The following is a 288,358-nucleotide window of genomic DNA, read 5'->3' on the forward strand; positions in this document are numbered from 1 at the left end:
TCTGAGAGAACCTGAGCTCATTTAAATTGAAAACACCACTTTCTTCTCCACTATTATTCAAATAAACACCGAATCATTTGCTAACCTACGGCCTAATTCTATGTCACTGAACACAGTGAAAGTTATCTCATTGCAAGAAAAGGTCAGGCCCAGTAGCCATCCCTTGTAACGTTTATTTATATAAGTATGTACTACCTAAAGTATATTTCTGTTATGTTTGCTTCCAAGTTCTTGTACAGCCATTGTTTTTATAGAAGAATTTTACTTTTTTATCTGTTGGTCTTTCTGTTACATTTGGGGAACTATTACATCCATTCTCTCCTTGTTGTCTATTTAATTTTTGTTTGAGATTCATAGAAGTTCTCAGACTGAGATTTTTCCTTTAAATATTGTGTTTCGAGTCACTTCAGTATCTTTCTCAGCCACAAAAATGAACATACACGGAAAGCTGAAATATTTGCCAGTGTGTGACTGAATCTTTTCAGGAATATGGTATTTGCTTAGTGTAATTAGGCAGGTCAAGCCAAATTAGAGCTAAATTTCTTCTGCCTCCTTTGCTTCATGAATTAATTTTTCCCTCACATTCATGTATTCAAAGAAATCCTTAGATTCCAGGAATGCGTATGTTTTGTGCTGAGCTATCTAGGTATTTATCTGCAAAGAGAACCTTTGGGATAGTCTTGAAGAGTGTGCTTGGCCTCCCTGTTTGGTAGAGAAATTGATCTGTGCTCCTTGATGTCTGTTGACTCTTCCCTTCCTAATCTAGTGCATTCTTCCAATTCCTGCTACATTTTGAAAGTATGAAAGAATGATCTGTTGATCATTTTCAAAAATAACTTCAAAGCTGGGAACGTTTAAGGGTCAGTATCTATCCCAGGAATCTTCAGTGTTGACATTGCATTTGACTTTATTATACCCTTGTATATTGCTTTTATGTCTCTTCTGTGACACAACAACTAGCACCTATGTTCAGAATGTGTAGAAGCTCAGAAGGTGTAGCTTTCAAAGCCTAACCTGACTGAGAGAATGAAGGGCAATATTAGACAAGGTGTTATGGTGAATCATATCTTCTTTCCTTCATTTAGAGATTTTTCTCTTGGGATTTGCATTTGTGTCCGTCCTGGGTATGACAGCAAGGGAGAATGCTCTTCAACTATGGAATGGTTGCTTTCTATGACCAAAAAGTAGATTGTAACAGTAACCCTCAGGAAAACGCTCTGATGCCAAACCCATGGGATTAGAGAATTGTAGAGGATTTGAAAAAAGGCTACACTTCCTTCTCAATAGTGAAGCAAATACTTAAGCAAAGTACACTTACACATGTAGAAGTTACTGAATATCCAACAAAGGTGCTGGACAGCAGAGAGTTACTAGAAAAAGCACAAGGAGAAGCTTTTTAGCAAATAAATTAAAAATGGAAACTTGAAAATCTGGCTTAGCTGAAATTGGTTGTAAACTGAATTCAGCAAACATTTTTGGCAGGAGAAAAAAAAGAAGAAAAAAAAAGTGACTGTTGAAACATTTAATTTTGATACTTTAACAAGTGTTTTGAAATTAATATATCAATATTTAATTATAATAGGAGGATAAAGGACATAAAAATCAATTGGTTCATTTGGAATCTGATTTAAAATTTTGTCTACCACAAAGGAACAAAGAAGAAGGAAAAAAGGCTTTATTTCCGCAGTAAAATCTAAAGAATTAAAAGAGCAGGTTAACCGCAAAGAATTTTAATTTTTTCAGTCAATCTTGGTGTTGAAAAATCAATTATTCAGATCAGTTTGCTTGCCAATGTTTTGAGAACTTTCTAGCTGCCTGTTGCTTTTCACATAAAAACTGCAGTGTTGATTTTAATTTCAAAATCACTCAATGAGATTTTCCCCTCTTCTCATGCTGTCAGCTTGAGCCACATTCCTGTCATTATAATGAAAGCTTGATCCTTTGCTCTCTTTGCAGAATATATGTGATGTAATATAGAAACCCCTTTTTTTTTCTTTCCTTTAGGATCCTTTGTTCATTGGTATCCTAAACCATTTGTTTCTTGACCTTCAAGGCATGTTTCAAAGCTTGCTTGTTTGCATGAATTTGGCACGGACATAAGACATATCAGGATTAGATTTGTATGATCAGGAAATATAAAAAGAAGCTTTAAGATTTATTTGGTTATATCTATTTTTTTTAAATGGTATGTGCAAAGAAACATGCAATGTTATAATTTTGTGTTTTATACTACTGCTTTACATTTTCTTTTTCATTTTAACCAAAGTTTACCTAAACTTGGAATCACTCTTTTGACCAAGGAATCTAGGCAAAAATACGAGTTGGTAAAAAGCAAATTTTAAAAGTATCTAAGAGCACTGTTCAAGAACTGCTCCTTATATCTGGAGCAGCTCCAGATTTTGCTTGGGATGCATGAGGTCTTAGAGCTCGTCTCCATGAAAGAATGGTGGACTTTCAAGAAGTACATCAAAGTAAGATGACTGAATTTTGAAATGTGTTACATGACTCAGTTCCAGAGGGATAATCAAGAAAAATTCCAGAACTGCAGTGCAAATAGGACAGCCATTGGTGAAGATACTGAGGACCAAACTCTCTCTGTCTGAGGACACTTGCCAGGTAAAGAAAGATTGTCTGTAAAGATGCTGATTGACTATAGAACAGACCAAGAAATAGATGAAACAGAGTAGTTAAGTGGAACAACACATATTTTTTCCTTTTTTCCATCCTTCATCTGTCTTAGGGTCCAATGAAAGAATAAACATTGCTCTTCAGTCTACAGTGTTTAATTAGCTGTATCTTTCTATTGCCTGATTCCAGTCAACATTTTTGTCTGTAGATTTAGATGCACTAAGAAATAAGCCTAATTTCCAACAGTGCTGAGTAACCATAGTTCCTGTTGAGAGCCTGAGGTGACATATTTTGTGGCTGTAAAACAGGCCAGAAAAGGACAAAGCAAAAATGGAATGTATTGCTCACTTTTCACTGCCTGGTGGCTACCTCAGAGTGTGAGGTTATTGATGGTCGTCTCATCAGAAACTTAAGGAGATCATATAATTTATTTATGCTCCAGTAAACAATTCTTAAACTCGTCTCAAAAATAACTGCAAAACTGTGGGTTTCTCCTCCTTTCATTTTTGAGGAAGATGAGTCATAGTTTTGAGAGTTTGATTAAGGCTACCTAGGTAATTTAAAAATTACTAGATTTTATTTTTTTTTCCTTCCATCCTTATGTCAGTGTTTTGCTAAATGTATTGTAGACTAGGAAGTTAAAGACAGGTGTTTGATATCCCTCCTCTGATCATATATAGGAATGAAGTACATTTTTGGACAAATATGTGCTCTCAATTAAACTACGGTGAATTGAACTGATTTGAGTAGAATTGCAAGATTGTACTGATGTAAACGAAAGGAGAATTTGTCAGTTTTGCACAAAATGGAATTCTTAATTGTATGTTATCAGCGGCTAAGGACCTGGCATGGTGTATTTCTCAGTCTTACATCTGTAATCTTACAGATGATGTTCAGAAACAGTCATTATTAAACAAATGAAATTTTATTAACCCAGTTATGAAAACTAGGCATATGATTATCTTTAATGAGGTGAGGCAGGAGGAAAAATGTGGCATTGCTGCATTTTTAGTAATTCTATTTTTCCTATTGAGAGGACATAGATTATGAGAAGAAGAACATTCAGATCACATCACATAACAGGTATGCATAATCATAGAACCGTAGGATCTGAGAATGGTTCGGGAAGGGACCTTAAATATAATCTAATTCCAAAGCCCCTGTCACAGGCAGGGATAATTTCCACTAGATAAGTTTGCTCAATGTCCAATTCAGCCTCACCTTGAACACTTCCAGGGATGGAGCATCCATATCTAAGAGAATAAAAGGAATAGAATATACAACAGAATATTGTTGCGGTGGCTAAGTCCACCCCCCAAGTTGCCCTAAAAGTGGTCTCTCCCTACAACACTGTGCTTGAAAGTTCTCCCTTTGTCTAGATTCTGCTGGCCACTGGCCCTCTCCCCCCTCCCATCCCATTTCCCACTGGCCCCTGTTATGTCACTCAACCTTGCCTCTGCCCCCTAGCCCTCAGACCATTGGTTTTGGATGCTCTGCCCGCGTTTGGGAGTTTTCAGGATAAAACCAGCGCAGGTATTCAGTTTTTCTTTCTTCCTGCCTGTGTTCCCTTCGGGTGCATTGCCATTAAACACCTCGCAATTGCATGCAGAGAACCCCTCTCGCCTCTGTCTCCAGTTTGTGCACAGACTGTGTGTGAGGGTCTGTTCGCGACTGCCTGCGAAGGTGAGATCGTGTGCACGTGTAGGTGCTGGCAGAGTGCCGCCTAAGCGTGTCCACGAGGGACTCAGTAGGGACAAACGCAGCATTGATCCACCAAAGCTCTCATACAATAGAATACAAGAAGTTTTTATACAGCTCTGTGGAGAGATAATCTGTGTAATTACATTCAGGATATTTCATTTATATATTTTTCCTTTTCCAAATAGATTTAACTTTCCTCTGTAGACACTATTACTGCTACTGATAAACATGGGAGTACATCCTGTAACTATTTTGGTCATCATATTGATTGTGGCTATAATTGTAATTGGGAGGGACAGAAAGAGCACAATAAACTTATGGTAAGACTCTCTTAAGATAAAGGAATATTTTTGTAGTGTTATTATGTAATTGATATTCTGATTACGTTAAAAGTAAAAATAATTGAAACTAAAATAACCATTTGGGATATTTTTAAAGCTTTTACTTTTGGGTACTCAATTACAGTAATTGTTAATTTAAATTTTGTGATTTTGGTTTTTTTTTTTCATTTTCTCCTTTGTTTGGTCTAGGGGAATGTGTATGTATATTTGTCATAGGTTAGCAAGCTAAGTCTCGGAAGTGATGTTCTTCTTACAGCTTCCTCTGTGACCTGACAGAACCTATCAGATGGCCAGTTTGAATATGGACAATTCTTTAAGCCACTTAAAGTTGTGACCGCCTCTGTGATTCACACTTAAGAATAGAAAACTCCCCCCACAACGCTCTCTCATTTCTGGTGCTGGGACAGGTGGCTGCGGGCCCCGTGGGGGGGCCAGTGGGCCCGGCCCAGGCCCTGCTTGGGCCAGGCTGGGCCAGGCCACGGCCATCCTGGAGCCGATGGGCCTGTTCCACCCGCAGAACCCCCCCAGAGCAGGGCTGTGGGCAGCCGGAGCGGCTCGGCTTCCCACCCCCTCTCCACTGCGATAAAAATTCCAGCTGCAAGGCCGAGGTGAGATTAACCCTTCTATTGCTGTGAAGAGCTGAAAACCTGAGGGAAGGGAAAGAGGAGATGCTTAAAGCTGAAATTCTGTTGTGAAGCTATGATATATCAGAGTATCCTGTTGTAATTTCATGAAGATATGGGGGGTAGAGTGTTCAACTCGTAAGCAAAAGCACCTGCGCTGAGATAGGCAGATGCTGACGCAGCTGTAATTTCATGAGAAGTTTGGACAGGGAGAGATGAACCAGATGAGGACTTTTGTTCCAAACGGGAAAGGAGAAAACCTCAGTTCCTAGAGATGCTCCCAGAGATAGTCCTAAAGATGAAGATGAGGAAGACCCTTTGCTCCCAGGGAAGGAGAAGGGCCTCTGTTCTTAGAGATGAAATGCTCCCAGAGATGGGTGAAGAGAACTTTTGTTTCTGAACGGCTCAACCTTAAAATTGTACCCCAAAAAACTTCAAGAGTGGACTCTCAAAAGCAGTTGCGGGAAAAGCTGCAAGTTGGGGGAAGGGACTCACATGCAGGCAGAGAGACCTCTTCCAAAATGGACTGAACAAAGTTATTTGGAAGTGGGAGGCTGTCTCGTTGTGATAATGTTTTCATAGCATGGGCAAGAGAGACTCCTCTTCCTAAATGGACTGAACAAGGTTATTATGGAAGTGGTAAACAGACTGAACATCTTAAGGGTTGTCTTTTTACATTGTCAGTGGGTGAAAGGAGGAAGGTGGGGGGAGGAGAAGAATTCTGAAGGTGTGGTATTTTTTTTCTTCTTTTAGGTCTGTTAATAAACTTCTTTATATTCTTTCAAATTTGGTGCCTGCTTTGCGTTTCTCCTAATTCTTATCTCATAGAAGATAAACAGTAATGAGTATTTTGGGCCAAACCACTACACTAAATTGGTGTTTCTGCCCGGTTACAAACCGAACCCGCTACAATATTCTTCAACATATCTAGCCTTTGGATAAACAATCATTTTTAAAATATAATTCAATTGCATTCACTTAGGAAACTTAATTAATTATGGAATCTCCAAAGTAAAAATTAAGTGGAAAGTAAGGGAAAAAATAGAAAAAATTACAGATTATATGGTGTTCTGTTTCCATAAACCACAGTTGTTTGTGAGTGTGTGTGTGTGTGTGTGTGTGTGTGTGTAGAGGAATTCACTGAATGTGATGTGACATCCAACCAATGGATCCTTAGCTTACCAATCTCAACTGAGAACTGTCTGAAATTTGGGAAATGTTCAAGACCATGAATTGTTCAAAGCCATGACGAAAAATGTCAATGCTGAATCCTTTCTGTAGAACTCTTCTTGAAGTAGGAAAATGTTATTTGAAGGTTGTACCCAGGTTTAGACATTGACCAAAGGAAGGATCAGACGCAACTTTGTGGACTCTGCCTTCCTTGTGCTGTTACTTCACCTTTCTTTCAGGGTACTATCTCTATTCAGACAGGGAGTCTGATGTAGAGAATCACACAGAATGGCTCAGGTTGGAAGGTATATCTGGAGATCACCTGATCCAGCTTTCCTGCTCAAGCAGGGCCACCTAGAGCTGGTTGCCCAGGACCATGTCCAACTGAGTGTCGAATATCTCCAAAGATGGAGACTCCATGAAATCTCTAGGCAACTTCTGCTGGTAATCGGTCAACTTCAAAGTAAAAAAGTGTTTCCAGATGTTGAGACAGGACCTTCTGTATTTTGGTTTGTGCCCATTCCCTCTTGTCATACCACTGGACACCAATGAATACAGTCTGGCTTTGTCTGCCTTACATCCTTCCCTTCAGAAGGGAATTGATGAAATTCCCCATGAGTCTTCTCTTCTGTAGGCTAAACAGTTGTAGTTTCCTCAGCCTTTCCTTCTGAGAAATGCTCCACAAGGGTGCCAGGAAAAATATAAGTTTTATCCTATTCGCTCTCTGATCCATCTTGTACCTAGCTGCTTGCATACAGATTTTTCAGGCATGTTCCTCCTTCTACATCAATTTTTTTAAAATATAAAACAGATTTTCTCTCAACTGAAATTGTTGTAGAAGTGCTACTGACATCTATTCAAAGTACTTATTTCTGTAACCTCTACCCTTCATATAAAATCCCATTAAATTGTTTTTTCCTTTAAATATTGTTCTGTTTCTGATGGATGACTTACAGGCCTATGGATCTCTGCAAGGTGTTACTAGTCTCTAGGAAATGTGCTGGGATGATTCAACACTTACAGGGAGAAATTCTTTTCTTCTCCATGCCTCTTAACTCTGCCTTCCCAATACTTTCTAAGTCCCTAACCTCTGAAAGATGCTGTCCATGTCATTCCCACCTAATCCTTAATCACTTGAATTCTGCTGTGACCTTTTACTCAAGCAAACTGTGTTAGGTATGTTTCAGTCCTTTGGTCACAGTTCTGACCTAAGTGTCTTCTCCAGAGTCTGCTTCTACAAAATATAATTAACAGGTACCATGGTGTGGGCAGAATCAGTGAAGCCAAATGTTATATCAAGACAAGAAAACATGAATAGCATACGGAATGAATCTTAGAAGCTGAGAGACATTGAAGATTATGTTCAGGGGGCTGGGAGACAAGCACAGCTCAATTGGTCAGTTTCTAAGTTTCCTGGGAGCCTATGCACAACCATCTGCAATTCTCGGGTGGATGAACTATCATTTTTCCTTTGAAAATTTGAGCCTGTCATCTCTGCAATGTTTGGAAACTGCTAAAAGTGCTAAGCAATTTTTTTTTTTTCAGCTGCAGTTCTTTCTGAAGACTCACCACTCAGAGAGCTCTAGGTGCTCTGCTTAATTGGTCTGTTCTTAAGATCTGATGTGTTGTTCAACTTAGTTTGCTGGAAATGCCATGCTGCAATATGCTATGTTAATATTTTAAGGGTTTTGAGACTCTCTGATGGCTGTGTACCAAATATGAAAACATCTATTCATGTCTTATGGCCTGTATGTTTTGAATTGCTTTGGTTTCTCTGTCTGTATATTACTATGGTCCCTAAAAAGTAAACACGCATAAACAAGGGATCAGTTCTAATCAGCTTCAACCTCACTGAACTCAGCCTTAACATCAGGCTTCCAAAGTCTATTTATAATTTGTTTTAGTATAATACCATTGTTGTGGGCATAATTTTTCTTGGAATCTCTGTCCTTTAAAACATCAGCATCAGTTACAACTGTGATGGCTGCCAATCCTTCTAGTGTTTGATCCTGTGCACTTTGGAGGATGTGCATAATACTAATTATGTCTGTAAGCATATCCAACTACTGGCCTATATGGCAGTGTGGCAACACTTTCAGAGATGATAGTTCATTTAATTCAATGTGCCAGAAACTTTTTTAATATAATAAAAAAGAGAATATTTGCACTAAGATAAATTAGTTTCACATTCCTCAGGCCTATAGACTACCTAGTGGAAGGAAGATGAGACTATTCTTTAATTTTTGCATTCCTGGTTCTCTTCAGATTGCTGGAATGACTATCTCTGTCTGCATTTAAGGATGGTCTCACTTTATATTCTGACCAGTTCAGTAGATTGTATTGCTCTTCCTGCCTATAGCAAGTGATGCTTCTGTCTGTCAGATGAAAGTTCCAAGCTACAAACAGCACTGTCTCCTGTTTTATGACAGCTTGCATTTCTGGACTGGCCTCAGATAGTTTTAGTGTCATCGTTATAACACTCATATTTCTCTGCTTATCAGTATTGCTAGGATTATATTGTGTCTGGCTCCACAGTCCATCTGGAATCAAATTGGTCATTGATCTAATATTGCAGTTTATCAGTGTTGCTTGGATTACATTGCAGACAACTCTGTGTACCAGCTGGAATTGAATTGGTCATTAATCTAATAACATCATTGCAAATATGGCAGTTGAATGGTTGTGTCCTTATGCAGTTTCTGTGTACTGGATGTCTTTACATTTGCTAGCCAAACTGCAGTTACCTTTTTCAATGAAGATCTCTGCGCAATCACTGTTTGTATTTTCCTTTTTTCTTTCATTTCAGAAATCACTTTAGGACAAAAAGTGGTTTTGATTCAAAACCTTAAGGTCATAACTGAAAGACAAGACATTGTTCTACTCCTTTCCATGTTATTTTCCAGTGTAATGATCAGACTGAGAAAACTCCTTTGTTTCATCTAATATTAATCAAAAGTTACCCACTAAAGTAAAATTTTAAAACTTGCTGTCAGGGGCATGCATTTTTAGACAGCTGTTAATCCCACTTGCCTTTGACTGAGATTGAAATTATTCACCCAGCAGAGAAACTTGTTTTCTCCTCTAATTACAGATGGACAGTTAGAGTATGTCTAATTTTTACGTAGCTAAAATTTGATGTGATGAATTCTATGTTCTCTTTCCATGGTTCCTTTCATTTAGCCTATGTGTTTATTGTAAGTCCCCAGCTTCTTAGGTTTGTTTCTCTTGCTGGACAGTACAGTCTGCTCTGCTCTGGTGAAGCATTTGCTATTGCTCAAGAATACCTTCCATCACCTGGAGTTTCTTGTTCCACAAGGGAAAAATGTTTCTTAAAACCCAGATATTTTGGAGAGTTATATATGGATGTCATAGTGCTAAGATTTAGATTTGTAATATAGCTATCTTGTGCATTTAAATTTCAAGTAAAATCTTCCAGCTCTGCAGTCTTTTTCTGTCTGTGATCAGTTGTTATTCAATACCATCATCAACTGTTTCAGTATTCCCTTCAGTATTTCAGTGAACAGTTTCTCATGTTTTTTTACCTCAACCCCAGTCCTCCCATAAAGGAGATTTGCCTTAATTTCTCTCATATTTATTCACTGCATTGAATTATTTACTCATTTGGGCGTGACATTCTCCATACAAATGTGGCTTCTCTTAAAGCTCAGGTTATGACAGTCTCTTTCCTTTCTCTGCCTTGTCTGTGTGTTTGTCTTAACAACCTGTTGAGACTATCAGTACAAGCTCTGCCATGCTCCTAAATCTGAACTAGTGCCTTTTCAAAACAAAACATTGGAGAACAATCTAAAATGCAGCTGCCTTTGCAGCCACATCCACATATTTTATGCTTCCTCTGTCCTCCAAGAGCACTCCAGTAGATCTTTTTTTGCCGTTATGGGTAAGAAAAGACTCTAGCTCTGCTCTGCACCGAGAGAGAATGGAAACACAGGTCTAGTAATCTCTTGAACCATTTGTCAAGTATACATTTATCCTGCATAGTTTCTTTTTAGAAACATAGCCTTATCAAAATGACATTATATAGCCAATTAGTCCAATGGACTAGAATTTGGTTTTTCAAATGAAATGGCAGTTCTGTCTCCTTAAATTTTTAAATGCTTAATTTCTCGCAAGAAAGAAAAATCATAAAGAAGAAAGGAAGTGAAAGGAAAGTTTTCTCCTCCATCTTGGTAAAGGAAAATAAATAATTCATTTTTTTGCTTATCAGGACAATTTTTTCCATCACCTCAGTATCTCAGGCCATCTCGGTCTCCAGCTGACAAAACAGTGTCTTTTGGGAATGAGACTGAATCTGTAAAAAAATCTGTTGTTGTAATAAATAAAAGTGGCGTGTATTAATTATAATTCTTTACATTTTAATTTTTTTTCTGAGTTTTTTTTAATTTTGTTGCTGTTCTCAGGGAAAATGTTCTAATTAACAATAGATCACACTGGTTTCCCCCTCTTTACAAGTGGTTTTCTAACCTCTCTGTAAGTGTATTATTGGCTAGTATAAAGTTTTAGTATTAGCCAAATAGGGAGAAATATTTCTCTTGGTTTCTTATGCCTCGCCTGTTTTTATTTTTCTGTTTATTTTTCACTGTTCATTAAAAAGTACTATTTATCTCTACTATGGGGAGCTTTCCCAGAACACCAATGGATATGGTAATAACTATTGGGAATCCACAAGAAAAAAATTAGAACTAAAACTGTTAACATTTTCCATTTGACTTTTTTTGGTTGTTGTTTTTAAACACTGCCTTTAATTTGTCTTCAATGACAATAACATTATATACTGGAAGATTCAGATATGTGCCTTCAAATACAAACGCTTCAGAAGGGTAAAGAGGATAACTCCACTTATGTGTCTCAAGGGCTGTCTCCTTATTACCAAAGTGGGTAAATAGAACTTCAATCAATAAGAAAAAAAAAAAAAGAGTCTGGCTAGAGTTGTTTCCCTCAACTAGGAGTCGAGTTAACAGGTGAGCTTGTGAAAAGATGAGTACCACTGTGGAACAGTAAGAATGAAATACTGCTCCAATAATGGTAAAGTTAGAACTCTCAAAACCCACAGTGGTTTAAAGTTATAAATTTTTAACCAAGTTGATAACTGTTCCAAAAATGAATATGGTCTAGTCTACACTGAGAGTTGGGAAAATGTATAATTTCTGATATATTTGGTCTTCTGTCATCAAAGATCATGCTGACAGCTGAAACTCTCTTGCAGTATCCGCAAATGACTCAGCACAGAGGTGGGAACTATCACCTCTACTAAGTCAACAGAAAATGATAGAATAAATCAGCTTTGGTGTTTTGAGACACATCAGTAGTTCATGAAGATTGCTTCAAAGTACAGGTGCAAGCTCAGTCAAGACCCTCCTGAAAAATTAGGTGCATCTGCGTCTGACTACAGTTTTCTCATTCTGTGTTGCTGCAAATCACCCTCTGCTCCTTAAAAGAGGACTGGAGGAGGACAGAGAAAAAAGCAGAGGAGTCAGGTTTGTCCATTTTCTATTGGAAACCTGAAGGGTAATCAGGGCACCTGGAGAACTGCAATCGCTCCTCACCTGCCACCAGCAGCAGAGTGCTCGGACACCTGTCCTAATGAGAATCTTGCTGCTTTCAGACGACCCTTCCACTTCGTTTGCTGGCTTCTTTATAGCATGTACCTGAAGACAAGAACATAAGTCAGTGGGAAAACGACACAATCCAGGGTAGTTCCAAAACAAGCTATTGTCTTTAGAAAGATCTATTTGAAAATTATACAAGCAATGCATTGCACACAGTAGTGAAAGAGCTCCATTGAAATGGTGATGGAAGGGCCTTGCGAAGCTGCAACCTCACTGCATGGCAAGGAGGACAACTTCCATGCCTCTCTTCCCCTATTAAGCCTTCCCTTGGCATATTTTCCTGCCACATTGTGCCATGCAGATGCTAATCTAAAGTAGGCAAATCTAGGCATGCTTGGAGATGTCTTTGAAAAAGCAACTGTAAATGGGAATCTGCTTGCTTATTCATGAGCTTAATATTGCATGAAGTTGTCACTTAGACCATGGCCTAATACCTTGGACTTCATGCCTAGGACACTTCTTTATCAGCACAATTTATAGAAAGAAAATGAAAGAAACAATTTATTCCCATTGAAATTCTTGGTCTGGTGAACTTCCCTGAAGTTCTTCTGTTTTGCTGTGAGAGGGTTCCACACTGTTACTTTAAAATGAAAACCATTCAAAACTGAAATAAATTAACATTGGCATAAGAACAGCTTGGAGAACAACAACAAGCGAATGAAAAAGAGTAAGGCAGCCTGCTATGTGAACAGAAAATAAAAAATCAAGAAATCCATTTGCAGAAGTAAAAGCATTAAAGGCAACAAAATAATCAGACTAATGGAAAAAAAATATCAGATGAATGTAGTATTAGTGGAAGATGAGGATGTAATTCACAAGTAAGATGAAATGTTAAGAGTGTGGATCAATATACATAAACTCTAACATCACAAAGTAGGCTAACCTCAAAAATTGAATATACCAAGAGAAACAGGAAACGGTACTGAAAAAAAAAAATAAAAGATGGAATTAGAAGAGCCAAAAGAGGGTATGGTTAACAAGAAGACACAGAGAAAAAAAAATCACTGCTATTGTGAAAAAGACTAAGTTTCAACAGATTTTTTTTCTTTTTTCTTAGTTCATAATGCACAAATTTCAGAATTTTGTTCTTTGATGAAAGCCCTTCAGGATCATCCTTCTGGTGTGACTATTCCATTCAAACTGGTAAACTGACAGCAACCGGTCAGTTACTCTTAATGCTCTCTAACTCTCTGGGTAAAACACCCACAAGATGAGGCAGGATGACTGGGATATGCTCTATACCCATGGCAGGGTCCTGTATCCTTGCCTTTGCCGTAGGGGCGTGAGATTTCACAGGCAGGAAACAGTCTGTGACAGTGAGGGAAAAAGACTCCACACCATGCCATTTAGACAGGTCAGGAAGGAAAATAACAGTAGAAAATGATAACTGTGTGAAAGAAACCTGTAATGAACTAGCTTGCTTGTCACTTCAATTTCTAAGACACCATTTGTATCCTCTGATTGTTTCAATGGGTGATTAATCATGATGCTCATGCCAGTTGTTCACTTCAGGCCTGGGACAAGTGGGCACAGATCACAGGTTTAGTGTATACTGGATTCATTTTCTTAACTATGTACAGAACAAATATGTGATTATAGGATATTCCATTTTATTGCAATATTTACTTCTATACATTTCACACAAAATGAAGCAACAGAGAAATCAAAGTTTCCAAAATCCAGAAGTAAATTAGTAGCCTTGGAGAAGCCCGGTGACTGATGCCTTAAACCACATCAGTGAAATAAATCTAAATTCCTGTTCTGATGAACTGCAACGCTCCTACGTTCAGAGTAGCACTGGCACTGAGCGCTCACAGTTGGTTCGGCTGATGTCACCAAACGCTGTGAGCGCTCTGTGTACTGTCTGGCACCACTGTGATCACAGTCCTAGCAACAAATTGATGCTGTGAGGAGTTAATGATTTCTTTTCATGACCAGCGAACTGCACCCCACTGTCACTATAGCAATAATTCACACTCCCCTCAATGTCCAAAACTAGCCCAGCTAGGAGTCCCACCTCTCTATGTATCTATATGGTACAATGATTCTGTACATATACTTATTGCAATATTATTTACATTTAAAGACTGACCCATAGAATATCCTGAGTTGGAAGGGAGCGACAAGGACCATCAAGACCAACTCCTATTGATTTTATTGATGGAATTTATTAAACTGAGGAAAAAAAATAAGACAGAGAGGAAATCTACTGAAGAATTAATGATCCTTCCATAACATTACACTGAATATAGTCCCGTTGGTGACTCACTTCCATTATTTATGTCTCCCTACCTGATAATAAAGGACTGTATACCGCTTTAGCCTGTCTTTTGGTTACACAAGACATTTCTGATTGCTGTGTGCATTGAAAAATATTTGCTTTACTGAATTTCTATACAATATGTGCATCTCTTCCTAAGGTCTTAATTTTGCTCTTAATTTTATATTGTAGCGCTCTATAGCTGTGTATGATATAACAAAGAAACAGATCATCTGAGGAGTTATAAGTCATCGCTTCAATGCTTTCTCAGGTGGGAAACTCCAAAAAGTATATTCTTTGATGGTAACCATGTATAGAAAAGAGAAGGTTTTAAAATGTGTTCTCCAGGATTTGAGTGGAAAATAAACTGAAAACCAAGGTGTTTTACCATATCAAACTTGTTAAGAATTAACATATAAACAAACTTAAATATAGCGTGATGCCAAATTCATGTTTCCTAAAGCAGTTAATAGTTTAGGTTCTGTGGGACTTTTTTCTTCCTCTGTAGAGAGAAAAGACTTTGGATGAATCATTTAAAAAAGAAACCAGGTTTCTTAGAATTTGCACTATAATAATAGATGTTCACAGGAAGTTAATGATAATTTAACTTTTTCTTGGAGGAGGACAGGGAAAAACACAAAGAAATAAATGTTCTCAGAGGTATTGTTGGTTTTACATGGAAAAAATGGAAGCAGAGTTAATTTCAACTACAAGCAGATGCACAAACTTCCTTTACAAGTAAAGATCTCTGGGACATCCGTAGAAGTAGCTGACAGCCTGTCATACTATTCTCCTGCTTTGCCTTTCTCTGTGTTGGAGGGTGTCTCCATGTCTTCTTTAATTAGGTTGGTCTCCCTCCTAGATCAATGACTCTCAGATACAGTAATTGCTGTATTTCAAAATTATTTTTCATTTCTGGTCCTCTGTTGCCTGGCTATACTGTAATTACCAAATCAAATTAATCCAGTAATCAATGGTTCTAAAATAAATTACTGAAATCAACTTGACATGTCTAAGGTTTCAGACAAAGCCAAGAAGCAATGGCTCAGAAAATATTTTCTTTGCTGTTTGCATATTACGTATGACTGGCAGTAACAGCTTGCATGCTCTTTCCCAGATTTGAATGAATCATATAGGCAGGGTTTCTTTTGTTTACCCAGTGACTTCATGTTCTCACCTTTTTTTCTACATGGACACTCAAATAAAAAATATTTTCAGGGATAAATCACTATATGCTTTTTTGTTATGTAACATCAACTGACATCAACAACAGTTCAGATGGCATTATATACTGAGGAGGAGACATTCAAAGCATGAGGACTTCAAATGAAAGCTGGGAGCTTAAATAAAATTTGTACTTATGAAAATCACCCTCCAAATCTGTTCATACAGAAAAATATATTTGCCGTAGCACACTGACTTAAAAATCACTGTAAGAATGTGAAGGAATTATTGTAATGCCTAATGACAAATAAATTGCAGAAACCAAAGTCAATTCATTTAGTCATCCGTGGATATTTCTTTTTTAACATCCTCATATCTGAAAGAAACTGCTACAATTATTGGGCTGTTTAATTACTTCATAACAATATGGTGTCCTCCAATTTCTTACAATTATGTGGGATAGTTGTGAGATGCAGAAAAAAAGGTTAACTGATGTAATATATTTTGATTTATTTTCAGCTACCGATTTAATCCATTTTAGATAACGGTAGAAAAGTTAAATATGTGCAATAAAGATTCTGCTAAGCTAAAAGAGATAAGAATAAAAATTATCAGTAAATATTATCAGAATTTTTTTTTTCCCTGTTTCCACTATTGTAGAGATGGAGATGCTATGAAGAAAATGCAAAACTTAGCAACATATTTAAATGATGAATACAGAAGCCTACTGATACACCTAGTTGTCTGTATTTGGCTTACAAGAGCTTAAAGGCAGGTCTGGCTTTGTCCAGTCTATGGGTGGATGGCCTCCTGGAAATCCTAATTACTGTAGGCAAGAACAAAGAACTGGATCAACTCTACAAAGTGCTTCTGTACTTGCTGAGTTAATGGATGAAAAGAAAGGGCAGAACGTGCAGAAAAGTGGGGAGTGAAAAATGACTGTGATTCAGGCACCATGGAAAGCACTAGCTAACCATGTGGAATCAGGTTGAAAAGTCGGAAGGTTAGCAGAGAAATCCTTCATTTTTTACGACTTTGGTCTCATCCTTAGAACATAAAGAGTCAGAAACTTGAGCCTATTATACAAACCTATCAAACTCATGCAAATTCTTTAAAGTCATAAAGGAAATTAGAAATAAATAGTTTAGACGATGAAAATAAAATGTTTTGACTACAATCTGCGCTCTATTTCTTGTAGCTATTCTAGCATCTTTGTATCAAGGTGATTTTGCTATGTATATTTGTCCAATGTCTCTATTTTTTATTTTCATTGTTTTATTTTTTTTATTCTCATTTTCAGAGAGGAAGCCTAAACATGCAGTAATGACTTTGTTCTGTATTACAGGACATTTTTACCAATAGGCAGAGCATCAACACTATGGAAGAATCTTCTCTCCATAAGCTCAAACAGCTGTAATTCTACTGATTGTTGAAATTAAAAATACCCCAAAATTTTGCAAAGGACTTTAGAGGAATATTGAAGTGGGAGAGGGGGGAATGGGATGACTTGAAAGGCAGCATCCTGAGGATTAATTGATCTGAATTTGTCTGAAGACTCAAAAGGAGCTGTGTGAGCATTCTGTTTTCCATATTCTGGGAAGGCTTTTCTCCCCTGTGTGAGATGCAATCAGGATTTCTAGTTTTATATATTTTTCTTTTTTAATTTATAATAGCCAACCAGTACTGATTCTAATTTAATGACTTGATGAAAATCCAATGTCTGTGTTCAAAATGGTAAATTTTAGGTTTTTGTTGTTAGAGGATATTCATGCTCTTGAATCTTTCTTGTCAATAAGAATGCAGGACTGACTTGCAAGAATCCACTCCTAAGTGGGTCAGCAGTGAATGATGTAATGTCCAGGTTGTCTGGAACATACTTGACTAGCTGGTACTTCATAATAGCTGTGGAAGAGGTTGGTGGAAGAGTGTCATGGATAGCTAAATGAATCTGGAGTAAAAGATATGAGAAACGTGCTAATGGTGATGAATTTGTCATCTGGATTTACAAATAGTGGCAATGCAGAATTTCATAATTGCTGCAGTTACATAAAAAACACTGGTACAAGTGTCCCTCCTCCTGAAAATCAAGGGAAATGCTTTAAGCTAAGTGTAGGAAGAAGCAAATCTCATTAAGAAGTCTGGAAAGTTTAAGAGCATAACCCATGTTACACAGAGAATTTGTCTAATAATATTTACAACTAAAATTGTCCACTTTTCAATCATTTTAAAAGAAGTTTGTCATTCTGGGGCTCTTTTTACTAAACAGTTCTCTTCAAAAAAGCAACTCTTTGTGGGAAACCATGTGTTAGTCTGCACTGATTCAACAGTCTGTTTGTGCACACCTGCTGTTCCAATTCAAGGGCACCTGCACCCACCACCACCCACCTTAAATTTCTCATCATACACATCTAGATGTTGATTTCACACTAAGGATTGGAGAATATATCGATTGATTTCCTGTATCAAAAATAGCATGGCCAGGAGGACCAGGGCAGTGATTGGCACTGGGGAAGCCACAACTCATATCCTGTGACCAGGTCTGGGCCCCTCACTACAAGAAAGACATTGAGGGGCTGGAGGGTGTCCAGAGAAGGGCAATGGAGGTGGGGAGGGGTCTGGAGCACAAGGGTCTGTGAGGAGCAGCCGAGGGAGCTTGGGGTGTTTAGCCTCGAGAAAAGGAGATCAGGGGAGACCTTATCGCTCTCTACAGCTGCCTGAAAGGAGGCCGTAGCCAGGCTGGGGTCAGCCTCTTCTCTCAGGCAACCAGTTCCAGAACTACAGGAAATGACTTCAAGCTGTGCCAAGGGAGGTTCAGGCTGGGCATCAGGAAGAATTTCTTCACTTAAAGGGCAGTCAGGCATTGGAACAAGCTGCCCAGCAGGGTTGGTGGGAACACCATCTCTCGAAATGTTCAAGAAGTGACAGGATGTGGCTCTTAGTGCTATAGTTTAATTGACAATGTGGTGTTCAGTCAAATGTTGGATTCTATAATTTTTGAGGTCTTTTCCAACCTAAATGATTTCATGATTATATTGTTCTCAAAAATGTTTTTGTTTACTACTCGTTCAAATCAAATTAAAAAAGAAGGAAAGCCGTGTTACATGCAGAGGATGGAGTTGCTGAAAAATATTTGCATATTCCCCCATGACATATTCTAACACAGTAGTTTTTCATGGCTGGTGTCAGAATGATACACGCACAATGACTGGGAAAACACTGTCAATTCCCTTGCTTCAGAAGATTCAACTGACACATCTGAAGCATGAGGAAACTTAAACACAGCTGAAAGATGGAAAAATCAAAGGGAAATCAATGCAACACCTTGTTTTGTACTTTCAGCTCTGGAGAAAGTGTGTGTTATTCAGGAAAAAAAAAAAAAAATGAAGCAATTCCCCTGAGCTGCAAAGCAAAAGAGAGCATCTCAAGCAAAGTAAGTAGAAACATGGATGCAAATTACTGTTTTTCTGATGCTGAGACAATTATAAAGGCAATGTTATTTAAGAAACATAATAGAGATGAACCATTTCTGCTCAGCTTTGGAGACAAATCTGATATAAGTAGATCTAAAAATATTTCAACAAAACTGTTTGGAGATAGGTTTTTGTCTTGAAGTGCAAAGTGCTGGTCTGAGAGAAAATTTAGATGCCAAAGATTTGACATTTCACACAAACTGCTAATGAAAATACATCTCCACGCAACAAAGGGTGTGGAAAGCACAAGTCATTCACTACAGAAAATATAAACAGCAACATTTTCAATACTTACTAGCCTTGTATTTTATGCCTGATCTATGCCTCCTACACCATTAAGCATTGCATACTCATTTCATTTTCTTTAGAAAAAATCTAGGCAAAAGATAATTTTTAGCTAGAACCTGAACACCTGTATTTGATTTACTTCAGTTAAAACTGTGGTGAGAACTACAAAAGTAATTGTTCTGGTCATTGCAGAAAGAAGTGTCTGATGAAACTGATTTCAGTAAAGAATTGTTAAATTCCAGTGTTTATTTTCATAAATAATTTGTGCTTCTACAAGTCTTACAACTTTATTTTGAGGCTGAATTGCGTAAATATGTATTAAAACTGTTATTTAACCTCAATTTTTTTTCTTCACAAGATTTTCAGCTAGACATACAGATAGAGAACACCAAATGATGCAAGGAAGTATAAAAACCAAGGCAAAATTATGAGGAGCAATAAATGTCAGCAGGAATAGCCCAAATAAGAGTCAATTTTAGATGTCATTTTTCATTAAAATTAAAGCTGAATGCTAGATGTGATTGACAACTTCTATTATCAGTTCTAAAATTTCAAATAACTTCATTTGATAGTCACCAGTGTGAAAATTAATGCATATTATATTATTTCTTGCATCTGGAATGCCATTCGGGGAGGTTCCAGAAATAAAATGTAGGCAACACTTTAACTCCCTGTGGGGATCTACATATTGGAGTCACACTCTCCCTTTGCTATAAATGTATTACAAACCTGAATGAAGATAGAATAATTTCACACTTTTGAATATGTCTTCCAATTCATACTTGGAGAAGTAGCAAAAGAAAAGGCTGAGCGATGAGCTGCTCATAGTCATATATGAAGGCACAGAAAAATTCTCTGGAAAAAAAAAAAGCCCAGAACTGATGCAATGCAGTAATGTAATTGCTCGGGATTTCTTATGACAGTTTTGTACTCTACTGTCAATGGTATCAGCAAAATATACTGGAGAACTATTTGAAACTGCAATGTGTAATTCAAAACAACAAAGGAATGTTCCTCTAGCATTCCCCGGCTGTTTCCAACCTACAATTATCAACCCTTTCTGACCCTGTTATCCCTCAGATTTTGTTTCATAATGATTGAACAAATCTTTGTAACAACATGGGAGGGTTTAATACAGTTTTAATAGGTTCCAGAGGCCCTCATCAGACAGCTGTATGACTGCTGATGTGACTGATGTGTAACCTCACCAAAGAATACTCTATCAGCACTTACTGAAAGGGCTAAAAAGTATCTTTCCAGTTATGGTTAATATCACTCCAGAGCTGAACAGTGAAAAAGCTCCATGGAAAACGGGGAAGCACGTTAGTCCCCAATGCCAACTTAGTTTCTAATATTAATGAAGAACGCTAAGGGAATAGCATCCCTTTCCTTCTGCATTTCATTAGAGGAACTCTCAAAAGGCTGGAAGCAGAAACAAGAGCTTAAAGAACTTGTGCCTTAGTTACATTTAAAGAAAATGCAAAATTATGCCTGATTCTCTGTTCTGCTTACAGTTTATTCATAATTAAATCTGACCTTACAGCACAGTTGGAAGAAAATAAGTGTAAAAATTATTGAGCAAATATTTCTAAGAAATTTCTGTTAGGAATTCTTCCTGTTTTAAATTAATTTTTGATGTGTTTAGGTTCCTTGTGTTTGGATTTAAAAGAGAATTCTAGTTTACTAGAAAGCAAGTTCAGAGAACCCTTTAATTTCAAAGAACTCTACTAAAATAGTGATAAAAAGGGCATTTTCAAGTAGCCAGTGTTGCATAAAAACCCCTTTGTACAAACTTCAGGACATAATACTGGATACTGTTCTTTCCACAAGACAAGAATTATCTTTTACTTTGTGTTTAATTCTCAATAATAAAAATTACGGAGAAAACTGAAAGTTTTTCAAATATTTTTTAGAAGAGGCATAAGACAGGTCATCATATCCCAAAAGGTATTTTAAAATATGGAGTAACTCCAGGAGAGATGTAAGGAAGAACGTGAATTTTTAAATACATTTTGCAGGTCAGTGACCTCTTTCCACTCGACACCTAAGACACTGTAGATGTCTGACTTTAGCAGGGTCTGTGAGAGAAGCCAAATTAGAGACCTACTTTTCCTGTGCAATCAATGAAGAGATGAAGGTCTTTGGCAAAGACCTACTGGCAGATGCTATACACAGGGATTTGAAATATTTGTCCTCAAGAGTTAAGACCTTAGTTGAAGCTTTTCAAAGAAGAGCTCATTTATATTGAAAGAGCACCAGACGTTTGTAATGCACACCTCTTTGTAATATCCCACTGGTTCACCTGCCGTCTGGCATCAGCGAGTAGTATTCTCTAAGAAAGCTCTTCATTTCTGTATAGAAGAAACAGGAAGATTGTTAGAAATAAGCTCTTGAAATTACTTCTCAGAAGATGCTGATTCAACAAATGGAGGTATTTTAAGAGAAACTATATCACAAAAAATCTTGACTGAAAATTATTGAACTGTTTTCTTCTTAAAAAGATTGAAATAGTTTGTACATATTTTTATGACTAATATAGCAATAAATAAAAAAGGCACCTATTTTCTATCAAATACAACAATAAGCCTCTGTTTTCCACTTACCTTATGCATCATTGATGTAAAGTGTTAGCAATACACAGAAAGCAAATATATTTTAAGTCAAAGTTTAAATAAAATTTTCACCTCTGGGCCACTGTATCAACTTTGGAGTTAATTTAACAATTTCATACTCATTTGAAAACAGTGTCTGTTTTTTCTATATTTGAAAGAAAACTACCTACACTGCCTAGCTTCTATCTACAGTGTAGGTATTAGGTGTTTATCACTTTTCAAATCCAACTGAATTTAATAGCTAATTTAGCATTTGAAGTATGGGGATTTCCAGCAAAATCACTAATACTCTACTTAGAGAAACTCTAACACTCAGCCAAGATGTTCTGAAGCTAGTGATTCATTCTAAGTTGTGAATGCACACTGGGGAAGTTTCTCTTCACTAAAAATCCCAGTTATTTCTCCTCTTGATGCAATTTTGACACTTCTAGCAATGATGAGATTTCTGGTGTTGGCTGACCACTGTTGCTCTATCTTCCAGGATAGCTAAATCCATATAGGAGAGGTCTTAAATGACAAATATATTAAAATCTCAAAGTTGTGAAACCTTTTTAGATCTGGACTCCTATCACTACATCTTTTCTACAGATAGCATGAGGAGAGATAGACACAAGACCAGAGTGATCTCTCAGAAAAACTGGGCATTGTGTCTCACTTTTAATGCTTCAAAGTTTCAACAATTTACTCTGAGTGAACTTTACAGTTCATTTAACTATATAATTAAAATTACATCCTAGTGTGTCTACCCATTCTTAACATTTTTCCTCTGTTCTCTAACTGCTGTATACTTTGTACTTTTCCCACAATACATTAAACTTTTATAATTTTTCTTCTCAGCTTATGCTGGTTTTGCCTCTCTGTACAGTCACTCCAGATTTTCTTCCAGTCAGGAAATAATGTATCCTCAAATTTTCTTATGACTATTTATGCTCCATTTCAGTGATAATACCCTAATAATCACTTTCTTTCAAGTGCAACACCCATGGAGTCCACTTCATATACAAATCTCGACTCCATTGCTTTCCTTAACTTCAGAATTTCTGTTCTACTGATTTTGTAATCTTTCATGATCTTTTGATTTTCTTCCTTCTACTTACTTGCTTTCCCTGAAAGATTATTATGTCTACCAACTCTTTGCAATGAAGTACTTGATTTGTTTCACCTCACACATTTGGTCCTGGTAGAGCCACTGGTGTGGTCCATTACACACAGGTGCTCCTAAATTAATTTTTTTAATGTACAACTTCCACAATTTTTTCTGCAATTTCAATTCTTTCTCACTACCTGAATCTATCCTTTCTGGTTTCAGATATCTTGTGGACACATCCTTCTCTGTTTGCTGTCTGTTGCCTCCCCTTCCTTAGCACTGAAACTGAGCTGGATGTAGATGAGTTCTTTGTTGCAGTGGTCCCTCTCCTCTGGATGGTGGATTTTTCTGGTTTTGCAGTCTTTTTCTCCCTCACTCATCACATACACAGTGAAAATTACTTTGCCATCCTCCTGCTCTACTGTCTGGGAGGCCTTTAATATCCTTCTCTCTTTCTTTTGCTCTCAGTTGTGTTGTCTTCGCTGTCTTGTCTTCCTTCCTTCAACAAGTCTCTTATGCCCTGACAAACAGCATGTAAAGGTGATATAAAGTCATCAGTAGCTCCCTCAAGGAATCCTTTGAATGCTTTTTCTCTCAGCTGTTCAAGCCAGCCTGATGGGGTAATGGGAATCAGATGGTGACGATGTGAAGTAGGGTTTTTTCAGCTGGTAGTTTCAGCTTGGAGCATTGAGAAGGATAGAAAACAAGACAATGGATAGTTTGCCATGCTTAAGTGACTTTACTTATGAGGTAGTCCCTCACTGAGTAATTAGCATCAAAGAGACATAAGTGAATTGATAAGCACAGTTTTGTAATAGAGGCCTAAAATATTTACTATGATAAAGGATTCAGGATTCACTCTTTAATGTCTAAATCTTTCTTCAACTCCTGCTTCAGGTTGCCATTTCTAATTCAGATAGTTTACAGTAATAGAGAGTTAACCCAGTTCAAATGAAAAATACTACTTTAGTAGGAAGATGAATGCATCACTTAGAATTATTGCAGAGGTGCACTAGGCAACTTCAGCTTCAGTAGAGATCCTGCTACTTGGCGGTATGTGTTGTCTCTTGTCAGAATTGATCTGATAGTAAGAGCCAAGCTCAGAGGAAGGATTAAAGGTCCCAGCCCTCTGATGTACCCTGTAAATGTCTCAAGGAACCTTGGGTTATGTAGCACCGACTGCTGATCTCTAACAAACAAGACTGAAGTCTTGTCTGGGTGCCATGAGTTTGTATTTAGTCAATAAACCACCTAATGATGATTTCTCCAAACAGCCCAACAATATATCTGGATGAACCACTTCCTAGATAACTGAGTTTCCACAATCAGTTGATATTTACTCTTAGCAAACGCTGTTAAATAATGCCAAAAAGGAAGAGCTAACTGCAACAGCATACTGCCAGTATTTTATCAAGGTGTCATCACAAAATTTTTCCCTCTTACCTGAGCTGGTAGATATTTGCCTACTCATGTAAATATAAGAGTTTGTTCCTTCTGAGGATCTCATTAGCCTAGGCTAGCAAGACAACTCACGTTGATTGGATTCTGCTGAGATGTATATTTTCTTCTGATAAATTCAGTGATACTACATTGTTCATTAAGCAGAATTTGTAGAAAGCAGGAGAAGCAAATAGGCATGGAGGAAAATCCAGTGATTTAATACTCTTAGAAAGGATCTTAAAATATTAGACAACATCTCTTTTTCTCAGAGTCCTGTATCCACAGTACACTAAAATGCATCTTAGTGATTTGTGGCTTTGCACTACTGTTTTAAAAAGTTTTTTATCAAAAGGAAAGGGAGCCAACTCTGCTATTTTTCACTAACTAGGAGGTAGAAACAGGAAAATACAATAGAAAAAATGTGGTTCCTGTGCAAAGTCCATTCATAAACTACCCTGGGACAATAGAAAAGCATTGTTTCCACAATACACTTAGAGTAAAGGCTTGACATCTCTTGCAACCCTACTTATCAAAGTACTCCAATAGACAAAGGGTATTTCCTTATGAGTTTCATAACAGGATAAGCATCTGTTTTCTCATTTTGCTTCCACCCACAAACTACTAAAATAAGAAAGAATATGCAAATTATAATTATTTCGAAATAGGTTAATCAAACAGATGCCTTCTTTTAAAGAATCAAAGAAAAGGCAAAGAACACCTGCATAGCTTAAAAAATAAAATGGGGGGGGGGGGAAAAAAAAAAGTCCATTCCCTCCCTGTTCCTCTCATATGATAGACAGGTGCTTACTATTTTGCTTAGAGTGCTGTTGTGAGTTTGATGGCTTCTTCAGTTTTAAAGTGCTCCTCCCATGAGTGAAGCACTGCATTGAAGGAATGAGACAGGAACCCTTTTTCATCTGCAGAAGTCAAATATTTTCCATCCATCACACACTTCCAGTCTCTGATTTTACTCTGCATTGTTTGAAATCAAAGTTGGGATTTAAAGAGAAAACTATTTGGTTGAGACAGGTACCAGTATTTCAGCTTTAGTTATAATCACAGACTGACTGCCACAAAATAGAGCCAGATTTTCTGAGCAAGTACAATATGTATGGAGAAAAAACAGTAATTGAAAGAAACCAGAAAATAGAAAAATACTTTAAAATATCTTGGCCCTCAAGACTGTTAAAATATTGGGTCAGTTTGACTGCTGCTGATGTCTCTGCACTTTAGGAGTTTCCCACATATTTGAGAACATCTGGTATGCTTCTAAGCATTGCATTTTACAATGCAAGTTATATTTCTAGTTATCTTAGTGGTGCCTGTAATACATTTTCAGTAAATTAAGTAAGAACATTTTCTCCTTTCCAGAAAAGGTGAAAAACATTACTTTTCCCAAACTGATGAGAACGGGCAATTCAAATTAAGGAAATGAATGCAAAATTATTGAAGACATAAAATGATACAGAAAAACAATAGATAAGAGATGGTTACAGCAGATTACCTTCCAATTGTAACTAAAAAAAAGATAAAGGAGTCTCTTGTCTCTTACCTCTTTTACCTGAGAGATACATACATACGATTGGTTTCTGATTTATGTCAGAAGAGATTTTTAAATAATTAATACTTAAGCATTTTGTAATATAAAGGGTGAAGACCAATGTTTTCAGAACACCAACAAAATGGTAGTTGGTTTATGGAGACATGACTCTTTAGGACCCTTTTTTAAATTTAGTTCTTAACACAAGTAATGCCTGCACTAATATTGCAAAATTTTCCTAGTATTTAAGAACATACCAGCTTCTGGGATCTTCTTCCATAAGCCACCCCTGCAGCCCTCCCCCCACTACCAAAACCTTGCCACGTAAACCCAATACAACAACCTACAATATTCAGCTCTCTGTTGTCCATTATTAAGCAGAATGCTGAATGCTGCAGAACAATATCAAACAAAGCAATGATTCAGCAGAGAAAGTAAGCACATTTGTGAGTTGCTGGGACTATTCAAGGACGTAAAAGACACACGTATGTTTAAATGCCATAAAGAGACTGGGTCAGAGATTTCTAAATACATGATTCACCTTGGTTAACTGTAACATAATTTACATAATGACTCCTTTGTGGATAAATTAGGAAAAATAAGATTATTAGTAAATTTTAATACCTTAGTCCCTTTTTGCGGCTTATTAAGTTCCCAAAATACTAAAGTCTGATTTGCAAATAGAAAAATAAAACAAGAATATAAAACACACACAGTACTTCATTTAACTATTGATAGTATGCAATTTCTTAGAAAGGATTCTATCCTTAATTTCAATCACAATTACCTTTGCCAGTACTGCGCTGTCAACCTGAAAAAACTCTGCAGATTAATTTTGGCAGCCATCCAACTATTGGATCTCATGACTGAAGTTAGCTGTGGAGTTCATTTATGTTCTGAGGGACTTATTCACAAATCTTTAATGAAACTTGTATGCCAAAACTGTACAGAATGTATTTATTTTGCTTGCCATTTGTCAGGGTCAAAGTACATATTTCTACAAAAGTTGCGGCTTTCTAGAACATTCAGGATGCCAAGTTCTTTGGCTCCAGAGTTGCACGATTGAAGCCAGAAAATAGATGGATCTGGCACTTACAAAATTGCTTAAAAATAGAAAAATTAAAGAAGTTGCACACATGTGCAATAATAATACTTATTCTGACAGCAGGAACAGAGTGTACATTGTACTTTTTTTCTTCCTTTTTACCTATTTTAAAGACATAAGCTTAGTCAACCCTCCTAACTGTAGGTACCTAACTCAGCCAGTTTTTCCTGGCCTTCAGAACAGCAAACTGAATCAGCTTCTATACAGTGAAATATCTGCTGAAAATCTCTTACTGAAACAGCAGTGAACATTAACCTCTTGCTGCCTTTGATGCCCACACATCTATTGCTGCAACAAGAATTTTCCTCACTTCAAAGTTCCAGTTTCCTTTGTTTTGTCACTGGAGTTGTTCATTGTACATAACAAAAGCCAGATATTTATCTATGTAATCTGAACTTGCAGTAACAGCCTAGAAGCAGCAGACATGCTTGGAATGGTAAAACCTTTTATCTCATGAAGGTGGAAAAAAGTCCTTGTTCTCCATAGGAATTTGTGATCAGTCACCATTTAATGCCTGGAGTTCATGGGAATGAGTTCTGGGCCTTTGACAATATTTGCGTGGCAACTTGACCAACTGGGGTTTTAAGTTAACTAGGAAGATGAATTCAAAGGTGTGTTCTGAGCCCCTCTATGAGCTCCACTGAGAAGACACATGACATTTGCACTTCATTACATACCTTTATTGCTGTCTGAGGAGAAAGTGCACAGCTCTACACCATGTTTTTTGCTGAAGAAGAGTGTCCTGGGTTGCAGTGTATTCTATTACCATCCTCATGAGCTGTTGGAACCAGGTGGGGCAGTGTTTCCTTGCCTCCTCCCCCCAGACTATCTTTCTGTTAATGGCCCATCATTGTCCTGTCACATAACTCAGAGATAACTCCCTCCGGATTATCTTCTGTTAATGAGCCTAATCAACACTTGGCCTCATGACTCATTACCCCATTGTGAGATGCTCCACCCAGAGGGAGGAACCAAGCATCCCATCGTGGATATAAACTGAGGCTGAACACCAGAGGCAAGGCCTTTCCACTGGATTTCCAGAGGACAGGAGGTACACAGCCACCACTGGACCCTCTGAGGAAGAGCAGACCCTTTTTTCTACAGGATCACCACTTCAGAGGACTGTGGCCACCATTCTACCAGACTGCTACCACCACCCTGCCTAACAGGGACTCAGTCAGTTTGAACCAGTGTTTTCTTTTAGTTTTTTTCTTTCCTTTTCTTTAACTTCCCCATTAAATTATTATTCTGACTTGGTGCCTCCCACTGGTTTGTTTTCAAACTAGTACAAAGTGAAAGGACTAGAAGACTTCTGGAACAAAATTTATTAGAATATGAAAGGCACGGTGAGTACAGACACATCATTTTCCTCTTACCATGCTGAAACATCTTTCTTTGAATATTTGACTTCTGCGGTTTGGGAAAAATACAGCATGAGGAGGAGAATACTGAAGAGAGAAAAAATATTCCTGAAATTCTTTGGGCAAATCCAAATATTCCATCTCTCTTCCTAATAAAAAATGAAGCCTTAAATATAGGTCATCTCATCACCGCCATACATTAATCATTAGAAACCAGTTGTGTAATATTCATGCAATACTACCATGAAGTGATGCTGGGTACTATTTCATGAACATCTAGTTCTGATTTCATCTGTGCTTTTTTCACCTGTTCCTTCATAAATCTGTTAAACTAGACACTGCTTGCCCTACTTTTTTGCTATTTATAATTTTCATTACTGAAGTGTCTGAATGTTTCAAACATGGGGCTCCCTGTTGTACTAGGTGCAGTATACACAACCAGTAAATAACAGCATACTCACAAAGAGGTTATTACAAAGTTGAATACTATCATCCAGGAAGAGCTCTTCTGAAGCTAGGGAAACAACAGAAGAAATTATAGGTGTTGGGAAAAAGAACAAAGGCAATAATGAGTAATTAATACTGGATTTGCTCACAGGGTATTTCTGTGGGACAAAAAAAAAGCAAACTTGGACATGACTATATGGAAATACTGGGATTACTGTTATGACATGACCAAGCAGCTGCAATCAGGGTGTCTAGTACTGGAATGAGAACAGTCCACTGGCTGAAGCTGAAGAGAAGGAAGGATGACTGAAAACATGGCAGAAGACATTTTGAAGAGTTGTAGGAAAAGCAGTACTTTGTTTATTTAAACAGTAAGGGCACAAATTGCTGTGCAACTGCAGGTGGGAGAGAGGAGTGAGAATTACATGTGAGAAATAACTCTGCAGACACCAAGGTCCAAGGTGAAGAAGAGGGTGGAGGTGATCTGGACAGTGGAGTAGAGATTTCTCAGCAGCCCATGATGAAGACTGTCCCATGGAGATCCACAGTGAAGCAGATAACCACCCTGAAACTGCAGCCCTTGGAAAGCTATTGCTGGAGTAGGGTCCTGGCAGGAAACTGCAGCCTGCAAAAAGGTGTTTGCTCAGGAGCAGGTTTTGCTGACAGGACTTGTGACCCCACGGGGGATTCTGTTCCTGAGGGAGGGACCCATGCTGGAACCCTTCTTGAGGAAAATACTCATGGAAAAGCTCATGAAGAACCATATCCCATGGGTGTGACCCCCATGCTGGAGTAGGCGAACAACATGAGGACAAAGAAGCAGCAAGGAGTTATGAACTGACAGCAATCCCCAGCCCCCTGCACTGCTGGCAGGAAGGATATAGAGAACTTGGGAGTGAAGTTGAGCCCAGGAAGAAGGGAAGGGTGGGAGAAAGGTGTTTCTATATTTGTTCTTTATTCCCATTTTTCTACTCAGTTATTAACTGTTAATAAATTAAACTGATTCCCTTAAGCTGGGTCTGTTATGCCTGCTATGGTATTTGAAGGGTGATCTCTCTGTCCTTTATTTCAACCCACAAGATTTTCATTGTATTTTTCTCCCATCCTATTTAGAAGGGGAGTGGTAAAGCAGCTTGGTGGGCAACTGATGGCCAGCTACGGTCAACCACAACATCTACAGTTAATCCTAAACTAGGTAACTAGCAACCTTCATAGATCCTAGAATCAGCAATGCAGTTATGCTAATCTTTTGTTGCAGTACTGCCTTTGATTATTGTAGACCATCTGATCAGAAAATAACCTGACTTCACTGGCTCACGCATGTCACTTTTCATCTGGAGTATTTTAACTCCCTATATGTGCACACAATTTCTTTAACACTTAGGGAATTCCAACCAGTGTAAAATACTCCAGCGCCTTTTCTCCACAGCACAAGCAATCACAAACATCATCAAGTTTATCCTTTCTGTGTTATTTTCTCCTCACTGATTATCAAATCAATTCAAGGTCTTTGTTCTTATCATAAGAGCTCTCCATGACCTGTCCAAGGCTATCTAACACTGCATGAAAAATCTCTGAGATAAACACCATTTCTCTGGTACAGTGGAAATTCGTATAGTGAAGAGGATGATTTGTGTGGAAAACAGAATTTTACACAGGCTGATAAGACTGTGCAGTAAACTCTCTAGAAACTTCAGATTTCACCAGTCCCAGTGCCTTCTAGACAAGTTATCATATGACTTGTATGCCTAAACAGTTTTTGTATATCCAAACATCTGCCTCTACATGAAAGCTGCTAGAGGATTGTCTTTGTGACTGAAGAATTTAAGGGGAAAGAGAAGGATGTGACAAACATTCTTACAGGCAGGTAATGTGCCAATGAGGTTTTAAAATCTGAGTTCCTGCATCTAATATTCCTGCAATAGCTACAAGATTTTGACACTGAATGGTAATACATATATATCTATAACTGACCTGATATTATGCACTGTTAATGCTACTAATGTTTTCCAAAAGAATTTCTACTTAGCTTTTAAAAATGTAAGATGAAAGTCATATCACAAAACCATCATAGGATTGTTTCAGCTGGATATCAGACTGTAAACTTAGATTGATTCTAATGCTCTTGTTTTTTGAAGTTCAGAGGTCTGTGACAATCCTAATTAAACCCCAAATATACACACCTACATTTTCTCTGCAAACAGTGAAGTAGAGAATTTCATCACAATAGTGATCATTTTAAAAGGTTTTTAAAAAATAAAAATCCCAAAGTATCAAATATTTTGTATTTTTTTAAAAATAACTTATGTTCCACAACATATGTTGTAGAAAACCCCGTTTCAGTGGTAGGATAATCAAAATATAGGCAGAGTATATGACTCGATGAAGTTATGAGAGGTGAAGGAGATATTATTGAATTCTAAAGACAGCTGGTAAAAAGTAGCTAACCAGACTGAGAGGCAATAATTCAACACAGGAGTTAAGCAGATGTTTGATGGTCATTTTAATGGATTTGCACATGGACTTTGTTTGCATTCTGATCCCGAGACAGCAAAAATGCTGATGCATATGTTTAGAGAATGTATTTGCTTAAGATATAAATGTGTGCAGCTAAATACCTTGATGTTACATGCTCAGAATTCAGCATGTGCTCAAATCTTTTTTGTTGCAGATGAATGACCTAATCTTTTTTAGAAGAGAATATAGGAGTTTTGCACACAAATTAAAACAAACAAAATTGTAATACTCTGATACCAGCAGTACAATTATTGCACAAATTTTAAATTCTAAACATTATGAGTTTGGCTGACAGTAGTTTTAAGCATAGATTAAGATGTCAAATTTTTTTGCACACATGGGTTTTATGTAAACATTGATTATTTTATTAATAAAAATATAACATCTATGAAGATTCAGTGAATGTAACAGAGTACAAAGCAGTTTTGTGACAAACTATTGCTAACTGAAACCATCTACTAGCAGTATTGTATACTATGAACCATTTTTAGTGAATCCCAGATGGTTTATTTAATCTCTCAAAGAGAGTGAAGATTATTCATGGCTTCTGGGAGGCTTGTTATCAGATAACATATTTGAGGGATTTTATGGCCTCTTTCAATAATTCTACTGACAAGCCCAGCTTGGGAGAATTAGTGAACAAATTCACTTGAAGAGCTATTGTTCTTGAGTGTTCTGTTTCTGTAGAAACCACTTACTCAAATTTACTGCAGTAAATTTCTTATTTATAATCTGATTTATTTTCAAGCAATCTTGATAACATTTTTCCTTAAACATTTGTCCACAGTTGGCCCTCAACCATAACTACTTTCAGCGCAATCATAAGACAGTGTGCTACAGCAATTAGCATCTCACCTACTGTATGACAATTTAGCAGACTTTATAGTCCCTTAAAGAGTAATAGTATAAAAATATATAAAAACAACTTAAAAAAAATAGGATGCTTCACGATGTAAATAGAAATAAAAATTACAATCTGCCATAGGTAATAGAGGCCAGTGTGGAATACGTACAGCTTTTTACCAGCTAGGCTCATAGTTCAATGCCTTAGAAAGCCTCGGGCAGCCTAGAGAGGTAGCACGGGCAATCCAGCATTTCAGTAGCTCTGAAAGTGGCAAATGGTAGCTGCAAAGCTGATACCACCAGCAGAAGCAAAGAGGGAGAAATATAGTCCTCAGCTTGCCTAATTTCTGCAATTAGAAGCTTTCAAATAGAGACAGAAACACACAGATGTTCACAGAAGGATTGCAAAGCCAAAGAGGGCAGGCCCCCTCTTGGGTCCTTCTTTTATTCGGAGAAGGAGAAAGGGGAGGACTGGGGGCGGACCCGGGGTGACCGGCCAATCAGACACTGCTAAAGAGTTTGAGTTACATTTGGTTTTGCCCGCGCTTGGAACAAAGGGGTTCAGGGCACATGGCAGAGGCAAGTCCTGGCTTGTCTTGGGGAGGGGGAAGGGAAGCTCGGAACAGGCAGCAACAGGCCAGAAAATGAACTGTTGGACAAGTATCTTCTTTTTCTTGACAGAATTAGTTTTCACTTTTCACTTTGATCAGAACCAATTTAGGGATAAAGTGGTGCAAAAAGTCCTGAGTCTCAGTTTGACTCATGACTCCTTAGAGCTTTTTTATCGGTCCTGGGGCAGTATGAGTTATGTCTAGGCAGGCTATAGACACAGAGAAGTCTTTAGTGACGACAGGCACTCTCTATCAGAAAAACCTAATTTGGAGTATGAGGTTGTAGCAGGTTCGGTTTGTAACCAGGCAGAAACACCAATTTAGTATAGTGGTTTGGCCCAAAATACTCATTACTGTTTATCTGCTGTGAGATAAGAATTAGGAGAAATGCAAAGCAGGCACCAAACTTGAAAGAATATAAAGAAGTTTATTAACAGACCTAAAAGAAGAAAAAAAATTATACCACCTTCAGAACTCTCCTCCTCCCCCCACCTTCCTCCCTTTTCCCACTGACCATATAAAAAGACAACCCTTCAGATGTTCAGTCTGTTTACCACTTCCATAATAACTTTGCTCAGTCCATTTAGAAAGAGAAGTCTCTTCTTGCTCGTGCTAGGAAAACATTATCACAACGAGACAGCCGCCCACTTCCAAATATTGTTCAGTCCATTTAGGAAGAGGAGTCTCTGCCTGCATGTGAGTCCCTTCCCCCGACTTGCAGCTTTTCCCGCAACTGCTTTTGAGAGTCCACTCTTGAAGTTTTTTGGGGTACAATTTTAAGGTTGAGCCGTTCAGAAACAAAAAACAGAGGCCCTTCTCCTTCCCTGGGAGCAAAGGGTCTTCCTCATCTTCATCTTTAGGACTATCTCTGGGAGCATCTCTAGGAACTGAGGTTTCTCCTTTCCCATTTGGAGCAAAAGTCCTCATCTGGTCCATCTCTAGGAACTGAGGTTTCTCCTTTCCCATTTGGAGCAAAAGTCCTGATCTGGTCCATCTCTAGGAACTGAGGTTTTCTCCTTTCCCATTTGGAGCAAAAGCCCTCATCTGGTCCATCTCTCCCTGTTCAAACTTCTCATGAAATTACAGCTGCGTCAGCATCTGCCTATCTCAGCGCAGGTGCTTTTGCTCACGAGTTGAACACTCCACCCCCCATATCTTCATGAAATTACAACGGGATACTCTGATATATCATAGCTTCACAACAGAATTTCAGCTTTAAGCATCTCCTCTCTCTTACCTCAGGTTTTCAGCTCTTCACAGCAATAGAAGGGTTAATCTCACCTCGGCCTTGCAGCTGGAATTTTTCTTATCGCAGTGGAGAGAGGGAAGAGCCGAGCCGCTCTGGCTGCCCACGGCAAGGTGGGGGGGGGGGGGGGGGGCTGGTCCACGGATGGAACAGGTCCATCGGCTTCAGGATGGTCGTGGCCCGCTGGCCCACACACGGGGCCCGCAGCCACCTGTCCCAGCGCCAGAAACGAGAGAGAGAGATTGGGGGGGAGTTTGTCTATTCTTAAGTGTGGATCATAGGGGCAGTCACAACTTTAAGTGGCTTAAAGAATTGTCCATATTCAAACTGGCCAGCTGATAGGCTCTATCAGGCCCCAGAGGAAGCTGTACGCACCCCTTAGCAAGGACACCCCTTCCGGGACTATGCTTGCTAACCTATGACAAGCTATAATATCGCATGGTGTACAGGTGGTCTCTGCCATCTTCTGTTTGTTCTTATCCTCTTCTATTCAGCAGCAGATACCTAAAGCAAACTGGGAAAAAGTTTCCAAAAGTGCCATGCTGCGCTTTCACTAAGAGAAGAAATAAAGCCTCAGAAATGTGCTGTTCACAAAATATTTTACATTTTATTACATTAAATTCTGGGCCCAACTCAGTTCACATATCTTTTGAGTTGCTTGACCAAGCACTTAGTTTAAAATTTAAATTAATAAGATTAATTCAAATTTAGTATGTCCCTGTTCTTGACACAAAGACTATGCAGCTTGTTATTTGTATGAAGTTTCAGAAGTATTATTATTTCAGCTACCTTTTAATTTCTGTAATACGAGCCTATTTCCACTTTAAGTTATTTTTCTTTTATGGTAAATAGACCATAAAGGCAGCATGAGGAAAAATCAACATATACACCATGAAAAGAAAGAAACAACCTCTCAGTGAAAAAAGTTGAAGCAGTTACACCACCACTTTTGAAAGATCAGTGACGAGAAACCTAGTAGAAAGAGTAATTAAGCAATGCTCCATGGATACAATGATGGTAGCAATACTCTACACAGTAAGGAAATCAATATAACTGACTAGGGATCTGAAAGGGAGACTGTAGAGAGTCATCAAGGTAGCTTACATACAACCTGCACAGAGTAAGTGAATGACTGACAAAGTACATATTTGAAAAGAGTGAAGGAGTCAAAAGTCTGGTGGATGATGCTCACTTGCGCATTGTCTTACAGACAGTGAGAAAAAACCCCAAACACATTCTCTCTTTGACCTTAAGAGAATTTTTTTTCTAAATATAAAAGAATAAATGGGTAGGTCGCAATAATCAAATAAATTTGTCTAAACATAGACCATTCTCTTGGATTGCAGTAAGATACTGATGCTGCTGCATAGCTGACCTGGGAGAGGGTATTTGAATTTTTGTAGCTGTTGTGGTCCCAATTCTTACTGTTTTCGCAGTATGGTGATTTTCATAGTTTGCTGGGATAGTAGAGTATACACTAACCTTAATTCACAGCAAATATTAAATAAAAAATGCAAAGCTTCCTTATGGAACAGAAAGCTGAAATAAGAGAGGTTCCTGAGCTGTGAAAGACCTTCCTTGTCTTTCATACACTTAGGTTATGAAGAGAAGTTCTATCAGGTCTAGATGGGGAATGAGCTGAATGTAAATGACAATGTCTGCTTTTTTAAGAAAGCTGCATGCATGTGAAAACCAGACATCAGGAGAAAGATGCTCAGAAACATCTAGGAAGATACTTTGTGGTACAACCTCGTAAGAAGCTAGGAAATATAAAATACTAGACAGTTTTCTGGATAGAAAAAAGCCTTGAAATTAGGAATAAGGATCCTCTCTCTCTTTAGCTCATGCTAGCTTCAAGCTTTTATGACCTTTTGCAGTAGGATGTAAAACGCATATCTGGCAACGTATTCATCACTTGCTCCCAAATCAGCAGACAAACGGATAAGAAACTGATCAGTGAAAATCAGGCAAACAATCAATCATTTTTTCTCCCTAGATGTAGGGGTGCAAAGGAAAACTATGTAATGAAACTTAAGCAGGAAAAGGGCTACTTGCAGTCTCTCCCTGACTAGGTACCCTTTTCCTGCCTTGGCAAGCATGGATTACAGAGGAAGAAGGCCCAGAGAAATGTTTCCTCTAGTACTACTCCACATCAAGAATATCTTAATATGTACCCAGATGTTGTGGGGTTTTTTTAACTTTTACTTGACAAAAGTACTGGGAATGGGGAGGTGGGGTAAGAGAATGAGAAATCACTAACCCAGAAAGGATTAGGGGGTTAAGATCTGTCAGAGATGCCCAAAATTAAATCATCTGCTCCTATTCTGACCAAGAATTTAAATCTCCCCTCAAATGAATGTCATGAGCATAGACTGTCAGTTCTTGGGTTGAGAAGGAAGGTATAGTCAGCATAATTGACAATTTACAGGTCCATAGAGGTAAGAAAGTTTTAAATTATCCAAAAAAAAAAAAATTAATGTATTTAATTACAAAACACTTTTATAAAATCTGAAACATCTTGGTCTTCTAATAACCACTTTTTTCCTACTAAAATCAGTAATTTCGTAAAAAAAAAAACCCTTACCACAAACTGTTTCCAATTACATGAGTCTTACTGTCTCTGTGGTCTTTCAGATTCTTTATTTATCTTTAAATCACTACTCTTCTTTATTTCTATTCTCCTCTGCTTCCATGTCACTATATGTACTTTGTGCAAAATACTGTTATAGTGTATTATGTTTGTTATTCCTTAGTCTTGTGCACTATCCTGAGGTGCTGTGTGCATTTCTATATGTGTCTTTGTAAAAGCAAATGTCATCATTCTTATCTGTCAAGGGAATCATACAGCTAAGGATAGTAAATATGTAAATACTGTATGATAAGAAAACATAGTGTAGAGACAGCAATGATACTGCGCTCTTCTAGATATATCAGGATTTTTTTTTACAATATTATAGATACACTTACAACTTCGTCATTTACTTTGCCCTAAAAGTACTTCCTAGAGGTTACTATTTCTAATTAGACATTGGAATAAATCACACAACGGTTCACAGAAAAAAATCCAAATCCTATTTTTAGCTCCTCCATTTCCATAGAAGAAAAGAAATAAGCAGTCTGTAAACAGACAGCACAGTTACATAAGTATAAATGTTGATTTTGCTAAAGTCAATCCCACTTGGTTTTCCAATAGAAGTTTGTCTGGAATCATGTCAAGGGACAGAACAATGGCTGTATTTTTCCAGGCAAGACATTGCACTCATCTTAGGCCTAAAATTGTATTTACTTGTCATGTATGAGAAGATAATCCTGAAAGACTGGGCATAGGCAACATGGGATGGAACATAGGACAATAGACAGGGCTTTTATACAGATGCTGGTAGTGCTTCCAAATACTTGCAGTGAAAGTTGGGAACTATTTTGTTCTGCAAATTATTCCTGACAGCAATATATGGAGTCTTTAGGAGGAAAGACCTGACTGTCATCAAACATACTGAACGTTGGCAGTAGAAAAGCAGATATATATTTACCAGAAGGACTGATAGTTTCCATGATCAGTCAAGCATGGACCTCAAATACTTCACTGAGGCAATAGGTGTTGTGCCAACTCAGGCTCTCTGGGAATTTCTAATGGCTGGAAACATATTAATGTCCTAGCTAAACAGAGGAAGGAAGGTCTACCAGTCATATCCCAACTGACAGGAATGCCAGTGATAAATAGTCACACAATGCAAAACAGAGATGGTTCAGAAAGGTTGTCCTTAAGTGTCTTGCCTCATACTGCTTTTCATTGAGACTGCTGGCGTAAGAGTGGCTACACAGCACCAGGCATTATTAAGGCAGACTAAAAACCTGATTACCATGTCACAGATAGAAAGGTGATAGCAGGTGATAGAAAATTACATTATACTGAAAGGCAAAAAATAATTGAAACAGCAGAGTATATGGTGATGTTTGTTCATCAGGTCATTTGACACCGTTGGGGCTGCCTGAGGCCGCACGGCGTCCAGCTGCAGATGACCTTGGCTTCTGCTGCAGCAAGCAGGGAGGGCTGGCTCCTTCACAACATGTGAGCCCCAAACAAGGATATTGAAGAGGTGTCGGCGGAGGCAAAGGGAGAGGGGTCTCTTGTATGGGTTCCAGCTGGTTTATTGCATGTGGAAGGTCCAGGGACAAAAGCCCAGGGAGTAAGAGGGTCCAAGGTTGTTATACTCAAGAAATAAAAGGGGGTGGAACAAAGGGAAACAACCAATGGGGATTGACTAAGGGGGAGGAGCCAACAAGGGCATATCCAATGGAGATAACTTAGGGGAGGAGATTACATGAATCAACCAATGGGGTGTCGAAGAAGGGAGAACTTTCCAGAACTAATACATAGGCAACTAAGGGAAATACATAAACATGAACTCATACATAAAACTGAGCGGAGAACTCCTAAGCCAATAAACTTGAAACACATAAACTAAGAACCACTAGGAGCATGGGAACTCACTGTAACCACGGGGTCAGAATCAGACCTCTGTGTTCAGGTGGCCTGTCCACCATTCCTCTGAATGTTCTGTTGCAGTGGCCACCGCCACATGCACCGCAACAGTCATTTAGTTAACTTAAGGATGAATTTAATGATTCAATTTAATGATTCAATCCAACACAATGTCTTTGATAGGACCTACCTGTGCTATGTCTTATGCTAGAAAGAGGATTCAATGCAAGTGGACGACCAAGGACAAGTTGCCAGAAGAAAAGGAGGGTGTAGACAGAAAGATCCTGATCCATAATAAATCTTAGTAGCTCTGGATTGGCAGAGCATGAAACTTAACAGCCTCAGGATATCTGTAAGGATATCTGGGTTAGAAGGACATGTAGTTTGTAACAATATCTGTTCAAGTGCTATTCAGTGTAAAAGGCAAACAAGAAACAGGAAAATACTCAAACACACATATACACAAGCTGTAATAGGTAGCAGGTAATGGAGACAGTGGCAAAGATCTGAGCTTCCTGGTCACTGGCTGATGAGCCGCTGAAGAAACTGACAACAAAAGTGAGCGTCACTCAGAACTTTATACCTCATGAGAAGGAAAGAGGCTCTGATTGGATAGGACAAACCTCCTTCAGGATACTCAAGAAGGACTTTGTTATGTGTAAAACTTGTCCTGGGATGTTATAAAAGAATTGTGAGAATGTGCAAAGCTTGTTACACACTGTAATGGTAGAGCCAAAGGCAGGGAAAGTGGAGCCTTACAGCAACAGGGAGCAACAAATGCAGGAATGTAGAGGGAAAAGACAGAATAAGAGTCCATTTGTGTGCATATAAGCTGATCATTGCTCTTGTTTGCCTAAGTCTTGCACCTGATCACCACAGACTGTCTTATCTTCAAACTTACTAGCCAGTGAGGAGGAAAGCAGTGTCTGTGAAGACCTAAGGTAGAACTGGGACAGGAGACATGGGATCTGTGCCTGGATTCTGGACAGACTCAAGGCCTGGGATAGGATTTGAAGGATTTGCAGATGCACATGCTTGCAGATAAGAAAGTGCAGTACATACATACATGCATACATACATACATATCTATCTATATCTATATCTATACCTATCTATATCTATATCTATATCTGTATCTATATCTATATCTATTTATCTGTCTATATACGTATATATATATATATCTTTCACTGAATTATGAAGTTCTTCGCTAGTGGCCTCTATTTAACAGAACAGGAAGGAAAAATCCCGTGTCTTAACAAAAAGTCTCTTATGTATTCATGATGATGTAAAAAAATGGATCAAAGGATTTCAGAATTTCATAAATGAGGTTATATGGTAATGCAATAGATAAAGCAAAGGTGTAATTTGTGTTAATACATATTTTCAATATAAATTACAGTTGCAGCCTGTCATGCCAACTGACTTCAATGGCTCTGTTTTGCTCTGAGCCTGAGGCAATAAGTTTTGCTTCAGAGGAGTAGTCCCTCTGTGTGTCCAGCCTCTGGGTTTCATGGGACCTTACTGTTCATTTGTTCTTTCCCTTTTACTCCACTGTGGCTCCTTGGAGGCTCACATGGCACAGCTGCTTTCTGAGCCTGCTTGTATTCCTCGCATCAGAGCCTAGGAACTGAGAAAGTTTGAAAAACCCAAATCTCATCAATGGGAGAGAAGGTAAGCAGTGACAATCACTCATGGGTTTTCTGTTGGCTTGTTTATTTGCAAATATCTGTGATTGGAGATTGGCAGTGTCTGTCTACCAAAAATCATTGCACCACAATGTCTCCAACTTTGCCTTGTTCCAGTGTTTCAAGTAACACATCAGATTTGGTGTCTTTGTGATGAAAATAGGCTTGCTATTTACTTTAATGATAAAATGTGATAAATACGTTTTGGCATATATTTCCCTAAAGAACAGGAAGTATGTATTATCAGATCATCAAAGATGGGCTCACCAGGCATGTGATTTGATATGCCTTAAGGCATCCATTTAGATAGTGTAAATTGTATAAATTAAGACAATTATCACTGTAGCTAGCTAATGATAACTAAGTAAAAGGTTATGCTGTTGTATGGCAGGGGTTTTTTTACTATTAATAAAAGTAATTATTATTTATAACTATCTTTATTGTTTTTATTATTTTAATTATTGCTTATTATATATTTTAGTTATATTATTTATGTATTATTATATTTCATTATTATTTTAAAATTTACAATTATTATTCTACCTAATAGAATTGAAGGGATTTGCTGAAGTGATTTAATATTAGGCTTATAATTTACATTTGCTTTGCAAAACTGCCATGAAAATTTACTAATAGAAGAAAAAAGTCCATTAACACTCCTCTTCACAATAGTTACCAGTAAAAATTATAATGCATACATATTTTAATCACCTGTCAAAGACAGTCCATTTAGCCTGAATAACTGGAATTTGAAAAGAATGCTTTGTTTAAAGTCAATGCAGTCTCCATCAGGAAAATTTCAGACTGCAAAATCATAGACAGTTTTTGTTATGAATTTCAATTTGTGTCTTTCTTAAACTACTCAAGACTGAAAGCAAACACTGGAAAATTAAGAAATAAATTAAAATAAGCTATAATACGCATTGAATCTCAAGGATCCCAAATGAAATTAAACAGTAGTTTGGCATCTAGGATTCTAGGGGACTCCTGCCACTACTGATTTAACTGTTGATGGTACTGTCTCTGCCAAATATTAGTTAGTTCAAGTGGGGGATCCCATAGCTGCAATTGTGTACTTTGCAGTCCAGCCTAGCTTTATTCAGCTTTTTATTTATTCAGCCAGCTTGTACTATTTATTCAGTCAGTTGTACTAACAAGGTTCTCTGACAAAAAGTCTCTCGGGGGTTACAGTCACATGTCCTGGAAGAAGCACGTGACAGACATCATTCTGATAATTCCAAAATTTATTTCTAAATACTCAGTGGCTGGAGATGCAAAAGACCTTTTGGTTTATCTTGCCAAGCATAGCTGTTACCTTGAGGAGATATCTATTTCCTGATCATGCAAAATGAGAACTCACACATATAATATATGGTGTTAGGATGCGTATATACTTGCCACATAGGTTAACCCCAGCAGACACACAGCATTTGCACAGACACAGGCAGCACCATCAGCCTCATCCTGTTTCCCCTCTCTGTCTGAGCAGGATGGAGGTTCATAGGTGGGAATACACATATTCACAGGTGAGTACACACCTACACACCAGGCAGTGTGGCTCCCACCCACAGCTGAGCTCAGGCACCCCGTCTGCCTGGTAAATGCTCCTGGATCCCAGCCTCTCCAGTTGCTGGTTCCTGGTCATGTGAATCTGTGGGACCACAGCTCCACTCTGCCTGCTGGTGCTCAGACCTACACACACACACATATATAAGCACGTACAGAGCTGACTGACACTCCTCTGTCCCCAGGAGACCCCAGAAGCTCCCACCCACTCACTTGCACACTTGCACACTTGCACTGGCTCTCAGTGCTGCACTGCAGGCAGACAGGCTCTGGCCCTGGTCCCACCTGGGGCTGGCACAGTGTCTCGCTCATTGGGGGCTCTCTGGTCACTGGCCCCAGACCCACAGTCCAGCCCAGCTGCTGGCACAATGATCCACCCTTAGCCAAGGCCAACACCACCCCACGGGCCTTTACAACCCTTGTGGGGGCATAGCCAGACAAGCTGCTGTTTACACACTTCCAGCTCTGTTTGACCCCTCAGACCTTTATTTTCTCACAGTTGTTCCTCCCCACATCATCTGAATCCATCCCCTTCTCCACCTCTGGTTTCTTCCCTAAACATCCCATGGTAATGCTTATGCAGTCTTCCCCAGCATCCCATAACACGTTCAACACCTCTAGGCAGCAAGTCCACAGTCTGGAAGAGGATATGGAGCTGCTCCTCTTGGCCTATCATGATGAGTGCCATATCTGGACACTGGGGCTGAGCCTTTCCTGGGACACCCCTTAGTTTGGGTTTCCACTTGTCCTGTGCTCCTCTGGGCTTGCAGAGACAGGGCTGTGACAGACTGATGATGCCCAGGAGTGAGGAGCTCGGGTGTGGTGCTCTTTGAGCTGCTCCATCTGCTGTTGTCTCTGTACTCCTTTGTGAATGTCTAGATAAGTTTTTATACCATATGACATGATATAACACCATATTTGATATTTAAAACATCTATTTAAAATAAATATTACATTTGGAAACTAAATGTTTTGCAGAAATGCAACTTAGAACAAGCCTCTTTCATTTAATGTCTTTTTTATTAATGTTAAAGAAAACACAACTTCAAAGGAAAGTTAGCCTGAAGAAGAAACAATTCAAGATATTTCTTTTTGATTTGATATGAAAATTGCAAAATTAATCACACAAATATTCTATAATTATCTTCAGTCATAAAATGTACTGTGTTGTGCCTACTGAGATCCAAACCAGAGAATCTTGTTTTAATCGGTTCTCTACACTCTCAAATGTTTTCTGTGTGGCTTTATTACTAATGCCACTTCTTTCAGAAACTGTGTCCCCCTGAGGCTCTGACAACTTTTAAAAGATGTTTTGAAAGCATGGTTCAAAGATGAGAATTAGAGAAAATTCCTATTAATTTCAAGGATGTCAGCTAAAATGTCTGAAATTAATCCAGCTTCTGGCTGCAGACAGTGGGCTATAACATGATAAGAGCCCTTTAAAACACCTGAACTGTAGGAAAACTTGTTTGTGCCTGATGCCCTGCTGTGACCACACATCACCCCCAAAGCTTTTGTGAAAGGTAAAATCCATACAGAGGGCAGTTGTAGAGACAAGAAATGATTTTCAAAGGCATCCATAACTTTTTTAGATGGGATTTTTCACTCACAATGAAAACTCTTGAGGGCAAACACCATGTGTCCAGCTAGCTGCAAACATTCTCACACAATAAAAGCAGAATATCTTTGACAATAATTTTTCCCTATCAACCACCAAGAAGCCATGTTACAGAACCCAGTAAATCTACTGAGATTCTCTAGAGAGCTCTTCAGGGAAGCCGGAATAATATAATCTTCAACAGCCTTCTCTGTCTAAGCTTCCTTCTATCCTTGATGTAGTTTTCCTTTGTGGCCAACATCCGGTAGTACATTCCTATTCCCTGATGCTGAACTCTTTGGATCTTGTTTATTTTCATTGCCAACTTATAAACTTCTATCAATCTTATGATGACATTTTGAAACGCACTACAATAATCTTCTGAACTGTTGTAAGGCTTCACACAAAATGGTGGGGGGGGAGAGGGGGGAGCACTGTTATTTTTATGTCTTGTTTTTGTTGTTTGGCCATTGCCCTTTTTTGTAGATCTCATTTTTTCTCGTCAGATTTTTTTCTTTTGCCTTCACAGAAATTCATACTGAGGACAGCTAAATTTAGGTGTATTTCTTTATCTGAAACTGATATTAGAAATGCTCTCAGAACCAACAACTATAACTGCTAACAGAAATGCAAAATAACCTACTGGAGATGTTTCATGTCTTCATGAAACAGCATGGACACTTCTAGAAGGAGAATCTCTGTTTTCAGGTGCATCAACACAGAAATCTGGCAAGTATTCTGTGTTCTCTGCCAGCTCTTTTCTAACAAAAGAGTTGTAGACACAGTGTCATCCAAGCACACATGAAGAAAAGGACTTACAAGTTCATTAATTAATAAGGGCAAAATGTAGAAGCATTTGTGAGAAAGGCAAAAATACAAGATAGAGGAGAGGATAACAGATGAGTTTCACTCTCAGGGGATAAGTTTGATTATGTCATAGTTACATGTACATATCCCAGACTTTTAAGTGATATTTTTTTGAAATATGAACATCTTAGATTTTAAAAGGTATTGAATGTCTTAAATATTTGTTTCCAATTTTTTCTTTCCTATAAATTATTTTAAGGGACTGTAATCTTGTTCCCTGGTTATGATGGCCCATGACTTCACTTTCATTGCCCATTGAGAACTGGACCATTGCTCTCGTCAGCAATATTGTCACAATTCACTTAAAAACCCATAGAGCTCCTTCAATATAATAACACAGAAATGGTTGCTGGGATCAGTAGAAAGGATTTTAATATATCACCTTAACTTGGATAGGTGTGATGTTTATCTGTAAAGGTTACAAAGGACTTAAATACAGCAGCATAAAGCAGTATTTTATGCTATCAGGACATATTCGTGTATTGTGAACACCGATCACAATATTCAACCTTATGAATAAGTCACTAAAAATGTATTTCTTTTATGCACATTCAAAATGCAAACTGTGTAATCAGAATCAATTGGCTAATGTATCAGTCTGTAGTAGTACAGACTGATACATTTGGCAAGAAGGAAGCTTCAGGCAATATCCCACAGTTTCACAAGTGAAATGGATGAAAGTGAAAATTGAAAGTACGTTCTGTTAACCAAGTATATGGTTATCCTTTAGGATGCAATTTGGCAAATCTTCTACTCTAGTCCTTCCTCTTTTTTCATTTAAATTTGCATTTACTCAATATCAGTCCCAATAAAGTACAATTAAATCTATTCAGATCATGCAGAAGAGTGCACTGTGTGAGATTTGAAGAAGTAAAAAAGATTGCTTAAAATAAAGTAAAGCTCAGCTGTGCTGCAAGTAGGAGCCAAAGAAATAAATAATCAGCAAAAATGAGTCCTGTTTGTAATTCAGCAAGAAGGCTATATTAAAATAGTTAATATCTTAGAGGGAAAAAAATGAAGTCAAGAAATCTAGAAATAATTTGCATGAATTTTCCATAGAGACATATCTGCACACTCGTCTTTCAAACTACTTCTAATACTCCCAATGCTTTTCTGAACTTGCTTGTTCAAAACCTCTGCATGTTCAATGTTGTCTCATATAAAAGATTGTTCTGGAAAGAAGTTGGCAGGTTCCACACTGGTTCATTTTAGAAGCATGAATACCATTCATCAGAATAGTGTTTGAAATTAATTGCTTGCAGCATTTGGGTGAATGGTGCATTTGTAGCTGATGTAAATCATTCATTCTTCACTTGCTTGGTTTCACATCTTTTTGGAGATGGCTGCAGTCCATGGCTTGAACCCCAAAACACAGTAGTGGTGGTACAGTTAATAAAAGTAATATCATGTGTTGGAATATCACTAATAGAAAACCCAGCAGCTAGTGCCTCATCAATAATCAAGACAGAAAATGTCTCCACATTAGAAGAGAATTATCTGAGAAATTTCATTGCACAAACAATTCCGAACCATATTTTTGGCAGTCTATGATTAGTCAACAGCTCATGATTATTATGCATGCCCCAGAAGATAATATCCAGGAATTTTTTAAGAAAAGACTTTGCATTCCCTAAAGAAGTTTAAACCCTATATTGTCAGCCTTCCTATCCCCTTACCATAAAAAGCTGGTTGGTCCTGCACATTATGCTCTTTTATACTGAAAATTAGTGTCAATCCAGATAGTTTCCTGTTTTTTATTCCTAAAATATAGTACAGCTCCAAATGTTTGTGCATAGAATTGTAATTCAACTGGGGCTGCAAATATGCATGGGAACTTTTTATGGGGCAAATCGAATCTGCAAATGTAGCAAAAGCGTGTTATAATTTAAATAAATCCAGTCTTTTCATTCTTACAACCAGTGGAAATGTCAGAGTTTCTGGGTTTGTTCCCTACTAAATGATTCGTATGTAGGCTGAATTAACTGAAAAAGAAGATCAGTCTTGCAGCAAAGGTGAAGTTAAGGCTATGTCTGCGTTAGGAGGAAGTGCAGTCCAGTCACTGCAAATTTGTAGAGAGGAAAAGCAATTAGGGCTTTTCATTTATGCTATATGACTTTCAGGGGTTGCTACTTCAGACTAGTGTGGTTCTGACCCTCTGAACTGACTTCCTGTTTGCAGCTGGATCACAGGCTTTGTATTTTGCTGTGAGCCAATGTACAGGAGCTAGAGGTGAGTGGGAGAGTCACTTAAAAAATGCACTTCTGATCTAAATACAAAATCCTAATGCAAATAATCTCTTCATGCTGAAGAAAATAAGCCCACCAAAATCAGGCTTTTTTATTTGGTTAGCACTTTTGACCCATCTGAATTGGTAGACCCCTTCAGAAAGATAGTCCAGATCACTGGTTCAAAGAGAAGGGGTTTTAATTCTTGTTTACCAGGGCAATTTTACTTTGCATACCTGCTTAAACATGCACTGAACTAGGGGTGAGATTTAAGATCACACACTTCTTAGGTGAGGGTGGTAAATTAAATATTAATTATGCAAGGACATTCGTTGTTCATAGCAGAAAGTAGGTCTCTTTTTTTTTTTTTTTTTTTTTTTTTAGTGCCCTAACCAGGCCAGAGAATTACTCGCAATAAATATTTCAGTGTACTACACAAGGTGAATTTTCTTCAACAGGATAGACTGAGAGCAACTAAATGCAGAACACCAGAAAAATAGTATTTTGACTCCTCAGACTTAATGTACAGCACCAGCAATAGCAGAGGACTGTATTCCCAGATTCAGGTACATGTCGCGGGGGGGGAGGGTCCTGGGAGCAGGGAAATCCAGCCAGAGTCACGATATGAACACCAATACGATTTGAGCATCGTGCTCCCATTTTATTATTCGGTTACACCAAGTTATACTTTTTCCAAAGTTCACGCCCCTTTCCCATGAGAAAGCCTCTAAGCAGTGGGGGAGCTGACCAGTGTATACCTTTTCCCAAGGCTGTTCAAGGCTGCTGGCTGGCAGGTGCCTTGCAAGCCTATCTTCAGCCTGAGGCCCCTTCAGGGGTACTTCTGCAACAGCCCTGGGATGCCCAAGCCCTCCTGGGGTATCCTATATTCCACAGGGAGTCCCTCTACAGGTACAGACTATAATTTAATGACTTGACCACTTTACTGCTAGAATAGAGGTGGACTCAAAGTCCCTTAAACAGAAAGGCATTTACATCCAAGTCCCCTCTAGATACTTTCAAAAAAGGAAGGTGCTTCCTGCTCCTCAGAATCTGCATACACCTAGTGCTCCATCTCTTTTGCCTTTGCACATGCTTGTCTATGTAATAGAAGTAACTGGAATTTTATGGTAAAAAAGAAAAACCTGAAGTGAGAGTGATGTTTGTACCTCTACTGAGTCCTTATGAAACTGAGTTTGTTCAGAAACCTTTTTTCATTATAATTACCATCAATTTCAAGGCAAAGAAGGCATGAAGAGGAACTGAATATTATAGCATATCATTTTACCGACCTCACTGGCAGGAGGGATACAGGTGAGGTACACAGCAGCCAAATTAAGTCATTGTGTCCATATACATTATGAATGGCTTAATTGGTATTTTATGAAATTAATTCAATTATTATTGGAGTTGCACTGCGGTTTTAATAAATAACCATTAAAATGTGTTGCAGCTATGTATCACCTTTATCTTAATGTTTTTAATTTCACTATCTTTGTAGAAGCCTCAGAGCATTCTTAACTAAGAATTTAAGTCTAATTTTGCATTTCTGCATAATAGGATGAATATTAACATCAAATACTAATACTCTGGGATTGTACAGCCTTCATACTCTCCCCACCTTGTGCCTTTCTCTCTTCATAAATATACAAAAAGCCATCTCACTGCTCTGTTTGAAATCTCTTCTTAACACTTTGTTCTTCTGAAATGCCTTAAAGTGTTCTGTGACCTCTCTTTTTCATGGGACTCTCATAATTATCCTTACAGTGGATATTTCATACCATATCAAATCTTCTCACTTAACACAGCATTTAAGGAAACAGATTTTGCCTGGAGGGTTTGCAGAGCATGAAATCTCTTTCTCTTTCACTACTACACAGCCATGGCTATCCAGCCCCACTGTGACCAGCAGGCAAGTAGTGCAGCTGTGGCCACACTCATTTCCTGGCAGGAAGCCAGAGATCCTCCCTGTCTATCCTCACCTGGTCAAGTCCTCTGCTGCTCCCAAGCGCAACAGAAGCTGAAGGTCAACAGGAAGAAGTTTTGGTGCTTCTTTGACTATTCTTATGCAAGGCAGCATAAGATGGGGTTTAACATGGAGGTAAAAGCATCCTGGGTTCTACTACATGGCTACAACGTGCACTGGCTGCCTCCCACGTCTTCCCCTGTGACAGTGATAAGCCCCTCTCCCTCTCTCAAGTGCAGATAATGCTTTCCTATCGCTATCGCTCCCTTGCTGCCTAACACACAGTGAAAGGTGATTTCTAACACCTTGTTTCTAGCATCTCATCTTCTAAAAGCAGTATCCGTGTTGTGAATGGTGACACTGCTTCCCCAGCAGATCAGAGTTCCCACTCAAGTTAGATGGGTCAGATTTTCAGTGTATTCCATTAAAAAATCCTGCAAACAGTACGCACAGTTATATATACATACATACATAGTTGCATCTATTGAAGGCAGGAACACTAGCAGTACTATATATGTGTATTCACTAATTTATCGTTGAAAATTCAAAGGAATTATTTTAATTTACTGTGCTTTTGAACTAAAGTAATACTTTTATGTTTAAATATTTGTCATCATTTAGTTGTGATCATGACATAGATTGTCTCAGAGAATGGAGAGTTTAAAATATATGATGACCTACAGAACACAAATTACAGACCAGGCAAATGTGTTGACATAATGTTCAAATCAAGGTTAATCATAATTTTTGCCATGAAATGGAAAGCAATATCTATTCTTTTCCAGACTTTTTTCTTGTGTTTTGTGAAGAATTTTTCTTGGTTATTTTTTTTCCTTCCAGAAGTGCAAACTTCTTCCTGTCAGCGATTATGCTTGCTTTGCACAGTAGAGGACAGCATGCATTTTTTTCTTTTACTGCTGACTCTATCCACATTTTGCCTGCTATGCTTTTCCATCCTCACCTTCACCTTTTGCACCCTGAGAACATAAAAGATAAAAAAAGATTAAATGCAAGGCAGCTAAAGAAGTTGGGATGATCGCACAGGTTTACTTTCCTGTGCTCAAGGTAATATTGTCACTTTCTCCAGTAGAAAGAATCTCTCATATACATGTGGGGTTCACCTGAAAATGTATGACTATGTTACAAAATGCAAATCCAAATTTTTCTTGGTCTCTTATTATTGACAGTTACTAATTGCAAGTAAATGTAACATTTGACATGCATAAAGGGAGAAGAATCTGACCTCCAAAACCCCTGGAACATTCAAGTTTTGTATTGACCATTATTGTTATTTGAATAAGATACCTTAAGACTCTTCTAAAACAATTGTATTCTGCAATATTAATTTCTCGTGCATGTTGCAAAGAAGATGTTTGTTTGGCATAACAGAATATATTCCTCTTCTGATTTTTGTCAGTTAGATACCCTAAAGGATTTTTTTGTCCTCGTATTTTAAAGTGTAAAAAGAATTACTTCCCCACCAAATATACTTTCTTTTTCATCATAAAAGAAATAGATGTACATATCAACATATGTTTTGGCATTGATTTCTACCAGGAGTGTTGATTAATGTTCTGCTGTAGCACAGAAATTCTCACTGTGTCCATATATGTGTGTTTGCATCTCTGAGATAGAGACCTTTTCTCTCTCTCTCTTTTCTCTCTTTTTCTGGCAAACTGAGCAGAAGGATCTATTTTTTGACAGGCTGCCACTCTCAAGAGGGCATAAAATCTGCATTTCCTTTCATCTCTCTGGATTAGTGGATTATCCTGCAGTCTGCTTGGTGACTGAGATACTTTATACCCTTCATCTTTAAGTCCTTAAAACTAATATAACAACAACAGGTGTGTTTCTAAGAATTGACACGTGTTGGAGAGCGGGAGGTTTTATCGCATGGCTGATTGGTATCTTAAAATCGCAATTTTTTTTTTCACAGAGACCTCATTTTAGCAACTAACAGTATCATAATAAGAACGTCACACTTTTTGGTTTTGCTTCATTTTGTGATAAAAGCACATCAAACAACAAAGTTGGAAGCCTGCCTCTATTATTTGATCTAGTTTCAGAAGGGAGGAGATATAGGAGACTACAGAAGAAAAGAAGAGAATTAATTAGAGCAGCAAAAACTGTGTAAAGAGGAGGGTTTGTATGATGGTCTCAAGTGTAATGCTGAAATAGGAAACAAAATTTAATTTAAGAAAAAAACACAATAAAACCTTTAGAAGAAAGTTCTGTTCTAGTTCACTCTCTCCCAACTTCAATCTACTAATCAAACTCTAACAGGCCTAAAGGAAAGAACTTGCTATCACCCCCACAGCACAAACAAATACCAAAGCAACTGGGAAAAGCAGATGGGGTATCGTACCATTCCCTACTGCCAGCCACAGTCCTCTCTCACTCTGGCTCTCACTCTCACCTAGAGAACCTCAGTGAGCCTAGACCAGGTTTCCTGGGCCAAGTGTGTGGTAGCACTGTGGTTTTTCCTGCAGATGTTTCAGGGAGGTAAAACCAGCAAGTGACCAGAGATGAGGAGCAAAACAACAACAATAAGAAAAAATCAGAATACCAAATGAACAGAAAAATGAAAAGTAAAAATGCCTACAGAATAGGATTTTAATATTGGATCTCAGAAAGTCTGAAATTTAACAGTTCTCTGTAGTTTTAAGTACAATCTTTGTCTAGGTCTTTCATTTTTAAATCAAACCCTTTTCCTATTTCTATACTCAGTTGCTAATCTATTTTATCAATAATTAAATTCTGTCATCTATCACAGAATGTATGAGTTAATTTCTTATCTATGTTTCTTAAATACCTTATTACGCTTTTTTTTGGTCCTGGTTTCTGCTGGGTTAGAGTTAATTCTTTTTCCTAGTAGCTGGTGCAGTGCTGTGGTTTGGATTTAGGATGAGAACACTGTTGGTAACACAGTGATGTTTCAGTTGTTGATGAGCAGGGGTTACACAAAGACAAGGCCTTTTCTGCTTCTCACCCCACCACACCAGTAAGCAGGTTGGGTGTGCACAAGAAGCTGCAGGGGTAGAGAGGTGAGACCACTGACCCCAACTGACCAAAGGGATATCCCAAACTACATGGCACCGTGCTGAACAATAAAACTGAGGGGAGCTGCCTGGGAGGGTGGCAGCCTGCTGGTCAGGGACATGCTGGGCATCACTCCTTGGGTGGTGAGCAATTGCACTGGGCATCATTTGTTTTGTTTGCTCTCTTATTATCAGTATTATTATTATTTTCTCTTCCCTTTTCTGTCCTTTCAAACTGACTTTATCTCAAACAATACGTTTTACCATTTTTTTTCTGATTCTCTCCCTCATCCCACTGAGGGGGGAGAGAGCAAACAGCTGTGTGTTTTGCTGCCTGCCAGGTTAAACCATGACATTTTGTTTCCATATAACCTTTAATGATTCTTAATCTTTTCAAACTGCTCTGCCACATATTTAATCTTTTATGTATGTGCTTCTCAACAAAGATCTAAATTCTGGTCATGCCTTGCATTTGGAGTTCAGCTGAGATTTACATAGCATCTAATGTATGTCCTGTCCTGGTCTGTAACCGTGATCATCATTCATTATGGGGCAGGCTGAAAGTCTCTGAGACCTTTTGCAAATCTTATTATTTATTTCTGGTAATATTCTGGCAGTAATGTACGGAGCATTTTCAGATACCCTAGACCAAACAGCCATTTCCCAAAGAAGATCATGCAGTCTCTAGAGATAACAAGCCCAGAAAACAGAAATAACAAAGGGATGTTTGTACAAATCTCCTAGCTAACTCTCCTAAGTGCATAGCAAGATGTAGTCACCTGTGTACTCTAGCTATGGACACAACAATTAAGAGAATAATATGCTGTCTTGTTATTATGCTCATTGCATTATCAAGTTTTGGGGCTTTTTGTTACACTTTATAGTTTTATGCCTTAAAAAAATTAGATATTAATTTTTTGTTTTCCACTTTGTCAAAAGAAAAATTATTATAAATACTTTGGAAATTATTTTAGATGTTGATGCTAAATGGCACTTAATCACATGCTTAATTTTCAGAATGCCCTAGTATAATTGAAACATGAAAAAAGGCTTTAGTAGCACTCAAGAATAAAGACAATGTCTAAAGATGGTTGCTGCGCAAGCCAAACTAAATAAAAGTGGTTGATGGGAAGTAAAACCCATTCACTTTTTAGGCCTGGCAAGACAAGAAACAAAGACCACAAGTTTTAAAGCTGAAAATAGATTGCTATAGCATGGGCCTAACATATGGCTTAGAGAACAGCTCAGACAAGGAAACATGATATAAGACTCAGGCAGGTGAAATGAGAGAGAGCCAGCTTTAAGTGCACTAGTCTTTACATTGATATCTCAGTTTGATATCTGTAGTAAGACACTGGAAGCAATGAGAACAGGGAAAAAAAGCAAAAAAGTGAAAGAACTGAAATATTCTTTAAGAATGAGAATGAGGAAAGGAGAGAAAGTTGCCACCAGTACAGCATGAGACAGCAATTAAAATGGGGAAAGAACTAGAAAATATGTTACCTTCCTTGAGACAGTCCAGAAGCATGCACCATTGGAAAGGGAGTGAAAAATATACTGAGGTCAAGCAGGCTAAGAAAAAGGCACAGTCAACTACTGCAGCTGTGGCATTTAACACTTGTCAAAGTCCATTGTCACTCACAAGAAAATAGCTTCAGTAGCCTGCAGGTTCACACCTAGTTTATTTGCAAAGTGATTATTTCAAATTTCAACTAAGACAATACAGCTGAAACATTTAAAAATGCATTCTTTTGCTTCTATGTATTTCCTTGACATTGTTGCAATGTAATCAGCATTCTATGCCAAGATCAGTGGTGGAACTTTGTGAACACTTCGAGGCTGTGACACACTTAACAATAAAAAGGTCCATTTAAAAAATACAGAATACTCACTATTTTCCCTTTTTAACTATCAGCTTTATTTGGCCATTATTATCATAAATTTGCATTATATTATACAGGTTCATAAATAATTCCAAATGTAAAATAACCAGAAGTTATTAAATTGGGAGGTAGGTGCTCCCATGAGAGAACTGCATGAAAGATGCAAGAAGACTCATATTGTGAAAAAAGGCAGCTGTTATTAGGTTAACAGATGCCTAGTCCCAGATATGGCCAACTGCTTTCATCCAGCAGCAAGACCTATAAGCTCTGCTGCATGGCCTGACCATAGCTACTGACTCTCTCTTTTAATCTTCCTGGTGGCTTAGCACACAGAGTAAGCTATGTCAGCAAGGTGTGTGAGTACTATGTTTATGTGGCCAGGTTTTGATAATGCACAATTACAGGGGTGTCGTCAATGAGAAGCTGCTGGAAGCTTCCCACTTAGTCCAAAAGAGCCAATGCCAGCCAGCTCCAAGATGGACCTGCTGCTGGCCAAGGCTGAGCCCATCAACAAGAGTGGTAGTGCTTGCGTGAGAACAGTTAGGAAGGGAAAAACAACCCTGTGCAACTTCAGTCAGAAAGAGGAGTGAGACTGTGTGAGAGGAAAAGCTCTGCAGGCACCAACAGTGGAGAACTAAGGGGGGGAAAGTGGTCCAGGCACAGGAGCAGAGATTCCCCTCCAGCCCATGGTGAAGACCATCGTGAGGCAGCTGGGCCCCTGCAGCCCATGGAGTACCCCATGCTGGATCAGGTGAATGCTTGTCTGTGATGAAATCCATGCTGGAGCAGGCTCCTGTAAGGACCTGAGATCCTGAGGAGAGTGGAGTCCATGCTGGAGCAACTGTGCTGCTAGGACTTGTGACCCCATGAGGGACACACACTGGAGCAGCCTGTTCCTGAAGGACTGCACCCCATGGAAGGAATCCACGCTAGTGCAGTTCATTAATAACTGCACCCTGTTGTGGGGAAGATGCACATTGGAGAAGGGTAGACGACTGTCTGCCATGGGAGGGACCACATGCTGGAGCAGGGGAAGAGTGTGAGGAGGAAGGAGCAACAAATACATGTGATGAACTGACTACAAGCCCATTCCCTGTCTCCCTGCATTGCTGCAGAGGAGGAAGCAGGTAATTTTGGACTGAAGTTGAACCTGTGAAAAAGGGAGGGGTGGAGGGGGTAAGAGAGGAGGAAGGTGTTTTTGGGGGAAGGGTTTTAAATGAAACCTGGGGTTTATTTCTCATTTTCCTACTCTCATTTAACTGTAAACAAATTAACTAATTTTCCCAGTCGAGTCTGTTTTGCCCATGACGGTAGCTGGTGAGCGATCTCTACCTGTCCTTAAAATGACCCATGAGCCTTTCATTATACTTTTTCTCCCCTGTACAGATAAGGAGAGGAGTGATAAAGCAACTTTGATGGTGCAACTGGCATTCATCCAGCATCAAACCAGCACAGTAAGAAAGGTATCCTATATTCTTTAATCTTCTGGAGGTATCTCCTGGAAAGTAAAGGGCTTCTCAAAGAAACATTAGTTATTTACAAAGTCAGCTGATGTATCTCAGTAAGGGCCTAACACTCAAGGCATTATGTTCTCATACATAATGACTCGAATTATAGAGAAACTTCATGATGATACCAGAATATCATGGAACAAGGTTTCAAGCACAAGTATGACCATAGTGTTAATATGTCCAAGTCAGAGAAACTTTCGAGAGCAGCTAAAAGAACAGTATAATGTCTAAACTTTAGCTTCAGGAGTTTCAGACTTGCAGAATTTAAAACATTTTGATTTTGTAGTTTAAAAATAATGTTTAATTCCAAACTTTCCTCTGAAATGTTTAATGCTTTTTATTTCCTCCAAAACAAACATTCTAATCAATTAAAAATCCCTTATATTTCTAAATTCGGATTGAATTAAAAATTAAATAATTTAAAATGAAATAATTTTATTTTAATATATAAGTTTGGTATGTTATAACAAGCTCAAAATCCATTCTCATTCAGTTTTATTCTAAGGCCTTGTCCAAGTCAATGTTTTCAACTATTCCCTACTCCATAAATATTATATAGATTCCCTTTTTCTTTCTATATGACCTTGTATATGTTCAGGTTAGCCTTACCATATCTTTACCAAATGATGCATAGCGAACTTTATTACTAAACTGCCTCTGTTATTATTTATTGCTCTACCCATGTTTGTGTCACCCATATATCTATCTGTATTGATTTTATATTTTCTTCTAGAGCATTGATAACACTGGTCCCGGATGGATAGCAGGAGAGTTTGTAAACTGTAAGCATTCTGTAAATACAGTAAACTATAAGCACTTGACTAATGAGTATTTAATATAATGAATATGGGGTTTGTGAATGTTGCTTGTTATGGCATCTTAAGACAAATATCTGTGTTCTGTCTCTAGCTATATTTTAATATCTTAGTTACTATCCTAAGCCAAACGTAATATCATCCGAAAGACACCATTTGTTTGATAAGAGCTGTTTATTATAAAACTATACTAATTGTCATTAATTATGCCACTATCTTTACTGATTTTATCCCATATGATTCTCAACTGCTGCCTAAGATGAAAGCCAAGCTAGTTTATCAGTGCTTTCAGAGCTCACGCCCAACCTTTCTTAAATTTTGGTGCAACAAAAAAAATAACAATTGTTCTAATGAACGAGTAAATAGCAGAGAACTGGAAGGAATGCCCCTTGGCCCATTCCAGCTGTCACAGTCAATCAAACCATACAGTGCTTCTGGATGCATATTGATCACCAAATTAAAAGCAATTTGGGGTTTTTGCTCTCAGTTATTATTAGAAGTTTGTGCCAACTTTTCCCCAGATCCACCTTATACGTATTTACTTTTAGGTCAATTTATCATTTGTTATCAATTGTCAAACTCCTTCCCAAAGAATTTACCTTGCTCTTCTCCTAAGTATTTGTACAGTTCTAAATGCCACAGTTTTATGCCCTTCATCTTCTCTGTTGCTAGGCTCAGCAAGGTAATATATGATAGTCTAATCATTCTACTGATCATAGTATTAGCTTTTCTCTTCACCTGTCCTACTTTGAAATATATTTTCTTGTATGTGACCAAGCTATATTCAGTATTTAGCAATAGGTGTATTATTTTGTATTTTTTCTATATTATTTTGAAACATATGACATGAGCTGAAGCTTATACTTCTTTTTTTTTCCCTATGACATGCTGGATCACTGTCTCATAGACATTTTGTGATTGAGTAATACACCAATCTCTCTCTTTTTCTGTGTCATTTCAAATGAATGAGGCCAGTTAGTAGCTCTGACTCCAGATCAGTAGTTCACAGCCAAATCTATTCCAATGATCCAGTCTTATGATTTAAAAATGTTTTACTTATTTAATGGTTGCTGTTAATCATCCCTTTGAGCTACTAAGAGAAGAGAACATATTTCATTTTCTCTGGAAGATATGAATAAATTAGCCCACTTCTTTCCAAAGACAGAGAGGTGTTCAACCAAATGTTTCAGACTCCTCTGTATCACGAGTATGATCATACTTTTCAAGATTTTATGCAGACTCCTGTCCAAATTTATGGGGAATCTAATCCTCCTGATGATAATCCTCCATATATAGTATCAAGGAATTTTGTTTTGTTTTTGTTTGGGTGATTAGAAACAGAGTAAAAAAAAGAGTGGAAATTGAGGATCCACAGAACTTCAGAGTTAAAGTCATAATTACCTAAAAATTTTGCTTTAGGCTCTTCTTCTCTGTATCAGAAAGATGAGGAATATTAATTTTTACAGTGGTAATGCTAGGTGGACTGTTGAACTGGATGATCTTGAAGGTCTCTTCCACTCTTGATGACTCTAGGCTTCTAACTTTCAAGCCTTTTTTTGAAAAAAAATCCCCATTTTAGGTATTTTGGCATGTTTTGGGGTTTTGTTGGTTCTCTTATGTTTGTTTGAGGTTTTTTTCTGAAATAAATGGAACATATCTGCCCCTATTAACCTTGCAACCAATCTAAAAAGCTTCTTTAAGGGACATCTGGGACTTCCACTACAGATTTTGTAAAATGTATCTGGTGGAAGTAACAGGGCTGTGGAAAAATGGAGAGTAGCTGGAAGTGAAACATCATTTCAGTCCCAAAAAAGACAGGTTCAAATTTAATAATAAAAAAATAACAAAGAGATAAGACTAATGTATTGTAGAAATACACAGAATAATTAATCTGTATTGGTTGCATGGCAGAGCATAAAACTATGATACCACTGGCATGGCAGCTGGTCTCCCTTTTTAATTTGCCACTTAGGCACTTTTAGTCAGTGCAGTTTTTCCCCTATCACAAAAATTTATCAGCTGTGTGACTACTGGCTATTAGAGCTTGTTACTATATTTTAAATTCTGACAAAAATGAGAGGCAGAACCAGACTAACTGAACTGTACCAGCCCACTGACATTACTAAAAATGTTTAGGCATTCCTGGTGAAATAAAACACTTCAGGTTAGAATAATTACAGATAAGAATAAAATTGCTTACTGAAAACTGCTAAAAGCCTTAATTGTAATTGCCTTCACCTTAAGAACTAGTAGGCAGCTTCCTTGAATGTGATCTGAGAGGTGACAGGCCAGTACTGCCATGTTTTACAAGTGAACCTCTCCAAACCTTTTATATCATGGAGGGACTCTTCCACATGCAAAAGAGGAGCACTGCAACAACTCTGGTGACAAAGGGTCTCCAGACTAGGCAATAAAACACTGTTTTGTATTTAGTACTGGGATTAGTCAGTGAAATAGCACTTAAAACATGTCTGTTTACTATGGAGAAGATGCTTTATAGATTTTCATGCCTGTGAATAAGGACTGTTACCTGATATGTTGAGGTAAACTTATTTCTGGTTCACAGCTGAATCCCTTGTTTCTTTAAATACAAATCATCCCTACAGAATAAGCTGTACCTGCTTTCATTTAAGGATTTTGGTGCTTTCTCTTCCATGTGTGATACTCGGTAAAAAGCTCAGATAGCTGAGCAAACAAGGGTGAGCCTTGGGAGAAACTCAGACCAATAAAGGAGTGATCTCAGCTAGAACTGATTAAAACAGTTGTTTGTTTTACCTTCTTCCTCTGATTTTTTCCCCCCTCTTCCTCCTTTGAAGTGTTTTGGAGATAGTCACTTCTTTCTTCACATCATCCATTTACCTTCCTTCATTATGATTTTGGCTGTGGGTGAGGCATGAGATGCCCAAAATTGATATCTGAGGCTTAAGTGCTGCCATGACTGTGTATAGCTTAATAAAGATTATAAGCTTTTCGTGTGATCACAGATGACATCTTTTTCCTGTCCAAGAGGGGAACACTACAACATCTATTTCCTCTTCTAAGTTCATTTTCCAAACTCATTATCAGATAAAACAGTGATTCTTACCCATCCTAGGCTGCTAATGTGGAAGGCACCCTTATTTTCTCTGGTATAACTGTCTTCTACACACATTTCATGATCTCTCAAACTTCTATGTGAAATGTATGTCCTCTTTCCAATCAGCCATGGATTGGCAACCTTGCTTCTTAATATAGAATCCGTGTTCCTTAAAATGGATATATTATCTATACAGGTAGTCACTGGTATCTGTGGAAAATAGCTAAAGAAATTTTGCAGAGTAGTTTGGGAGCCACATTACAAACAAGTTGCAGGCTCTTCATTTGAATCTTAATTCATACATGTCTTATTGGTATTTTAGGCAACTTGCACATTATTTGGGGGTGCAACTGGAGTTTTCTTTAAGTTCATCACTATTTGGAACAGTAAACAATAATAATCTGTTGTGAACTGTATCCTAACTGTATTACATCACTTGGACATTGAAAAACTTCCCAGGATACATTTGTGAAGAGATGTGGACTTATAAAGCTTTTCTTTTGGCTAAAAAAATGACTCTGAGATGTCAATCAGTGTTCCCAAATGAGGCATAGCTGAGATTCACAACCTTAGCAAACCTGGCAGAGCTTTCTGTGATCTAAATAGTTCCAAATATCACAAGGAGAGAAGTGAAGGACATTGATGTGCTCTAGACAGCAAAATCCTACCTACATGGCACTCATAGCCAGGGTCCTCCTAGTGCTGGATGTCTGATGAGGTCAGTCTTTTCCATACATCTGCAGACAGGGGAAAGATAGAAGTTACTCATCTCCCTTAACCCCACTGAGTTATCACTTACCCCAAGACCAGATCATGCATCAAGAATATGAAAGTCCTGGATTCTTCCTTTGTCGAGTTTCATATGAAAGTGGATGTTTTCATATCTCATAGAAGAGTGACATAGTTGCTGTAGTTTTGGTGAGGGGCGACTCTTAGGATCCTGAGTGGAAGATGCTCCACTTCCTATGGAGAAGTAGTAATATTTGAATGAAGAATAAGCAATGAAAAGTCTGAGTGGTTATCACCATCAACTCCCATGGGATGAAGCACCACTGAATTTGACTGTCTTCTGCAGCCTCTAGTCATTTACTCATGAAAAAAGGAATCCCTACAACCTAAGGGTGAGTACAGCTGGTCCAAGTGTATTGAGTATTCTGACAGTGAGCAAACCATAGAATCATTAAGGTTGGAAAAGACCTCCAGACCATCAAGTCCAATTAGACCGAACGCCACCGTGCCCACTAAACCATATAATGAAATGCCACTCCTACTAGTTTTTTGAATATTTCTGGGGATGGTGACTTCACCACTTCCCGGGGCAGCATGTTCTAATGCTTAACCTCCCTTTCAGGAAAGAAAGTTTTCCTCATATCCAGCCTGAACCTCCCCTGGTGCAACTCGACATTATTTCCTCTTATCTTGTCACTAGCTGTCTGAGAGAAACAAAGACCTAAGTTCAAGAAATTAACCGAGAAAGGAAGGTTTAATACCGGTTCTTACCCTTTATTTTTGACCAGAGTGTGCAACTCTGGATGGAAACTAGGCAAAAAACCAAGAAGAAAATAAGAAAATGCCAAGAAAATGCCTAGAAGAAAATAAGAAAATGCCAAGAAAATGCCTAGAAGAAAATAAGAAAATTCCAAGAATTTTATCAAAAGAACGGTAAAACTATTCTCCATTGTGTGAAAGGCTGTGTGAGACAGATATTGGTTGAAGGCTGCCTGGACTTCAGTGGCACTGCTCAGCAATGGCATTTTATTAGTAGAAATCTAGGTGATAAAAGTGATTGCTCAGCTGGGTGGCACCTGATTTAGAGTTCTGATTTTAAATCACTAGGAAGACCTTTTCCTATCCTTTCCTCCACGATTCCTTTATTAGCCTAGTTGTTTGCATTCGTATGAATAATAAATACCTGAACATTTAAGGGAGATATTATCTCTTTTTTTTTGTCATTTTATGTTTGTCCCATTACAGATGGATAAAATGTAACTAGAAGTTACATTTTCTACTTGAAGATGCTCTTTTAGAAAAGTTTGAATCAGCACTATGGGGTTTTGAATGTCAGGTGCAAGGTGAAAACCTTTCTTGCTCAAATATGGTTATTTCTAGAAAAAGAAGAAAATTCAGCACAATGTTAAAGTTTTTCATTGTATCTTGTGCCTTGCTGTCTAGGAATCCAAGGCATGAGCAACATCAATGAAAACTGATGGTACTGTTTCCCAGGGTTAAGAACATAATTAATTGCATAACTTAACATACAGCTCTATATCACACAACCCTGTATCACACAATTCTTACTAAAATCATATATATTTCTAACATGAAGAAGTATGACAATTACAACTGATATCAACTGGTATAGTTTCAGGGATAATGGATCTTCTTGGCAGATCTCATAACACTTCACAGAAGCATTTGACAGAGCTGTCTGCATCACGGTAACAAAATTAGCTCTGAAGTACTTGGCACAACAACAGAATATTATGGTTTATGCATGTTTAGGACATCAGATATTTTATTTTTTCTGTTCCATTTGTTTTCAGTTTTGTTGTTGGGGTGGTTTTTTTTCCTGGCCAGGTTTTTCTGACTACTTTAATTAGTCTGTAATCCAGCTTGTTCTCCTCCCTGGTACTTCCAGAATATTTTTCAAAAATTTGCATGCTTTCTGAAGAATTCTCTCTACTAAAAAGAGTATGGAAACTGAGAATTCATGTGGTCCTCACTCTCATGAAAAATTCATAGTGGTTTAGACATAGTGATAATTGGACCACAGAGATATAACAAGTTTTTCTTACTAAAGTTCTCTCTAGGGCTAGAAATGATTGCTGCTACTTTTATACATCTTTGTTTAATTAAATTTCACAGAAGTCATTGTGAAAGGCTGGACTATTAACAATTAATGACTCAAAATACCCATTTTCAGAGATGCCAGAGTGATTTGATGAGGCTAGGTTTGCATCCCTCAAGGACATTTTGGGTGTGCAATGGCAAATCCGTGGTCTGTATAAGACAGAGGGGAAGATACAAGATGGGCTTTGAGGCTGGTAAGAGGCAAAACCTGTGGAGATGGGATGATGCTTTGTATCACAGAATATTCTGAGCTGGAAGGGACCCACAGGGATCATCAAGTCCAACTCTAAGTGAACGTTCTATACAGGGATTGAACCCACAACCTCGGTGTTTTTAGCACCATGTTCTGACCATCTGAATTAATCTCAGGGTTAATTCACTCAGCTGAAAACTCCCCTTCCCCCAGGGAAGGTCTTGATAGTAATTCTTCCTTTCTGATGGGGCATAACTCGGCTCACCTGTGCTGGCTTGAGGAGCAGCTGTCATGTTTTAGAAGGTGTCATAAACAAAGACCCCCAAAGTGCCCCCAGTCTCATTTCTAAGACCTTCCAGCTGCATGTGATCAAACAAGAGTGTAAAACTCCCCCTGTCCCAGGGGAGGTACCTGGCCATTCTCACCTGAACCTAAGCATATATAACCCACTGAACGTTGCAGCTGGTGGGCTTTTTCTTCCACCTCAGATGGATCAAGAGAGGATTGTGGTTTCCACCAATAGACATCTAAGCTGCAACAATCAAGACTTGTTGTAGGCCTGTGGGTTGCGATTATATATCTTTTCTACTCTTACCCTTCCTCTTTCTTCCTTTTTTTCCTTTATACATTTTATTGAATCATATTTTTATGCTTTTATATTGTTATTTTACTATAGATAATAATAACTGAAGGCTACATACCTGCTTTACATTGCACTCATCTTCTTCTAAAATAACTTGACATGTATATTTATAAACACTGATCATTCAGTGTTGTTTCACTTTAATCTGCCCCAAGGGATCTATTAAACAAGAACCTTGGTTACCCTTGCCTTCTGGGGTATGTCATAACAGTCATATGAAGTAAAAACGGAAATAAAATGCACTGTTTTTACAGTAAGGATAATTAATCCCAAAAAAATTTGTCTGAAGATGATATAAGTAGAATGACTATGTAGAAAACATGCTCTATTTTAACCACAAATTAGAGCAGCTGCTAAAAAAGATAGTAGGCACTAGCTTATGGCCAATCTTGGGTTGACAGACAAGTTGGTGGGTGACACATCATCTATTTTGGAAAAAGAATCAAGCTCCCAGAAAATACACCTTTTACAAATATTACAGTGGTTGTGGGAATTTGCGTACTTTCTATTAAAATCATAAAAATGCAAATACCATTAAAGAAAAATCCCTAGCAATACATGCACCCATATGCATGTTCTAAAACATTTAGTTCTCCTTCTGCTTTTAAGAGATTTGGGGAAATGGGCTGACATTACAGTGTATCAGAAGTCATATGTGCCATCTGTCCTTTAGGAAGTGTCAGAGCTCGACAAGTTTTTCATACTGATAATGGCCTGCTATAACTCAATAACTTCTAAAGCTATTAGTAACTAACTTCACTGATTAGCTCTGGCTAAAGAAAAAAACTTTAAAAGAGCTTGGGGGAGGAGGTGGGCAGTTGTTTGCTTGTTTTCTCTAAAGGAGTTTTTGAAACCCTGAAGCAATGTTTTCATTTATGACAATTTTTCCTAGGAATTATATTGTTCCTGTGATCACCACTGTGAGAAAAGGAAAACTCTGATTTTTAGGTCTTGTACACATTATTCAGAAACATGTGAATCTAAGCCTTCCTCTTCTGTCTGTATTTTTAAAACTTCCTACTCTAGAATTAAAGCTCACTTGTTCACCCAGAATAGGAGCCTCTACTCCTCGGCACCAGTACAGCCAGTTTAACAGTAGTTACCACCATGTTTCTGGAGGAGTTTCCTGGGCATACAAGAAGTGCCCTGGGTATATATAACTTTCCTTGCAGCAAGTGCTTAATCTATGACCTACCTAATGTTCCAGAAACAACAGAAATTTCCAGAAGAGACTGTCACTATGGATTCCTTTTGGCTGTCAGCAGTCCTTTCACATTTACCACGGCACAGGCTTCTTCCCAGATCACTGGGGTGTGTGTTTGCTCTTGTCAGCTGAAGAATTTACAAAACCAGGTTAATTCTACATGTTCACCCAGTGTCTCCAGATGGAATAGCCTATTTATCAGCCTGTGTCTGTCGTGCATGGAGTGTGGTGTATAGATCCCTGAGCTAGCAGAGATGCAACTCAGTAAATCTACATGGTGCAGATCAGCTCTATGGGTGACCTAACAAGCCCTGCTTTGCAGCTATCTTTATTAGCTTGAATGCACTGCTGCACAAATGTGGCTTAGCCTGCAGTCAGACCCAAGCTGACTTAAATCCAGACAGCTCATGGAGCTTGGCACCATGCAGTCGCTGCTTCTGGTTCTGGTTATTATCAGCCCTGGGTCAGATGCCTTTGTGGCTGTGCTGTACACAGATTTACATGCCTATTTCGAAGCTCACTTGGAGAATACACCATTGAAAACTTTGTTTTCTAGTTCAGATATGGACTAATATTTCAGTTAGGTAAAGATTAGTTTTGTTGAAAATGTTGATATTTGAAGAAGGTACCACTACTTTTTTTTAAATGAAATTAAAGTGATCATTTAATGGCAGGGATTATTATGTAGTATTGATTTTTTTGTATCTTCAGTACAATATCTTTACCATTAACCCACTGAAAGCCATTCTCTCAAAAGAGAGAATTTCTTTGACACAGAACAGAGAAAATTAAAATAGCAGCTGTTTCTTAGCACGATTTTAAAGCTGATTTTTAATGTGAATTTATATTTAGAATTTCTAGGAATCCTGGACAACACAAGGTTAAAACTAGAAAGACCTAGTTGTTCTGCATAATTAAAGCCACCTGCCCCTTTCCAGTCTACCTAATATCCATAACTACATGCAAATTATGTGATTTTCAGCTGTTTGTGGAATCTGTTACTATAATTAAAAACATCACAACAGTGTTTTTAAGAGCTCAAAGACATCACTATGAATCATACATATCATGCCAGGTGCCCACCAAAGCTGGTCTTTCCCTCCCCCTCCTTGACTGAACAGGAGAGAGAGAGAAAAATTAATGCATTACCAATTTTTATCAGAATAGGATAATGAGAAATAAACCCCAATCTTCAAACACCTTCCCCCCATCCCTCTCTTCTTCCCATGCTTAAAGCTACTCCTGAATTTTCTGCCTTTTTTCCCCCCAGTGACACAGAGGGGCAGGAACGGGGGCTGTGGTCAGGAAGAAATATGTTCTTTCTACCTCTGCTTCTTCCTCAGGTGAAGGAATCTTTACACTCTTTTCCTGCTCCAGTGTGGAGTCCCTCCCATGGGAGACAGTCCTTCATGAAGTTCTCCAGCATGCACCCTTCCCATGGGCTACAGTTCTTCATAAACTTCTCCAGTACAGGTCACTTCCACAAGGTGCAGTCCTTCAGGAACAGCCTGCTCCATTGTGGGTTCCCCAGAGGTTCGTAAGTGCTGGCAAATCTGATCCAACACGGGCTCCTCCTCTCTATGGGGCCACAGGTCCTGCCAGCAGCCTGCTCCATCATGGGGTCCTTCACTGGCTGCAGGTGGATCTTTGCTCCCCCGTGGACCTCCATAGGCTACAGAGGGACAGCATGCCCTCACCACGGTTTTCACTATGTGGAATCCCTGCTCTGATGCCTGGAGCATCTCCTTCCCCTCCTTCTTCACCTGTGCTTGCAGAATTATTCCTCTCACATAGTCTCACTCCTCTCTCTGGCTGCAGTTGCACAGGGTTTTTTCCCCCCTTCTTAACTATGTTCTCCCGGAGGCTCTACCACTGTCACTGATTGGCCCAGCTTTGGCCACTGGAGGATCCATCTTGGAGCTGCCCGGCTCTGTTGGATAGAGTGGGAAGCTTCCAGCAGCATCTCACAGAGGCCACCCTTGTGGCATCCCTGCTACCAAAACCTGGCCATGCAAATTCAATCCACCTGCAAGGCCGCTTGATCACAATCAGAACTCAGAGGACAACAATTTTGCAGTAAACATTTTCATTTGATTCAATGGCTCAGGCATGAATAATTTAAGGAACCATGGCAAGACCTCGTTGATTGCTTCTCATAACATTTTAAAGAATAATGGTTACACAGGCCTTTGTTAAAAGCCTGTATCCCTAGAGAGATGGCATTTAATATGATTGGGAAGGAATGAGCTGGCACTGGTCCATCTTGAAAGTGTTCCTGCTTTAAACCCTCATAATTAAAGTGGTTAGTGAGAATCATGTTAAACACAAATGCCATAAAGTTGAGAAAGCATCATCATGCTCCAACTTAATAGAGGGTAAAAGGAACAAATTAATTCAATTACCCCCTTTTTTGTTATTCTAAGGAAAAGCAAATTTATTCACAGCTTTTGATAGATTTCCCTAATTAATGCAATTTGATAAAATGAACAAATTCATGATGTCATTAGCTGAGTTGTGCTTAATGAAGTTGGGCTGTATGAAACATTAACTGCAATATTGAATCCATTTCCTTAGACTGGGAAATAAACATTTATCATTTCAGAACATTTACTCTGGAAGTTCCAATTGTCAGGTCTTTATCAGCATAATCATCATGTCCTGATAAATCTACATATATTTACATTTTGATCAATGTCATTGTTAAGCTTAGACTAAAATAAGATTCTATCACTTGGCAGCACGGAAGAAGTTAAATAGACTCCTTGACAACCCAGTCAATGATCTGATGGACAACTGTCAAACTATAAATGGAAATCACAGTGCTTCTGTTATCAGTTTGTTCACTACTCTTTCTTCCACAGAGGTCTGTACATGAAAGTGTTTTTTGTAATATTTCTTTTTTCTCAACAAAAGGCATATAAACTTTCATTGGTTATGAAGAGTATTTCTAGAAGGTACCTTTAAGAGAATGAAGCTTTGATAAGAACATTCATGTGAGAAGAAGTGAGAAAAATTTACCACTGCTTTCTCTTTTGTTTATGTGTACAGTTTTGGTTCCTTTTATAGGGACTATGCTATTCAAACTATGGAAAAGATTCAAGCCTGCTGCTTAATACAGAAGCATTTGCTCTTATGAGGTATCCTTAATTATTAAACTCTGATACCATATAAGTAAATATTATTTATATAGGAGCTATTGGACCCTGAGGCAAGTTTCTGATGTTTTGAAATTGAAAACTAAATCTGCTGAATTAAAGCAGAAATATGTTCTAATGAACATGGTGTCATTCTCCACTCAAAAACTCAAGTGCTATAATCTTTACCAAAAGGGAAACATCAGAATACTGGAAATACTATTTCTAATATTAGGCTATGCTGTACACCTAACATAGCAGAAGACATGGGGCAAAGCATATTTGGAGTTTTGCAGAAGAGAGGGGAAGAAACATTTCTGAGAAATGGCCCACAAATCATGTTTAAAATTAAATGGCTAAAGATAAAAGGTACATGATCATGAAATTGTTATTACACTCATAAATATTTGAATACTCCTGTATCTCAGCTTCCTAAAATTTCACTGGTGTACAGCTGTCAATTTTGAGACTAATGGTATAATAAGGAATCAATATTAAATTGTTTTCATACCTTGAAATTGGTCTGATGAAAGAAATTAACACTCAATTATACATAAAGAAGGAATGAACTGCTAGTGTTCAAGTTATAAACAAGCTCTATAAGGCTTTATAATGGCAGACTGCAGGTTTTATTAATTGGCCTCATTTAAAATATTGTCTTAGTTTAATTTTCATTACAGCTTAATAATTATATTACAAAGAAGAGATCATTAAAACTAAAATTTGAAACTGGATGTTTGGCTTGAACAATTCATTGACAACAGAAATAGCAAAGCCTGATTAATCAAATATTTGCATATTATTTATGCTAAAAGAATTGGGGCCATAAGCATCAATTCAATCTTTTTGCATTAATTCAATTAACTGAATTCCAGTGTGAGATACAAAGTCCCTCGCAGTGAGAATGTTGTGGATCAGAACTTACAGACTGTCTAAGTCAGTCTGTCAGTGACACTTCTTTCATATTTGTGCATTGACCTGTAATGAAAAAAAGTTATTTGTAGGCAATTTAAATCTAAAGATTAAAGTTCAGTTTGCTGTGTAAACTTCTTGAATGCTAGGTAAGCCATATAAGAGGGAAAAATATTTTTCTATCAACTGGTAAGATTTAATTAATTAAAAATATTTCAGTAAGATTTGTTTGGGTTTTTTAATGTTAAAAGAGCAAACCAGAGGAAATTTTCAAATACGAAATGACCTAATTTTGAAAGGGATTATAACATCACTTTTCAATATTTCAATTTCAAATAAAATTTAAAGAAAAATCTCATGCTTTAAATTGATAACATCTTCCACATTTTTTGACCTGAAAACAAGCTTGTATTATCTGATGAATTTTTATTCTCTGGAAAAAGAGAAAATTGAGCAACTACTACCACAAAGTCAGATTAAGATCAGAGACTTCCTGGAAGTCTGTTTTCCCTGACAGTGACTTCTTACAACTCCAGTTGAGTTTTGTAACACTTCTCTTGACAGCCTGTTAGTAACTACAGAAAAACCAGCAGTAACAGTCACAACACAGTTGTTATGTCATCTAAGTTTACTCTTTGAAAAACAAATGTTTTTATAGTTCTACTAGTAGTTTGTTCCATCTAGTTGTAGCTAGGCAACTAGCATTTTGACAAGATTCTACTGTCACTGTTAATGTCCCCAAACATATGGTTTTCCAAAGCAATAATCACAATTTAACAGTGGTAAAGCAACGTGGCAACTATCACAGGACAGAGCCTTGCAGATCTTCATGGTACAAATTAAGCCAGTGGTAATTACTCTACCATTGCCAGGAGCAGCCAATCTCTTTTCTTACATAAAATAAAGTGTTGAACTATGTTGTTTTAAGATAAGAAATTTAACAGTTATTTGCATAATGTGTAATGAATTATATAAAGTTTTTGTAGAACCGTCATTCAGTAATCCTTGATATCTGTCAGTTTTGTGTTTTAAAGTCAGCAGCAAAACATGACTTGCTCCTACTCTTTGTACAAAGCTGGAATCTGTACTGCACATTCTTCATGACACCTACTATGCTGCAATAACCTATCACAAGTGGCCCCATTAATCTTTCTTCCCAAAAGGCCCATACTAACACATAATATAGTCATATTTTAAAGCATTTGATTGGTGTTCATTCCTTCTACATGAAAAGTAAGGTCTTTTGTCTAGAACCATAAGTCTATTATCACTCTGGTGCAGATTGCTATACAAAATATGCAAGGCAAGGAACTACTCCAGAAAATAGAAATTGAACTTCATTCAGATTTCTGTTCAATGAAACCTGAGAGAAGCTGAACATTCTGCATATGTGGCTCATCTATATTTTCATTAATAAGATTATTGAGTTAAAAAGGCCATTATCACATAGCTGCAGGTTATCATGAGCTTAACTTGAAGCATATGATTAAATTCTAGTGACTTCAAAGAACACAACAACACAAAAAGAATCATTATCATGTATAACTTCTGTTACAGTTTCTAAGGAAAAAAATAGTCCTGCAAGTTTCCATATTGATGATAAAATATTTAATCTCTTGACAAAGACAAAAAACCCAAAACAACCGAGTACATCTGTTTTATCAGGCATAAGATATCTATTTTGAATAGTTTAGCTTTAAAGTTTCACAAAAAGTATTCTGAAATTCTGTCTCTGAATATGATTTAAAAAGACCCGAAAAGTTGTGTCAGAGCTTTACGTAGTAGTATTTCCAGAATTTCAAATAAAATACTAACTGAAATAATTGTTGGATTCTAACAACTTTATGCCTGGATTCCAAACCTTATGTTGGCCTCTAGATTCCTAGTGAATATTTTGCCTTTACTAATTGAAGTTATGTCACATGGATTAATATTAAATTGCAATTTGTCTAAGTTCCTTTGAAAATATTCTTTGCTAATACACACTTATTCAATTGAAAATTTCTAGTTTATATCATTTTGATTTGTGCCCTTGTTCTGCCTTCAGTGTGAAAAATCAATTTTATGTTCTCTTCTGCTTTTCCATGCTTTGCCACTGTTTCTTAATGTTTATCATTCGGATTATAGTAGCATAATATGGGAAATAAGGAAAACTCATCTTTCAGTGATTTAATTTTAATTAGAAGTTTAAGGGTAGTACCTCCTCTGTCTTCCTTTTTTAACCTTTCTTGTTCATTGGTAAAGGGGAAGAATAAAAAGGGGGGAAACCGTAACCTTTATATTAAAATTTTTAGGCTTACAAGCCAGCTTAAAATGAGGTTAAAGTTGACATTTGAAATTTAAAAGGTATTTTTTGGGGTTTTTTTTCAAAATGCAAGTTTCTGTATGGAAGCTATATAAAGGAAATTATAGTAAGTAATCTGGATAAGAATAACATTAAAAACATGCATGAAAGAAAAGTGTCCCTATGGCACAGAGTGATATAGTGCATGTTACAAGCATGAATATACTGACCATTCCTCTCTTACTGTGCCAATAAAGACTTACATCAGACTGGAGTATGAATTGAATTAGACCTGTATTATCACCACTAATGATAGTTGTATCATGATGAACTCAGATTGGCCGCAGTTACAGCCAAATGCATCAAGTGCACGCTCCAGCTACCTTAAAATTCAGGGAGATGAAGAACAAAGGAAAAGCAGAAGAGGAGAGAACTGCCCTAGTGAGAAGCAATCACCATTGTAACATTTCTTTGCAGTCCTGTTCTTCTGTGCAACTTGCATGATACTCTTACAACTTTCAATAGTAAAATACTTACAAAGAGACAGGAAAGATTCAGGATAAAGAACCTCTGCTGCTGAGAGAAGCAGGATAACTGAGACATCTGTATCACAACACATTCATAGCTATGGGAGTTCTTTGCAAATAATACTCCTGCAAGCCTATAAAATGTGTATTTGCTGTTCAGAGACATACTCATAAAACCTTGCTCAGCTCTTAGGTTTTTGATCTGAAATAAACAGAAGGATTCCTTCTGTTAAAGAAGAGGAATAAATCTATGTCTGTAGACAATGCAAACCATACAAGATGTGTACCTGTAGGTACCATCTACATTATCTAGAGAAAAAATTAGTATCTAACTTGTAACAGATGCTTAACTTTTCAAAGGTGAAGACAAGTGAGATGTATCCTACTCATACCGTGACTATTACATCACCATTTCATCAAGAGTTGAAATCCTTGAAAAATGTAATAGTTGTAAGTTCTATGTATCTAAGATCCAGTTCAATGAAAGACTGACTTTCCCATGTGTTAACATTTCTAAAGTTAAGCAGCTAAGTGTATAATGAAATAATTTGTTGCATCAGAACCTTGATATTTTTTGCTTTGTTTTAGGAATCAGATAAAGAAAAATAAGAATAATGGAATCATATAATGGTTCTGGTTGAAAGGCACCTTAAAGATCACCTAGTTCCAATCACCTGCCCTGGGCAGGAACACCTTACACAGACCAGGTTGCATAGAGCTTCAGACAACCTGGTCTTGAATATTTTCGGGGATGGGGCATCCACAACTCCTCTGGACAACCTGGGCCAGTGCCTCACTACCCTCATAGTAAAGAATTTAGTAAAGAATGTCTTCCTAACATGTAACCCTCTCTTTCAGTTTGAAGTCATTCCCTCTTGTCCTGTCACTACATCTTTCTTGCAGGCTCCCTTGAGGTACTGGAAGGCTGCAATTAGGCCACCCCTAAGCCTTCTCTCTTCCAGGCTGAGCAATCCCAACTCCCTCAGCTTTTACTCTTAGGAGAGGTGCTCCATCCCTCTGAGCAACTTGATGACCTTCCTCTGGACTTGCTCCAACAGGTCCATGTCCCTTCTGTGCTGAGGACCCCAGAGCTGGATGTAGCACTGCAGATGGGGTCTCACCAGAGCAGGGTAGAGACACAAAAAACCTTCCCTTGCCCTGCTGGCCACACTGCTTTGGATGCAACCCAGGGTACATTTGTCTTTCTGGGCTGAGAGTATACACCGCTAGGTCATGCCCAGCTTCTCATCCACCAGCACCCCCAAGTCCTTCTTGTCAGGGATGCTCTCCATCTGTTCATCCCCCAGCCTGGACTGATACTGGGGGTTGCTCTGAAAAAGGCAGGGTTCTTAGGGAAACTAGGCGAAATACAGGAAGAAATCTGGCTTCAGAAATACTTAGGTTATAATATAAGTTCATTTTACAATTACAGGCTGTGAGCTACACTGGAGGCATATTTTTGACCACTACGTTCTAAATCTATACCCAAAGTGTGGAGGTCTGTACACATACACAAAGGTTGCCTGTGTTTCTACATCCTGAATTAAGAATATGTTCTTCTGCCCCTGGAACCTATCTCACCATTGCTCAGTGTGTAGATACCATGCTGTGACCTGAGTGTTTATTTAAGGAGCCACAACAGAGGCTTAATTCACCACAGACATAGCTGTTAAAAACAAACACTTAGATGTGAAAATGACTTGGTGGCCTGCACAGTGCAAGTGAGATGAGCAGGAGGGGAACAGCTGCAGAATGTGCTGTGCCTCTTAGAAGTACTGCCATTTGTAAGCTTTGTTGTGAAAACATAGGTTAACTTGTAAAAAGAAAATAAAGTCGTGCTCCTGCTCTGACCTAGCAGTATCCATTGAAGTTTTATTTCCCCTTACACATTATAGAAAAAATGCTAAGAAATAATAACTCTTTACTTGGAGTTCAGCCAAAGTACTAGCTGCTCAAAAGACACTGGTTAAAAATAGGTAACAGACACCACTTACACCATTTACACAGTTTCTTCTATCACTTCATTGCCATTCTTAACGTGTGCTTATTTTAACTGGCTTCATCTGGAGTAAACTAAACACGTAGTTTAGACTAAATAACTGGAAAATCTAAAAATGAAAATATTTTTGTGATTTAAATATGCAGCTTGTTTAGAAGTGTTTATATTTTTGTATTATTCAGCTATATAATGTCCAAAGAACAATTTCTTAGAGCAATTAAGCCTGAGATCAGTTTTATTTATGCCTTTGTATGAAACAAAGTAAACTTTATTAAAATCTCAGAATGAAACATTAAATTTCTCCAGGTAATCTGACAATTTTTTCTATTCATGTCCTAACCTCCCCTTTTATTATTTTTCCTCAGGAGAGTGGTTAAAACCAATCAAGCTTTCCTAGACAGGACTCATTTGCTTCTTTGTGTCTTCCCACAGGGCTGCTCTGGAATATTTTCTGGAGGGTATTTCTGCACTCTGTCACCACAGTAGGTGTGATGATCACATCTACTTCCTATTGTCACAAATCTGGTGAAGGCTTGTGCCACAACTTCTCATTTGTTTAATTACACAGTAATTAGAAGGCTCATCCAAGAAAAAGGAATGCCAGATTAATTTTTTTCTCCTGGTACAGAGGGACTGAAATACAGCTCATACTCTGCTTTTACCTTAAGAATAAAACTACCTGAAAACCTCTACTTCTTATTTTGGCTCTGCTAGTGTGTTCCAGAAAGATGAAATCAGACTGAAGATTTATTGGGCAAGCAGGCAAGAAGTAAGTAGACAAACCACAAGTTATTTATCAGAATTTGTGCATGAAGATGCTGACATAGGGTTATGAATTCCTGAAAGAAAATGTGAACATCTTCCACCACACAGACTCCCACCAATGCCTCTTCCTCACCTACATCTCACGGCAGAGGCTGCTGGGGAGAGCACTGCAGCAACATCCCATGCCTGGTGTCATTAGACTGAAGTTACCACTGCTCAGCATGCGAATGGGTGGCCTAAGGCACATAATGCTATACCTCTCCATTATATTTATTCTTTGGGCTTGCTTTCACTTTCAGTGGAAGTTTTGGATTCTGAGTGGAGGAAGATATTTCTCCATACCTTTGCATAATGCCTGAGGTAATGAAATCACAGAATATTTGAGGTTGGAAGGGACCTCTGCAGATCTTATGGTCCAACTGCCCTGCTCAAGCAGAGTTGCCTAGAGCCCAGGAACGTGACCAAATGGGTTTTGAAAATCTTTAAGGAGAGAGAGGCTCCTCTACAGCAATCTGTGCCAGTGCTCAGTCATCCTCAGAGTAAAACAGTGTTTCCTGATCTTCAGACAGCACCACCTGTCTGTGCCCCTTGCTTCTTATCATATTACCAGGCACCAGTGAAAAGAGCCTGCTTCCATTTTCTTTGCACCCTTCCTTCACATATTTATATATGTTGATAAGATCTCCTTGGAGTCTTCTCTCCTCGAGGCTGAAGAGCCTCAAATGACAAAAGATGCACTTGATGGTATAGTGTTTTCCTCAACGATCTCTAGGGTCTTTAGATCATGACCAGTGAGCTGCTTTTTCTGGATATTTTTCTTACAGGAAAACTATAACAAGATTATAAGAAAGGACTGTACGGAGAATAGATATCTAGTTTTGATAAGATAAACCACATCACACTTTATTAAGATTCAAAGCCTTTTTTAAGATCTATTTTAAGATATTCAAAGGGGTAGTCAAAACAACTAAGTGCTAAGTAGCAGCAAGGCGATTATGTAAAGATAGCTCAGATGAGTGGATCGAGTGCACCTTCAGTCACTTTGTAGATGACAGCAAGTTGGGTGGGAGTGTTGACCTGCTGGTGGGTAGGAAGGACCTGCAGAAGGATCTGGCAGAACAGGCTGAATCGATGGGTCAATGCCAGCTGTAGGAGGTTCCAGAAGGGCAAGTTCTGGGTCCTGTACTTGGGTCACAATAACCCCATGCAGAGCTACAGGCTGGGGTTAGAGTGGCTGGAAAGCTGCCTGGTGGAAAAGGACCTGGGGGTGTTGAACATGAGCCATCATGTGGCCAGGTGGCCAGGAAGTCAAGTGGCATTCTAGCCTGTATCTGCAGTAGTGTGGCCAGCAGGTCCAGGGCAGTGATTGTCCCTCTGTACTCAGCACTGGTGAGGCCGCACCTCAAGTGCTATGCCCAGGTCTGGGCCCCTCATGACAAGAAGGATATTTTGGTGCTGGAGCATGTCCAGAGAAGGGCAAAGGAGCTGGTGAAGGGCCTGGAGAGTAAATCAGATGATGAATGGTTGAGGAAGATGGGGGTGTTTAGCCTGGAGAAAAGGACACTCAGGGGAGACCTTATCGCTCTCTGCAACTGCCTGAAACAAGGCCGTAGCCAGGTGGGGATTGGCCTCTTCTCCCAGGCAACCAGCAACAGGTCAAGAGGAAATGGCTTCAAGCTGCACCACAAAAAGTTCAGGTTAGACGTAGAAAGAATTTCTTTATTGAGAGTGGTTAAGCACTGGAACTGTCTGCTCAGAGAAGGGGTTGAACTGTTGAAGAAATGACTGGATGTGGCACTCAGTGTCATAGTTTACTTTGGCAGTGCTGTTCAGTCAAACACTGGATTTGGTGGTCTTGGATGTCTTCTTCCATTTCCAAACATAATGATTCTATGATTCTGTAAGTTAAATGTAAAGGTACAATACAACAGGTCACAAAGGATTTTGGTTAAAAACTTGTGGAAGGCATAAAAACTAACATTAAATGCTTTTAAACAGGTCAGAAAACAGAAGCTTGCCAGACAATGTAGAGAGCCAATACATGATCAAAGTGCAAATGAATGTTACAGAAAATAAGGCAGTAGTGGAAAAACTACAGCACTTTTTTGCTTTCTTCTATACTCACAATGAAAGACCTAAAAGAGGTACCCAGACCAGAAGCCCTGTTTGTGAACAAGGTACTGCAGGATATACCTCAACCTGAAGAGTCATTAGAAAATACTCTAGAATAAACTGGTAAAACGAAGAATGAACTTGACAGACCAAGATGGTATTCTTCAAAGTATGAAATACTGACCTATTTAACTGTGGTGTGTGTGCTGTCTGTGAAAATTGCTCCAGCAGATTTAGGACAGAGGGTGACAAACATAAAGGCATTTTTTTTAAAAAAAAAAGTCTAAATCCCCCAAACATGCAAATAAGAAATCTGATTTCTGTGCTGGAAAGAATTGGTGGAAACTTTAATAGGAGGCAGACTGTGCATACACATACACGCAATCACAATAGCATGTGATATTCTGAGGAAGAACCAAACACTGGCTTTCGGAGAAAGGAGTCATATCTTGCCAATCTACTAGAATTCTTTAAAGAACTCATACCCAAGAACAAGAGTCATCAAGTTGCTACAGGCTATTGCAAACTCCATAAAGCTTTTGAAAAAGCTTTTACTAAAAACTCTCAAGAAACTCCCAGTTGGCATGGGATAAATGAGAAGTTCATCAAAACCACTTAAAAGATTAGAATTTAAAAGTAGGAATAAGTTGTAGGTAAGTGTAAATGGCTGAGGCCATTATTAGAATCCTATAGGAATTAATGTTAAGATATGTTATTCAATTTATGTATCCATGATTGTTAAAAGAATTTGAATGAGATGACCAAGGTTTCCAACAATATTGAGTTATTTGGGGTCATAATGAGGAATATTCACCAAAAAGATTCAGAAGTTTATCATCGGATGCAGAGTGTCTGAGAAATAAAATGGCAAACATAATTCCATGTTTATTGAAAGTCAATGTTTTTTATGAGGATAACCTATCCTAATTTCAAATATACAAGGATACAATCTGAACTATGAAAAAGGTTTTGGATGTGACATCAATAATTTTTATGAAGACATCAGTTCATTACTCAGTAATTATCAATGAAGCAGGTAAAATGTAATAAATTATTAGGAAATAAACGCCTGACAGAACAAAGAACATCATTATACTTTTAAACAATCCACAGCATGCCCATTTCTTGATTAGTCTTCTGGTTAGACAATTTCAAAAATGATATGTCTCACCCACAGAAGATGCAGAGAAGAGTGAATGAATTTTTACAAGAGGGACAAATCGATAGACAAAGATTCTTCATCCTGGAAAAGCCATTAAAGAGGTCTTTAAGAGCATGGAATAACCTGGAGAAAGCAAGTAGAAAACAGTTGGTTCTTGAATCTTATATTATGAGAATTAGTGGAAATTAAGAGACATTATGAGGTGGCAGGTTTAAAACAATCAGAAGGAAGTGCATTTCCATGATATGCATTGATGAACTTTGGAAGTGTCGTGGTTTAGCATAGTTTGGGTTTTTAGTTAGTTTAGTTAGTAAGTAACGGATATTTTGAACCAAACCACTACACTTAATAATTCCTGTCAGTTGTTGTAAATGCCAAAATTTTTCAGCATTCAAAAAGTAATTGTACAAATTCACAAAAGTTAAACTTATAAAGGATATTCAACTCAAAGTTATAACTACCAGTTCAGAAGTTTGATTCCAAAAATATCCCACTATATGCATGCTGTATTCTTTCTTGTACCTTTCTTTACACACCTGTACAGGCCCCAGTTCCGCCTGGTTACTGATTTTATGTGGCACAGCTGTTTCTACTTTGTAGTTTTCTTATGTTTTTTGATAATCAGACACTCTTTCTTTCTTACATATTACATAAATATAATGAGAAGATGAAAGTATTAAAAAAACCCCAAAAAATAAATAAGTTGAGTAGAGCAAAAAAAATTTAAGGACAGTACATCAACTTTACTTATAAATACTTTTTTAAATTACCACTTTGACAATTGATTCCAAGTTGCCATAGCTCCTGAAGAGCTGAAAACAAACAATGCAATCCCTTCAATATTTCAAAGGAGTCTCTCTAGAGCAGGCTACTTTTAAAAATGTATTTTATCCCAGATATATTTTTCCCCTCTGTAGATTTCTTTTCATGCTCAGGAGTTTTATGGGCAATGTTCAAATAGTATTGAAGTTCTTTGGATTTTGCTAATGCTTTTTTTTTCCTCCTCTTTTTCAATATTACCCTTAAAATTGTAAAATAAATTTTCAATCAACCTTTAAGTGCAGATTCCACACGTTCCACACAGCTCTTAGGAAACAACAAATTAAGAATACTCTTTCTGAGCAGGGAAACAAAATGCAGCATACTCTAGATATACTGAATTTATAAGATCCTTGGCATTAAGTTTTAGACATTTTTTTTCTTTCTGGCAACACATTTTTTTGTCTCTAAAAACCAATCAAAGCTTGGTAGGAGTCTGAACTAAGTCTTCTGAAGCGGAGGTGAAGTCATATCAATGTCTCTATCTGCATCTGATTGAAGAAAATGCAGCTTCAGTTCATAGCTCATTGCTTTTACACCTGTCTGCATCAGATTTCCCTTGTAGCTGGATATGACATTGGCTGAACTAACATCCTCTCTTCAGCTTACTTCTTGTTACTTAATGTCAAATGCTATTATTACAGAAGTACCAGCTGGAGGCTGGGGAGGAAAGGTTAAAGTGATTTCCAAAGGAAGATTTCAGGTCACAGAAGAGACATAAAATTTTTGCATATTTAGTGTGTTTTGATGCAAAAGAATGGTGTTACGGGCAGTTAAGTCCATTTACTCAGGGCAAGAGTTAATTAATTTAATTCTCTGTTTCATAAAGTTCATGAGATGGAAATTTTCTAAGCACTTTGAGATGTGTTAGTAAGAGAAGTAAAATACTGTCTAACATGACAAATTCCACCATTACTTTGGCAATTTTGAAGTCTTGTCTGGAATTTATTGTACCAGAAAGAGTGACTTCTATTTTTAAGATGCATTGTGCTGACACAATCATTAATAATGGCACTATATTCTCATGTGTCCAGACACGAGTGGGAAGAAATTCTCCCTTTTTTTTCTATCTGGTGTGCACAACCACATGCTTTTTAACTACTTTTCACTGAAAGATCATCAGCTGTCTGTCACTTGGGATTTCTGCATACTGTGGAAGGTGCCTGACTTAGTCCATATTTGTAGAGTGGTGAAAATGAAGAATGCTACTTTGATCAGTAATATCTGTATTTGACCAGGATCTTCAATTCTAATCTACAGTCCTACAGAGTCCTACAGTATAGGAGTTCACATAAACCAGACACTGAGACAATCTGCATAGGCAAAAATGGCATCTTTGCTAGATGTGTATTCTAGCTGGATTTTTAGTACTTTTTCATTATTATGATTTAGGATGGAGTTCAGTCCACCTAATTTAGGCATTTCTTTGCCAAGGGGAGTAACCGATAGTTCATCCCTCCTAATCTTAGGACCTAAAGTCTCTACCTGGGGACAAGAAAAGATCTTTAAAGGTTCATTTTTCTCCTGAACATAGGTCTTTAACTGGAAAATTAGAGATTTTGAGGATGGGTGGATTCCAGTGCAGCAGAGCTGGTCTGAAGACATCCATACACTGGTGCTGTATTGGTCCTTTGAGCCTTTTATTCACATTAAATGCAGTTTCTTTAATTAGACCAATTAGACTTTTATTGGCTCATAAACAGAGACTGTCACTAATTCCTAAGTACGTTTAGGAGTTAGTCTAGTTTACAGTCAGACTAAATGATTACTCCTAACAGTAATCAAGCTTCTCCAGAGACCTTCATAAAAACTAAGGATTAAGGACACCTAACTCTGGATTAATAAGAAGCTCAAAGCAGGAGATGTCTTCCAGAATAAGTACTTCTGAACAAGCATGTGTAATTAAGTTTAGTCTTATACACTGTTGTTAACTAAGTAAGGAGACATCTAATTAATTTTGTATAAGATGTTAGGAAAACAAGTAGATTGGATTGTCATGTAGCTAGTTGACATCTAAGCCCCAGTTTAGAGAAGGTTTTTTTAGATTGTAGTCTTCTTTTAGGCGTGTATACTGTCCTTTGCTTAAGCAATTGGGCAGTTTTATGTATTAAGTGAATTTATGTGTCTAAATTTCATTTTAGACTAATTTTAGGTATGATTATTAACATACTGAGATAGAAAGAGCAAGTAGCTTTCCAAGATATTTGGATTCATACATGAAATAGGTTTAAATGCTAAGCTGGGAGCTCAAGGAGGGAAGAAGTCTAGGGCACCTGAAAGGAATTCCAAAAAAGTATTTTTGTACTCAGACTGGTGCAGGCTGAGGAGCACTGGGAGTCAGTCTTATAGGAACCTGGGAACAAGGGCAAGAACTGTCAGTGACACACAGGAAGGTGGGCAAGTGGCTGTTTGGTGAACTAAAGATTACTGCATGTCATGAAGATGAACGTTAATGTTTAAACTTTTGCCTTGTTGTGAAATATTTTTCACTGTTGTAAAAAAGACACAGACCATGTGGGATAATATAAAAAGAACTACAGCTTGTCAGACCAGTGAAATCTGCTCTACCCAGAAATGGAAATGCTCCAGCTGGAGTGTATTTCAAAGGAGCTGGACCTTCTGAAATGTCTTGAATAGAGCACTGAGTATGACCAGAGGTCTAGAAAATAAAACCTGTAAGGGACAAATGTGAGTTATTGAGACCAAACTAAAAAAAGTGGCCATATAATTTTAATTTTTTTATATTTACATAAAGCTATAGACACACAGCTTTTCACATACTTGAGGATGGATGTATTGAGGAAGGAAGTGTCATCTATAGCACATTGGTGGTGCAATGAGCTTAATTTTCAGTAAAAGAGGCTGGGATTAAATTTGAGAATAAACTTTTAACAATATCAGTATTTAAACACTGGAATAGGGAGGAAGGTTAAGTGTTTCTGCTACTGGAGGTCTTTCAGAACAGATTAGAGAAAGATCTGGTGAGAATGTAGCTGATGTAAATGTAGCTAATCCTGCCTAGATGTCAGGTTCAATACAACCACCTCTGGGTCCATTGCTTCCATTATCCAGAAATAAATTAAATTTGACCATCTAATTTTTTTTTTAAATTTTTTTTCTTTATTTACATAAAGCTATAGATACCCAGTTGCTTTTAACTGCAAGTAATGATTGTCTGGTTTTGGCAATTTCACAGATTTTTTAAAAGACTTGAGAAGCCCAATGAAAAAGAAATGATAATTAACTCTGTGTGCTTAAGTCTCTTAGAAGAGAATGATATGAGGAGATATAGGGTGGGATGTAAATAAGAATGATTTATATGCCACCAGGGTGAAAGGTATGGCTCATACACCTGGATGACAGGGCCACATCCAGAGGGATGTGGACAGGCTCAAGAGCTGGGCCCATGGGAATCTCATGAGGTTTAATAAGACCAAGTCTAAGGTCCTGCAACAGAGTCATGGCAACCTCCAGTACCAATCCAGCCTGGGGGATGAACAGATCGAGAGCAGCCCTGACAAGAACGGCTTAGGGGTGCTGGTAGATGGGAGGCTGGACATGCCCCAGCAATGTGTTCTCGCAGCCCAGAAAGCCAAATGTATCCTGGGCTGCATCCAAAGCAGTGTGGCCAGCAGGGTGGGGGACAAGATTCTGACCCTCTGCTCCACTCTGGTGAGAGCCCACCTACAGCATCCAGCTCTGGGGTCCCCAGCACAGGAAGGACAAGGACCTGTTGGAGCAGGTCCAAAGAAGGGCAACCAAATAGATTAGAGGGATGGAACATCATTCCTATGAGGAAAGGCTAAGAGAATTCAGACTGTGCAGCCTGGAAAGAGAAGGCTTAAGGATGACTTAATTGTGTCCTTCCAGTACCTGAAGGGAGCCTGCAAGAAAGATGGAGGGGGAATTGTTACAAGAGCATGTAGTGACAGGACAAGAGGGAATGGCTTCAAACCAAAAGAGAGTAGGTTTAGGTTACATATTAGGAAGAAATTTTTTACTCTGAGCGTGGTGAGACACTGGAATGGGTTGTTCAGAAAGTTGTGGATGCCCCATTCCCAGCAGTGTTCAAGGCCAGAAGGGTGAAGGAGGTGATTCTGGAAGCTGGAGGGAGCTCTGCACAACCTGGTCTGTGAAAGGCGTCCCTACCCGTGGCAGGGGGTTGGAACTAGATGATCATTAAGGTCCCTTTAAACCCAAACCATTCTATGATTCCATAGAGTCAATAAAGAAGTACATTGATGTCTAATCAACACAAGCAGCCAGAACTCTTGGGTTTGTCACCAGTGTGTCACAGGCCATTGCAATTTTCATATTTCTTTCAATACCTCATCCAGCAGGTTTCCCCTTATCTGTCTGACTTAGTGTTTTATTATTTCAATGCATTTGATTACATTTTCATACATCAAACCAATGCAGAAGATATCTGTGGAGGATTGTTACCTTAGCTGAACTTCTTTCAGCCACATTCAGGAATGTGATAGGGAATAAAATGTTGCTCTTAGTTCAAACCTTCAAACAGAATTTTCTTCAAGAAGCCCTAGTTTGAAGTTGAACTTGGGTAGCGGCAGAGTAGTGAAAGGAATCTTCAGCAGGATATTTTTTGCCTGTTCTGCTAATATCCAGCAAAGACTGATCCAGCTCTAGTTCCCTGAAGAAAAAATTTGCACACATGCTCATTGAAGATTTGCTAAAAATTGGTAGCTATATTCTCCATATTGTCCAGTGCCTCCTTGTTCTTCCTACCCCTCTAAGAGATTACTTTTTCTGTAATTGTCACTCCGGGCTGCTACAAACCATGTATAGTGAGGCATCTAAAATGAGTGAGTCCTGAGTGTTCTCAGTGATTCCTCCAGGACTTGTGAAAGCAGAATCTGTCTGACAAAAATTCAGATGGACTAATATAAATTCAGGCTGTCTCATCAAAGGGTATGTGTTGAAGGAAGTGGTCTTGTTCCGGGAAACTTGGAATAGGAATATAGGGACTGAAGGAGAATTTTGCTGAAAGGCATGTATTGAATTCTTGTTTGTTAACAGTCTTAGAATAGGAGTATGAATCAAGATATGAGCAGAGAAATTGGAAACCTGAGTCTAGGAAATTTCTTGCCTTCTCTTGCTCCATTTTGGTCATTTCCTGCTGCTTTTAAAATGGGCATATGTAGATAACCTACTGAGGATATTTTACTATCTGAAAGAAATGTCCTTGAGGAATCACGCAATGAACAACTTTTCAAACATCTCTTCTTGCCTCAGAAATCCATTCCTCTGTAATGGGAGCAAAGAGCAAAGAGCTCTACGGACAGTTAATCACTTAACCCTTGCCAGAAAAGCAGAGAACACTGGTGGCTGTCCAAATGGAATAGAAAAGGAGAAAAGAAGAGAAAAAAAATCATCTTACATTTGTGGTACGGACTTTAGAATGTTAAAATACCTTTTCTTTCTACCATTTCAGAGAATACGCTACCCTCAAAGCTCAACATACAAAAGTTTAAAATAAATCAAAGGAGTTGGAAGAGCAAATCTAATTTAGGCACAATAGTTTGGATCTTTGCTTGTTTTTTCTCTAAGACTTCTGGACTTCGCTGAATTTTCCATTTTTTATTTGGTTTAACAATAAACCTGACAGCAGTGAAACATGAAGTACAGTATAAATATTCTCTCTGTTTAGTAGTCAGAGATTTTCCATAGAATCTATCTTTTACAGCTATAGCACCATCTCTGCAGTGTAAGTACCAGCCCATGTTCCAACAATATCTAAAGGAGGTTTTTTGTATATTTGATGTACAATACAACCAAGTTTTTTACAAAGAAATTCTAGTTGTATTACTTTTTCTTTTTGAAGTGAGCTTTAGTAAAAGAAAAATAGAATTTATAGCTCTATTAGAGAAGACTCTCTTTGACGGAGAAATGTGAGAGAAACAGGAAATTGCATTTAAATGACTCACAGCAGCTGCATGGTTTTTTGTGCATGACAGGACTATCACTCCTTAGTCTCATGAAGTTTGATGGTTCTACTGGGTCTCCAGGTCCAGAAGGCATGGGAATATTAGAAATAAACATATTTTGAACTGAAAGTACAAGTTCCTAGTATTTTAAAGAAAATCCTGCAACTATTATGACAAAAGCCCCTAGCATGTAAACATATTCTCTGGTATTTATTTGCTAAACTTTCATTCTGGTTAACTCTTTTCATACTTAACTAATAGGAAAGTAATTTTAACTTTCTTAATCTGTAGTTTATATACTAACAGTTCTCCTATTTGCCCTCCAGAAAGTAACACAGATTAGCAGAACAAAGTTGAAGCTGTAGGAAAAAATATGGACAAATTAACATTTTAAAGAGTTTTAAAAGAAATTATAAGGCATAATTCAACTTCATACTTCTAATTTTCATAGCACTCTACAGACTACCATCTATAAAAGAAATTAATATAATAATATTTCCTTTGGAGCAAATTCATAATGTTATAATTCTTCATTTGAGGTAATGTAATTTCTAATGCAACTGCTTTTAAAAAGATGTTGAAATATCTTTTTAGAGAGGCCTTAACCACCAAGCAGCTTAAAAAATCATCAGTTCATTATTTGGATTACACTAATGTTGTAAACTGTCCTTTTAATTAAAATTAAAGTAAAAATCATATAAAGTAAAAGAAAAGTGTTTAGGAGTAAATGTTCAAACTTTACTAAATTCATTTCTCTTTTCATCACTCAGAAAGGGATATCAAGGCCCATTCTTATTTCCTTTATGCCCAAACTGAAATATTAATCTTCTTTGTCAAGACACCAAAGATAATTGGCAGGTGCTGCATGGAAGGTGACTGATTATTTGACCACAGCTGAGAGATGCCAGTTTAGATCCAAGTAGATTTACAGTCTCACAGTTAGATGTTACATGCAATGGTTGTCCTGGCCAAACACAGGTAGCATTAGAAAAAAACATGCAGGTATGAATGTAGGCACATGCATGTTTTTCCACATGAAATCCTAAGCCAAATTTGAGTTCTTGCAAAAGGTTTATAATCAGACACAACAAGCACTGTTGATTTATGTGTGTTTTTGTAAAAAGATATTAACCTTCTTTGCACATGCATGCAAAGTCCGACTACTATAGTTCTGATTGCATTAACTATAAAATCAGCAAAGGTAGAAAATTGGGCTGTTTCCCTCTGAATGAAGACTTTGCAGTATTGTGCAAATATGATACTGTAGTTCCACTGCAAGTGCTTTAACACCCATTAGAATTGTGCCTCAAGTATCGCTTTCAATCTTTAAATTTGGTATCTGGTGTTACTAACATAATAAAAAAAAGCCAAAATGCCCCAAACTATTTAAGCATAGTATACTCACAAAGTGGTTTGGGCTCAAATGACTTCCAGAATGATGAGTAATTGGGTCAATAATACAATGTTCTAAAGGATCAGGACTATGTCTCATCTAGTCTGTTCCTCTATCCCTAAGAAGGTTCAGATTTCACAGAAGTTAAATGTGATATTAAATGCTGCTCATTAAAGATCTCTTGAAGATCTCATTCAGATTCCTAATAGCTAGACATCTGCTTATATCACAAACACAAGGATTATTGTGTAGCTTTAGTATAAGCAAACTCCATCATGGGCTTTGAATCACCTTTTCAGCTCTTCCCTATCGCCCTGCTGACACAGATTGCTGCCTCTGCAGCAGGGCTGGCAGAAGGGTTGTGTGTCTGTACTCGTCTAAGATTACTAAGATTGTCCTAATGCATATTCATCTTCATTGGTGATGCCAGCTTGTGTGCTTCTCTGTGAACCTGATACCCAGACCATGCCTCATTCTGCTGACTCTGCTGTACAGTTATCTCCAGCAGCTGCTTGAACTCTGACTTTGACGAGTCAATAACACCATACAGCAAAAAGTTCTTCATTCAAATTACACATCAAGGGAAAGACCACCACTGTTCATCAGTATTCTAAGAAGGACACAGAGTTTTGAAAAATATGCATGTCATCCCCTCAGCCCAAGATGGATCAGCATTTCTGACAGAAATAGTTGCATAAATAGCTTCAGTTAATATGAGCTTCAGTTTATCCTACAAGTTTCACTGTGCTGGCAGGATTATCTTCTGAGGACAGCAAGGTTTTGAAAATTTTTTAACATGAAGCTGTGGCAGAAAGACAAGATTCAGTCTTTTTAAGTATTTAAAAGACATCTGCTTTTCTAGCTATAGAGTGAATGTGTAAGCTGCAGTGATTCTCGGAATTAAACTTTAAACCTAAATATTAACATACTTTAGATTGTACTGGCCTGTGTTCCGTAATCAAGCAGTTAATCATATGCTTGCAGCCGTGTTCAGGGATCACATTAGAAAATACCTGCTGGCCATTGCCTATGTCCTACTTTGAGCAAGTGCTGGAAGAAAAGCAGCTTTCTGTTCCTGGTCAGAACAAATCCTCATCTCTCTCTTCCTTACACTCCGTCGCTGTTCATTAACCTCTTCTTCCACTTCAGAGGATTTACTGGAGTCATCATCTCTGATCATAACTGAATTCTGCTCCATGGTTCACACTATCCTTCCCTCCACGAGATGCTATATCCCAGTCACCTGCACGGTTTGCTGCTTGGACACAACAGTCTCCTCAGCTGCATCAATCAGAGCACGCATAGCACATTTGACCTGCTGCTGGTCCTTTCCTGCTCTAATCATCCAGTGGGAGAGATCAGAAACATTTTGCATTGATGTGTTGGAGTTCTCTATAAATAGGACTTGACTTTTCCTTTGTCATTGATTTTCTTTCAGATGGCCTAAAAGGCTAGAAATATAACAAAATTTTAATGTTCACAGCAGGAAGCAATGTAAGGAATATATATTGTAAATATCTCAAGCTGTCTGTTTTTGTTGGGATGGAGTATAATGTGCTTTTTTCATGGACCAGTAATGTTAAAACACAGCAAGAACTTCCTTTCCTTTTGGAAAAAATACAGGCACCAAGGCAAATAATTCAAGTAAAGATGAAGTTGTATAACTCATTAGATGCCTCCAATGTAGGATGTAGAAAAGCACTTGTAAAACGAAACCAAATTTACAATGGATAAAAATGGTCGGTAGGGGAGAGTGATGAACTGATACAGACTTTTTCCATTGTTTTGGCTTCTGTGAGATCAAAGCTAATATGTCATTGCTTTATTGTATTCTCTGTGAAATAGAAAATAAATGAAATTGCAAGATATTGGGCTTTGTCCCTCTGAAAAGACACACTGAGTTCAGATAATAACTGTAACATTACCTATTGAAGACAGATTTTACAGGTAGCTCATTATTGCCACACCATGATTAATGACTGGTTTTTTGTGTAAATCAAGACTCACTAGAATACAATTTGAACTAATCTAATTTATGTGAATCATGCGCATTTTTCAATTTGCGGACTACTATAAAAAAATGTCCAGAATATGAAAAGACATGTCACATTGCAATAGAGTCACTAAAGGTGTAGTGTCATGATAAACCTGTCTCAGGCAAGGTTCCCACTCTGTCACGCTTTGCTCTGCCTTCTGTGCCAGCCATGCTCCAAAAGATACATTACAGACAGTGCTAAGCCAAATGCAAAGCCCAAGCTAATATATTTAGTCTGGGGAAGGCTTAGCCTACCCTCACAGCAGGCAGAGCTAACTCCCTTAGTAGCCTTCAGACAAGTTTCCTTATAGCTGGGCAGCTTGGGTGTGGGTGGAGTGAAAAACTATCCATACCCATAATTGTGCATGAGCCCAATGTCAGTAAACATTTCACCATTTTCTGTGAATGACTAAAATTTTCTGGCAGATTTTTGTCTTCGTCTTAAATAAATCTTGTATGTGCCTAAATTAGAAACTATATAATTGATTTTTAACAAACTGCTTTTAAAATTTCAATGTCAGAGAAAAAATATGTATTTTTGAAGACACAAGGGATTCATTTTGTTATCCTCTTCATCAACCTTCAGTTGTCTAAAAGATCATGCAGTTCCATGCCAATGATTTTCACACAGTTTGGAATTTTCAGTAGAGCTAGATCAAAGAAAGTACTCTGGTGTTTCTAAGTAAGAAACTGAGAGCACTGGGATGTGTGAAATCCCACTCCTCTCCTGCCGTAAAGTCCAGAAATTTGGTGGGTCCATCTGGCAAATTCCAGAGTTTTCATTCTTCACATCTTATTCTCAAATGAAGGGAATGACTGACTCTTAGTTTTTAGGAACATAGTTGAGAGAAAAAGCTGCTGCTTGTTTTGAGCAGCAATCATGGAAAACAGTTACTTTTATTTAATGTGTTCTTGAACTTAAATATAACTTACCCTAAACCTAAATGGAAAACTTCTCTGATCAGGAAAGTACCCTAATTGCTAGGGTTTAGAGCAAGTTGAAAGGATGATCCCTTCTTCCTTCCTTCTGTTGAAATTGTACAGCTGTACAAGATTCATACAGAGAAGAGACTGTGAGATAGAAAAATCTGGGAATAAATGAAAGGCTGACATCACACCATACAGAGAGGAAGAAGTCTTCAGTTTTTCTTCCTAGTTCCAGGATTATACATTACTTTTTCATTTACTTCGTATAAGTGGGGGGAAAAAAGATAGGAAGTAGGACACTCTCTCTCCTTACTCTAGACCTACTAACTCTAACCTGTACTCATGCCTCCAGGAAGCTCTTGGGGGAAACATACCTTAATCCTTCAAGCTTCCAGTTGAAACTTCCCGTTTCTTGGGCGTATGCTCCAGTCATCAGGATATTTTTCTAGCAGATCTGTATCAAAAGGAAAAGTCACAAGGATAGTTACCTGCTTTAAGTGGTCCCTGTTTTTATTTGCTAATTCTGCCCCGAGTGCATGCATTTCAGGATTTTCGTGGAATCAAGGCAGAACATGGAATAAAGTAACCTTAGCTTTTTCTAACTTTTCTCTACTTTTCTCTTTCTTTCTCTTTGCCTCTTTTATTATTAAAAAAAAAATCAATTTTTTGGTATCAACATTTAATCTCATTTGGTTTTTAATCTTGTTTTTCGGGAATATTTCAAACCTTCAGGGTTCTTTCCATTTTATTCACAGAGAGTTAGTTCTCTTTACTCCTCTGTGATTAAATGGGATCATAAGAAAAGCAGAGCTGGAATGGATCTGAAATGGAACCTAGATGCTTTAACTGAGACAACTCTTGGAGTGCAAAGAAAGAGTGCTGCCTGCAAAACCTTCAGGCCTGCCTGGATCCAAAAGGTTGTGCCAAGGAAGATTTACGTTGGACATTAGGAAGAATTTCTTCACAAAAAGGATGATTGGACATTGGAATGGGCTGCCCAGGGAGGTGGTGGAGTCACTGTGCCTGGAGGCATTTAAGGAAAGTGGATGTGGCACTCAGTGCCATGGTCTAGTTGACAAGGCAGTGATAGGTCATAGGCTGGACTCAATGATCTCAGAGGTCTTTTCCAGACTAATTGATTCTGTGATTCTTTGTTTCTGTGTTTAGGAATTGAGCCCTTCAGTGCTGACCTGTGGCTAAATCTGGCTTTAATCTGTGTGCCTGAGTCATACCCTACTTCCTTTTCACACTTTTGCTGTTGAATGTAATAGTAAGAGATAAATCCTGCTGTACTGAGCATTCTAACTTTAAAACACAAAGTATTTGCTATGAAACAAGGAATTTAAATTGCTTTCCATTTTGTCAAGCTAACCTTAGGTGGTTGGCCTGTTGAAAGCTTACCATGAAATAAGAACTTCTACAACAATGTTTTTTGGCTTTCTAGCCACAGCTATGGTAACTTTACAAAAGTGCTTTTTTTTTTCCCTGTTTAGGAAATGCTAAAAGTGAACCACTATGCCCCTGTGCAGAGCATGATAGAAATCCAGAGAAAAAAGAATGTGTTCTCTGTCCCAGAGAGTTTGGAATCCAAGGGTAAGGGAAGAGAGGATGTACTCTGGCAGGTGGAATTGACAAGATACAAGCACCTTCTTACACCAGCAGTTAAACCAGTGAGTGTTATATCTGGGGAAGTAGTTCTGCTATTGAACATGATTAGAAATATGGACATATTTACATGAAATCTTAGCTAAAAATCTTATTATTCAATTATCTTCTGGGCAAATAGCCATCTGGACTGGTTTCAACAGAGCTGGGGGCCTGAGCAGACAATCCTAAGAGCTTTATAGACTTTACAATGTCACATGAAACTGAGAGGAATTAATGGGAGAAATAAATAGAAAAGACTCTAAAATCTCTGGAGTTTTTAGCAAACATTTCCTTTTTCGTCATGATCAATTAGCATACAACAAATCCAAGAGAGGACAGAATCAATAAGTAATTGGTAAAGTAATAATTGAAAGCAAATCTTTACAACCTTCTTCATTTTAAATAGTTCACCCTTGTCAGTTGCTGAATCCACTGGGCTTAAGGATGTGCTTCTCGCACTCCACATACTTTAGCAATAATGCACTTGACTCAGACAGGCCGAGCAGGGAGATGAATATATTGTTCCATGATACTATGGTGCAGATGCAAACAGTAAAAATTACAAGAACTCTTAATGTTGGCTTTTAAAAAGTCTGGTTTGATTTATCATCAAGTAAACAATGGACAAAAATCAGGAATTAACACACCTTTCCACCTTACATCCCTCCCTCTTCCAAATCTGAAAAGACTTGCAGAAGCAGGATTTATTAGGAGATAAGACAACAGAAAATGTCTCACTTCAAAGATGAAGGAAGAGAAACTTACAAAGATTTGGTTCAAGAAAACAGGTGAGAATAAATCATCTGTTTATGTCTAAGGCTTCATAAGTAATCATTAAGGCTTCCAAGTGTACACTAACTTATGCAGAATATCATCCATATATGTATAAAGCACAAAAAAGGTGCCATATCAAATTTTGACGTGTATTCAGTTATTATATATCAAGAATGTTGAATAGGAATGACAGTTCCCAGGAAACGTTCCTTCCTTTGCTTCTAAAACACTATGTGAACTCAGGCAAGTCGTTCACCTTAAATGATACTATTTTGCTATTTCTAACATAACATTATTCACAGATTATTCTGTATGAGAATTTGGTTCATGTTTGTACAGCTTCCTGGTATCTAATGAAAAATTGGGTATTAAAAAGCCTTATATCAGTAATCCCAGTAAAAGAAATTACCTCTGGCATGAAAAAAATTACTAGAAGTACATTTTATTTTCAACATTCATTCGAGTGTTTCTCTGAGTAGGTACTGTAGCATTGCATTTTTTTATTAGTGTGCATTTTAAGATACTGCTATTTGAAATTTGTGGAAGATATGGAATATGTAGGCAAACACATTAGCATATTTACTCAATTTCTTTTCCAGAAGACCACTGAAAAGGCCTTTTGGCAAGTAGGTAGTCTATGATTTATTGTAAATAGAAGAAATAAACTTTAACAAAGACTTTTTCTGGTTAAGGTTTTCCTTTTTTTATTCATTATTCATAAAAATAATTCATTATTTCAGTCCATATGTTTATTGTGAAGACTTAAAAAAATCCCCAATAATCCAAATCACCCCATAGTCTCCCTGTGCAAAATATGAGACACATTGCCATGCATTTAATGATCACTGTACTAGAGTATCACAACCTGTCGGGGTAAATCCATGGTATATCCAGAATAAAAAGTTAATAAGAACAGAAGAATTTCTTTTTTTGTTGTTTTATGAAAGTTCTCCCAACTGCTGCAGCACAGAGACATGGATTCGATTTTGTTATATCAAAAGCTGTACAGTTCTTTGAAAAATCACAGTATATTTGAGACTAAGAAAAATGAGCTCTTTAAAAGTAGTTAAATAACAGAAAAATGATACATCACATAGTGAATAATCTCTGCTTGTCACCAAGATCCTCAAGGTGAACTAATTACTTGCCTAAGTTAGCATGAAATGTGATTTATAGTAATCAGCCAGAGGCAAAGGGAACATGAAATAAAAAATTGTAGTAATTTCTTGCTGTGTGGTATATATTTGCCCAAATGTAACAAAACCAACTCAGATCTGCTTAGAGCTAGTAAAAGTAGTAAAATTGTTATAATTCCCACTCATTTGAAACAGCTTAATTTTCTGCAGAATATGTTAAAATCTATTGTAGGGACAGTGTGAACCACCAAATCAGATCCCTCATTCCTAAGCAGTCATTTGATGCTTCTCAGCATTGTGACAAGGAACTCATCAGTTTGGCCGTTTTTCCAAAGACACAGAATTTTCAGATCTATTTGAACCATCTGCTTACAGGTTCAGTCAAGGGCAAGAGGAGAGACATCTAAGACATCTGAGCCATCAGTAATGAGTGGATATTTAAGGACAAAATATTGTAAAAAGTAGAAACAATCCATTCAACATAAGGAATTTAATACAGCCAGTCCCATTCACAGACCTGCAGCATTCACAGTTTGTCTCCCAAATCCTTGCCAGGGTATTTTCAAATGAGTTGACACATGAGCAAAACACTGTAAAGTTTTCAAGGTAACCACGGCATCTTCAGAGTTTTAAAAGAAAGAAAATGAACAATTTTCTGGTAGAATACACAGATATTTCTATTCAAAATATATATTTTAAGACTTTCTACGTTGTTTTTTAGTCACAACTTTGTATGTGTAGAGTAGTGCCTCTATGCTGAAAAGGAAACATGTCACAACATATTGGTATTTCTTTAGTAGTAATACATCTCAGATGAACTTTGAATTTGGCAAGATTTCAAAAATAATAAAAATAAATATATATACTGATGTATAGAATATTAGATTAAAACAAATAATGGCTTGTAGGTAGTCAAATGGTAAGATTTGTCCGAAGCAAAATTTATTTCAGTTTTCATTGTATTAGATATTAAACAATTCAGTTAGTTAGGGGGTTGAGAGAGCATATTAATGCCATTTATATTATTTGCCTTGGTATTCGCATCAAGTTGAGTAAATTATCATATGTAATATACAAAGATCTTTTCCACAATTATTCTGCTAACAGTGTCATAAATTTTATGTCTTCAATGTCTTTCACACACATATTTTAATCAACTTAGCTGCTGTGTCTGACTGTTCTTTACAAAGTGTTTGAAACACCAGAGAAAGGGAATATGACAAAAGTTTTGAAGTTAATACCCAAAGTTCTCATGCTATAATCTGGGACATCAATTTATTTCAGGTATATCTGATTTTTGAAACAATGGCTTATGACACTGTCATTTTCCATTTTATAACCAGCTTCTGTTGCAGGCAACTGAAATAGATATTGTTTTTTCCTTACTTCCTGATAAATTCAGTTAGCTTACAAGCTTGAATTGCCTTTAAGTTTCTCTTCTCTTTTTCTTGTTCTCATATTAAAACGGTATTTTTTCCCTTGAGTGTTTCCTCTGCCTGCTATAAGACAATGTTTTTGCTCTGTAAAACCTAACACTAATATTATTTTGTACCTGTTCATTTTCTTTACCATTAACCTTTTCTCAGCTTTTCAATATACTTTTATGCATGAGAATTCATATATTTTTAAAAGTTACTATTTTCTTTCTATAATACTCCCAGTAATTAAATGTTAAATTAAATTTTTAGGCTACTATTAAGCTAGCAGAAACAGAGAATTGTGCACTGCATTTAACAATAACATCTGCATCTTGGCTGTGCTCTTGTCTTTATACCAAAATATGCATTCTGCAGTGTGTAACATATGAAAAACCATAAGATAAATTAAGCAGACAAAAGTAATGCAGTACACAGTGGTTTCCTATTGAAAAAATTCTTGTTGGCCTTTTTTGCACCTGGCAAGTTAGCCAGATTCAGGTTTCCCATGAAGAAGAGAAACTGGTGATGGAAGTATGTGTTTCCTCCTTTGTGCTTATTTCCTATGAAAGTATAACCCCACTTTCCTGGAACACTGCAGAGATCGAATAAAGGAGCTGTGTCTTTGCATCATGCCCCTCCTGCATCTTTCAGCACCCACTTCTCTCAGGAGCAGTTCTTTTGAAGGAAAGCCTCTTCCTGTGCTTCACCCCCTCTGCCCTGATTGTACTGACAGAGAGCACATTTAAACTCAAAATTCAATTTTCACAATCAGAAGAAAGATGCCTCTGTCTGGAGAGTCAGAGTTCTGGTATGAACCTGTTGCCCTTCCCAAAAAACCCCTCCATGCACTCTGTGACAGCAGAGACTCAGGGTCTGCAGACCAAGAGAGTTTGAACTCTACTAGTGACCTGTGCTGTGAGATAACATAACACTATGCACAAAGCCTTGTCTCTCTGTATCAGATTTGGCTCTACACAAAACAGGAGAAACTGGTGACACCACATCGTGGGTCCTTCTGGTCATGCCAGCTCTGTGACTTGTGGTAGCCCCTTTAACCCAAAGAGAACTGATATAAACTACAGCAAAAAATTCTCAGATAAGAAGATGATTGTTTTTAACCTGCTGACCTCTGAAATCTTGCTTAGAACAGCCTACTTTAATGCTCTGACTGAGATCATTCACATGGTTTTGTGTGCTCTAACTCACACACAATAACTTCCCACCTGTAGAAATTTGCCTTAGTTTTCTGGAGTACTCTAATATAGATAAGTTTTTATTATGCCAGAATAAGCTGAAAATCAAGTAATCATTAATAAACATGATTCTAGGGTCTCATATCGTGATTTTGAAAAAATTAAGGGAAATGTTTCTTCCAAAGAAAGTGTATGAGTAAATGAGAGTGACAGAAAAAATATTAGTTGGAAAGAAACTTTCTTAATTAACTTCAAATCAGTAACTATATTTGGATATTAAATAATTTGGACATTAACTGCTTAAGAATGGTAACAGGAACTACAGTGAAAAATTTTATGTGAAAGGGTATTTCTGCACAACTAGATCAAAAACTCTAAGAAAATGCTGACATGGTGCAGGAAACCTCCAGGGAGAAATTGTTCATCTCTAGACCACCTTTATATTGGCAAATCAAATGAGCCTACAATCACTTTCTGACATAAATGCCAAAACACATTTAATGGATCTTGTCTTCGCTATTAAACTTTCTTACGTGCAAAATGAGGGCAGCCACCTCCAGACTCCCTGACTGGAACAAATGTTGGCTTTTACAAACCTGTGATCAGTGCTTAAGAACTGTTTGGTATAGTGTTAAAGTAGCTTAGTCCCAAAATCTAAAAGCTTCCCTATTAATACAAATTACTTACACTGAATAAGAATGTTCCTTTTATATAAACACGAGAATATAATTAGAATATACACCTTATGTTTGATGTGAGGCAGTCAGAGAGAGAAATCACAGCAGCTCATAATACTGCTCTAAACACTAGGAAGTATCTAAACTTTGCTCAATCAGTGGCAGTAAAAAAAAACAAAAAACAAAAAACCAGAAAATACTCTATACATTCTTTAAGCGTTTATAAAGTAATATGTCTTCCACACAGAATCACAGACTGGCTGTGGTTGGAAGGGACCTCTAAAGGTCATCTAGTCCAACCTACCTGCTCAAGCAGGTTCACCTAGAGCAGGTTGCACAGGTTTGCATCCAAGCAGGTGTTCAGTATCTCCAGTGAAGGAGACTCTAAAACCTCTCTATTCCAGTGCTCTGTCACTCTCACAGTAAACAAGTTTTTCCTCGTTTTCAGATAGAACTTCCTGTGTTCCAGTTTGTGTCTGTTGTCCCTTGTCCTGTCACTGGGCACCGTTGAAGAGACTCTGGCCCATCCTCCTGGAAGCCACCGATAAGGTACTGTATACATTGGTAAGATTCAGTTGTCTCTTCTCCAGGCTAAACAGGCTCAGCTTCTTCAGCGTTTCCTCAAGGGAGAGATGGTCCAGTCCCTTAGTCATCCTCATAACCCTCCCCTGGACCCTCTCCGGTAGTTCCTTGTCTGTCTTGAACAAGATTTATCTCTGTGTAGAAAAGAGTTGATCCCATTTTCTCTATAATACTTCTTACCAATTCTTTATAGAGTTGCAATTATAAATAGACTTTTTAAATGTATCTGTGCTTCAACAAGAACTAATCTTTTTTCTTTTTTTTTAATTATTATACTAAAATAGTTCAATCAAGTAACAAAGTCTTATCCACATAATATTTCTCATTCCAGAAAAGTCTCTACTTGTAGAGACAGTAGAAAACTAGAGCAGATATTTGGCCAACATCAGTAGCGATGCATTGTGTCATTAATTAGATTAATTTACTAAATCCAAGAGCTTTTTTTTAATTCCTAGCTTTATAGCAAAAGGCTTAATAACCCTGTGACTTTTGGTCCTTTCAATTTTCATCAGTAATGTAAAAATAAATTGTTGGTGAGCTGTTCACTGTAGAACTTATGATAAGGTATTAATCTTGGATATAAAGGACAGGCTGTGTCATTTTTGATCATGTGGTTTATTTCTAACTAAAAATATAGTTTGTGTCATGGATCAGAAGCATACCTGAACTAAGGATACCTGTGTGGGATATAAGTGATTTCTGTCTTCCTTTCTAAAGATCATTAACATAAGAAAGAAACCTTTGAAGGTTGCATAGCTTCAGAACTCCTCTGTGCAAATACTTCATGATTTAATGTCTTTATTAGGAACAAGTTTTCCCCTATTGGTTAAGGTTTGAGGAAATTGATTTTATGAAAGAAATGTCCCTGCAAATGTGAGAATGTATCAGCAATATAAAAACTAAATAGTAGTACAGGGAGCATCACTAACTTACCCAGCTCTTCTCAGATATCCACCACTTGCCATTGTCAGACAGAGAAGAACATAAATACTTAATCTGTGTTTATACTGCCATTCCCATTCTTGTCTTAGCTAACAGTAATTAATAAGATGATTCTTTATTGACCATTACCTAGAGCAATTGAGATATACATTGGTAGAGTAGTGATTTAGAGATGAAGCAAAATATTTTTGCTGAACGACTGATATGAATTATTAGTTACAAGCTGCAATATTTTTTATTTAAAAAAGAAATTATTGCTTGTGATAGATGTCACTCATTAATCAATATTGATTAACAGCTGGACAGCTAGTGACACGTGGTTGAATTTTCTTTTTTGGTAAACTTTTTTTAAACTTATATCAAAACCATCAATGGACAACCTAAATATTCTTACCTAAATAGCTCTAATAAACACAGAAGTACAGGGTTTGGACCTTACATGGTCACTCACTCCATTCCACTGCTTCTGTGTGATGCAAAGTTTTAATATGAAGGAAATTAAAAAGAAAAAAATTTACACAGCATTAGTTTTTGCAAAATTTTCCTCACAGGATGACAGTGGTGATGTGTTAGTATATACCATTTTCAATAAATCTGGGGCTGAGGACTTGAATGTTATATCTTGAATATAGCTCAGTAAAGACTGGAAATATGTGAAAAAATCTCTGTTTCTTGGGATTACCAAAGACTAATTTCACCCAATTAGTGGTCCTTGATGTAAGTTCATTTTACTTCTCTAATAAGTACTTGCTTCTCTGAAAAGGCGCATTATCTTCGTCATGCACCCAGCGTCCTTTAGCTGAGACCTCCATACCTGCATCCACCTTCTATCTTCTTATCCCAAGGATGCACACAAATGTAAGGGTGGGTTGTCAAGAAGATGGACCAGACTCTCTTCAGCAGTGTCCGGCAACCGATCAAGAGGCAATGAGAATAAACTGGAATACAGGAAGTTCCATCTGAATATGAGGAAAAACTTGTTTACTTTGAGAGTGACAGAACACTGAAAGACTGCCCAGAGAGGCTGTGGAGTCTCTTTCTCTGGAGATACTGAAAACCTGCCTGGATATATCCCAAGCAGTTTGCTCAAGGCAAACCTGCTTGAGCAGGGGAGTTGGACTAGAGGATTTCCAGAGGTCCCTTGCAACCCCAACCATTCACTGACTTTGTGATTCCATAACTCTGTACTTAGGATATTCTACATTAATATGGTGTAGGAATTCATCAGCACCTGACCAGTCTGTTTTTGTTACACTTACCAAAGCGATGGTTGGCATTTTTCTATAGAGTTTCAACATATTTGTACAGTTTTCATAATGAACATTAAGGCCCTATAATATATTAAATGTTTTCAGCAAACCTGAAGCTACAACAAGACCAAATTCTCTTTTTCACAATTTTATTTTATACAGACTATACCAAAACCGTAAAGTTATTTTTGTGTTTCAGAAATGCCCCAAGTCATGACATGTTAAATTTGTGGGGCAGAAAGACACAACTTAGAAGGTAATTAATACTTCAGTTTCAGTCTTTCTACCTAAACAGAACAGAAAGTAAATTTGTATGTGCTTCAAGGTAGTTGGGCATGAATTGCACAATAGCAAAAATTTTCAGTATGATTGCTTATGACTGGAATGTAATATGGGAAATGAATCTTTGCATAAATAATCATGTTCTATAATTGCAAGCTTGATGACACCCCAGAAAGATTTATGGAGTAGGCAAGGCATTAGGTGCATCCTAATCCTCTAGGCCCAATGGTATTATCTTCTCTATTCTAGTTTCTTCTAAGAGCGCTAATTGTATCCCAATGCCTCATGGATTTAAAGCTTCTATTCTACTGAGGAGTGGTCTATGAAAGATTATTGAAGTGCAAAACCTAATGAACCATAATGAAATCTAGTTAAACCCACATCTGCTACTTCATTTTTATTTTAAACCTGATTTCAGACTCCAGCACAGTACCTATGGTGTTCAGTTTCTGTTACCAGAAATCTCTGAGCCTCGCTATCAGCACCTGGCAGATAGCTGGAAATATGTAAAGGCAGACATTTCAAAGTATACAGCAATTTCTCCTGGAAGAGTTAAAATTACATATAGTACAAGGTGGACTCTTTACCCTGTACTTTTTTCTATGTTAGAACCAGCCCTCTGTTTCCTCTAAGACAACAGCTTTAACAGAGAACAGAATATTGTTCCCTCTCTGGATAGCTCTGTATTACTGAGAAATTAAGGTGCACTTTTGTGATATGAAAGAACTAAATTCCAGGCTAATGTCTGAATTAGCATAATGTTCCTCCCAAAGCTGTAACTTCTAACCTCTTTTTGACCTGCTTTTACTGAAGTCATACCTTTTTTCTACAAGAAAAAGGTAGCTAAATATATTCTGCTCTTTACAGCAGCACGTAGATTGCAGGTAGATAATTCCCAGCATACGGAAGGGCATGATTTTTCAAAGCACAGAGCAGAATCAGGCTTACTAGATACTTTCTTATAATCAATTTCAGCAGTTGCACAAAGTTTTGTAAGTCCACACCCCCAAATTATGTAGACCTTTAAATAAACCATTATTTTAAAGGCATAATTTAGTTGTTATGAGACTACTTGTCCAGAAAAAAACCTAAAGGCTTTTCAGTACACCAGGACTAATGAGGCCTCTTTTGAACCCCTTCAGAGCATGGGACCTAATGAAAAGATAGGACTCATGACCATTTTTGAGGCACTGTGCAGAGTGCAAGAAAATATCAGTTCAAACAGAGTCAATAAATCAGTACTTTGATGGAGAAGAAGTATTTTGAAGACAATATGTCATAGTAAATGGGATTTAGTTTTCAGACAGCTGTCTGTAAAAAAACACTGCAATTGGAAAGTAAATTTAAAAAATATTCAGGAAAAAGAACAGCGTTCAACACAGTATATTCTCATTACAACTTTTACTGCCCTTGGAAAGGATTTATATCAAGGCGATTAGGGTCTTTACTGGCTACACTGGCACAAGTTAGTCAGCAAATAGCCCGGTACTGTCATATTCTCTCTTTTTTTCTCACTTCTGCAGTTTATATCTTTTTGCAACCTAAATTCCAACTTCCCTATAGACACCAATTAAGAGTAGTTCTTTTAAGAAAGGCCATGGAGAAAATCAAATGAATCGAATATATACTTCACTCTCTTTTTTAAATAGCGATTTAGCCATGCCAATGTGGACTTACATCAATGCAGCAGCGAGATCTGAACTTTGAGTTAAAATTTGAGATTAAGTTTCTCAGTCTAACTCACTAAGAGGGAAAAATAGCACAAATTTAACTCAAGAAGTCTCTTGGGGACAGTGGAATTTTAAATACATATTTCAATGTATTTAATAATTACAATCAATCCTTTTGCTGAGGGAAAAATTTAAAATGACTTTTCAACTACTTTATTTTCCTTCCTATTTTTCAGAGTTCCTTTTGCTCATTTACTCCCATCCCATAAACCCCAAGCTTTAGGCACCAATACACATCCCAATATATTCTTAGATTCATGGCTCTTTGTTATAATTAATCTCACAGAGTTAATCCCCTTAATCAGTTCACTATTCGGTTCTCTCCACACAAGAATTAGCCCACAACATTTCCTCAAATCATCAGCTAATTTCTCACTCCAGTACAGCTAAGTGTCACCAGCTGCACTCTTGTGTGGACTGTTGGACAGTTAAAACTTAAGTCAGAAAAATGAGACTTTGTGAAACTATGACTGAGAAATGGGGAAAAGTCTGCTTCTGCTCTTTCTTTCCTTTCCCGTCATCTGCCTACTGGGTTTATGTGTTTTGGAGAAGATGAGCTTCCATCTCTCCATGGAAGAATTTCCCAAACAAAGCTTTCTAGCTATATCAAGAAGTTGAGGAAGAATATGAGGAACATTCACTGTCTCCTATGGAAATATCTCATTCTTATGATCTACTGAACCTGTTCTTCCCTCACACAAACCATTCCAAATAAATTTACTCCTCAGCACAACTAACTTTCCTACTGAATCAGGAAAAATTCCTTAAGAATTTGCAAATGTGAATATGTGCATGCATGAAGGTACATTAAAGCCTTACAGCAACATGGGATTGGAAAACTGGTGTAAAGAGAGTGAGAAGTAGAAGAGAAGAGTCAGGGATCCTTGCATCTGGGCCTCCAAGGTGGGAAAAGAGGTTTCAGTGCATTCCAGGAGTTGCCCGTGCGGTGGGTGAGCATTTGTACAATGCTCTTCAGCACATGGTGTGATTCTCAGGGCTGTCCTTTGCACGGCCAGGAGTTGGACTCGATGATCCTTGTGAATCCCTTCCAACTTGGAATGTTCTATGATTCTGAGTCTGAAGGGCAGACAACAGGACTGGCTGTGCTGAAGGGCACGTTACTTAACACAGGACACAGTTGTCTAGGAAATACCATCCAGTGACAAATAAACCATCTGACCTTGTAGTAGTACAAAAGCTTTACGAGATTTAAGACCTTACAAAAAATCCTGCAGTATAATATCTCATCCTAAAAAGATAAAATTTTAAGAAAGATTTCATAGATACTCATGCCTTCTATTGCAATGGTGTTATAGTCTTGTTCAGTTTAATTACCAAGTGTCACTCTAGCAATTAAATATTTCCTTAATTGTATAATTATTTAATAAGAAAATAAATAAATCTTTTTGATTTAAGATTTCAAGGGAAAAAAATCAATTATTCTTCATTCAATCGTTATTTACTTTGCAATCATTTATCAGGTTTGGAAATGTTTTAGGCTTCAGAGTCAGCTTTGTTTGGGTTAATTGAATACTTTTAATTAAGATAACCAAACACAGTCCTTACCACTTTAAACACAGCCCCAAAGGCAGCACTTGGTTAAAAAAAGTTGAAAGAAAATTAATATTTGAAGTACAGCATATACTCTATTGGTTTGCCAGATGAATTAGTACAGAGGTTAATAATCATACTTTAGAAAACATTGACATAAGTTTAATTCCCTTTTTTGGATGAGGTTACTAGTCAAACTAATTGGTGCCAGTCCCTAAGAAGAGCAAAAATAGTAACTTAATTATTTATAATAGCATTTCACAGAGATAACTCTAAATACATGCAATGACTATACTCTCAGAAAGTGTATGTTTTGCTACTGTAGCATGACAAAATTATGTTACGCTTCTTCAGAAGACATGCCAGTATTATCTGTTTACAAACAAAAAATGCTGTTTCCTACATAAAAAAATTCAAGATGTGCCAAACAAGTAAAACTTCAAACATCTCCCAAAGACATTGAATAACATCATCTTTTCACTCTTATTTCTTATCCACAAACACAAGTCAAAAATGAAATTTTGTTTGCAAATGTGTTCAGGGAAACAAACTGTGGCAGGACGTGTCTACCCCCTCTCTTCCAGAGATGGTTGGTGCATATGCAAGAGATGACCCAGGCGGGTCACAGGCCCAGCATGGAGTCATCTCTGGCACCAAAAGGGCTCAGGCCCCCAGCTAAGAATCAATATCTTAGTCTGCAAAGCAAATGTGGGAAGAGATCAAAGAAAAATAAATATTCTTGACCAAAAGACATGGTTCTTTTGTCTATAAAAGCCCACACAATTATCAGAGAGGCAGAATCCTTCTACCCACATGCTCTGAAAGCATGCAAGACTTCTTCCCAGGGTCTGGATGCAGTTCCGCAGTTATTTTCCTGGGAATTGAGGGAAAGGATTTCTATGTGTGCTCCATCAGGATTTGGATGGTAAGAAACATTGGATCCTAAATTATAATATTTCTTTGCTAGCCGTAAAATTAATGGTACCTTTAACCCCACGTGTATAATACTAGTAGTCCTCTTTTTGTCTTATCCCTGTGTAGTAATAGTCTGTTTTAAGTCTTATGTCTGTTAGTTTTGTGTCCATTAAATAAATAATTCATTCTATAATAGACTGAATCAGCCATTATTAAAGAACTTGCGAATGAGAGTAGGTCTTAGGGTGCTGGCCACCTCAATAAAGCGACTGCCTGCTGCCAGAGGCCTGGGCAAAAGTCAGGAATTTACATAAACCCACATCATCCATTCATAACACAAACTTCATGTTGACTCACGAGAAAAGTTCTCAGAAGCCACATTAAAACATAGTGGGATTTTGAGTCTGAAAGGAAAAGAGACAATATTTGAAATTCTAGCCCTATGAAGGGGATAAAGGGTGAGGCCCTGAAAACGCTGCTGTCTGGTAATGTTTATTCCTTATGACAATCCCTTATATGTTTATATTGGGCTCATTGTTAGGATCCCTCTTCTGACAGCAAACTAATATTATGATACACTGAAATAATGCTAGTGTCTGATTAGTAAGAGATGCCTCTGCCTGAATTAAGGTGCAAACAAGACCATATGCCAAGTCAACAGTGCAGATTCTATTTAACAGTAAATGAGAGAGAGAGAGAGAGAAATACGGAGAGGGAGGAAGAGAAAGAGAGTGAGAGAGAGATTAAGCAAAAGATATCACCACTACATGGATTCCTTCTTCTGGTCTTCTCAGTGGTGGAGGTCCTTCACATATTCTTCTGGAGGTACCACTTTTATACAGTCCAATTCCCAGGTATCCACAAGAGGTTTGTGCCATTCCCACAACTTGGGATGGCATGTGTGTAAACAGCTGCTTCTTCTTCTCACAGTTTGTTACAGCAGAAATTTTTTATCAGGATAAGCTACCTAGATCTGCCTCACCAGGCCTCCTCACATCTTCCTCTTGTGTCTGTTCTTTTTCCACAGTCTGCACAGTGGAATCTTGTCTGGTGTGCTAATTCTAAACCTCTCACCACCATTTAGGCCTGAAATTAATGCCTTCCTCTTTGCCATCTGTGCCTGTTGTGGTACCTTATCTTATGGGAACTTCCCTGTTTGAGAGTGTTTTGAGACAGGTTAACTGTGTTCTTTGAGTCCTCACACCCATCAGTACAGAATTTTATAGCGTGGTTCAAATTCATAGGTTTTCACTGAGGGACAGTAAAACAGGCCCTACCCATAAACCACTTCTGGTTTATAAGCAAAGTTTTTCTTTCTTCTGTACAGAGAGAGACTTCTGATTTTCTTCTCTGGTGTCACAATAATATGAGTGTATACCCCTTGAAATTCTGAGGATTGTTTTATACTTGAATAGCCCTCTGAACATTGATTATTGGGTTCCAAACTATCCTATTCCTTAGGTTCTGCTTCACACACTGTTTAATAAGAAATCTTTAGTTCTGTGAACTCTGAAGACAGAAAAGTGTTGGGGAAGATGAAACAGGAAAGCCTTATAAATATGATTGCCTGACAAAAGATTTTGAGAATATGAAAACTACAGGCGACATCGAAATGAAAGCCACTTTTGAAATACCAAATCTTAGTTACTGAACAACTGGAAAACAATGGTATGGCCAACTGAAGGTAATCCCCTCTTGATTGAACAATACCCTCTGCTTGCAGGCAGGTCCAAGGGTCAGAGCAGACCCTACTAGCTCAGCAGAAGGGGTCCAAAGGGTAGTTTTTAGAAGTTAAGATGTAACACTCTATGGTAATATAAGAACTCTTATAGGCTGTATGTAAATGCTATAGGATTTGTATCTTGTATTAGATTGGTTAGTGACAATTAGAATATTCAGTACAGAAGATGATTTATTGTATTGTAACCAGGACTTCAGACACTCTTCGCACACTCTTACACTCTCTTACTACACTCTCATCACTTCTTCTTCACTCTCATTCCTCTCGCTCTCTCTCTCTCTTACCCGCTTACTCTCTTGCTCTCTTGGGCCTGCTCAGAGCTGCCAGCTGCAGCTCTAAGCAGTGCCCCTATACCCACGCCCTTTGCAATAAACTGCATGTTCCAAGATCTGACTTCAGAGATCTCTCGTCTCCGTGCGTCTACGCCCGGTCCAGACTGAACCCTCCAAAGCTCCTACAGAAAAGAGCCTTATGTCACCCGACATATCCTGCAGATTGAGGATAACAGAATTTTATGAGTTATTTCCCTCTGAAACTAATAACTGATATTTGATTGTGGCATGGGTATACTGTGAATCAAAGAAAATCCATTCCTTCTGTGAAAACATGAAGACACTTAGGATCGGATATTTCCCGTAGTGTTCTTTGTAACTACTGATCACCCTTACATTTTAAAAGGTAAATTTCATTTTAATTCTCTACCACAAGTCTTCCTTTTGTCTTTGCATGTCAAATTAAAGATACACTTCATATACAGGATTTTCTGCATAGGAAGATACTTAAAAAATAACCAGATAACTTCTCAGTTTTTTATTCACAACAAATAAAGAATGAATTTATATAATGCCTGAATTATATAAGAATTTAGTTTGAAAGGAAACACTGCAGCTCATTTAGTCCAAACACCTGCTCTATAAAGGGCTATCTTCATGAATGCTGGACAGATTGGTCCAACCAAGTTCTGAAAACCTTGAAAGACAAAGATTTCACATCCTCTCCTGGCAGCCTATTTCAATGATTGCTCACACTTTGCAGTGAAAATATTTGTCATAAGTATTGTGGAATTTCTTCTGCTGCAAGCATGAAAGTTCTTCAACTTCCTCCTCTTAAGACATTGTCTCTGACTCTGAAGTAATGTTTCAGATTACTTTTTACACTTATTCTGATTTCTCAAGAACTTCTTAAAAAATTCTGGTCATTGAACACTATTACTTGCATCAGCAGTGCAGTAGATGTTGCTAAATCACTGAACTTCCTGCATCCTTCTTTTGCTTTTATGTCACCTTAGCTGCATTTGTTGTGTTTTGTGGTCATTAGGACTGTCATATACTAGTTGAGTCATTGTTGTCCAAAGTATATAACCCATAACCCACAGCAGTGTGCAGTCACTGGTCTTAGACATATAGTTTGACTGTTTAAAAGATTTAGTTTGAAGGCTCACAGTTATGAAAAAATCTGGGTTGGTTCAGTATGGCCACATAGATTCATCCCCATTTGTCACTTTCTTATTTCATCAACATTATTTTAAAATACATTCTATTTTCAGCAATAAAATAGATGTTATTTTTATCAATTTTATATTTACTTCCAGCTTATTCACTAAGCATTCAACAGCATTTTCTGTAGAACTCCTGAGAAACCTCAAGTACAGGTGGTTGGGAATTGTCAGAGAATCTGCTTTAATCCATTTAACTTGTGTTCTGTTATAATTGTCAGGTATTAATTTAGTACTGTAATGTCACCAGGTGCCAAGTCAAACACCTTCCAAAAGCGCTTTACATTCTGTGTAACTGAAATTATAACCATTACTATGACTGCAAAATACAGTATTCTGTTTCTTCTAAGATCTGTTTTCAGTAAAACCATTGATCGACGTGAATGATATTCTCATAACTTAATTATTTATTAATTATATTAATTATATTTTCACAGAATCATAGTATGTTAAGGGGTTGAAATGGACGCTAAAGATCATCTAGTCCCAACCCCCTTGCCGTGTGCAGGGATACATCCCTTTAGGCCAGGTTGATAAAGGCTTTATTCAACCTGGCTTTGAACACTGATGGGTTTGGGGCACCCACAACCTCCCTGGACAACTTGTTTCTGTATCTCCTAACCCTCAAAGTAAAGAATTTCTTCCAATTTAAATTAATAATTGCATAATTTTAACAATCAGAGTATTTTTTAAGAATAAAGATGCTGGAACAAAAAAACAACATTTCTATCAATATGCTGCCAGAGTTGTGTCGGTTAGTGAGTTTGGAAGGTAGTTCCCTGGAATATTGAGTATGTACAATTAATCATCCTTTAATTGGCAAATATATCATTAACAAAAATTCATTATCCAAGGTAAATTCTCACTACTTGGAAATAATGCTATTTACTGAAAAATGAAATGGTCTTTCATTCAGTCTACAAAAACAGTAGTTTGTTATTTATGATAGACTATATAGTATAGTGTGGTAGTATAGTAGAAAATGGACATTTTAATATAAATTGAATGTCCTTTACTGAAAATATGCTCATAAGAAAATGATTTATAATAAAGAACACAACTAACTCTTAGAATATAATGATAAATATGTATTTATTTCCAATTTAATTGAAAGCAAATCTGAGATACTCTTTGTCGTGTTGGTTCTTTGGGTTTTTGTATATATATATCTGAGCAACACCTGGCTTTTGATGTTGATATACAGACATTCATGGGTTTACATATTCAGTAGAAACTATCGCTACATGATCGTGCATCTGAAGGCTGAACAAAATCAGTATTCAGTCAACCAATAATGAAGGAATATTTCCAGAGGGATCCTGCCAGGTGTTAGCAATTAATTATTGATATATTTGGGAAAATATTTAAAGGTACATTCAAATATAGTCTTCCTGCATGAGATTGCTACATTATATTGACGGCTGATAATTGTATCAATTTTCCTTTTCTAGCTTACACAAAATGTCAAAACAGATTCTTATGAAGATATCAAAGATATCACTCTGGCAGGTTATTATGTGGCCTTTTGAAATCAGGGTTTGGAAGAGATTATTTCAGAATGTATTTTGAAAAGGAATAATGATCACACAAAAATGTGTTTAGAAGTTTTTCCTCTGCTCTCTTGTTTAAATGCATATTTAAATGCCAGCCATGAGGCACTAATAAAAAAAATAAAAATAAAATTAAGCACTCTTGTTAATGATCTGATTATGCTTTTGAAGTTCTGAAATGTGGGCTCAAACAAACCGACCATCGAGTGCAGCTTGTTCTGTAAAGGAGAGAGGGTCTACCGCCCAGGGATGCTGGACACTGGAGCAGATGTGACCATCATCGCCCGCTCCGAGTGGCCAGGGAATTGGGAACTGGAGCCAGTGGCAGTTTGATCCTCAGGGACTTCAGTCCTAGGTGGGAGGCGAGGGTCTCGAACTGTCCCCGTCCAAAAGGCCTGCTAAAACGTAGGTCTTTCTTCAGAGGACCAGCACACAAACGGCTGGTTCTGTCTTGGCATGGTCAAGACACAGCTCAGGCCAGGTCCGGGGTCTGGGGTCCAATGGCTGTTCGGGCACCAGTTATTACAGCTGGTGATGGGGTCAGTGGCTCTGACCCAGGAAGAGGTGACTGGTCTGGAGAGATGGTCCCGAAAGGAATCGTCTTCCCGAGGCCCGGTGTCTTCCCTCAGCTGCTGGCAGGAGGGCCCTTGCAGAGACTGTCAGCTCTTTAGTGATTATCAGCTCGTGATTTCAGCTCAGCTCTGCAGGGCGGCCTCCAGGCCAGACCAGACCAGAGAGAGAGACGAGAGGCTCATGTGGCTGGTTCCGCACAAAGGTAGCGTATTTGTTGGTCCGTACTCCGGCGAAGGGTAAAGCCAGGGACGAGAGCTCTCTCTCACAGAGGCAGAGGCCTTAGCTTTTATAGGGATACAGGGGATGGGTGAAGGCCAATGGGTTACAAGGGATCTGCATAGTGTCTCCTAAAGGATTGTGGGTCTGTCTTTTCTCGCCGGGACCAAAGAAGTGGTTGCCTTTCCAGGGAGTCCTGCTGGGCGATTGTGAAATCTCTTATCTCAGCAGACATCCCTCCAGGGCAGGGGCTGGGCATACCCCACACTGAAAGGCAAGAAGAAATGCAATTTACCCAGTCTATGATTTACACAGTATGATGCAATAGCTCAGCTGACACCACTAAAGATTGATGCCCTCTGTTTCACAGAGTAAGGACAGGAGTAGAAAAGTCACCATAGAGGCATCGTAGTGCAATGTCTATCAAGCCTCTCCTTGGTACTATAGCTCATTCTCTCCCAGCACAATTTCTCTGTCTCAGCTGGATGGTGAACAGTGGTGACAGTGGTTTCTGTGATATTAATATTTGTCTATAAAATCTACCCTGTGGGAGCTGGGCAGAGACCACCTCAGTTTTCCAATCCAATTTAGAATTGATATAGTGATGTGACCAATGAACTTAAACACTATTTTATTTCTCTTTCTGCTAAAAACAATGACTTTTATTTTTGCATGACTGAAAGTGGTCTTTGAGCCTATTTCTTCTGGAAAATAATTTTGAAATAAAGTTAAAATAGAGCTGCCTATCTGTAAAAAACAGTCTTCATGGATTTCCCTCTCATTATATCTTGCTCTTAATGAAGAAGAAGCAAAGTTGGGATCTATTTTACCTAACTTTGACATGTAGAATTGTAGATGGTTAACTGTAAGCTAGTGAAGTTTCTGTACTTTTTCAATCAAGAGAGAAATATAGGTGCCTTCAGAAAGTAATTCATTCTACCTGTTCCATAAGCTTCTTTTACAGTGAAGTGATTCTCCTTCTGCACTTATTTCTTTACATTGACTATGGAAGGAGGCCAGGGTAGCTTACGTAGTTTTAGAAACCTAAATATATTCTGCATATGTAATTATCTTATCCCCAAATATCTTGAAAATATTGCTTCAAAAAGAGCTCACAAAATCGTTTTCCTAATGTCATGTTACCCATGAAAGAAGAACTGTTCTACCACCTTAACGTTTTGAACAGGTTCATATCTTTTTAGAGTAGACATTACAGTGTGGAGAAAAGTTATGAAGCTGAGTTTCAAATCATGTCCGAATTCATTTATGTTATAAAGAGGGTCATACAAGAGGAAAGATTCAGTTCAAACTCAGCTGTGTATACATTGGTACCTGCATAGGTGTCTCCCACAGGTGAGATCTGAGGATCACTGTGTTTGTTCAGTGAGATTTTACTTGACCTGGAGTCACCTGTGCGGGTTCTTCCTACCTTCCTTAAAAGGGGATGAATCTCACATTTTTCCTGTGTCACACCTACGGGGCTACCCTATGGTGTCACAAATTGCCATAGCTGTCCACGAAGTTAAATTAAACCACTAGTTAATGTAGTCAGTGGAACCTACACTGTAATTCATCTCTCTCTAGGCATAACCACTGTGCCATTTCATTGCTCTAGTACAAGCATCCACCAGCATGACTGGTATTATCAGGCACATCTGCAGCAGCTAAAACAGCAGCTTTCTGGAAGGGCTGTGACATTCTGGTGCACAAATCAGATGTGAGGCTGGACATGGTCAGCTGAACTGCTTTCAAGTCTCTTCTCAATCTATTATGTTGACTCCCATTGGCTGTAAGGAGGTGTTGAGCTACCCAGCATGGTAGTACCTAATCACAGAAATTGATTCCTAACTAAATGTTTTAATCTTGATGAGGATACAAAAATGCTGCTAGCAAGGATTTTCTTGCTATTTTCTAAGTCCATGAGAGACTTTTCTCTCTCACAGAAGATAGTAGCAGAGTTCTATAAACAATGAAACACCTGCAACCTTGAGAAGCCTTGTTTATAGTACAGTAGAAAAATAGTTTGACAATGGATGTTTTAGGATTTTAGCCAATCCACCCGGGGGGTGGCTGATCCTTGTCCAGTTAGACTATGAAGAAAAAGTCTATAACAGAGTTTGTAAAATAATTAAATAAATCAATCTTGCTGCACAATTCCTGCCTGCTGGATCTTCTCTCCTCCTCCCTACAGCTGTGGGACACGGTAATATTTTACGGCGTTAATTTCTTGAGACAAATTCTACCAATGAAACTTTTCAATGGTCTCTTTAAATTCCAGACTTCAGATCTGGTGTTCCACACTTCTGAAGTCACATCAAAATTCAGAACAGCATGAACCAGAATTTTTGTTGTCCTCTATCTGCTTGCTCCAGCTGAGAAAAATGCCGACAGAGTTTCATGTTGATATATCAGAGCAAAGGGCCTACAAAGTCACTGGGCATCTGGGAGCTATTCAGGCGGGAATTCCAGTAACAAATACAAAGTAAACACAAGCGGCTTCTCCATCATCTTCGCATTTTTAGAATAGAAATTTTGACTGTGATGGGGCATGGGTAGCATATTGCTCCACTCCAAATCAGATTTTAGCCATCTGGGTCTCTACCTAGATGAACCAGCTTGACCAGTCCTTTCATAATTCTGAAAATTTATTTATATTATATAATAAATTATATATGGAATGCATGGTGATGGCTTTTTCTAAAGCTGCCTGAACATTTGCATCCTAGAGGACCGTATGAATGTCTTTAAAATATCAGTGAACATATTTAGAGAGAAAAAAATTATCTCTTCCTTCACGAACCAACCGCAGTGTTCTCTCTTGGATCATTTAGGGCCTAAAGATTTAGAGGGAAAAGGTGTAAGATCTGAGAGCCATTCAGAATCACCTAACTTCCATATGGCAACAACTTGAAAATTAAGGACCTGGCATAAATAGGGTGGTTCAGATAGAAAAATGAGGGAATTTAGACCAGTTGTATTGTCAATGCAGAGATTGAGAAACCTATGAAACATAAAAATTTCACAAACATACATCAAGAAAGATCTGAGCTTACCTGCTCAGAGTCTGAGTCTGAGATGCATCACTCCCTGGAGTTTAGGTGACTTAAGCTGGAAATGCCCATTAGGCACCTGTGTCCATTCAAGTTTTTATGGATGAAGATAATTGGATAGAATTCCCTTTTTGCAGGTGAAGGGCAAAACTAACTTCTGAACCACTGCTTTACAGCTAGTCTGTGTCACTGACATCTCTCATTGACTTGTCAAAGTTCAGTCTGCATTTGTCAGATGCTAACTGTAAAATATGTATCTTTGCTATGAATTTTTACATTCAGTTGTCATAATTATTTTGATTTCTGAATGTTCATGGTCTATGTTCTTATTTAACTGATTTATGTACATATGTCAAACAACTGTCATCTATAAGAATGCGTGAATTGACAGCTCACACTCTAAAGGTAGCTGGCAACTGATCATAAGAGCATGGCCATGGCCATGCCATCATGTTTTCAAGGTCATTAGCATTGATCACGCATCTGACATCTTTTCATCTCTGTGTATACCTGCCTTGCTTCTTGCTTGACCTTATACCTTTTATGTTCCAGAGATCAATAAATTCACTTTTTACTATCCTATTGGACTGCATAGGAATGGGAACATGTTTGCTGCTGTGCAGGATTATAGAGAGGCCAACAGCATTTTAAAATTAGGTATGTCTATTATCAGCAATGCTAAGAGTTAATGAAACAGACTTCGGAACAACAAAAAATGTGCACATAAATGCATTCTTATATGACAGTATAATTGGCTACAACCCAAGTGAAATTGTGCAGGTTATAACAAAATACTGATACAAATAACATGATTAGACACAGCCAAGAATCACAATTTTGTCTTCTACCTTTTTTCCCAAGTGAAAATAAAGTTTTTGCTGCTGTTTTGTCTTCTTGCAGAAAAGAGAAGGTTCTTCTCTTGGTTGCCCTTTCTATCCACCAAAGAGACAAATAGACACCTGTCTCTTCTCTGTCTTCCCCTGGATCCTGTCCTGGTAGGAAAAGTTCTTCTTTCCTCAGATTTCACAGGTGGCCAAGGATAGAGACTTTTTTCATGTGAGGCTGCCTGACACCAATAGCCATCCCAAAGCTTCTGTTCAAACAGCTAATTTTTTGAAGAGAGGGCTCCAAGTTATTCTAACATCTAAGGTTGTGTCTTCCATTGTACAAAGAACAGGCTATTAGAGGCCTCTCTACACAGGGAAAACTTGTTTCTGATATGACTGACAGACTAAATAGTAGGCTTGAAAGCTTATCTTTCTTCTGTCCACCATTCTTACCAGATTGTCCCTTCTCAGCAGCACTGTTTTCCAGTGAAGCAGCTCTTCCAGCCTCCTGCACAGCACAGACACTAATCCAACTCCTCACACTTATGGATTATTGCTTTCTTTCCTTTTTCTCTGAGTATCAGCTTTGACTTTGCTCCCCTTAGCCCTTACCTCTGCTTCCTTCCAGAGCCCTCCTGTCTAGATGCTGCTTCTCCTCCTGCTACTCCTTTGGAGCTTCTCTTCTACTGAATATGCTGAGTTGTTCCTGGGGCGAGAAAATCCATCCCTTCCCTTCCTCTAAGGTTTTCCACAAGTCTAGGTATGCAGCTGCCACACCAAGGTAAGCACACTCCCCTCCTGCCTGCCTTCACAAATACACTTTTTTCCAGAGAATCCATTCAGTATTTTTATGGGGGAGGGGAGGTGTTTTGGTTTGGGTTTTTTGTTTGGTTGTTTTTTGTGGGGGAGAACACAACTAAGTTAAATTGTCTTCCTGTATATCACACAGCTGACAAAACCTAAATATGCCTACAAATTATGTCACACCAGCCACCTGTCTTCTTCAGCTGTCTTACTCAGAGTGTATTTCCACCATACCTGTTGGACTACAATATTCTACACAACACAATGTCTTCTTTTGATGTTTTTCTTATATATTTCCCACAAATTCTGAAAGCTTTCACGTTTGTTCTTAAGGTATTCCAAAGATAAGGAGCTCTCTCAAAACAAAACTTCCTCACTGAACCAGTGTACTGGGAGAGAAGATAATTGCAGGATCATAGTCTGACTTATTTCCTAGTCCGTCTCAATCCCATTTCATGTAACAAATAGAGTTACTCTGAAGGAGTAAATTGCAAATTGGACCATGTGAGATGAATTACTATCACGTTTATAATTGGTCAGTGTTTATACATATTGAGGATAAGGCCAGTGATGTGTAAATGCAGGAAAGATTTTCTTAATGAGAGATGAGTAAACAATTCATCACTGCCCCTTTCACGGCTTGCACTAAGGTCCAATGAAAAAGTACCACAGATAGAAATACAGAGAACACGGAAGAAATACTAAATCAATATGCACAAGACTAATGGTTGAAAAGGTAATTTTAACATAGGCACTCACTTAATTTTGAGCATTTTTCTTTGCAGCCATTAAGGTTGGTTGATCCTGATTTTCATATCAAATCCACAAGAAATATTTTCCTACCTCTTTTAATTCATGCACATACAGTGAAATATTTTGTATGCATTTTGTTACAGGATTAAAGGATATTTTTAAAATTGTAAAATGCACCTTGAATTATCCATGCTGTCATGGAAAAAAATAATATACTTCGAAAGTCATGTTGAAAGTATATTTGTTGTGAGGTTTTAATATTTTGGTATTTGTTCATCCAAAATATCTTTAACTTGTAAGATTTAGAAAGTGATCAATTTTTAAAACTTTAATGTAAAATAAAAATAGTTTTACCTATCTCAGACATGTACACATAGGAGATCACTTTCCCCCATGTTTTGCTTTATAATTTTTTTCCCCAGAATGTAAAGCTTCAACTACAAACAGATCTTGATATATTTTGATATATTATGTATGTAGTGGTGTAGTTTTATTATTTTAAAGCAACTTCATTCCCTTCTACCTGACAAAAATCAAAGTTATTTCATGTCATTTTTTGAAAATGACATATGTAGAATTTTTAGAAACCAATAATATATGCTTATATTTTGTCCTGAATTGAGGTCTTCTTGCCCAGACGAATGAAAGAAATGATCTGATTTTTGATTTCAGTTGTAGGAAAAATTCATACATGCCTTCAAAGCAATACTAATGAAATTACTAGATAACAAGAAAAATTAAACTCTCAGAGTTGAAAATATGATCATAAAACAAGTGTGACATTAAGAGAGTGATTTGGACAGACAAAGAGCTTTAGAGAAAAGGTACACGAATCTATAGCAACATTACTTGAGAACCCTTTTGTCATCTAGTGATTGAAAGAGAGATATTAATCTCATAGATAAAGGTAATTAACTAATATGAGTAGTTTATGCAGTTATATTTGTAGATGAGGTTTGCCAAAAAATCATAAACCCAATTGTTTCATAAAAAGCCTGATCAGATGCCAACTAAAGCCCATAGGAATCTTCCCAATGATTCAGTGACCTTTCTTCCAGTCTAGTAACAAGACATCAAGGCATTCATAGAGAATAAATGCTGGTACCAGAATACTTTTAATTTGAATTTTTATTAGGCAGAAGTTTTACACAGTGGGCTGAGTCTGACAATAACTGCTCATCTGTTGACTGGCACGGCAGTTTTTTTGAGAAAGGGTTCTAATTATGCTGGTACAGTCATTTGTACTGTTACTACTGACTCACCTGCACCCACTAGTGTGACACTACTGTCCTTGACTCTGAGGAACATGGTAACAATAACTTCAATGGCTGCCTGCTTAGTTTTCTATACTAAATGCAGTGTTCACCCTAACTTGTGTTTGGAGATACAGCTGTTACCACAAGCGTGTGGCGGCCTGTTAACCCCATGATTCTGTAGGTTCCCCCTGTTCCCTCCCTAGCCCTGGCCACTCCCTCAGTTTCTCTCTATTTGCTCCTGTACCCCAACCCCGCCCAGGGACCGCCCCTGGGCCCCTGACAAAACCATCCCGCACTCAGACCATGTTGTCTCTCTACCTCTGAACATCGTAGGGACAAGATGTGATTAAAGCCATCTCAAACCCTCATGAGATACCCTTCTCTACCTTCTTTACCATCACCTGTGTTGTAATGCTGCTGGCTGCCGGAGCCAGATCGCAGGGCTCTCCAAAATGGACTCCGGGATGCGATCAATCTCATGGCCCTAGGAAACCCTCGCTGAGCTCTCAGGGAGCAGCAACCTGTTAGGCAGAGTCCAGAGGTTACAACACAAGCGATCCATACTTAAGGAACTCCTGGTTGTCCTGCATAGATGTTTGTATCGGTGTTGGAGAATGGTTAGAGGATCAGGGACATGGATTATTGATAAAGGGTATAAATTAATAACAGAACTGCAAGCAAAGGCCTGTGTGAGAAAAAGCCTCCATGTGAAAATGCCTGCGTGAGAAACAGGCCTGAGAACCAAAAGGGAGTTTTAAGGAGGTACAGTCCTGTGCTGATAAAATTTACTGACCATGAGAAGGGAGGAAAATCTTTGATCTCTCAAGACAAAACATAAATAATAGAAGCTTGCCAAATGTAGTCTTTTATCTAACCCAATTATGTAGAAGTAAGAATGTGCTTTTGTAAGCTTAAACCAATCAAGAACTGACAAGCGTATATACTGATACTATATAAGTGCCTCTGTATTGCTAATAAACGAAGCTTGCATTATCAATCACATTGATTGTCTGCATGTCTTCCCCCACCGGAAAGTCAGCATTTGGCACCCGAACAGGGACTGGGACTTCATTTTCTTGACTAGGTGGGAGACCGAAGAGGCACTGATAAGCAGCAATCAGAGGGCAAAAGATCAGCAGCTGCAGGCAAGTGTCTGATCCATGCCTGGACTTACCTAACAAGAGGGGTCTGCCATTACGGCTGACAAGGGCAAACCTGGGAAAAGGCTGCCCAACTCCTGTCGACAGGGATTGCAGTAGGACGCAGATATAGAAACAGAGGTGACCCTTGATTTATTTTTACGCTTTTTAGAAAAGCGGGGAGTTAAAGAAGTAAACCTTTGTAAGGAACTAGCTGATCCAAGATCGTTTAAAAAGAAAGCTAAAGAAGAAAAAGCTCTCGGTTTAATTTGGAGAGCAGCAACTGGCACTCTCACAGAGATGAAAACAGAGAGGATAGTGGCCGCGGCAGCCATAGAGGTTTTAGAGAGTAGCAGCTCTGAGAAAGGAACAGACGGGGGTCTTACGGAGCAGAGGCCAGAGACTGGAGCGGAGTCCAGGGTAGCACGGTCCTTCGGGCTGGCCGCGAGAAAACCAATTAAAAGCACAGCAGCACCCGTCCGCTCACTGCAGGAGTTGCTGAACTCGGCAAAGCAGGATGTTATCCTTCCGACGTCTGGGAGAGAAATAGCCAAGAACGCGGAAGCAGAGCCGCCCGACCCAGGGGGCGGGGCACAGGCAGGCCAAGGAGACACAAGCAGTCCTGGTGCCTGGCTGAAAGCGGCAGAGCAACGGAGCGGTCCTAACTCCTGGCCAAAAGTGCCAGAGAGCAACCCCCCTGCCGAACAGCGGAACGTCCGGCAGCGGAGCAGCTTCTGCGGTTTCGTCGCCTGCAGAGCCAGAGCCAGCCAGGGCTTCCGGGAGTCAGCCCCAAGAGGGGGAGAAGCACCAAGAAATGAGCAAACATCAAGGTGACACACAAGACCCACTGTATGCACTCCAAGCTGACATGCTAACTGGAAGCAGAGCTTACGGGGCGACAGTAACACAGCTGACCATGCCCGTAGTCATTCATCAGTTGTCACAGACTTTTGCCCACAAAGCCTTGTTGTCAGTACCTGAAAAGAAGAAGTCTCCCCCGTATGCAGCAGTCCGACAGGGGCTGTCAGAACCATATAGTCAGTTCTTCGACTGTTTGTCAGCAGCCTTAAAGGATGCAACTGAGCTCTCTGAAGAGCTCCAAGAGACAATGTTCCGAACACTTGCCTTTGAAAATGCTAACAGGCAAACTAAGACAGTTCTTGCTACGCTGCCCCAAGGAGCAGGTGTAGACAAGATGCTCGTACGTGCTAGCCATGCAGAACAGTCATCTCAAACAGCTGCTTTTACTGCAACACTGCAGAATGTCCTGCAACAACAGGGACAAGTCATCGCTGCAGCACTGACCAGAGCAAGTGGTGCTGTGCTATGCATACAAGACCCCAAAGCGAGAAAGCGCAGTCAGCATCAGCTCCTGAGGAAAGTGACGTCACTACTTCAACAGCTGGAACTCTGAGACCTCCGTCCCGAGAAGCCTTGGGAGAGGCTGCAGACGTGGCTGAGTGAAGGAGCTGAGGACTTGCCAGATCCACCACTCTCCGTAGCAGAAGAAATAGCGAGACCCTGGGGCAAATATAACAGCTGCCCTAGGTGGTTGCTAGTGACTTGTGGTGGGTGTCGGGGAACCCTCTCCAAAGGCAAAACTAAAAAGGAGAGTTACATAAATTTTTAGGTATAGCATCAGACACAGAAATAGAGTAGGGGATTAGTTTTTTGACTGTCTGGAGACAAGAGCATTAGCAGACATTTTCAATCAGCTGTCCACCCATTTAAATTGAATGAAGGCAGTCAATTTGGCTAGCATCTATGTTTTTAGCTGGTACTTTAGCAGCCAGGGCTTACGCTATTTTGCATAAACTTGCTTGCTGGGAGAGGGATAAGTTAAACATAACTTCGCAGACGCTTGATGAGTTAAGCGTAGATGTTACTAGTGTTAGACGTACAATATTACAAAATTAAGTGTCCATTGATTTTCTACTACTAGCTCACAGCCACAGCTGTGAAAAGTTCTAAGGTATGTGCTGTATAAATCTTTCTGTCCCAATTCACAAGCAGATAAGTGAGTTACATCAATTAACCACACAATTACAGAAAGAAAACAGTCTCAGCTTAGAAGGATGGTTAAAGTCACTAGGTTTTAGGACCATGGCTAGTTTCACTCGTGCAGCATTTGATTACTGTAGGACTAGTAATATTGTTAATAATAGTGTGCTTACCTTGCCTATGCCAATGCTTGCAAAAAATGATATACAAAGTTACTACATTTGTAGCCAATCAAGTATTGCTTTTACAAAAAGAAAAAAGGGGAATTGTTGGAGAATGGTTAGAGGATCAGGGACATGGATTATTGATAAAGGGTATAAATTAATAACAGAACTGCAAGCAAAGGCCTGTGTGAGAAAAAGCCTCCATGTGAAAATGCCTGCGTGAGAAACAGGCCTGAGAACCAAAAGGGAGTTTTAAGGAGGTACAGTCCTGTGCTGATAAAATTTACTGACCATGAGAAGGGAGGAAAATCTTTGATCTCTCAAGACAAAACATAAATAATAGAAGCTTGCCAAATGTAGTCTTTTATCTAACCCAATTATGTAGAAGTAAGAATGTGCTTTTGTAAGCTTAAACCAATCAAGAACTGACAAGCGTATATACTGATATTATATAAGTGCCTCTGTATTGCTAATAAACGAAGCTTGCATTATCAATCACACTGATTGTCTGCATGTCTTCCCCCGCCGGAAAGTCAGCATATTGGATCACAATTAGCGGAGCTTGTCTACAAAGATGATTGAAAGTTAATATAAAAGTATCAGGTACTGACACTAAATAAGATAAGCTGCACAAGAAAAAGAAAATCCCCTAACACTTAAAAAATAGTTAGGTAGCACTAAAATCTTGATATTTTGCTTTGTCTGATGTATTAAATTGTCATTAGGGACAAAAAGTCATTCAATAAGTCAGTGTAACTGATGTATGACGCTGAACCTGGGAAACTAAAGTAAATTAATTAATCCATTGCTTGTTAGTTTCTTTCACTACTTATTAATACATAGGCTTTTTCTTTTGGTAGTAACAAAACCTCTGCTTTTTTATAGGTGAGCAAAAATAATCCTAAAACTATAATTATTTACATCTCTATCAACTACTTCTTGTTTTTTACTCAGCATAAACAAGACATTTCAACTTTGCTTTTGTTTGACCTTAACAGAATTGTTCTTTTAAGTCTGCAAGTTCTCTTTCATCTAGGTTTCTTGGAGAACATAATTTGTTTCAGTACATTTCTTACACATATTTTGACATTTTGCAGCTAATAAATCAGACCACCTAGTAAACGTAAATGAGCAGTCACCACTGAAAAACCTTCTCTCCCCATATTGAACACTCCTGGATGGATTTGCTCTGTACTGTAGTTCAAGTATCACCGTTTTGCCTGTGCTGTCAGGCATTTGAAAACAGTGCAGATCTGTACAGTGTTTCCCTCGATTTTGCCATTTTCATGTTTGTTTTTGTGATTTGCTCATTACAGGCCAACCTCTATTAGCCTTCACCAATGAAAGCAATATTGTTTACTGTTCACAGTCTTGTTTCTCTTCTTATCTAAAATTTATTCACACTAGCAGAGAGGTGTCAAAACAAGGCCCTTTACCTCCAACAAATTTCTGGCAATTGCACAAAAGTTAGGCTGTTTTCCTAAACAGTTTTCCTGGGCAAAAGAGGACTATCTTAATCCCAGGGTTACTCCAGTTATTCTAAATATCCAAATAGACACCATAAAAATTTAAATGGGAACCTCCAAACTTTAGTTTTATAATGATTTGAAGCACCATCAGCATAATATTGAGAATCAATATTAGCTGGCAGGAATAAGAACTTTCTTTTATTGTCAAAATCAATTAAAATCTTCCTGGAGTCATTGTTTCCTGTGGAATTTGCATTTTTATGTATTATACCTTCTCTTTCAGGAAGTAAGAAAAAAAAGCAGCATAAGCTACAGAATTAGGCTAAGTGTGGTATAAACCTCAAATAGCAACATCTCAAAAGTAGTCTCTATAGAAATATAATATTCATAGCAAAAATTCATTGGTTTGAGGAGAAGGATGATCCCTATACGTATGTCTCTCTCATCCTCTCTCTCCTTGTGCTTGTCATTAAGAGACAATACTGAGATGCTGCAAACATTTCCAGCAATGGAAATTACAGTTGATAAATATTTCACACAACCAGATGATTATACTTGATTAATTCATTTTCAAGGAGCAAGTTAAAAACCATGAAAACATCAACAAACCTCTCTGAATAAATTCTCGAAGAGAGTATCTGTAAGCAGAAATCTCTTTTATAGCAACAGTATTACAAATTGCCAAGGCCACCTACCTCTAATACATGTGCTGAAATACCAAGGAAAATTTTTGATGCTTATTTTACATGATAAAATATCTGTATCTAATCCAAGAGAAAAAGCAAGGCATCTATACCAGAGTGCAAATATGAAAAACCAGCACTTTTGGGGTTGAATCTTAATTTTAATTCTAACTTTTTTTTAATACCACCTGCTAACATAATGAGACACATCTCCTGTCTTAAACTGATATTTGAAATCTCTCAACACCACTCAATATGGACAATAACTGTTGGTTAGAAATTAGTGTTTTGCCACACCTGTCAAGATCATACAATATCCAATTATCAATTAATATGAAAGTCCAGTAACGAATAAAGGTGATGTTAGACTCCAAGCCAGAGGTGTAAGTGATCATTTTCTCTTGCTTAAAATAGAAACTTAAAATTGTCCAGAGAAGTTGTGGATGCCCCATCCCTGGCAGTGTTCAAGGCCAGCTTGGATGGAGCTCTCAGCTCAGCTCTCAGCAACTCAGTCTAGTGAAAATTGCCCCTGCCCATGACAGAGGGCTTGGAACTAGATGGTCATTAAAGTTCCTTCCAACACAAACCATTCTATGAATCTTTGAAAATAAAAACAATATTGAGTTTACAATATTGGTTCTGCTGTTAGGACATTAGTTTAAATTAGCCTTAATGTATATACACATGTTGAATGCACTTCAATCTCTAATTTTGATTCTTTATAGGAACAGCTAAGGATTCCACAAGTTTGTGAATAAAATACAATTTCAAGATAGTATGTTTGCATTCTTATCAATCCAGGAGGAGCAACATAGAAGGCAGGATCTTTAACTGCACTAGATAAAAGGTTCAGCTTCCTAACTGAAAGAAAAGGGTAAAAGAGGGCAAAACCCATTTTATGCTAATGCAGAGTAAGAACTACAACCTTTTCTAATTAATGCATGAAATAAATTCTAAATTTGCTAACACTGAAGTTAATTTAGTTGATAGGGAGAGAAAGGAAAATTTAACACTTTTCAGTGCATGCATACATGTAAGATCCTTATTTTATTTTTAAGAAGGAAAAATTCTGTCGTGGGAGCAAAATACTTGCTAGCTTACATAACAGTTCAAATATGAGGGTAAACTTCTTAAGAGGTAGTGGTCTCCATCTCTGATGAACCTGGATACTTGGGAAATACAGTTACTTCTCTTTCAACAGTATTTTATTCCTCCCCAGCTTGCTCATGGAAACAAGTAGATAGCTGCCTTCAAAACTGGAAGAAATTATTCTTACAGAAAGAATGCAAAAAAAATTGCTAAAGCACACGGGCAGTTTCTGTCCTATTTCTTTGTCAAAACAAGCAACATTCAATAGATTTAAGCTAGATTTAGCTAAATGTAATTGGTTTTTTTTTTTTGAGTATATCCTCTCAGATAACAATACCACTGTGTCTACCAATAAAAATAATCATTGCTCAAGTTGCAGTGCACTCATCTGAAATGTTCCAGCAAGTCACAACATGATCTTCTACTCTCCAAGGCTGTAGTCTGTAGTTATCCCTGCACAACTACTGCCTGCTGCACATCCTGTGTAAATTATGTACTTTGATTTTCCATCACTTTGAGAATTTTACTTCCTTACTTGAGGCCTGCATTTCATCCTCTGTTATCTAAAGGGCTTCTGTCTCAGCATGGCTGTACCACCATGGGAATATGTAAAGAACAAGAGCAAAAAACAGAAGGAAAGGGTACCTAAACGGCAGCAAAAAAGGGGTTGGAGTGCTAGAACTGAAAAAATGTTATCAGAAAAGCAAGAAAGAGCTGATGGGAAAGTAGCAAAATTTCCAAGTAGCAAAATTTCTAGTCACAGTTCTGGTTCATTATTCTTTCATTACTAAAAGCTTTATTATTCTCTGGGATCATAGTGTAGGCAGGAGAAAAAAACATCAAACAAAGCCTAAAACATAAGCTGAAGAGTCAGCAGTGTAGTGGTTGAAAATAACTTTCTATCTCTTCTCATCAGTCACCAATGAAAACCCTTCCAGTGGACATAAAAAAATTTTGTAAGAGATCCATCAAATCCCATACTTTCTCTCAATTCATGTAAAAAAAAACCCACCATGGTTTCAAGGGCAGGTGCAAGGAATTTTGCAAATTTACTTATGAAAGGGTTTCATGGTTAGAATTCTACCTTGAAGTTTCAAAGTATATCTATATTACAATGTATTTTATATACTGTGCAGATATACTCAGTAATGTTTAAAACTATATTTACTTTTACCAAGTTGAATAAAATCACTTCTGTCAATTAATATCATGTTAAAAGCAAGAAAAACTTTTCTTTTTACTCGATTTGCTTCTGCTGCATTTTCCTCAAGCCGAAAATATCTTTTCCTCATATCTTTTTCTTGCATTATGAGAATGTAAAGTGGGACACTCTACAATCCCAATGTTCTCAGTCTCTCCTCAGATGGAAGTCTTTCCATGTCTCTGTCTTAGTTCATGCTTGAACTGTCCACATGACAATTTGATCTAAACTAGGTTACCATGCCAACCATCTTAATACTAACCTCTTCAAGAAACCACAGAAAAAATGCCAAATAATACAGGGTAGCGGTTATAAAATAAGAGCAATGTTTTAAAATGCTACCACCTGGTGGTAACCGAGTAGCAAAACCTTGACACATACTAAAAGAAGATGACCAAATGCTGCCTCAGACTAAATACAATTTCAAACCTTACAGGGGTTGCAAACTGGTGAGTGGGAGTGAATGAGATTGCACTACGTAACACCTAAAATGCCTTGGAATTACACTCAAGAGAGGAAACACAGATTCCCAGTCTTGTAGGATCTAGTGGTATATGAAGTATATTTTGCATTTTTGTGCTCTTCAGGTCACATTCGCACCTTTGGATAGGAAACTGAAATTGAAGTGTCCTAAACAAGACAAAAAGGGTTTGGTACTCGATTTGAATAAGTAGGGTATTTGTCCCAGTACAGGGAAAAAAAAAAAAAAAGAGACAAATAAAGAAGAAAGGGTTGTATTTTCTGCAAATGTAATCATGACTTCAGCAGAGGTGCTGGCACAGGAAAACTCCATTCAGCGCTCCCTTTGTTGACTGCATTATATAACATGATATGCATTAACCAGTAGCTGAGATAATGTAAAGGAGAAAAATGTGTGCTTCTACAAATATCCAGTGATAGCTTTTAAAATCTTTACAGTTGCCACTTTCAGGTAATGAAATCCTTTTTCTCTGGGCAAAGAAACCAAGAACATTGAGTGCTTCTATAAACTCAGCTAGGTAAAAATAAAAACTTTTATCAGAGACACCGTGGACCTGGGCCTGATCTCACACTGAGTCAGTATAAGAATGACTCTGCTGGCTTCAGCTGAATTATTTCTGATTTGTGTTGGACTGAGATCAAAACAAACTCCTTCTCCAAGTCTAATTAATTTTATTTTCATTTTGATTTGCACCTGAATTAGCAGTGGACAGTTGATACATATGCATGAATATTTCCCTGCTAACTCTGATGATGGAAGCATATGTGCACTTCACACAGCGCGGTGTGCCAGGGTACCTGGAGAATATGGTTTTAGTTGGTATAGACAGATCATAAGGGAGGATACCCACAGGTATGAGAAAAATGCCTGATGATTTGCATAAGCAGCTGGCAGTATGCTCAGAGGGCCAAAAGCTCTCTCCACAACTGCAGATCACCATCACATTGCTCTGCCTGTTCTTCTAAATGGCTTCTCTACATACATATTTTTCACAAAAGAAATTACAGTTTCTTTTTCTGCCTTTCAATTTATTGTTAAGCTTAAAGATGAACATGCCAGCTCTTCACCTTCTCTCAGAAATAGGAAGCTCTTCCCTATATACAAAAGCTTCTTTCTTTGAAGGACATAGAGTTTTGTTTTATGTACCCTAGTACAGTCAGTTTCCTAATCCAGAATTGCTATGTTGTTTGACAGATGCATAATAGCCAGAAATGCATGGTAAAGTTGAAAAAGAAAATAACATTTGCTGCAGTATAATATTTCATGTAAAAAGCTATGCAGTTGCAAATTTCCCATGTTATTTCCTGTACTTACGATAGCATATAACTGTGATATCTATTTGCACTCAAATTTCATGATTATCATTGCAGAAACTGACTACTGTGAAGTAGAATAACTTGTTCAAATAAATAAGGAAACCCTTACTTAAAAATAAGAAGACCCTTGCCTTTTTTCCAGAGTAAGGACAGGATTTTAGGCACTCTTTTATGTCTGTCTAATTGGTTCTGGTCTATGTCACTTCAGATGACACTAGAATGGTAGTATCATATACAAAAGCAATAAATCCCTTCAATTATTTAAGCCATGGTCAGGCTGCATATTTAGTTGGGACTGAAATGGAAGGTGATTAGCACATTGTTACAAGTAGCTGCTCCAAAAATCATCTTAGTAACCAAAAAATTTTTTCAGATTTTTCTGGGCGGGGGGCTTTGCTCCTGTTTCTGAGGAATGACCAAGAAATGAGAATTGGAGTTTTTGACAATGTCAGTTCTGTCTGAACCCCTAGTTGTTACTGTTTATTTATACCTGCAACATAATATGTCATTTCTTTTGAACACTCATTTTTCTGCAGAAAATCATACAATACTAAATATACTTAATATTGTCAGCTTGCACCTTTTTTAAACCTGAGTATTGACCCAGCTTTCTCTCAGGTGACAGTCTGGTAGTGGCTTAAGAGCCTTGCTGAGTAACTAAGATAATGATGGATTGGAAAAACAAAACCATTTCTGTCACCCCCTACACACACACTTCAACCATTAAAGTTAGATTAGGTATTTGCAGTTTGAAGTCTGGCTGGTAAAAGGTCTGATTGCCCAGCATTTTGTCAAAGCCCATAAAGCAGAAGCAAGTGTGCATCGGGGGAGAGGAATGAAATTACTGATGGGAGCTGCTGGTTCAGTCAGAAATCAGGAACTACTAGATAAGTGTAGTGTGATTAAAATCAAGATAACATAGCTGGCACTAATAAACAAGATCCTCAGGAGGGACAATCTAAAGCAGTGCAAAGAGTGAGGGAGACAAAAAAAGATGAAGAAAAGAATGCCACAACCTCAGGAAAAAAAAGGCAGGATGTTACATTTATATTAGAATTCCATAAACAAGTGAAATTACTTCACAAACAGTGATATGCACATAGTTCTAGATAAATCTGTGACAGCCATGTGATGAGAAAAAAAAAAAAGAATTTGCAAACAACACAGTTTTCTCAAACAGGGAAGAGCTTAAACAGAATTTAGGTCAGAGCACCAAACAGGAGTGGTTGGGAGAATCAAGGGCATGCTAAATCAGATGAAAACCAGAAAGAATATTTGGGCTGCAAAGGAAAATCTGGAACTAAAATACAACTTCAATCCTTAATAAAAGCAAAGCCAGAAATCAGCTGAGGGTACATCTAGACCATTATAAAAATAGAGTATAATACAAAATGTAGTAAAAGGCTCTTTAGAAGCATGCTTCTAGAGGATGAAGGGAGCTATTCCAATAATAGAGATGTCTGTATGTAATATTTTCAAATGTTTCAGAGGCAGCCGGGTATTTGCACTTTCATTGCATGCATAATGAGACATCAGAATGCAGAAAAGCCATACAGGAAATTTTATAACAAAATGGAAAAGAGGAACTAAAGTGTTAGCTGCATAGTTAAAGAGTATATAACTTGGCTTCACAAGCAAGCTGAAGAAATTTGGTAAAGAAAATAATAAATAAAGCTGTTTATAGAGGACTCAGACTTAAGTACCAGATATACTTTTTATACCTAGTGTTTCAAGGAGCTAAATGTCAAGTGCTGTATCTCAACCAATCCTTAGCCTCCAACACATACTGTTTTAAAGAATAAGCATGTAACAGTATCTTTTTAAATAGTGTTTTTCAGCAAAGAATATATTTATCTTGATTTGTCAGCTTATTGTGTTGAACCTGATCTAGTAAAAGTAAGCAGGTCATAAGTGAGACAACAATTTAGAATACTGACCTACTCTTCAAAGAACTTAACCCCAGGGATTTCTATAAAAGAAAACAATGAAGGTCCTGGAGTTGAAAATTCTATGACCAGACCCATAAAGATTGAGGTCCTATTATATTGCAATCTATGACTCTCAGCAGTTGTGACACAAACAATCAAGCAAGTAGCCTGAAGTTCTAAAAAACGCAGCCAGACTGATCCTCAGTATAACTCCATTTATTTGGAGGAATTTGTATCCCAGAAAACTGTTGTGTTGAGTCTAATTCAAACCTGACGTAAGCAGCTTCTACTCCCTTGGTATCAGTGCAATACAACCAGCTTAGCATGGGAGGCCTGGATTTGCCACGTCTCCTGTATTGAATTGATTTTGCAAAACTCCTGTTTCTCAGCCCTTTTGATATCCCCAGTCTCAAGAGAACTGCCCCCTTCTAGTATTGCATTGATTCATTGCTTAGCTGACCTTTACAAATGGGCCAGAATAAAATGGAATTTAGTTACATAACGTTTTTCATTCAGGAGACGTCTCCAATCACTGATAAATTATAAATATATGAAGATAATGTCAATGTAAATATAAAAGCAGTTGTAAATTAAGCAGCAGTACCTATAGTACCTTCAATGCAAGACTATTACAAATGAAAAAAATGTTGTTGGCCTGTAATTTATGTTTTTCTTCTTACAATTTAAATTTATTTGGGGGTTAAGAATACACTAAACTGTAGCATAAACTTAAATGTAACTCATTTCACAAGTTCTTTTGGTTTTAAAATTATTCTGTTTCTTACAGATTAAAACTATGTACTTTAATGGCTTTTCAGAATTAGTTTAAGTTGAATCTATACAGCAATTTTTGAGATGTGTGAGGCTGTGCCTTGTAGGTTTTGAAGATTTGTCTCCACAAACCTGCCCATTGACCATAACAAACCATTTTTTTCAGGTCCATTAATTCCTTTCTATTTCCTGATATTTCTGTATTATCAGGGAGGCAAAGAATCATCATCATGCACTTCATCTGAAAGACTGAAGATGCTTTAAGTAGTACAGAAGTGATAGAGCAGTATGGTGAAACATTAGAAATGTTTGTGAGCCTCCAAAGCCATTATGTCCCTTACATGCCTTCACATCTGCCCTGAATTGTATGATGCTTAATAGGACTCCTAGCAGCTGAATTGCCTGGTCTGCTTGTGAGTCCGGGGAGCTAAAGCATGGCAACAAAGTACATGAAGCACTTGTTTTGCTAGAAATGCAAAGGACAAACAGGACAAACATAAGAAATGGCGGTGTCAAAGCCTGAAAAGCCATGAAACCGTAGAATAAGGAAATACAGGGAAATTGGGGAGGTTCAGAAATGCAGAAGAGCTTTTCCTTTGCCTTGTATCACCTGTGGTTGCCCGATGTCAGGTGCTGCCATTCTATGCGTGTTTTGTATTTGTCTGCTACCAGTATAATATAACCACAAATGATTAATGCATCATCAAACATACCTTTGTGAAAAAATGTAAGTCCTCAGAGATACCTGTTTTGTTCCTAAACACAGCTTTTTAGATCCATTTCATCAGACTGTGGATTTCCCACTGCTCTGTGCCAGCTAATGGGTGGTTATGAAATGCCAAGAACTGGTGCATACAGACGTCTTTGAGTGTAGGGAACTTTTCAAATATAGACTTTTTTTTTTTTTTAAGTGGATACGGTAGATTGTAGCAGATGGCTTCCTCTGTCTGGTGAATCCTTCTTCATTTGTGGCTCATTGAGCTGGTAGTGTCATTACTGTCTAGCACATTAATTTGGAATCCATGTGCTAAACTTCATTGCAAAATTTTAGGCTGAAGAGATTTGATTTGTGTGCACAATAGCTACTATTTCTTATTCAATATGGCAAAACAGTTACAGTCCCTTCTAGATATTGTTCAACCTGTATTTTCAGCTTTCATCTACCATTTGATTGGAAAAGCAGATTTCATTAATCTGTTTTTAGTTGCTGGGAAGTTAATGCAGGAACATATTTTTTCCTAGTGACTTCAAAACAAGATTAAAAAGAAAATCCCCTTATAAATTAATCTAACATTAAATATATTTCACAGTTACAGCTGCACCCTTCTATTTTTTTCAGCCTTTTTCTCAGCACAGGATGTATTGAAGAACTTCACATTTCACATACTGCACTGTTCATCTCTACAACATAAGGCAATTTGCACTGGAAGCATATGTTAAAAAAAACTTAGAAATAGATCTTCAGCATTATGTAGTGGATTTCCACAAGCCTTTTAGTGATTAGAATTTTAATCACCTGATGATTAAAGGTTTCATTACTAGGCAATTAGTACTTTGAGTGTAAGGCATTTAATTCCGTTTTGGAAGTGGAACCATCAGTAGTTGGGGATTGCAAAATTAGATGGATCACAAGGCAGCAATGAAGTAAGTGCAAAGTGACCAGATAAGGTCAGAGGGAAGGGAGAGCTTCAGGGTGCAGGTGCATGAACAGCATAAGGATCCCTTTCAGCAGGAGAATGAGATTTAGGTTTAACAAAGGAGATATCAGGGTGCAGCAAGAACCAGTAGTTACCTTGGTGCCAGGAGCAGGGCAGCTGCAGGGGCAGCAGTTCGGGCCCAGCCCTGGGCATCAGGCACCTCCTTGAGGATGGGGAAAGTTGTTCTTGCATGATAATGTAGATCTCGAGGCAGAATAAATCTTGCCTAAAAATTGGGCAAGAATATTTGCTTTAACTTCTGTGTGTTTTGAGATAGAGACCACTGGTAAAATCTGAACTATTTATCATAGTACATTTTTTCACATGAGTCACTATTGATGTTGTTTTCCATAAAAATATATGTTTAGCTGGAAAACATCACTCTATTACCGTAGGCAAACTGAACTTCAAGATTAATTTTTTTGTTAGTGCTTCAGAATTGTAGATTCTGTATATCGGCATTGATCATTGAGATGCCAAGCTGGAAGCTGATTAGTTCTTTTCTCAGTTCTTGCTAGTTTTAGCTGCCTCTTAATCCCTTTTTTCCCCCCTTTTTTTCCTTTTTTTTAATTCACTAACAGGAACAGTTTAGTCCCAGAAGGGATCTAATATTGATTTATCTGTGAACAAACTGAATTTATTATTTCATTATAAAGTATGTACAGTAGATATTAGAGCTGGAGGATGTAAAAATTCTGTGATCTAGAATAATAATAATAAAAATAACCAGATTTAATTTTTTTTTCTTTTTTTTCCTGACTCAGTTCCTTAGCTCATTTTGGTATTAGAAGATGCATTCATGTATCAGAGTCTAAACTATGGAGCTTAATATATTCCTTCAGCAGTCATGCTGTTTCAAGGTAATACAGGGGTATGAAACTATAACCAGCCATTCAGAAGGGTAGGAAGTTCACTCTTTTTTTTTTTTCTCTTTTTCTCTTTCTTTTTCTTCACCAGTCAAGTACCGTTCTAGTGATCAGTTACCAGCATAAAATTCACGGTGTTTGTAGCAGATTCAGTAAACACATGAGGAAAAAACATCCAAATGTTTCCCCATGTATTACCTAACTCTTTTTATTTGGTAGAAGAGAGATGTAGCATTGAACTAAACATCGAACTAAGTCCTGTCCATAACTCTGTTGCCATAACTCTGTTGCCAGATAGCGATCAAAAAACGAAGTTTCAGAATGAACCAGGCACTACAGGAGATATGTAGGAATTAGGTAGGAAGTGTAGCTCTAACAGTTTTTTTTGCAAATACGAAATTCAAAAAAATTCAGTACATTGTTACAATGTTTAAAGAATGAATGTCTGATTATGATCTGGTGTTTTGAGAATAACAAATCATACACTAACTTGTTCTATCACCTGAAAAAATAATGTCAAGTAACAAGCAAAATGCTCCTTGCAAAGCAGCTACTGAAGAGATATTGTAACCTGGACTTTTTTTTTTTTTGTGAATGATATAAATCATGAAGACTGCACATGTCCTTATATAATTTTTATTTAAAACATGACAATTACAATGGCCTCTACTATCTTGAATAACTGCATTGAGACAGACTGAATTCCAGCATTGAACTGAGGTCTGAATGGTGGTTTTGTCTATTTTTCATAATGATGAAACACTATAAATTTATATCAGAATATTCTACAGATGTCATAAACACAGCTGCAGCTTTTCAAAGATGGGTCTATGTGACCTGTAGAATGAATGGCGTATGATTTATTTCATTTTTATTTCAGCCATCTGCAGAAATTCACCTGACTAGTTTTACCTTCTTACCGATCTGCCTACCTCAGAAGCTTATGTCCTTGACGGGCTTATTTTTGCCTACTGACTGCAAAGTGGACTGAAACAGGCAGGTGCATTGTGGATATTTATGTCTGATGACAGGAATTTTATACTTAGAAATATGAAGTTTTTCTCAGGTGTTCATGGTCAGCTTTCATTTTTATAAACCCTGAATCTGGATCATCAGCAGCTTGTCACATTACTGCTAGGATAAGGTGAATCGTGCCCTGGTAATGTTCTGGGTCTTTTTTGTGTGAGGGCGGGTTTTTTTAACCCAAGCTCATGATTATGCAGATTAAAATCCTTAGACAAATGTTATTGCAAACAAATTAGGTGGCATGAATAAAGGCCCCAGTCTTTTCTCTTCTTTAGCAGTCAGCCGTTGTGCTTCCGAGCTGCTAACAACACATCTCAGAATGAAATGCATTGTACAACATGAGCTGCAGCTACCAATGGGCCATTAGGTAGCAATTTAAGTGAGAGGAATTAACACAGCAATTGCTATACTAGCAAAAATGACCTCTGTACCTTAAGGGTTTACTTTTTTCCACCCTTCTTGATTTGAATACAAAGCTACCATGAAGTAGGAAACAGATAACTTTTTTTTAAATTTTGGGTTCTGTACTGCATGTGAAATTAAATTCTGATGGATTTTGTGTAATGATAATGGTAGAAAAACCAGACTCATGAGTTATTGGAGTTGAATGGTGAGAGAAAATCTTGAGATACTTAGCAAGCATGATCAAGTTAATCTTTGTCTGGCTTTTAAGGAAAAGTGTTTTTGAGGAAGCCATTTGGAGACAGGCAGGACAATTTCTGAAGGAAAATACAAAGTCACTGACATAGAAAAAGGCCTAAACAGTTAATTAGATTTACAGAGATAGTACCTGGTCAACTGGGTATAACCCTATGATAAAGTAAATTAACAGCGGATGAGAATTTTATAAGGCTGTCTTTGTTAAAAAGGCTTGGTTCAAAACTGTGAAAAGGAGCTTGTCAAAAGTACTTTGAAAATAGAATTATTACATTAATTACAGTGTGATTAATCATCCTTCCACTTCATTATTAAATTAATAAGCATATAACATGGAAAAGAAATTATAGAGTCTGTAGATGCATTTACTGAATCTGTGAAAGTGCAGTGAGCAGACCAAAAAGGAAATATTAAGTTATCTAAATACATCTCACATTTACCATGAGATGCAAAATAATTCAGTTCTGCTTGATGCATTTTCCATGAGATCACCTGGATATTGAAAATTTGGTTTAGGAGATTTCATTTCTAGTAGCAATCAGTCTCAATTCAGGAGATCAATGGATGACACCAGAGTTGCAAGGAACATTCGGTATACCTGAGCATGATCTCCCAATTAATTCAGAATAAATCAGTGATCTCAGTTACAGCAATATAAAGACATCTGCTTTAGAACTTAAATCCAGGAAAGATATTTAGAGTTGATGTGCAAGAACCAGTAAGAGTCAGGGTTCAACATTAGAGCCTCCTTTTGTCCTTCCTTATCTTCTAGCAGTCCATGCTTGATTCTGGGCTGTCTGAAGATGAGAAGACAGACAGAACAATGGAGAGAAGTTAGGACCATAAAAATGCTACAAAATAGCAATTTCACAACCTACTCTTCTCAGTTTTACTGATGGATCATTGGATTAATACACTATATGAAGAGTCACACTATCTTACCGCATCTCATTTTTATTTCTTGTACCTCATTAAGTTTTTAAAGCTTTGTGAAATCTTTTAAATATGTAGATACCGGCTGAACAACTTTGTTCCAATATCAGCCTCCCAGATGACATAGCATCTACGTAGTTACTTATGCTGCTTGCTGTCCCCCTTTTAATGCATCCAAAGGCTTTGTTATTCTTCCAGTCAGCAAGTTTTTCCACTGTGTAGCTCACCATTATATTTTCATTTGATAGCATTCAAATTAACTTTTGAATGGACCACTTCACCGTGTAATCTAGATCACACTCTGTAATGGGTCTTGCCTAATCATCATCCTTCATACTTTTGCTCTTCCAATCCCTCACAGATCTTACCATATTTTGGTTTTTTCATATCTAACTCTAGCTCATTTAGATGAATATTGATTGGTATTACCATTATTTCTGGTCAACCCAGAACCCAATTAGAAACCTACTTATTCAGCAAAGATTCCACTTTCCTTGTTATCTCTTGAGACCTCCTAGTCAGCTCTAATCCAAATGACCTGAGAACTGTTGATACTCCATTGTGCTACCTTTTTAGTCACCATGTGAAGGGACAATAAACTGAAAATGTTGATACAAAAAAAAGTGTATTGCATGCACGTTTACCTTTTTCTTCTTGTTCAAACCACTGATAAGAAAGGACTGTAAATCTGACTCTCATCAGAATATTTGACCTAGTTACTCTGGATGCTTGTTAAAAAGCATCCAGAGTAATCTGGATTAAAAATCTGCATTAAAAATAATAAGAAATACTAAGGCTTTCCCAAACATAGTTGCTCATGAAAATTCATCAGTCTGTGGGGACTTATCTCAAGGTACAGGTACTTTACCAAGTGCTATTCAATAATTTTATCAAGAATGTAGACAATAATATAAAACCTTGTCTGTCTGAATTTATAACTAGCATTAAGATGGTCAGGACAGTAAATAACAGGGGAGGTTACTGCCACAGACTGATCAGTGTTGTATTGCAGTGGGGATTACTGTAACACGCATATATCAAACCAGGAGTCACGTGGAAAGGAAATATATATGGACAGACAGATTCTTGATAGCTGTTTCAGAGATCTTTATTTCTCCAGCCGCATGGCCGAGGCTCTGCTCAGGAACTCTCCCAGTCACGGGACCCCAGGGTCCTTGGCCACACTGGGGAACACAAACCAACCAATGGGGAACAAGGCTGAGCAGGGGCAGGGAAACCCCGTGCCTCCCCCCCAGGGCCCATCTCCCAGGGCTCCATGGCAGGGGGGGAGACCCCAACAGTGTTGTTCAGTTAAATTGTTACTTTGCCACCAAGCATGCTTTCAAACAGCTGAAGGTAAGTTAATTGATCTGAGGACAAGGAATGAATGCTCTAGGTAAGTAATGAAAACACTATTTTGGAAAACAGTCATTCAGAAGGTACACTGGAGACATAGCATATTAATATCTTGGCATGCTAGTGCAACTTTTGGATAAACAAAAAGGGGACCATAGAGAAAGAATATTCCATTGAAGATAGGTAGTGAGACTACTGCTATACATCAAAAGAAGCAGGCCAAGGGATGTTATTATCGCACTCTACCTCACTCTTGTGAGACCCTATCTGGATTGCTGTACCCACCTCCAGAGCTCCCAATGTAAGAAGGACATGGGGCAGTTGGAGTTAGTCCAGAGGAGGCCATGAAGATGATCAGAGGGATGAAACACCTCTTGTGTGAAAACAGGCTGAAAGAGTTGGGAGAGTTGGGATTGTTCAGCCTGGAAAACAGAAGGCTCTGGGGAGGACTTGGAGCACCTTCCAGTACCTAAAGAGGGCTACAAGAAAGATGGGGAGAGAGACTTTTTACAAGAACATGTAGTGACAGGACAAGGGGAATGGCTTGAAACTGAAAGTGTGTAGATTTAGACTAGATATTAGGAATAAATTGTTTACTATAAGGGTGGTGAGGCATGGCAACAGGGTGTCCAGAGAAGTTATGGATGCCACATCACTAAAAGTGTTCAAGGCCAGGTTGGGTGAAGCTTTGAGCAACCTGGTCTAGTGGAAGGTATCCCTGCTCACGACAGGAGGGGTGGAATTAGATGATCTAAAACGTCCCTTCCAAACCAATATGGTCTAGGATGTTGGTGCTGATAACCAATTTTATGATTCTACTGTGACAGTACCTGTTGACCACATTCAAAGAGTATATTAGAAAAAGAAACATGGTAGGGACTCAATTTGTTCAGCTAATCAAAGTGGAAGTTAAAAGGTGATTTGATTGCCATATAGAGATACTTATTTCTACTTTAAAATTAAATCTGATCATAGGAAATAAAGGTAAGCTTTCAGTCTTACACACAGAAGTATAACAAGATATGCACATTCAACCTTGAAACAGAGACAGTAAATGTAATTAAAAAATTATCAGGAAAGGCAATAGATGCTCTCTAGCTCTGAGTCTGTAAAATGAGATTAGATATCTTTCTGGAAAACATGCTTTGACTCAGCATCTGAGAAAATGATATACATTGTAGACCAAGTGATCACAACGGTCTGCACATCAAGTCTCTGAATCTATTTGTCAAATGAGAAGCACTGGCAAGGAAAATCAAGGGATAACCTGCCAGAATTTAATCCTGTCATGGCATTTTTAAATGGCAATATTTTGCTCCCTAGTACTGTGTAAGTGTTTCTGGAGAGATCTGGCAGATCTCCTCCAGCTGGCTGAATGGTACCCAGGTTTGCTGTGATGAGGAAAATAACCAGCTCACTGCACTGAACAATGCAGGAATGTTATCAGCACCAACATCCTAGACCAAAGGACATGTTGAAAGAAAATGAGGTTTGGGTTACTGAAGATTGTTGGTAAAAAGATGACTCCACAGGTGGGTACTTCTGTCTGAAAATGACCCTGGAACTCCCTGGAGAAGACTCCTGTAAATGACGTAATCTGACCTGGGTGGTTCAATGAGCTCTTCCTGGGTATTATTTGGCTTGCAATGCTAGTGCCATTTCAAAGTAAATCAGCACAGAGAGCCTTTGAAATTACTGCATATACATATACTAGCCATACACATAGATAAATACATAAAAACAGGTTGAAAACCTGTCAGTAAAATAACAGAGATAAAAGCAATTTTATTAAAAATTAAATTAAACTATTAAGTCAAATGGAATTAAATACTAAGGGATAGAGTGTAGTACAAGATAAAAGGCTATTTTATAAACTATTTGAAAAATGAAGTGAGGTAAAAATATTCATTAAACTAAATTACAGCTGAGAAGCGGTTAAAGCATATTACTTTCACCTCCTTGGGGTTTTTTTCCCATCACATAGTAATATTAATCAGCATCAATCTTTTTAAGAAATAAACATATTTACCAAAGGTAGCTTGCAAGTGTGTTTAGTGGTTTTTAGTAGCTATCTGGTAAAAGGCTGAACAACCCTGTGAGAACTTCAGCAGCAGAACAGCTTGTCAAAATAAAACCTTAAGCAGATGGTTCTAAATCACTGGAACTCTACTGCATGTGCTGAATGCTTGAGCAGTTCTATGAATAACAGAAAGCCGTCCACAAATATGGAGGAAAATAGCAGGTGTGAGGCTGATGTTACCTGATCTTTATCACATGGAATCCTATCACTGTCAAAAGGGCTGTCTCTTGACTGCTTGAGAAAGTGACTACAAAAGTCTCTGTTGATGCAGTTATTCATAAGAAACATGTCATTTTTTAAATACTGTACCTCAGCCTGTTGCTGAGAAAAAGGGAGATTTATACTGGCACAGAGAGAAGGCAGCTATGGCAACTGTTCCAAGGATGTTTCAAAATCTCCTAATTTCCAATTTACATGTCAACATGAAATGCATATGTACTTTGTTATTCTACCAAATGCATTTCACTTTCTCCAAAAAAAAGCAAGTCTTAGTCACAGTGATTCTTGTTGATGAATCTCTGCATTCCATGTCCCTGTAGGGTCTTAATTCAATGTAATGTTCTGAGATAGAAATTGCCTACTTGTTCAACTTTTATTTAACATTTCTTGGTCACCTCAGAGAAAGGGAACTGATTTTTTTTCCTATTGCCAGTACTGATTGTTTGTTTGCCAGCAAACTATTTAGTATAAAAATTAGAGTATAAAAATTAGAGTATAAAAATTACTCCTTTCTGGGGCAAGTGCTACAGCCCTTGGACTCCTGTTTCTGTAGGAGTCTGTTTCTCTGAGAAATCAGGCCCACACAGCAGTAACAAGATTTGTTTCTGGTAAGTACAGTAATATGGTAAATCGAAGCAGAAAATATAGTCTTTTGCTGCTGATCTTACATTCTGTACATAAATAGGGCTCAGTCATGCTTGAAGACCTTCAAGCACAAATATTTTTCCCACCATGTAAATTGATTGTATCTGCAAGTTCCAGTATTTGGTATTGGTGGAAAATGCAGGCATCCTTCCACTGCATTATTACTCCTGTGTAGGGTAGTAGAAGTACTGGTGTTCCCAGAAGTTGTTTTGGTTTGAATTATAACCTTACAACTGCTTACAGTGATATTAAAGAATATATATATAGCAGAATGAAGAACCTCCTCTGCATGAGAATGTATTACATTATATGTATTATCTGTCATGATACTATATAATTATATAATACTATAATGATGTTATTGGATACTGTAAGGATACTGATTGCATTATTTGTGAAGTGCAAGAATAGGACAACAGCTATATTTTCAGTATATTCAAAGAATAATTACAAAATGAAACATTATGTGTTATTTTTAGTATATATAATCTTACTTCTGTAGAGTGAGCCTATGAAAACTGGGAAAAACTAAAATTATTTTGTCTATTCTTACCTGAGAGTTTTGCTGCAATACCCTTCCAAGTAATTCTGGTATCTGTCTCTGATCCTAGAAATTGGCAGATCGACTAATGCCTTTGGAGTCCAGAGTCCAAAGGTGTCTTTCATTTGAATTTCAGAAGTTCAAGCCAAACATTAAGAACAAAGTGAATTTGTACCATACCAGGTGATTTAACATCATCGACTTGGATGTCAAGTTAGATCCTTCTGAGAAGAAGTGTTTGGATCTCAGATATTTTTTGTGATTAAATAAAGAGATGTTGAAAGATCCTTTATTTGGATCATCAGGTGCTTTCAAAGATTTTGGATCTTCAAATAAAACATGAAGATTATTGTTTTTCCATAAGAATTTTAATATAATCTGGCAAAAGTCTACTGAAACTAGCAGAGTTCTCTTCTTATTTTCAGTGATAATATCTTTCTGACTGTATCAGTAGGAAATGTTTTTTGGTCTGTTTTTTGTGGTTTTGTTCAGGTTTTTTTAATAAAAGGAAACTACTTTATTTTACGGTGCTTGAGAATTTGGAAAAAGTGTTCTGAATATAACTGAAATGTTATGTTATTATTTTGAGTGCTATAGCCTTAAAGCACAATGATAGATATAGCTTAAGCTTCTGTTGGAAACTGAAAAGGCTCAAACACTATCATTAGCCTTCCAGAAGCTTTAGTCCATGATTTTCATAATGCTACGGCACCAAGAATGACGTGCAGGGAAGATTGTCAGATATTTGGATACTGGTATGCTAGTGTGTGCCATCTTTCTCTCCTCTCTTATTTTGTAGGAGAAAATCCAAGGAAAGGGACAATTACATTTTCCTCTTGAGATTAAGGGAGCTAAATATAAGTGCCTTTGTATACTTATCCAAAGGACTATGTGGTTAAACCCACTTTATAATCAATGGATATTTGATCTCCTTTTATTCATTGACCAGCAAGTTCGGCTTCAGCTTATAGCCTAGAGCATCCAAAAATGTTCATGGCGCCCATATGTGGGCAGTGGAATTGAGCTACTAGTGACAGTCTGACTCCTTCTCCAGGCTGCACAACATTTAATTGATCTACAACAATACTCTTCCCTTATGGGCCAGTTTAACTCCCTCCTCAGTGAAGTTCTGATCCTCGCTTGCCTTTCTCATACTCATACAGGATAGTTCCTCCTCTTCTTTAAATGACCGCAGGTTCATCAGCATTGTCTAGGTGGTTTGATGGAATCTTGCTCTTGTAATTCATGCACCTCACTGAGTTCATGAAAGGAAATTTCTTTGATCCTTTTAAATCCAACAAGATGTGATCTTATTTTGCACTGTATATAAATATTCTTACACTGATTTCCTTCCCAAACTCTCTGAATGACTTTGTTAAGATCCACTGGAATAACATTAGGATCCCACTCCTGAAATAATATTCAAGTCTGGTTATTAAAAGATACTTCTGCCCAAATTAAGGTGCAAATGAAACCATATGCCAAAGTCAACAGTACAGATTTTATTTAACATGAGAGAGAGAGAGAGAGAAGAAGGGGTAGAAATAGGAAGGGATGTGAGGGGGGAGAAAGAGAGACAGACAGACAGATTATAGTCACCACCTCATGGGTTCCTGCAGTGTCCTCCCTGGCCCTTTTCCTTCTGGTCTTCTCAGTGGTGGAATCCCCAGAGTGTTCTTCTGTAGGTACCACTTTTATACAGTCAAAGTCCCAGGTATCCAGAGGTGTACATGCCATTGCCCCATCTTGGGATGGCATGTGTATAAGCAGCTGCTTCCTTTCCCACAGTTTGCCATGATGGGAATTTTTGTCCAAATAAATTACCCAGATCTGCCTCACCAGGTCCTGTTGTTGCATCCATGCTTTTCCTACAGTCTGCACAGTGGAATATTGTCAGGTGTGCTAATTCCAAACATTTCACCTCTGTGTAGGCCTGAATTTAACGCCCTCCTGCTTGCCATCTGGGCCTGTTTTGGTAGCTTATCTTGTGAGAACTTCCTCCTTTGACAGTGCTTCAAAACAAATTGACTGTGTTCTTTAAGTCCTGACAGACTTCCATAAGCAAATCTCAGTTGTGCCTTATCTCTTCATCTTCTGCTCCCTATATGCAGTGTGCAGTTTTTGTTTCAGAGAACACTGTTTCCTTTGGGTTTTTATCAGGCTTTTTTTTTTCATAGGGTTGTTTCTCTTGGTTGGTTGGTTGGATTTTTAAATGAAAATACTGTTAGGAATTTATATTGAAAATTACTGTCAAAGGAACATACCTGGTAATTGCAACAGCATATAATGAGGTGTGATACTGTTATTAATCTCTGGAAAATGTTCATTCTGAAGTCCCACAGAAAACACGTCCCTAGAAGACATGAGATTTTTCTAACAGTTGATAATTCACTGTGCCAGTGGAATGAAACTCTTGGCCACACTTTCCAGCCTGTCGTTTAATTATTATTTTAGATGTTTGGGCCCAGAAGAAAAAAAATTAAGCAGGACTTTGAACTTGACTCATTCTTCTAGAAGAGAGGAAAGGCAGAGAGGAGAGGACAAGTGAGTGTGCAGCAACCGAGAGTGTCAAGGCAATTGATTTGTGACTCCACAGTCATATAAGGCTAGATGTGACTGCAGGTGTTGTAGTGCAACTTCTTTTATAATAGAGTCCACATATTGTTCTTGATCTCTAGTGAGTTCAGGAAATGTTGCTGACAGAGTCAAGGTACAACCTGACACCCTGTTAGGCAGGGTGGTGGTAGCAGTCTGGTAGAATGGTGGCTGCAGTCCTCTGAAGCAGTGATCCTGTAGTAAAACAGTCTGCTCTTCCTCAGGAAGTCCAATGGTGGCTGTGTAGCTCCTGTCCTCTGGAAATCCAGTGGGAAGCCCGTGTCTCTGGTGTTCAGCCTCAGATTATATCCACGATGGGATGCTTGGTTCCTCCCTCTGGGCGGAGCATCTCACAATGGGGTAACGAGTCATGAGGCCAAGTGTTGATTAGGCTCATTAACAGGAGATAGTCCGGAGGGAGTTATCTCTGAGTCAGGCGGCAGGACAATGATGGGCAATTAACAGAAAGATAGTCTGGGGGGAGGAGGCAAGGAAACACTGCCCCACCTGGTTTCAACGGCTCCTGAGGATGGTAATAGAATACACTGCAACCCAGGACATTATCCACCCCTTATTCTATTACCATCTACATTATCCCAAATCAATACCTTCTTAAACTCTAAAACACACATACATATATATATATATATATATATATATACACAGTGAAACCTACACACCGTTCTCACCTAAGATTAGGTCTCCTTGTGGTACACAACGGGTTTCCCCATCTTTCTGCATTACCCACCAAGTGCAACCAGGTCCTTGAGCAAAGACAATCCCACGGATGGGTTTGTCTTTGCCTGAGGTGGGATTAATCCAAACAGTCTTTCCTAAAATACCTCTCAGGTGTACCACAGGGACTCTATCTCCATCCACTGTGTGCAAGGGTTCAGACTCGGCAGGACCAGCTCGATTGATGGACCCTCGGGTATTGACTATCCAGGTGGCCTTTGCTAAGTTCACTTCCCAATTTTTGAAGGTCCCCCCACCAAGTGCCTTTAGGGTAGTTTTAAGTAGTCCATTGCAGCGTTCAACTTTTCCAGCAGCTGGTGCATGATAAGGAATATGATATATCCATTCGATACCGTGTTCTCTGGCCCAGGTGTTGATGAGGCTATTCTTAAAATGAGTCCCGTTGTCTGATTCGATCCTATCAGGGGTGCCATGTCTCCACAGGACTTGCTTTTCCAGGCCCAGGATGGTGTTCCGGGCTGTAGCATGAGGCACAGGGTAGGTCTCCAGCCATCCAGTGGTTGCTTCAACCATGGTCAACACGTAGTGCTTGCCTTGGCGGGTTTGGGGAAGGGTGATGTAGTCAACTTGCCAGGCTTCCCCATACCTGTACTTTGACCATCGTCCACCATACCACAGAGGCTTCACCCGCTTGGCCTGTTTGATTGCAGCACAGGTCTCACAACTGTGGATGACCTGTGAGATGCTGTCCATGGAAAGGTCCACCCCTCGGTCACGGGCCCATTGGTATGTTGCATCTCTCCCCTGATGACCAGAGGCATCATGGGCCCAACGAGCTAGGAATAATTCTCCCTTGTGCTGCCAGTCCAGATCCACCTGTGATACTTTCACCTTGGCAGCTCGGTCCACCTGCTCGTTGTTGCGATGCTCTTCATTAGCCCGACTCTTGGGTACGTGCGCATCCACATGCCGAACCTTCACGGTCAGCTTCTCTACTCGGGCGGCGATGTCCTGCCAAATCTCAGCGGCCCAGATGGGTTTCCCTCTGCGCTGCCAGTTGGCCTTTCTCCAGCGATCCAGCCATCCCCACAGAGCATTAGCTACCATCCATGAGTCGGTGTAGAGATAGAGCCTCGGCCACTTCTCTCGTTCAGCAATATCCAAAGCCAGCTGGACGGCTTTAAGCTCTGCAACCTGACTCGATCCACCTTGTCCCTCGGTAGCTTGTGCAACTCGTCGTGTGGGGCTCCATACTGCAGCTTTCCACTTTCGATTAGCGCCTACAATTCGGCAGGAACCATCAGTGAAGAGGGCATAACGTCTTTCAGTCTCCGGAAGCTCATTATATGGTGGGGCTTCCTCAGCACGAGTCACTTGCTCTTCCTCTTCTTCAGAAGATAATCCAAAAGTCTCACCTTCAGGCCAGTTTGTTATAATTTCTAGAATCCCAGGGCGATTCGGGTTTCCAATACGGGCACGCTGTGTGATGAGGGCGATCCACTTGCTCCATGTGGTGTCGGTGGCATGATGCGTGGAAGGAACCTTTCCCTTGAACATCCACCCCAGCACCGGTAGTCGGGGTGCCAGAAGCAACTGTGCTTCAGTGCCAATTACCTCTGAGGCAGCCTGGACTCCTTCATAGGCTGCCAAGATTTCCTTCTCTGTGGGAGTGTAGTTGGCTTCAGACCCTCTGTAGCTTCGGCTCCAGAATCCCAGTGGTCGGCCACGAGTCTCACCAGGCACCTTCTGCCAGAGGCTCCAGGACAGACCATTGTTCCCGGCTGCAGAGTAGAGCACATTCTTCACCTCTGGTCCTGTCCTGACTGGGCCAAGGGCTACCGCATGAGCGATTTCCTGCTTGATCTGGGCAAAGGCTTGCTGCTGTTCGGGGCCCCAGTGGAAATCATTCTTCTTGCGGGTAACCAGGTAGAGAGGGCTCACGATCTGGCTGTACTCGGGAATGTGCATCCTCCAGAAACCTATGGCGCCTAGGAAAGCTTGTGTTTCCTTCTTGCTGGTCGGTGGAGACATCGCAGTGATCTTATTGATGACCTCGGTGGGAATCTGACGTCGTCCATCTTGCCACTTTACTCCCAGGAACTGGATCTCTTGGGCAGGTCCCTTGACTTTGCTCCTTTTGATGGCAAAGCCAGCTTCCAGGAGAATCTGGATGATTTTCTCTCCTTTCTCAAACACTTCCTTTGCTGTGTTTCCCCACACGATGATGTCATCGATGTATTGCAGATGTTCTGGAGCCTCACCCTTTTCCAGTGCTGTCTGGATCAGTCCGTGGCAAATGGTGGGACTGTGCTTCCACCCCTGGGGCAGTCGGTTCCAGGTGTATTGCACACCCTTCCAGGTAAAAGCAAACTGGGGCCTGCATTCTGCTGCCAAAGGAATGGAGAAGAAGGCATTGGCAATGTCAATAGTGGCGTACCACTTCACTGCTTTGGACTCCAGCTCGTACTGAAGTTCCAACATGTCCGGCACAGCGGCGCTCAATGGTGGCGTGACCTCATTCAGGCCACGGTAGTCCACCGTCAGCCTCCATTCTCCACTGGACTTACGCACTGGCCATATAGGGCTGTTGAAAGGTGAATGGGCCTTGCTGACCACCCCTTGGCTCTCCAGTTTGCGAATCATCTCATGGATGGGAACCACAGAGTCTCTGTCGGTGCGGTATTGCCGGCGGTGCACTGTTGCTGTGGCGATTGGCACCTGTTGTTCTGCAACTCTTAGCAGTCCCACGGCAGAGGGGTCATCTGAGAGGCCAGGCAATGTACTCAGTTGTCTGATATCTTCTGTCTCCACAGCAGCTATCCCAAAAGCCCAACGATGTCCTTTTGGGTCCTTGAAATATCCATTTCTGAGATAGTCTATGCCGAGAATGCACGGGGCCTCCGGGCCAGTCACGATGGGGTGTTTCTGCCACTCGTTCCCAGTTAAACTCACTTCAGCTTCCAGTACAGTCAGCTGCTGGGATCCTCCTGTCACCCCAGAAATAGAAATGGGTTCTGCTCCCACATACCTTGATGGCATCAAAGTACATTGAGCACCGGTGTCAACCAAAGCCGTGTATCTTTGTGGGTCAGATGTGCCAGGCCATCGGACCCACACAGTCCAAAAGACCCGATTCTCCCTTTCCTCTACCTGGCTAGAGGCAGGGCCCCTCTATTCCTGGTCATGTTGCATGTTGCTCCCTTCCGGTGAATATGTTCCTGAGGTCCCTTCAAGAGGATCGGTCATATTATCATTCCGGTACCATCTGGAGTTCTGTGTGCGGGAGACCGGAGCAATGTTGACTCTAGATGCGCTTCTTGTGGTAGTTGTCCCTCTTTTTAGTTCACGTGCCCGAGCTGCTAAGGAGGAGGTGGGTTTTCCATCCCACTTACTCATGTCTTCTCCATGTTCCTGAAGGAAAAACCAGAGGTTACCTCGTGGGGTGTATCCTCTCTCCCTGGTTGGGGGTCGCCGGCTCCTAATGGCAGAGACTCTTGTTGGTTCTGGTGAGATCTGGTAAATCTCTTCCTTAAGTTCCTTTTTCAATTTCTGATGGCCTTCTTCAATCAAGCTCCGGACTTGCTCAGCCAAAAGACTTGTTTCCACGGATGAGACATGGGTGCGAAACGGGGCTGTGACGGTGCCCTCATAAATCCTCAGTTTGTTCACCAAGACGCCCACCCTGTCCTCGCCTTCCCTCCATTGCAGCGTTGCCAGGTAACGGGAGTATATCTCTGGTCCAAGGTGTGCGAACCTCAACCACATCTGTGACGTGCACTGGACACCATCTGGGCTCTTAGAAAATCTCTCATCTTCTGAGAAAATGATCTCCAGCACAGCCAATTCCCTCAGGCACCGGATACCTTGTTCCATTGTGCTCCATTTTCCTTGGTGCACCTGGAGGTCTTCTTTACAAAGGTACCTGTCCCTTACACTTGTAAGCAGTCGCCGCCAGAGGCTGAGGGTTTCTTGGGTTCTCCCGATCCCCTGGTCAATGACCACATCCCGGGACAGAGATCCCAGTTGCCTGGCCTGACTTCCGTCCAGAATGGTGTCATTGGCTGCAGCGTCCCAGATGCGGAGCAGCCAGGTCAGGATAGACTCGTTCATCTGGCGGGTGAATTCCCTCCGCAGGTCACGCAGCTCATCCAGGGATAGCGACCGAGTGATGATTTCTGGCTCTGCCTCTTCTGCTGGGTGCGAAGGTCCTGCTGCATCCTCGTCAGTCACTATGCGGACTGATTTGCTTTTTGATTTCTTCTTCTGCATGGGGGCAACTGCAATCGGTTTAGGCTGTTCTGGTTCAGTGATGGTTTGCATGGGGACGCTAACAGTGCTTTTGGTTCCTTTCTCCTCTGAGTCAGTCTGCGTAGACATGGACGCTGTTGTTTTACATTTGGTTCCTTTCTCCTCTGTGACAGTCTGTGTAGAGATGGACACTGTTGCTTTTTGTTTGGTTCCTTTCTCCTCTGTATCAGTCTGCGTGGAAATGGATGCGGTTGCTTTGCTCTTGGTTCCTTTCTCCTCTGTGACGGTCTGCGTAGAAATGGATGCGGTTGCTTTGCTTTTGTTTCCTTTCTCCTTTCTGTGTGACAGTCTGTGTAGACATGGTATTTGCTGCTTTGCTCCTTTTTACCTCCTCCTCAAGCAGACGTTGCACCACACTAAGTAGTGTTTTGTTTCTAAGCATGGTGTACACAATGCAGGCCATAGAGAAAAAAGAGAAGAGAACTGACAAGAAGATTATACCATCCTTAACATCCAGAGGGAACTCAATTTTTTCAAAAACTGCTGTGCCTGGCCTGAAAGGCTGGAAGAAACCATTCTCTACTCCTCCCACCAGGGGCTGGCTGTGATTGTTGAAGAGGTCCCAGACATAGGAGCCCAGACTAGGACAGCCAAACAAAATTGAGTATATATTCCGAATGGTATTCATCGCCTCGCAGGTTATTATGCTATAGACATAATAAACCAATAAAGCAATTCTCATACCATTCCCTGGTTTTAACAGGAGTAATACAACAGGCAGGTAGTTCCCCATGTGAGGAAAAATATAGAGAGCAAGATACAGTACCCATGCAGACCAGCTGAGCACCATGGTGAATAGATTTCTGTTGATACAAAATTGTAATTCTGACTTTTTCTCAGAGCAAGCCTCACGTTGGGCGCCAAATTATGTACTAGTTTGAAAACAAACCAGTGGGAGGCACTAAGTCAGAATAACAATTTAATGGAAATTAAAGAAAAGGGAAAAAAAAAAGGTAAAAGAAAACACTGTCAAACTGACAGAGTCAAGGTACAACCTGACACCCTGTTAGGCAGGGTGGTGGTAGCAGTCTGGTAGAATGGTGGCTGCAGTCCTCTGAAGCAGTGATCCTGTAGTAAAACAGTCTGCTCTTCCTCAGGAAGTCCAATGGTGGCTGTGTAGCTCCTGTCCTCTGGAAATCCAGTGGGAAGCCCGTGTCTCTGGTGTTCAGCCTCAGATTATATCCACGATGGGATGCTTGGTTCCTCCCTCTGGGCGGAGCATCTCACAATGGGGTAACGAGTCATGAGGCCAAGTGTTGATTAGGCTCATTAACAGGAGATAGTCCGGAGGGAGTTATCTCTGAGTCAGGCGGCAGGACAATGATGGGCCATTAACAGAAAGATAGTCTGGGGGGAGGAGGCAAGGAAACACTGCCCCACCTGGTTTCAACGGCTCCTGAGGATGGTAATAGAATACACTGCAACCCAGGACAGTTGCTTAACTAAAGTATATTTCCTAAAGCCTCTTGCAAAGAGGTTGAGGCACTACGCTGTTCTTCAGTGAATTGGATTCTATTTGCTTCACTAAGATCCATTTCTGTTCTGTGGGTGTCTCTGCATTTCCTCTAATGACTGTTGAATTTACTGGCTGCCGGAAGCTTAACTTGTCTGGAGGGGGAAACTCTCAAAGATATTAACATTAAAATTGGCCTCTGGGTAGAGGAGCTGTTAATGCTTCTGCTGAAGGAAAGGCTGCAACATAAAATCATCTTTTCAGCTGGCCAAGATGTGGCCTCACCAGGGCTGAGTAGAGAGGCAGGATCACTTCCCTTGATGGGCTGGCAATGCTCTTCCTAATAAACTCCAGGACACCACTGGCCTTCTTGGCCACAAGAGCACACTCCTGGCTCATGGATCTCACAGTTTTTCCCTGTGCAAGCCCTGACTTAAAGGAAGGCAGACACACAAATTAGATGAACTGAGTGTCCCTCTGAAGGCCTCTCAGGGGACTTGCTTCCTTCTGTTACCAGTATAAGGAACACAGGACCTTATGGCATCTGAATTTCCCTCCCTTTCTGCTTCATAGTCTTATCTTTTCAATGAAGTAAGGTCTAAACGGGCACATAAATTAGATGCATTAAATTTCATACTGAGGAATCCACTCAGGAGAGTTTCAACAAGACTTGCATTTTTTAGATATCAAATATATCAGCAGTAAGAAAACAGAAAATATGGTTTCTTTCCCAGTAAATTTTGTTTAAGTGTTTCTAATTGTTTTCTTTTTAAATCAGGATAATGAGAGACTTTTTTGATGATGTTTGAGATGCGTTACACAAAACCATTTCTTTTGCTTCTGTCTTTCCTATTACAATACTAGGTCATTAGTCAATATCTGTTCAGTGTTTTGAAAAATGTGGCTGAATATACTGAAAAAAAAACATTCATCTACAATTGTATGTGAATGAAGATTACACTAGTGTAAAATTATGGTAAATTTTCCACTTACTGATAAATTTAATTATCCAGAATGCTAGTGCTACAAAATACCTTTTTCTGGGTATCATGAAGATTATGCCAGATAGACAGAAAAGACTGAATTGACATATGCGGAGTAGAAAGTTCCATTTATTTTTTGGAGTTGAATATTCAGGTCTTGATGGAACCAGCTATTTCCATGGCAGCAGAGTTGTGCCTTGGGGTTAAATCTGGTCTTCTCTACTTAAGTTTCAGCCAATGCCACCTGGTAAAGTCTGGGAGCTCTAAGGCTAGGTTCTGTCAGTCGACTTGCCTATTAAGGAATAAGAAGTAGATACTACTTGAAGAAGTCAATCTTTGTTGAAGAAATTCCCTAAATTTGTCTTTCAGACTGGGTTTTTATCATGTAGAAATAGCTTCCTTTTGGGGGAAGAGGGAATTAATCTGGTAAACTGATTCCAGTACTGTTTGAAATTTCCTAGGTTGTTTGGTTTAAAATGGCATAGCAGTGTGTCTGATAACACTGTGCGCTGAGCTTGGTAATGGACAAAGATAGGATGCATGACAATTCACAAATCACTGACAAACTCCATAGGAAATCACACTCAAATAATAAAATTCCTGTTTCTGAAAAACCTGGTCAAGGATAGCACTGGCCAACCAGTCTTTTATGAGTACAGCTTTGCCATATGAATTACAGGTACGCATGTCACCAGCAGCAGAGTTCATGAGTGAGTAAAGGCAGCTGTGACATCGGTACGTCAGTGATATTCAGACCTGTGCCATCATTCATTTTTCCCTGGGCCTTTGAGAAGCTAACTTAGTGTCTAGCAGAAACAGGACTATCAGCAATAGTTAGCTTTTTTAGGCACTGCCTAGAGGACAAAAAAGCAGCCTCTATATCTTAAAAATTATGCCAATACTTAGAAAAGAAGTAATTGTTTCCAGTTGCCATTGCAAGGCAATATCCAGAGTATCTTTACTCCTGTAGCAATGGTTAGCATCCAGCTTTAGCCCACTTGTCATCAATAATGACTCATACCAGGTAACAGAAGGAGCATGGAGTGTGACAAATATACAGAGATAGTTATCCGTAAAAGTTGCTATACATAAGTTTTACCATCTATGTGTAGCATGAAGTTTTTGGGGTTTTATTTAATCTTATTGGTTTTCCATCCCAATAAATAAATTTATGCAATGTCAAGAGGCCTGTTTATTCCTTTTAGAAGTTAGAGGTGGTGATTCCACATTAATCACATTAAAAAGCAATAGCTCTTAATCTATAAACTACAGCAGTGGAACTAAGCTGAGGCACTCAAGCTAAAAGAGAAAAGTCTTATTCTTTCATTTCAAGAGTCATGCTTCTGATGAAAAATCATCAGCTTTCTAATATATGCTTTTTGATGGTTCACTGGAGTCCACACATGGGAGCCTTTAGTTTCTCCTAGTCTTGCCTAGTTTGCGACACTGAGCTTATGGAAGACCGTGGTAGAAGGAAACCTGTGACCTCAGGAAGGGAATTTCCTGGTCTGACAGGAAAATCAGTAAATGAAGCAAATGCAACCCTTCCTATGCACTATTTTTTTCCGTCTGTTTCTCTTACTCCCAAGAGTTTCAGCATGTACTGTAATGTGGGTATATGGACCCACATCCATGAAAGGGTACATAGAAACTTCTAGGCTCAGGAGAAAAGTGAATAATGCTTGCTGAGAATTAGGCAAAGAAACTGAAGACATCATCAGGGTGCAGTGCATCACCTGCTCTCAATTTGTTCACCCCACCACCCCCTTCTTCCTCTTCAAAAAAAATGGACTCTTCTACCAGCTTACGGAGTCATGTTTGCTTTGGATTTTCGGCTTGACAGCTCTTACACCATGCAATGCTTGAACCAAAGCAAACCGGCGGGCTTGTGAGGGTATGTGCACTGAGAGAGGTATGCTCTAGAGAGTAGAGGAAATGAAACTTGATTCCTTTCAAGAAAGAAAACAACAGTCACTCATACTTCGGATGAGAGTCTTTGTCATTAAAACACTGAACTGGTGAGGGTCCTGCTCTGTCATCCTCTGACAGAAGCAGCAGGAACTGTTTGAAATATTTGTTCAATGGGCACTTGTTTGGACCCACTCAGGGACTTTAAATCCGTAAGAAGACAGAGTGAAAGATGAGATATCTAGAACTTCTGACAACCCTTACACATGTGGATCTAAGTGCTTCAAAAGAGAAACTTCTGGCCTTTCCCAGAACAGAACTGAAAACATTCAATTAAAATGAGCCCTTGAGCAGGTTGACCAGGGAAGTGGTTGCATCACCATCCCTGGAGACATTTAAAAGATGTGTAGATTTGGCACTTAGGGACTTGGTTTAGTGCTCGACATTAGTGCTGGGTTAACAGTTGGACTGGATCTTAAAGGTCTTTTCCAACTAAAATGATTCCGTAAGTATTTTGTTTGGTTGGTTTTTTTGTGGGGTTTTGAGTTGGTTTGGGTATTTTTTTTTTTGGTTGGTTGGTTGTTGGTTGGTTTTTTGTGGATCTGGTCTTTCTTGCGAGGACTTTGGGCTGATATCACCACACCACATCCAAAATTAAATGGGTAGTATCATCCTTAAGATGTTAATGAACTGTGAAGGATGAAAGGATGTTTGATGTTTCCTGTTATTTATCTTTGCCTGTCTCCAAAGATCTGTCCTATGCTTATCAACGTGGCACCTGAGCATTAACTTCAAGTATTCTGAACCATCCTCTCGCATCTGATATTTATGTTTTGAAGTTGTTCTGCACACTGGTTTGCGTGTTGTTCACGGACAAAGGCATGGCTGTTTGGGATGACAAATGAACACACTGATTTCTTATGATCCAAAATGGATTGAAGCTTGCAGCCCTCTAAGCTTGATTTTGCCAGCTAACACATTCCATGACACGGTGCTGAAAATGGTTTCTGGACTATGACAGCTGTAAAACAAATGCTCAAGTGCTGGGCAAATTATTTCTTTATGTAATGCTTTTCTTCAAAGAATGTCTGAGTAACTCTGTTTCAGGATCAAGCTGTATCTTTGAAATGAGTATTTGGATAGATTAGGCAACTGGGTATTTGGCTGGATCATTAAGGTCCTTATTCTTACTTCTGAGATGGTGTATGGTAGGTAAAACATTTACTAAATTTAGCACTCAACAAAATGCTGACTTTGAATACTAGAATTGCAGACTGCCCCTCGAGAATGCCATGGCCTCTGCTGAAATTGAGTGGAAGAGCTGACAGGCACCTTTGTCAGCATTCAGATTTCATTTCCTGCAGAGTACAAATGAAGCAATAACAGCAGAAGTGAATCACTACTTGCAAAGAGATACTCACTTTTGTGGATTGCTTAGTAAGTGTGGGTGTTCAGATCTGATGAAGAAGTCAAGCACACAAGAACACAGGAGCCACAGGAACAGCTGGGAGCAAATCTGAACATGTATTTTAGAAAGCTGCGGGTGGTCTTTGTGAGCAGGTGTAAAAATTATTACTGTGCAGCCAAAATGTCTGTTATGAGTAAATAGTGAAGGTTTTGATCTTATTCTGAGTGTATGAAGGGGAAATAACCATTCATAGGTAATAGAGTATATTTAATCAAATGGAAAATCTATTCCTAAAATTTAAAAAAAAAGAGAAAGATCCAAACATACAATACGGGTCTGTAACTGAACCAAGCCTTAGGATACAAAATTATTTAGATAGGGGAACATACCCATTAAGCTTTCAAATAATAAGTAGGCAGACATGGTTTTAACTGTTGAAAGTTCTATATAATACAGGTTTTGTTATCTCTTATTCATTTGACTTACTGTATTTTTGAGTTTCTGGTAATTTTTAGTAAAAGGTGTCAGTTATACACAATTAACAGCTGTTGAAATAATTGAGACCTCTGCAGCAAATTTTGTGACTGATCCCAAGTGCTGTTTTCTCCTTTTCCTTTTTGGGAGATGGGATATGTAATGTGAGCACAAATATGAAGTTTCTGGAGCTAATAAAAGGGAAAGTATCCCAGGTTACTTAAGAAAAATATTTCTCTAATTTCTTTCTCCATGTGTAATGCACTTCCAGCTAATTTAAGTTTCTCTGTTGAAAATGCGAATGTGTTGGAATGACTCCTAATTGGATCTCATTGGCCTATGAAAACAATGTGGTGGTCTCAGGTGACGTGCCGACGTACGGACAAAAACCACTGCAGAGCTGGCACTGGTGTCCTGCTTTGGCCACACTCCTAAAGCAGCAGCAACACACGAATCAGACGTGGGCAGTGCACTCTCCCGGTGGCTTATGCAGGTCAGGTTTTGGGCTCATTACCAGGCCAAGTTTCACTGTCACTGTTGGCACTTTTAAACTTTTCTTCAACAGAAGGCCACTCTAGAAAACAGAAGGTATTCTTTAAAACCATGCAGCATAATTCCCAAGAGGCAGCCTCCTTAGAAAATGGGAATCTCTTTAGAGGAATTTCAGTAGCTAAATGTTTCCTTGAAAAAAAAAGGGATCTGAAGGAAGAACAACCTAGGAAGACTGGACTTTACTTGTATACAATGCAGGATTTATACTGAATTGGGAAGTAAATACTATTCTTCTGAAATAAAAAAAAAAAGAAAGCTGCCATTTAGAAAGATTGTTTTTCTGCACTGAGAGAATATGTATCCTGAGACCCCAAGCTATTTTTTCTCTGTGTGAAAGACAAACGATTTGAGCCTCACCAACAAATATTATTAAAATATCAAGCTCTCATATGCCTAGCATTTTTAAAATTACTTCTGTGGTCTCTCTTCTCTTCTGGAATCAATGTACATAACAAACTTGATGTTTCCTTTGGATGTAAAAAAACTTGTGACTTCTTTTCTATACTCCAGAACTCCACACATACCAGCGTCTTTATTTTCATGACCCACCACATCAGAAGGCTTAGCACTAGGCAGTGCAAATTTTATCTAGTCTCTAGAGTATTAAAACGAAGGGCATGATTATCATTGTAATATCAAACAACGGGCAAGTCACCAGTTGCAGAATTTGTCAGGAGAAGAGCAAACAGGGAAAATCCCAGATTCATCCTTTTTAAGGATTCCCAAGACTAAGGAATGCAAATATAACCACTTAGAGAGAGAACACCCTAACACTATCCCTATGTGCAAACAAAATAAATCATTAAAAGGAGAAACTAAATACCGTATAATTACAAGACCCCAGACACTGATACGCCTTTGCTAGACATCCCCAATGGATGAGTAAGACAAATTATTCTCTATAAGAGTAGCCTTTGATGAAAGTATTTTGTGTTTCTCTAATGACTATGCTTGCCTCACCATCTGAAAGAACTCTTTTTTCCTCAGAACCACTTCTTCCCGTGTTGCACATTCTTGTGATTTTGGAAGTTGTGCAACACCTCGTATTTTAAAAGTAAATAAAACCCCCATAAAAACAACAACAGCAAAACATCAAATAAAAAAAGACATTCAGAAACTGTCATTCAGCAGATTATTCACCTTATATCTGTAAATCCAAGCCTCAGATCCTTTTCTGACTATTTGTAGACAAAGATTGCAATCTCAGAGCAGAAGAATGACTGAGCTATAGGTCTGTTGTCTATTCAATGTAGGATACAAGATTAAATATTAATTTGGCCATAACATTAAATTCACATTTTCTCTGCACATTTTCTGAATCCATGTCTATCTAAGCATCTTAAACTGAAGGTAACTGGGGCTTTTCTACCCAAGAAAAGTTTTTTTCTATTCTCAAATGAAATATTGTTAGATAACAGTGACTGCTGTAATACTGTATCTGTCCCTGGAAAGTATATGACTCAATAGTGTAGATGGTCTCTCCATTGCTTTGTGGTTTTGCATCAAGCTTGACCGTTTGTCTTAAAGATCTGTAATTCTTGAAACAGAAACTCTCAAGACTTACATTATTAAATGCTTATTACAGAAATTGAAAGTCAGGCTATGGAAGTTGTCTGTCCACACTTTGGTAAAGCCTTTGACACAATTGCCCAGAGCATTCTCCTGGGGAAACTGGCTGCTCATGGCTTGGATGGGTGCACTGTTCACTGGGTAAAAGCTGGCTGATTGGTGGGGTACAGAGAGTGGTGGTGAATGGAATGACATTCAGCTGACAAGTGTGTTTGTCAGGGGTTCAGTATTTGGGCCAATCATGTTTAATATCTATCAATATATAGACAGATAGTTACTAAAATCAGACTATATTGGACAATGTTTAATGTTAAGTACGACAGCTGTTCTTAATACACCCATGTGAGGCTTGAATCATTTACTAACTAATTAAGTATATTGTTTCCCACTTTATTTTTAAAAATAATTATTGCATTAGGGTCTATTTATAAATTCTTTCTAGACATTCTCTAATCTACACAGCTTTTGTTGATAAGGCTGTGATGACAGTAAACTTGACAAAATTGTAGAAAAAGTATGGCTGCATTATTTCAGGATTTTCTTGCAGTCAAAACTTGTACCATGGAAAAGGTAGAAAGTAGTTTAAACATTTATTAACAAGACTTTCTTCTCTTACACCTCTTCTGTCATGTACCTTTTTCTCCTACCCTTTGAAGAGCACTCAGCTTGATAATCCTGTACTAGCTGCCATTTTCCTGGGTTGCCCTTCTGCCAGCCTGGCAGCAGGTTGATGACAGAGGAACTACACAGGTCAAACAGGTCCAGTGCTCCTGTGGAAGTGCTCCATGTGCTGTGCATGCACAAAGGGACTGCTCTTCTAGGAAGGGACAGATTTCCTGCACCTGTGCAATAGATCCAGTCATACCATCAGGCTATGGATGTGCCAAGCCCTTCTTTCACTAAAACAAGCTCTGCTTTTGTGAAAACTGGCTGTCATTTTCTTCCCCCAAGAATCTTGCTGCTATACAACTGCTGGCTTTTTGTTAATTAGGAATCTGTATGTCACTCTGGTTCAGGATTTAGTAAAGACAGTTTGTACAGACTTCTAACATTTTCCATTTTTTCATTCTGTTGCAAAAATCTTGGAAGAACCAAAATTTTGTGTTGAAGAATGACATGCAGGCCCATTAGTTACATTCAGATCTTGATTTCTCTAGCATTGTTATGAAGTCCTGACAAAAAAAAATACGTTCAGGTATATTAAGTTTACAATGATATGTCACATTTTTTGTCTGGAGATAATCAGGAGCATTCAGAAACATCTGAAGGTCATCTTCAGTAAAAATGGATTTGGTAGTGGGAGGGTATTCAGTTTCATGTTATTTGTCTCTGCTGCTTGAAAGGTCAAATAAGAAAAATATTTGGAAGTCTCCAGAATTCCTTGTTTATGGGTTCAAAATTTGCATAACTGATATTTTTATTTTTTCTTCTTATAAAACATCTCACTAAATTTTAGTTATTTTAAATTGTCTTTTCCCCTTTTATTTATATTTCATATTTCACTTGTGCATTTTCTAGGTAGCTCTGCTGTTGAAGAAAATCGTAATTTCTCTCAGAGACTTATGCATGTAGTGAAGACAAGATACAATGAAATGGTAGCGCCAGCAACTGGAGGAGGCAAAGTAGAGTTATTAATATACACACCTTATTAGCATCTCATTTAGATCAATTTTAGGCCTGAACTATGGCCCTAAGTCAATATGATGTTTTCCATTAACTTCAAGGAGCACCAAATGAAGCCCTGTGTGACAGGCTCAAGTAGCTCTTAAAAGTATATCAATAAAAAGGAACATGAATGTTATTATATACTTTTTTCTGACTTCCTGCCTAGACATTTCTACAGAAAAGAATGATAATCTCTAGTAATATCATCCCTGTGTCTGACACATCTAACTGTTAAACTGCTGCATATTCTTCCCTAATACAGCAGTTCATGCCATGAATTTTCTTTTTACCCAAGTTTAAAGTTTTTGCTGAACAGTCCAAAGAGCATGGCCGAAAGTGTCTGGCAAAATCTCCTGAAAACTGGTTCTCTTGGCAATGTTCTATAAGTGATGTAGAGTTTTTCATGTGCATAAAAATGGATGTCCAAGAAGGTACAAAAACTACCCAATATATTAAAATTAACTAAAATATAAACCTGTGTCTGGTGCAAAATTTCAGAAATAACTGGAGAAGACTAAGCTGGCTGCAGCTTCTGGAGGAGATGCAGCATAATAAGAGCAATGACAAACTGATTGGATGCAACTGAAGCAGGCTATGGCATGATCTTCCTCTGTTTTCTCTGTTCCTCTGCTGGAGGAAACATTCCTCATAGCTGGTGCAGCTGGGACAGCCAAAGTAATGTGCAGCATCCTAGTGCAATGCCTGGGATGTGAGTACCAGGATCTGGTCTATCAACTGGGAAAGTCCATGCATGTCTTGATAAACCTTCTGGGGAATGAAAAATGCTAACCTTGTTGATGAAAATTAAAAACGACACCTCCTCCTCACCTCTGAAACTCCTATTTTCTGTGCATGGTGTGCTGCTGCCTACCTATTCCTTTGTTGGAAGAAGTCAGAGAGCCACCAGTGTTACAGTGAGAGGAGGGGAACTGCTGGTGCTGCTGCTGAATAGCCTCTAATGCTAGTCTGTGTCAAAGCAACACATCTGAACCCTTTGAAATTAGTTTCAGTTGTTGGATGTGACCATGCTATAGGGATTCTAATGACAAGGGGAATCATGCAAAAAACAAAGGATCTGTGATTTTTTTAATGTGTTTACAGACTTAAACACAGCATTTTCTAGACAAATATCAACACATGCATACTTGTAACATGTGTGCCTGTACTCATGTTCATGTACATTATGCACATAGAGGATAAAAATATTCCATATAGATTTTAGACATGGAGTCACTTTGTCAGGATTTCCATTCACCAAATAGAGTTATTACTCTCAGTAAGAGCTGCCATTTTAATGAAGCTCTGCAGCAGAAGACTGCTTTGATAATGAGAAGAGGAACAAAAGAAATAACTTCACCATCAGGAAAGAGAAAGAATCAGAAAGTCTAAATATTTTCATAAGATATATTCTGTAATTTTAAAATGTTTTTTGGTAATTGAACAACTTATTTTCAGTTAAGGAGCTTACTTTTAGCAATGAGCTTTCTGTCTGCTAATACTTCCCTTCCTAAAGATAGTCCTTTCCAACTTACTTTAATTATCTTTTCCTTTCTGTATTTTTAAAAGAATAACCCTTTTCTGGGTTAATCTCGTACCTATAATATTGCCTTAGCCTAGTGGGATTGAACGTTATCCCTGCTAATGCAGTAGATGTTCTTTCTTTCTCTGCTGGTCCTTGCAAAGGGCACCTCTTCATAACTGTCTCATTTTCTGGGTTATACATTGATCACTTACATATATATATATAAATATATATACACGAGTGTATATATGCACGCACAGGAGTGTGGGAAAAAAGACCTCCCTTAAGGCCAATGGCAAACAGCAGGGTGCCGTCATCTTTCCCTTAAACCGCAAAGGTAAAGGCAGGACACCCTGCTGGGAAATTCCTGGGCTCAGTGGTACATATTTGGACACAAAATGAGGTCATTGAAGAGAGTGCAGGCTCCTTTTCCCAGTGTTACAGTGGTGCCTTTGAGTGGGATGGAAAAGTACTTCATCTTTCCATTATTTTTTAAAGCCATGTTGTCTCTGAGTCTTCAGCTGCTGTGAAATTATTTTAAAATAGCAAATGTCAGTTGCTTTGGAAATCTCTGTAAGCATTAGGTGTGAGATTGTTTGACACTTGAATCCATTGGATATGCTCAGTCATGAGAACCAGTCAGCTGGAGTAATGAATTCATGCACAAAAAACTGCCTAACTGAGCTTTCGAAGAACAATCTTTTCCTTAAGCCTATCCTAAGAGTTATATTCAATCTTTGTTTTATGCTATTATAGAGTAAGACTACATGTATGATTTACATCATCAGGTATCTAGTTTGTTAGAAATTTATTAGCACTGAGGAATATAGTTCAACATCTACCTAGAGTTTCACTTAATTTTGAGACTGATCAAATGCTACAGACCAGAATTCTTCATCCTTTGAACTGTATGACCCCTTGACATGAAGAGCTCTGCAAGATTCAACACGAAGACCTTCCTGCATATTCTTCTGGATTTTATTTTTCTCTCCCAACCCTTTTTCCCAACAGCTTCACTGAAGACCCACATGGTTTGGTCCTCTAGTTTCCAGTCACAAAGTGCTTCCTGAGGCACGCCACAAACTAAAGGAGCAGCTGAGCCTGATCCCTCTGTGACTCTTCTGCTGTGAGGGCTGCTCTCTGGCACTGTCTCACAATATACATAGCTACCACATAGGTGCCACAACCTGTGCTGCTTCAAAAGAGCAGGTTTTTGAATGGTGTGCTCTTGGAGCAATACAAACAATTTTCATTAAATGCTCTCTGACTCAGTAAGATTAAAAGAAAGGGTTACTTGGTAGTCACAGAATTTGTAGTGAATTTTAGAAACATCTGTTACATTGTTACCAAACTCAGAACCAGGTCCCAGTAGCCCAGGAGCATCAGGGCAAGTTCTCCATCTGAAAAGATGAGAGTTAGGTATCTTCTTAACTACTTAATACCAAAAAAAAAGCGCAGTCCTTGAGTTTCTTATTTTCTTATGAATTTGAACACTATGTGAATAACTGAACAATAAAAACAAAGTCATAGTTTTGGCAATAATTAAGCAGCAGGCCCTTGTTGTAATACACATCACATATGTCAAATGTCATACAGAATAATGAAAGCCTCCCAGTGTGAACAACAGAAGCATTTTTGGTTTTAATTATTTAAATTTAGTTTGGTCAAAGCAATTGGAAATGCACTGGGGAAATGATTCTTCATTAACCATGTGTTGTGGTTTTAACCCCAGCTGGCAGCTCAGCCCCACACAGCAGCTCACTCAGTCCCTCCCAGTGGGATGGGGGAGACATACAGAAGAGTAAAAGTAAGAAAACTCATGGATTGAGATAAAGACAGTATAGCAAGTAAAGCAAAACCTGTGCATGCAAGCAAAGCAAAACAAGGATTTCATTCATCATTTCCCATGAGTGGGCAGGTGTTCAGCCACCTCCAGGAAAGCAGAGTTCTATCATACATAATGTTATATGGAAAGACACACATCATCACTCTGAATGTCCCTCCCATTCTTCCTTCTTCCCCCAGCTTTATATGCTGAGCATGATGCCATATGGTGTGGTCTTTTGTCCTGGCTGTGTCCCCTCCCAACAACTTGAACATCCCCATCCTCTTCACTGGTGGGTTGATGTGAGAAGCAGACAGGACCTTGGTGCTGTGCGAGCCCTGCTCAGCAACAACGAAAACATCAGTGTGTTGTCAAAATTATTCTCATTTTAAATCAAAAAGACAGCACTATACCAGCTACTAGGAACAATATTAACTCTATCCCAGCAAAAACCAGCATGCTATGAGGTAGATAAGATAAAATAATAAAATTCAAATGTATTATAAGAACTTTGTTATTTAAATACGAATAAAAATTTTACAGTGCATATAGTGCATATAGGGGCTTTGTGAGATAACAATGGCCAAAGCTATGCACACACAAAATAAAAAGTGGTCTTCACCCACGAGAAACGAGAAGATTTACACAAGAATGAGACAGTCCTTCAGAAGCAGCTTGATGGCCCTTATTACCCAGCTTGAGGATTTGTCCTACCCTTTGGGATATAAGCAATTGCAAACATTTCATTGAAACAGAAGAGGAATTTGATCATAATATTTGCTATTTTTACCACAAAAGCAACATGTAGTTTTAGTTTTTAATTCATGTTGTTTTATTCTGGTAGTGTTACATGCCTTAGATGCACCAGCAATTTACTACACAAGACTTCAGTCTATTCAGACTGTAATTCAGTCTGAACCATAATATATCTGTTCTAAGTGAAGTCGAATGTAAAACTCCCTCAGCCTTAAAAAGGATGCAATTAGCCTGCAGTTCTCTTTGGTATGTTCTCTCTCTCATATATCTTAAACCCAGCTCCATCTCATAGCAAAGATCAAATAAGTCTCTGCATATTTCAAATTTGGTCAATTAAAAAAAGAATATCAGTGAGTATTATTATTTTTAATCTAGAATAAAAATGTTGCTTCAAAAAAGAACGAGATTCAATTTTCAAGCACTAACAATTAGACATACTGCAGATACTTCACATTTTAACAGGAACTGCCAAGCTTCTTTTTTATATATCTTCAGATTAGCCTTATGATTGGCATGACCTTCAATTAACTAGATCAAACATCATACATTCCTTACAAGCAATTTAAAAACGGAAATGGCAGTTGATCCTCTCAAAGAAAGTCCATTCCATATTATCGGAAATGAGCTAAACTAAGGGTAGCTCTGAAATGATGCAGCTCACACTTGCCCTCTTTTGAAGAACTCTGTTATAATAGACTGTCTTTATACTCTGTGAGGGTACTTGGTTCCTAACTGTGATAAATCTTCTTTTAACAGGATCAAACAGCTTAGAACATCCAAAACGCTTAATTCTTTCACCTTGATTGCATTTATCATCAAAGAATACAACGTGTATTGCATGACATTTGGAAAATAGTTTTAATTGCCCTTTTATTCATTATCATAATCACAGAACATAGAGTGAACAGGACTATCATAGATTCTACAGTTTTTAGCAAACAACAGGAGTATTTAAATTTTGAACCAGATGTCCTTCAGGTATCCCTTCCACAATACTTTGTTCTATGATTCTATGATTTTATGATTAGCAACTATATATCATGAATTGCATGCCAGAGAATGTGTCAGACAATTCCTTCTTTATGAACAGTGGTGTGCTTGAAATTTCAGAGATCTTTCCCCATGAAGAAGCAACACATCTAGTCAAAAATAGAGTCAGAAATATTATGGTTTAAGAAAGTATAACTGTACAGGAAAGAGAAGAGTGAGAGGAAAAGCACTTGCTGAAAGTACGGTAGGAAGAATGCATTACAAACCAGGAACAAAAGCCAGGAGAACGGTGGAAATCCTAAGCTTGACGGGTTCGAAGCGAAATTATGCATATGAAAATGTTGCAGCAAAATAAGGGCAGTATTTGGAGAATTATTAAAGATGCATTCAACGAATTGAGGAAGAACAGCACAGACACTAGCGGTGACTGGGATAGAGACTGTAGCAATGCAATTCATTTTAGAAAGAGTGTTCTGACAGGAAAAAGACAACTCAGGCCACCTGGTGTTAAGCTAACACCAAGGGGGAAGGTACAAGAGTGTGAAAAAAAAGCAAGCAGTTGTTATTTAAGAGAATCAATGCCTTGAGGTAAGTGGGGGCAATATTTGTATTGTTGTGTGAAACATTTTTGCATCAGAGAGTGAAATGCCAGTGATACCCTGCTAAGTAGTGGTGCCCTATTACTGCAACCCTAGGGTATTTTACTGTGTCCCACAGCCATAGGGAGGAGGAGAGAAGATCCAGCAGGCAGGAATTGTGCAGCAAGATTGATCTATTTAATTATTTTACAAACTCTTTTATAGACTTTTTTCTTCACAGTCTAATTGGACAAAGGATCACACACCCCTTGGGGTGATTGGCTAAAATCCTAAAACATCCATTGTCAAAATATTTTTCTACTGTACTATAAACAAGGCTTCTCAAGGCTGCAGGTGTTTCATTGTTTACATAACTCTGCTACCTCTTCTGTGAGAGAGAAAAGTCTTTCACGGGCTTAGAAAACAGCAAGAAAATCCTTGCTAGCAGCATTTTTGTATCCACAGTGCCCTACATGATGTGAACAGCAAACCACTTATTGCAAGAATGTTTTGCAGAAATCAGTGGGCCCATACATAATTCTAAAGAACTGGAGGACAACGGAACTGAATCATTTTCTTATATCTTTTCTCAGTAAGGCTTTTTCGCCACAGTTTGAATGCAAGTGTCCAGAAGTGTCTTTTGATGGGGGAGGGGAGTGGTATGTATTAAGTAACTATTCATGAATTTAAGTCAAAAATGGCAAATAGCTCAAGCTGAAGGAAAATGGAAAACTTAGTAAAATCAATTCGTCTTTTAGACAAAAAAAATCAATTTTTTCTTGTGGCAAAAATTATTATAGACTATCAGAATTAATTTAAGGAAAAATTTCAACTTAAAGTGAAGAAAGTGTTCATCATATATTAAATTATTTTTTATAGTTTCTTTACTTGTTCTCATTAAAAAAAGTAATCACTTTTATTGTGTTAACTAGGACATAGCCATTGCACAACCTCTGAAGTCAAATAAAAAACCTAAATAGAGAGAAAAAAATTTTCTTTCAGGTCTTTCCCTCAGTCATTTGCATCCACAGAGTTGCTGCTACATGGAGAGAACATGTTCTCTGGGCCATTCTACAGGGCCACCATGGGGGCTGCAGGAGCAGAAGATGACAGAGGCATCTCTTTGCTGCTGCTCTAAGACCAACCTGCCAAATACTCATCATATCACAGTGTCAGTCTGGACAACAGCTACGTGTGCCAGCGGACATTGTATGTGGCTGACTCACTCTAGCTGTAAACACACGCCAACTGGCACTGACTGGGATTTTTTCAGCCATCTAATTTTGATGGAAAACATTGAATTGTCCAAACTAAGCTACTGCAGTGGCAATATACATACCAATTTAGTATCCAGACACTCATCTGCTACAGGATAATCAGTATCACTATGGTAGGGCTCTCCCCTAAATAACCAAGGTCCTTCTCTGAATTAAAACTATTCTTTTCTTCGTTCATTATATAGGGAGCCTAGGAAATCTGGTCAGCTAGGTTATATATCTAACCTTAGTGTATGTAAATACCTACTCACAGTTCAATCTTTTCAACCCAATGTCTTGTCACTCAGTGGGAAAACTGTTCATAATGTCCTCAATATAAAAGAAATATCTAATCACATTCAACAATACAGCAGCACACCATGTGTCTTACAAGGCTGACAGCAAATGTTTGAAGCATAAAAGGCCTATGAAGAACTAAGGAGTGAGACTTTTGTTTGTGGTTTATGATTCATCAGTTGAGCTCTTTATTGGAACTTCCATAGGAATTAGCAGAAAACACATTTTTCACTTTTTAAACTTTTGAGAATCAAAATGGTTTTCTGTACTCTTTCAGGATAATCCCAACACATTAAAATTGTGAAAAAATGTGAGAGCAAGACTGCAATGAATTAATTTGGCCCACATCTGTGTTCTGGGAAATTCCATTTCCAGCCTCTGCCTGTTTGGCAGTTGCTTACACAAACTGATCTGGAAGATATTCAGAGGCCCATAATCTTACAAGAGCTGAAATCCTATTCAGTAGGTGAGAGAACTCTCCTAAGCAGTGGTAAGTTTAACTTCTGGGATGAGTCAAATAGACCAAGGAAAATAAACATTTTAAATTGGTCTCCAAGTAAACCAGTTATGACTCTACTGGTATTTCCCCAAAAAAAAAGATTTCATACCTTTCCTACCCATTTGACATTTTTTCCTTCTGAGTTTAAGAATGTCCAATTCCTATAAACAATTATTTGAAAAAACAGCATATTTCATCAACAGAATATATGCAATTGAAAAATTCCCTAGTAGTACTGATTTTTTTGACCACTACAGAATATTCTTGAATTCCTCCCTACTCTTACAGATAATCTGAATTCCAAGAGAGCTCTATCCACAAAGCTTATATGCCACCTCTATTTCCAGATCGCCCAAGTTTGCTGTAATGTCGCATCAAAAGTATGCTATTTCCCTCAACTCCAAGCAGAAAGGATGTCCTATCCCTTTTCCTACTTGCTTGTGCTTGTATACTGTTAGAGCAGATGGCAGAAATTTGCTTTTGCAGTTCATCTCTACAGTTGGGGTCCCTGTGGACAGACAATTCCCTTAAATTTCACTTTGAGCTATAGTGAAGAGCAAATTAAAAATATGAAAGTAACTCTCATTGAAATTCGCAGATTTTGTGTGAAACTCCCTCTGTTGATTCTCATTCTTCTTTTGGACTGTAAACTTTAATCTGAATACCTGGAATAAATTTAGACATTGCCAGAAAATAATAATTCATTCTAATCTTGGCCCTTACTTTGATTATATCCCTTTCTTTTTTGGCATTTGTTACACCACAGCCATACTTGATCTATTCATGAGACAGAAGCAGACACTATTTTCCAGAGTATTTTAAGTAAGTTTTTCTTCCATCAGCCTGATTTCAGTACTGCTCTATAAATCCCACTTGAATCTATCTTTTTTAAACATGTGTGGTCAGATCTTTATATAGCACTAAAAATTAGTTCTCACCATGATCTTTTATCTTAACATTTATAACTTCACTTTGTATTCTCACTAGAAATATATTGATATCACTTACAAATTCCTTTGTCCTCTTAAATACATGCCATTGGTCATTAGTGGTCTTCCTGTAACCTTACGTTTTCATGTCTTTCTCCTCTTTTGTCTAACTGACAAGTAACCCAAAAATTTCTCTTCTATCCCATATGTATGTTATTTTCTACTTGTTTTAAAAACTTAACACAATGCTACTAATCCATTCCTCAAAATACTCACTTTACAGTGTAGTATTGGCAATATTTTTTAATCACATCTGGTTTTCTGTAACATGTTGATTTCTGTGCTCACAATATTAATTAAAATATTAAGCAGCATCATTTCCAACATAAGTAATTTAGGAATATTTAACTCTTGCCTGAAAACTCCGATTTTTACACCACACACTGTTTTCTGTCCTTTAGCCCAACTTCAGTTGTCTAAATCTCACCTTTCTCAACATCTTCACTTTAGTAATTTCCCCTGTACCCATACAAAGTACTTTCTGAATTCCAGACAGGGAAAGCTTACTACATTTCTTCACCTCTAAAATAAGTTTTCTTGAGAAAGAAAGATACTGTTGGATAAAATCCGTCAGTGGTGAAATTGGTACGAACTGCTAATTTATATACTGGTTTTCTTTTCTAATTCTTCTACCTTTTTTTTTCTTTATCTTACATTCTATTTGTATCTGAATAATGTTCCTGCACTAGCTAAGAGTACTTTTTTTTGCTTTTCAACATGCTTATTATTTTGCATCCTATAGGCTTGGTAGGTTTATTTAAAGGCATAAGACAGCCCCCATGATTTCATATGCAAGTTTTTCTGCATTTGAGTTCTGAGGAATTTGGCCTTGATCTTTCTATGTCTTGTTTTCATCTTGAACTGAGCTATTTTCATTAAACCGCATGTCAATCCCACTCATATTAGTATGAACTATAAATTTGCTAAGGATATGTTCTGTCTCATCATCCAGGTTATTGACAAAAATACTGAGCAATTCTGGCTTGTTTAAACCACCAGGGTAGTCCATGTATTACTGGCCATTCACTGAATTTCAAACCATTGGTTACAACCCTCTAAGCTGTTCAGTCTAGTAAATTTTTAATTCATCTAACAGGATTAGCCTTTAGTTCCTCCAGTTTCAAATGAACCAGATGTACAAGATGGTACTAAAAGCCTTGCTAAAGACAAGTCATATTACATTCACCCATTTTCCTCATTCACATGCCAGCCATTTCATCTCAAAAAGCAGTTCTGCTGATCAAACATGATATGGCCCTCATAAATCCATGTTTCCTGTTTCTGATTGTCTTCCTTGTTTGAAAATGGTTTCTAATAGGATATGCTCTTCATTTAAAGCCTAAAATGAAGCTGACCAGCCTATTATTTCACAATTCTGTCTTCTTGCCTTTTTAAAAAATGAGTAGAAGATTAACCTTTCTTTTGCTGATCATGAGGAAACTCCCTTGATGACCATGACTCTGCATGGAGAATGACAGTTTCCATTTTTGGGTAAAATCCACCTGGCTCCAGATATCTGCATATATATCTAACTTTTGTCAATAGTCCTACTCTGCTCTCCATCTTATTCCACAACCATGGTATTGTGCACCAAGGTCTGGGAACAAACTTATCCATGAACAATGAGACAAAACTTGTGGTGAGTACTTCAGCCATTTCTATATCATATTTCCACGTTCAGTTTTTCTTTTCTTTATATCTCTAAAGAGTTCTTATTAACTGCTTCAGTTTTCATATGAGGCTGAAAAGTTTGATGACAAAAAGAGATTCCACTACAGCTTTTATTCTCTTTAGCCATGTAAGCTTTATTGATGTCTACAAATAGTTTTCCTTTATAGCCTAGAGTTTGTTACAACCCTGCCACCTTAGTTATGGCCCAATTTTATTTAAATGCTCCTCTAAAGTCCATGAACTTTTTATTTAAGGGTGTTGCCTACAATTCCATCTCTTCTGTGAATTAAAACTGACAAAATTATGTCTAAAACTCTATTAACTCTGATGATTTTAGATAAAAATATTTGGGGTATTATATCCAGCAACTAGTTATCGTGTAAGGGTTCTATCACTATTAGTAACATTTTTTTATCTAATCTCTCTGGGAGTTTTAAGTGCTAATAACACAGCAACCAAACATTTCTCTTTTTTTAGTAGTCTTGCAGAAACCTGTCTATACAAATGAATTATTTATTAATGCAGGAGCCCCTATTAATATTTGTTTCTATTGTAGCTAATGCATTTTACTATACTATAAAATCCTAAGTGATCTGTGTATATCTATGTATACAGAGATTATATATAGCATACATAAATATGTTCATGTTTTCCTTCACCTACAAAGATCTGCATCATGACACTTGAGCATTATAAATGAAAATTACAATTGTATGGCAATATTTTTTGTCCTGATTTATATTGTCTTACTATGAAAAGTGAAATACAATGAAACTAGTTTTCTAATGTAACAAAGTAATCTGGTTGCAAATTATCTTTTTCAAAACCAGGTTTCTTTAGTCTCTTTTCTTTGCCCTTCTGTTGCTTTTGAAGGACATAGTAGGAAGATATGTAGGACTAGTGTTTAAAATTTCAAAATTTAGTAATTTTTTTTGTACACGGTACTGGTTTTTTTATTATTTGTCAGTAGCGTGTTAATTTAGTGTTGGTTTGGAGAACTGATGATGGGCAACACACACAATTTTTCTGGAAAGGGAGATTGGAAAAAATTAGTTGATTTATATTTAAAGATCTTAATATATTAGTTCATCCTATTTACACTGAATCACATGTTTGAATAGACATCCTTGAACATAATATTTGTCTAAATATAAGCAGTATCTCATTGCTTTGTTGGACTCTAAACTATTAGCAGCTTCTAAAAATTATAAAACATAGAGTGAAAATAAAATATATCTAATAATGATTAGATTAAATATAACACACCGAAATAGCTGCTGAAAGCCAACTCATTCAGTGTAGCTCTATATAACACTACAGTATTCTCTTAATCTATGCAGCTTTTAAAGCCAGTAAAACTGAGTGGCAGATATGACTGATCCAGATGAATAAACTAAGTGCACTGATGAGACCTGACTGAAGGAAATTTTTCAGGCTGCAGTGATGCATATGGTATAAAATTCACTAGAACACAAATTCTGTGAGAGGGACTGCCTCTATTTGTATGTATTTAATAATAAAATATATTTCTTTTTAAAGTCTACATCTTTCAGAAACTTCAGGGGATGAATAAGAAGAGATATGGATGATTTGACTGACTACACTTCTGAGAATAATAAAACTTGACTGAAAGCCACTGAAACCAAAGAAGGGCTACTTTGGATGCTATATAAGAGGAAGTCAGTGCTCCTGTGAGTGAAGGTGACAAAATGCCTTCAACTCCATGCCAAATCTGCACCACCTAATGACAGACAAGCTCTCATTTTCAAAATTTGAAAGATTTGGCTGGTTATCCTTTCTTTTAAGAGGCTGAACTAGTTCGTCCTATAAAGCTGAGCATTTGGATAGTAATGTTTCCATCACAGAGACAAGGACATCCATATTTTTGAAAATGGAATTCAGAAACTGAACCTCCGCCACAAATATGAAATAAAGAACAATTCGCATGTTCAACTGGCAGGTAAAAACCAATATCAGAATTGCAAAAGAGGCCTCCAGAGGTAGATGAGATAGAAAACGAAGCAAAAGTAGCTCAGATTTGGAACAGGCTAAGTGTTGTGCTTAAGCTGCCACTACACATCACTGCTACTTTTAGGTTGAATTTAAGTTGGTCCTTTTGGTACATTCCCTTTTTTCATGACATTCTGCTTTGATATTTTTTGATCCCAATATGCTATCATATGATCATTGGGATCTGCACTGTTGGATAAATTAGGCCTTTTGGTTCCTTGTTTGGAAAAAGCTGTTCAACATAGCTTCTCCATTCATTTAAAAAGAAAATCAGAAATATAAAACAGATTTTCCATCTCAAATTAAAAATGTCATTTTCTGAATATATTCTTTGCCTTGATACAATGCAGGGGCAACAAAACTGCTTGAATGTTTTTGTACAGTCCAAATACTCCTGTGGCAGAGCCCTCTCCCTTTCTTCCCCCTGTTTTGGATCTTTCTAGTCATTATTTATTCTCTCCTGCTAAATCCTTTCTGCAGCTACATTCTGCTGGCAAGAGCAGTAGCCTGCAAGTGTAAGGCACATTTATCCTCCTTCTATATTTATCCATAGTCTTTGGTAGATTCTGTGAAAAAGATACCTAAATCAGCCTGAAAGAGGTAAGGAGGGAAGATAGCAATTCAGATGAAAAAAATAACCCCTAAAATAAGGTGGATGTATTGTTAGGATCAAAGAGAAAGCTGGTAAAATTTTATAGAGGGATAAGAACATATAATCTGTGAACACTTGGAACAAAGACAAGTTGAATCGTCTCCAGGTTCCTAAGTCAACCAGGATATCTGAACAACAGATTGATTAGGACTTCTTAAAGAAACTGTATACTTCAGCTTAATTTTACCTAGCTATGCAGGTATCCAATAAAAATAGTCTTAGAGGACAGACTGTCTTTATCTCAGCTGCTGACTGCCCACAGCCCAAGCTCACACTCTGACAATGGCTTTCCTCAGCAGGGATGAATTTGAAACTCCAAAAGGATAAGGTCACAATTTCCTAGGTTACTGTAATTCCCTTTGCCTTTCGTTCAGTACTAGGAGATGCGTGGATCATATGCTTGTTTCAGACAAATAGACATGCAAATATGTATCCACTAGCATGATGAAGAGTGTGAAGATGATTTCTTATGGCTTCAAATAAATTTTATGTCTTAGCATTTTATCTTAAAAGAAGTCTTTGTGATGAAAGAATGCAACACATTTGTAGAGGCACAGTTATTCCGAAATAATTCTTCATCAAAGCAGATTCTTTCCAACATATGTATTATTTTACCTGTACCCACAAACAATAATTGCAATTCTATGAGGTGAGAGCTAGAATTCCATAAGAAGAGGAAGTAGAATATTTTTCTTGTGCTGTAGGAACCTAGGTAAAACATACAGTGAAATCTGTATATGTTTTCACTTTGGAAGACATTAAAATAGCACAGGGGCTTTAGCTGAGGCACAGTTATTTCTGATTACAGGGTCAGTTCTAGATATTTCAATCATAAAGAAAAAAAGAAGCCAATTGCAGGCTAATCCTATTTGCACGAGTCATACTTAGTTAAGATATGCCTTTAAAGGAGGAGGCTTATACCTGGAAATTAAATAGAGTCAGGGAACAAACGGGCCCTGAAGGCGAATTGCTTTTGCCATTCAAATACTCACTGAGGTCCACACAGCATGTGCCAACTTGCACTCCTGCAGCAGCCATTCCCAAGGAGCCAATTGTATCACTCCACACTGGAGGATGGAAGAGTCTGAAAGCTGGGATGCAGATAAGGTTTGCCAGAGGATACACATTGACAGTGTTCAGTTTACACATACAAATATACCCCTAGTGTCCCATGTACACCTCAGATGAGATGCTCGGCTTTCCCTGTTTTTTCTAAATGTGATTTGGGAAACAAGACAAGCAGAAAATGTGTAGAAATCCCACAGTGAATACTTATCTTGTATTATTTTAGGTGGAAATTGAGTAAGAAAAAGATTTATGATGTACTTAACTGCTTTCAGAAGTGAGACAGGTGTGTGCTCTAGCAAACACAAAAAAAGGTACAGAAGTGCATATTTTCTTGAAAAATTCAAAGGTTCATGTTATTAAACTGGCACATAATGCCCACAGAGAACATGGAAACAGTACAAGAAACTAGAACACCTTTTTTTTCTGGGGTTGGAATTCAGGTGGAGAGTTGGTTTCATTCTTTAGCGACAAACCACTGCAAGTAGCAGTTAGGGGGAAACTACAGTTTTTAGCTTGGAGATCAATGTCATTTAGCCAGAATTCTGTATTGCTCCAGTAATATGATGTCTAGACATCAATAACTAAAGTTGAATCACTAAGGGACAATATAATGATTTATTTACTGAAGTCTCTGTGAAAGCAGTTGAATTTTAAATGCTCAGTATCTGCAGAGACCACACACACTCAATACTTCAAATTACTCATTCCTTTCCCTAGAACAGCTTCATGAATTAAACTTGTACATGTTCTATCATTTAAAAATTCATATTTCTTCCTACAAGGCATAACTGCTGTACTTTTTAACTCATATATGATTAAGTTGACCCACCCTGTACAGAGGTGTTTTGCATATTTTGTTGCACAACCATACCACTTAATCAACTGCTGGAAAGTTCCATATGGCACCCACTCTTCTTGTTTGCTTTGGGATCAAGGGGAATATTTTGATTTTAGTCTCTCAAAACTATGGTGTATGATTCCTAAGAAATCATTTTAACATAACTGCAGCATTCTGTTCATAAGAAGAGGAGTAGGCGGAAGGAAGGAAGGAAGGAAGGAAGGAAGGAAGGAAGGAAGGAAGGAAGGAAGGAAGGGTAAGAGAAAGCAAAAGAGATAAAAAGAATGAGTTAAAAGAAAGAAAGGAAGAGAGAGAGGGAGAAAGAATAACATTTTTTAAAAAAAAGAGAGAAAGAGAGAGGGAAAGACTAAATTTAAAAAAAAAAGAATAAAAAGAGAAAATTAAAAGGAATATGGAAAAAAAAGGTAAAAAGTAAAAGGAAAGAAATTACAAGAGTGAGGCAGAGAGATCCCAAATTTTCTTCAACCAAAGACCAGAGCTTCACAGGATCTACTGCCTCTTGTGAATCTTTGTCTATCCAGAAGGAAAAGGTAATTGGCAGATAGAATGAGCAACTGACAGATATGGTCTCATCTGTTAATCTATCCAAATATGTGTCATAACAGAGTGGAGATAGGTACAAAATAGCAAGAGTATGAGGCACCTAAATTTAGACTTACTGTAATTTTAGACCAAAGACGGCTACTGCCTGAAGCAAAGACCCAATTACTAAGTGCCAGATGTTGCAATTCAGAAACACATCTGTAGCATGGGAAAATAAGTAGGAAATCCTCTCAAAGATAAAAATGCCAGATGATAAGGCATTTTAAAATTTAATTAATTTTATAACATATGGTAATGCTTTCAGAAACATTGAGTGTGTTTTGAACAACCTAAGTAGAGGGTGTTAACCAAAAGTAAGTTTGTTTTCAGAAGCAACTGTTTACCACATATATTTAAAGTAAACAGAGTTTGTTTATTCAAAATAAAAAGATAGGAGAGTTTGGCTTTTTAATTAAATAAAACATGAGCAGAATCCATCTGCTTACTTGCTGTGCATTGACAAAACCTAGGAGTGTTAAAGAAAAAAAGAGAGAGATCTATCTAATATGCATCAGGCAGCCATCCAATGGCATCGCTGCTGGTAAAAAAGAAAAACCACAAGCTTCAATTTCCTTCTGTTACACCTAGAATTCTCACTAGGATATTGTATACTTTGAATGATTTTCAAATATCTTATGGAGGGGGGAGTTACCCTGTCAGAGTTCATGTCTGAATAACTAAATCAGATGTACCACGAAGCCATGGGAGTGAGTTCACAGGCAATTTTTTGCCTCTATGCATTGCCATTTACATTTTGTTAATGTGACTGCACATCTTTATCATACTTGTAAAATATAGCATTATTTTATCTTATTAATTCTCTGTGCTGCATTTAATTTATCCTTATAGGCAATATGTGGTTTTAGACTAAGCTGCTGATCTTTTTTAAAGGTTCTTTTCCTCCAGTGGTCTAACTTTATCAGTAGTCAGACAATTTCTGACATAGTGGTCATTTATATTATTTGTTGGGGCCAGAAGTGGGATTTACCTTAATCCATTATAACTAATTTTGAGAGATTCTGTATGTCACATTTGCATTAATGAAGATATAGGGAGAAGAGGGTGAAAGAGAGATGATACGCAGAAATTGACTTAACATTTGACTTAATTAATAACTAATAAACACCCTAGCATTGTCAACTCTGACTTCTGTCATTTTTCTGATTTTTCACACTACAGGTATATATCAGGAACACACAGACACAAGTGTTTCTGGTCCTAGTTAAACTTTAAATAACCAAATCCTTCAATAAGGCTTCATCCCTGGACAAGTGGTGCTGACTTATCTGGTGGCCAATCAGATATCCTGGGCTGCATCAAGAGAAGTGTGGCCAGCAGGTCAAGGAAAGGTATTCTCCCTCTCTATTCTGCTCACATGAGATCCTTACTTTCAGTAATGAATCCAGGTCTGGAGTCCACAGTATATGAAAGGCATGGAGCTGTTGGAGCAGGTCCAGAGAAGAGATGACCAGAGGCCTGGAACTCCTCTCCTATGCAGAAAGTATGACTGGAGAAGAGAAAAATCTGCATCTAGTCCCATTCCTCCAAAACCACCAGGAGAAAGGAGAAAGAGAAGGAGAGAAACTGTTTTGGCAGTTTTTTCAAGGCAAACAGGTTTTCCATTTACTCTAAATTAAGTGCTTTTTCCAATGTTACACCCTGGACTTCCCTCTTGGCACTCAGAGATGTGGTTCTTTGCAGATGTTCTTAGTAACCTGTCCCCAGATCAATGTCTCCAACTTCTGCGTTTTAAATCAGTGCACCTATGTCTTCAACAAGCTTCTCTGTGTTCTGGGTTTTGATCTCTGTCATTACAAAAAACGATTTTGTAATTTGATTTCCTCTGAATGAAAGATGTGACCATACATGTTCTCAGCAGGATCAGACATTATTTTGGGCTTTAAGAATAAAAAAGGAGCATACAAGAAAGATAGAGGGAGATATTTTACCATGATCTGTGGTGACAGAAGAAAGAAACATGTTTAAACTGAAAGTCAGTAGGTTTAGACAGGGCATAAGGAGGAAATTTATCTTGAGTACTGTGAGACACTAGAACATCTTGCCCAGAGAAGTTTTGAATGCCTCATCCCTAAAGTGTTTAAGGTTGGTTGTATGGGACTTTGAGCAACCTGGTCTAATGGATGGTGTCCTTGCCCCTGGGCAGGGCTAGATTATCTTTAAAGATCACTTCAAACCCAAAACTTTCTTTGAGTCTAGGAATATCTTCTAGATGTCTAGCAAACTAGAATTTTTTCTGCTAAAATAGATCTTTCATTCTAAAAGGTCTTGGTGTATTCTAGCTTGAAGTGGTGGGAGACTGAAGGATATATAGATGATCACAGTCTTACAGAAAGAGGTGACAGGACTATATAAAATACCTGCTCTTTTATGGGGTAGTGGTATCTTTTGAAATGAGGGATAGTTTATCAAAACTCCATTATCAACATTGAAGTCTCTAGTGGTGCCAGAGCCAGCATATTGTACTAGCTTCTGCGTAGATGTGAGAGTGGAGATTTGAGCGGCAGTCTGCCTCAAAGCCCTAGCATCTGAATGGATGGGAAGGAAAATAATACTACATGGAGTTAAGATTACTTTTGTGTAGAAATACAGAAAGAATGTGAAAGAACTCAAACTGAAATCTGCAGCTCTTGGAAATATTTTGCCCATTGCACAAGATGGTGCTTCAAAGTCCTGTGTAATGCTGGTTAAGGGTATCTTCTTTAATACTCTTAGATTCTTATTTTCAAATCCAGTTTTTTCAACTGATGCTGATTTCTCAGTATATACATAACCACTATCTATTAAACAGTGTTTCACAATGTCTAAAATTTTTCATCATCTTTTTTGGTGTATCTGTGCATACTGTTAGAAACCACCACAACACTTTCTCCTTCCCATGGTGTGCCCAAGTTTACAGTACAGTGCACTGGATATTTGCTGGCTATTAAATTTTAGTATAGTAAAATCAATGTTGCATACTTTTATCAAACAGAAAATAAAACTAATTCAGATCATGAGCGTTAAGAAAATTCCATTTTCTGGAAAATTAAGACTATTTCCCCTGTGGATTTAATTAAAAAAAACCCAAACTCATAGTTCTCCTGCTCTTACTTTCAGTTCATCCAACTTTCAAAGCTTTTCCAGTTAAAAGAAAAATGAGCTCCCTCTGTTTCCAGTGTGTACATTTTCTTTCAAGAAAGTCCATGTATTGCTGCTTTAAAATTAAGTCTCACATTGTGGCAAACAGAAACCAATGAGGCAATCAGACTCCAGTAATTGCAGTTGAATAGCTTTGAACAAGTTTTTACTAGGAACAGAAAAACAGTAGTTATAGAGCTGAAAATATACTTATGGAAACCACAGAAAACACAGAGATCTTTGACATAAAAACTCAGAATTCTTCTGGTTTTCCTTTAAGAAAAAGAAGGGACTCACAGTATAAATAAAATTGATTGATTTGGGGTAGGATTTGGGAGACTGAGTTCCACTGACAATCAGTGGGATTTATCCTAAGTCTCTTAGTTATTTCTGGGCATCTCAGCTTTGAGGAAGATCTATTGTTAAGCATACTGGGGGTTTTTGTGGATTTTTTTCTCACTGTGTATAGCAGAGATGTGTTTTCATTACTAATCAATGGTTTACTCCCTACATCCTATAATCACATGGGTATTTTCATTGATGGTGAAATAAGTATCTTAAAGAACGTTCTATTTACAGATCAAGAGCTACTGTAGAAACAACTTTTCAGACAGAAATGTATTACTTGCTACCAGCATCTGTTACAATTCTGTAGCAGGCAATCATGAAACAAGCTAGCCAAGCTAGACTGTATGCTAACAGTTGATGCTGAAGAAATCAGCTTGGCCATTTGGATTTTCCCAAAAATGTGAAACTTATTTATAGTTGTTGCTTTTTACACAGAATAATGTTCCTTAAGCCTTATGGTTAGTCTTTAGACTTTAGGGGTGCCTTTGGGAAGGAAATATCACTAAGTGCAAATTATTAGGCTGTCACAGGGTGTAGGGAAAAAAACTGGTCATTATGTCCTGGGACTAGAGTCATCACAATGGAAGCCAAATAGATGGTCTGAGGGAGAGAATAGCTGTCACATTATGTGCAGCTCTTTGAGTGACACATTTTGAACAGATAGGAATGACGGCATTGAAATTTTTCTGACTTTAGCTGTCTCCCTTATCTAATTTTTCATAATTGGTTTTCATCCTTTCTTTTCTACCTTCCACTCTTTCTAATAGTCTCTCCATTTCTTATTTATTTTCCCCCTTTCTTTTTTTAAAAAGTTGCCCTGGGTTGGTTTCCAGACAAGACTTATTCCAGTAAGAAGAAATCTTCAGATAAAAGTACACTGCAAAATCCTTCTAATGGAAACACGGCTGCTACCAGCAAAAGAAATGTCTTTAGTTCCTGGTAATCATTCAAAGAGATTAGAGAGCATCCAAAGGAGGGCAACAAAGATGGTGAAGGTCCTTGAGGGGAAGCTGTATGAGGAGTGACTGAGGTCACTTGGGCTGTTCAGCCTGGAGAAGAGACTGAGGGGAAACCATATTGTAGTTACAAATTCCTCGTGAGGGGAAGAGGAGGGTCAGACACTGATCTCTTCTCTGTGGTGACAGGACACGAGGGAATGGCCTGAAGTTGTGTCAGGGGAGGTGTAGGTTGGATATTAGAAGAAGGTTCTTCACCCAGATTTTGATACTTGCAATTGTCTCAGGAAGCATAACTAAGACTTGCTTTATTCTGAAAATATCCTGAAATTCCACAAATGTTACAAGCAAGAAAATTATATAGCCTAGATAGTTTATACAAAAACAGAAGGAAATTGAAAGATATTCCTGTGGCCAGGAATATCTTTTGACAGCTGATAACTAATGTTTTACTCTGTCTGTAGTCAGGCTACAGAGAAAAAGGTCCTTTGCAACAATGCTAGGAAGAATCAGCATAAGGAACTAAAATGGTAGTTTTAACTTTGCTCTTCTGCCTTTTCCCTCAGCTCTTTCTCTCTGACTTTGTTTTAAAGGATACAAGTTTAAATTTCAAACAGAACAATGACAGAGTCTCCAGCCCATCTGAACCAACTTGTCCTTGTTTTCTCAAAAAGGACAAGTGATGCATCCACTTTTACTGAGCTGGGGTTTTGTTGAGGTTTGTTTATTCGTTTGTTTGTTTTGGGGGCTGGGGGTTTTGGAGTGGGGGTTGGTTGGGGCTTTTTTTAATTTAGTCAAATATTTCATTTGCAATAAATCTGCATCTAGTCCCATTCCTCCAAAACCACCAGGAAGAAAAGGAGAGAAACTGTTTTGGCAGTTTTTTCAAGGCAAACAGGTTTTCCATTTACTCTAAATTAAGTGCTTTTTCCAGTGTTACACCCTGGACTTCCCTCTTGGCACTCAGAGATGTGGTCTTTGCAGATGTTCTTAGTAACCTGTCCCCAGATCAATGTCTCCAACTTCTGCATTTTCAATCAGTGCACCTATGTCTTCAACAAGCTTCTCTGTGTTCTGGGTTTTGATCTCTGTCATTACAAAAAACGATTTTGTAATTTGATTTCCTCTGAATGAAAGATGTGACCATACATGTTCTCAGCAGGATCAGACATTACCATGAATAACTTTCATTCTCGGGTAACCACAGTTACTAAAATTTTGTCCATAAAATTTTGATAAACAGATGTCCTTCTCATCTGTTATGTAGGTTAAGTGAACCCCCTCTATATTGCCTTTAGGGGAAAACCCCTTCATATTACAGGTAGGTACACGGGTCAGTGTGGTTTTAATCTCAAATAGTGTATTTATACCTTCATACAAATAAATTACTAATGCAAGAGAAAGATTTTAGTAAATAAAGAAGGAATCCCAGCTTGTTGTGTGAAGCCATGCAAAGGTCTTCATAGTTTACAAAGTAGGACCTTGAAGTATTTAAAGCTTTTTTACAAACATGATTATTTTTCTTATGGTTTTGGTGTTTGGTTTTTGTTTTGTTTTTCTCCTTAATCTTCTCCATAAATTATATAGCTGTTCTATACCTATTTTTCAGCACCAGCTTAAGTATCTGATACCCAGAGTTCATATTAACCAGAATAAAATAAGGATTTCGGGAAAAGAGAAAAGCAAAATCAACAACAACAACAAAACAGCCCAGAAACAACCAAACAAACAAAAAGGCACCTCAGAAGAAGATAAAAAGAACAAAATTAAGCAAAACAGTAGAAAAGAAAGACAAAAGTATGGATGAGGCATGCAGGCTTAGGAATTTGAAATTTTCCCTGGTTGCAGAATCACTCGTTGCTTGAAGCACTAGGCTGACATGTAAATTGCACCTTTTCAAGGTGAGAACACTTAAGGCACAAAATAAGGGTGGAGGGAGAGTGAGCAGAATTCACACCAGACAGATGTGTGAACTCAGAGGGAGCAGTAGAGACAAAGGTTCCTCTCAGAGACATTACAGCTGAGGGATAATAAAGCTGTTAAGGACACAGAAAATGAGAGCATAGTTTAAGTGCAGTGCACATTAAATATTGAGGTCTCAGACAACAGTAACTTTGAAAGAGCCTTTTACAATTTCTGTACAGTATGAGCAGCCCCACATATTTTTAACTTTTTTTTTAAATGAGTTTGAGGCTGTAGCATATAAAGAAAATTGTATGAATAATATTACAAACCATGAAATAGGGGATCAATACATATTAGCATAGGCTTTCTAATTTAATTTCTAGAAAACCTCTCCATTCTGATTGCTGACAGATTCATTTAGGCTGGCTTGACTGAAAGACAAGCACCCAAAATTGCCACAGCTCTGTACTGTACCTTGCAGCACAGAATGTAAAACAGAAGTGGCAGCTTGAGCCAGGAGGAATCACAGGAATGGGAGATAGGGGATATTTCTTAGAAATGGTTGTCTTTCACCAACTTATTTTGAGGTAGAAATTATATCTTGAATTATAAAAGCTTAGCCTATACTGGAAAGACAAATGTATGAAAAATGTAAATGATTGCCTGCCTGTCACACTCCTCTCAGCCACTCCAATCCTTTTGTTCCAGTCACCATTTTCATTTAATATCTTCTCTAAGGCAAATGCAACAATATCAAAACAACTTTCACCCAGTAAAAGACATTGGAAATGAAATTGACAATAATGAAAATGGTGGTGCCTCCATTCAATGAAATAAAGTGAACCCTACTTTTTAGTGATGTACTAATTTCCTTAAGTAATCTGATTGTTTCTCATTCCTGTGTACAGAAGAAGAGCTCCTAAGATTAAATTGCTGGTGGCATTTGAAGTGCTTTGTACTGGGAAAGTTCAGTTTAAAAATTTTTTATGGGTTCTACAATGCCAACCTGTTAATATTGTATAAGGCAACAGGGCTATTGACTGTGGTCCAGCCTAGTTTCTGCTGCCACATTTTATTTTTGTGCAGTACAACTGTACACTGAAGGACATTGCTGGTAGCAAGCCAGGTTGCTCCCATAATAGTGTTTACCAATATATCACTGATGAATAGGTCTTGGGGTTAATAGGTAGATAAAGACTTCAGGCTTCACTGACAGCTCAGAGACACTACGATCAAGCATTGAGGGTTTTGGACGTCAGTAATTTTAAAACGTGAAATCCTGAGTGGCAACGCCTACTCTGAGTTGTGAGAGATGACAGCTGGGAGGAAAAGGGAAAAAAAAGAGCAGCCTCATAGTCGTTTGGAGTTTCTTCTATGGACATCAGTGGAAGTGAGTCAAGCTTAAAAACCTACAAGTCTCTGTTCCCAGTAAAACCACACATGTTACTAAGGCTCCTCTGCCTGAGGAGACACTGCAAGGGTAGCACTTGCATTAATGTTATCTCCTCTGACCATGGGCTGAAAAGCAAACCTACTCATGCAGACACGGAAAGTCAGCCTGATGGATGCAGGCACATACAGCTCTTTGGCAGACAAGTCATACTAAAAAGAATTACATATTTCCTAGAAGATCCAAGGAGAAGAAGATCTGGTCTGTTCAGTTTAGTTGCATAAATTTTGATGGCCAGGATCTCCTCCTTGAGATTTTCAAACACACTCACCTGCCTCACTGCGCTGTAGAGGGAGAATGGGCACCCACCTCAGATCCCAAACACAGTTTAATCAGGAGCAATTGTTATAGAAAAACACCACTCTTTCTGTATCTGAGAAACTGCTTAGTTTAAAATCCCATCATAAACTGCCTGACAGAGAATATCTTGGAGAAGTTTTGTATTCACAGAGTGCAAAGTGAGGTCTTTCCCTTTAAATGGTTGTTGTCCTTCACCCCACCTCCCTGCAGGCAGACCTTTGCACTCTGGAGAGCTCAGCTGAAATCAGTATCATTCAGAAAGAGCACAGGGCTTCACAGCTTATATGAAATAGGAGGATAGTTAAGGAAAAGACACAACAAATACATTACAAACACTGGGAGGCACTAAGAGGCAAGGGACAAGTTTACAAACAATCCTGCCCTTATGTAGGCCAACAACGTGCACAGCTTGACAGTTCAATATATAGCTTGTAAATTGTACACAATTTTGTAGTTCCAAAATATTATATTGAATCAGTACTTCAATAAATCCCACTAATCACTGCTATGCATCAAACAGTACACTCGTGAAAGCATCAAGCTGCCTTACTTCCTTTGAGGTTCCTGCCATTTTCTGACGTCTAGGGCAGGCAAATTCTCTCACTGTAATAACTCTCAGATCCCAGTCTTTATTCTTCTTCCACAAAAACCAATCCACACAGCTCCACAGCATTCCACAGCATTACAGTGAAGATTCAGCAAGACATTCAGAATCACATCTGCAAAGCCCGGTCCACACCCTGTTTTTCTTAGGCTCCATTTAAAGAAAGCAAAGCTGTATGTGTGTGTGGAAGAAGCAGGGCTAAGGCCTCCCACTGGGAATAGCAACCACTGGTGTATAAAAAGCTAACAAATTATACTAATAACTTAAGAAAAGGCATCACTTCAAGTTGTGTTGAAACTACCTATCTCTGTCAAATGCAGAAAGCAAAATCACTTAGCATTCACATGTAGTGAAAAATATTACTGTAAACATCTGACATGATGTTATAGATTATCAGTTCTGTCTGGCTTGCTACAGAAAAGAAAAAATAACTGAACACTCTGGTGGACAAGAATGAGACTGGAAAGGAAACAAAAAGCTGAAGATGGTGAGTTAGAAAGGCCATCAAACCACATGGTTCTTGGTTTGGTGCCATGCTTTTCTGCCACACTCACTCCTCTCAGTACCGACCTTTTTTGCCCATGTCCGGCAGCTGTCTGGAATAACCTCACCCTACTTGTATACTCTGAAAATTATTTATGTAGCATATGAGTGGGGCAGATGCACTCCTTTAGCCCAGGACTTCACAGCGATGTCCTGTCTGGAAAGGAAAACGCCTTGGCCTCCATGATGCATATCAAATTGTAGTTGTACTCTATTTTGTCAGAGTCTTTAAGTAAGCTAAACAGAAAATAGAAGTTTCTGTGTAGCCTAAAACTATCTTACAGCTGGATGTCTTAGTCTAATTTGTGGTCTATGAGAAGCAGACACCCAAAGAGAAATCCATATATCATGGATTATGTATCAGGTGTTGCAGAAGTTACCCAGCAGTATCAGAGTTGATGAATGACCAATAAAAATGTTCCTGTTGCTGAGGACCTAATATTTGGATTGCATTGAAGGAAATTATCATGAAAGCTGCTGAAAAGCTTCAAATTATAAACTTTCTGATAATTGTGATTGTATTTCATTCAAGATTTGTATGGATCTCTTTATATTCCTTGGGTGTTTCAGCAAGCACAATTATCTCAAATATCTCTGTCACAATTTAATTCAAAATGCAAATAAATTATCTTACAACTTCAGAGAAGAGACCTCATTATTCAAATAAAATCATTACTAGATAATCAGTATAATTTTGTAGAGATGATGTACAAAATTAAAGTGTGCATTTTAAAGGCTGTCTCTAATAAATCAGTAGAAATTTGGCAGCTGATTTAAGGGAAACAGGATTCCACCAAGTGTATCATTATTTCAATAAAATATGAGCTCAAGTCATGATGAAAAACATGCATTAACTTTAAATCTGTCCAAAGCTGATAATTCTCCTTCTCAAAAAAAAGAAAATACCCGGGGCTGCTAAATGCTCACATTTGGGTTGAAGAGACATAAAGTTGGTAAGAGGACTGGAGCACCTCGCCTATAAAGGCAGTCTGAGAAAGTTGGGGTTGTTCAGCCTGGAGAAGGGAAGGTTGTGTGGAGACATCACAGCCACCTTCCAGTACCCAAAGAGGCCTAAGGGAAGCTGGAGAGGGACTCTTTGTCAGGAACTGTAGTGACAGAACAAGGAGTTGTGGGTACAAATTGAAAGAGTGGAAATTTAGGCTCAATATTAGGAAGAAATTTTTTTATTGTTTGATTGGTGAGAAACTGGAACAGGTTGCCCAGGGAAGCTGTGAATGCCTGTCAGAGACTGAAATATTATAGTCTATGACTTAAACATTTTCTTGAAGGACTTTTAAAACTGTATTACAAAAGCTGCAGAGAAGACCAACACACCCTGAATGGGGCACTGAGGCCTTATGCTGCTTGCTGATGAAGATAAGATAAAGTAACAGCTCAGGGCTGGGGACATGCACTGACCACAGGCTTAACACCTCCAAGGTGGAGACCACAGCCCCAGGGCTATCAGCTGCCAGGCTCACACAGACCCTCCACCAAAGGGCGGGGGGAAGAGTCTCTGGGTATCCTGGAAAAGCCTCTGGTCAGAGGTGCAGTGACTGCCCATCCTCCACTGTGCAGAGGAGCCCAGCTGAGGGGTCCTCACTGGGGGGGCTTATCCACAGCAGAAGGGGGTGACATGGCCCATCACAGGGGCCCCCAGACCCTGCACCAAAGCCCCTGAGATGATGCAACAGACCCTCAGTGTTGCAAGGGACAGTGTGTCAAGCCAGCCCCTGCAAGAGAGACACATGGGCATTCCCACCTGGCCCGAAGTGTATATTAATCCACAGGATTCTGCACTCTTTGGCGTTTGGTGTGGTGGCGTGTGGTGTGGCAGCGTGGCATGGCGTGTGGCAGCATATAGCAGCATGGCCACAGTGCCGACAGGGGACCCTCACCACCAGCAGGCCAGATGGAGGGGAGCAATGAGACATCGCTGGGACCCTCGGATGGGTGATATGCTTCCACCTAACCCCTGTCACCTCTCCCTGTTCCCCCACCCCCCACACACACTTCTTTTTCTTTCTCTCTTTCTTTTCTCTTCCCTTCTCTTTGCCTCTCTACTATTAAATAAAATACATCCATTTTTTTGGCATCAACATCTAACCTCGTTTGGTTTTAATCTCATTTCTGGGAATATTTTGAACCTTCTAAGTTCTTTCTGGTTTATGCTCAGAGACTTAGCTTGCTTTGCTTTCCTGGGTCTAAACCGGATCGTAACAATGCCCCATCCCTGGCAGTGTTCAAAGCCAGGTTGGATAAGATCTTGAGCATCCTGGTCTAGTGGGAGGTGTCCCTGCACAGGCCAGCAGGGCTTGGGAGTAAATGATCTTTAAGGTCCTTTCCAGCTCTTAACGTTCTATGATTCTATGAATTAACAAAAAATTTTATTTTAATAATATGACAAAGAATAAAGATCCAGAGGATTTTCTTCTTTCTGTAAGTCATTAAAATATAGGTGGTCTCTGAGATGAAGCTCTAGTAACTCACAGTGCACTCTCTGCCCACGTAGACCATGTGTTGCACTACTTTTCATTTTCTCCATTTGAGATAATACCTTCGTGTTTGTTGTGTTTTAGATGTAAATACTGGAAGAGAACAAATGGATTTTGCAAGATGTCCAAATCATGTATTTCCTAAACGTGAGTAATCTCTTCATTCTCTATAATATTTGCCACAGTCATATGTACCCAGACAGCAGTACGTAAATACAGTGTGTTTATAAATGCCCCCAACCAGGCGTGGACATTCAACTGTTCTGCCCCATGCATACGATCAAAGACGAAAATGTTAATATATGTTCAAGAAGAGACGTATGTTTTTATCCAGCAACTTTTCTATTCTCCCCCAATGATTTATGGCATCACACAAAAATCATCATTCTAATTTGCAAATGCTCCTCCAGAATTTGCATTGTTACTGAATGCAGTAGGGACAGTAAGTCAAATGGATCAGGCTGGATTGTTCCAAGATGCTAATTTTCACCTTTTATTGCTGATGAGTAGATAGGTTATAGGACTGTGCATTGGTTACTATGCTATGTGTTTCTAAATTCCTCTTGTCACCTAAATGACTCTGTTAGAGCTTTCTTGGTGGAAGGTTTTCAGGGTTGTGGAACACTTCTGGTTTGCCAGAAGCAGGTTTGATAATAGTTCAAAAAGGGACCCTAGATTCCTTTCACTGAGCTGCTTATTCACTTACATACTAATTGCATATATTATTGTATTATTATATATTATATAGTAAAAATACATATTCTTATTTTAACCTAAGGTATAGTGACTGAGAAATACTCCTCAATGACCTCTAAGGAGCAGTTCATCTGGTACGCAGTGTCCACATTCTTTCACAAATGCCAGCAGGATTACTAATATGAATGTCTCTGTATTCTGCCTCCCACAAAACAGTGTTCTGTACAGAGAAGACATTCAAAGTATAGCAGTACAAGCAGAGTAGCTGATTCCAAGGAAGTAGATGTCTCCATCTTTCTCTCAAGGGCTCCAGGTGGGATGGAGCCAAAAGGGAAGCATTGATCTGTTGGCTTCTCACGGAGAGAAAAAAAAGGAATGAGCAGGCCTTAGACATATTCAATTTTAATATGTTCTTTATGATAAGTGAGTTTTTTCAGTTAAGAATAAGCAATCTTACAATGTTAAGGAAGACTTAATAATTGTATGAAGGTATAAAAATTTTGGGCACTCAAATATGTCTGACTGCATGAACTCTGCCCTCTGTTAAATCGTCACTTGACACATTGGGCTTCAAATGTTTAGAAAAACAACTAAGTGAGAGAGAGAGGTGAAAAGCCCTGTGTACTTGTTGCACTCCTGTTCACAGTACAGAAATCACTGTGGATCTACTTTTTAGCAAAGATTTGGGATGGTGAGAGGGCCTGTGAGCACTGAGTGTGATGGGCCCACAAGGCAGCTAAAGCTGCAGAGCAGATCTGCCTGGGGTGAAACCTTTCTGCCCCTCAGGATAAACACAAACCCCATGGGACTTGACAGTCTTGAATTAGAAAGAAGGTGATACTGGAGAAGATGGCAAACAGTCAGGTGCCCTAACAGTTGTCATACCAGGGAGCTAGAGAGAACTGTGAATAGTTACCTAAACAATGAAGAAGAATCTGTCATGCGCTTACTTACCTTCTTTCCTCCTCTCAGTAAAGGATTTTTCTTCAAGACAAGGATATCTTTGTGACTAAGGGAAGAAAATTATTTCACTGAGCATCAAGCAGCTCAGATTTATTCTTGCAAATTTGCTGCTGAGGACCTGAGCTAGTCCTTCTTAATGATCCCAGAAACTTAAACTCTTACTTCCTTAATACCATCAACACAGGCCTTCCACTATGACAGCTATGCAAAACCTTAGAGATGAGGGTTGGGATTTGCTTTTTGCCTATTCAATTCAACTAAATTAATCAGTAAACCAAGAAAATAAATTCTCAACTCAGAGTTTTGTTTCCTTCAAGTCCAAGCACATCCACTGTGGCACTGTAAGAAATTTGCCTAAACTTGCCAGCATGGCTGCTTAACACAGGAGGCTTTCAAAAAAATAAACACATCCATTTTCCAGCTGTTTTATGATCCCTTAAGAGAACGACTTAGAAAATGGCGAATAATTTTCATACAAAGATAATGTGAAAAAACAGCCTGATTGAAGAGAGGTTTTTTACCACTCCATATTGTAAGGCTGAATGTGTACTGCATAGGCACATCACAATTCAAAGGGTAATTCTACTTTCAGGTGTTGTATTCCTTCATGAAGGCTCACAGACTTTAGAAAGTCGTCTCTCAAGGGATGAGGGTTCACAGAGTAGGACTGTGGTAAGTTTTTTCCAAAAATAAGTAATCAATAGAGAGCTACCCTACTGAGTGAGAATATTGCAAGGAAACAGCATGCTATGGAAAACTATATCACGATTTTTATAACTAAACAACAACTAAAAGAAAGGAAAGATTGTTAAAACTGCAAGATGCACAGCAAGACTGTCATCAGAGCAGGAACTGGTAAGTGAAACTGAAAAATATTAAATTGCCTTTATTCAGATACGGAGTTACAGGGTCTGAACTGCTTCCTTTGCATACCCTCTGAAGGCATTAGGAGTGACACAAAGAATGTAAGATCAGGAGCCTGCAGCAAAACCAGGGCTTAGCTCAGCCATTCAGGGAATTTATGTTCTCTCTGCTAAGATAAATTAGAATAACAAATATTGGGAGAAACTAGACAGGGAGTTCACCTTGCTAAGTGGTTACCATTTGTGCTCCAAGTAGAAACATAAGGTAACAAGATTTTGTCGCAATTCTTTACTCTACTTGGAAGAAGTAAGGATTCATTCCTGACTTCATATGCACCTTTAAGTCTGTACTCATGTAAGAGTTAGACTTTTTAAGCTGAAGCTTTCATTGTTTAATTTATTATTTATATTAGTGCTAGCATTAATATTTCATAGCTATTGGCCATCTGTGAGATGAAAGAGAAGCCCAAGTTTTAAAGTCAGAGAACCAAATATATAAAACTGTATTTTCAAATTTAAAAATTGTTATGTTTAAAAAAATAATACAGGAGAATTCTCTGCATGTAAACTTCATTTATAATTCAAAAGCCAAGGTAGCAAATCCCAAAGGTCAAGTCTTTCAAATGATCTGGCTGACCTTGGAATCAGTCTGTGGGCTCTCTCAGTGCTCTTAAGCAGTGTCCCCTGAGGCTTAGTGATATTAGATCTTTTAAACCTGGCAGCTCTCATCCTTCTCATTGCTTTCATGAATCATAGAAGAACTCAAGATTTCAAGTGTCAGGATGTACCGGATACTTCCACAGCTTCTTTTGCCCATGATGTAACTATAAAACATCTCACAAAAATACCATTATGCAGCAGGCATTTATCCAAATTAATAATCTTAAATTTTTTCAGTCACAGCAAGAAGTAGACCAGAGCAAATAGAACTGCTGTAATGCAGCTTTCTGAGCATCAAGATATTTTCACAATAAGCAACGTAGCCACTGAGCCATAGTAGAGCACACCAGAGCAGCAAATGGCTGGTGTATCTCCTCAGTCTGAAGTGAGCAGGTCCACAGAAGACAACTGCAGCAGCTGGCAGGAGGCAGAGGGCCAGCTGAGGCAGCATCCCAGATGACAAAATGTCTCATCATGGTTCTGTACAGACACGCTTAGTTTAGCCCAGAGTCTGTACCACAACAGATAATTTTCTGTCTGCTTTAAATTTTATTATTGATATAGGACTCCAGATTCCCCCTTAGTGTTTTATTGAGAATATCTTTCAACCTTGTATCTTCTAAATCTAGCTACTAACTTAAGTGAGACAATAAAGCATAATTTTCAGTTTTAAACAGTAAAACAATGGATATGTATTATTTGCACACAATATCTCAGAAATGAATCATGGTTTTCAACTATATCTCTACTAAAATTTTCTTAGAACACTATGTAATAGCAGCTAATGAGAAAAGCAGTGTTATCTGTAAATATGCATGTACTGGACATCTAAATGTGACATAACATTTATGGGTTTAGGCATTGTCTTTTAATAAAAAAATAAAAATAAAAATCTTTCAAAAATGTGAGTATGAGAATGGATCCTTTATTTCTCCTAATGTACAAACTTCTAGTGTATGACAAGGAGATTTGTCATGAATGTTGTGTGCTGTGTTTCGAAGAGTTGAGTTCAACTTCTCAGGGCAATATCTCATTTTGTTATTAATTGTAAAATATTCAATTTTCATTGGGCTTCCATTGGGCTCTGTTTTTATTAAACAGATGCTTTCCTCAAAGAAGCTTACTTTGAATTAGGAGTAACAACCCATTTGCTTCACTGGCCCAATTTATTCCCTGGGACATGTCTAATTTTGCCTGCCATTCCAAATTAACCTCTTTTTTTTTGGAGATATTTAGTTCTAACTCAAGGTACTCTACAGAAATGTGTAGGATTCACCTGACCTGGTAAAGACATCTATGTCTTATTTAACCAGTCCCAAATTGTTTAGAAAAAATAGGCAATTATAGGACATAATTGGTCTCATTCTAATATAGATGCCCAAAATAATGGATCAAACTTCATTTCCCAAATTACCTTTTTCATTCACAACTGACAGTAAAGGAAATAGAAGGTGGCTGGTTCAGTGGGCATATCTACAATCTAGACCACCTGCCCAGGTGTGTAGATTTCTTACAAATACGAGTTCTTTAAAGCTAAGTATTTTAAATTGGCTTTTGAGACATGTTTTTGTTAATTGCCTCTGTATGATCTCTTTTTCGTGATGCACCAAGAGCTATTTTGTTGTGATCATTGCTTAGGTGTTTGACCAGCTTTGCAGCATCACACTCCCTATGTGTTGGAAAGTTCCCCATGGAAGCTGTGTACCATTCACCTCATTTTGCAAACTCATGAGCTTACTGAGGGACAGATCTATGGTTACTAGGCAGAAGTGTATACTGGAAAAGATGCTTTTCAAGTTACTCAACATAGCATGATGGAGGCTTAAATCTTTACCCATCCCCAAGGGTAAATAATGAAGTATATTACTGTATTAAATTACAAAGTATATGTGGAATTATATAGTATATTATATATACTATATATATACTATACTAATATACTAATATACTAATTATATACTATACTATATATATTATATAACTGATCATTATAGTCTAAAGGCTCAAACACAGGAATTAATATGAACTAAATTAATCCCAGCAATAATTATTTAGAATTGCAGTAATGCAACTATACCTCAGCATTTAGATTATTATTTCATCTTCAAAACAGTGTTATTATTTATTTTATATTTCACATTTTTTCAACCAGTTCTGAAGCAAAAATAACCTGAAAAAATTATAAAATAAAATGAAAACAGGAGATAACAAAAACGGCCCCAGCAAAGAAACATATGATTGAGCACCCTACATAAGTACACATGGGTAGATCTAGATGAAAACTCAGAGCATGACAAATAAATCTTGCTCTGAATCTTTTCATTCCTCTTGGCTTATCTTTTAAAGGCTTCTGTATTAAAGACATATTTATATTTATTTGAGATATCTTAACTGTAAATCATTATTTTTCTGCCCTCTTAGTCCTAAATTGCAAGAATATTATTTACACCTTAAAGTTAATAAATTAATGAGTTGCTATTTAAAAAAAAAAAACAAAACATTGACATGCTAGAAGCTAGTCTGTGAGTTTTGTTGCATTTGTTTTGTTTTGACTTGTTTCTAAATCTTTCAACATCTTCAGATATGTTTACTTAATACATTTCTATGAGAGGAATAAATTGCAGCAGTAATATTTTTTGATGGTATGTCAGCTGTCTCTTCCACTGAGCTGGTGAGAAGACCTAATTTCTTTCTTTATAACATCTGATAATGCTTGGAAAAGGTGTTATCCCCAGTCTTTAGATAAGGATATATTTCAGAAGACTGAAGTACTGATATACCTTGACAGTTAATTGACTAGCAGCAAAGTAAATGAATGCATCTGTAGGATGAAATATACTTTAAGCAGAAGGCTCACCTGAGAACAACATTCTCTTTAGATCACAGGTAAGCTTTACTTTTCAAGCTTATGTGAGATTTAATTATGTATAGCAAAATTCTCAGATATTAAAAAGTCACCAGATACTTAAAAAATAAAATCTGCTAAGTTTAAACTGAAAATATGACCCTTGGAAATGAGAGTCATAAACCACTGTGCTAGCTTATCAGTGAAAGTGATAAATTTTCCATTACCTGGACTCCTTATGGCCTTGTTTTAGCAAAGCACTTAGACTTCCATATCCATAAATTCCACTGTACAGGTATAGTCATGAACATTTGTGTCCAGGAAGATGGGTTTTGTGAACTATCCAGACAAGAATGTAAGACTCTCTCTGTAACATGCTCGAGGGAGAGCTGCAGAATGCAAGTGTGACATTAACCGTGGTTCTTAATGGAGTTGAAGCCCTTTTCCTTTGAGCAGTGTGTGCTATAGAAAAAGGGCCAGTGTGTGTCTCCTGAAACAGGTATAACATCCCATACATTCAAATTGGAATGTGCACACAGCAGCCTCAGGCAAGCAGTTGGGTTACAAGGTGCCAGTAGGCACAGAATCAAGGAAGGGTCATATGGAGCAGAATCTCCTTGATGACTTAATTGAATGGATTGAAAGCAAAGCAGTTTTGTGCATGACTGCATGGTGCTTCACTTCTCCCTGTACCTCAGCATAACCTTTAGTAAAGCAGAAGCCAGAAATTAATCTTTTTTTCAAACTTTATGAGCACAACCATACTTTGTAGTGAAAGTAATTCTACAGAAAAATAGCATTTTATCCTTCTCCAGATAACTCTGCCAGCAAGCAGTCATGGGGAGCCACAAATGGTCTAGCTTTTTCGTTAATAATTAATTGGTGAAAGTAGAAATTCTCTGTCCAAAATTATAGAGATTCAAGGATCCACATATAATGCAACTCCTTCCTGGATCTCTGTAGAGATATCATTCTCTAGGTTCCAGTTAAATCAGTTAATAAAATGTCAAATCAACATTCAACCCCTGTTCACCTTTCAGAAATGACAGAATTGCAATTTAAAGCAGAGAGAAATTCTATCTGCAAGTTCTATCGGTAAGTTGTTTCTGAAGATGACTTCTCCTTTCCTATTTATGCTACTGAATTCTGAATGCCTGTCTAAATCCTACCCTCTGGGTCTTTCAAAAGTGTCATGTCATAATAGACTGCTCTTTTGGATAAATAAGCATTGACAGCACAAAGGCTGATAGAGAGATTCATTTGCCTTTACCACCAGGAAGTCTGTGCATAAAATTTTCCTTTACATACAGGTTTTACAGTCACTCAAAGCAGGAAACTTGTGTTCATCTAACATTCAATTGTGTATCAGGAGTCATTATTCTCAAAGTGTTAATTTTCTATCAACAGAAATGTCATGCAATGGAGTATAGGACCTTAGTTTTCAGTAGTAACTCTCTGACCAAAGCATCTACAGCTTTGTCATTCTACTGCTGCTCCACTCAGATGAAGAAAAGCCATGAGTATATTTGCATTCATAAACAGATACACCTGACAGAAATCTACACCATACTGCATATCTGAGTTAAGAAGAAGTTTGGTGACTCTTTAGGGAACCTAGTAGTCTTTGAAATGCACTGTTGGTTTGCTGATGAAACTCAGATTTCTTTCTGGCTTCAGAGAAATCTCCCAAACTGTCATTCCAGATTACTAGTTCTGTCAGTAGCAGACCTAGTTTAAGCTCCTCTGTCCAGACCTTATTCCATTCTGCCTCTTCTCTATTAGAACTTACTTCCCTCTCAGACATGCCAACTCAACTATTTATATAACTGTATTTCACAAAGATTTTGTGAGAATATGTTTTGCTTTTCCCATGTTGAAGTTTTCCGTTTCAAGTTTAGGACAGTTGCATAAACCTGGTCACCTGAGCAGTACAACTGCTGCCAGTTTCTGGTGAAAGACTGCAACACTGCATAACTCAAAGTATAAGGAGGAAGGGGGAGCTGATCTGCTGCCTATCAAGTATTAGAGGGGAACTGTGTTGAATTATTTTCTACGGCTCCAAATCCACATCTAAAAAGAGAGGTAGCTATGGAACCTAATACATAAAAGATTCAATACAGTTAACAGAATAACTATTCACCCAGATTACATTCATGAATATACTGAGTCTTAGAATCCATTTAAAACTCACCTTTGCACTGGTACTTGTTCAGAGGCTACCTTTCGGAAAACAATGCTAGAGTTACTGTATGACACAGAATTGCATGTGCCAGGTATATCTCAAGGAAGGTATATCTCTGGAAGCTTCCAGTGCAAAAAACTACCTGCACCAGTTCAGGCATCTGAGGTCGACAGAGATGATCTGCCTACTTGATGCCTTTAGAGGTACCTTTGTGAAGGCGGGATACTTAAGTTAGACAGATTGGAACCCATTTCAGGATACTTATACCAACTCTGACTATGCAGCACTTTTTGTAATGAGAAGATCAAGTACTTTACATTTTTTTATATTATTATGCACTTCACATCCTTGGAATTTACCACCATTTTCAGCATACCCTCAAGAGCATAGCAATGCCTATTAGCCTCTGAATCTTCCCAAAAGGAATATTTTTCAATATTGATGGCTTCCTTTAAACCATATTTAAACAGATTGATGCATCTGTACATTAGCAAGGCTGCTTGTTTGTGGGTTTTGACTAATATTTGGATTAATGTATATTACTTAACCTTAACAGACACAAGGAAACATGTAAGAGGTACAAACTCAGACCTTGACTTAGCAGGGAGTTAAAAGACTGTAAAGGGTGCTTCTAAAATAGTGAGGGTATAAGTACCTTCTCTGATTTGATAAAATACATCCTACGGGATGCAGCTAGTGGTAACAGCAGGAGTCATGACCATATGAGTTAGATCCCAACCTTATTAGCCCACATCTGTCTTCTTATCAGTAAACAAGTTATTTTGATCTCAAGACTTCAAGACTTTTTGAATACACAAATCACTGCCCCAGTTTCCTTCAGGACTACCATGTACAATTATCCACTTTAAAATAAAAAAAAAAGTTCTTTGGACTAGATGTATCTTATTTTAGATTAGTCTTATGGAGCATAGTTGGGGAACATATCGTAAGATGCTTACTTCCCCTGTCCTGGGAATCTCTGTTAATGCATAGGATTATCTGTGCAGTGAGTGCGTAGAGGGTGTCCCAGGGACAAGCCTCATTGCAAACTGTTTTCATACATTTCTTTTTACAAAACTGCCCTGTTGGTTAAAGGCCCCGACAATGGGAAGGCTCTACAGAGTATATTTAGTATAACTGCTATTACTACATTCACCATTAAATTATTTATGATATTTTATTCTGAATTACAGTAATAAGACCATCAGAACTGGCTTCAAATCTGAGTTCTGTGAGATTCACACTTAATGTCCCACAGAATCCCATGCATTTAAAGTATGAGCTTACCTACTTTCACATATTCCAAATGTTGTTTTAAGGGAATATCTTCACAAAATGGCTGATTTTCCATTGAAAGCAAGTCAAAAAGCACATACATCTGGCAAAGACATTTCATGCAAAACATTTCTATTGAAAAATGCTCTTACTTCAACTCAGTTGTTGTTCTATCTTGTGTTAGGCTGTAGGCACCACCTTAGGCAACCATTGTCTTCAACCAGGTGAGTGCATACTGAGAGACATGCTCAGTGAGGGGATTCTCACTGATGTCAGTTTCTCACTCAGGCCCTGCAAGAGAGCAGCATTTGGGTGGTGATTTCTGCTTTGGTCTGAGCCCCAGAGTAGGATTCAGATTGCCAGCTCTGGCACAAGAAGTTGAAAGACTATTGCCAAAGTTAATTTAGCCAAAACTTTAACAGCTTGTCTTGGGATGACTTTATGATGTGTATCCCCTATCGTCTGCCCTATGCCAGACATGAATCCTGTGCCCTTCTGTGCCTTTAAGCTGGGTCCGAGGGAAAGGGGGGGAAGACGAGCAGATTCTTCAGTGCGGTTTGTGTTCAAGGACTCACAGACCCCCCTGCATTCTCACCGCTGCAGAGCCAAGGAAGCACCTTCCTGCTTTTCCCCAGCTCTCAGTGCCTTTTCTCAGGAGAGACAGAGAGTTAAAATTTTTTGCATTTTAGCTAGCCGGCTAGCTGAGGGAAGGAAGTTTTCCTGGGACTGCGTCTGTTACTTCTTCTCCTGGAACTGTTCAGCTCCGGTCGGAACACCATCACGGGGAGGCCCCACACTGTGGCCCAGAGGGGCCCACGCCACACCCCAGCTCCGGAGAGAGCAGAGCCACACCTACAGAAAGGACTCTGAATCGAACAGGTTTTTATCCACCACAAGAAGGTTTATTATCTAATATTATTCATTTAGTGCCTGCATGCACTTTGCTTGTTAAATAAACAAGGGGTTTTTTCACTTTCCTCAAAGGAATGTTTTTCCGAACCTGGGGGGAGAGTGGATGCGGAAACCTGCGTTCTGTGGAGGAGATGTTCCTTCTAGAGCATTTCCACCCCAATTTGTCTCAAACCAGGACAAATTGAGAATTGCTTCTAGAAAAAAAAAGCACTTTGAGAAAAATTGTTTTGGGTTGTTTACCTGGTCTTTCTTTCCATGGTCATTAGCACATGCTCTGACACTGAACGGGTCTAAACAGTGGTGGCCACTGGTTTGTTAAAGTTTTCTGTTTAGGACTTGCCTCTTCTGGCCAGCTGATGTCTAAAGCGAGAGCTCCCTAGTCTTTCTCTAAAACCCCAAAGGCAAGGGTTTAAGGATTCACCATACCTTTTGTTGATATCAGTATAAAAATAGTTCATATCATGCTGGCAGTGCCTCTCATGGCACGTGCTCTGCATTGCCAGTCTGATCTAATCTGATATCCTAGATCCCTGAAAAAAATAAATCCTCTACCTGAAATATCCCAGCAGTGTTGAGCAAGAGCTTAGCAGCCAGGTATTTATCACACTGGGAGTCTCTCTGCTGCTTTTGGTGCAAGCACATACCTCTTTCCTCATTTGAGCCTCCCCATGGAGGAGTCTCATGCTTACAGAAGAGTCCTAGAACATGGAACTCGAAGACCCAAGGGGCCCCCCTGCAGCTGCAGGTCTCACTGCCTGTCTGCACAGCCTGCTGAATAGATACTGCTGGAGGCTGATGCTCCTCTCTTTACAGGCAGAGCAGGTACACCACTGGCACCAGCCACACAAACTTCTCCATCAAGGGTTCATATCTGAGCTGGATTTGAACCAACTATCTAAGTCACTGAACCTCTGCAAGGAAGTGCCTTGTATTTCCTGTTCCTGACAAAATATTACCTATAAGACATGGTGTTAGCTCCTTCCTTCCAGTCACAGGACTTTATACTTTGGTGCTTGATGTCTGTAAAAAGAGATCTAATACTTGTTGTCAAAAGCTTCCTATAACCAAAAGGACAAAGAGGATCATTGTGGAAGACTTCCTACCCATTTTGAGATGAATCTGTCATGGGTATGGTATCCCCACAAACAGTCTACTTAACTCTTTCAGTCCAGATGATTTAACGCACCACTTTGGGCAGCGGCAGTGAAATTAGGGGAATCTGCCCCACTGCTTCACAGTGGAATAGAGAGAGGCTCACAGTCAAGTGTTAAATGACATAGGTTTTCTGTGGTCTGAATGAAACCCATGTATCTATTAACAGTTTACTGGCCCTTCCCTCCAAGGACCAGCTGGGAAAGCACTGTTCCTAATGGCTACGTTCTCATTTGCCAAAGGGAAAATGAGCATTGTATTTCTTCCTTGGGAAGCATTATGTTGTTCATTATTTTAACATTAGAGAGAAAGTACAAAAAGTTGATTTGCTGCACAGCACTGGAGTACCAGGAAAAAATGCCGATCATCTGAAAAAGTGACATATCACATTAAATGAGTTGGCCAATGCATACAAATTTTTATGTAATTTTCCACCAGCTACCAGGCAAAATTATCTCAATTACATAAAAATGCACAATTTTGCAATGTCTGGCTCACTGAACAAAATTATACCACTGCAAGGACTGTTCAAATGATCAAATTCTATAAGCATAACAAAATAAAATACCAATTCAATGAAAAGCTATTGTAAACTGTAGCTACAAGAAGAAGAAGGAAGGGGAAAAAACAGTGAATCTTCCTCCTTTTTATTTTTTCAAACCACTGGAATATATTATCATCTGCTCAGCCCAGGTTTTTTGTAAGCAGGAGATATAAATGTCTGGGTTAAGTGCTATTCCTTGTAGCAGCAAGAATGATTTTTTTTCCCCTATAAACTTTATTACTATTATTTTTCACATTTTTAAATACATAGTTATTTATGCTGGGAAGGGGCTAACCAGGCAACCGCCTGACAGGCAAATTCAGATAATACGCTCTAGCAAATAAAAATAGTGACCGCCTGCCAACCTCCAATATCATTTTCTCAGCAGAGCAGTAATTCATGAGTAATTCAATCAGGTATTCAATAGAAAATTATTCCTGTTTTACAGACTGCCATCACTAACACTGGGGCCTGATTTTGCTGCTTAACCACTTTGGCACACAACCAAAGACTGTGCAGTATTGGATTTTCTCCCACACTGTTTCAGTAACAGCAATGTGAAAAGAATGAGACAGAAGGTAGAAATGTGGACAGAGGCCTCTGCATGTTACCATAATACAATCTGCACTTCCATAATAATTTTCAAAAGATTCTTAAGTGGGAAAACCTTCACAAAAATTAATAGCAGATCCACAGCACATGAGGACCATGGTGGCAATGCATTTCAGCTGTGACAAGCTAACAGGTGCAGTTACTCTGTGCTTCACAGAGATGTCCAAGAACAGACCTTAGAGTGTGACAGACATATTGCCTTTTATAGGAGCAAAGACTGACTGAGTCCTTCCAGGTACAATCCTGATGATAGAAAATACACCTGAGCTCCCAAAAATGTAGTCCCAGATCTTCCTTGCTGTAAGGGTGGATGGGTTGCACAAAGGGCTGTTCCCAGTGCTCTTCCACTCTTCTTCAGAGCAGCCTGTGCTTAGTCTGTGGCTGCTCCCACCCTGTAAATGCTCTGCTAGCTTCTCTCCTGCATGTGGCTTCTTTTTCCTGTGTTTACAGTTTTGCTAACGACCTCCACTCTCAGTTCTCTTATCTACAGCATGCATCATACACAGACCTAAATTCTTTCTGTCAGCTCCTTAGGCAGCTTCTTTTTTCCTTTTCAGAGCGAATACTCTAAATACTTGGAGTATCATACCATTTATGATATACCTCCTTTTTCACACAAATGCCCCCAAGCAAATGTAAGGAACAGCAGCAGATGCCTCCAAGCCTTCACTGATTCCTCTCATCATCCCCTTTTCTCCAATCTGTTGGCAACAGAAGTCTCTCACTCTTGGTTCATCTGCCTAATGAAACTCTCTGACTTACACACAGGTAGAAGAGCAGTGTCCCAGCACACATCCTCTGTAATATATGGTATGTCACAGAGACCGAATGAGACTTATTCCTTCAGTCTCACAGAAACACAAGACTGCAAAGTAGGCGACTTCAGTTATAACTGGAAGCCCCAAAAGGTCCTCTGAACATCTGCTATGTTTAGCACAGGCTATAAAGCATCTTTGTCTCCTTCAGGTAAAAATATGGGAAATCAAGCTTCACCAGTTTGAATTGTACAGGACACGGTCCCTGATGTATCTTTTTAAACATACAAGAACTTTCAAGCTCTGTCACAGGTCGAAGTAGAGTCTGCTGAGCCTTGTAATTTTATCCCAGCTTTGGAAAGGATCTGGACTACTTAAACTACTTATACACAGGACCCAATTTTTTTCCTGATTATAGCAAGAAGCATGGAACTTAATTTTCTGTCATATCCCTGCTTTAGTTCAACTACCAGAATTCCAGTTCAACCACCTCGTGAAGGGCCAATATCTTATTCTTAGTAGAATCACACTGTAGCATCAAAGTTTTTGTCCTCTAAGGTACTCTTCACTATGATAACAACAGAATCTCATTCCAAATGTTCTTACCTTTTTTTAAGTTCTAGAAAAATTTAAAGTATTAGAAGTCATTTTGATCTGAAATGTTCTAGCAGGATTTCACTGTCAGGGGAATGCCCTGTCAGAAAGAATCACCCACTGGAAACAATCAGAGAGCAGCCCGTCTTATCACAGTCTGTCATTTTTAAAGTGAAAAGCCTACAGATGAATGATACTGACCTCCAGACATTAGCTGGGAAAGCAGGAGTTCAAGAAAGCCAGCCCAAAGAGATTAGCCTTTCATGGTAGCAGACAAGAAGAATTCTACTTAACTTGTCGATCATGAAGATACAACATGGCAAATTCATGTGCTACAATAGTAAATAGAAAACATCTAAATCCTGAATAAAATTAATAAAAGGAATAAAGGAATTAGGTTTGGAAAATAGGGAGTAAAAATCTTAAATAAATGTTAGTTGCGAAATTGTCTTCTGGGACAGGTGTTTCATCTAATTGTTTTACATTTCAGGAAAGGTCTTGACTTCCACAGACTGATATAAGTGGGTAGGTCAGGGGCAGATAAATGTAGTTGAACTGCCAATAATGTAAAATGCTTTAAAATAGACCAAGATCTAGCCCCTTTATCTTAATCTGATAGTGGTAAAATATGTTTATTCGCTGCTCGTTTCTCAAGTTATTCCTTCTAAACTATTGTCTTTGGGGAAAAAAAATCCCCATAGGTCTTACATATCTGGCCATAAAAGTTCTTAGACCTAAAAACCTAAGTTTGCATGAGTTACCCCAATAGTTTCACATACATGCTCCAATGCCTAAAATAATTAGGGCTGTATAATAGGTCTGAAAAGACAACTCTTGAAAGATGCTCTGAGGTAAGAGCCATCAAAAACTTTAGGACCACAGTTAATAAAGAACTGTATTCTATTTTGAATTCTTTTCAGAGATGAAGGATTTTAATTTGCAAATAGCAAATCTATATCAAGCCACCTTAAGCCAGTTCCATGCTGATCTCTGAGGCTGACAGAGTGAGAGGCTGATATCTCACCTGCAGTTCAGGAAATGTGAGGAGAGATTTCAATTCAAACCTCGGCAGGAACAGAGAAGCCTTGTTTGGAAGTTTCTTTCTTGGTGGTCCATACATAAAAGAAAACTTCTTAAAAGAGAATGGATTTTGATTTCTCATTGCAGAAGGGGTCCTTTTAGTCAGTTTTACATTGCAGAATGAAGGCTCTATGCAAGCTAACATCTACAAATAAAAAGTAAAGACTTTTCTTTCCGTAAAACATGTTCCTCATTAAAATTTACAGCTTGCACATTTTTTTTCCAGTGCTACTGTTATACTGAGACTGTCTGCTTTGCTCCTATAGCAAACAATCCTTTTCCGCTATATCTATAATGAAGCTTTTTACATTAAGTCTTTATTTTATCAGGCAGTACAGAGAAGATTGTTATGGATTCATGGGGTAGGGAGAAGAAACTGATGGTAAGTGTATTAAAGCTGATCATCATACACATAAAGAGATAGTATAATTACTCAAAAATTATGGGTTCCTGCCAGAAACAGAAAGCAGTTAGTTACAGGAGCAGAAGAAAAATGTAAAATGCACTGCAAATCCCAGAGAAGATTTACAGAAACTGGAATGAACTCTTACAGTTTTTACATTACATTAGGGCAATTTTTAAAGCTTCAGCATTGTAAAGAAAATCTTGAAGGAGAAGAAATAAAAAAGTATCCAAATTGCTTTTTTCATATAGACATCTGCTTCTGATGAACAGCACACTCTAATAGACTGTGGAAGAAGATGTAGTAGCAGGTCCTTGTGAGCTGGAGGAAAAGGGCTCTCATTTTGTGTTTGCAGAATGTTGCTGTGGTAATGTTCTGTCAGGTGCCTGGTCCTGTGTAATTCTGAGTCCTTCATAACTTTGCAATGTTTTGATATGCTAAGATGGTTGAAAAATGAGAAACTGCCCTGGAAAAAATGAAGTGGAAAAGCCATTCCCCATTCAAGTGTTGAAAAGTAGATATTTTTTGACATTTCAAAATTTTCTCAGGATCATCAACCAAATCATTCTGACATTTTGTGATTCTGTGGTTATCAAATATGTTCTCAAAATGCATAAAAAAAGGAATTTTTATAGTTAATCCAAATTCGTTTGAGGAAGAAGCGTTAACTGAACAGGTCACATTTTCGGTATCAAATAGTTACTAATCAAATTTTCAGACATATAAAATCAAGATTTTTTTTTTTTTAATGTCCATTTCAGAAACAACAATCCAGCCTTAGTCTTCAGGAAAGTAAAAAATATTTTTGTTTGAGTCAGCCTTCTAGGAAGCACTCTACTCATAAGTGATTGCTGTTACAGACCAATTCATGTATTAAAACCACTAGTGCGCTTAACTTCTAAATAAAGTCCACAGTCAATAACCTACCATTCCTTACATTGTTAATTGTTCACCTGATCAAATCTTGCAGCACTTTTTGCAGTGGTAGAGTGCTCAGTCCTTTGCAATATAAATATGTACAGTCTATTAACATCTTTATACATCATTCACCCAACACAACTTTGGAGCCCATTCAGTTCAGAGGTGCTGGTGTCCTCAGGTTTGGAGCCTCATCTTCCTGACCCTTCCTCAACTCTGGCCTTTTAGGCTTTGTATCATTTCTGGAGTTATCACTGGTTTTTGGGGGTTTTGTAACCAGAAACATGAGGAGGCCTAGGTCTTAATTTGCGTATCTCTGTTGTGTCAGAGGTTAGGAGATAAAACCTCATCTGAAGGCACACTGACTAGCATTTCAAACAGAAGGTACTTCAAAAATTGTGAATTTGGTTCAGCTTTTAGTAAATCTGAATTTATATGGCTAGATTGAAAGTAGAACCTTCAAGTCATTGAAAATTAAAGAAAAATTACATTTGATTTCAAGGTTATCTGACTTCCTGCAAGTCCCTCATCATTCATATTTTCTTTCCTATGTTTAGCAATGCTCCTTCTTTCCTGTACTGTTTGTCAGAGCTACATTGGTACATCACAGTCTGTATTTATGTCACACAGTACAGAGCCAGTGCAACAAGTCTGTCTTTACACTAAGTAATGCAGAGAATAAAATGAAATGAGACATCTAAGTTCTTATTTTTTTTAATGTACCGACGCACACAGGAGATAGAGCAGCTAGAATTTAATTTGCTGTTTGCTTGTTCCTCACTGAGAAAGCCTGATTGCTATCAGTTCCCTGATAAGTCTGATGAATGTTATCACATACTGTACCTGTAATTTGCCAGAGATCTTGGGTTTTTTATGCTACAGATAATCCCTGTGGCTTCTTCTTCATGCCATTGGGAAATGTCCTTTCCCTGAGTAACCAAGAATCAAGAATACTGAGTCTGTCCTTTCAAACCTTTTGCATGTCTCAATGGGACCTGGATAACAACCTTTTGTTCCACACTTTTCTCTGTAGGATATCTGCCTTGAGAAAAGAAGCATTATTATGGGAGCTTAGAGTAAGCCTTTTCTAAATTTCAAGTTACTAAAAATCTCATAGGATTTGTACTAGAGGATGGCCTTTACTCTTTGTTGCAGTAACTTTCAATTTAAAAAAGAACCATGTCAAGTAACCCACAAATCACTGGAATAGCTGGTGAGTCATTATAACCAAGGGTCTATAAATAAATCATATAGTTCTGTGTTTGTATTATACTATGCTACAGGGTCTACCCAGAGCAATCATTACTCAATGAGAGAATTGCTTTTTCAGTTTTTTACTATCCACTGAAGGGTACTTTTGAGAGTATTCATTGACAATACGCTGGCAAAAACACTCTTTGGCAGCTAGTAACAGAGAGATTGTGATTCTAAAAAACTACAGTAACTTTCTGAGGGAGCTAATCATACTCTATTAGTGAATTCTTCATCGCAGCAATTTTCTACCTGATTATACCACTAATTATTGTCTGGTATAGGGTGAATAGCTATTGAATAATATACTTGATATTTCCCTCTGTATCAAATGAATATTGGCTACCACTATTATATTTGAGTAATGTATTTCAAAAGATGATAATTTTACCATAAGAAAAAGGCCTCACACAGGATGAGACTGCATTCTTGCAGCAAAAGTATATGTAAGGAGTCTGTCCAACAACAAAATTTCAGATCATAGATGTTAATAATGCTTTGCATTTTTATAGTATGTACAGCCAGTCTGAGAGTGACTTACTCACTAGTGAATAATCTTCATTCATATTAGTTTCATTCCGTTTCACAGGTATGAAAAATGAAATACAGTGCTGATTAGGCCAGCACTGTCAAATCACTATGCCTAATTTTATCAAGCTAAGCATTCACATTCATCCTCCTAAATCAGTAGACTTGATTCCCAATGAATTTGAGGGAATTTACTCCTCATTGAACTCTCTTCTTAACATGTTGGCTATATTTAAATATTCAGACTTTAAAATGTTGCTGTAATTGGCTTAAATGCAGAAAAAAATTGATTCCAGAGCTACATATAGGCATATTCTGGCTCCTGAGTTTGTTTTCTAAACACCAAGAAAAATGTCCTCTATTCTATTACGAAATACAGTACTTGCCATTTTTTCCCAATTTCCAAAAGCCAATGTTAAATTCAAGGTGGCTTTGGATACATCACCAGTTTTCCCATCTCTTTAATAGATTTAATTACACAGCTTTAGAAATAAGTTCAAAATCATATGTGGCACTAGCAATGAATAGAATTTTAGATGCTGGCTTTTATGTAACCTTGTAAATAGTTTTATCATTCTGCTTTTGCTTGCCCACTAACTGGCCAGTGATTTCAGGAAACCATTATTCTTTTATAACTCAAGGTCTAAAATATCAGTTATCCATCCAAAAGTATACTACTAAACATGCATCCACAGGAAGCAATGTCTTTTATCAGCAACAGTAATGTGTTAACTTCCAATTCCTGTCAGTGAACTTGACAGAAACTTTCTGAGCCCTCGGTACTTTGAATGTTTGGTCATGCCTACAGCGAGGAATGGTTCTTTCTGCTGGGATGATGATGTCGCATGGTTTGTGCTCATGCACTGGGGTACCCTGGCACAGCTGAAAGTGGTGCTGTACGTATGGCCCTACACTGAGTTCACATGGCCATCCTGTGATAAGGCTGGCTGGCAACCAAGCTTCTCTGTACTTTACTCCACAGTGCAGTCATGTCTTTATTCCCCTGGGTTGAAAGGTCTAATAGTTCCCAGATCTAGGATAGGAAGAGCAGTCTGGGCAGGGACCTGTCTTTTTGCAGCTGTGCTGGCAAGCTTCAGTTAATGTTAATTCTGTCAGTTAACAAAAACCTTCCATAAGGGCATTTAGAAAGCCAAAAATTTCTCTTCTGGCTCACTCACTTCTTGAAAGACTCAGATCCTGAAAGCCCATCAATCTTCCCCCACCAATTTTATCTTATTTTCATTAATTCCCATTTGGGAAAAATGCAAATTTTAATGATGTAGCTTTTTCACGAGAATCACCTACTATTTTCCATCCAGCTCTGCTAATGAATGAATGTATTTTTTACATCTCTAGGGACTGTATGTCAGTGAAGGGGGAAATTCTAACCCAAAATATTTCAGCTGCCCTGGAAGATTCTGGGAATCCAGATAATTTGCTCCTGCTCTGAGCACCAATGGTAAAATGAGATGGATGCAAAATTCAATTAGATTTGAAGGGCTCAGCTGGCCATCATTTTAGAACAGTATCAAAGGCATTGGAATCAGCATATCGCATTTCTTTTGACAGCTTATGGAAAAGCAACCAATGAGAGAGTACAAAATGTCATCCTGGCACACCTCATATGTCAGTGTGCAACAGGGACCCCAGGAAACCTCTTCTATGGAGTTGTTGAAGAGGAACAAAGGATTTTGCAGAAACATTGCAATCCAAAATTGAAAACTCATATTCTTTTGTCAGAGGAAAGTTGAGAGCAACTACCATTAAAAGGATATAAGTTTTTGTGGGAAATGTTTAAATGTTTCACAATCCTGGAAATAAATCAGAATCCTGAACTGGAAAAAGCTTCAGAGCTGATTTATGTGGTACAGATGTAAATAAAATGCATGGTATGTAGAACACATCTAGGTGCAAAAATTAAGCCAAATTCCTGAAGATTATAGTAGGAAATAGCGGGGGGATATGAGATTAGGGATTTAACTGTAACAGCTGAGAATGGAATGACTGCAGCAGTAAAACAATTCTCCAGTTGTACAAAACAACAGTCTCTGACTCAGATTTCTAACCAGAAACACAAAAGTTCCCAGAGTAAAAGGAGAGAAAAAAAAAATCAATCAAAAAAGCAAAAGTTTGCAGGGAAATTGCAGTGTTCATCAAATCACTTTTTGTTGCAAATATGAAAATTTCCTGTCAGAAAAAAGTCATTGTTATGAAAGTTTGATTTTTCCCATATGTATTCTGTAAAATTCTAAAAAGAATTTGTTTTGCTTTCTGGTTTAGATGGCCCCTAATGACAGTCACTCTTTTGGATTCTCTTGAAAAGATGGGTCAAGCTGAAATGAGGGTCTTAGAATCATAGAATATGCTGAGATGGGAGGCACCCGGCAGGATTGTCAAATTCAGCTCTTGGCATTCCACAGCACAGCCCAGAGAGTCACACCACAACAAGAGTGTTGCCCAAACACTTGAACTCTGTCGCGCTTGGTGCTGTGACCACTCCCTGGGGAGCCTGTTCCAGTGCCCAACTGCCCTCTGGGTGAAGAACCTTTTTCTGATATCCAGCCTAAACCTCCCCTGACACAGATTCAGGCCATTCCCTCGGGTCCTGTCACTGGTCACCACAGAGAGGAGATCAGTGTCTGCCCCTCCTCTTCCCCTCACGAGGAAGTTGTAACTGCAATGGGGTCTCCCCTCAGTCTCCTCCAGGCTGAACAGACCAAGTGACCTCAGCCCCTCCTCATACAGCTTCCCCTCAAGGCCCTTCACCATCTTTGTTGCCCTCCTTTGGACACTCTCTAATAGTTTAATGTCCTTTTTATTTTATGGTGCCCAAAACAGCCCCCAGGACTCGAGGTGAGGCTGCCCCAGTGCAGAGCAGAGCGGGACAATCCCCTCCCTTGCCTGGCTGGCGATGCTGTGCCTGATGCCCTCCTGGCTTCCAGGGCACTGCTGACTCATGTTCAACTTGCCGCTGACCAGGAGCCCCAGGACCCTTTCCACAGCACTGCTTTCCAGCATCTCATTTCCTACTACATGCACACAACCAGGGTTGCCCTGTCCCAGGTGCCTTACCCCTGAGACTGCTGGCTGCCATTCATTCAGAACATGTTATTGTTCAGAGCTTTAAGAACTGAAGCTATTTTCCAAAATATGGGCTGCATGTATATGGCTGATCAGAAACCATGCTAATTGAAGAGGTGTTATTTCCTATTTTCTTGGTGAACCTTTCAGAATTTGTGTGTACGAGGAACAGTCCAGGAATCTTCAGAAAAGACAGTGAATTCAATCTGGAATAAGAGAAGAACCTTCTACATGAAACTGAAATGGAGAAAAAGCTTTGCAGGTTAACTTCTCACTGAGAAAGTGCCTGGGAGAGATGTGAGAGAAGGTATATCCCACTGTTTTGTTTCTACTGTTTATCAAAAAATGAGAGTTTGCATGTATTTTCTGAATATAAAATAAGACCTACTCAGCTCCGTGTAGCCTTTTTATCTTTCTAGGCAGTGAAACCTTCAGATCATACGTTCCGGCAAGTTACTGAACACCAAAGGAGCATCAGAAACCCTAACAAGTAACAAAATTTACTATTATAGGCAACTGATGAATAATGCAAGGAACATTTGGGGGCAGAAGGCCAAATCAAGAATTCATTTAGTCAATTAGGCCATTGTTAAGACTCACCTGCGCTGGACTTTGGGAATACCTGCTCAAACTTGTCATTCCCCCTACACAATCTAAAATACACAAATCCTTCAAATCTAGATTCATTCACAGTCTAATCAAGACATAAAAATTTGGGTCATGTATAAGACTAAAAATACATTTAAGTAATTTTATTTCTAAGAATATGACCTTAACCACCTTAGATAATTAATCATCTACTCCTAGTAAGAGTCATCATTAGCAATTAACCAGTCTATTACTGTGGCTATCATTAAGCTCTATCCATGTATTCTTGTATTTCTCTTGGTTATTATTAGACATCAATAGAATAGATGACAGCACCAGGCCTCTTTCATAATTCCTTAGGAAAAGTTTTATGATTGGTTCCTATTAGCACAAACTGGACCTCACAGCTCATGTACCCTAAGCCCTCAGGACCAATGTTATCACCCAAACACAGGCACTTAAGGGATATGAACTGCAGTGCCTAAACTTCTGAAAGAAACTGAGCATCAGTCTAGTTCTTAAATAAGGTGGCTGGATCAGAATGCTATGCATAAAATTGGTACAGTTAGAAGCCATGAATCAGCCCAGCTTCTAAAGGAGTTTCCAAAAGAATAGGCTTAAACTGAAGGATGATAGAAAGGTATAATGTTTGCCCATGTCTTCTGTGTGTTGCTGATGTTGGAACTGTAATCAACATTCATTTTATTCTCTAAGTGATAAAGTGAAACTCAGTCATTTTTAGTTCTGTCCAAGTCATCCTTTTCTACTATGACTATAACTCACGGTTTTTAACAATATTTACATTACATCATCAGGTAAATATTCAATTTCTTTTACTAGTATTTTTTCTTTTTAGACTATATGAGAAACATTTTAAGAAAAATATATGTACTTAAAAAAAAATCAAAACATATTGATATGACACTTTACTAGTTACACACTGAAATATTTTCAGAAAATTGTATCAAGTGAGTATTTGAAAGACTGTAGTAGACACAGTGCTCTAAAAGTGTCCAAAAGTGAAATGTCAAATCTACAAAGACTACTAGGGAAGATCTCTGTTACACATTCTCAGCCAGCTATTTTTTCTGGAGTGTTTACTTGGAAGTATCACTGCTACTCTACAATGTAGTAAATTTTATTCAGATATATGAAAAACATATAATCTGAATATTTCTCACCATGATCTTGATGACCCTTCTACTGATCCTATTTGTAAGTAGAAATAAAATTCCCTATGTAAATTTGTGGGTGGTGCTGAAGAGAAGATTTACTGTTTGACTAATTTTTCAGGGACTCAGTGTTTAAATGTATAATTATATATATTAGCACAAGGATTCCTCACATGAGAAAGCTCTAACTAGTCACTAGACATTTGAAGTGATGTAGACCACCTTTTGCTCCTAGATAATAATGCAGCATTTCCAGATGCAGAGCAAAGGATGGCACAGTTAAATACCCTTAGTGTGTACCCTTAGTTTTCACTGAGATGGATAAATATCTCAGCGCCGGGCAAGTTGCCTTATTTGTCCGTGCAGACAAGCCAATATCCGAAGAACTGCACGAAAACAGGCTTCACATCTTTTTGATTTTGTGGCATTAAAACCATTTTTATAACTTATTGATAAGGTTTTTTAAATTTTATTTTATATGAAGAGGTCTGAATTCTACAAGTATTTGTACAATGAAGGATTTATAAGGCAGACTTTCAAACGACAAACTACGCTCACCAGACAGCATTCTGCCTAAGTCCAGAACAACCCTGGTCTGCTGAATGAACAGTGATCGTAGTTATGCAGATGCAATACATCTGGATGACATTGTTTGCAGAAATTGAATGGCTTGGAGTGATGCTTCCTTCTGGTGCAAGTAGACTGCTTTTACCACACAGAAATGCCATTTGCCATACCAGAACTTTACAACCTTAACAAATATCTTTCCTCAACATCATACATGCCATCAGGAAATTCTTCCACATTGAACCAATTCTAAGATTTAATAGATTTATAGTTTTAGAGGCAGATGCGGGGAAGGCTGTGGATGTTGTCTATTTGGGCTTCAGCAAGGCTCTTTGACACTGTCTCCCACAGCATACTCCTGGAAAAGCTGGCAGCCCACGGCTTGGACAGGAGCACTCTTTGCTGGGTCAGGAGCTGGCTGGATGGCCGGGCCCAGGGAGTGATGGTGAATGGTGCTGCATCCAGCTGGCGGCCAGTCACCAGTGGTGTCCCTCAGGCCTCTGTGATGGGGCCAGTTTTGTTTAATATTTTTATTGATGACATGGATGAAGGTATTGAGTTTTTCGTTAGTAAATTTGCAGATGATGCTAAGCTGGGAGTGTGTGTCGATCTGTTGGAAGGCAGGAGGGCTCTGCAAAGAGACATGGAATGGTTGGATAGATGGGCAGAGTCCAATAAGATGAAGTTTAACAAGTCCAAGTGCTAAGTCCTGCATTTTGGCCACAATAACACCCTGCAGTGCTATAGGCTGGGGACGGTGTGGCTGGACAGTGCCCAGGCGGAAAGGGACCTGGGTGTACTGGTTGACAGCCACCTGAACGTGAGTCAGCAGTATGCCCTGGTGGCCAATAAGGCCAATGGCATCCTGGCGTGTATCAGAAATAGTGTGGTCAGCAGGACCAGGGAAGTCATTCTTCCCCTGTACTTGGCACTGGTGAGGCCACACCTCGAGTACTGTGTCCAGTTCTGGGCCCCTCGGTTCAGGAAGGATGTTGCGACACTTGAACACATCCAAAGGAGGGCAACAAGGCTGGTGGAGGGCTTGGAACACAAGCCCTTTGAGGAACGACTGAGGGAGATGTGGTTGTTCAGCCTGGAGAAAAGAAAACTCAGAGGTGACCATATCACTTTCTACAACTTCCTGGAAGGTGGCTGTAGTCAGGTGGGGGTCAGTCTCTTTTTCCAGGCAACAACTGAAAGAACAAGAGAACACAGTCCCAAGCTGTGCCAAGGGAAATTTAGGTTGGATATTAGGAAAAAGTTTTTTACTGAAAGAGTGATAAAGTTCTGGAATCATCTGCCTGGGGAGGTGGTGGAGTCACCATCCCTGGATGTGTTTAAAAAAAGATTGGATGTGGCACTCAGTGCCATGGTTTAGTTGAGGTGGTGTTAGGGCATGGGTTGGACTCAGTGATCTTGACGGTCTCTTCCAACCTGGTGATTCTGTGATTCTGTGTGATTATTTCATTTTGCTGTCTGTGCGAGAAGATCGTATCATTCCACTTTACAGTTTCTGAAGTAAGATAGAAACCTCTGGTACTGTTGGAGAGTGCATGTTTTGAAAAAGAGACAGGCTTGATGCAAATCCTTCTAATAATAAAAAATTTACCATAAGTTCTCTGTTTTGCAGTAAGTCATTCTAGTGGTTAATTACTTTCATACCTAGACTTTTCATGTCTGGGGCCTTTTCATGTTTAAATTAGTCTATTTTCAGCTTCCAGCCACTGAGGCTTACAATGACTTTTCTAACTAAGCACATCTCTACTGTCTGATACCTACTGTCCATTTAAGTTCTAAAGAATCAAGTCATCTTATAACATGCAGGTAAAAACTGTGTTCTCTCTTGTTTGCCCTTCCTCTGCCCCACTGAGCTCTGGCTGCAGCTCTAATGAACTACATATATTGGCTTTTGTGACTTTTATGTATTTCACATAAACTGTGAAATACACAGGTCAAGTGGATGAAAAAGAGAAGGCAAAAGTTTGGCAAATCCTTATCTACAGTTAAGGAAGTATGGTCATTGAAAAGGAAGCATGCAATTTCTTTCCAGGTACAAGTCTTGGATTTCATTAAGTTTCTTTCAACTACAGAGAAGTTGGGGTACACAGGGTTCCCTGTCTCAAATGCCTCAATTTTCTCTTTAATGAAAATTAAAGAGTAATGATGCAAGCAGAAACGCTTTGTGACTTTCATCAGAATAGCTTTTTTTAGCAGAGTTAGCTCTAATAGCCCCCTCTTAAATCTACTCACATAAACAAACAAAGAAAAGCATCAGATTTAGCTTGAAGCAGGAATATTATAAAGAAGTAATAATAATAAGCAACAAAGAAACAAACAAAACAGACCCAACCCACAATTAGATGGTTAGCCTATACCTCTTCAAGCTGTCTAGGGACTTTTTCATTTAGATGTTATCCTTAAAAAGCAAACATTACATTATATTTTACATCATTTGAGAAACAGACGACAGGAAAATCACGGTGTTAAGTGAACAAACTTGGTATTGTCTATTCAAGAATGATTTAGCATGCAATTATTGAAGTCACCAGCAGCAACTGCATAGTTCAATTTGCTAAAGGTATTATACTATTAACCTATACTCCCTTCTCTTTTTTCTAAAATAAGTCCTCCTGTATTTAAATTTGTCAATCTCAGTGCCAGCTAAAGTTGAATTTCTTTTGGAAAATGTGACTATCCTTCCATATCAAATAATTATATCTTTCATTAATTTTAATGTTATTTCACTGATATGAAAATAATTCTTCTGTACCTAGGTTAGGCAACAATGTTACTTCATGTATTTCACTAATGAACCTTACATTAAGAGTCATAGCTAAATCATTTTTCCTAATTAAAAAAAAGTTAATTTTTTAACATCCACAGGTAAAATTTATCCATTCTTCACCTTCCTGACAATAACAGGCTGTGCCAGAAATGCTAGAAGGAAGTATGTTTCTTCTGGTAAAATGACTGGATCAGGACTCAAGAGACCTCACCTTGCTGCAGACTATCTGTATGACCTTTGGCAAGTCACTTGATAGATATATGCTTAATAGCTATATCTGCAATAAGAAAATAATATCTGCCAGGTGTGGTAGGGATGTATTTGCTTTATATTTAGGGGTCTAGAAGTAGCTCAGAATGATGAATCCTCCATGAAAGAATGAATTTGAGAATATGACTGGCATATGAAAGAAATGAAAGAGTTCTGAATTAGAGAAACACTACTAATCTACTGAAAAAATATATAAAAATACTATTCAAAATAAAATCCATTACTTGATAATGAGTAATATCAAGAAAAGACACTTTCAACTACTAGGCATTTTGGCAAAAAGCCTCTCAAGGACCAATTAGAGATTTGAGCATTGTTCACAATTCTGCTTTTCTCCAGGCCCCATGTGTAATCACTGGCAATTCTTATTAAATATCCTTTCCTACTTAAAACACTACACTGTAGTTTCATGTCTGAAAATGTTTCCCTCCATTCTTTCACATGGTAGATTATTCCTAGTGCTTGATTGTTACTGCAAAGGGATACCTGGAAGGGAAGGGCAGAAAAGGAGAATGCTAACTGTTAAGTTAATGTTCCCAAAAGAAATTTGGTCTCTTGGCAGTCCTGGATCATATGGGAGGAGCATATGGGAGGATCATATGGGAGGAGCAAATACCGGTATCTGATTTGGCTGGCATGAATCTGAGGGATTCACTTAGTACCAAAAAAACACTGCACAGAGTTCTTGTTGTCTTACAGATATTTACAGTCACTCCTAACATAGTAAAAAAGGGATAGGAAAATCATTTTTCCCCTGTGTAACATAACGGCAGCTAAGTTTACAAGACTCTGGGAATGATTCTTTTGAAGCTCAGTTTAGCATGCCTGCTGAAAAGAGCTTATACTCTGTGGCCAGTTTGCACTACATTCAGTGGGCAAGAACAGGGAGAAACCGCACTAATGGAAAAGTCAGATGAATCATCTGGGACGGATCACCCGGCAAAAGGCTGTTTTAAGTGCAGTGGTGCAGGAGAATTTAATGCATGAGAGAAGGTACTGTGTACAAGGAGAAAAGGAGAGACAAAATACAGGCTGGTGAACAACAGCCACAGAAAAGACCTGTGCCATGTTGCAAAGAAACAATAATCATCAATGTATTATAATTCTAATATAATAATTAATAAACCCTAATTAACTGATACTAGCAATAATTCCAGCAAGTGCTGTTGCTATTTCACATTGACATTCTGCCATTTCAGTATATCTACGTCAACTCTATTCAAGTGTTAGTACACTTTGGGCCCCCAGAAAAGATAGCATTACAAAAGTCTAAGGAGAGTACAACATCTTGTTTCACAGGGAGAAAGGAGAAAAAAAAGGAGTTTTTGCTTTCATCACCTTTTCTTACCCGTGTTCTCTTCCTTTCTTCCTTATCCCTGCTACTGGGTACATCACCCACCTGCCAGTCCTCTCATCTCCTCTTCTTTTGGTCTCACTTTTATGCAGCTTGCAGAAAAGTAAGGCAAAGGAAAAGGAAATACACTAAGTGTGTACTTGATAGACAGATGAGAGAAGGTGGAATTCCTTCACCACAGAGAGGAGGTAAGATAAGGGTAAAAACAGAGTGAAAACTTCTTTGGAGGTGGTGAATGATGTCTGATAAATCATGCACTGCTTACTCAGAAAACTCATTTGTATACAAGTACCTGGAAAGGAGAAAAGTTTAATTAAAGATTAAATTTCACAGTAATGCATTGAAATTCTTTTAAGCTACAATATCAAATGCTATTTGAACGACTGCAATATCTTTTTGTTGTTGGTTAGGATCAAAATCATCAACTGTGTAAGTCTGGGACATTCTCACTGTAAAAAGGTTCAGAACACAGCCCTCAGCCCCCTGCCTGCTGACCAAAACTGTGGTCAGATATTAGAGAATTAATGCTATTAATACTGGTATGGCTTAGTCTGAAATCCTGCATGTAGTCACCAAAACTCGATAAAGTTAATTCTAAAGGGATGAGAAAGGGTGCATTAAAATGTCATGTATGTTGTAGAACATATTTTGTATGAGTGAAAAAAGAAAACAAAGTTCTTCAGCCTAGAAGGGAAAACCAGCAAAACCAAGACTGAGTGAGAATATTATCATTTCCTAAAAATACATCAGGGAAATAAACAGAAGATAAGGAAGTTCAAGAAAAAAAGCTATTGCCTAAAATGAGCAAAATAACATTGGATGGTAAAGGGCAATGCTGACACAAGAACAAATGATCAAAACCTAGATGTGACTCAGTTTAGCCTACAATTTATGATATTTTGCAACCCTAGAAGAGTACAATTTTGTAACAATAGTCTAACAGAAATATTGGGCGAGAATCTATATTTTTTTGGTCTTAAACAGAGCTTACTATGGTCAGGCAGATATGACTACATGATAGAAATTGCAATATATCATTGGGCATTATGATCCAAGGATCTTTATGTTTCTGTTGCAGATGTCTTGGGCATGTAGATGAAGATGGCTGCTAAAATTGCAGAACAAGGACTTATTTCAGCAACATTCATAACCTTCTTCCCATAAACTCTAAATTTAATGGTATTATTATTATTATTATTTCTCCAGTTTTCCTTGTTTTGTGAAGTTATCATCAGAACACATCAGCGCACAGCCTCATCTTCTTACCCATACAGTCCCATTGCAGCAGCACCTACACACATACAGCACATAGAAATTGTTGATGTCTACTTGCATCTGTGAGTCTCTTCTGTATGTATACCCACAGTTAAAATACCTTTTTTTAAGAGATGTCTGCTATTACTGGCTACCTGTTTAACATTCTATGTACCAATTACAAGCAAGGGGACTGTGTATAGCAACTTCACCTAATGGGATGGAAATACTTTAGCATGAACTCTGAAGTGTAAGGATCGTACATATAAATAATTTTTTTTATGTCATGGGAATGTTTATTGCTTTTTTTGACTCAGATACTACATCGGTAACAGTGTAGAACAAAAAAATACAGATTATTTTGTTGTAGAGAAGACAACAGAGAATGGTTCTGCAGATACTCCATCTCAATCAATATTGAATAAGGAGTAGCTACACACATGAAACTACATAATATGAATCAATCATAACTTATAATTAAACCTCTTGGTTGAATTTATCACTCAGTCCATCATGTTATTCCTGTGCCGTCAGTCAGCATGTTACCTTTAGTGAGGTGCCTTTGTTCTTCAGTGAACACACCTCCATGAACAAGAAAGATGTTAACAGGTTTATTCATAGCTACAGTTACAATAGAGCAATAATACTGTAACAGCCCTATAGGTATAATGATATAACCTTTTTGTCCAGTATAGATCGTCAAAGAAAGTTATAATAGGAGGTCTATAAGAGTAAATTTTTTTCCCATTATTGCCATACCAGTGAATTTCTATGACCCTTCCTCAATCCTGTTTTGGAATGGGATGTCCCATCCAATCTCATTCTCTGTGTCTTCTTCCCCCTCCCTATCCCCAAAAAGAATAATATAAGAATGTTGTGCTGATCAATTTTTCTATGTAGACAAGATGAAAAAGTCCTCAGTGTTCAGAAAAAAAAGCCATACTCTGTGGCAGTAAGCCAGAGGATTTCTGATAGTTGACATTCAACAAACAGTAGTGCTTTTGAGAGAACATGGCAAGCAACTGAGGATACAAAGTTTAAATATTTTGCATAGCTTTTGTACTGTACAGTAGGTCAACAATGACAGATGCAGACACACCTGAACTTACAGTGTCTTGCCAAAGCCAGAAAGACGCATCTAGAAGTGAGCTGGCAAGTCTGTCTGTGATTGCTATATGAAGTGAACTTTCTCTGCTGGGCCTTAGCCAGGTGAGGGGTTTATGTACTTTGCATTTTTTATTAAGCACAGTATGTCCTGCACATCTGAAAGTCATCTTGATCCCCATACCATTAATACAGAGAAGAGCCAAAACTAGAAGATTCACAACATATTTATTATAAATTATAGTCAACTGATAGACACTTTAATGCGAAGATGGCCTTCTGGGTTGAACTCCTAGGCAAAAACCCTGCAAAATATTTTATCTGCTTTCTTGCTGCACAAAAATATATAATTTATAATTCCCCTCAAAATTTGGTTGGCCTGTTCTTAAAAAGCCTCTTAATAGCTATTCTATAACCTCTTAGAGAGAAAAAACCATCCAGTTTGTAAACTATTTCTCTGTTACCTTCCTTCCCTATGACCCAGTATATCCTTCTCAAAATGATAAGAAAACATTCCTTTATGGGACAATTCAAGTCTCATTAAAAGATTAAGAATGCAACTTGCTTGTACATCTTCATCTTTTGGTTGAATAGCGGTATATCATATGTGGAAGAACCTCTGTGTTTTGATTGTCTCTGTTACTTCCTCTCCCATATTTTTGTATGCAAGCGGGTGCTGATTCAATGCTCATGTTCTTTCCATCACATGATGAGAAGCTGTGACATCATGTGGAGAAGACTGGCACATTTTGTCCACATGGTAGATGTTCATTTGTGTGTTCAACTATGTGGCAGCAGCACAAAATCTTTAACTACATCCAAAGAAGTGGCAGGCTTAGCTAAACCTTAGAGATGGCTCCTCTGATTTGAAGCAGCAGCAACATCCGGTGAAAAGCTGCTAGTCCAGCTGGAGCTTGCTCTGTGCCTATGATTGCAGTCAATTTTTTTTCAGTCACTGAAAAATACATCAATAATGGATAATATTTGGAGTAGAGGGCATGAAGGAGAAAGAGAAGGGCTGTGGATATGGCTGCTCTCTGCAGTCCTGCAAGTTCTAATCTGCAATTACCTTTGCCTCTTGGCCCTTCTCCATACAAGGTTTCCATTTTGGAAGCAAAACTATCTAGAACATAGTATCCTGAAACTGTATATTTCATTTCCACAGCAAATTTTCTTTACTGTACAAGTAAATTCTTGTAGCCCTGTATCACACAAAGTGAGGTTTCTTCTATAAAAATTTGTGTGTGTATATATAATGCTATCTTGTTTTTTAATTTATGGAGTGTTTCCTTCTTTTGCTTTGGTTAAGGATAATCAAGAGAGCCTGTCTGACCTTCTCCACAGTAGGAACTATTATATGTGCCGGTTTTGTTATATCCACAGTTGCACTTATTCTTTCCCTAATAATTAGCCCTCACTTCTTTAATCTCTCTTCATATGGAAGCTCCCATCAAAGGCTTACACAGAGAACTGGATTTGGTTTTAGAAAAGAAAACCTCTGTTAAACTAATTGAGAACCTCTTTGAGGAAAATGGAACAAATGTATCAAGATAAAGAGGGACAGCATAAAAAATAAAAGTAAGCTTGCTTTTCTTTGCATACTGGAAATACCTCAGGCTAAGAGCTTATTGAACAGGGAACATATATTATTATCTCCTTCTCAAGGGACTTGCTACCAAAGGCTTTTTGTCCTCACTATTAGTTATGTTGGCAGGTGTTCCTCGCAGCTTAGAACTTGGCCATTTGGATATCATCATTTAAGTTATATCAGAATCTCAATCTCCTGACAGGTGCAATTTGATGTCATTCTGTGCTACACAAAAATATATTTCTTAAATGCAACACATTGGGCTGCTACTTTTTTCCTGGCATAGAGCAGAACTTTAGTGAATACTACCATTTGATCTCAGCACATGGCTTGGAGCTCAACTGATTGATTGTTAGTGTTCATCTTATTCTTGTGAACCTGTCTCTACTATTAGATGATTTTGGTTTAATCTCACTAAAAAAACCACACTTTTAATTTTAGCAAGATCAACACTGACGGATTTTGCATTCTCTGGAACCTGAGGGCTTGGATAAAAAGTTCTGTCCTCCATATGGAAACTCATCAGAACATAGACATTGGGCTAGATAATGTCATACAGAATTTTGGTAAATATTACCTTGAGGGTTTTTTTCACAATATATTTTCCATGAGAATTTCAAATTACATGTGTTATGATCTTTCTGCCAGGAGTTAAAAAAGACAAGGACACCCTGTGCTCCTGCTAAAAAGTAGTTAAATGCCACCCACTGCTTCCCACAGGAGCCCAGGAAAATACATCATGTCACTTGAACATACTAAAGAAAAGGACTTCTCACCTGAGTTAAAAAGGAGCTGAAGAGTTACATTTTGTGACATTGGGAAGGATGAGAGAAACATACTAAGGTGATTTGGAAAACCTAAATAGTTGAAAGAAAGGAACATTGGCACTTCTGGGCTTTGTTCATTATCAGCCTGTCCTCTTCCTACAGCTGTCAGTATGTTGGCGGAGTGCCCCTCTTCTTTCTGAGCTATTCACCATGCACAGATTTTTGCCCAGCCTCAGAGAAATCCTACTGTTTCACAGTCATCTGCTGTTGTTCCTAAGTGATGTATAGTTTACTGGGACTCTATTAGCAACATGATCTGAAGCTTTGCTGAACAAGGAGCACCAGAGTTCCTGTCTAAGTTTGCTGTATTGGGGCCCTCAGCCTCAACAGATGTTGGTTTCACCCCTTGCTCTTTGTTGCTGTTGTGAGCCATATGGAGGCATGCTTCCTATCCTCTCTCAACTCCTCTGGCTACATTTCACAAGAAGCTCTGCAGCAAGTCAGTTTTTGTTTAGGATTCCTGCCTCAGAGGCTTGGCAGACCTCTCATACTAAAAATCCTGTAAATGGCTTTCTTGTCCATCCATTGCGAACCAGGAATAAAAATGTTGTGTTCATATCTACTTAATGGAAAAATCTTCTTCTCCAAGACATCATGGCCCAAAATGTTACCTCATATGCATGCAGATGACATATGATGCTGAAGGGATCTCTGTGTGTGCCAATGAGTGCTGGCAGCACACCCCTTCCCTCAGAGGGATGTCTCTCTATCTGAAGTTCTCAGAACCTATAGATTACCCATCTCTCTGTTCCCCAACAGATGTCAAAAATTGGATCTTGCCTTCAGGCTTACAGCTGGGGTTGAGACACTTCCAAATTACATGAACAGGACACAAACACAGGAAAAAATACAAGAGTGCATTTTAACACAGCCATCCTCTGCGCCTATGAGTGTATGTTGTACTTTCAATATGGAAGAACCGTGCAATGGAAGACAAAACTGACTTTTAGTTTATCTTCTTTTAGACATAATTTTAGCATGTATTCCTGAAAGACAGCCAAGATAATTTTGAAATATTCACAGTATTTTTAAAAACAAGTGTCTCAGTGGCTTTTCAGTGGAAACCAGTATTTTAAAGTCAGAGGTTTTCTCAGAAGTTAGGACAAAACATTACAAAGTGTTGACTGGCTGGAAAATAAGATTTGCCAAATCAATTATGTCATTGATTTTTCTACATGGGTAGCTCACCTCCTGCAGTAGCCAGGAAAAGCACTTCCTTAAAGACTAGTGCACCAATCCAATCAGCCATTAGCTATTTGTGTTGGCTTTTTTTGGCAAGTATCTATCAAAGAGAAATATACACATTTCTTACACAACCTCATCAGATAGTAGTCTTTTTCCTGAGGCAAGAGGCTGGATGTTTTATTCTCCTGGAAAAAAAAATTTCTTTAGATACTCAACTTAAAGAAGTCTTAAAATAGTTTTGAATGGATCTGGGAAAGTAACCTGTCCAAAATTACAGTCTTCCTTTTTCCAAAATTTTGCTGGTCTTTGCATTAGAGCAGACTTGTGTCTACATGTCAAATGGAATAAATCTGTTCTGGTATGAGCCTAACATGACCTAAGTACAGTTTGGGTACAGTGTTGACTGCACGCTTCCCTCTTTAAGTGCAGGATTTAGGAACTAAGTAAATCCATGGGAATATCCTTCCTTACCCAGTAGTCATCAGAGTTTGAATCTTCGGAGGAGCTGGTGAAGATTGTTCCTGTTTGGTGAAAAAAACGAGAATGACAGACAAACTGTATATCAGAGGATGGGAGATGCCTTTTACTTTCTTCGGATGGTGCACCACTCATGACCCAACTCTGAGTTAAGGGTTTGCTGTACCCTAAATGTACATCAGCAATTATGAGATATAAAAATGATTCTAGATCATATGTCCCTTGAAAAGAAGAAATCAAGCCCAACAAACAGAAAACCCACAGTGACAGTGGGTAAAGTATTCCACTGAAAGAAATGTGTAGAAATCAAGGGGATAAAAACTAGAAATGGACAAGGTTGGGAGAGACATTTTCTCTTTGTAAGACTCCTTGTACTATTTTATTCTGTCTTTAGTGGTCTATAGTCCTTTATCACAGCTTGCTAGATTTATGTACTGTTGAGCATGATATTGCAAATGATTCATGCTTTTGTTGCTGATTGGATTACTCCTATCTCAAAATAAAGTCTATCTTAAGCATACACCAAGCTACTCAGAAATCTGCAGTTCATACCCTTTTCCAAGAATTATAAATTCAGCATCTACCACAGAAGCTTACATCCCAGCTTAGATATTCTGAGTGCATTTTAATTGATCTATTGAGGGCTATTTCTCAATTTATTTCTGCCAAATTCTCATAAAATTTGTCTCCACACAGTATTGTACAGCAACCATGGCGCTTCATTATTTCTGAGTTAGGAGTGACCATGCCTGGACTTCAGTTAGGTATTCAAGACAAACACAATAGAGCACTATAGAATCAGAAAATTCTTTTAAAATAATTTAGGTTGGAAGACATCTCCAGAGGTCATCTAGTCCAACCCCAGCCTCAGAGTCCTGACCAGGTTATTCAGAACTGTGTCCTATCCAGTCCTGAATCCCTCCATGGACAGAGGCTCCACAACCCATCTAGGCAACTTAAGTATTTAATCATTTTTATGGTTAAAAAACCCCATTTGAACATTGAATCAAAACTTCACATGTTCCAGTTTGTGCCCATTGCCTCTCATCATGTTGCTGTGCACCTCCAACTGTAAGGCTCTGTCTCCTTTGTATCCTCCAGTCCTTCAGGTATAGGCAGTAATAAGGTGTCCTTTCTATTTCCTATTTACAGGCTGGACAAAAACAGGTCTCAGACTGTCCTTGTCTGATGTGTGCTTTATTCTCCTTGGCTTGGGGTCTCCACTGGACTCACTTCAGTATGTCAATGGCTTTCTCATATGTACTCATGGCAAAGGAAACACTTTTTTCAAATAGGGTGGAATTTCTGCTTTCATCTAGATGTGTGGCAGAAGTGACATAAGGGAGCAAGATGTCAGTGTTTATTGCCCTGAGTCTATAAGGTAGAAATCTTCCTGAGGGCACCAGATGACAGAGATGGGTCCAAATTTCAAGATCTATATTTTAATTTGTCCTAAGCAACAGCATTGTTTTGGGGTTTTTTCTCTTTTTTTTTTTCTAATCCAGTCTATTTCCTTTGTCAGAGTTTCATGAGTTGATTCCTACAAGCCAAAGATATAGGACTCTAAAAGACCCAAGGAGCAGTCACACCAATCAATTTCTGTCATAACCTCCTGGGAATGAAATCCTATGTATGTTTGGAATTACTAGTTAATTATTTATGGCATGTATGATAGCTGAAATATATTCCACACATATCTTTAAAAGTATTTAATATTATATAAAATATAATGTATTAAAAACAACAACAACAAAAACCCCAACAAGCAAACAAGCAAAACCACACACAAAGCAAAAGACAGCCTTTATTTAACAATGTGAGAAATAGAGAGAAACACACAAAACAATATATGCCTCATTTTCCACATTTTCAAAACACTCTATGGATTTATGGCTATTTAGGATCTTTGAGACCCCCTGAAGCATTTATGATCCTTGCACTATGCTAAGAGTATAGTATATTTCACAGAATCTCTTTCTGATGCTGTAATATTAGTCTCATTGTTAACTTAAAATTTCTATACACACCCTCTACCCTGCACTTCTGAAGTGTTTAAATTTGCTTTAGCAACACCTCACTTAATTTGTTCCCTCTCATGAAATTTCTAATCCACAAACTCTAGTCTTTCATAGGGTATTTTCCAAGATCATTTTCAGGAAGTCAAACAGAATTTTCAATGTATGTAATATTCATCTGTGTGGAGACAACCTATGCACAGGGAAAATCCCTGGCCATAAGCACTATTAATTGTGTTTGTTTGCCTTTACTTAGAGATCACAAAAATATTCTATAAATTTCATTTTATGGCCAAAAAAACCCAAAACCACATAGAGAAATTTTGGCTTCAATTGTTTTTCTGAAATAGAATATTCATTTTTGGTTAGATTTGAACCCATTTGCCCATGCCTCCTCACTTGAGAGGCAGGCAAAGCTCTTCTCCCAAGAGAGGGTACTGAGCAGGATCATCTAAACATGGCAGGAAGAAAAGGGGCCCGGAATAATATTTACTACCTTTCAGAAGAAGAAATGAAATTGGGCACTTTATTTCATAGAAATGTTGTGCATCAAGCTGTTTACAGGGAAGTATGCCTACATCCTGCCTATGTAAAGGGCAAGTTTCTTGTAAACTGTTATGCAATTCTACTTGAACTTTATCTGAGTTATTCTTGACTTTCACCAGCATTACCTTCACTAACTCCTCAAGTCGATATAATTGACCATTATCGGCCCTTGCTATTGAGACAATCCTGAGACTCTAGAGGGTCTTCAATCTGAATGTCTTACTGTGACCAAGAGTTGCTCCATGTCAAAGTTATAACTCCTTGTGCTTGACCTAATTGTCTGTGGGGTAAGGAGAGAGAAATAGTCTCCTACAAAATAACAATACCATCCCACATTTACCAGCAAGTTAAAACCTACCAGGACTACAACACTAGTCGAATTGTTGACAAAAGTAGAATGTGCTGTATGCAGTGAATTCTACTTATTACACTAATCAGAGATGTCTCGTTGTTGCTTTGGGCTTTCTGATGTTTGTTGCTTTAAACACTCTAGCTTTTTAAAGGATGTCATTTTATGACACGCAAACACAGCATGCAGCAGAATGTCTCCTAGCTGGGAGACAAGACTAATACAAAGCACTTAATAAAGGCATCAGTAACAATGACTACAACAATCACAACAAAAGGAACAACAACCAGTTATTATTTTACAATAATATGGAACAATATCAATGGTCATGTTATTGTTACCACTACTACCTGTCTGTACTTTGGACAGTTTTTCTCAGATTTCTGGAAACAAGCAGGGACTTGGAGGCTCAGAGCTGTGCTTTGCTTGAGTGCACTCATCTTCCAGTAAAAACTGAGGTTGGGATGGTCAGTAAAAAAGATCTATTACTGTTGGAAACTGTCAACACTTACTTCCAGGTCAATGAAGTCACTGAAAGTCTAACCAAATACTTTTTTAGGTCCCTACTTGAAATGTTTTGTGCATGATTGATGACAGATTGTTGTGGCTAGATTAGCTTCATAAGGGAGAGAGGGAAATACAGATAACTCACCCACAAATTAGAAAATAGAACTGCTCCATAAAAGGGAAAGAACTCAAAAAGGAATCCACTTTGCAGAAAGGAGTTATTTAGGCTATCTGCAGAAAATGTCATAAAGAACAGAGGCTGCATGATATGTTTAATTCCAGAAAAAAATGGATGTGATTTCCTCTGCTTGAGATGTGCAGCTAGAAACTCTGTCCTAGAGTTGATCCTGCAACCCACTTTTTTTTCTTCTAAAATAATACTGATTCTGCTTTTCTTTTCAGTACATATTCAGTTGTTGGAATACTATGGAGTGTGAGTAGACCAGGTTAAATTGTCTAAGTTACAATACCAACTAAAACTTGTGCCTGTACAAATGCACAAAACCCTGGCCTCTATGAGAAGGCCTCTTGCTTTTCAAGAGAGGAATTCTTAATTAATCTCTATTGAAGTGCTTCTAATATCCAAAATAAATTTTGGTGGAAACAGCATTGCTGAGAAAAACCTTATAGCCTCTATTATGGAATTCCTTTGGCAGCCTCGAGTTCAAACCAGCATTGGAACCTCCACTAAAACTTTGTAGAAAACTGAACACTCCAAAATCAGAATTAATTACATCTGTCTTTTCTGCATTGCTGCACTGCATCATTAATTTCTTGTCACTGTTTTGGGAAGGTTGGGTCTTTGCCTGGAATTTCCAATGAGGTACTCGAAGAAATGCTCATTACACAAGTTTATCTTACGCACAGGAGTAGGACAGACCTTGAGATACTCAGCAGTGTTCCAGTTTGTTTAGTGATGTACAGATATAGTCATTGAAATGTAAGTATTGGGACCAAGACTCAGAAAGGTTTTTAAGGTCCTGAATCTGAAGCAGTCACCACTTCTATTACTTTAAGTTAATTAAAAGACAGCAGGATAAATCCCTTTGGGGATCAGCTTTCTTGCAGCTATAGACTTCTACAGGTTTAGGCTTCGGTTGAGAAAGGTCTTATAAATGCTACTGGCACCTGAATCTTAGAAACCCTTGGATGTTTGAAGTAAAAAGTTTAATTTAGTCTTTTCAATCTATCTCCTCTCTAACCTCATTTCATCCTGTCAGAGCTGAAGTTTCCTCAAGGATAGATTTACCTTTGTGCACAGTCCATATTTGCTGGTAGTAGTTATTTGGTGTTGGAGGATATACAGCTATTGCTGAGAACTGTGCTGTTCATGTTGACTAAGATTCTTTAGGTGATGTACTTTGGAAGAAACTTTTGTTTTAGTATTATCGTTAGTCTTTGTTAATATGGCTTTATCAGAAAAATATGATTTCATTATTTGGTTAAATTAAAAGTCCAGATACTGAAAGATATAGACCTACATAGGACACTTGTTTTAGAACTCCATGACATTTTGATTAAAAACAAGCACCATACACTATCATCCATGTATATTCCAAATTAATTAAGAAGTAGCCTGCTGACATATTTCATGAAGTATTTGTGGGTGAGCAATCATGATTAAATAGAGATAGTACTAGTGGAGGTACACATTAATTGATATGGGGAGCTAACATTTTTACCTGTATGCAGTCATAAAACTACAGTTCACAAGATATGTGGCTGACACACAGACTGCAGAGTGTCCAACCAATAAGGACCAATCAATTATGCAGCGGAATCAGAGTTTCTCAGCAAGTCACCCCCTTCCCAGTTAAAGATAAATGTAAAATATGCACCGAGGAATAAGAAATACTGGCTATAGCTCCAGAATAAGACATTATCCCCTGGAAGATAAGACTTCTAAAACACTTTGGGTCACTGCGAATTAGTACCTGAACATGAACCTACATGCAACACAGTGGCAGAAAAAGCTCAAGTTTGAACCAGGATTTGAGGAATGGTTTTATCACTGTATGATGCATTTCTAAGACTAACTTGACAAAACCAAATGTAGGGTTCCATTAAAACTGTTGAGATTGACTTCTTAAAATAGAGACATGGCTCTGTTGTATTCCTTCTCTTAAAAAGATTTTGGGAAATCTGAAAGCACATACAAATAGCTGTTGCAATAATTCAATAGCTTAAGAAAAGGCCTTACCAAGAGATTTAAAGGAATCACTGCAGTTTATAAAAAAAAGATTGAAAGGTGACTTAATTATAGTTTATAATATCTTCCTGGCAAGAAAATATTGGCTTTTAATGGATTCTTTAATCTACTAGAGAAAGACATAATAAATACCCTTAATATATATGGCAATCACTTCACCCACCAGTGAAACAGAGATACTTCTGAATAAGAGTACGGAAGTTAGCAGTGTTCAAGAGCAATAAAGAGTAATTAAGGGCAGAAATAAAGCAGGATGTTATGGGCAATTAAAGCTACAGGAGTAGTCTTGAAGGGGAGGATATAATTTTTCCAAATGGATTTTCTCAGAACACAAGGCCAGAAATTCCTATTCTTTGTGAAGTCACTTTACAAAGTATCACAGCTTCTTTAATGACCAAAGGGGGCAGAACTTCTACTTTTTGCACCACTCAAAGCATGTTCTTTCAAGTGAGGTACATTAAGTGTCACAATGAGAAAACAGAGCAGAATCTTTTTCACACTGGGTTTCTCTCAAACTGCGCTCAGCTGCCAAGGCACCCATATCCCATTCATGTAACTGTGTAGCCACATCAGTAATGGCTTCTCATGGCTGTGACAGGTTTTGCACAGAGGAAACTATTCCCAGTGGTACATTGCTTCTCATTGTGTATGAACAGTATGTCATCATATGCTCTTGGGGTGTGAAAAAAGTATGAGTAGCTGCTGATATCTGTCATTTGTTGGAACAAAGACTAAGCTGACAGCTGATATAGTGGCTTGTGTTAATTTGACAATGCTCACTTGAGACTGAGACCAGAGCATTTATCTGTTATCTAAGCCAAATCCTGTCATACAGATGAACAGGTAGGGCATTCATTGTTTTTGTGTCACTTTGTCCCCTAACTGTAGCAAGGACAAAAGAGCAGGAACTGTTTTATATCCAGTTTCTTCCTCAAGCAATGTTCAGAGCTTGTCTCCAATTGCCTGGGAAACAGAGACTTTGCCTTTCTAATAAAAAAAAATTACAATGAAGATTAAAAAGTGACAAAAAAAGCTTAATGTCTACACCGAGTGATTGCAATCATCAAATTAAAGCACAGTTCTGGGGAGAAGACAATGTGGGGAAAATGGCTATACAGGCAAAGTCGTGAAAGACAGCAAACAGAGAAGCAAAGTTCATAAGGAGACAGAATAAAAAGGTAGGCTTGGATATTGTCAAAGTAAACCTTCACATCTATCTCAGACTGGTGGGACTCCCTTATTCTGAGCTTCCAATTCTAGGAAAAGAGTGGTACTATAAACTATTAACGCTCCTAATCATTCCCTACAGGGAAAAAAGATTGAAGATAAATGAAAAAAATTCTTTACCCAGTAATCCCATAGTGAATGTGTACAAGATGGCCTTATGCTAAGATTTCTCTAAATCACACAAACACTTATAATCTTTCCATTTTTACTCACAGTAAAGCAAACCTTTGATATCTCCAACACTGTCTTTTCAAAGTGTTAGTATGAAATTAATGAAATAGAACCACAAATAGTTTGTGAACATGCCATTTGCCATGTAGTGTTTTGAATGCTGAAAGTTGTCTCTATCATTTTTTAGGCTTTGTTGTTGTTTTTTTCCCCTGCAGTTCTGATGACTGGAACTTGTTTGAAAAATGCACTTAAAGAAAATCCAAGGGTTTGCAGACAGTAAGACTCCCGAGAATGGGGTTTTTGAAAATTCACAACAGTTATGAAACACAAAAAAAATCGCAAGGCTTGCCAGCACAGAATGAATAAAGTGAGAAAATAATCTTCCTGCTTGTGTCCCAGATACCTAGGATACCTACCAGCTTTTGCTTGTAGGCTCTGCATTTACAATCAGAAATTTTACTGACACACTTGAACTAACAGATTTCAGATTTGTACATCTGAAGGTCGATGCAAGGATTTTCTCTACAAAGCAGTCTTGACTTGGGGACTCACTTTGGACAAGAAACAAGCATTAAAGTTGTATGAGAAAAGCGTATCAGTAAAACTTGAGATTCAGTGGGAAAAAGCTTAGGTGATATAGAGAAAAGTCTTTCCTGATCTCTCTGGTTTTGCTCAGGTTTTTTCTCTACTATAAATTCTTTCTGGTTTTGGACAAAACTTTTTGACTTCTTTTTTAATTCATTTGGCTTATTGCTTTCTTGTTCTTAGCATCCCTAGATTGCAGCAAACTGTGTCCCACAATGTTATCAACTTCAGTTATGCTTATTCGCTATATTTTCTGCTCCTTATCAAGAGCTAGTCAAAACAACGAGCAGTTGTATCTAAGTAGTTATAAGGAATAATTATAAAGTTTCATGTCATAAAATGCTTATATACATGGATTCATCGACAGATGTAAATTTTCTTTGTTTATCTTGATGTGAAGAAAATGTGCATTCAAATTCTGTGAATAGGCTTATTTACAATTGAGAAGCTCTGAAAAAACAGAAACATTTTTGTCCTGGGTAAGCCAAAAAATGTGTATTTCATTGTGTATTTTATCTGTGCTACACCCGTTCTGCCCAAGATTGTTACTGTCCTTTTAAGGCCAGGAAGGGCCAGGGCCAGGAAGCTGGTTGGCCCAGGGTCCCTTTAAGAGAGAAGGCAACACTCATACAAGGTCTCCTTCTCTTTCCCTTGCCATTCTTGCAAGGCTGCTAAGAGAGTTGCTTCTCCAAGCCAATGCAGAAACCTTCTTTTCTCTCTGAGCTCCTTGTTTGGCAGAGGTCTCCAAGAAACCGCACTTCCTAAATCCTAAACTGTCCCTAGGCAAATTCCATAAATTCCTGTCTGGAGCCACCAAGCCAGGACAGGGGGCAGGGGCTGCCGTTTTCGGTGCCCAGCAGGACTGCTTCTCCTCTGCAATGTGGTGCTAACTCAGAACTGCAGTGCTGACACCAACTGGGTCCAGCCTGCCAAAAACAGTAGAGAAATTCACACTGCTAGTTCCTACCACTGCCCAAGTTCCAGCTGTCAATGGAACTGCTGCTGCCAGTGGAGCAACCTGTTAAGTGGCATGGACTGACTCGAGGGGCACTTGACTGGTTTTGGAATCAAGGTTTCTTTTTGTTTTGTCCTTGTTGCCTTTTGGTCGTTGTTTGGGGGAAGAGGGAGTTTTTGTCACTGCACGGGTTCAATTGCTCCGTTTGGGGGAAGAGGGAGTTTTTGTCACTGCACGGGTTCGATTGCTCCCTTGATTTTTTTCCCCCCTTGTTCTCTCTCTGTGTTCTTCTCTGTTCACCACACGGTCAGGAGAAGTTGTCTTATCTGCTATCTTGCCTTTGTGCCTTGGACCACTTAGTCTTCTACAGAGCCTGCCATCTTGAGGGAGGGGCTTATCTGCCATCTTGTGTTCTTTGTTCCCAGGTAGTCCATGCGTTTTGGCACTATTGAATCTAATGCTTATTACTGTTATATTGGTTGTTGCTGTTTCCTTTTTTTATTAAACTATTATTTTTCCACTTATATCTTCTCACACATATCTCTCCCTATTGGTGAAAGGGAAGCACTTAAAACTAAAATGGAAGGTAACTCATTTTGGAGTATCTGCCCTGTTAATTGTCTTAAACCAAGACAATTTCTTTGGCAGAAGCCTTGGTTTAAGCGAGCCTTCTCTTATTCCACTGTCTGTACCACAGTTTGCTGCAATACATCTTTGGTTGTACAATTTCAGTAGTTTGTGGCAGGGTCTTATAAACCTCTGAAAGAAAATTCTTAAATGGAAGTCATAAAGATAGCACTGCAAAGCCAAATCAGAGTATCATTAGATATTTTATGTTGAAGGTAGCAGGTGTTTTAAAACATGTTATTGCATGGGAGCATGTCATTGTTCCGTTACCATGCCCCTTCTTTCCTGATCCTTGCATTTCATTATCTTGCATAAGATAAATTTATGTCTGCCTTGAAGAGAGAGGCTTCTGGAACACTCCAGGCATATCTATTGCTGAGAGCAAACCAGTTCCAAGAAAGAGTTAATTCTCCTCTCTCCCTGTGTTGGTCAGCTCAAAGAGGAGTCTCTCAAGATTCAACAGGACTCTGCTTCATTATCTTGCAAGGACCCATTTGGTTTCTGACCACATCCAACTATTCTTAGGAAAAGAAATCTCTAATTACAAGGATCAGAAAGGAATTATGCCAGGATTTGGCCTGTGCCTCAAAAATGAAATGAAGAAAAACAGCTTTCCTTACCTATTTCAAATATTTTTGATTAGTTCTAACTAATTTTAGATTCTTTTTAACTAATTTAGATTAGTTTTATTATCCCTCTACTTTGAAATCTTTGCTTACCATGTTATCTGAATGTATACAGAATATAAGGTAGCGGGAGACAAATAAACTCTGAAATAACCCAAATTGTCTTCTATACTTAAAATCTTATATTTTTGAAGTATGATGTCATTTTGAACCAATCTAGAGGGAATGAAGCAGGTACCAAGAAAGAAGTGATCAGACGAGAAGCTGATGCTGGTGGGAAAGAAAGCTGGGTGACAGGAGGAGACACTGGGACGTGGTGAGGACACCGGGGTGGTGAACAGTAAAGCTGGACTGATGTGAGGTGCTCCAGCACAGTGTGGAACTTGGCAAGCCAGGATCAAGGAACTAGGGACAGAGGAAGGGAGTCAACATTAACTAAAGAACCAACTTAACATGTAAATATGGTAAATGTCTCTCTGAGTGCTGACATGCAGGGGTAGGGCAGTCTAAAGCACCACACCTTCTGACAAGTTTCAGTGAAACACGTTTCAGATTGATTGTTGTTTAGGATGCTTTTAATATAGGAGTCTTTTGTAGACAATTTGATAAAAGTGTGTAATAAAAGTGTGATATTGAATAAATTTGTGACTGAAACCATTGAAGGAGTCATTGAACCAGAACAGGATACAGTTGTCCTATACAGGTACTACAGAAGAGGGGTCGCAATTTACTTCTGTGATTCAAATGCTTACATTTGCCTCTAGGTGGGTAAGGCAAATGTGACACATTGTGGAACCATAGCTGTACTCACCACCATGCCACTGCAACAAATTCCCTGGGGGAACCATTTCAATTCAGAAATTCTCCTGAATATTGTCCTGCATAATCAAAGAGAACAGTTAGCCACTTTTCCTTCTGACTTTTCTGATGCAAGCTCTCTGCATGATGTCTGAAAATTCCCCTGCAGCATGTCCTGTTATACATTCTATAGCCTGCAGAATGTGCCTAGATTGCCTTGAAGAAATAAATTCATAAGTTCATAGATTACTACCTTTTGTGACAGTCTGTCTCTTTCTTTGTCAAAATACTTCCAAATCATCCTCAAGGTAAGCCAGGTTAAACACAAGTAAAAGTTGGTAGTTGAACATAAAAAGTAGACAATAGCGTTACAAATAATTATTAAATACCAATGTGGAAATTAAAGAATAAATTTACTTAATTTGTGCTAGGATTAAACAGAAAAGACTCCTGGGTGCTTTTTTTCAGTCACTGATGCCATCCCTAACACGTGTCTGTGAGGCATTACTCTTCAGGCTAAACTCATCATAGAGCATTACAGTGACAAACAACCTAATTTAAAAAACAAACAAACAAACAAACAACTAGAACAAACCATACCTTCCTTCCAAACATACCTGTATTGTTTTTTGGTCTGAGGGGCTTTTTGTGTGTTTTTTAAAAATAGCTCAGGAAATTCTACACACATGCAAACCCTTAAATCATGTTCAATGGCATAATCACTCTGAATTTAATAACTGCTGCAATGAAGGTTGAATAAGAATGAAAGCTCTCCAAGCTGTATTGTGCTGGGAAGGAAGGGATGCGTTTTATTTCTTTGTCAGTATTCCTGAGTGATGAGTAAATCACTACAGCTACAATTATCAAGGAACATCAGTAAATATTTGATTTCATCTTCCTTAAATTTAGTTGTTTTAAGTGTATGTAGCCAACAGAAGGACACAGGCATTTTTAGAGGGTGATTCTTCAAATCCCTCTAAGGACTTTAAATGGCAGAAATCACCTCTGGAAGTTCTTGTCATTCTTAATTATAGCAAACTAGTTTTGAACAAAACACCTCTTTCAGACCTCTGCTTTTGGCCCTCCCAAAGACTGAATTTCATCTTACCTACAAACAAGGCAGGTTTTCCCTGCCACTGTGGAGAGGCATCTACAGAAGGCAGTTCATCCTGTTCTAAAGGTTTTTTGTAACAGGTAGAGGCAATGGCTTTGTGAGCTGCCTGTCACTCCATTAGGAGAAAGAAACGGCTTTAGCAGTTAGTTCAGGTTAGATGCCATAATACTAAATTGAAATTACTTTCAACCCATGTTTGCTTTTTCAGCTTTGGATTTGGATTCTCATTTGCTGAAGTTTTGAGTGCACCTTCAATCATCAGGAGGCACAGCATGGTCTGAGCAGGAAAAAGACCACACCACACTCAGAACTCTAAAACGAGCAAAGAGATAACAGAAAGTGGATCTGCTAAAATTAGTGGCTAATCACTAGGAACAATTCCAATGTGCTTCAGTTCAGCACTTATAATTTGGGATAATGCCAGGCTTTCAATATTGAGATATTTTGTGAAAATTAAGAAACTGATATCTGAACAGTCTAATAATATGTCACAGAATAGCTCCTGAACAAATTAGCAACCATTTTTTGACCAAGAATTTAATATTATGTAGTAAACAAGCCTTGAGAGAAATGCAAAATATGAAATAGTCATTCACTGAGAGCATCGTGTGCACACCAGATGTTATAGTTCTCCTTTGGGCTCAAAACTAAGCAATGCAACTCTTAAAAGAATTCACTTTAAGGCAAATCTTTAGTTGCAGATCTACCTAAATTTGGATTTCCTTACTTCTTTTTTCTTTATTTAGTAATCTGAATAAAGCTTAAAGCTTAAATAATACTTTGGTGTGTATCATACTACATTTTTTGCATGTAGATGTGGAAAAAGGATGAGGGAGGTGATACTGACCTTTTACTCAGCCCTGGTGAGGCCACAACTGGAGTGCTGTGTCCCCAGTACAAGAGAGACATGGAAATCCTGAAGTGGGTCCAGTGAAAGGCAGCAAGATGATTTAGAGACTGAAGCACCTCTCTTATGAGGAAAGGTTGAGGGAGCTGGGCCTGTTCAGCCTCAAGAAGAGATGACTGAGAGGGGAACTCATCAATGTCTGTAAGTATCTGAAGGGAGGGTGCCAACAGGATGGAGTCAGGCTCTTCTCAGTGGTGCCAAGCAATAGGACAAGAGACAGCTGGTAGAAACCAGAACAGAAAGTTTCACCTGAACATGAGGAAGAACTTTACTGTGAGGGTGACTGAGCACTGGAATAGGTTGCCCAGAGGTATTTTGGAGACTCCCTCACTGGAGATATTCAAAAAGTGTTTGGACACAATCCTGAGTAACGTGGTCTAGGGAACCCTGCTTGAGCAAGGTGGCTGAAATAGATGACCGCCAGTGATACCTTCCAACCTTAACCATTCTGTGGTTCTCTGAAAAAGCATGTTTATATGCATGCCTGAATACATTTATACATAAATGTATATATTAATATTTTCATATATGTATGTATGTATATAAATGTGTATACATATGCATTTGCATTTAAAACTGTGCTGAGGAAGGTTAGCTTAAGTCAGCAGAAAATGATTTAGTGTACAGCTGGAAGGTGACATGGTAAAAGTGAGCAGTAAATAATGCCTGGCATGAGCTATAACTTCCTAGCAGCTAGAATATCCAAATTAAAATACATTTTAACATACCATTATTCAAACTCTATAAAGATTTGCAAACATCCATGATTCTAAGCATAGAAATCTTCATGTTTCTAAGCATAGAACTGACTGCTGTATTAATAGTTGATAAGAGTGTTCCAGAAAAGAAACTACAATTCCAGGCCATTTTAGATCTGTGGTACATGAAGAATTTGATATTTCTGTTGTTAATTGTTCATGCAGTTCCTATCTACAGAGATATTTATATTGTTCTTTCTATTGTGGTGCCTAAGTGTGTCCTAAATAAACACAGTAAGATCCATTCAGTAAAGAATCGTGGAAAAAAAGAATCACCGTCACAGAAGAACCTTCAGTGTTTAATATTCATCTAAATGGCAACATTACCTTCAAAAGACAGTCCTTTCAGAAAGCAATTGCAGAGGAGATGGACATATTCCTGTCATGGAGCTATTTGTTAACTTGTTTTTCTCCAATGAAGAAAACATGCTTTTTCCTCTACATCTGTGTGAAAGTCTGATATAGGTAAAATAACTGCCTGCATGGGAAAAGAGCAACAAATAAGGGCACAGTGTATACACTGGCCAGGTATAAATCGATACTTGGATTAACCCTCCCAGCTTCATTATACATCATGAAGGTCTTGAAAGAGATAACATTTGAATTAAAGCCCATCAAATCTATTGCAGCTGGCTACTCTTCTCTAAATTAGGAAGAAAGGTGATATTATGAGATTCCACTGACCAATTTGACTTCCTCTCCAGTCAATTATATTTAAATGATAAAAAAGTAAGAAATCAAGAAAATAACGGTTGATCTCAGAACATGAACTCATGAAAATTACTATCACCTTACAGTAGTCAAGGGTGTGTCATTAACTTATGAATGCTGAAGAACCTGCCCATGCTGTTCGTTTTGTAAACCAGCTGATGGACAAGCAGTGCAGCTAATTGTCATGGTTTAAGCCCAGCCACCAACTCAGCCACATGCAGCTGTTCACTCACTCCCCCAGCAATGGCATGGGGGAGAGAAATGGAAAGATAAAAGTGAGAGAACCCATTGATAGTGATAAAGACACTTTAATATGTAAAGCAAAAGTTCCACACAGAAACAAAGCAAAATAAGGAATTAATCCACTGCTTTCCAAGGGCAGGCCGGTGTTCAGCCATCTCCAGGAGAGCAGGGCCCTGTAACACGTAATGGTGATTCAGGAAGACAAACGCTACCACTCAAAATGTTCTCCACTTCTTCTTTCTTCCCCCCTCTTTATATACTGAGCATGATGTCATATGTTACAGAATTTCCCTTTATTAGTTCTATATAATCTTTACTTATCAGTGTGGGTCAGCTGTCCTGGCTGTGTCCCCTCCCAGCTTTTGTCTACCTATAGCCCCCTTGTTGGCAGGGATTATACAAGAAACGGACAGGCCTTGGCTCTGTGTAAGCACTGCTCAGCAACAGCATCTGTGTATTATCAACACCATTTTCAGTGCAAATCTAAAACATAGTCCCTTAGCAGCTACTTTGAAGCAAACTAGCACTATCCCAGTGTCAGGGTCTCCTCCCCCCCACCATGTAGCCCTGGGAGAGGGGCCCTGAGGGGACAGAGACGGGGTTTCACTGCCCCTGGCCAGCCTCGTTTGCCATTGGTTGTTTTGTGTTCCCCTGCATGGGGAAGGACCCTCGGGTCCGGTGATTGTAAGAGTTCCTCAGCAGATCCCGGCCGTGCGGCTGGAGAAATATCTCTGAAACATCTACCAAGAATCTGTCCATATATACTTCTTTCTATGGACCTCCTGGTTTGATACATCGTGTTACAGAATCCCCGCTGTAACAAATGGTGGAGATTTGTGAGCAGAACAATCCCTGATCCCTAAGCGACTGATTTGTGTGAGTAAACCCTAGAAACTTTGGATTCCTCTTCTTGGTTTTGCTTTGCTATTCCATATCTAAACTATGGAGGAACCGTGGAAAGACTCTTGGCTCTCAGAGCCACATATGGACATTTATCTTAAACTTGAAAAGATTCCTGAAAAACGATTGTAAATTTTAGCTTGATTCAAGCTCAAAAAGAACTGAAACACTTCCTGGCATGCTTGTTTAAGAACTTTTTTTATGTTCTTGGGACTTAATTCTTACCAAAGACTTTTGGAACACCATTTGGACACAGTTAAATTTTGAGTCAAAAAATATGCCGATGGAAGAATATTTTCTTGAATATTATTTAATTACCGAGACTGTTGAGCAATGTCAGCTGTGTCCTGGTGAAGGGAAGCCTGGCTCAGGGACCGTGCAACCCAGGCCACGTGCGCCGAGTGCTCTGCGAGCAGCAGCGAGGCAGTTCCCACGCGCGGGCGGAGCCAAGCGAGCTGCCGGGTCAGCAGCAGAGCAAGGCGCGGTGGGAGTGGGGCAACGCGGTGGTGCCCACCTGGCCCCACGCAGCACATGGTGGAGCGAGTCCCATGAACGCCCAACCGAGAGGAGCAGCGTGCAGGCAGCGGCTGGCGGTGGCGGAGTGGAGCCGTGCCGAGCCGAAACGCGTGCTGGAGCAGGGCACGGGGGAGTCATCGCTCGGGGGCCCGGCCAAGATGTGTGTGCAGCCCCAGGCATCAGCAGTGAAGCTGCAACCAGAGGAGGCGACTCACGGAGAACTGAGCGGTGCGGCGCGGCCCGGCCCGGCCCGCACAGCCCCAAACGCGACCCTGTGAAGAGCGTGCAAGCACAAGCAGCTCCGGCAGCCCCGGCAGCCCCAGCAGCTCCAGCAAGCCCAACATTGGAGTGAGCGAAAGAGAAAGCAAGAACGCAGCGAGACAGAAAAATGCAGCCACTCGGAAAAAGGAAAAGATCATAGTAGCCAAAGTTTTAGGAATAGTAAAGTGGTATAATGTTAAACAAAATAATGGTTTTATAACAAGATGTGACAACCAGCAAGACATATTCGTGCATAGAACTGCTATTAAAAAGAATAACCCTGAAAAATGCATCCCAAGCTTGGGAGATGGAGAGGTGGTGGAATTTAATATTGTACTAGGGAGAAAAGGGTTACAAGCATCGCAGGTCACTGGGCCTGATGGTGTTTCTGTAAAAGGCAGTATATATGCAAAAAATCGTAGTCATGTTAGACAATATCTCCATTGTAAGCCCCCCCTACAGTCTCCCTTTCCTAATCCCACCTTTCCCTTTTACCCTATGTCCTGTTACCCCCAGTGTATTCCCAATCCGTTTTTTCATCCCTGGTTTCCCTCACAAAACCATGCTTTTGCCAATTGTTTCCCCAAAAATCCCTTTCCAATGCCGAGTGGGGGATGAAAAGGGGGAGGGAAGAAATTAAACCCTCTCCTGCCTCAGTTTCCCCACAAAGCATGCTCAGAGAGTTCTGTCTCCCTTCTGTCAGCCTTACAATGTTCCACAGAATCTGTTTGGACATTCAAAGACTCAGGAGAGTGGCTTGTTTTGTTTTGAAACTGTCCTTGTTGTTTTCAATGTTAAGTTTCACATCTCTTTTGTTAAAAATAAACGGGAAAAATGTCGGGGTCTCCTCCCCCCCCACCATGTAGCCCTGGGAGAGGGGCCCTGAGGGGAGAGAGATGGGGTTTCCTAGCCCCTGGTCAGCCTCGTTTGCCACTGGTTGGTTTGTGTTCCCCTGTGCGGGGAAGGACCCTCGGGTCCGGTGATTGTAAGAGTTCCTCAGCAGATCCCGGCCATGCAGCTGGAGAAATAAACATCTCTGAAACATCTAGCAAGAATCTGTCCATATATACTTCTTTCTACGGGCCTCCTGGTTTGACACATCATGTTACAGAATCCCCGCTGTAACATCCCAGCAAACAGAAAAGTTTTCCCCTTTATGGTTTCAGTGCTCCAGTTTCTTGTGCACCCTCTCCTTTAAAACATGAGAAACTCAATTGGAGGAAAAATAAAAATTATACTGGTGCAAATATAGTGGAACACAGTGAGTGAACCATGAAGTCCCAGTAGTTTGACCCTAGTCTAATTGAAATCAGTTAAAAATAGTCCCAGTGACTTCAGCGCTGCAGAATCAGCCCCTAATCTCCGAGAAGCCAAAGACTTTACTATCCCTGAATGCTGAATGCCTCATTTGGGGTCTAAAGAAGTATGTGATTAAAATCTAATTTTGTCACAAGATGTACTCAGACTGAAGCTGAGCAAATAATTGATCATGAATAATTTATATGAGGAAGTTTATCTCTTTTCTTTGTCCCTGAACATCCATGAATAGATCATCATTTCTTCAAATTCACTTTTGCAGATTTTCTTGATTTTGAATAAACTGTGTGCAGTTTTCTTCACATATTGATTACTTGAGCTTCACTCTTTCAGCTGTGTTAATTATTTATGATTAGTCAGAAATCTCATGATGTATCCCTCTAATAGCATTTCTGGCACAGATACTTCTTTAAAACTAAATTACATTAAAAAAAAAAATAAACCACCAAAAGCTTGCACGAGAGCTTAGTAAATCTCTTTCCATTTCTTACTTCAAAATGCAAATATAAAGGGGCACAAACATGAACAAAGCAAAGTTGTTTTCTTTTGTTTAACTGACTGATTAGCCAGAGGCTTTCCCTGTCTGACTTTCCAATCGATCTCTGTTTTAGAAATTGTGTTGCAGTGGAGGATGATATGGAACTAAGTTGCCTGTCCCTGTGTATGTCATATGGCTGCAGTCTTGAAATATTAAATGTTATGTTTTCTCTCTCTACACCTTTATGAGTGATGTTGTCATCACTTCAATTTATACAGATATGTTGGTGTTCACTTTTGAAATTGCATAGATCAACTATCTATTCACTATATCTATTTCCTGTAGTTAATAATGTCGAATTTTTGTTTGAGACATATTTATTATTTTCTTAGTCTCTTTTAAATTTCCCAGTAATTTTCATCTGTGCATTTATGCAAAAGTATTATAAATTGGAAATAAAATTCATAATGAGAAGCAGAAAAATGTGGGTGTAATTGTTCAAAAATCAAATCCCCTTGTTAAAAGAAAAGGTGCAACACTTTTCCTTAACATTTTGGAAACAACATAGGACAAACCCTTAAGAAAATATTCCTAAAATATTATAATTTGTACTGTCAATAAATACATAAAAGTCATCCAAAATTGAGAATGAGCCTATATGTATTTCCAAAGCATCCTCTGAAAGCATCTAGAATTGATCAAGAAAAATCTGGCACAGTAAGTAGCTCTTCAGAAGCTATGAATCTTGAAAAGGTATTATATGTTACAAGAAGTTATTAAATGAAAAGGAGTAGAGGTAATATGGTCAGATTTTCATATTAGACATTTAATTTTTAAGAATGCTGTCTTCCTGAAATTCAGCATGAAAATATGACAGTGAAGCTAAAAATGTATTCTCACATGAAATTAGATCACATGAATCTAAATAAGTACTGTAGTTATCATTCTTAGACCTCTATTTGAAAAATAACTTTAGTTTTACTAAAAATCAATCCACCATTAAACAAGACAAAAACTGGAAGGAAGTTGAAAAAAGGTCTAAAATGGATTTTAAACATAAAAAATATTTAATTTAATTTTAAAATTGTTCTTCCAGAAAAATAACAAAGAAGGAGAATTTCTGAGCAGAAAGGTTAGAAGAGGTGTTGGAAGCTATTCAAGGTGAAATATTAAAACAACAGAGTTAAATAAAACTAATTTTGCTGATTTTTTTAAGCCAGTCACTGAAAAACACACCAAGACAGCCTCAGTATGCTAGCAGCAAACACCAGCTTAACTGTGATCAGAATGACAAGCTGAAGGATAATATTACCACTTTTAGTAAAAAAAATGGATGATCAAAGTTTATAGGTTTGTAGACAGTATGTTTCTTCTGCTGTTCTCATATGATGCTACTACTGCCTTAAAAATCCCTCCCATGGGAGTAAAGGAGGAGCTAAAAGCATTGTAATTTGCAAAGGGATGCATTTGCACGATTGATAAAGATACAGAAGGAAGAAGTAAAAGTGTGGAATTTAAAAACATTTAATTTAAGATGGTGGGAAAAGTAATTTCTTATAGAAATTTATCATTCAGGTGGTGAAGAAACACTGCTACTACAAACATGGAATCATTATTTTGTCCTGATTTGTAACTGAATTAATTACAGAAGTATTTTGTTAGGAATTGTTTAGTGCCATTGTTTTTAATACAAATGCTAATTCATCCAATTTGATTCTTTCTGGAGGAAAGTATCAAGAAATATTTAATTAGGCAATATGTCTCAAAATGTAACAGTGTAGAAAACAGTGTTGCAAAGACACATATCCCCAGTACAACAGTCAACTAGTAGTATCACTTAGATATCAGGCTGTCCTTATTGTTTTGTTTTCTCTGATTTGAACCCATATTTCAGCATCCAATGGGGATGCCCAACAACATGCTAAGAGTCCTCTTTCTCCAGGCCAGGGAACATGAATTCATTTATGTGTAGTTTAAGCATAAAAATCCTAGAGGAACATTTGAGAAAATTTCTGGATGAGCTTATTTATTTTGTTTATTTTGAACTAGCAAACAATGCTCACATTCATTTAAGAAAGAGAACTTAATAGTTTATCAAAAGAATGATTTTACTGGAAAGAAAGATTGTTTCCCAGTAGCTAGGAGCCTGCTAAGTGTACAGAATAAGAATAAACAAATAGGTCAAAAATTCTGGGTCTTACTTAATTCTTTATAATGACTTCCATATATTTGTACTGGGAAGACTGGGAAAATATCCTGTCATAATGTTACTCTCAGGTGTTTTAGGAGACATGGTTCCTCCAATGCAGCTGGTTAAAAAATCAAGGTCTAAACAGCTGATAGTAGAGCCCACAGTGTTCAGTAATAACAGATGCTGAACTGGTGACACTGGCAGCATATGTTTTAAGATCCTGCTCCTTTAAATGCAGAGTGATTAAGAAGAAATGTATTTTATTCTGATCAGAGAAGAGACTTGGGTTCAGATCTTCACCCTGTTAGCTTCACACGTACCTTTAGAATTGTCAGTCCTGACTGGAAACATAACTTTTTTTTATTTTTGTCTCAGTCTGTTGTGAAAATAACCTTCAAAAGTTGTTAAAAACATATTTTTTTTCTGTAAGTACATGCTAGGTGACATAAATATGCCACATACAGTGTTACACTGAATTGATGACATGCAAGGTCATCAAACAACGATATGGTTTCTAATGTTGCACCTATTAAATGCAATAGAGTGATTTTGTATTGTCTAAAAATTCCTTGATGCTTTATCTTTTTCAATCTTTGAAACAAATTGGGAGCCAGACATTTTTCACTACAGATGTCTATTAAGGAAGCACATTATGTCTGGTATAATTTAAAGCAAAACAACAGGGGGAAAAACAAGAAAAAAACCAACAAACCAACACACAAAAAAAACCCCACCACAACCAAACCCACAACCAGAACTTTTAGCTAACCCACCTGGTTTTGCCAGAGTCGTATCAGGAAGCCTATACATTAACCATTCTGCTGCAACTTTGTGAGGGCAGTAACTTCCAAGAAAAAAACAGTAGCAAACATCATGGGGAGCACAATTACTTTGTCCAGCACTGAAAAGCTGGTCTTTGTGCCCTAACAAGTTCTTTCAACTGAATGAAATTTTGCTCCCGTTTCCACAACTCCAGTGCAAAAGAGGAAAGCCATCTTCACTGTGCTATTAGCCTCTACTGGCCTGGACTATTTTTTAACCATTTCAGTCTGGGCAGCTTCACTGTCTGAACTAATTCAAACCTGTAAGAGCCTTTTGGCACTTTCCAGTCTCTAAAAGTTTCAGACACCCTGGTGACAAATGTACTTTTAGAATATATTAAGGAAATATAAAAACCTGAGATTTGCTGCATGTTTAAAGCAAATCCATAAAAATTATCCTCCAGAATTCATACCTTGTTGCTCAGTAGTATTAAGGAGAATGCAAATATAGCCTAGCATCTTTTAAAATAGTTTTAAAGGGCACAATAATGCTAAAAATAATAAAAATACATCTCCATACATATCTTGTTGTCTGTAATAAGGTGAGGTAGTAAAATCTAGGAAGAATAAAGGCAATTTAACTATTTCTGTAGGTCAGTGAGCAGTTAACATTGGTATCCTGATATATAAAACTAGATTTAACACAGATGGGATAGGTTAAACGTTTGAGTATAGGTATGCCCAAGATCATAAATAACTGTCAGAGGCTTACAAGAAATATAGTTCTCAAAAGGACCTTTGTTAAAAAGGAATGTGAATCCCATTGAAAATCTCATTTAATTTCAAGGTGTGCTCTCAAGATTTATATTTCATTAAGTATTTGCCATATGTGCTTCTCTGAATCAGATGGCTAGAATCCCCACTGAATTGCTAAAGGGAAATGAACACATTTGCTAACCTGTAAATGTCTCTTGTTGACTTGGAAGTCATGCGCTATGTGATCTATGTTTGGAGGCTGTTGGTGGAATGGACATCAATCCATAACATCAAAATGAAGAAGAAAAAAATAACTTTTCTGTCAGTACCTTTGTCATTTCTGCTGTCATCTGTTTGAGACTGTCAAGAGAAAAAGAAAAATAAGGTCATTTCCCTAGACTGTAATGCAGAAAGAAAGGTAAATTTCATTGATTAAAGCTGGCAAAAAACTTTAAACAGAGCCATTTCCACAAGAGAGTACCGTGTAAGTTACTGGAAAACTCCTGGGGTTTAATCAGCTTCACTCAAATTTGATAGCAATAATTAAATCAAAGCAAAGTTAAAATTAATTGCCCAGTTTAAAGTTTCATGTTTTGTCCCTCATGTGATATTCATCCTGTATTGTATTGTACATTATATTTAACAATATTCTTTTGTAAAATACCATGAAATAGGTTTTCAACATTGAAGGAAATTGTTTCAGCAGTATGAGAACTGATTCCAAAATCAAAGTTGTCAGAATTTCCATTCCCAAAAAGATGGACTTTTTGACCTGTTTGTGAACAGTCTTGAATTAAAAAATCCCAGACTAACCCACCAAGTTGAAAATTTTGCTTTCTGGGCATCTCCAAGTTTTAATTTTTCTATGGCATTATTATGGTCTTAATTAGGCTCAGCATTCTTTTCTAAATAAGCAATCATGAAACTTGAATTATGCATACAGGCAGCATATTCAGAGCATACAGAGACCTGCAGATTATGATGGCCACATCATGGAACAGCATCAGGGAGGTCTACGCAGAAGGCTAAAGAATGTGATTTCAGAGCCATAGGATTTTCCCTTTGTTCTTCTACCACAATACCTATCATATATTATACTTTCCGTGTCAGGATTCTGCCTAATAGAAAATCTTTTAATGGAAAGAAAAGAGAGTTAAGAGAAGTTTTCATTATATTTGCATATGTCATATTTGTTCTACATTTAGAATGCCTTAGAAATAACAAATTAAAGGATTTTCATGGTCCAAGTCTAAATTTGCATACTTGTCTAGGCTAACTTATTTATCAAAACAGTACGATAAATCCTCACCTAGATTCACTGAACTTTGATTCTACAATTTATTTCCCTGTAACCTGTTTTCTACAGTTCCAAAAATCTTAAACTGATTTCTGTCTTTTAATTTAAAAACAACTCTTTCCTTCTGTTACTCCCATATTACCAAAGGGATGTCTTGGGAGCTGAGTGCAATATTTTTTTCCTATTGGCCAAGCATGGATCTAAACCTTTTTGAGGAATGTTTGTGATGCTGGCGGTGCTGAAGGGCCCTAGCCAGAGCTCCAGCACCTGATGTTCCTACATTCAGGGCCAAGTTCTCCTGCCAGTATTCTGGATATAGTGGGCAAAGGTGAAATAGAACAGTATTCAGTAGCAGGTTCAGCAGCAGATGACTAAAGACTGGAACTTCCCTGAGACGAGTGGGACAACCTTCAGCTGTAGCTTTACAGAAGGTCCAGCAGCATCAGCTGGCTCAGCAAGCTTCCACTAGCTTTGATGCTCAAACTTAACAGAGGCACATTCCTGGGCTCCAATTGTCCATCTTGAAAAGTTCTTTTCTGATTACAGAAAAAATTCAATTCACCATCACCTCTGTCCCAAGCAAGGGACAAAAAAACATAAAGCAACTGTGGGGCAAGGTGAAAATTCAATCTAAGATGCTTCCTTTCCATACTGAGCAGAAGTTCAGATGTGATGGGTTGACTTTGTCTGGCCATCAGGTGCCCACCAAGTCTATCATTTTTCTCAGCAGGATGGGAGAGGAGAAAATAAGATGGGGGGGGAGGGGGGAGGGGAAAAGAGCTTGTGGATGGATCAGAAGAATTCCAGTCTAATACAAAAAAGCAAAGGAAAACAAAAATATTTGTTGTCTACTTCCAATTAGGAGACAATGTTCAACCACTTCCCCGGAAGTAGGCTGTCAGTACGTGTAGCGGTTTCTTCAGAAGGCCTTAATAACTAATGTCCCCTCCCCTTCTTCTTTCTCTTAGATTTTATTGTTGAGCAAACACTGTATGGTATTGAATATCCCTTTGGTCAGCTTGAGTCAGCTGTCCTGACTATTTCTCCTCTGAATTTCTTGCCCATGCACAGCCCACTGGCCTTTTGAACAGAGGTGAATTTGGAGAAACAACCTTGATGCTGAGACATCACCGAGCCAAAACACTTCTCTCTTACCAACAACTTTCTGGCTACAAGTACAAAGCACAGCACTATAGATACTACTAGATGGGGAAAAGTAACTCCATCCCAGACAGACCCAGTATAGCAGGGAAGAAATATCTGCATGTGTTGTTAGTCACTTTGCCCATTCAAATCTGACCTAGTTGGGTATTTTTAAAGACTGTGAATCCTGTATTTGTACTAGCAGAAACATTTGTGTGCAAGGAATTTGCTAAGACTCTATGCAGAGCTACAAGAGATCTTTGTTTTCCTCTGGGTCACAATTACTCAATTCTGTCACCACAGTTTATGTTAACTCTGTTACTAAAGTTACCAGGCCTATTAGCTGGACCTCCCAAGTTTTTCTGCTTCAGTTCATGATGGTAGTGTAGTAAGAAGTGAGCCCAAAACATCTTGAATAGTGTGATAATAAGGGATATTATTCCAGGCTGCAAGTTCCTACAAGATGGCACAGCATCTAACTAAAGTTCCCTAGCCTTTACCCTTCTCTCTGCTCCCCACACAACAGGCTAAGGCTGAGAGGCTCAGGTCACCTTGCTGTCAAATCGGGTCATGGAGTGCAGAGAGGACTTTGCACTGCATAAAGTTATGGAATTCTCTCTTCTCAGTGCATTACATAGGACGAAAAAACAACTTTGCCCAATGGGAAACAAAGATTGCACACGTACATGAGTAACTTACCTGTTCTTTAATGGAGCTGTCATCTCTGGATACAGCCAGAGCTGAGACATGGGCCCAGCTGTTTGCCATGCAACACCTGTGCTCCATTCCTTTTCTAAGATAGCAACTTTTACCACCATTAAGCTGTCTTTAAAATGTCGCATAACACGCTCTTTGAGCTGCAGAATAGAACCGTATGCACCAATACTGAGTTTCTTTCATTAGTAACCATAATCTGATTTCCTCTTGTGAGGAGTCAGGCTGTGACAAATTGTTTGAACCAACAGGACTACCATGAGATACAGTTTGCATTGTTAGCAGTTTCCACGTAAGAGGAAAATAGAAAAAATACATTTTGCTGAAACTTCTCTTTTGCATGATATTAATAGGGGAAAAGAAGCACATTTTCAATAAATATTCAGTGAATACTATAAAAGATCATATGTTTCTATTTCCCTTGACTAGAATATTTTACAGTTTTTCTGTACAGCTACTGCATAAGGTAGTTTTAATTTTAGCTACCAGCTAATCTATGTTTCAGTGCATTATAGACAACCCAATCTCCTCCCAAACCTCACCCAGAGACAGATTATTATTTCAGAAGAACCCTGATTTATTTAGTATTGCAATTACATATTTAATCTGGTTTATAATACTTTCTGTAGAGAGATGTTTTACTCACTGTGGTCATAAAATGTAAGGGGGTCTATGATTAAATATGAAAAATTTATATGATGCACCATATGCTCTTTATGGAGTAAAGGGAGGGTTAGGACAGTTGGCCCATATTACAGCTGGTGGTGGGGTCCGAGGCTGTGACCCAGGAAGAAGTGACCGGTCCGGGGAGATGGTCCCAAAAGGAATCGCCTTCCCGGGGTCCGGTGTCTTCCTCTCAGCTGCTGGCAGAGGAGCCCTTGCAGAAGCTGTCAGCTCTTTAGTGATATCAGCTCGTGATTCCAGCTCAGCTCTGCAGGGCAGCCTCTAGGCCAAACCAGACCAGAGAGAGATGAGAGGGCCCGTATGGCTGGTTCCGCACGAAGGTAGCTTTATTATGGGTTCCCTCCGGCGAAGGGAAGGCCAGGGACGAGTTCTCCTCCTCTACAGAGGCGAACTGGTCTTTTATAGGGATACAGGGGATCAGCAAGGGGACCAATGGATTACAGAGGGTCTGGGATAGACCAATGGGTTACAGAACGATCTGCATAGGGTCTCCCAAAGGATTGTGGGTCTACTTTTCCTCACCATGACTCAAAAGTCCTTTCCAGGGAGTCCTGCTGGGCAGTTGCGAAATCTCTTATCTCAGCAGACATCCCTCCAGGGCAGTGGCTGGGCATATCCCACAGGCCCAAATCTGAATTTATGAAATAAATAAGCATCATTTTCAGCCTTAGCATACATTCTGATTTGAGCACATTTCTAGGGCCAACAGTTAGGGAGAAGGGCCTGAAGCAGGAGATATGGTCTCATAGAGAAGAAAGAAAAAAGTAGTCATGGTGAATAATATAATATACGAATTGACTTCCTAGAATATATGAAAGGTCTCTCTGGTTCATATTTCATCTTAGACAGTGGATAAACCAGTGAAATTATTTGCTTGGAAAGCAAAAGATTCAGAGTGATGGAACAACAAGAATGATAAAACAAGGTGAAGTGACACCCACCTCAAGTGTAGGTACACAAATGGGAAGGAGCAGCTGAAGCACCACGTATGGTCAGAAAATTATGACATTGCAGGAATAATGAAATTGTGATGGGATAGCTCTCAGGGAAAAAGGGAAGTATCCTTCTGTGAAGCAGCAGCTCAGATGGGGGGATGGGCAACAGGCTGGACAAGAGTTTGAGGGTCAGAATAAGAGAATAAGTCAGTGAAGGTGTCATCACAGTGGGACTGTGCTACAGACCACAAAGTACAGCTGAGACCATGACTCCCGGCTGCAGAGTAGAGCAGGTTCTTCACTTCTGGTCCTGTCCTAACTGGGCCAAGGGCTACGGCATGAGCGATTTCCTGCTTGATCTGGGCAAAGGCTTGCTGCTGTTCAGGGCCCCAGTGGAAATCGTTCTTCTTGCAGGTAAGCAGGTAAAGAGGACTCACAATCTGGCTGTACTCAGGAATATGCATTCTCCTAAAGCCTATGGCACCTAGGAAAGCTTGTGTTTCCTTCTTGTTGGTCGGTGGAGACATTGCTGTGATCTTATTGATGACCTCGGTGGGAATCTGACGCTGTCCATCTTGCCATTTCACTCCCAGGAACTGGATCTCTCAAGCAGGTCCCTTGATCTTGCTCTTCTTGATGGCAAAACTGGCTTCCAGGAGAATCTGAATGATTTTCTTCCTTTCTCAATACCTCCAATGCCGTGTTCCCCCACACAATGGTGTCATCAATGTACTGTAGATGTTCTGGAGCCTCACCCTTTTCTAGTGCAGTCTGGATCAGTCCATGGCAGATGGTGGGACTGTGCTTCTACCCCTGGGGCAGTCGGTTCCAGGTGTACTGCATGCCCCTCCAGGTGAAGGCAAACTGAGGCCTGCACTCTGCTGCCAGAGGAATGGAGAAGAATGCATTGGCAATGTCAATAGTGGCGTACCACTTTGCTGCTTTGGACTCCAGCTCGTACTGGAGCTCCAATATGTCCGGCACGGCAGCGCTCAGCGGTGGAGTCACTTCATTCAAGGCACGATAGTCCACAGTCAATCTCCATTCTCCTTCAGACTTGCGCATAGGCCAGATGGGACTGTTGAAGGGTGAGTGGGTTTTGTTGACCACCCCTTGACTCTCCAGCTCGCGGATCATCTTGTGGATGGGAATCACAGCATCTCGAGTTCTCCAAGAGTGTTGGCGATGCACTGTCGAGGTCACAATTGGTACTCGTTGTTCTTCCACCTTCAGAAGGCCTACTGGAGATGGGTTCTCTGATAGTCCAGGCAAAGTGTTCAATTGCTTAATGCCCTCTGTCTCCACAGCAGCTATTCCAAAAGCCCACTGGAGTCCCTTCAGGTCTCTGAAATACCCGCTTCGGAGGAAGTCTTTGCCCAAAATGCACGGGGCCTCTGGGCCAGTCACAATGAGATGTTTCTTCCACTCATTTCCAGTCAGGCTCACCTCAGCTTCCACCAGGGTCAAATCTTGTGATCCACCTGTTACACCAGCAATAGAAACAGATTCTACCCCCATATGTTGCTATGAGATTATTGTGCACTGCGCACCAGTGTCAACCAAGGCACCGTATTTTAGTGGTTCTGATGTACCAGGCCAATGAATCCACACAGTCCAAAAAACACGGTCCTCAATGGCATACTTACCTTAGCTTTCATTGATGTCTCCCAGGCTTCTGTGCTTAGCAAAAGGGTTTAAGAAGATCAAGGACAAAAATTGCTAAACTGGAATGAGTTCAGCTAGGAGGTTCACAAAGATGATGAGGGACAGAGCATTTGCTCTATGTGGAGATGCTGAGAGAGCTGGGCTTGTTTCAGTTTGGAGAAGAGATGGCTTTGAAGGAACCCAGCTGCAGCCCCCTGTGCCTGTGGGGAGGGTGTTGAAGAGATGGACACAAGTTCTTTGCATTAGTGAGTGGTGGGAGGATGAGAGACCAAGGTTGTAAATCAAAACAAGAGAGGTTGAGACCAAATATGAAGAAAAACCTTTCCATCATAAGGGCAGCCAAGCAGTAGAGCAAGTTGAGCAGACAGGTTGCGCTGCCTCTATCCTTTGAGGTTTTTCAAAGTGCTGAAAAAACAGGTTTGATCCCATAGCTGGCCCAGATGTGAGCAGAAGTTTGGGGAGATCCTGGGATCCTGGGATCCTTTTCACACTGAGTGAATCTGTGATTCTGTTCAGTAGGGATACAAGACATAATGAGACAATAAACATGATACTAGACACTCCATGTTTCTAGAAACCTGAAGGAGTGTCCTGAGCAACTGAGTTTCTATTTTACACTTAATAATCCTTCTTCCATGAATTAGTCTAATTAGGTTATAACTTCTGCCTTAAGACTGTCAAGACTATTCTGTGGCAATAGCATCAGGTGCTTGCAGTAACTTGTTTGCAACACATTGTCCATCAACTTATTCAAGGCCCCTTTTGTATTATTGGAAACTGTAATTAATTGTTCCTTATTCCTATTTTTAATCTCATTTATGATTTCTTTGGTGATTTTTTTTTTCTCTTTTCTGCTCCCAATCACCTCAAAGTTGGAGAATCTTGATCAGTTCAATAGCTCTGAACATAACTCTGGTGATTCTCTGAATCACTGCTTAGCTTTACCAGTCCTTTTTGAAAAGATGCTGATGAGGACAGCAAGATCTACCCATAGTGTTCAGCATTCAGGTGCACCATAAATGTACACAACAACATAATAATGTTTCCTGATTTGTTCTCTATCCTTTATTAATAATTTCTAGCTTGCCTGTTTGTTTGGTACAGAACACTATTTTGTTGTGAGAGGTTTTTATACAGTTATCCATAAAAACAATTTCTCCTCTGAGTGGTGATAGCTAATTCAGAAGCTATCACTGTGTATACATACTTAGTCTTGTTTTTCTCCAGGTGCATTACTTTGCATTCATCAACACTGGATTTCACCCACTACTTTATCACCCAGCCACTCAGTAATATCATGAGACTCTTTCCTAATTCTCTTCATCTGGCTCTGAATTTTAAAACCTGGAAAAATATTTTTAGGAAACCTGTCACCTCATTGTGTATCTTCTTTTCCAGACAAATGAGTACACTGAATGACAAGGTCCTAACTTAGTACACCATTGTATTTCACTTGTAATTCCCAATCCCAGCTGCGCCTTTAATTTCCTTTTAATAGTCTCCCCCAAAATTCTAGCATCTCTTTGTGAAGCCTGAATTCTTACAGAAGTTACAAGACGATTTTTGCTCCTAGAAAACAGTTTCGTTTGCAGTCATGGTTGTCACCATCACAGTAGCTCTTAGAAAGGATCTCACAAAGCCAGTTTGTTTAACAGCACTTGTTTACTTTTTCCCTTGCATCAGTCTTTCTTCCTCTCCCATTTATCAATCAATTTTGCCCTGCTTTTAGGGTGTTCTCTAGAGGGTGCTTCTCCCATAAATTTTCAGATTCCTTTTATTCCTGTACCATTTTAGCCCCATTTTATTTTCAGACTTCTGGTATTTATCTAGACATCTAGACATCTTACTCTGTTTCTCTATCTTTATGTGTCTTGTTTACAAAGACCTTTTTTTGTTGAGACTGCAGTTTGACTATATTTTACCTGAATTTTATTCTCACCTGCCACATCTGTGGCAGGTGAGATGTATAGAGTTATTATAAACCATAGGATACTGCAAACATGCTTCCATGTGCAGCTGGGGGCATTACACTTCTTGAAAGATAACTCCTGCCAGCTCTTTCCTTTCTCTGCTCCCTGAAAGTCGGTCTCTGCATTGCTAATTCCTTGGACTTGTCTTACCAGTGCAAATTACTTCATAATACACAAAATAAAATATAAATAACACAAACAGGTTTGTCAAAGAATTTTTAAATTCTAGGGCTAATTCTGCTGCCTGTAGGCAATGGACTGGACTGGAATTGCACAAATTGAAAACTGCCTCATCTGTTAAAATAAAGCACTATATTGCAGTATGCCTAATTTTCTACCTCAAGATTGCACTAAAATATTTCTATATATAAAATCACTTTATGTTATCATTTTCATACTCATTGAAGAGTCAAACTGTGAAGGGCACCCAGACTTTTCTGGTTTGCGCTGGGGAAAAGGATATATAAAATATAAAATGACCCTTAGAGCATGACAGGAACTATCTTTATCTTCACCAGTCAGGGATCTTATTGACCTTTAGGAAGAGCATAATTAGATTATTCTCTACTGAGAGAAAAATTATATTCATTCTATGGCAATCCAAACACCTAGCTTTCATCTGCAGCAGATTTAGAATTCTTGCCCCTATGTTGAATTAAATAGAATCTATTGAACAAATGTTTAGAGTGGAACTAAAAATGACCGTGAAACAGGCAGCTGCGTGCTTAATAACATATCTTTTCCCCAAACAGACACTTCCTTCAGCTGCTATTAAAGACAAAGTATTTACAAGAAAGAGATACTGTCTCAGAGCACAAAATATTTTGCGTTTTAAAATAAGACTAAAATGACACGCTAGAAGCATTGAATAATATGGGAAAATCTCATGAAACTGAGTGAAACAGGGAAAATAGTTTCCACAAAATCTTGTTATATTTTCTCTCCTGGAAGATCAATTTTTTTCATGAAAATATATTAAAAATATTCAGGAAAAATAAGGCAGATAATCTGCAATTTAGAAGTGTTTATAAAGCACACTTTGTAAAATGTTCCTAAAGATAAATTAAAAGTTCAGCTCTGGAGTCAAAAGAATTTTTTTTTTTTTCATGGAGAGGAAGAATAATAATTGTTATGGTAGTGTAATATCTCAAATTAGATTTACTTTACTGATGCTTCCAGTTTTGATCAGCAATTACTCTGTTTAAAAAGAAGTACAAACAACAGAAAGTAAATTATAATCCACCCTTTACAGAATATATGTATTTGATGGGAGGATTTCAAATATACGTAACAGAAAATAATCTCTGTTAAGTAACTAGCACTGTAAAAGTCCCTGGTTGCTTTTTCAAATGTTAGCCATAGAGAACAAGAAAACTTTTATGTAGAAATTGGTTACAAAAATCTTGTTTCTAAAATCTGTGTGGCAAGAACAATCTTCAGCTATACAGGACACAAGTTGCCTTACTGCGGTATGATTGGCAGAACGCTAATTTACACTTTCAGAAAAGAGATCAGAGACAAATTCTTTTAAGAATTGTTTATATCACTTTAAGCAGTCAATAATAATTACATCACAATTACATTATATACTGTGTTTTGAGATTATCATGTGTAATCTAATCTAATCTGTTAAATTATTTTTCCCATCAACATCTTACTATTGGATATTCTTGTGACTGTGCTTGGATATGAATAAAATTACTCCATACAGGAATTATTAACATTAGTGATAACAATAATGTAAAACATTCCATTTTAACAATGAGAAATAATTGGGGGAGATTAAGTTTCTCTACATACAGATTTGATGGATGCTTATTTTGCATTATATGCCAGAATACAATACAATACAACAAAATGGATTGTTTCAGTTGGAAGTTACCTACAACAATCATCTTGTCCAACTGGCTGACCACTTCAGGGCTGACCAAAAGTTAAGGAATGTTATTAAGGGCATTGTCCAAATGTCTCTCAAGCACAGAGAGGCTTGGGACATCAACCACCTCTCTCGGAAGCCCATTCCATGGTCTGACCATACTTTCAGTAAAGAAATGCTTCATAATGTCCAGTCTAAACCTCCCCTAGCGTAGCTTTGACGCACTCCTACAAGTCCTATCACTGGATAGCAGGGAGAAGGAATCAGCACCTCCCTCTCCACTTCCTCAGGAAACTCTGGAGAGAAATGTGGTCATCCCGAGCCTCGCTTTCTCCAAACTTGACAAACATGAAATCATCAGCCACTCCTCACAGCCTTCCAGCTTTGTCACTAGATTTGATGCCCTCCTCTGGATACATTCAAGAACCTTCATGTCCTTCTTAAATGCTGGGGTCCAGAACTGCACACAGTTCTCAAGATGAGGCCGCACCAACATTGATACAGTGGGATAATCACCTCTTTTTACCAGCCGTTTTTGACACACCCAAGAATGAGGTTTGTCTTCTTGCCTGCAGGGCCCACTGCTCAGACTAACTGCTCAGATTTCCACTGAAAAACCTTTTCTCCTTTCAGTAGACTTTTCAATGCTTGGATATGTTCCTTTACAGCTGGCCTGCACTACAGCTCTCCTGGTAAGAGCTGACACAAAGGAGGCTCATGGAGTCTACTGCCTGAAAGGAGGTTGTAGCAAGATTGTGGGGTCAGCCTCTTCTCCAGGGCAACCAGCAACAGGACAAGAGGAAATGGCCTCAAGCTGTACCAGGGCCGGTTCAGGCTGGAAATCAGGAAGAATTTCTTAACTGAAAGGGTTGTAAAGCATTGGAACAGGCTGCCCAGGGAAGTGGTGAAGTCACTATCCTGGAAGTGTTCAAGAAATGACTGGGCGTGGCACTTAGTGCTATGGTTTAGTTGTCAACATGGTATTCAATCAAATGTTGGACTCGATGATCATGGAGGTCTTTTCCAACTTGAATGATTCTATGATTCTAGAGCAGTACAACAGTAGAAAGGACAGCATTTGTACTATCCGCAGAAATCAGTTAATTGAGATGATGCTGCTTACTGAAATATGTCTAAAACTTTTTTTTAAATAAACCCTTTGGTGTCACCCCCGCACTTATACAGACTCTGTGCTGAAAGTCTGCCTTATAACATTAAATTATGCAAAATTATATAAAAGTTCTCTTAATTTAACTGTAAGTAAATCAGAGACATAATTTAGCTGGCTGTCTTTGCCAGCATAAGCACGTTTTGAATGTCTTGCTTGAAGGGCCACCAATAAGCAAGGAGCTAAGACACTTTTAAGTCTGCATTGTGATCCAACCCAAATACCTCTGGGCTGTTTTCCCTGATATTTTGAAACTTCTAGCAGATGATCAAAGAAACAGCCTGTTGGCATAAGAGGGAGTGCTGTGACTGATAAACACCTAAAACTGTTGACTCTGCCAGCCTTACAAATCAGAAAACAGCTTGCTTCACAAATCAGTAAGTAAAATGAGCATTGCTAAGTGTGCTTAGTGAGGAGAATAATGTTGCTCTTTGTCTTCTCATATTTAGTCCTATTAGACATATTGAATCATATGTTATAAACAACATTGCATTGGAAGGAGAGAATAAGCATATGAAAGTAAACATAAAATAGCATTTTTGAAAAATCAAAATTTAAAATGTTTGAGAAACAATGATGCTGTGACCTGTTTAAAAAGGAGAACAAACAACAGCATTCATCCCACTGGAGTCTTAGAATATTTATTTCATTTTATTTTCACAGAAGCAATTACGTAAAACTATATAGGAAGATAACACAAGAGAGATGTTGCAAAGAAACAGGTATCATCTAAAGATAACCTCCAAGCCCTGAACACATTTAACAACCTTCTGTATGATAATAATTGCCATAATGGCTTCTGTCTCAGAGTTATATTCTCTGAGTTCTCCTGACCTAGGCTGTTAATCCTGTGTGGCAACCACAGCTCACAGTAAGGAATAGCCACTCTGAAGTGAATTTTTTTCTCTCTTTTTTTTTGGTCTTCTAATGTTTCATCATATCAAAAACAATCTAGAACACTCACAGGAGACAACTTTAATCCCTGAGAGTCAAGAGTCAAGTGTTTCATTTGATGACTCGGATGAAATGACCAACACTGCACTGACACAAACTTCTGCACAAAATTCTGCACAACTATCCAAACAATCTCACACCACTTTTTCCAGTCTGTTTAAGATTCAAGATTCCCCCTCTACATACCATTTATGAGCAATAAAAAACCAGAAATGTACTGTCCAAAAATAGTATTTGGCAACTATGAATAATTTAAGTTCAGATTTCCCCTTGGATCTCTTGGTTGTTTACCAAGTTGAGTATTATACGGATGCATTTTAATATCAATACAATAAAACTAATGGATTGGGTAAACAGTGAGCCACAAATTTCTTAACACAGTTCTCTTTTACAATATATTTCTATACTCTTTTTCTGTTAAAGTTTGCATTTTGGTGGTGACCACATCTTTGCTGTGGCAACCTCTCTCCTTCATGTAAATTTTTCTTTCAAGAATTTTTATTTTGCTTATTTATCTTCATTTTACTTTTTTTCCCCTTTCCTAAACTGCCAAAACCTTTTGTTTAACTTGTGACACTTGCTTGCTGTATCTTTGCAGTATGTTCTTTGTAGCAAGTGAATCAAGATCTCCATGCTTTAAGCGCCTGTCTAAAATGATCTGGGAATTTAAGATCAAAACAGGACTGCAATCCTTATGTGTTGAGAAGCTGCTCACTTTTCCATTCCCAAATTCTACAGTGAGGTACTGACAACACTCTAGTTACCAAAGGTTTTTCTTTTGGTACAAAACTATGTGGAGTTTGACTGTCTGCCCTGTCATGAGGGGGTTTTGCCTACTGTGAGACTGTGGATGGAATGTTCCATCCTGCCCCTCATCCCTGTGCTACCATTCCCTGTGCCCAGAACCTGTCTACAGGAGTAAGCAAGTCTATTATGTCTCATCTCTGCAACTCAGACACTGTCTATCTGCTCCCAAATTTATCTGCTGGATCACCAACTCTGCAGTAATCCTTCCACACCTTACTTCAGATACTGTAACCAAAGGACTAGCCACATCCTGTGTAGGTCCAAAAATGTGGCTCAATACCAGGTAGGTACTGGAAAAGGGAAGGTGAACATGGTTGGAGCTTTTGTTCCCTTACTAACAAGCTATCTTAAATCTATTTCAGGCTATGGAGATTTTTGTATTTTTGTAATTTGGTTGTCAAACAGACCCAGTTATATGATCTGCAGGCACAGTAGCAGTACTGCAAAATTACATCTTGTTTGGACTTCCACCAGGACAAGATTTGTGCACTGAAAATATTTGTATTCCAGTCTACCTGTATGAGAGAAAGTAGTGAATTAATCACTTACAGTGGTTTCAAAACATTAAAAACTACTGATTATTCACAACAATTGAAAGGACAAACAGTAATCTATATTAATTCCAATTTTATTTGTTGAAGTTATGAAGTTCTGGACTAGCTCTGAATGATCAAAATAAAAATAACTTACTTAAAAGTAAATTAAAAAGTATATCATATCCACAACTTGTGTAAATATCTCTAGTGGAAGGAAAGTGAATGTGTAATGCAAAATCTTTTACAAAGATTGCAAGGGATTAAGGGGAATCACAGCTAACAAGAAAATTGAGAGTTTATGCCATGAGCCAGTTCAATCCCTCTAGCAGAGGCTTTAGTTCTGTAAACAAAAGGAGCTCAAAATGCATCACTATTTTAGGTTCTGGGTATAATTTTTATGCACTGAAAATTAGCCATTTTACTGTAATTTTAGCTCATCATCTGACATAGCAAATCCAAACAAGACAGTAATGGACCTTCTATTATGGGCTTCTCTTTTAATTACCAAGATTATCTGATAAGACCCAGCCTTAGTTTTCTGGGGACAAAATATTTGGAAATAAAAGATCTTGGCTAAACTGATTTAATATAAGACTGAGGGCAGAGGATTATAAGAATATAATGTACCATGATATGCATAAACCCCAGGAAGGCATAACACTGTCATGAGCATGTGTCAAGGTATATGGGTTTTGATAGCACTGGAAGCAAAGAGCAGCTCTATGGTGAAGTATATTTTAGCAACTTGAGGAAACTATTGAGTGGTTTTAGAGAATTTGCAATGATTTTCAATATATCTCTCAAAGACAACAGACACTATCAATTCTCAAACTCTGCAGGAAAATTTTTGTAGCTAATCATTCTTATTTAGAATTACAGGGAAAACCTTCAGTTTTTTTAATCAGCTCCATGTTTAGCATGGGTTGAAGAACAGGATTGAGATGATGTTTTTATTTTTTCTCTTAGGAAAGAGCAATTCTTAAGTACTTCTGAACAGAAAAAATATATATAAACTTGCTATGATTCGTATTTCTTCCAAAGCCAATCACATACACAGGCTCCAAATTCCAGCTTTAAGCAACAAGTTGTATTATAAAGTATTCACTAAGGGATGTTAGGAGCAGCCACCACTTCCAGCAGCCCTGGCCCAAGACTCCCTCCTGTCCAGCTGTCTGGGGATCTGGATCTCTGCTTGGGCTGACAGACACAGCTCCTGCTTTCCCGCTTGCAGGTCCATTCAGTAGGAAAGCTGAGCATATGTCCCAGAAAAACACACACAGAGACACACACACAGAGGACACATATACAGCTAGCTACACAGAGAGGGTGCTGCCTTCAACCGTGCCTACGTATAGGATTGACATAAGAGGTAAGCCTAGAGAGCCTTATCTGCTCATTCTCTTGGGCTGGCAGAGACAGGAGGTCACTCATGCAGGAACACACATGACACTCTCCTGCCCCATGAGTCACCAACTCACTGGTTCAGCTGAGTGCTTGGTGCAAACAAACGCAGACGCTTGCCAAGCATCACAGAATCACAGAATCATAGAATACACAGACTTGGAAGGGACTCCTCAGAATCAACAGATCCAAATCCCAGCCCTACACAGGACACCCTAAGTATCACACCATGTGCCTGACAGCATCCTTGAGCACATGACCTCAAAGGGAGCTACAGTTTTAGGCCAAGTACTACAGAATCACAGAATGGTTGACATTGGAAGGGACCTCTGGAGATCATCTAGTCCAGCCTCCCTGCTCAAGCACAGCCACCAAGAGCCAGGTCTTCAGGACCAAGTCCAGATGGCTTTTGAATATCTCCAAGGAGAGAGGTATCTAGATATTCAAGTAACTTGCGTCTTGTCCATGCAAAAATGGGAATGGGATGGGAATAGGAAAGAACTCTCACAAAGCCTAGTTTTATACACCTAAGTGCCTTAAAAGTAAGTGATTTCTTTAGACTTCCTGTTTGACCAAGTGAAAGGCATGGTATGTAACCCAGGTGCTCAGAATAACTCCGATTTCCAGGGAGGTTGCCAAGTATTCAAGGGAACTTGGCCACTTATGCAATGAGTTCAGTTCCTATTCTATACCTTCTCTCCATTGTCCTCAGGGCAAGTGGCATGGCACACCTCATGCTTACAAAGCTAAACCCTTCTCTCTACCTCCTGCAGTACTGGTCTTGACCATGCTGCTTATTGGCCTCCACTGCCTCCAGGCTGTGTTATTCTGTTTGGCTGGCCCAGACCAAAGCTGCCAGGAGAATGATAGAAAGCAAAGACCATGGGTGACTGATCATGTGCCAGTCCTCAAACCATGTCTCAAACTGTTTTGATGCCTTGAGAGGCCTCCTAGAAACAGAGACTAGACAGGAGTAAGGGAATAAGGTAGGTATTTATTTCCTTTTATATAGGCATGGTCATGGAAGCTGTTCCTCATACCATGCTTCTAGACATGATCACTATTTTTGTATGTCTTTGGTGCCTATAATTAAGTCATGAATTCACTCATTTTGGAAACTACTTTAGCCTGTGCAGACTTTGGCAGAATAACAGATCTTCAAAGGTCACTCTTTCCACAGCTCTTCCACAGGAAGGATCCCACAAACCCTCCAACATCATCTTTAGGCAAAGTCAGTAAGGTTAGCTTAACCTGTCAATGAAAGCAGTTGAAGCTAAACTAACTTTGCTAAAGGCAGATTAAGGAGAATTCACACAATCCTCAAAGCAGGGAGGGGATAAAGCCAGGCTCACTAGAAATGAGCCTATGAGTCGCAGGCCTGGGATGAGGCAAAACCGTTAGCCCAGCTGAAGTGCCCATACACAAATGCAAAGAGTATGGGCAGCAAGCAGGAGCAGATGGGAGCCACCGTACAGCCAGAATGTTGTGACGTAGTCATCATCACAGGAATGCAGTGGGATGACACAACAGGAGCACTGCAATGGATGGCTATAAGCTCTTCAGAAGAGACAAGAGAAGAAGGAGAAGTGGTGGGGTAGCACTGTATGTTAAGTGTGTTGATTGTGTGGAAATTGATGATTATGATGACACAGTTGAGTGCCTATAGGTAAAGATCAGGGGGAAGGTCAACAGGGCAGACATCATGGTCGGAGTCTGCTACAGAGCACCTGACCAGGACAAACAGTCAGATGGTTAAGTCAGATGGCAAAAGTCTCACAGTCAACAGCCCTTGTACTGATGGGCAACTTCAACTTGCTTGATGTCTGCTGGAAATACAACACAGCAGAGAGGAAGCAGGGGGTCTTAGAGTGTGTGAAAGACAACTTCCTACCACAAATGGTAAATGAGCCTACCAGAGGAGCTGCCCTGCCAGACCTGTTGCTTGTGAACACAGAAGGACTGATGGGTGATGTGAAAGTCCCTTGGGAAGCAGTCCTTAAAAACAAAGGGATCAAGGAAGGCTGGACATACTTGAAGAAAGAAATCTTGAAGGTGCAAGATCAAGCCATTCCTATGGGCTGAAGTATGAGCCATCAGGGAAGAAGACCAGCCTGGATAAGCAGGGAGATTTCATAGGAACTCAGGGAAAAAAAGAGGGTGTATCACCTTTGGAAAAAGGGGCAGGCAACTCAGGAAGTGTTTAGGGATGTTGTTAAGTCATGCAGAGAGATAATTAGGGAAGCAAAAGCTCAATTAGAACTTAACCTGGCCACTTCCATAAAGGATGAAAAAGTGTTTTTATATATACACTAATAGCAAAAGGAGTGGCAAGGTAAACTTCCATTCCTTATTGGACGTGAGGGGGAATATAGTCACCAAAGATAAGGAAAAGGCTGAGGTACTTAAAACCTTATTTTCCTCAGTTTTCAGCAATAAGACAGGTCGTCCTCAGGAGCTGGTAGACAGGGATGGGAAGCTGAATGGACTCCCTGTAATCCAGGAGGAAGCAGTTAGTGACTTGCTGAGGCACTTAGATGATCACAAGTCTATGGGATCAGATGGGATCCCTCCTAGTTATGAGGGAACTGGCTCATCAAGTCACTCTCCATCCTTTATCACCAGTCTTGGCTAACCAGGGAGGTCCCAAGTGACTGGCCGGTGGCCAGTGTGATGCTCATCCACAAGAAGGGCCAGAAGGAAGATCTGGGAAACTACAGGCCTGTCAGCCTCACCTCATTACCCGACAGGGTTATGGAGCAGATCATCTTGAGTGCAATCACACAGCACAAACAGGACAACCAAGGGATCAGACCCAGCTAGCACAGGCTTAGGAAGGGCAGGCCCTGCCTGACCAACCTGATCTCCTTTTATGACCAGGTGACCCTCCTGGTGGATGAGGGGAAGGCTGTGGATGTTGTCTACCTGGACTTCAGCAAAGCCTTTGACAATGTCTCTCACTGCATTCTCCTGGAAAAATTAGCAGCCTGCAGCTTGGACAGGTGCACTCTTTGCTGGGTTAAGAACTGTCTGGATGGCCAGGCCCAGAGAGTGGTGGTGAATGGAGCTGCATCCAGCTGGCAGCCAGTCACGAGTGGTATCCCTCGGGGGTCAGTATTGGGCCCAGTCCTGTTTATTGATGATCTGGAGGAGAAGATTTGGTCTAACATTAGAAAATTCATGGACAGTATGAAGTTGGGTCAGAGTGTTGGTCTGCTGGAGGGTAGGAAGGCTCTGCTGAGGGATCTGGACAGGCTGGATTGATGGGTGGAGACCAATGGCGTGAGGTTCAATGAGACCAAGTGCTGGGTCCTACACTTTGGCCACAACAACCCCATGCAGAGCTACAGTCTGGGGCAGAGTGGCTGGACAGTGGCCAGGCAGAAAGGGACCAGGATGTGTTGGCTGAACATGAGTCAGCATGTGGCCAGGTGGCCAAGAAGGCCAATGGCATCCTGGCCTGTACTAGCAATAGTGTGGCCAGGAGGAACAAGGCAGCGATTGTGCCCCAGTACTCAGCACTGGTGAGGCCACACCTCAAGTGCTGTTCCTCAGTTAAGGAAGAATGTTGAGGTGCTGGAGTGTGTCCAGAGAAGGGCAACAAAGTTGGTGAAGGATCTGGACCACATGTCCTCTGAGGAATGGCTGAGGGAAATGGGGTCATTTAGCCTGGAGAAGAAGAGGCTCAGGAGTGACTCTCTACAGCTTCTTGAAAGGAGGCTGTAGCCATGTGGGGATTGACCTCTTCTTCCAGGCAACCAGCGACAGGACAAAAGGACACAGTCTTAAGCTGCCCCAGAGGCAGATATGACATTTGTAAGAAATTCTTCACAGTGAGGGTGATTACACATTGGAATGAGCTTCACCATCCCTGGAGGTGTTACGTGGCACTTATTGCTATGGTCTAGTTGACATGATGGGGCTCAGACAAAGGTTTGACTCGATGATCTTAGAGGTCTTTTCCAACGTAATTATTTCTGTGATTCTGTGATCCCTCCTGCTGGCAGGGCTGGAATGGTCAGAGTGTGCAGATAGAAGCCAGCAACAGACTACTAGTAGAGAGGAAACATGAGGTTTTACATGGTAAAACCTTCATATGCTCTTGGGAGCTGGGTTTTGAGGATCAGATTTGCCCCAGAATGCAAATAAATTAAACCGTGCTTAATGAACACCTGCATGCAATAATTGGGCCATTTTCCGAGAAAGCAGCAATAAACTACTATACAAGCCAGAGGTAATTATCTTATCAAGTGAGTGAAAAGTTCACACTGATGGGTGAACCAATTATGGATTAAAGTGCATTTAAGGATCTTGTGACACAAGTCCATCAATGATTTGTTTTAAACAGAGGTTGATGCCATTGCAAATCTTCTGAGCCCCATGCAGCTACAAGCTTTGCAATAAAAACAGCTCTGCAGTCCTGTAGCTATAATTTGAATAAGAGGCTCTCTTTTAGTGAAGAAGTCCTTGCCACTGGAAAGAAGCTTCAAGAATACGTGTGCTGTGGCTAACTGCAGCTGTTAGCATTAAGCCTTTCTCTTCCTGATCTTACAATCCTTGTTGCAATCACGGATAATATCACATACTGATGCCAGTGGTGCTTATCTGGCAATGACCCACAATGAATACCACAGGTGCATTGAGACAGAAGAGGTAGATCGCCCCAAATGAGAAAACCTACATCTTCAACAAAGTAAGGGGGGAAAGGTTATATTTTACCCTCTAAAAGAGGGAAGGAAAGGAAAAAGGAAAAAGGTAAAAGGAAAAAAGAGGAAAAAGGAAAGAGATATTGTCAGCAAGGATTCACTCATGACTTTGTTGTTTACCTATAATATTACACTGTAATTCTGATTTAAGAAGTCACATCCACCTTCTCTATCTAGTGCCTTAGCTACAAACACACCTAATTGTAGTGATGTAATCTTAATGGATTTGTGATTTTAAGCAGCTGAAATTATCTGGTGTTATAATAGTGTTGTGGTCCCACACGCCCTGTTTTGTCTTCCTTCACTCACTGAATTTGTTGTTTATTTATTTACCTAAGGGTTTCCAGTGAGAATATTTGTAAAGGTGCCAGCAAACCCTTGTGTCAGCACTATGATTAGGGTCTATGAGTTGCTGACAAAAGGGAAGCAAGTGGCTTAAAGTAGAAAGGGGATGGAAGAACTCTGTTGCCTTTGAAAAAGCAACAGTGATCAAAAGGATGGTATTTACTGCTATTCAGACATAAGGCAATCTCAGTTACTTTGTATTGACAGCATGGCATTGAAAGACATCAGCTGAGCATGGATACACACATTTTTAAAGACCATGTTTCAAGTTTACCTCAGCCATTTTTTAGAAAAATATCAGAAAGGTACCATTAGCAATGGCTCTTAAAAGATTGGGAGATACTTAGTTTAGAAATTAAATCAGCCTGTAATTTTCAATCGAAGGCACTCTATGTGGAACTTTTACATTCGTATGGCAGAACCATACTGTGGAGTTGCCAGAGGTAAGATGCTGCATTTTGCTTATGATATTCCTAAGCTGTGTGCAGCATTTCTGAAAATCAGGTGTCCTCGGTGAAAGGTGAAGCTGAACTGCAGCCAGACTTGAATCTACTTCTGCAGCTCTCAACTTCATGCCCTTGCTTCACCTGGTGTAGGAATTATATTCAAAATTCAAACAGCGGGTGTATTGCTTATTTGTTCTTTCATATCATGGTATTCATTGGTACCAAGACTGCTGTTTAATGTGTTTAGTTTGAAGGAGTGGAGAATGACAACATATGTACTCCTAAAGATTTGACATGCTCTTTCAACTACATAAGGAGACAGACTGAATCACAAATAATTCTGAACAGCTTGTTCCCAGTGCCAATATTTGTTCACAGTGGGAGAGGTATCACAACTGTGACAGAGTTCATGGTCACTTTCAGAAGAAACAGATTCTCATAAAAAACAACTTTGGAGAAAACATTTCATTGTCAAAACACCTATGTGCTGCTGCCAAGACACTTTGCATCCTAAAGTGGTGCTCCTGAAAGTGACTTTTAGCTTACGAGATCCCACTTTCTCTTTCTTCTGGTGTGCACATCGTGGTGTTTCCTGCTGGTTGCCAAGCTGCAGATGGCTATATTTGGATAACTGTGTCTTTTTTAGAGCACTGATCTTTCTGCTATCGGCACTGTTAATGCAAATTACAGGACAATTCTTCTTATCCATTGAGAGTCACAAAGGGAATTCTATGAGCAAATGAGATCAAAGTTAAATACAATAAAATACTAACAACACTTCTTGAACAGTGTTTCTTATGTTGAGAATATGGCAAAGAAAATATATAGTCACTGTATTAGAAATTCAATTTTAAAATTAGTCTCATGAATAATATGCTAAACACAATTAATTTTATAATGCTCTCTCATTTTCATTAGAAACAGACTTTCAAACCTTGAGTGCTGTAATTAAGGTAAATGTGTTTTTAAGGTAGGTAATCCCCTTTTGTTTATGCCTGCTAGCTACATATTGACTGTTCTCATCTGTATTAGCACACAAGCACTGTATTTTAATTAAGTAAATAGAGTTTCCAATTAGCAAACTGTAATACTTCACATATTTAGCCTAAGCATTTGAAGTTATCCAGGAATGTTTTTTATCATTCAAGTTAGTTTTTCATAGTTGTCACGTGCAATTAGGCAGCTCAACTAAGAGTTTACTCAACACTCAGTCAGTGACTATGTGCAAGTCAACTGAAATACTTATTTACTTTTGCTATTAAGAAATGAAGAAACCATTTACTGAAATCAGGAACCATTCAAAGATTGTTGGGGTCCCTCCCCTGCCGTGTAGCCCTGGGAGAGGGGCCCTGAGGGCACAGACACGGGGCTTCCCTGTCACTGCTCAGCCTCGTTCCCATTGGTTGGTTTGTGTTCCCTGCGCGGGCAGAAGGACCCTTGGTCCCGTGACTGGAACAGTTCCTCGGCAGAGCCCCGGCCATGCGGCTGGAGAAATAAACATCTCTCTGAAACAGCTATCAAGAATCTGTCTGTCCGTATATATTTCCTTTCCACGGGACTCCTGGTTTGATATATGCGTGTTGCAGGATCCCCACTGCAACAAATGGTGGAGATTTGAGAGCAGAACGATCCCCGATCCCTAAGCGACTGATTTGTGTGAGTAAACCCTGGAAACTTTGGATTCCTCTTCTTGGTTTTGCTTTGCTATTCCATATCTAAACTATGGAGGAACCGTGGGAAGACTCTTGGCTCTCAGAGCCGCATATGGACATTTATCTTAAACTTAAAATGATTCTTGAACAACGATTTGTAAATTTTAGCTTGATTCAAGCTCAAAAAGAACTGAAACACTTCCTGGCATGGTTGTTTAAGAACTTTTTCTATGTTTCTTGGGATTTAATTATTACCAAGGGCTTTTGGAAAACCGTTTGGACACAGTTAATACTGGAGTCAAGATATATGCCGATGGAAGAATATTTTCGTGAATATTATTTAGTTACCGAGACTGTTGAGCAGTGTCAGCTGTGTCCTGGTGAAGGGAAGCGTGGCGCAGGGACCGTGCGGCCCAGGCCACGTGCGCCGAGCGCTCTGAGAGCAGCAGCGAGGCAGTTCCCGCGCGCGGGCGGAGCCACGCGAGCCGCAGTGTCGGTGGCGGAGCGAGGCGCGGCGGGACCCGGCGGTGCCTGCCCGGTCCTGTGCAGCGCGTGGTGGAGCGAGCCCCGTGAACGCCCGACCGAGAGAGGCGGCACGCGGGCGGCGGCTGGCGGCGGTGGCGGTGGAACGGAGCCGCGCCCAGCCGAGACGCGCGCTGGAGCAGGGCGCGGGGGGGTCGTCGCTCGGGGGCCCGGCCGAGACGTGGGTGCAGCGCCCGGCAGCGGCAGCGAAGCTGCGACCAGAGGAGGCGACGCACGGAGAACTGAGTGGCGTGGCCCGGCCCGGCCCGCGCAGCCCCGAACGCGACCCCGGGAAGAGCGCGCAGGCACCAGCAGCTCCGACAATTCCAACACGGGAGCGACCGAAGGAGAGAGCAAAGACGCAGCGAGACAGAAAACAGCAGCCACTCGGAAAAAGGAAAAGATCATAGCAACTAAGACCTTAGGGATAGTAAAATGGTATAATGTTAAGCAAAATTATGGTTTTATAACAAGGTGTGACAACCAGCAAGACATATTCGTGCATAGAACTGCTATTAAAAAGAATAACCCTGAAAAATGGATCCCAAGCTTGGGAGATGGAGAGGTGGTGGAATTTAATATTGTACTAGGGAGAAAAGGGTTACAAGCATCGCAGGTCACTGGGCCTGATGGTGTTCCTGTAAAAGGCAGTATATATGCAAAAAATCGTAGTCATGTTAGACAGTATCTCCATTGTAAGCCCCCCCTACAGTCTCCCTTTCCTAATCCCACCTTTCCCTTTTACCCTATATCCTATTACCCCCAGTGTACTCCCAATCCGTTTTTTCATCCATGGTTTCCCTCACAAAACCATGCTTTTGCCAATTGTTTCCCCAAAAATCCCTTTCCAATGCCGAGTGGGGGATGAAAAGGGGGAGGGAAGAAGTTAAACCCTCTCCTGCCTCAGTTTCCCCACAAAGCATGCTCAGAGAATCCTGTCTCCCTTCTGTCAGCCCTAAGATGTTCCAGAGAATCTGTTTGGACATTTAAAGACTCAGGAGGGTGGCTTGTTTTGTTTTGAAACTGTTCTTGTTATGTTTATCCAGTTGTTTTCATTCTCCTTTTATTAAAATAAAACGGGTGAGGTGTTGGGGTCCCTCCCCTGCCGTGTAGCCCTGGGAGAGGGGCCCTGAGGGCACAGACATGGGGCTTCCCTGTCCCTGCTCAGCCTCGTTCCCATTGGTTGGTTTGTGTTCCCTGCGCGGGCAGAAAGACCCTTGGTCCCGTGACTGGAACAGTTCCTCGGCAGAGCCCCGGCCATGCGGCTGGAGAAATAAACATCTCTCTGAAACAGCTATCAAGAATCTGTCTGTCCGTATATATTTCCTTTCCATGGGACTCCTGGTTTGATATATGCGTGTTGCAGGATCCCCACTGCAACAAAAGATCCTAACACATCAAATTATACACTGAAATGCAATTGAATTATATATTTATTAAATAACTTCTGATATACAGGGAAGTAATTTCTTGCTTGTATCCTGCTACAAGAAAATATTTCAGCAAGAAGTGTGGTTTTCATCTCTGTTATCCATAAGGAAACAAAACTGTCATCAGTCAGCAAAGATCTGCCTATATAGGAATCCCCAAGTGCTGAAAGACTTCTATAAATTATCCATAATGTACTGTGAGTTAGCTGCACTGTTGCCTGGAAACCCAAAGCTTAGATGTGACTCATCTGGGAAAGATGTTAAAAATAGTAGCAGACACACTTGTCAGACTCACAGTTAGGACTAACTTTAGTGTGTCTGGGATGCCCTGGCAGTCATGACTTCTTGCAATTTCCTATGGACAGTATTAAATAGGTAGGAATGCTCCAAAATGTTCAGAAATGTTCAGGAATGTTCAGATGAGACCACCTTCTAAGTTGGATTTTCCATAGTTCCAATGGGAAAAGTAACGATGTGAGTAAAGACGCAGAGATTTGGAGTAATTCATTGTCTTCTATTACCATTTTGAAGTTAGACATTTTTCCAGCTCAGATGTTTGATATTAAATTCCTGATAGACACAGCACGTTTATCTATCTGTTGAAATTCAGTTTGTATTTATATTCAGGAATGAGAAAGTTGGCATAAACTGCCCTACAATTTCAAATGCTCCTTTGTTTTTTCTACAGTAATGTGCAAAGAGCACAGAAGATTAAGTTATTGAACAAAGTAGATCCTACTTTCAATCTTTGTATAGTAAATAAAGGAAATAAAATATTCATCTGTTACATCTGCTTGTAGAACAGAGAGATAAACATGATAAACATGATAAATTGTAGTATTTCATCTGTTTTACTTTTTTTTCACCCTGATATGACACATGGTCAAATAAGAGAATTATAGACATTTTTAGAACAACAACACAGGCACACTCTTGTAATGCATTCTCCTTGTCTCTAAGGCTGACCCTGCATCAGTAATCTTAGACCCAATGCTGCTTATTTTAAATTACTAACAAACCGTGACACATAGATTAGGGTATTATCTGAGATTGCAAAGCCTCCATTCTATGGCATGGTGAGCAATATATGGAAATTACTATTTCACTTCTTACTTTTGAATTAATTCTTCTTTTGCTCATATGTGCATAGATGCTTCTTCAGAAGCTGATAAAAGTGAGTACATTGAGCAGAATGTCAGATATGGTACTCTGACTTATAATTTTTAAATTTAGATTATTTTTGAATAATGAATTGTTTCCATATACCTAGTGATAGCAGCTTCTTACTACCAGAAGTATTATGACTTCAGAATTTTGCAAAGGAAAATAAAAACTTGACCAAAGAGCAAGGGTGACTGGAGATGACTGGAGAAAGCTTTAGAAATACTGCCTAAATACACACATCTGAGGTAGAAATCCACAACACTGAGTGAATATGTGCCTGTCGACAAATATAGTCCAAGGCTGGTATATGCACCATCTTCTATATTAATCATGACCATAGAACACAATGAAAAATTGATCAGTGGGTCCATTTAACCCACTGATGGGTTAAATGGACATACTCAAGCTAGTGAGGTCTCCTTCTACCTGATTTGCATTTGATTATTATTTTAGTGTTTTCAATTTGAAAATGTAAATAAGAATCCATGACAAACTTGAGCCACCTGGATGTAATAATCATTCATTTCAAATGCAGTCCTGTCCAATAAAAAAATATATCTGAAAGATATAGTATTTCACATATCAAACAACAGGATTTGTAAAAACATCAATGTTTCTGTGACCTAAATGCAGAGGTGAAGAGATTACCTTTGCAATATGAAAAGCCAAGACAGCAAAGTCCTGGCAGAAAGTGCTAATTTTAAGTCCCAGGATCTGTTATGAAGGACATGAGGACAGGAGCTTCTGGCAACATTCTCTTCTCAGTAATTAGAGTATTAGCTAATAGTAACTGTCTAGCATGTCATAATGACAGAGAATAGTAGCACTTGGATCTCACACAGCCTGAGCTTTACAGCTGACCTCCATCCAGAAACAAACTGGCAGTCACTAGAGATCAATATTGCACAAACACAAAATACTGCCTACGTAGGCAGCTGTATTTTGTTGACACTCCCCTTTCCATTTCAGCCTATAGAACCACACAGAGTATACTGTAGCAATTTTATCTCAAACTCACAGAGATATAGATTACTGTGGCAAAGGGTACCTTGAAGTAAAGAGGTTGTGCTCTCCTTGTCAGTCACAACTATTATTAGCTGTGTTTTAGACAAATGCACAAATGCACATGCTGTAGTTACACACCTTGGATAGGCCTGCATGGGGATCCACAGGCTGCCTCTGAAGGAGTGAGGTTCAGAACTGGAAGTGATGTAGCTACAGTGCATCGACTAATCATCCTCCTATCCAGGGGCTAGGGCGTATTTATTGGGCGGTCAACACAACTCTGATGCAGGTATATTGTTTCCATCAGGCAAGCCTTTGTCAACATCACAGTGCAGATGAACTAGTTCACTTAGAGCAAGCTGTATTGCTGGTGAAGTGTTGTTTTGGATGGAGAAATCAAGCCATTTATTACAAAAAATGGCCATTTGAATAACACAGTAATGCTGGCCTATCTAATCCATCTGGATGTGCCCCATCAAACAACTTTTAAACTGCAGAAACCACAGGGGTAAAATATTCCATACAGCTACGAGAGCTTTCAAAGAGTAACGATCAATTTATTGTGCTAGATTTGAGACAATTTGGTAATAGCAAAGAGTCTCATTCTGTATAAGAGGTGGGCTTATTTTCATGACCTGTTCCAAGGTATTGACAAAACCAAAAGCACATAATTAGTGTACCCTTGCATAAGGCAGAAGGGCATACTATTTTCCAAGAAAGAACAAGAAGAAAGAATCATTGTTTCTATAGGTGTGGGGAGGCTTTTTTTGTGAGTCTCCTGGTTCACATATGACCTTTAGAATGTAAATACACACCTTCAACTGGGGAAGCTGGCTGACATCTGGATGATTTCAATTAAAAGATTTTTATGCATTTAAGCATATAACATGCATTCATCTATGTATTTGTCGGTCGGTCTGTCTGTCAGTCTGTCTGTCTGTGTTTTCTTTGGCTGCGCAGAATCTTAAAATCAAAGAAAGCTGGATCCATTACGTGAAAGAGACATCACCCTCTCAAACAATCACTCACTATCCGAATATTACGTGCACTATGTGCCATTCAAAGAGCTTCATCTATTTGTCAAAATAGCCATAACACGCTCTTCACATCAAGCAGAATAATCTACATCCGTTAAAATTAATTAGTGTACCAGGTTCTTTTACTGCCATGAATACAACCACTGGGAAAATTATTCCATGGCAGCTCAATAGCTTGCAATGGTCTCTAGATAATGTCTCCTTTCTGGCATAAAAAACACAGACCTTTCATTTTTCTTGAATGCTTCAGCCTTTTGAACAGGTTCTGTTTTCCTTTTGTTTAGTATTACACTCAGCATGCCTGCTTAACAAGAAACAGGTATCATTTGCATTCATGAGAAATACATGAAAAATAAGCTGACATTCTTTTAAATATACACAGGGTAATTTGATTTTTCTTTTGGTAATGTGACTTTTTCAGTTTTATTTTTTACAGCATAAAGATAAATTGACGTGATGTTTTATCTTCCATACTTTCTCCTTTGACTGCAAGTACAGACTATGGATAGTGTTTTTAATAAAATGCTACTATTCCATATGGAAAATTTATGACTTCATGCTTTAGGATACTTAGGAATTAGACTATTCATTTCAAAAGATACTATTTTTCTTACCCTAAAAATTTTAAATAAATACAACAAATAACTAATGTCTAATTCTTCAGCTACTTTGAAACATAAATTTAGCAGACCAATCTTTTCCCATCTTTTGAAACAGAGCAGAGGCTGATGCTTTGCTTTGCCTCTTTCTAAACATGTTAATGGAGGAATGAAGATACAGATAAATAATAAATAGTAGATAAATAATAAACTGAGGAATCGCACTACAGAATTTCTGCCTGTCACAAAACAGAACTCCAGTTCTGTGCTGCAAACATGTATGACTACAAGAGACCTAGGTGCAACTGGGAAGATGGCTCACAAGTTTGCACATCTTAGAGTGTTTTAAGACTGAATCCTATAGGCTACAAGAAAACATTAAGATCTGGCCTTAAAAATCAGAGTGCATGCCATGCTAGAGCACTATCTTATAACTCCTATGATTAGTTTTATAGTCTTTTGAGGAGACAAAGCTGCTGTTCCACTACAAAGAAAAGCTACAGAGATGCTGGATGGAGCTATTCCAGTTCTAATTAACCTGCCTAAATGCTAATTTAGGCGGGGGAAGTTGTATTTAATCATTCAGGTTTGCAAATTATGGCTATGAATGAGATCCAGAGAGTCCATTTAAGTGCTTAAAAGAGTCATGTATTCTCAGAAAGTCTATTCAGAAAGCCAGACATCTTCATCCATAGCCAGCCAGACTTTCAGCATCTATCACCTACGTTTTGAATCATGGACACTCCCTATGCACCTTGCACAAATAAGCAAATACAGTAACAGTGTAGATATGATACATTAACATAGTTATATCTAAACTCTATCTGCTTCCCTTAATCCTACTCACTGGACATTTTCAAGCCTTCCTAAAGTACATGAAAAGCAATAAGCCAGCAGAAAGCACTGCCTTCCTGGCTAGTGTTCTCGACATGACAGGAATTTTTCAGGGAAGAGGAGGTCTGTATTCCACCTCATGTCTCACATTACATGGATCCTGGTCACCAGAAACAACCATGGGCTCTAGAACAAAACATTAGGGCAAAAAGTAGAGTTTTTTCTCCAGGGAACAGGCCAGCTGTAAGGTGGGGCTAAGTAACACTCCTACTTTTGTGTGTCCTTCTTGTTCCCTGATAAGGTTAATACTTTCTGGCTTCGTCACAAACACCACGGAGGAGACAGCTGGCTGGTGCTACTTGGAACACTGAGTTGCTGCAGCATGCAGCACACCTGGATAATGCCTTCTGCACCATTCTGCTGGGGGCAGCTGCCCACACAGGAGGCTCCCAAAGACACCCTCTTATGCTAAATGCCTACATTTTCTCATATAGATGTCATTACAAGGAAAATATGCCGAAAGTAAGAACTGATTTGTTGGCTTTTGTGATCTTTGCTCTTCCATTCACTTTTTTTTCTTGTCTGCTGTTGCCTTTGAGATTTTATTAAACTACACATTTGCAGCAAATAATGATTGTATTTTAAATATCAGGATTCAGTCTCATACTATAAGGCTTGGAGAAACACTGTTAAAAATGCATATTTCTGGTTATCTGTAGGAAGGTCCATCTGCATCCTTGACGTCTGAGAAGTGGTTTGAAGTATAGGCCAGTGCATGAGCTCTTAACATTTCTGTACATGCTGCAGCTTGGAGGAATGACAGGCTGATCTTATTGTATTGGGGGTTGTAACTTTAAATAATGTGCAGGACAATTGTAGTCCATATGTTAGACCTTTTATCTCATTGTGAACTTAAATAAAAGGTAGAACAAATATCTTTTTTTTTTTTTAAATAATATCACATCACTGTAGTAGATTAGTCTATCAAGTCTAATATTTTACATCTATCTGTCTCAAACTTTTGAAAAAATACATATATGTATACATATGCATATGTTTGGGGGGGTGAATGCTTGTGTTAGTGAAATCTTACTGTGTAAACATATTGCATCTGTCCAACTGTTTTTGATTCTCTGCACTTACCTAAGGCTTGTCATCAGTTTTATGGGATTGCACATCCAGTTGGAGAAGGCAAATGTGTAAAGCAGTAGAATAATCTGAACCATTTCATTTTCTGCAATTTTTTTAATTTAACTTACCACTATATATAATGCTGTCTAAAATCAATAAAAGCTATACTAGTGCAGGAGAATATGAGTGACAAATAGACTCCTCAAAGTAGTTAGAAGTGGGAAGTCATGTTTTTTGTAGATTCCAGTTTAGGCTTAATGGTATTTGGTATCTTTAGCAATGATGGGTAATAAAACTACTGCTAATAAAATCCAACATACAAAAGGATACAAAATCCAAGGATACAAAAAATCATTGACTAGACCATAATAATAAGTCACTTATATGGATCTAAGATGATAAATATATATTTGCATATTAGGAAGTAAAATCACTATGGCAGTTGCGTTATACATAGCCATTTCTCAAAAAAATGGCTTTGCTAAAGAGAGGGAACATAGAACATACCCTCTCAGCATGATATGCTGGCAATGAAGGCTAACACAGTGAAAGCATGACTAAATTGGGGAGCTTGGATCTGGAATAAATCCAGAGAAGAGCACTAACAAGTACTAAAAATGAATCTGTGGATTACTCTATTCAGTTCTGACAGTCTCATCTCAGAAAGAGTGTTGAAAAATGGGGTGACCTTCAGCAAAGAAGAAGAAGACAGATTTTAAATTCCTCTCTCCTTCAAGGCAATGAATCTCACACTTGTAGCTGCTCAGGCTTACCATGTTAAGGGATGTTCCGCTCACAAACATTACTCTAGTCATAAAATGAGCCAGATACTTTTCAAATCTAGTTCTGATATTTTGTTCTGTGACTTCCTGTGGCTACGAATTCCATACACTGAAAATAGATATGTCCATAAATCACCTTTATAACCATTGTTGAAAAGTAGGTGTTTAGGGAGTTTTCAAAATACAGGTTTTTTCCTGACATATGCTAAGTGCTCTATTGTGCACAGGGAATTCTGATAGACTTTAAAACTTGCAATAGGAAGTATTATTAACCATAATAACTACAGTGAACATACCCAGCCTTTTCTAAAATGCAATGAGCTAAAATATCTGTCTTCTCTATGGAAATGTCATTAAATATATTTTTATGGGATATCTGGTAAGAGTTACCAATTTTTAATATGCTATAATGTTAATACGGGGATGCCCCCACAATTATCAATTATATAAAAATGAGTTATTGTGCAAAATTTAGTTTTCAAGTGATAATAATTTGTCCTTAATAAAAAAAAATCTATTATGTGCTGACAAAAGCAAATATTGGGAGCATAGCAATTTTATTTGAATGAAAATTGTTGTCTACTTGAAGAAAACATTGACAGCTCATCTAATGCAACTTTAAATAATAAGTAGGAATTTTGAAAGGAATTAACAGTAAAGGATGTAAAACATAGCATGATGAAGGACTAAAATTCAACCATAATATAATTTTCTTAGACCAATAACTTCTGTGAGTTTACGTGGTGGATATTGCGCAATATTTAAATGCTTAATATGTTCAATGTGCATTCAATGTATATTTCCATACCATTAAAAAGGTAATTTCTAGAAGCTTCAAATGTAGAACAGCACGGGGGAAAAAAGTAACACTTCCATCTCAGAGAAGGTACAACACACTATAAGCTGCAAGATACAGAATGCATGAAATTTTATAAAAAATTAAAATTAAAAATATTCAGGTTTTATTTCACACAAATAGCAAAACTCATGGCTTCCTTCTGCACCTTCAGGAGCTTGAGAGTAGATAAAAAGCTCTGTAAGTTTTGGTGATCTGCTACATACTGGCTTCACTCAGTCATCAGAAAGAGTTCAGATAATTGTTTCTTAAAACCCTAATTCAGCAATGCAAAAACTTTATTGCAGAGCAGCCCTTGCTCTGCCAGTGGTGCCATGCTGTGCAGCAGTGTCAGTCCTTGCATGTCACCTGCCCAGGTCTTCAGTTGCCCACACAACCCAGAATCTACAATCTCTTAAACTGGTCAGCTAAATGGTAGCAACACTGATTTTGAAATATTTTGAATATTTTTGAATATTTTGAATAATATTTTGAAAGTAGGGGTCCTGGCTTTGGACCTTTCTGATATAGGCATAAAGAAATTTATTCTTCGGCCAATAAAATTAAACAGAAAGGCAGTTGTGAGATATTTTCAGAGTTTAATTACATGGAACTCTGTAAATACCATGTCTTCACTGGTTTTATTACAAAATGCTGATCATCAACTTTCTTGAAGACCAATCTAATTCAAGATTGCAGGACTTCATGGTTTAGGACAGGCAAGCTCCAGACATTTCATGATTTTTTCTGTGTTTTGAATAGCAGTTCTCAATTCTACTAAGAAAAGAAAGGCATCATTGGAGAAGGAATATATGGAAAAGAGCAATGTGAAAATAACAGTTAATACCTAGCACTGCCACTCAGAACTTACAAAAATATTGTTTAAAGTAATTTCATTTCATTCAGAAATGGGAGAAAACTCAGGAGGCACAGAGGCTTTGTGATCTGTTCAACAGTTTTCCTGGAGAAGATGACAGCAGAACCATGTGAGTTAATGTGCATATTATTGGAATTGCACTTACTTTTATTTGTGGGTTTGTTTGGCTTTTTTCCTTCCCCATTCAGGAAGCATTTAAAACCCCAAGGCTGCTCAAGCCTAATTCCTGTTTGTCATAGAAATGTTGACAGACATCTACCAATTGTAGCCACCACTTCACAAGTATAAAACTTAGACATAAGCACAAACCCTTCACCATCAGGCTCACGGTTCTCAGCACAGTTTCTCAAACACATGGCTGTGACCAATTAGTACAAGCTGTCCCATATTCCCATCTCCTGTGGTTTGCAGCACTTCAGGGTGTGATTCTGCCCTTACAGGTGAGATGTGCTATCCTCCGTATGGGTCATGGTATTTGCACCTCAGAAATCTTAGAATATTGCAGTTGAAAGCGCCCTATAAAATTAATCTAGTCCAACTGCCAATGGCTACTACATTTACTAAATTTGAATATGCTTAAAGCATGTATAAAGTATAATTTATTAATATAACTATAAAAAGTAGTGATAAAACATACAGTCATTCAGAAAAATACTCTAGATTTCTTTTAAATGTGTATATATTTCTATGAAGGAGAATTCACAAGCTCTGGTCCTATTTTAGTCTTCATTTGCAAATATTATTAATACTCTCACAGGAGACTAAATTTTATGCCTAAAAGCTGATCAAATCATCTAAGCAGCTTGATCTCAAGTACTGTGAAAATTAAGCATCTCTGTGCCTCCACAATACTTCAAAAAGAAACACAGACATTTCAATTTCTGGAGAATAAGATCCAGAAAAACACTAGAATATTGATCCAGAATGAGTCAAAGGTCTACTCTGAACCCTTTTATCTACTCTTAACTACCTAATATCTGAAGTTTACCACTACTTTTGGACTCTTCAGGATATATAGAAGTGAATGACTCTCTTTGTGCCTGCTGTGGCAGAGTTCACTGCTGCCCCCACGTAAGCCATAACCACCAGCGGTGGTTGTGATGGCTGCATCCACCTGACTCTGGACTTTGGGGGACAGACAACAACAGCGTAGCCAAAGGCTGTCTGGTACAGTGACCTAGATGTCTTGCTGGCATGCAAATAAGATGGTAAGTCATTAACTTTGAAATCTTAGCTAAGTGCTATAAAGGATTGATCGTGTGTATATAATCCTTTAGACATAAACCATTGAGTAGCAGTGGATCCAGCCACACCTGTACTCCCCTCTGAGGGGTGGCTTAGGACACAAGAGAGTCTTTTCTGAATCTCGTGACTCAGCTAGATTTGAGGCTCCTAGCAGTTTTGCCTGACTCTATTGTCTATGCAGTAAATAATCTAGTGTACCTTTCCATCAAATCTTGTCAAACCACTGTTGCATTTACTATCAAACTTTGTTGTATCAATAAAGTGTCTTGTTGCTTTTCTCTTATAAGTGAAGTGCATGGCTCCATCCACAAAACCTATATGAAAGGGGAAGGTTCTGATTCACAATTTACTATCAGCAAAAGGTGAAAATGATGTGTTATAGACAAAATGCTAAACACACATTTTTGTACTGTTAAATACTGCCATGTACTGCTTTCTTCAACTTGTGTCACCCTTAGCAGTGCTATTGACTTTCACCTGAAACTTAGAGGCTGCTTGTTTTTGTATTTATTTTACTAATTCACATCAGAGAAAGTATCAATGAGCTGATAGCTGATTAGTGCCTGGTATTAGTCCTTGCTTCTTATTCTGGAACGATTTACTGTATTCGAAAGGGAAGCAGGTTGATTCATTTAAATGATCTCATTTAATATCTTGCACCAAATGTCTGGGAGAATAATGAATTACAGCTAAGGACAGGCATCTTCATTTTGTCTGTAATGATTCGAAAGTCGCTGAGATGTTATTGGTTCAGAATTGAGTGCTATGGAGCTTTTATTTTATGTATTCATTCATTTCACCTGTGGGAACAGATAGGATGATGGAAAGTAAAATTAATAATGAAAAATAGGGTGAAATTGGAGCAGAGACTAGCCAGAATGAAAAATAAGCTCAGAGTTCTGTATAGAAGCAGACAGGAGAGAAAATTTTTAAAAAGCACAGCAGTAGAGTTGTCAACTTTAAGCCTGTAAACAGGGAAAAAAAGAATAGTGATGTCCGACAATTGAGTTATACCAAAGACTTTCTAGGATGTGTAGCTCATTCTCACAAAAAGTTGTGATTCATGAGATTTGCCACATCCTAGTAACAACTGCTACACTTATAAGTAAAACTGGCACAGAACTAAGCCTTTGAAAGTTAGGGTTTCAGTTCCAGTCTTCTGACAAAGATTACTGCCTAGCTTTGATCAAAACATTTGCTTTTTCTATCTCTTAATTCTTCATTTATTAATAAGAATTAGAATATTTCTCCTACTTAGAAAGGTTAATGAGGTCAAGTCCACTAATAAGTGGTTCAGGCACTACTTAAGCCCCCCTGCCAAGTCATTTCTTCCTAGCACATCCACTTTGCATAGGACTTTCCACATCACATATAATCCAGTGATAAAGTGCATTGTGAGCATATGGGGTTTTCTTGAACCTGCAGTCAGGACATGAAACTAAATGAATGCCAGAGCATGCCAGAGCAAGTGCCAAGGCACTTGCTTGTGACCAGCACTTGTCTGGTCCTAAAGAAATTTTGTTGGAATCAAATAAATAATACTAACATGACATAAGGCAGTGGGGAAGAAGTCCAGCCTCACTGAACAGGGAGCTTTCACTGGAACTCAGAAAGAAAAAGAGTTTACCACCTTTGGACGGAGAGGCAGACAACTCAGGAGCACGAAGATGTCATTAGGTCATGTAGAGAAAAAATTAGAAAGACAAAAGCCTATTTAGAACTCAATCTGGCCACCCCTGTAGAAGACAACAAAAAATGTTTTTACAAATACATTAATAACAAAAAGAGAGCCAAGGAGAATCTCCATCCATTAGTGGATATGGGGAGAACATTGCCACCAAAAATAAAAAAGGTTGAGGTACTTAATGCCTTTGCCTCAGACTTTTACAGTAAACCCCTGAGCTGGTAGATAGGTTCAGGGAGCAAGCACAGTAATCCCCCAGTAATCCCCCAGTAATCAGGAGGAAGTAGTTAGTGACCTGCTCTGCCACATAGACTCTCACAAGTCTATGGGACCAAATGTGATCCACTAAGGGTACCAAGAGAGCTGTTGGAATAACTCACCAAGCCACTCTCCATCGTTTTTCAACAGTCCTGGTTAACCTCGGAGGTTGGCCATCTGCAAGAAGGGCCAGAAGGAGGATCCAGGGAAATACAGGCCTGTCAGCCTGACTTCAGTGCTGAGGAAGGTTATAGAACAGATTATCTGGAGTACCATCACATGGCACATGTAGGACAACCAGTGGATCAGGCTGAGCTAACATGGGTTCATGGATAGCACATCCTGCTTGACCAACCTGATCTCCTTTTATGACAAGGTGGCCTGCCTAGTGGATGAGGAAAAGGTTGTGGACATTGCCTACCTTGACTTCAGTAAAGCCTTTGACACTGTCTCTCACAGAATTCTCTTGGAGAAGCTGGCAGCCCATGTCTTAGACAGGTGAAGTGTGCTGAGTAGAAAACTGGATAGATGGCTGAGACCAGAGAGCAGTGGTGAATGGAGTTAAATCCAATTGGTAGTAAGTCACAAGTGGTGTTCCCCAGGGTTCAGTGTTGGGGTCACTCTTGTTTAATATTTTGTCAATGACCTGGATGAGGAGATTGAATACAGACAACACTAGGTTGGGTGGGAGTGTTGATCTGCTGGAGGGTGGGAAAGCTCTACAGAGGGAGCTGGACTGGGTGCATCAATGTGCCAAGGCCAACTGTATGAGGTTCAACACAGCCGAGTACCAGGTCCTACCCCTCTGTCACAAAAACCCCATGCAGAGCTACAGGCTTGGAGAAAAGTAGATGGAAAGCACAAGTTTTATAATGAGTGGCTGAGGGAACCAGGATTGTTTAGCCTGGAGAACAGAAGGCTCAGGTGAGACATTATCATGCTCCACAACTATCTACAAGGAGGTTCTTGTGAGGTGGTGATGAGCCTCTTCTCCCAGACAACTAGCAATAGGACAAGGGAAAACAGCCTAAAGTCACACCAAGAGATGTTCAGTTTGGATATTGGGAAAAATTTCTTCACTGAAAGAATGTCCAGGCGTTAGAACAGGCTCTTCAGGCAAGTGGTGAAGTCACCATCCGTGGAAGGATTCCGAAAAGGAGTAGACGTGGCTCTCCATGTAGTGGAATGGGCACAGTCGTACTCAGTCAAAGGTTTGACTAGATGATCTTAGAGGTCTTTTCCAACCTTAATGATTCTATGATTCTATGATATACCTTATGCATACTCTCCATCACTACTCACTGAAGTAGATGTTTTTTTAAAATAATTTTCATTTTTCCAGGAAACCATCTTACAACTAAACTAAGCTTAGTGCCTGCTGTCTTCTGTCACCAGTCTTGCTGAAAGTAACAATCACCATACTCATTGCAGGCACCCTGTTGGGACAGAACAGTGGCCTTTGGAGGCATCCTTTTCCATCAGCTATAGAAAGAGTGCCCTGAGCATTTCAGAGTTAAAGCTTAGTGTGCCCTGGACATTGCAGAATTAAAGTTTAGTGCGTTCTCTTTAAAATGGTTAGTATATTTGAATTTAGTGGTGACTTAACAGAGGAAAAAAATGACAATGACAAAATCTCCAGAGACATGTGTGTTGACAACTTTGCAGTTCCTTTCATAACCAAACAACTACAATCAACAAAAAATGCAGAATAAAAAAAAGCATACAGATCAGTTTGGGAGGTTTTGTTGCTGTTATTGTTCAAGCACCTTGGTCTAAATCCTGATTCTCCTTGAGATTAACAGCAGAATTCCAGCTATCTTCAGGGGTATTGGAAGCTGCTCCACTGAGATGTTGTGCTGCACTCTATTTTCTGGAATTATTAGATATACAAAGCAATAGACAAAATCACCTAGAAAGTCTAATTTTAGAGGGCTCCACAAGAGTCCTCTTGCTTCCCATTATTTACTAATTAAAAAAACTCTACTGTATTAGGAGTTGATTTGCATTTGATACCCAGACCCTGTTTAAACCTGAATGCTGTCAGGTCTTTGTTTCCTTCACACACAATAACGATGTTCATTTAATATATTATTGCAGTAGTGTTGAACATTTTGAGGTGATCTTTGGAAGGCCTATTGCTATGTTTTACAAACAGTGGCTTTTGGGAGATACAATATATTCTTTTGCAAGGCCCTGAAAGATGAAACATATAATTTATCTTTCAGTTCTCCAAATCAGCAGTCATCCCTTTGATAAGAAAATGATGGCTGATTAATGTGTTTGTACAGGTAAACACAAATTATTGATATGCAAATGTCAATAAGATCGTTGTAAGAACATGATGTAAGAACAGCTCCACAGATTAATATGAAAGCCTTAGGACACTTGGGTATTTGATTTCAGACACAAGAATTCTTATTATTGTTGATATCACTTTTTTTATTATTTTGTATACCATTACTACATGATACACGTGGTGTTCTTATTTTGTTGTTTTCTATTGTGGTTAATTACTCATTTTAGCCTTGACTTTGAAAAAAGCTAAGCGCACATTTAACTTCAAGCATGTGAGTACTTTCATGAGCTTCCCAAGACCAAAGTTTATAACTGGACCAAGAATAGTCCTCATTTGTTTTTAGCTACATTTCCCGCCGAATCCAAGGTCTATCCTTCATAACAGTAAATAAAAACTTCTGAATCTTACACAAGATTTACAGGCATTTCACAAACACCCCAAATACAATGTAAAATAAAATACAGAGACCTCTTTTTTTAAAAAGCCATAAAAGTGATACTGCAGACTTGAGAATGTTGCCTGAGGAGCAAAGTTCAGCTACAGTATTCTAATAAAAGCAACTACGAAATGGAAAGCAAATTATATCTGGATGAAAACAGTTACTTGGATAAGAAGAAATTCTGCAAGCATGTTAAATGATAACAAAGGATTCAAAGGAACCTATTTATAAAACAGGAGGATTGCATTATGACAAAAATTTTGCTGACTTTACATTGGAGAAGCATGGAATATGCTTTGATGTTTCAGAAATTACTGTTTCTTTGCCACTTTACTGACACTATTCTGATCCATATAAAAGGTCATTCAGGTAAAAAAAAGAGCCAAATCAAAGATGATGATGTGAGTGAGGACTTCAGAAATAATACTGACACGCAGAAATAATACTGACACATAAAAATAATGGACAAAAAGGTCAAGGGAAACCTTACACGGAGGCAGGTTTGCAGAATTTTTGACCATCCTTAATCATACCCCTATTAACTTCCAAATGGTGTCTGAAGGAGCCAAGCAGGTAAATCACAGCAACTCCTGCTCAATGCACTTGGTAGAATTTAACAGATAGGATTCTGCTTGTAGTTGTGAAAAGAGGATGTTTCCTGGAGGAGAATAAGGGTAACTCCACCTTAGTCTATAAACCCTGGATACAATTAAGCTTTAATCATAAGTTTAACATTTGCTAAAATCTTATTTGCAATCTTTAGACATACTTCTTGAAAAAGTCTCGAAAAGGCAGGTTCTAAGGAACAATTCAATATTTTTCTTACATTTGCCTCAGTGATGCGGGTGAAGATCTACAAAAGCACCTGCCTCACAAATAGGCACTGTCTGCTCTTACCAATCTGCAGTCCTCTCCAGCAAGAAGTGGATTCCTTGCAGGGGGCTCACATGCATGTTGAAATTTTAAAGATGTGAGTACCATAAATGGAACAGGTGCTTAGGAACCTGAAAGAAGACACAGTATGGTATTTTGACATTCACATTTGATGGTCAAGATAGTCAGTGCGTATTGCTGATTACTCCATTTTCTTTTGATGACATGCTTTCATTCTGAGTTATGCTTCTAAGAATTACGTGAAGCTGTTTGAGAAGGAAGGAGCACAGCTCCATTTCACCACTGAATCATTTTGCTGCACAAATATCAAGATCTGATCCACCTGTTGAACAACTGGGATTACAGGTGTACCTTCTACAAGAGTTACTCTTACAAAACTACTGAAGAGTCCTTTGGCCTGAACAACCAGCTGACCTCAAAACTCTGTGTAGCATAGCATAGCATAGAATAGAAAAGAATACATTTTCAGTTAGAAGAGACCTAAAATTATCATACAGTCTACCTGCCTGACTGCTTCAGGGCCGGCCAAAATGCAGGATTACTTCCAAGCACAGAAGTATTTCTTATTCACTCTACATATCTACCTACCTCTTTTCCTGTATACCTCATTTTCTGAACGGTGTAGAATAAGCACTGCTATGAGTTTCCTTGCTGTAGGGTCCTGGCCAGACCCTGTTTCTCCCAGGGACTGGGATACCTGGGACTACCTGCTGCTAACCTGGGGTTAGTTCAGGCTTCACCAGCAGACTTGACATAGATGGTGGCGATACTCCATCAATAACCTTTTCAAAACAGCACATGTTGCTGACACATTTTTGAGATCATTAAATCAGATGTCTGAAAAATCATATGCAGGCTTCCTAATAGCACATAAATAATTAGTGTGCAAAGAAAGGTATGATGAGAATTGGAGAGGAATCCTGTAAGATATGGAAAGAAGAAGCACATGGAAGAAAGGGAGGAGAACACAGAGATGCAATAGGCAATTAAATAGGAAAGACATTAGAAAGTTGAGAAAAGAATATTACTTGCTCAGAAAACACTAGAGACTTTGAGAATTCTTAGTTTTAGCTGTTCAAACTTTAGGTGGCCAAAAGACCTTGATTTCATGGGAAAGTGATTACTCATTCTTGAAAACTGTTTTTACATAACCTCTGGTTAATTAAACAATATAAGGCAGGCAAAATCTCCTGTAACTTCTGAGCTACTGAACCCTAAAGTCTTCTCTAAAAGATGGGTGGGATCCCTAAAACAAATAATGAGGAAATAGAAAATTATTAGGTATTAAAATATAGAAGGAGATAGAACATAAACAAATAGTGCAGCAGGTTTTTAAAAATCGTCTGTTTACCTGGATACATAACAAAGTTGTAAAAGATATCAATAATGTCTATTTGATAATGGTAAAATTATGTTTTTATTTTAACATAGTTTTTCCTTAGCATCTAAAGAGCAGCCATTACTCTGTACCATTCTTAAACCACCAGCAAACTAAGTGCTAATCTACCATTTCCAATCAGGGATCATGGAATACATGCAGATCCTCATTTTTGAGCATATATGGAGTATTAGTTACTTGTAAACAGCAAGAAAATATCTGTTTTGATCATCCTTTCCATTTCACTAGCCTTGATTATTTGTTTTCCAAGATGGCCACACATAAAAGGTGGGCCCAAATGTATTTTCTCTGTGAAACAGATTGTCAGACCTATTTTTCTAGTAAGCAATCCTGTCCTTTGGCAGCCAATGAGAGCACTTGCTCCTGATTCTAAATACTCCTAATAGTAGCCAAAGTGAATATTTAGGACACAGATTCCTGATTGACTTATTTACAGTTCTTTCTCAGGCCTTCCAAACAGCTTTAGAGACACAGGAGCAGTGCAACTCAAAAAATCAAATGAACAGAGAAAAAAGAGGCTTGTTCTTAAAACAACATTTGCTAGCTGCCTCTTCAGATAAGGAAATGCACAGCACAATGTGTGTGCTGGCCAACCTCCAAATTCCACCATGAATCCCTGGACTAGATCCCAGAATTTGAATTTGATCAGGGGATGCCTGGAAAGGACATGTTTCTGGACTTCCATGAGGAGAAACTATTCTGTTTTGGGCAAGGTGAGATAATGCTCAACCTGAGGAATTGTGCAGGTGGTGGCTCTGAAAGGCATTTACAGCTTATAGTATTGAAACATCAATAGATCTTCTTCCTCATCTGTTAGAGCCAGCTTTCCCTACAGTATTGCAAAATACACGTACAAGGCAACTTGCTTTCCTTGCACAAATCTAGCATGCCAAGGATGAATGTTGGTGTGTCCTCACTGCACTTCAGCATCATCTACAAACAAAGATTCAACATGCCAGTATGCCAGTGCTTGTCAATCTGAGAAAGCCACCAACACTTTTAAACCACATTAAGCCTCCATTCATTTCCTAAGAAGCTAAGTTAACTGAAATGAGATAAAAAATAAGTATTCAGGGATAAAAAAATTAACTGCATTTGGTGCTATATAGCTGTAATAGAGCAGCTAGGGGAAGAGCAAAGCTTCTTAGCAGCTGTTACAAGAACAGAACAGACAAAATTCCAGCTGCAGTGGGAGAGAAATTTTCAGTCTGGGGTAAAAATAATAATCAGGCACAGAGAACTTTAGAGGAAGCCTATTGCTTTTTGGTCCCAAATAAGCTGATGTTCTTGAAGGTCAACTGCAGTCAGTATGACTGAGCAATTGGCAATCATACTTGACACCCCGTCTTCTCCTATGTCAATACCTAGCCTAGAGAAAGGGCCTGTGCTCAAAATTCTGTGTCAAATGTGACAGAGTTCTCACATTAGGAGTACTTGCAATTTTTTTTAATATCTTTGTCCAAAAAAAAAAAAAAGAGGATTACTGTACCACTAAACAGAGTGTTCTACTTTCAGCTCAGAAATAAAACAATTCCGTTTGGGTGGAGACAGAAAGTTTCTCAGCACCAATCACTGATGTAATCTTTCAGATATAGGAGCTAATCTCCTCATTCTCTTTGTTACCCAAGTTCCCTGCAACACCTCCTTCCCTCTCTATGGCAACAGCTGACAGGCTGTCAGGCACATATAAACTATTAGACCAAGATACAACTCCAGCCCTTCCCTGACTTTATAAAACAGGAGAGGGGAGGCAGTAACTTTCCCTTTCCCCATCTCCCAGACAAACTATATTTTTGTTCCAATTAAATTAATGTGATTTAGAAAGAGATTTGTCACCGTGGCCCATATCAGCAAGGCCACAGACCTGGATTTTGAGGGAAGACTCAACTACAAGAGAATATTAGCGTACAACACTTCATCTTGATAATATTTCAGTCACCAACCCTCTATGAAACAGTTTGCAATATACCTCACAATTTTCATCTCAGTCTATCATGCCAACATTGCCTCCTTCGATGGTGATCATTATCAAAGAATGCAAACAAATACAGTGTCAGAAGATGGCATGGGGCAGTTTATCATATTTTCAGGATTAAATTAGCACCTGTGTACTCTAGAGTACCTTCTCCCTTTTCCATCAGCACTCAACAGTATTCAAATGATTTCTCTCCATTATGCTATGCTAAAACTCCAGTATATAAATTGGGAGCACACTTTTGCCTACATTGTTTAGTATCTTTAAAACCTCAGACTGATCACTGTTGATGAAAACTATTCTAGAATCACATGACAGTATTGCAGAGTATTATTAGAACCAGGGAAATAGCTCAAGAAATATTAATTAAAAGGCAGAGGAGCAAGGAGAAAGTCATAGTTGAGGGCAAGTATTTCTCACCTGTAGGAATGGATGAGATATTTCTGACTCCGTGAATAATGTCACAATAGTAATTTAGTTAACTGCCATAGATGTTGAGGTAAATTTACAATACTGATGTTTCTGGACTCAGGAGAGGATTTTGCTTTCTGGGATCTGTGCTTTTGTCTACAGTATATAAAATATCTTGTCAGTCCTTTGCTCGAGAGACCATACCATTGACATTTTGCTGTGCTTTCTTTCCACATCACTTTCCATTCCATCTTGTAAGAGCGGTTTGATGCAGCATTCACTTCAAAGTTCCCAAGCACTACTAATGTGGTTGGGTTTACTACTGGATTTACTTTTCTACTGATAGAGACTGAGATTTCTGTATTTACAGTCCCATAGGAACCCACCCTTGTAAAACCCTAAATGATGACCTTGTCTGACAGTCTTTCAGCTTTTTAAAGAGCCTTCTTTACAGCATTTTCTTTTTTTTTTTCCCCCACTTCCAGCATTCTAATAATAATACTGCTTTTTTCATTCTTTTGCTTGGCTAAAAAATCTTAATTACTTTATGCATCGCTTTTATTTTCTATTCCCCTGAGGGCTTCAGAGGTCTTCATGAATTAAATAAACTTTATGGGATCCACTTGAAATAAAAAATGGAGTTGATTCCGTTTCACACGCTTTTACATTGGGGATCAAGGAAGTTAAAAATCCACATGGTAAATCTACATGCAAAAACATACACAGAACACTTGCCCATGGATTTAAAGAAAATATCAGGCTTAAACAATTTGAACACAGATGGAGAGAAGCTCATTGTCAAAGTTCATAAGAAAACAGCAGGTCTCTTCCCACTACCTTTAGAGTTAGGAAGCATACAAAAACCAGCACAAATAGCTTCCTCCAGTTCAGATTTGACAGGTACACATCATTCTTGCCCTTTCCAGTTCAAGCTAATGAAATGCTGTCACAATAGACAACTAGTCCACAGTAATGAGCTTCTGAAATGGGGAGATCATGACTGGATTTTAGGTCAAAACTAATCTACATTTACTAATTTTATTTCCATTCACAGATGACTTTCTACCTAAGAAAGAAATTCAGGAAGAAGTGAATATGATGCCACTACAGGAAGAAATTGGAATTAACCCAAAGCCAGACAAGTCCTGTCACAGGAAAAGGGAGAGGTAAATGGGTTGGAGATGGGATTTAGCATTTCTGCTTACAGCGGCATGAGAAAAGGAACAATGGGTGCAGTGGGAGAGACCCTCCCTTGCTTAAATCTCCTCGGATTCACCTGGATCTTACCCTGTGTGTACATGACCTCCAAAAGGAAACACAATATCTACTACCTCTGAAATACAGAAAACACCTATGAGGACAAGAAGATTTCAACTTCACACAGCCTAAGGACTAGATCCCACCAAAGAGTCAGACATATTCAAGTCAGACAGGGTTGAACTGGCTCTACCATGTACCTTCCTAGTGGAGCTACAGCGGTAAGATCTGGCTAAGATTTGGCTGATAGCTGTGTGTCTCAGAGAGCTGGTAGGTGGAAAATTCCTGTCAGCTTGTGAAAGTCTTCACACATATACCCTTGTATGTATCCAGTTTCTAAAGGGGAAGCTAAAAGTTGTTTGCACGCTGAGTGGTAGACCAATTACAGTCAACTAACTAGAATTTTTAAGTGCTTCCCAACTACTATAAATATGCCTTAATTTATGAACCAAGTATCTGCATCCAGTTATGATCTAGATTAAGTATCCTTTCTCCAAAGCTAACAACTGCAGCTATACCTCCAAAGACAATGTGAAGTCTTCTTGTGCCGTTATTTCCAGTATTATGTAAGGATGGCTGTGTCCGTCCTACACTGAAAAGTTCAATTTTAGATCATTTATGCAAGAACTGAGACAAATAAGGTCCAGGTCCTTGTCTTGGGATTTTTTGAAAGCCAGCTTTTCCACATATCTCAGAATACAACAGCAAACAACTTTGTTGTGTAGCATGTGTAAAGTCATCTTTCAAAACATTATCAAGCATATGTGTCATTTCAGGTTCCTCTCAATTATGTTGCAACTAAGAATGGAGGAAAGAGATGGGGCTAAATCCTGTTCCAGTTTTAGCATGATCTAGTTTAAGATCTCTAAAATGAAAAGGAAACATTTCAAGAGCCTACCTGAGTCTCAGAGACAGAACTAGCTGAGCTGAAGATGCAAACTGAGTTTTAAATTAATCAGTGTGTGAATATAGAACTATATTTGATGGCAGTTAAATCATGTAACTTTTATTAATTTGATAGAATTTTTTTCATCTGAAAATCAACTAGATTTGTAGAAGTCAAGGAGAAGAACATCATAAATACAATTCAAACAGGGACCAGGATGAGACCTTTCTTATACATGCTTTATCTTGATGTAACTCTACTAGATTTTGATGTCTTATGAATACCCCATAAAGATGGATATTTTACAACTGGTGGATTTCTTAAGGGTTATTCCACTTGTCAGGCAACACACACTGTTCCTAAGTTTCCTTTTGTAGAAATCAATGGAAAGTTGCACTTAAAAATATCACAGTATGGCAAATAAACATGAAGGCCATGAAGATACTGATTCAGTGTAGAGATTTCCTGGGAAAATCTTGTACAGGGCAGACTTAATTAAATAAAATTAGCTTAATAGTTTAGTTTCTGCATAAATGAACAGTGCTCTGGAGACATTGCACGTTGCTTGTTGCAATTAATTCATTTATAGTTCATCCTAATTTCAGCCAAGGATGTGAGGGGGTGGAGCCTAGAGCATGTGGGCATGTCTAGGTTGTTGTTCTATGCCACTGACACCATCGCTGGGGCTGGGAGTAAGAGGTTCTCACTTCTGAGAAGGTGGGCTTGGCTTCAGGTGGAGGCAAAAGGTGGCTCATTTTGTCCTTTTCAGGGGGAGGGAGTGGCAGAGCAGGGGGGTAACTCCACCAGAGTCTCGACCAGAGGGTTTGTCTGCCATTGGTTTTCATTGTCTTGGGCTTGGGGGGGAAAACACTTGTGCAGAGGGTCCAGAGGTCGTTTTGCTCTGTGTGTCAGAGGGCCGTGCAGTGCCAGGTTGGTCGGTCAGTGAGCATTTTTTGGATATGAACTGCCCTCTTTTTGTATACTTTTGTTCTTAATATTGTTCCTGTTACTGTTCATTTTCTTATCTCATTGCTATAATTCTTCCTATCTCTACTCAGGATCTCTGCCTTTTGTCTCTCACTGGAAGAGGTTGTGGGGAGGAGCAGCTTGTGGTTTTTACTTTAGTGGGAGCACTAATACGATTCCTAAACCATGACACAGTTTTATAAAACAAATGTTTCTGTGGTATTAACAACTTGCTCATAAGCCTGTTAGAAGAAATGTAATTCTCCAGGCATAGATCAAGACATAGAAAATACACCCAAAAGATTAATGTGTTGAAAATGTTAGATGATATCGAGGATTAACTCATTGACCCTATTCTATTTGTATTACTTCCAGAATTTCAGATAAGTAAAAACATTAACAAAAAGCAATACCAGATAGTATTCAGTGTTTACACTATAATTGTTGTAGAACTGTTTAAGATTACTTAGATCGCTAACAGTATAAAGAGAACAAAAGCAGACATGTCTCTTAATCAGTGTTGTTAGGTGAATTACAGCTTCCTTAAGCAGAGGAATTATACACATAGACATAATAATCATGCTTTCTTATTTGATTTTCGAGATTGTTGTAACCTGTTTCTGTGCAAGCCACCCATATATCTGTCATAAAATGGAAGCTGGAGTCACATTTGGGATATACATTTTGGTGGAGATAAGTTCTCTCCTTCACACTTTTTTTTTCTTGCATTTGGCTGTTTGCCAAATCAGAAACACTTACAACAGAGAATCCATTTTGCCTATATGAAGTACCATAATATAGAATATGAGCTAAGGATATGTCTGAAGTATTCAACAAAGTAGACATACAAAAATTGACTGAGGCTTTTCGTCTTTTAGAAAATTACTTTGAATGACTAGAATATACACCAGTGAAAAGGAAAGTGTGAGGCAGATATTCAGCACTCACTTTACTTTGTTCATTCATTACCAATTTAGCAGGGTTGACAACATTTTTTCATGTGATCAAATTTTGATTTGCATTGAAACTGAAAATCAATTTGCTTTCTGATGGACATTTGTTTCAGTACAGCAAATGTAAAAGCTTCACACCTTTCATTGATGCCTGAATTAGGCCAAATTAAAGGACTTGATATGCTTGATTGAGTAGTTATATGCCTCTTGTCAATATTACTAAAACAAGCCATACTGAAAATCACAAATTAGTAACACTGAAAGAGCACAGGGAAAATTGCTGGAAGATATTTGGGATAATGGTATTTTCTAATGGTGTAGCAATAGGTATGTCAAATCACGAGAATTGCATGCAATTATGCTTCATCTGTGTTTAGAGCTTTGACCCAAATTTCCATTAATATCAAGAGGAACGCTAGAGGAAAAGTCAAGGTAAAAATAACCCAGTTTCTATATGAAAGTGTTCATATTTGACTAGTCAGAACTTCTGCAAATAAACATCAGCTTCAAATAACTCATCTCCTCGCCAAAACTGAAATGCCAACACAGCATCATCTAGGCCCTAAAACTGTACAACATGACAGCAAGTGAGGTGGCAACGGCTCTTTTTAGGCATGTTGTTTGATAACTTCCCTCACAAGGAAAGTTTCAGAAATTTACAGTTTCAGAGCTTAAATTATCTCTGCTGGGTTTTTTATTTTGTTTGATATTTCTACTAGATCTGCATGATTTTTCTAAGTAGGAGGCCTAGGAAAAGTTTGATCTGCAATGACTGCTGTCTTGGATTGACTATCCATTCTTAATGCCATTCATGTAGTATTTTAATGTAAGAACTGGTGATTGCAACTATTTAATATAGAAAATAGGGGCATTCATCATTAAATCACCATAATAAATTAACTTCTCTGCCTTTTTTTTTTTTTTTTTTAACTTCTCTTTTTCAGGAGTTTTCCTGACATCCCAAAGCAACAAAACAAATTAGTTTGAACTACTCATAAATAAGCTTTGTCTGGATTTTACCCGTCTGAATAATGAAAAGTAGAAATTGTCTTCCACCTGGATAGTAGAACAAGAAACAGCTCTTTTCATCTATCTTCCCTGTAACAGAGATAATTCAGTTCTACAGATCTTAATGTCTTTTCCTTTTCTTTGTTTCTTTAACAATTTTTTCTTCTACAGATGCTCTATAGATCATATCCCCCACACTCCATACCATGTTCATTAAGAACTAATCTGTATTCAGCAAGTCACAGTTCTTCTTAACCAGATATTGGCTCAACTGTCCTTAGGAAAGATAGTGAAAATGCCCCTCAAAAATATCAGTTTGTGGTGGTTGTTTTTTTTTACTTTCTGCCTCTGTTCCTCAGGAAATACTGTGGAGAAATCTGATGTATAATCAGAGACCCCTAGTGTGTGATCTGCTTGCTAGACAACCCATCTAAACTAGTTCTCTCAATCAGGTGCCAGGGGGTTTTTTTTCTGTTTGAACAAATCTTCTGTTCCTAGCTGCATAGGCACACCTCTGTGAATACTAAACTGTCAGGAAGGCAGAAGAACAGAGAGGGAGGTGCCTGTTGCAGCGGGGATTACTGCAACATGTATAAGACAGGGAGGCCCGTGGAAAAGAAATATGGACCGATTCTTGGTAGATGTTTTCAGAGATGTTTATTTCTCCAGCCGCCTGGTCAGCGACTGCCAAGGAACTGCGGCAATCACGGGACCCCAGGGTCCTTCTGCCCACGCAGGGGAACACAAAACAACCAATGGGGAAGGAGGCTGAGCAGGGGCTGGGGAAACCCCTGCCTCTACCCCAGGGCCCCTCTCCCAGGACCACATGGCAGGGGGGAGGAACCCCAATAGGTAGGCCTTGAAGCTGAGAAGACTGACTTTGATTAAGATAAACAACACCCATTGTGCTATAGAAAATTCAGAAGCTGTTGATAGGTAGATCTTCTGAATTATCGCTAAATGTACTCAGCAGAACATTTGGGGATTAGGCATTAAAACTGGGAAGCAAGCCTTGAAGAAAAAAAATAATAAAACCAAGTTTTGGCCACCAAAGCCTATTTGCTTATTTTAAAAATTGCTAATTGCTGTTCTGAAATTTTCACCACTCAAGCAGTCCAATCAATACTAAAATGTTAAAAAAAATCGGTTAATTCTAGGCTTTTTTCCTATGCAATTTATCCTTGGCATACCGAGTTCTTTCAGTTAAATTTTAATAATTGCTTAGCACTTTGGGAGCACAGTATTTAATTGTCTTCTCATGCATGTACATCCTAAGGTCAGCTTCAATTGTGCATTAATGTCAGATCAATTGTATTGAAACAGAAATAAGTAGAACTATCTGAACAACATTATTGTGACAGTTCAGGGTAAACTGTATTCTTTGAACTATCCTTGCATCCCTGTGGACATCCCTTTCAAGCAACAAGTTTGTATCCTGCACAGTTACATTCCAGTGTACTGTCTCTGGCTAAGATGGAGTTAAATTTCCTCATAGTATCCCATATTGTGCTGTACTTTGCATTTGTAGCTAAAATAGTGTTGAGAATACACCAATGTTTTGACTTTTTCTGAGCGGTGCTTGCACTGCATCAACGCTTTCCCTCCCCTCCAAAGGCCAGTAGGCTGGGGGTGAGTGAGAAGCTGAGGGGTCACAGTCAGGACAGCTGACCCAAATTGACTCAAGGGACATTCCATACCATATGACATTGCAATCAGCTGCTGAGGGCAAGGAGGCGAATATGGGTACAGTTGTGGATATGCTCTTTGGTTCCAAGCAACTGCTATAGGTAGGGAGGCCCAAAGAATGGCTGGACATCTGCCTGCCAATGTAAACCAATGAATATTTAGATTCCTTACCTCATTCCATGAGCTTTTTTATTTTATTTTCTGCCCCTGTTCTGTTGGGAAGGGAGAAAGACAGCAGCAGGCTGGGGATCCAGCAGCCAGCCAAGGTAAACACACTACAAGATTGATCCTGTTTGTATTGTAACCCACATCTTACAATCACAGAATTATGCAGACTGGAAGGACCTTTAGCAATTTAAACTCCTTTGCTTAGAGCAGGTTCCCTTAGTGCTGACTGCTCATGGACTTCTCCAATTGAGCTTCGAATATATCAAAGGATGGAGATCCCTCAGCCTCTTTGGAAACTCATTGAAGTATTTGATTACACTCTTGGTGAGGTTTTTTCCCTAATATTGACCCAGAATCTGCCATCTTCCATCTCTTTTCCATTACCACTCATTTTTCCTCTAAGAGTCCATCTCTTTTGTCTTTTATTTCCTTCCATTAGATAGGTGAGGACAGCATTAAGAACCCCCCAGAGCCATCTCTCTCCAGGTGCAACAAGCCCGACTCCCTCAGTCTCTTTTCACAGGGAAACTGTTCCAGCTCCTGGCCAATCTTGCTCCAGTTTATTTATGTTTTTCTTGTGCTCAGCTAACACCTGGGTAACATTACTTCAGGAGAGATGGCACTTTCTCAGTAAGTCTGACTATGTTCAGGTGCCTGCAGTTTTTATGACTCAGATACAAATCATACATAGATACATAACAGCCTTCTTAAAATGGAAGTGTTAAGCTATTGTAACAAAGGGACAGTGTTTCCTGAGAGAGCAGCTGGCATGCTCATCTATCTTAAAATCTTTTGATCTCCTGATGATAATGAAGCTAGTTGTAACTTCTTCTGGTCCCACAAGGTCCTGTGTCTCAGCTGGCTGTTCCAAAATAATTACTCTCCATGGAGCAGTGTTCATTTTTAGACCTGCAGGAGAGTTCTTTTGATCTCCTACATGCCAGGAACTTTTCTGTCCTGCTTCAGAATATTTTCTCAACTCAGTGTTTTCACAGGCAATGATATCCAATTTTCCCTTGCTTCCTGTGCTCTGACTTAACTTGAACCATTTTTGTGTCTTTAAAAAAGAAAGACTCTCATAAT

The sequence above is a fragment of the Corvus hawaiiensis genome, chromosome 3 (assembly GCF_020740725.1).
Source record: "Corvus hawaiiensis isolate bCorHaw1 chromosome 3, bCorHaw1.pri.cur, whole genome shotgun sequence".
NCBI lineage: Eukaryota > Metazoa > Chordata > Aves > Passeriformes > Corvidae > Corvus > Corvus hawaiiensis.